Source organism: Takifugu flavidus, chromosome 18, assembly GCF_003711565.1.
Source record: "Takifugu flavidus isolate HTHZ2018 chromosome 18, ASM371156v2, whole genome shotgun sequence".
Classification (NCBI taxonomy): domain Eukaryota; kingdom Metazoa; phylum Chordata; class Actinopteri; order Tetraodontiformes; family Tetraodontidae; genus Takifugu; species Takifugu flavidus.
The window spans coordinates 2,944,449-3,214,777 of NC_079537.1; the positions used below are offsets into that span (position 1 = coordinate 2,944,449).

Consider the following 270,329-nt stretch of genomic DNA (forward strand, 5'->3'; position numbering starts at 1 on the left):
TGCCACAGCAGTCCTGCCTGTGTTTGGTTATGTAACTGGAACAACTGCTGGGCCTGGTGTCTGTCTGCAGCCAGGCTGCTCTTCATCACGTCGTGAGTGCAGGGACTGACAATTAGTTAAGGGGGAGGTGGAAATCTGGGAATATCTTCTTGTGACAGTGAATGGCTTTCCATTGTTTTCTTATTTAAGTATTAATAATAATAGTTCCAATATTATTGATAATGTTTGCAATATATTAGCAATACTTTTACGGTGTATTTCACGTATTTGTTCAGTCTCTCCAAAAGAGTGGTTAAGACAGAGATGATTCTGACCAATCAGATGTTTTGCTATGGTTGCATCCTTGGCCAAGGTTAGCTTAGGGTACCAGATCTATTTAGGGTCTCAGAGCTGGAGGCAGCATGATTCGTAAAGGTGTAGGAGCATGATCAGCTGGTCTGTAAATAGATAACTCTCACTTTAAAGTGCTGAGTGTTTGGCTGGTTCCACAGACAGATGGCCAAGGCAGGAGATGTAGGAGGAAATGTAGAGGGTTGTGATTGGTTAGGAGGCTTTGTCATTTCACAGAAAGTGAGAATCTGGCTGGTACCGAAGCAGATTGGCTGGATCGTTTGAACAAGCGCTTCTATGGATCCGCTGCAAGTTTACAGCCTCAAACTGACCAATGGTCTCGCTCCTCACAGGCTCCAATAGTTCCTCCCGGACATCCAGCCAGTCAGGATGTCCACTCCACGAGGCGCCTCCTTACGAAGCCACGGCAGCCAGGAAGGGGGAGGGCTCAGGCGAGGGGAAGGTAGGACAGTCCCACACTCCCACAGCGTCAGTCCTCTCTCCCTTTTCCCAAACATGCAGACAGTAGCATCCAACTGCAGCATGAGGATCGCGGTGTAGTTCAGCAGTCACCTTAAACACACGCCTCTCACACGCAAACATATATCGACACACACACGTCAAGATGTCCCAGCGGTTTCTGTCCCAGCTGGCCTCGTCTGTGCTGCGCATGCTGGGATGCAGCCACGACCCGGTAAGTGTGTGAGTGAAGGATCTGCCAACTGGATGGATGTGTGTGTGTGTGCGTGCGTGCGTGTGTGAGAGAGAATCATGCCCTTCTGGTTTCACTGCTACATGCTATCCATCATTCTGTCCTTACTTTTATTTGCAGCTTATCTTCTTGCATCCCAGCAGTTTTCTTTGCAAAGATAATTGTGTTAAAGCTGATGGTGTGTAGGTGAGCCTCAGGCTAGCTCAGCTCTAAATAAGACAGCAGTGTGTGTGTGTGTGTGTGTGTGTGTTTGTTGGCAGGTACCCAGCAGTTTGCATATTGTGGGCTGTCTTGATGCTGGAATCTGAAATTGCACCTTGTTGGCTGTTATTTACTGTGTGATTTGCCATAATGTATTTCAAGCTTGATGAACCGCGGAAAATATTGAAGTAGCAGGTGGTCGTGGTGCGTTTATGTGTGTTGTGCCGTGTGTGCGCACGCGGGTGTGCACTGTCATGTAAGCCATGTTCATAAGCCATCTGTCAGCTAGACTCAAGATTCCTCAACAGTTCTGGAGGGTGGAGGAGGAGGAGACGTGCAGAATAGACGGAGATGAAAGGCGCCGTGTGGAAGTCGTTTGTTTCTGCTGCCCCAGGTCGGCATTTAGAGAAAGAGAAAAGTTTAGCCCCAATTTACTGCATTTAAGGCTAAAATATGAAGCATATTAAGTGCTGTATTATAGTTGTATGAAGTGTCAACATTGCTGCGATGGCATAACAGGAGAAACTTCAAGAAAGCTTTTTTCTGCATAAACAGACAGTTAATTTAAGCATAATCTCATTTTTGGCAGGGATTATGGGTTAACGTGCACTAAGACTAGAATGTGAGCTATCAAACGGACAAGATGAAACCAGTATCCAGGTGCAGAATTCAAGTCACTGGTGAAAGCCAGCGGTGTGTGTTTGTGTGTTTTCTGAGGGTGAGTGTTCAGAAGGTCCACATTCAGTCATTTCAGGTGGGGGAAGAGTTGGCTGCGTTGCTGTGGCGTTAATAAAGCTGTGACGGCAGCTCAAGTCTGGACTGCTGAGACGCAAGCGGCTCTTGCAGAAGCGACACAAAGACAGTGACACCATTGCCACCTTTTTTTTCTCCTGTAGAGCTCAGAGGCCGTTGTCCAATGGCTGAGCGACTTTCAGCTGCAGGTCTACGCTCCTAACTTCCTGGGCGCTGGTTATGACCTGCCCACCATTAGCCGAATGACCCCAGAGGTAAGGCAAACTGAACCCTGACCCCAAAACCCCAAAGGTTACAGGCACCTCCAAGAAACCCTGTCGGAGCCCTCACGACTTTGATTTGTGCTGTCTGTGGTGTGCATGTCTACAGTAGATCACTTCCTTCCTAAACCCCCCCAAATGAGCACCCTTTCCATGTACCTTCGCTTCCTGCTGACCTCCTGTTCAGTTGACACTGAGTTCAGTTTGGAACACAAAATTGCAACACATTACAAAAAAGATTGTTGCAATTTTGCTAAGAGTGTGTTTTAATATTCAATGAAGCTCATTTGAAAATATTGAAAAATATTCAAAACTAGCAGGACGGACTGAAAACAGGACAAAATGATGACACTACTACAACTAATAGTTCTTCACATAAATATGCAAAAAATCAACGAATTTCACAATGAAAGGATCCTTTTTAAACCATTAATTTGTGTCAGAGGTGGACTTATTGAGGCCCTGATGGTCTGTGAGGGTGCTTTGACACAAGCTGGGCTGTAGATGTCTCTGCAGAGGAATCCCGACTATCTTTTGCTGTAGGTTGAGGTGGTACTAAAAGACAGAAGTCCTTCATTTGAAAACAAACTCCTTCCAGCACAAACGGCTTCATCGTCCTAAAAATGTTACCTTTGACAGCCCTACTTGTACTGTACTATAACATTATTAGGTTTTAGCCGCTGTGGACAGTCTCAAAAGCCCTAAACAAAAGATGAGACAGTATCTTTTGCTAAATCGAGAAAAAACAACATGCTTCTAAGCGCTGTGGAATGAGGAGGCTGTCACGTGAGCTGGACCCTCCTCTCAAACTGGGCAGCAGCTCAAGGACTGCTGTCATGTCCTGTGTTTGTAAGTGACGTGATTGTTGATTGGCTCCCTGCGCAGTTAAAGAGACGAAGCATTGCTCTTTTACGTAACCGCCTCAAACGGTGAACTGGCACCACACCAGTGCGCGGAAATGCAGATCAAACCAGTCGGAATTCAGTGGGATTAGAGACGGGATGTAAACGGGGGAAATTTCGCCTATAAAAAGACCCAACGGGAGAGGAAACCGAGCTGACGGAGCTTCCACCTGACTGCTGCTGCTCCTCTGCCACGCTCACCTACACAGAGCATCTCTACACACATGAATAGCTCCTGCGTGTGCTGGTGCTGTGCACGCAGGCCGCGTTGGGTTTTGCTGGATGCCATGACTTCAGGCCCCCTCTGTTGTGTGTTTGTGTCATATCTCCTTGTAACGGGTTGTGCAGCCAAGTTCCGATCGATCACAAGTGTGTGATGTTTGTGTGTAACTGCGTCTACTGAACTACTGAAGCACACAAATGCAAGCGTGCACAGAAACCAGCAGGATCGCTTCTACAACTGAATATTCTCAGTTTTATCCACACGTACGGCGGCCTCGAACAGAGCCGGTGTTTGTCAACGCTTGCTTTCCACCTCAGACATTCGCTTTGGCTTTCTTTTCTGGGACATTTACATTTCTGCTCTGTCTAAGTTTTCTTTTCTGTGTGTGATTGAGAGAGAGAGAGAGAGAGAGAGAGAGAGAGAGAGAGAGAGAGAGCGAGAGAAGATGCTGGCCTTATCCTGGCATATCCTGTTGAAACTCAGCACTACAGCCTTTTACTTTTGTGTGTTTCTTATTTGTGTGAAGGATCTGACAGCAATCGGAATAACTAAACCAGGTCACAGGAAGAAGCTGACATCTGAGATCAATAAAGTTAGCGTCACTGAGTGGCTGCCCGAGCAGAAGCCTGTGAGTAAAGCACAGTAAACGCCGCTAAAAAGATTTCGATTTTGAAATCGGGATGTCGGTCAGTTTTTTTATGTTGTTTTTTTATGAAGATAAGATCAATTTTCTAGCAGTTGTTTGACTCCGTGTTTCTCGCTTGGCTAACTTCAGGCTCGCTGCCTCATTTGGCATTAAATTCTGTTTAAATCCAGAACAGCATTTGTTTTCCATCCTTTTATACTGTCAGACACTTTTCCACATCACAACAGCGGCGACACCAGTAAAAAGCCCACTCATAGGGGAACAGGAGAACACAATAGGTAGATGTGAAGCCGTGTTTGGCCCTCTGGTAAGCTGTAATGTTTCTGGTCTTCCTATAGGCCAATCTAGGAGAGTGGTTATCTGCAATTGGTCTAAGCCAATACCACCAGGTGTTGGTGCAGAACGGTTACGAAAATATCGAGTTCATCACCGATATTACATGGGAGGACCTTCAGGAGATAGGCATCACCAAACTTGGTAAGAAATCTAGATTTCCAGCATTCTGTTTGCTTCAATGCCTTCACTCTGTATCGAATTTGTAGCTTGTAGTTAAAAATTATGTGATATTGTACAGTTATATATAAATAGAGTGTAATGATTTGTAGCGGGCCACGTTTTGCCTGATTTTCATTAGCATTAACATTACTGTCCTAGCTACTGTACGGTTTTAGTTAGAGCAACTGCAGTGCTAGCTCAGCGTAAGGATGATTACCATCGTTGGCTCAGGTTGGTGTAGTATAAAGTTTGACAGAGGCGAGATAGCTAGAAGAAACTCAGTTAGCACTCATTGTTTTCTCAGTGAGCTAACCTCAAAATGGCTGAATTTTTGGTCTTTGAACAATAGCAAAATTCTCATATAATGACGATCACAAAAATGATGCTATATTGTTGTTTTTTTTAGCAGAGTATTTGATATTTCTTTTCCCCTATTTCTTTACTGTGAAGGCCACCAAAAGAAGCTCATGCTGGCAGTGAAGCGATTGGCTGAAATGCAGCGCAGTTCAGAGGGGCGCACCTCCCTCAAGAAGAAGCCCCCACCAATTACACAGCAGCAGGAAGTCATGTCAATGGATAGCCCACCTCCAGATGGTAAGATAACAGATTACGCTGTTCAACAATGTTCAAACTGAATTCATTGCTGGGCACTTAGGTAATCGATCCCACCACTTTTGAAGACGCGCACAGGTTGTGGATTAAAGTGGTTCCTTCTCTTCCCACAGAGGTCATGTCTCCAAAGATGAGCACCTTCCAGGACAGCGAGTTGAGCTCTGAGCTGCAGAATGCCATGAGCCAACCAGGCCATGAGGTCAGCAAAGCACAGCGAGCTCGCAGCCTCAGCAAAGACCACGATGAGGTGATGACAGGAGGCGGCGGACCGCCGAAGAAGGAAGCACGGACTATGAGGCAGCAAAGCAGTCAGGGGAGCTCATCCTCCAACAGGGGTAGCGTCTCCTCTCAAGGCAAACGACACTCCCACTCCCATTCCCAGCCTGCACCACCTTACACGCCCCCTCACACTCCCACCAAGACCAGAACATCATCTTCTTCCTCAACCTCCTCCGCCCAGAGCATAGCTTCCCCGCAGAGCAAGCACAAGCCATCCCAGTTCAGCCAGGGGGAAAGACCTCAGTCGCCACGGTCCCACTCCAATCAGTCCCCGACGCATCGCGGCGCTCTGTGCGCCCAGCCTCAGCCCCAGCAGTTCTACCCACAGCATCAGCCCCATCCGCAGTCACAAGCCATGGAGGTCAAGGACAACCAGCAGTCCCAGGTTCCGCTCCTTTGCCTTCCACCAGAGGGGGAGATGTCCGAAGGAGAGGGAGCAGAGAATTCAGGGCTCCAGAAGAAACGCGCCCACAGCCTCAACCGGTACGCCGTCTCCGACAGCGAGTGTGACGAGCCGGTCAGTGGAAGGAACGGAGGAGAAGCACCAGTGGCGGGAGGTCAGAGCTCCGCCGTCCCCAAAGCAGAAGGGGGCAAATACGCTACGGTAACCCACCGGGTCAGCCGCAGTCACTCCGTCCGCAACCAAGACAAAAATATAAGCCGTAACCAAACTCAGTCTTTTGCCCTACGTCAGAAGAAAAAAGGGCCGCCCCCCCCACCGCCAAAGCGCTCTAGTTCCGCCATCTCGTCTTCCAACTCCAACCTGGCCGACACCAACACGCAACCTCAAACACACGCCACCACGGGAGGGATGCTGGATGTGCCTTACCACCAACAGCGACGCGCCAGTGACCTCGGGGTCTCGGTGGAGACGGCTCCAGTGGAGACCAACAGCGTGGGCAGCGTGAGGAGCATCGCCGCAATGTTGGAGATGTCTTCGATAGGGGGCGGAGCCAAAGGCATGGCACTGCAAAAGAATTTCCTGCAGGTTGGAAAGGTTTGTTAGTCTGTCTGTAATGGGTCGGGAGGGCTGGTGGAAGTTTGGAACCACCTCCTGGAGGGGCGGCTCGTCCAGATCTTTGACCGTGTGTTTTTGTCTGTTACCAGGTGGGGAAATCTCGGGACGCCATTGGCTTGGACGGTGAAGTAGTGAACCGACGAAGGACCATTAGTGGTCCCGTCACTGAGCTGGTGGAGGCTGCCAGGCGGGAGCAGCCCACTCTATCTGCTCTGCCCCCACCCTCTGTCCAAACTGAAAGCCCCCCTGTAAAAAGCCCTCCTGTAAAAAGCCCTCCTGTAACCTCCTCCCCACCTCACCCTCCGTCCTCCCCCCACCCCAGCTCCGGGGGCAGTGGCAGTTCATCGGAGAACCTGCCATTTGCTGAGGAAGGAAGCCTGACCATTCGCCGCCAGGGTCGAGAAGAAGGACAGGTAGCTATCTCTATATATTTATGTTTATGTTTGTCTATATACCTATTGTGCTCTAATGTATCTGAAACCCATAGTCAGCTTCTCTGTTTCGTTTGCTTTATTCACGTTTGCATATATTTGTGTATGTTTTTTGACTGTTTGTGCAAAAATAACCCCTTATCATGAATGTATGAATTTTCCGTTAGTGTGTATTTTGTGCATGTCTGCAGGGCGATGGCGAGGGCCCGCAGGGAGACGGGGGCTACCCGCAGGAGGACATCTCCAGGCCCGAAACCAATCCCACCCTGAAACGACGGCCTCGGAGCAGCAAGTCCCAACACAACGGCTCGGATTTCACCCTGCAAGAGTCATCTACTGTCAAACGACGGCCCAAAAGCCGCGACAAGGAGCCCGACGGCTTTGCTGACCTGGCTACGGCTAACGGACAGCCAGCGGGGACCCCCCAGCCGAACACCACGCAGCCGGTGGCCTTCCAGAATGGCACGGCCACCATGAAACGTCGCCCGGCGCCTGACGCCGGCGTAACGGAGCGGCCCGAGCCACAACCACAACCTCAGCCTCAGTATCAAAGTCCGCCCCAAGTGACCGCTGCTCCTCGGAGGAACAGCGTGGAGCAGTCGGCTCCAGTCAACAATGACGGAGGTCCAGTCCGGAAACCAAAGCCTCCAGTGTCCCCCAAACCTATCGTGGCACAGATAAAGAGGCAGGGAGGTCCGCAGACTCCCCCACATCCTGCCGTGAACAGGAGCGTCCCCCTGCCGGGCCCTGGCACTCCCGGAAGCCCAGGTACTGACACTGAATGCTCCTGGAGGGGTTAAGATGCAGATCACTCCTTTTGCACATAATCGGATCCAAGTTTGTTCTAATTAAAGTTTCTTGTTTGTTCTCTGTTCCTCCATCTCTGCAGTGGAAGGAAAGAAGATACCCCCACCTGTCTCACCCAAGCCAGCCCCCCCACCCACAGCTCCCAAACCAGCCAAGCTTGTCCACTCCATGACCATCGCCTCCTGCCAGAGCACAAGCGCGGCCCCAGCTCCAGTCAAGCAGCATTCTCTCATGGCCCGCCAAACCAGCTCACCTCCCGCTTTTCCCCCGTCCAACATCCCAAGTCCACCCAACGCCAAGCCACTTAGTCCGTCTTCTCAGAGCCCCCACACCCCGCAGACACCAACTACGCCGCAGACGCCCCAGACACCGCAGACTCCTGCCACTCCCAGCCCTACTCCTCCACCTGTAAAACCCCCTCGCTCCTCCATTGGGGGGGTGTCCGTAGATATCGGGACATCGGGAGGCGGGGTCACGACGCCAGTGGCAACGGCCACCGACTTTAATGTGGATTTCCTGGTGCAGCAAAAGCTGGAGGAGACGAGCGCGTCACTGGCTGCTGCTCTGCAGGCTGTGGAGGACAAGATACTGCATCAAGAGGAGTAAGTGACACAAATATTCTAGAAACCACGATGCACTTCTCACCGTCAGAGCTTCTGCTTTGGTGCTAAGCATGCTAACGTGCAGGCGGGGACGTTTCACCATTCAGGTGTCGGCTCAGTATGTCGGTTCATGGAGTCTGTTAGCGTATGACAACAGAAAAGGCCGATTGAGAGTCATGCCTTGGGTGTTTAGATGAGTGGGTGGGTCCATTGCATACATGGCTGTCAAATACAGGAAGTAGTTTGGAGTGTGTGTTCAGTGCTAAAACTTAACGGAAGCTTGTAGTGCTAATGTAGACATTCGACTTCAAACAAAAGTAAACACTGAATCTAAACATCCACTAATCTAATTTAATCCTGATAACTATGTAAGATAGGCTACTACCCAGAAACAGTGGCAGACCTCAGTTACATGCCGAATCTTCTAGTGGCCACTCTTATGATACTTGGTAATGTTTCATTACTCTCCACAGTAAGGAGTTTCTTAGAGATATTTTTATTTATTATTGATAGTGATGATGATAATAACAATGATGGTATTAAACTTGTGTGTAGTGTGTAGCAGGTTTCTTTTCAGCACTGTGGCCAAATTAACCAAGAGTCACAGTGTTTTAGATCCACGTATCCCTTCTTCCCTGAGTGGTGAAGACTTCATGAGCTTCTTCACTGATAAAGTTCTATCAGAGAGAAAGCTAACCAGGCCATCCCAACAACTGGACCATCACCAGATGTGCCGACTGTGGGAACATACAGGTTCTCCAACGAGCCCTTAAACTCCTTCAGCCCTATATATTTTTCTGAGGCGTCATCGCTAATTCAGAAATCCAAGACCACCACGTGTCCTTTAGATCCCATCCCAACACACCTGTTGAAGGATGTTTTACCATTGATAGGCAGCTCTATCCTGGACCAGATCAATGGTTCTTTAGTGTCAGGTTATGTACCCCGGTCCTACAGTGATTAAACTGCTAGATCCCTGTCCAGGTACGGGAGGCTGACTCCATCTCTGCTTTTAAGATTAGACTTAAAACCTTCCTCTTCAAAAAAGCTTATTGTCACTAATTCTGTAGTTCCAGTTATTATCCTAGAAATAATTATCATACTTAGAGGGTCGCCTAAGTATTAGGTTAACATCTTAGTTATGTTGCTATGGGAGGAGGGGGAGAAACTAGAGAATCTACACTAGAAAATGTGTTCATGACATCTATGATGTTCTATTGTTCCCTTGCGAACAAGCATCCATTCTGGTTGATGCTACTGCAGTCGTGGGCTGCAGAACCCATAAGTAACGAGGAAGTAAAAAACTATTTCGAGTATATGCTGGGTGAGCAACTTTGTTTAAAATGAGTGGGCGGCCATCTTGGTATCTTGGGGCCTGCCGGGGAGCAGCTGCTGCAAGTTTTATTGGACTACGCAGTAATACACAGAGTCGCCACTAGGTGGATCCGTTAGCAAATAATCCAAGTGTTTCCATTGTTCAGTGAAAATGGTTAATTTTCTGTCTTTTTGTGTGCTTTAGCTCTGTGGCCGAACAGAAGACCACAGTTAGCATCCTCGATGACATTGGCAGCATGTTTGACGACTTGGCCGACCAGCTAGACGCCATGTTGGAGTAACCATGGAAAGCCGTCACCGGGGCGATGCTGCAGTGGAAGCAAAAGGCACAATGGACAGCTCTCTCCTCTGAAGCGCCCATTGTGTTTCCATCCTTCCTTTTCTCTGTCGCGCTCTCCCTCCTCTCATCTGTCCTGTCCTCCATCTGTCCATCAGTCCATCCTGGCGCTGAAATACCTCTTGTCTCCTCGTTTCTCTCATCCCGGCCACCAGTGCTGATGGCGCGGCAAGACAGACCCACGCGGCGGCAGACAGAGCCGAAGAAATGAGACGCTTAATGAGAGTTTTTATGTGACAAACCAATCTACTGAGAAAAAGACAGTGATGTGAAGATGTACAACAAAATAGAGGCGACTGCAGTCACGTGGACGTTTTTCAGATTTTCCAATGGAAGCTAATATACATAAACTAATGCTGATTGAACAACCAACTGTGTAACAAATCATATGCTATGTGAACATTCTACGCATGGAGAGTTTATATCTATTGAAAAAGTCCTCCATTAGCACAGTAATACATATATAACATCCAGATAACTATGGCTCTCTAGCTCTCTGGTTTGATGTCTTGGTTCAGTGTGGAATGGTGACCTCTGGTGTTGTGACAATGTAAATGATTTGGTGGACAGATTTTTATCCGTGACCAAAATGAGACAATTTAGCTCCTCAATTGAGTGTGTGTGTGTGTGTGTGAGAGAGAGAGAGAGAGAGAAACCGCAGTGTGTTGGATATATTATTTGTGAGCTGTTGATTTCAGGACCAAGTTCAGTTTGATGCAACACTACATTCCCATGATAAGGTACAGCCCACACACACACACACACATACTCACACACTCACACTTAGGAGAAGCACAAACGCCCATGCAGCCAGATTGCACACAAACAGGAGGCTACATAGGATGGATAAGATGGCAGGGCTAAGGCTGTATGGCTTTGGAATGTTTTGGAGAAGGGCTTCAGGATGACTTTTGGAATACCATGGATTAGCCAGGTTTGCTCTGTTGTCAGGATAGCTGTTCGAGGGAATAAAAGCAAAAAAGAAACAAACAAACAACAAATGTCCAAATAATCACTTAAACAGATGAGATGCTTTTGACTGAAAATCCAGTTGTGATACATGAATTACAGACCTTTTTTTAATGTGATTTGCTGAATTTGTACTCATTAATTGATATTTTTATAAGCCCCTCTAAATACAATTTGAATGATTTCAGCAAGATGTTTGAATTTGGTCACAAGCTCAACCGTAATCAGAGAATATTTACGTGAATCTGTTTTTAAAAGGATCCAGGTTTTCCATTGCAGCATGGGTCGTTTGTGGAATTGAATGGAGCGTGTGGAAACACGAGGCTTCACAAGCCCTCGTGTTTCACACTGGCAAGTGTAAATGGAAGAAATGCTAACGTTAATACAGTCGCAACAGTTTAAAGCCAATTTCATTTTTAAAACAGATTTTCTTTCCAGGAAATGAAATTTGGAGTCAAAAACTTCCTGACGCCCGCCCTCTTCCTATCTCCATCTATCTAGTCTGATTTCCTCAACACCCACCCCCATGTTGCCATGACAATCTACATCTCCACCTCGGCGATGCGTTGCCATGACAATGAGGTCATGGATGTAAAAGTGTGAAACAATTGCAGGATGCAGATGCAGACCTGCCCGGCTGGTTTGATGCGGTGCAACCAAACAGTAAAAAAAAAAAAGAATTCAGCACTTCCCATAATGCAACTCAGCGTTTCCCATCATAAGACGCTTACTGCCTGGTGCATGTCTGCTCCACCGTCCATCAGCTGTAACAGGTGTACCGTCGTCCAAACTCAGGCTGAGACGAACGCAGATGGCGTCGCCATGGCATCATGTGGATGAATCCAGTGAAAATGACGGAGCGTCCCTTTAAGTTCCCTCAGCGAGGTGCAGGACTGATCCTCCCCGGCACCTCGTTCCCTTCAGAAGGTCCCATCGCAGCCTCACATCTATATACAAATGTGCAAATTCTGAGAGTAGTTGTGGTATTTAAATTATGATCATATAGAGATTATATATATGGATACTTGCAAAAACAAAAAAAAGGAAATGTATTTATGATGTGTGTCATCCTGAAGACTATTTTTCAAAGTAAACAGATCTAATCTAAGTGTTGAATCACTTTGCTTCTCCGTGCTTGAAGTGGTCTGAGCTGAAGAATCCATGTCGGGTCATTTCCAGGAAGCATTTCTGTACGTGTGCGTCCAGGTGTGGCCATGTGTAAAGTAAAGCTGTCCATGTTGTTCTGTTTGATTATTATTATTATTATTATTATTATGGTTTTTTTTCTTATTTGAAAAAGCAATGTTCATCTGTTTTCTTTGAAACATGTGCCTTGCTTTGTGATTTTGGTCTGACTACAGTACAATAGATGGGTATGTATAATATCTGGGGATCTGTCTCTTGTTCTGTTTGCTTTATTATTTTATCATTAAAACGGTTTGCTACTTCCCCATCAGCAATGACGCGCGACGAATGGACAATTCTTTTAGCATTTTGTAGCTTGTCATGATGTGCAGCACCAGGCAAAATCATGGGCTGTAATGTGATGAAAGATGCGTTTACACATGACAAAAACAAGACTATATAACTATCTGAGGGATTGTTGGGTGCACAGAAATTGTATTAATTTCTTTCCCAAAGGCGCCGTCTAGTGGCCAATTCTGATATTGAAGGAGATTGGTGGGATCTTTCTGTCACTGCAGATGTTGGAGCAGCTGGGTAGAGATCAGGGAGGCGTAGGATTGACCAGTAGGTGATGTTAAAAGACAAATTTGTCGGGATTTCCACTCACTTTCACGGTTACCGTTGGTCCAATTGCGTGGCAATTATGACAAGTTTAATGAGGAAGTAATTAGATACTGTTCAGCATCCCATAATGTCATGAAACTTAAACTTTCACTTCATTTTTAGATGCAATCCGACTCCTCAGTGGAGCCCTGACTATTTATAAAGGACTGACTCTCTCCACAATCTTGGTTCAATAGACCAGATAATCTTGTCTCTGGGCCAAAGATTCCTTTGTTTTTAGAAGCTTGTGTCTGATCACTGCCATTAAAGTCCGATCGGTTATGATTGACCTTCTTAGAGTGATCACTGGGTAACATCTCTTATTAAGACCCTTGCCCAGATAGTCCGGTTCAGTCGGACGTTCACAGAGCTCCTGGGAATCAGTAGATCTTTGGGTCCGCTTCAGTCTGAGCTCTGGAGGCAGTTCTGTAGATCTCGTGGTTTTTCCTCTGGTTAACTGAAACCCTAAATGTCTCACTAAAACATGAACAAATTATTGAATTACCACAAATGGACACCGCCCCTTCTGCAGAAACACCTCAAAGCTGATTAAGAAAAATAAAAGGTCCCTGGAGCTAAAGTTTGCCCTAACGCTGCAAATTAAAATATAAAAGAGTGGACCTGACTGCTGTGCGCGTGCGTGGCTGCAGTGAGTGGATCACCGAGCCATCTGCACTGAATAAAATGTTTCATACCAGCTCTTGGGGACGCAGCCTGTGTACAAGCGCCGATATTTCCTGCTGCTCCACCAGGGGGCAGCACTCGACCCGCGTTTCCTCCTCTGGCTGCGTCACTCACACCAGCACATACTGTGTCTTTATCTCAATAAAACTGCATATTAGCGGGAAATCCCCCCCTCTCATCCCCCGGAAAAAACAAACACAATGCTCATAAGGTGCTGGAAAAAGAACACGTCACATTTCATTTCATTTATGTAGAAATGAAATCAAATATTGATCTCTATCATATCAATATTAAACACCAGCACTTTCAGCTATATCCGGAACCCCTGAGGATTTTAAAACAACACATGTTGTGTTATTCCATTTCATTTTAATGTGTAGGTGCAGACAAAGTTTCACTGTTGTGCTAAATCACATCGTGGGCTCGTAAAGTGTACAACAGCTTTATTGATCAACGATCAAACTCAGGCTTACATGATTATACAAGGATACAAAAAAATATATATATAATCACTGAACATGTGAGTGAAGACACTTCATCTCTTCCCCTCTCAGTGTGGGGCGGCGTGGGCAGGTCGGTGTTGAAATGAAGGCAAACTAGATCTGAACAACCGTAGAAACACAACTGAGTCCATGTTTGGAAATCGAGATATAAACTAGCCCCCCCCCCACCCCCATACTGGGTCGTTTATTACTTAAAACCCAATATGGGTTTTGAAATACCAGGAGTTTGGTTTAAAAAATGGATTTAAGATCATTTTCATAATCCAGAATGGCTCAAACACTGCAGTATTTAAGCCATTACCATTAAATCATGCTAATTATTGGATGTTTTTGATGACGATAACCTCATAGCCCCCTTCTGGTTCTAGAGCGGTACTGCATTGAGATCACATTTGTGTCAATTTCAAGCATAAACCTGAAAACATTTCAATAACCAATGCCCCCCTCCCCCCCTTCGGCTGAATGGCACTTTTTCTGTTTAGAGTTTAGACGTTAATTACACCAGAACGTTTGCAACACAATTAAGTCCACCAAGTGTTAAGGTCATAAAACAACAATCAGTATTAATGTGGGGTTACTTAGCTTCATTCTAGCAAGTTTAGATGAGAAATCAGAGAGGAAACTTCTCATCCATAGATATGGCACTCACGACATGATACACATGTGCACGTGGTGTCTTCCTCCCTCCAGGTCACGTGCGCTGGGTGAGCCAGACACAGCTGGTATTTACACAACTATACAACTGCAAGGTGGGCTCTGAACACAGACCTCTCATGGCAACGCCATCGGCTGGGAACGTGGTGGAGGAGGCAGCTCTCACAGAGGGGAACCGTCTCTTCTGGGAACCGTCTCGGTGGAAACACACGAGGCCACGCTCTGGAAGACATTGGGTCTTCCGAGTGTGGACCTGGGGAACTCTTTCTGGCTGGGTTCGTAATCGGGACAACACACAGTTGAACGCTACTCTGGCACCACAAAGAGCCTCAACAATGAAGTTATTAAAAGACCTGTTTCTGGTTGAACCGTCACACTGTCTAATATGATCATTTTAACGGATGTTAAGATGAGACGCTTCTGATCTTCTGCAGCGTCCCAGGGAAGTCCAGCATTTTCCTCCCGGAGCGTCTCCAGCAGCGTGAAATTAAAACCAGAGTGATCTGTGTGTAGTGACTAGTGTGTCTGTGTGAATATGCAGCAGCTTATTAGTGGGTAATTGTTATTTCTGGCTTCACTCCAACTGGACCCACGGCTACACAACCGTCCTGTCGCTCGGTCTGGCTCCGCCTGGGAATCTTTCAGTTTGGTGACTGGAGAGGGCGTCACGCCTGCATGTGAGGAGCCTTGTGAGCGACGTAGGGAAACCATTCCTCCTGTATCGAGACCTCCGGTGGGGGTCAGACACACCCCGGAGCGAATCCCAAAAAGTCAAGTGCTGGGCTCAGCCAGCTGTCACACCACAGCAAGTAAAACACACTCCGAAATCCGGAGCTGCTCCCATTCCCGATGTGTGATTGAAGCGTTTGTTTGGTTGCTTGGGCAAAAATGCTGCAACGATAAACACAACCTCTACAGTGTTGAAGCTGAGCCCACAGCAGTGTGTGTGTGACACGCAGGTGTGTGTCCACAGCTACGTATGACTACGGTCGAACCCGACCAGACTCGTGGAGCTGTCCGGAGCATCAGGGACCGTCTCCTTCACAGCTTCTCCACAGCCGAGCACAAACTACTATATTTGCTTCTGTCTTTGTTCTGCTATATTCTGATATAAGAGGAGTGATACATGCGGAGAGCTCGAGCTAACGTCTGCTACCGTTCCTCCATAAGCAGGTTCCGAAATGGCAGGTGTCTCCATGGAAACCGGTCCATCTGGGCCTCTTCCTTCTCTGGTTATAGTGATGCCAGTGCAACTGTAAGGCAGCTTGTATCTTTTCTTTTGTTTCCCCCCCCCACATAAAACACTGGCGACGACATCTCCAAGGAATTTGACCTCCGAGTGGAGCCTCTGGAACTCAGATCCAGGCGTTTGAAGAGTTCAAGCAAAAATTGTCCGATGCAAGCGTGTCGGTTACATAACAGTTTTTTTAAAAATGGAAAGGTTTCCGTCGTAGCATGTTTACAGCCGACTTAATTCCATTGGAGCAAAATGCCGTCTTAGCACGTCCACACCTGAGAGAAGCACAGAGAGGAGATCCCTTTAATACAAGACCTTAGAGGAGAATTATGCATGTGGAGAAAGAGGACATGAGGTTAGTTGGTGGGAGAGAAGAGGATGCAGAGGGTGGGGGGAGATGGAGAGATTCAATTTGCTGTGGGGGCTCCAGAAGATCCAAAAGTAGAAGAAGTAGTCCTGAACATGTCCAGAAGGAGGAAGCAGGATACAGTCGTGTTGTGTTGTACCTTCACGGTGCTGTCAACAGCTCCGGAGAAGAGGCGTCCTCTGGAGACGGCCAGAGCCGTCACGCTCCCCTGATGCCTGAGCAGCGTCTGTGTACAGATCATGTTGTCCATGCTCCACACCTACACAACACAAACACGTGGGAGAGCCAAATATCAACACTTCTGACAAATAAATAGAAACACTGAATGGAATCCACTCTGGTGACATAAATCAGTCCTCTTCCATTGCCACAACGTGACTTAGACACAGAGCATATATGACTTTGACCTCAGGTTACCGTTAGCAACACAAATAACCTTTCTCACCAACATTTCCAGGAACTATTAGTACCAGGAATTACTGTGGCTAAAAAGAAGAATTGATAATCTGTGTGGTTGATGGTGCACAGGACAGCAGTAGCATCTTAACACGTAGGTTCTCATTTACCCACCAGTGAGTCAGCGCTTCCTGTTTGCAACCAAATGCTAAATTAAAAACGGTGGGTGTGCCACCGAGCAGCTCTCCCCAGAATAGAAAATTCCATCTATTCTAAGCTCCTACCCCACAAAGCATCATAATTTCCGGTACAAGTCGCTACATGCATCAGGCCCTGCTGCAAGTATAGCGGTGCGGCTTATTTATGTTTTCCCCCGCTCATGAGCGTCATGCCACCAAAACACATCAGACAGGGAAGAGAACAAATTACAGAACAGGACACAGTGGGCCAATCAAATGATTCGGATCCTTAATTTGGCGCTTTAGACACACAACGCACGCCCTCATCGTGGAATATAAAGGAAGGAATTCATTTGATGCAGCTTTGAAGTTCAATGTGATCAAGCTGGCTGTGACAGAAGGAACAAGAGCTGCTGCGAGTAAGCCTGGCAAAACCTTCCGCAGATGCATTCCAGCAAAGAGGAGAATTCAACTAGATGGGCCAGTTATTATTATGGAATATATGTGAATAGGGGTTCCCGTTCATCTCTGCTTCAATGCTGTCTGTGGTACTGAGCTAGACACCTGCGGACACCACCTTAAATAAGTAAAAATCTGATTATTACCAACTGTAATTACTGGTGCATCTTATACGCTGGGAATTACGGCACTTTTTCATTAATAGTCTGTTGTAGGGGGAGAGTTTTTCCCAATTCATCTTGGTGAAAACATGTTGAGGTTTTTCCTAAATCTCAGGTAAATGATAAAAACACAGAACATTATCGGCAGCCTCACAACAGCAAACACTCACCCTCAACGAGCGATCGTACGACGCGCTGAACACTTTCGTCTGGTCGGGAGTGGAGATGACAGCCAGGGCGTAGACGGTTCCCACGTGACCCGTCAGAGTCCGCACCTGCTCTTTCGACTCTATGTCCCACACCTGATAACAACACACGAACGCATCATGGCCATTACATCACTGACAAAGATCACTGAGGGTTGAAAGGAGCAGAATCAACAGGAAGGGAACGGCAGAGGAAATACTGATACTGATGCTTGTGGGTATTTCCCTTACATGGATGAGGTTTTCATAAGTGCCGCAGACGATGTGGTGGTTGGTGACAGCGATGGAGTAGACGCTGCCCCCACTGGTCTGCAGGACGTGAACACACTCCAGAGAGCGGATGTCCCAGATCTGATAAACACACAAAGCAGGAGTGAGACAGGAGGATGTGGGAGAAAGGGTTTCTGGGTAAAAAAAATACAAATAAAAATGGGGGAATACACAAATGCTGGAGATTAGGAGTATTTTTGGGAAGGATAAAGGCAAATACATGTTCAGCAATGGAGAAAAGAAGTTGCAGAGGCGTGTTGTCGCCATAGCAACAGAATCATCACCATTGTGATCTGGGAGCATTACACGGTGAGCAGGAATGCAGTCAGGAGGTGCACGATTACTTCAGTAATCAGCTCGCCATCTCCCAGGCCCAGATATTTATGTCAGAGTTCTGGAATTGGATTTCACTGATCATCACTCATTGTAGCAGGTTTAAAACGGGCCGTGAGAATCCAAACACAATCACGTGATTTGATGATTTGACCGTGGAAGGAAACATCTGAGGACGGAGACTCAGTCAGGAGACTGCATGGATCCAGCCAACAAGGGCTCATCTTCATGGTTTGCGTGCAAATACAGTATCACTAGTCAGTTCTTCACTAAAGGATGTTCCTGCACTACTCACTAACAAGACAAGACTGGAGTAGCCAGAAAAATAACTGATGTAAAGACTGATTTTATTTCAATGAAAGAAGACAGTTTAGTCAAGTAATTGAGCCTATTAAATGTATTAAAATAAACTAAAATCATGTTTGGTCTCTTTCTCTCCACTGTGATTCCTCTGTGCCACTATTCAATTAACAAATTGTTGGACGGGATGTTTTTCATTGAAAGTTGGCAGCATTTTGGATGGAAATCTGAAACCGCTCCAGGAACCAAATGCTGTTTTTCAGTAGCTCCGTGAAAAGGATTGCAGAGCATTTTATCTCTTTTCATCTCTCCTTTCTTCAGACAGCTCTCACTCTCCAAACACTTTTTCCAGCCCTCCTCTTCATCCCTCTGCAGTGTCCCTGAGGTATTCATTAGCGTCCTTGGCTGGCACAACATCGAACCACACAAACGTCCGGACTTGCAACCGTGAATGATGACAATCAAACGGACACGTTGCCTTTTATCCAGCAAGGACACAAATGACCCACCAGTGCACACACGGCCTTCACTGCACACAAGCTACACACACTGTCTCACAGCCACGGCCACAATCTTACAACTAAACCAACTAATTAACACCCAGGCCGTGTTCAGGGGGTGACGGCCCAGAGCTCACGCTGATGCTCGTAGTAGCTAAAGAGCGCGCACTGGCCGGCTCTCTCACAGCGGGACAGTCGTTTACTAAAAACTTACTAAGAAAACTGTTTGGTGATCATCCCCACAACCACAACTATTATTTTTTCCTCAGTTCTCACATGAGTTTCATTTCCCTCCACCTCCAAAATGCCCATCAGTCAGCATTACACATCTGAAAAGGTTCTCTTTTGATTTTGTTGTCCTGATGCTAAAATGAATGTGAGAGATTTGCCAAATATTAGCACATCTGGCCAAATGCAAAGAAAACAACAACAACAAACAACAGTTGTGAATTCATGTCTGATGTGAACTCCAAAAGGTCCAAAATCCACTAACCTGTCATAAAGAGATTAGCTCAGACTGGACTCAGCTCTGGTTTTAACCACAGTACACTGCTCGTTTATGGAATTATCAAGTAACTGATAATATGAAGGCGGACCAAAGAAGCAACACAAACCTTCAAAGCAACATACATCACCCCCACAATCACTGATGCCAAAAATAGCCTCAGCTAAATCAGCAGCAGTCCAATTCCTTAGCCTGACTTTATCTACCATTGTTTCGTCAGCACAGTGACCAACAGTCCGCACCTATTTAAAGCTTTACATTACAAAAGCTGCAGACCAAGACTAGAAACAAATATCCACCAACTGATTGTTCTTATAGGACAGACACAAAGAAGACATACACTTGCAAATGTGCTGTTGGTACCTCCTGTCTTGTTTCAAATATAAATGAAAAACAATCAAATGAATTTAAACCGTGTATCTTTAATAGTGGGTTAACTGCTTCAACTTACCTTTATGGTCTGGTAGGAGCCACTGTACAGGTGGTTCTGAGAGGCTACCAGGGCTCGAACCCAGTGATTCAGTCCAGTAAGCTCCTTTTTCAGCTTCAGCTCTGTACCCACAATGTCCCACACCTACAAATGCACATGAACACCCAGATTATATATCCAAACTGATTAAAAAAAACAACAACAAAAAACCTTTTTAAGTCTAAATAAATTCAGGACAGGCAGAGAGAATATAACTTTTCAGAAACTTGGTATTGCCGTGTCACAAATGATGATAAATGATTTCGCTGTGTTTTTATTCTGTCAGGTTGTGGGAAAACGCACACATTTTGGAGGAAAGGTTTATGATGTGACTAGGCTGTAAGAGCAAGACGAGTGGAGTCGGATTAGGCAGGAAAGTCCCTGTGCAGGGATAAGAGCATGTGCGGTATGGCCCACAATAAGCTTTTTTTCTTCCTTCTTACTTTGCTTTTCTTACATGTATCCATGGTAACAAGGAGACAGCAACACTTCTCCTCTCTCCAGAGAGCCACATATCAAATTAAAGTCAGGCAGCAGATCAGCAGTCGTCAACACCCTCTTAAAGGAGTCAAATGTGCGATGAATACAGCAGAGTGAGTGTTTAAGAACAAATGGGCACTCTTTAAGTTGTTTTTTTAAACTAAGGTGTGAGTTTGGGTTTTTTGCTGATTATTGTTTCATCTTTAAGCTGTAAAAAAATGCTGTCTGCATTAGAAACACAATGCAACACAGATACACACGAGATACACAGCACATCCATAACAGCACCTTGATGGCCTTCAGGGAGCCACTGAACAGCATGTTGTGGGATGAGACCAGTGTGCACACTGGGTTGTCATGGGCACGGATGGTATTGACTTTCTGCAGGGTTTGGATGTCCCACACCTTTACGAAGGACAGAGCAGCGAGACATGAATGCCTTTCAAGGAACAGAAGTTTATGCTTGAAGGAGTAAAAGTCTGGAAGTTACTGACAATGATGGTGCAGTCTGCAGATCCACTGTACAGCTTGTTTCTGTGAAGACAAATCAGTGTTTTGTTCTGATTAGATACACGAGCAGTGCTGTATTACACACTATAACTATTGTTATTGCGTATATTTGCAGCTTACCCCTGGATACACAAAGCCAACACGATGCCATCATGACCTTCCAGAGTTTTCTGACATTTGTAGGTGGTGCAGGTGTCCCACACCTGAGGAAAAACAAACAATTTGAGAAATTTAGTACTTATTTGTGTTTGGGAGTATTTAGGTCTATTCCCTAGAAGGTTTCTGATTTGTGTTGAAGTTACTTTGATAGTCTTATCTGAGGACCCAGAGAAGAGCAGGTCCCCAGTGGAGTAGACACAGAGGCACCAAACAGGACCCTGGTGGCCAACAAATGTCCCCTTACACTTGAAGATCTGCTGTGGGTCGTATGCTACACACAGGCATAGACAAGTATAAGCAGGGGGGCTTCAGTAGAAACGTAAGCAGTTGAGTATAAACAAGCTTGAAGGGACATTTAAAGGGGATGGGGGGAAGAGTCAAATAGCTGCTGTCAGAATTAGTCATTCTAAACTTGATGTTCAGTGTTGCTAAAAGAAAAGAAGACTAGATGACAGGAGGACATACGGGTAGATACTCACAGCCCAAGATTCCCATGTTCAGCCTGGCGTTGATATGGGACAACTCATCCTGCAGAAGCAGAGAAAAAAGGTTTTGTGCATGGACGTATGAGATGAATTTAAATAAAAACTCCACGTGTGCACCTACACTGATGTCTGAGGTTTGGCTCCACATTTGAACATAAACTTACATTAAGCATGGATGCATCTCTGCGGAATTCCATTAGGTCCTCACTCAGTTTACTCTGGTTCTCATCCAGCATATCTAAAAAAATAAAATAAATTCTTACAGACGGTTTGGAAAACATGCTCAAGATGAGGTAAATAAAGCTGTCTTATATGATGAATACAAATGAGTTCCCTCTATAGATTTTCCAGAGAAAGTAAAACGTTCAAGTGTAAGAAATTAAACAGCATTTGTTTGTTTGATAATGACCTCTGACGTCTTGACCTTACCAAATTTCAGCTCCAGGTTCTTCTCCAGCTGATCCAGCTTCTCAGATAACTTGCCCAACATGGAGCGCAGGAAACCGATGTCCTGGTCCTTCTGGGCCAAAGTCAGCTGCATCTCATGGAACCTGAAGCAGATCAAAGTTCCAAAGTAAAATCATTTGGAAGCCTCATTTAAATACATTGTTTTTGTTCTTCAAGGTGTTTCTAAAAAGACAGCAACTCAGAGGATTAATGTGGATAAATGTATTCAACCCAAAACAATAAAGTCCCATTTTAAAACAGTAAAAAATAAATAACATTTCAGACTTGGGTGCTGCATACCTGTCATCAGTCTGCTGCAGAAACTCCTTCAAACCCTCAAACTTACACACCTCCAAATGGGTTTCATAAGTGTCCTGGTTTCCGATGAAAGTACAGCTATAATGAAGAGAAAGGAAGTTAGAGCTGCCGAAAGTGGCCGCCTTCACGACAGTAAATTAAAATAAGATATAAAATGACAGACAAAGATTGGTCTTTGCCATCTGCACAAACTCACCCGTATTTAGAGTGTGGACACTTGATGTGCTCACATTCTTTCAGGTGAGCTTCCAGGTTCATGGTGAGCAGTGGGGGGCAGGAGGGGTTGTTGGGGCAGCGTACTGGCCTGTAGTCACAACTGGCTTCATGCTCTCTGTAGATGAACAATAGAGGAGGGCAAAACTATAAATGTGGAGCTGATGAACTACATCATCCATGAGTCTGAGGAACCTACTTGCGTGTGGACAATTTGATGGTGAAGGGGCAGCCAAGTGGGTCCACCTCATATGCTCCAGGTTTCCCAGCAACCGTGGAGGTGGCGGCTGAGGCCACAGCTGCCGCACCGGCAGCCGTGGCTGTGCAGCCATATTTACAGTGGATAAAGAGCTCTCCAATCTGCTCAGCTACTGCAATGTTGTTCACCACAACAGTTAGCTTAGCTGCATCCACTGGGCACTTATCTGTGAAAGTAACAATGATCAGTTTAAAAAACTACAGCCAAAAACACCTCATAACCAACCACATGTAAACTTATCAGAATATTGTCTGTTCAACAAATAAAAGTAATGATAAAAGCCTGGCAGACAAGGTAACACATTTAATCCTCACCTGAAGTCAAGGCACATCGTCTGCAGAAAGTATGCTGCAAAAAGCACACAACAAGCACAATTACATACTTTACACCATGTTTTATCAATGCACTGATGATACAGAGAGTACCTCCCCTGTTTTACTGCCTGTCAAGGTCTAGCAGTGTTTTTCATAGGGAGAACATTCACCAAACATTTTGTAATTAGCCTAATGGGTCCTATCCTGCCAATTTGTTTTTAAAAATTATCTTCTGTATTGTGAATTGCTGCTTGTCTCAAAATCTTCCCTGTCTGTTAGAAAACAAGCTGGTGAATAGACAAAAACTAAATACGAACACTGAAAACTCACCCCGCACGTGGTGATAACAGGATCCTTGAACACATTACAGCACAACTGGCAGCACAGTTTTACTGAGGGCTGCTCAGCAAAAACCTGGGGCTCCTGCAGACAAACACAAACAAGTAGTCGCATCTAAAAACTGAGAATGTGTCCTTGTAGGTGCTGTGTGTGATGCGTTAGTGCCGGGTGTCACACCGTGTCTTCCTCCTCCTCGTGCAAAGAGAAGGTCGAACGCAGAGAAATGTTGGACTCGGAATGGAGAGAGCGGACCGAGATGGCCGAATCTGACCTCCGAGGAGTACCAATGGGAGGCTGGGGGGAACATTGGGGATCAATGAACAAGTCTCAAGCAGTCACATCCACCAATAAATTCAATGCAAAGTGTCAAAGGATGCTTCCCTGGGATCGTACCATTCCATCATCGTCATCGCGGGGGGAGTAGGTCAGAGTGCTGGAAGATGAGGGGGTTCTTCTGTGTGTCTTGTAGGTGGTGGATCCTTCTGTTAGAAATATGTGAAAAATCCTGCTAAAACATTACAATTCCCAGGAGCGATTCAGCAATCGAAACATAATGTAGGAAAGTAGAAGTAAAGAATTCCTGGTTATTACCTTTACTTCCAGAAGCTACAGCCGAGAAGGTTGGGCCAAAGGTGGCCTCCATTTTGCTCTGCAGAACTGACCAACAGATGACAGAGAGTCAGTGTAATATGAAAATAAGGTCATCGAAAGCATCACTTTGACTCATAAAAGGTTAAATACAGCATGCTATATGTGAGGATTTATAACTATTAAACACTCACCCCACTGCCAGGCTTTAAGTGGGATTTTGGTGTGGCCGCTGCTGCTCTTTTACAGTATTCTTACCCAAGTCTTCTAGACAGAAGGGCACAAAAATACACTGACAGCTGGCTAAAACACCAGGCCTGCGGGGAGACATGGAAAATGTTCATATTTTCATGGTCACTAGCAGTGAGAACACTATAACTAGGTAGAATTACGGTTAAACTCTGAAGTCAATTTATTATCGAGATCTGAACCTCTAGTGTTCAAAATCAACAGTGCAGATTAAATATCCTTAACACAGACAACACAACGAGAGAGAACACAACAGTAAAGTTATTGTTTAAGTCTGCCCTTTACCCAACAACTACAGATCACATCAGTGGCTCAATACAGGAAGTTTAACCAAACTGTTGCAACTGAGTTTGGCCCCTAAACTCTGAACACAGCTCTAATAAGAATTGTATTCACATTTCCAGGTATACATACCATCTATGGACTCCTTATCCAAGTGAATCATTAATTCTAATCTCCTATGGTTATCTCAAAGCATCTGACTGACGCGAACAATTCTTTTTTTGAGGGGGGGCGGAAAATCTGCAAATGTATCAGCAAATCCCCAACCAGTGTGAAAGAATGGTGTCCAGAGAGGGGAGAGACAAAGGAGAGAGAATTTACAACCAGAAAGGACTGACCCGGAGACCCAGAGGGTGATCTACGCAGGAAAATATGCGGGTTGTCCGTTCATATGGTAACGGGAGTCTGCAGAATCTCTAATCCAGTCCAACCAGCGTCACTGTTTTCTATCACTATTTCCGTAAAGAAAAGGGGGGCGGTGCAGTCACGACGGACCAAAGTTAAAGACTGGCAGCCAGCAAGCTAGCATGCTAGATACTCCAAAATGTCAAATGTATGCGTCTAACACTTGTACGCGTGTCGACATTTTTCAACTGCAGCTCCAGGAGCCGGTTAAAATCAGCATGGAACCCGTGGACAAATCTGTGATCATTAGCAAGCGCTTACTAGCCACAACAGCGTGTTTATTAGCTCAAGTTAGCTCAGGCTTTACCAGGTTGTTCGCAAACTCCGCAGACAATCAACGAATGTGCTCTGTATGTTTTTGAAGTTAATGAGTCCACTGTCAACATGAGCTCAGTTTTTGGACTTACCATTAATTCTTATCACGGCAGCTTCCAGACCGCAGACAAATTCCTAAATATCTCTCTCCCCCTCTCCACCACTCGCATACACGCAGTCAAGTTTTGCATTGCATTGTGGGAAACTGGATCCGTTTACTTGGCGAATATTATTGCGTGATGTCGAACTACGAGTCCCACAATCCTCTCGCAGGTCGGTAATTGGACATGTCGGTGTCAGTGACTTCCGTAAACCAATGAAAGCGAATGGCGACTGGAAAAACCAACTAAATTCCGCACTGTTTCCTAATATATCCACATCCGTTCTGCGTCGTTATTGGTCCCTGACGAGTTCGAACCATCGCGCGACACTCAGCGTCACGTTTCCCGACGATCACGCGCACTCGATAATGCGATGTCGGGAAATCGAATTAATAGGTACATACATCATTCTTATAACGACCTTTAAACACACAAATATATTTTTTTTGTAAATGACAAAACTGCTCATGCCCAAATGTAAATTATATGCGCTTGCAGTCAGAGTATATTCTACTTTTTTCCTATAGCCTAATATTACTAGTCAACTTTTAGGATTAACAACTAACATGATTGATCCACCTTTATTTAAGCTTCCAATCAAACCTAAAGTCAGGAGATAATAGTTGCACAATGGACTGTTTTTAAGTCATGGATTCCTCGGAACAGTTGTGTTATTTGACTTTAAACATAAACGGTGTGTTGAGACTTTTCTCCCAGACAGTATTTAGGAGATGGGAGTTAAAAGGCCTTTTTGGCCACACTGCCACCAGTCGATGATGTTTCTGATGTGTCAGCCCAACCCAGCAACCAGAACCTTAAAAAAAAGACAATGGAAACATCTCATTATGCAATCTATTTAACCTCTTGGTCAATTTAATTCAGTCAAATCATCTTTGGCTGTCCTGCTAACCAGTCCTCAATAAATGTCAAAAACATCATTGTTTCAAGTTTAAAAATAATTTCTAGTCCAAACCTCTTCATGTTTTTGGTGTAAATAGTAAAAACACGGACAAGCCCACAAAATCCTAATAAAAATCATTATTTAGGAAATATAGCATTTTTACTATGAATACAGAGTGAGCACTTCCCATTGACTGTTCAGAGCTAAATGATCATTTAGATCGACTTTAAACATAAACCTTAAAAGTGTCCAGACCTAGACCTGGAGGACTGTGATCCAGTATTCTATACTACCAGGAAGAATATGCTTTCACCAAAGAAAGTGGATTCTCAGGCAAACGCGTTGTCTACCTAAAAAAAAAAGAAAACCTGGCTTGATTGAGCTCTCAAGGACTGTATCTGGACACCCCCGTAAAATGAATTTTAACTTTCCCATAATGATGTTTTGTCAGCAGAGAGTGGTCTGAGAAGTGTTTCCCATGAGGAAGCAACCTGTCCTCAAGTGTGCTCTAAAAGAAATTGCAACAGTTACAGTTTTGTCACTTCTTGACCTGCCTGAATTTATTTAAGGTTGGAAATATAGAGCAATTTAATCTGCTGGACGTCTATATAATTAATTTATGTTGGGTTTCTTATTAGTATGATATATAGTCATATGATAAAGTATTATCTCATCACGATGCATTTTCATGTTTTTATTTCAGCAATCAGATTACTAGTAAATTACAGTGATTTATATACAAAAGTGTTATTGAAAATCAGAAGGTTTTTTTTTGTGATTTTTTAACAAAGAAAAATCTCAATAGTTGAGGCAAATGTGGTGTTTCAGTATTACTGCCAGAAGAGGACGCTATATAACAGACGGAAGGGCTGCACAATAGTATGGTAATCTATTCTATGTACATATTCATATGTGATACCGATTAAAAACTCTAAGTAGAGGGTTTCATATTGTAAAGCGAACCAAAATATGTATTAATTACTTACCAAATATGTGGACTTTCACGTATTAAAATATTTTGTTTTATTAGTTGTATATACCACACAGCTGAGAAACAGGATGGATACACAACAAAACAAGTAATCCCATTTCTCCAAGTGGTTTATAATCAGTATCCGTGATTATACAATTTTACATGAACTATAAAAACCTTATGTCAGCTCAACTGCAGGGAAATCCAAAGGTCTGGTGCGGCCTGGAAAAAGAACATGTGAACAGAACCCGCATGTTTGAGAAAGAATGAAGGGGCTGGAAATAGAAAAAATAGGCTTGAATAGACAGCTGCCATGAATAAGGGACAGTTTGAATGCAGCTTTGTTAGCGTGCGCACACACACACAAACGCACACACCTACACGCACACACACACATGCACACGCCATTAGAGGAAGCCCAGTCCATTAGTACTTTTATCTTCCCTGAGCGAGACAGCAGTGACAGGAGTCTCCAGCCCCTCCAGCACCAACACTCAGAAAGCCGACCATCTCTGCTTATCCAGAAAATGTTACTCTGTATTTTGACAAGTGACTCAGGCTTGATTTTATGGGCTGTGCCTCTCCTTTCAAACTAAAATAGATGCCTCAAACAGCTGACGGTGTGCACGAAATGTTCACTCAGTGAGGAATTAGCAGGGGCTTGATTTTCTACCGTCACATTCAGGCGATTTGCACAAAACATCCACTTTATTTGCAGATAAACGTGTCCATAACAGATGACAGTGTGCACAAAGTGCAGGCTAAAGACTACACATGTGTCTGAACAATTGTGGGAGAGTCAACAGCAGCTGATGGAGAACTCTGTATCGGTCAGAGTTTGTCATTAAATCAGGAATCACGTTCATTTATTTAGATATTAACACTGTTCGACTTCTACGTTTTTTTTAATGTTGCATCAGCACATTGTCACAAACTGTGACCTTGAAATTATGAAACTGATCAAATTCAATAATGGAAGGCTTTATTCCCTTAAATTGTTATATCCTGTCTATCTGGAACAGTGCATAAACAGTCAGTCAGATGCACAGATGCTGGTCTGTCCTCTCACATGTGGCTCCGAGCAACTGTGCACAGCGGTGATGCACACGCGTGCACACTCTTGGCCTCGATAGAGACAAGAGGTGGCAATTCTGCAAACTGACTTGATCCATTAAGGGGCAAAGTGCCCAACAAAGAGACAGAGTGGATGGCACACAGCTGGGGGTAGGGTGGAGGGTGGGGGTGGATGAAGGAAATATGGGGGGGGGGGGTAGCAGAAGGTTAAAAGAAAGTTGAAAAAAACCTACATGTTCACTTGATAGTGTTTCAAGAAGGTCATTATTTCATTCAAAGAACATTGAGGCTTCACCTGTCAAGTTTCTCAAAGGTGATTACATCACCAGGGTAATGTCATTATCTTGTCTAAACATTGAGAATTTAAATAATTGTAACTGAGCATTTCTTACCAAACATCTGTGACAACCATGACCTCAAGGCCCGACCTCCTGTTCACTCCACCAGTTTTTTATCACTGAAAATAGACGATGTTGATCAGCACCAGCATCTTGTGCTGGTGGTTTCAGCTATTTCTGTTAATAGTTTGTTGGTGCAGTGAAAAATACTTGTTTTGTGAGCTTCCGGCTTGGTGGTGAAGCCAGAGGTGCAAAGTAATGTGATTGTAATCTGCATTTTAGCTGTCATGCACACTATCTTATCACTGGTTCTTGTTTCTCCAAACCTGCTGATTGAATTTATTTTACTGGGAACCATCACATTACAGAGAACAACACTTGCTCTCTGCCTGTATTCGAACATGCCCGCCGCTTGTTGAAAGAGCTGATAGGTTTAGAAGTAGACTAAGCATAATTAAATCCTTTTTTCACTGCAAAGACATAATTTTAAAGAGTGTTGCCACTAAAACATGTTAATTATGACCATCTACATACAGGAGTGGGGCAGTCTCCATCCACCCATCTTACAGACTGACGATGATGTAAAAGTGGAAGGCTGTTAAATAACTGTTGACTAAGAGAAAAGAAAGCAAACTCAACAGAGACAAATATATAAAATAGGACAATCTGCACTAAATATATCTCTGAACGCGTACGATGTCAAAACTGAATGTGGTCGACATGAACTTGATGCAAACATAAAGAAAACCTTGATCACTGTGACGCTTTTCTCAGCGAGGTGAGACTGAGGTTTCTGATTTGAGGTTCTGTGAGAAATGCATGTCATGAATTAATGATCAGTGCTGAGTAAGACTCCATCTCTAAGTGCTGCCAGCACTGCTGCCCCAGCTCTCTCTCGCCCTCTCTCTCTCCCTCTGTTGCAGTTTAGAACGTGGTGTACTTCACCAGTCTGCACATGAGCAGAGCCAGTTAATTTAATCATGGTACCTTTTCAGGTCTGCAGCACAGACGTTACTCAGAGCAGACTCGTTGTCCCGTTGAATAATGATCCATCTGATGAGAAAACAAAGCTGCTGATGTTTCCTTAGATGGCAAAAAAAAAAAAAACGACAGTGAAATGATGCAGCAAAACTTGCGCTTAATTTAAGCTGCCACATTTTAGTAATTAAAAATACTTCCCATTAGTCTGTAATTGGGTTTTCTCATCCAATTTTCAAGCAGCATCCTGCTGCTGAGTACTTTACAAATTCTAATTATTTATATATTGCTTTGTCATGTAAAAAAACAATACAACAGTGGGAAGGGGTGAATTCCCGCCCTCCTCTCTGTGGCCACTTTGTGGGTTCAGTAAAGTGTCCTTAATTAAAAATTGGCGTTGACGTTTCCTCGCATAGATTATCTTTTGTAGTTTACACATTTTCACTGCACTTGCCGACCCACCTGTTCCACCAGCACATCTGGTCAACCGGTCCGTGTTAAAAGCTATAGACTTTCGCTAATGCAGCGTTAGTGATCTACTGAAGGGCACTAATCCAAAACGCTCCAAATGCAGTCAGACATGGCAGCATCATGCACATTTATACAAAGAGGTGTAGTCTAATCTAATCTCACCTAATCCGGTGGCCCTCTTTTACTGGCTGTGGCCATTCATTGAATATGGCATAAAATAAATGACAGCAGATTAATGGGAACTGGCTGGAGATTGTCTGGATTAAGAACAGCTTGATGAGAACGTGGAGCTTGGGGGTGTTTGTAGAGACTCTTGCAAAGCTTTGATGGCTTTAAAGAGACAGTTATCCCTCAAATATGAAATCATCTTTACAGAGCTGTCCAGTCTTGTAGAAACCGTGTGTGTACCCTCACTCCCAAGGATGCAAACTGAGTACACCAATTATTCCAGCACCAGAAGCACATCTGATGAGGTGGTCCAATATTTTCAAGGCAACTACCTCCTGTCTGATTATGTAGTAAATGATGTGCAGTATAATAGCAATGATGTTTTTTCAGCCGTACAGACTCAAATATACATATTATTGATGTAAATTTAACACTACTCGCAAACTATTAAGAGGCAGTGACAGCAGAGAGTGGTTCCTAAACCTGTCATTTATAGGCTTGTGGACCGGAAACTGGGATTCTTCCAGTCTCCCTACATCTGCATTCTCACTGAGAAAGCTCTTGACTCTCCTCATACGTTTCATTTTGCTAATTGTGTCGGATGAGATCCGCCTGTCTTGATATGCTATTATTTTCTAAAGCTGGGGTTTAAACCTTAAATCTGACTCAAGCAGCAACAAGCTTTTGTGGGTCGAAAAGATTGATAGGAATGAATAATTACTAAAGTGAAACAATGCTGGACCTTACATTCAATTCAATTTGTAGGAAACTCCTACAATGAAATGTCAGCTGAGATTAATTACACAATTATCCCGATTAACCATCGTTCATTTCCTTGGTTTTAAAGCAAGACAGGCCAAAGTTCTGGTGTGAGTCCACAGCTGTTTTGTCCTTTACAGGTTGCACCTCTGTTATGATCCCAGCACATCAAAACAAGGGCATTCAGAATGTGACTGGACATAAGGTCTCTTTAAGGTGGTGATTTCAATGTTTCAGTATCACGAAACAAATCATTTAAATTTCTTAATGTGATCTGATGCTTTAGTCTCACGTTCCACGAGTATCACCTCATCCATCATGTATTAATGGCTTATTGAGAGAAGAAGAATATATAGTTGCATTTTAAAGATTTAGAGTAAAATAAAATGCTTTGCTGTTAAACATTTGATTTTAAGATTAAGATTAAGATGTACTTTATTCATCCCCGTGGGGAAATTGAATTATTATTCAAGAGTAATAGTGTCACAGTCACAGTGTTTATTTCTAAATTGCTATTGTTTATTACCTACAGGCTACATGACAGCCTGTTTACAGAAGAATGATTTATGTTGGAGCCTGAGGTGAACCTATTTCTCCAAAAGGTCAACTCAAGGTTGAAGTTATAAATCATTAATCTCTCTCTCAGACACTCTTATGATCGGCCCTTTGCAGATAACTGGAGCTTACCTGCACTAACAGCATGCTGGAAACGAACCTGGTGCACAGTGACATCATTCCTCATTAAGTTAATGCATTCAGACATGTTAGAAGAAGACGCAGCTTTAATACCGGATAAAATCTCTTCTTTGTGATTTCAAAGAACAAATATGACAATTCGCTTCTGAAATTAAACAATGTCGTTCGTGTTTCCCAAACTATTCCTGCAGCCGATTGAAGATGATATAAAGTAAGTGTCCATATACGGGCAGAAATCTAGAATCCACGCGCTCGCGCCATCAGGCGCGCACACATCCCCGTCTCCAAGTCTACCTGTTCAATTGCGTCTGTTTCTTCTTTCTCTTGGGAGCTATGAGCACATCTCTCTTTCTCTCTCTCTCTCCCTCAAACACACACACACACACACACACACACACACACACACACACACACACACAAACACACACACACACAGGCGCGTGCGCAGGGGGGGCTGATATAACACCATCCTAAAAGAGGCGGCCGTGAACGGCGGAGCGCGCACAGGACCATCAACTTGTGCACTTTCGTATCAGTCCCATCCAATAAGGCTGCGTGCATCCCGCAGATTTCTGCAGCGTCCCAGACAGCCCCAGACAGCTCGTCATCGTCTGTTTTTTACTCCAGAGATTGCGGAATTTATCCTCGAGCCTCTTCCAGTGGATGCCGAGTGTGCACGCCACCTCGCCGAGAAATCCAAAAGTCGACGGACATCAATTTGTGGGCCAGCCTGGGAAATAACATCCCGCACACGCGTTTTGCATCAGCTGCCTTCTCTGTCCTCCCTCCGAGTTCACCGGCAGACCGGCAAAGAGCAACAGCCTCCACCGGCGCATCAGTGAGGTAAGAGACGCGACCGTCTTGGGGGCTAATCATCGGACAGACGCGGTGGGCTTCTCTGGCACTCTCACAACAGGCCTGATTATAGCAGCAAATCATAGAAATCACGTCAAACTGCATTCTAACAGGGAATTTCTGAATGCAGTCACTTCAAGAGTTATTTTCAATACCTTCTTTACGTAACCGGGAAGCGCAACAATTTGGGTGGCTGAATTTACGTGCGCTCCGGGTGAACACCTGAACGGACCACATGGAACCCACGACCATTACGTAAAAGGCTGATTTCACCCCTGCACGTCCTCCTCCGTCTTCTTCTTTCCCCGGCATTCTCCGGCCTTAACTGACGCTGGCCTCACAGCCCAAATGTTCCAATAAATTAATAAATAAATGGCTGAAATTTCCAGGAGCCACTTAGGATGTAGTTGACAATGACTGAATTTGTATTGAAATTGAGAGTGATTTTGTATTCTTTTTTTTATTAAAAGTGCAAAAATTTGCCATTTTGCGGTCATGAACACAGGAAGAGCGATGAAACTGCCTCTTTGATGCTTTAATGTCTGTCGACCATGTCACTTAATCGCAGACAATCCTTTGATTTCAGCTCATCTTCTTTTATTGCAGATTTGCATCGGTAACATTTGATATTTATTTGTGTTATAACATTCATATCTTTAGTCTGTGTGGGTTGTTTCTTTAGCGATTTTGCATATTTTGCTGTCGTTGCTTAACTATATTGTCATTATCATTGTTTTAATAGCTTTTTGGGGGGAGGGGGGATTATATCACTCATGCTTCACCTCTGATCTCTTTTTGCTTCTTTGATGGAGTTTCCCCACAATGCTCCAGCAGTTTTTCACTTTCCCCTGCACCCACCAGGTCTGGTCATTAACCACCCACCCCCACCCCTGTCGTTTGGGTGGGGGCTGCACCCAGAGAACTCAAGAGCATCCTTTAAAGGATGAAAATCATTTTTGACTCCATCCCACTATCGCTCTGTATTGATCCGTTGGACCAAGTGGGCGCTTTTCCAATCGAGCCGTTCTGGTGTGGCCTCTGCTGGACTGGTCCCACCCTTTTCCTGAGCTCACTGGGGTGCAGATAAAATGAGCTGGAACGGGATCTGTCGGCCCAGTGTTCATTATCCCGAGCAGCATTTCCTCCTGAGTCTAGGACGGCGCCTCAGTTTTGTTTCTCAGCTCTCAGCTGGTCAGAATAGCTCTGCCTGCCTTCTATTTTTAGTCTCTATTTACAATGCAGTCGCTACAGAGGCAGGAAGCGTCTCTATTCATCTATCATGTTACCTCGTATCTGGGATGGGACTGGCTTTCTCTGACCACTCACAGCTTCTGCATTCACACATTCACGCTCACTGCAGCTGGGATCGAACTAACGACCTTTGTACTTCTGTGGCAGTCGCTACGGCCCGAGCTTCATGCTTCCATTCTGCCTGTGGCGTTCCTCTTTCTTTTCCAACCGGTGATGTTTGCCATCATCCACGATCAATAAGTCAGCACATTAATCATGAGCTGACCTAAAAGTGGAACCTGGTAGTCCAACCCAAGTGCTGGTGATGTAGTACTGGGAGGTGCTGGGACAACAGTGGTGGGATAGACGTTAATCTCTGAATGCTTTTGACCCAAATCACCAAATGCCCTACATATGCCCCTCAAAACAGTCCCCCCATCACCAACGCACAGCAGCCATTTGGATGCCAGACTTCCATTATTAACAGAGCTACGACATTACTGGAAGTACAGAACTAGAAAAAGGACAATTTGAAAAAAAAATTCTAATGAGACAAATGTAATTAATTGGTCCGTTCAGCCTCCACAGTATGTAAGCGGAAACCGGTCCTGTAAGCAGGGAAACCCGCCCTGGTATGAAGTAAGATTCTATAGAGGAGCTTCAACCAAAAAATCAACCAAATCCCAATAGGAAAGGTGCATTAAGGTATTAGGTCCATCACTTTAATAACCCTTCACCCTCTCCTGGTTTGAGGTGATGTAACGGTTGATGGAAATGTCACGCTGAGGCTCAGCTGAAGATAAACAACGGCTGCGTTGCGCGCAAATGATTTTGCTCTGCGTGATTCCACTGTGAGTCCTGTTATCAAAAGAAAATCCAATATCAGCTGTGACTTCACGGTTCATTTCTTTATTATCCGTTATATAAATCCAGATCATACAGAGAGACACGTTAAGCGTTAACTAACAGAAACAGAAAAAGCTAAGCTACATCTTATGTACAGGTGGGTCACTATTGTATTTGAAATACCTGTTTTCACATCAATTCTATGAAAGGAAGCCAAAACATTTTTCCTCAAGTCACAGGCATTTATCTTGAAAAACTATAAGAACAAAATGAATATAAGCAAAATTATTCTCAAAAGCAGAGAAAATATTGGTTCCACTGTGCAAATCCCTTGTTTAAACTATCCCTTATTTAAATGATTTGACAAATGACAAATTATTAAGTACACATTTAAATGTAATTTATTAGTATAACTGACTCTGATGGCAGCTACAGTGTGTATTGAATCATCTACTCAATATCACGTCACGTTAGGACAGGCATGCCAGTAAATGTGGCGTTTAAGGAAGAAGGAGAAGCAGATGGAATTCCCCAAACCCACCAGATAGTTTTAGGGGCTTAAGGACATTTGGAAGGCTGAACACATATCACCTCTGTCAGAATCTGTATTGCCTGTTTCTTGTGTGCTTCCTATTTTATTTTGAAAGTCTTGTCTTTCCCCAGTGTAGCCAGTTTTACTTACCCTCTTCGGTCCTCTTTCCCTGTCTTCATTCACTGCTTATGTGGTACACCTGTGTCTTGCTTCTCTGTGTGTTCCTTGCCAGATTCTCCTTGTATCTCTGCATCTCAGCCATCTTGTGTTACTTCTACCTTTGCCTCTTGTGTGCGATGGGTTTGTTCTTTGCGTTTGGATGTTTGGCTGCTAGTTGCCTGGTTGCCTGGTTCCGCCAGCCATTTTTGTGTACGACCTCCTGCTTCCTCTCAGATCAAAGATTTTGCTTTCTTCCTCTTTTGCACCTGGGCCCACACTCACCAGCCTTCATGGCCTCAAGCGCCTTGAATTTCTGCCAGCAAAACATCCTGGAAGACGGATCTCTCCAGGTTTTGGTTGATCACTGATTGATCATTAGAGTGAGGATGCCTTGCAAAGGGGAGTTCTTCCCTCTAATTCACTCCAGGGTGCAGCCCCAGGGCAGAGTACAATCAATCTGGATTAAGTTTCTTTATTGGTGACTTCCAAGTGCAGAGATTGTCACTAGCGTGGTGCAGAAGAGCAGACTTAGTCGAATTTCCCAATCGATTTGATGCTACAGTATGGATTCACTCACTTATATAATATCGCTTCATTATATCTGTGTGGAGCACTCCAGAACCTGCTGTTTTCATCCTGAGCACAGGTGTGATGAAGGAGTTGGACAGAAGACCACATTCAAACCTTCTGGCATCTTCTGAGAGAGGGTTTGAGATCTTGGTTAGGGTATGTTACAGTCCTGGTTTAGCAGTTATGAACTGTCACAGGAGTTAACGCACGTACGTGTGTGTTTCAGTGCGTTACCTGGCCAAAAATAGCAATAGAGATTTTCATTCCTACTCATATAAGAAACGTGAGATGTGCAAAACAGTGCACATCATTAGTGTTCTGACTATGCTGGTAGGTGTTGGGCTCAGCGCTGCTATTTCCTGCCTCGGAGCGCCCCCCCCACTCATGAAACTGTCATAAAGGACAATTGCGTAATATCACGTATCTAAAAATGAAAACGATGATCCAGCATTGTGTTGAGGCAGCTCAGTGAGATTGATTCTGAGTGCAGACCAGACAAGCACTTGGCTAACCTGTATCCTCCCATGACTCACACACACACACACACACACACAAACACACACCCAGGCACGCACATTGCGAGGACCACAACTGAGTACACACGGGGTGAGGGGAAAGTAGTGTTGAGAGGGTGTAGCAGACAGAGAGTGTGGGAGGGCAGAGGAAGAGCGAGAAAGCCAAAAAAAGACAAAGATGAAGACAACAACTATTGTATGGGTGCATGCTTTTGAAAAGATGACTATTTTTGGCCACCTTCTTCTAATTCAAGTGACTGAATTAGCGCTGAGCTAATGTGGAAGCCTTAAGCTGCATTCCTCTCTGTTGGGATGTGGATGTGTGGGTGAGCGTCGGGAACGAGCATCGCAGCATAGTGTTCTTCCTTATTTCCTGGGCCACAGGAGCGTGAAGCCTTGCCTAATTCCCCCCACTTTCCTTTTGTCCCTACCTCTGCTCAGCCTCCAGTCTGAAAACAGTCCATCCACTGGTGACAATCCGAGTAATTAGCTTCCCTTTACAGGAAAACTGATGGGGTGGTGAACTGCTGTCATGTTGGTCATAAAATGGAATTAGATTTGGCATAGCGGTCCAGCCACAGAACTTCTACATACATGCTAAAGTGGGAACAGGCAGCCAAGAACAGTGCAGAAGGCAACTGAACATATCGTCTGTTGCTAAGTGGATCTGGCAGTTTTGGCAGCGGCTGCATGTTCTCCAATTTGTCCTGGTTGCAACAGTCCTTCCTGAGGAGCAGTTATAAATCTGATATAATTGGGTGGTGTTTTTGCTACAGGGTGCCGTAGCGCTGATTTGTCTGCCTGTTTGTCTGCGCACACGGTTTCACTCGCCGCCTCCCGTCTGTGCACAGGTAGAAAAGTACATCATCACACCGCAACCATGGATGAGATGGACCTGCCGCAGATGAAGAAGGAGGTGGAGAGCCTCAAGTACCAACTGGCCTTTAAACGGGAGAAGTCCTCCAAGACAGTGACTGAGTGAGTGTGCACATAATAGTTCACGTGTACCAAATTCAGGCCCCAAAACTGTGATCAGTTAACATCAAACAGCAGGGACCTTAATTATATCTGAGGCGCCATCTGTTAAAGTGGTGCCATAACCACAGCACAACTACACATTTTAACTTTATGTCTCTCTACTGGTGGACTGATGAATCAGTTTTAAAGGTCTCCAAATAAGAATATGTATATGCATTTGCAGGAAATCTTTAGAAATGCCATTAGTTAGGCGCAAATCCAGAATTGTCCACAAATTTAACCAGCAAATTGCAGAGTGCTGAATGTGTCGTGGGGCTGCACGAACCCAACAGCTTTGGAGTAGAAATCCTCCATATGATGCATCCATTATTGATGCATTATCTCTGGATCAGCCAACACTCAACCATCCAACTCATACACATCGCAAGTATGATGCAAATTTGCTTGATGTGATTGTGGTTCAGCTGTATTTAAACAGCTTTTTCAGAGTAGTGTCAGGAGGTTGGGGCAGCAAAATGTAATTAATTATTGATATTTTGTGAGTGTGAGAGAGCTCTAATGTAATGGGTGTCGTGTCAGGCCACTGGTTACCAGGCTGAGCCCTGGCAGGGAGCTTCTCTGGTCCCAGATTGTCATAAATTTGAGTTTCCATCTAGTCTTTACAATATCCTGGAAGGAAAACAGCATTCCTCTCTGCAGGCAACAGACCACCAGCCCACTTTAACGACGAATTCACTCCCAGCAAATTTGAACTGATTGGAGCCTCCTGCACACATTAAGGAGAGACTCGTGCAGTTTGTCATTTGTAAACTTCTACACCTTAAAACTTGAAGCACGCAGTCTGCTCAGATGCTCAGACATACAGCTAATTGAAATGAATGTAGCATACTCACCAACGCAGACACGGTCACTGTCCCATTTGGAAATTTGGGTCCATTAAAAAGGTTATTTACCTATTTTAGTGCTCTTAGATTGGGATACTTAAGTATTGAAAAGTCGTGCCTTTATATGGCCAAAATGAGACCACAGGACTGATGAACAGCCAACAAATCCATCTAAAGTCAAGCGAAAGGCTGCACGGCCTGACATCATACTGCAGATATGCCAAACAAAAGTCATATAAAACCATGTTAATTATAACACTGTCACAGACATCTAAAGCTTTTTGTCCAGGCTTTCCGCTCTGAAAATGCCCCCAAAGCGGAGGCCCAAATAAGGCTCCCTTCTGAACTTTGCTTTCTTCACACACAGCTTGGTAAAGTGGATAGAGGACGTCGTCCCGGAGGATCCTTTCCTGAACCCGGAGCTGATGAAGAACAACCCTTGGGTGGAGAAAGGAAAGTGCGTCCTCCTCTAGAGAGAGCCCTCCGAGACCTCCTGCAATCACCGACCTGACCATCGTGTTTCCCTCAGCTGATCCTCCCACCTGACACCCCCACCTTATCAAGGACACAGCCTGCTAACCTCTTACCGTGAATGTACAACATGTCCCCGAAACTGTTCAAACGTGCAACAAGGACAAAGAAATACACAACGACGGAGACACACACTCATGCGCTAAGACCCCAAATGTTCTCCGACCACTACACTCTCACAATAAGTCGATTCCTGCCACGTCAGCGCGTCACCAGCGCTGTTATATATTCTGATGACGCGTGATGCTCTTATTATATGCGTACAGAAATACGACGGCATTTATGCAACTGCAGGTCACGATAGATTATCCTCGTTCATCCTCTTCTTTGTGATCACACACGCTTCTTTAAATTCTTTCAAACAAACTCACGAGAGCAGAAAACGCCATTTCCTGTCACCGACTGCAAATCATCATTCCACTCATTTGAACCATTCAGTCTAATCTAAATTAGAGTTAAGACGTGTTTTTTTGACACACGTGTGATGAATAGATACAGCTGAGAAAGGAAGTTTAAGCAGCACCAAACTATAAAAACACTCTACTTAGGTTTCCTACACACTGGCTGTCTTGTCTCTTTTCTTTCACTTACATAAAGTCTTTAGAAGTATTTATTTGGTTTATTCAAGTAGTATAATTGTTCTCCATAGTTTGATTTAGACACACACAAATCACAATCAGGTAGCATATAGTTGTTCTAGTCCACATTAGACATTATTAATGCACCTATCTGTTCACTCTTTATTAACGCAAACAGGCGGCGGGTCGTCGGAAGAGGTTACGATGGGTCTCTCCTCAGCTTCTCACATTTAGGAATTCATTTTCATGAATTCAAACGAGCTAAAAGCTAAGCCCCATTTGCTCTCGTATTGTCCTGCTGAGGCTGTGTTTTATATTTTAATGCACCATAATAAGCACATATAAATGCTGCCCATAGTGATAATCATACCATATTACTTGGCACCTGGCAACCCGCTGCATCACCAGTTTCAAGTCTCAATAATAGTGATTTTGTAGATTGTAAACTAGTTTGGGGGTGTTCTTGTTCGTTTCTGTAGATAAAAGGCTAGCAAAAAACATATAATCACTAAGTACTTTTTTTTCTGAATTTATTTGGAGACAGGATGAATTTCAATGCCGCACTGCGTGGGCGCTCCAGCAGCGTGTAGCGGTGAAGGTAAAGTGAGCTCAGTGAGGCTCATGAGACCCAGAGAGCTTCTTTAAACCCAGAACCGGCAGACCAGGCTTGTCAACGTGACATCGCCGGGGACATTAGGTTCCCGAGCACCGCAACATCAGAACAAGCCTGAGTCTCTGGAGGGCTGCTTGAGTTGACTGCTTCTCCTCCATAGCTACAGTGGCCAGAGAGGACAACACAACATACAGGGAACCAATATGCAAACCCATTCTCCATGGAACATGTACAGAAAGACACTCTTAACTTATTCGGTGAGCTTATTTATTCTCTATTTATGTATTTATTTACGTATAAAGTCGTTCTCTAGGCTTCATTTTTAAATCCTGTGCGCGCTCCTCTTCTTCTCCAGTATCTGCTGTACATTTTAAAAAGAAACAGCGACACCTTGCCAGGTCACATCATACTACTGCCTTGTACACAGTTTCCTTAAATCTAGAATGTAAATATGTGGCATGATCACAGCTGACCTCAGAACTGGCTTTCGTGTGTTTGCACGTGACTGTAACAGCGTGTTTGTGTGCATTTTTGATTTTTATAACGCATAAGCCTGGATGATGTGCTCCCCTCCTCTGTGAGGCGGATACGCACATGCATGCATCTGTATCTCCCAAATACCCTGAGTCCTGAGGACCGAGCAGATCCAATATAAACACACACACACACACACACACACACTAGGCAGGGATGGCAAGGATGCAGGTTTCTCTGAAAGACTTGGACCAGTGCAGACTCATATCATCATCTCAGTGCTGCTGTCAGTCTAATTCTGGAGGTTTTTCTCCCCTAATATCAACCATTTTCCTATAAATTATCCAATTTGTGTAAAAGCAAGGTTGTTTTCTTCTATTTTGTCCAAACAATGAATTTATTGTTTTCAATCATGAGGGAAAAGTAAAAGAACAGGAGAGGGTTATTGAGTCTGCCTGTCCCTGATGTGCTTTCTGTTCAGCCATTTTAACTTGAAAATTGGAACCTCTGAACGTGCTTTTGTATGATGGAAAAACTCACAAAGACAGCATCATAGTCCTCATGAGAGTGCTCAGAAGAATTATGCATCAAATCAAGTCCTAGTAAACGACAATAAGCAATAAATTACGCGTCTTTTTTATTGAATGTTTTACAGGAATAAAACATTGAGCATCTGAAATAAAGAAGAGGATTTTTAGACAAACTCTGCTTGGTCTGCATCTTTGTGTGTCTTCACGTTCTGCATCAGTGATGCCGCTCTTACGCTGACACATGCAACAGTTTCCATTTTTGTCTTTCAGATCTTAACATCTGTACATTTGTTACGATAGTGACATTAAAAATGAGACAGCATGCATGGATGATATCAATGTACCTGCAAGTTATGGTGCTGATTAAAAGAAATGATCCCTCATAATATTTGTGGACTAACAGTCATCTCTTCTCGTGCTGTGGCTGCCTTTATTACTGTTACTGCAAAACTTGCTGCATCGTTTGGATGGAAAATATGGTTTAACTAAAAAGGTCACATGGATCGGAGGACTGTACCTGCTTTGGTTGACAATAGTCGGGCTCAGAACTTCTGGAAAGTAAATATGAGGATAAAAAAAGAATTACTGACTTCTGTTTTCCTAGCATGGTCTGATCTCAGATGTTTAGTGCTTTTATCTAATGAATAATTAATATCAGACTGAAGACGACACCTCAAATGGCTGCTACAGCCGCATCTTAACCAATATCTTAGTAAAGTCTCAATTTGACCACCCTTCCTGCCTGTGGGAATGAGTGGTCAGAGGTAGAGCGGCAGTCTCCTCCACTGTCTTAGAGATCTCCTGAATTATAAAAAGCACGTTTATGCTATGCTAACTAGCATTCTCCCATTTTGTTTCCTCTTGTTTATGTTACTTGTTGCACTGTGAGGAAAAAGAACACTATAAACACCCAAAATGTAACATTTCTGCAAACATCAGCAGCCAAAATGTTTCGAGGGCAGGAGGAAAGAAAAACGTTGGTGGCACCCAAGATAATGGGAAAAAGTCCAACATCTTTGTGCTGATTTGAAAGTATAAATGCATGTGTCCAAATTCATAAAGTATTTAACTGCAAGTACAATTTATGGCTAAGCTACATTCATAGCGAGGCAACTGACTCCATTAAACAAACATTAAATTAATTGATTAAAATAGGCCCAACGACAATAGGGCAACTAGAAAAATGCAGGTTTTATTTTAATGGTTGAAACACTTCATGTCATTAACACTCTATGATGCTCTTCACTTTATGTTTTAAACAAGTATTAGTCAACAAATTACTACAAAACACAAATGAACACTATTGTGATCGACTCATCGGTAGTTGACAAATAATGCTGTTATTGTTGCATTCATGGCAGCATGAATGTACGCTGCATCTGAAAGGGGCTGCATATGAAGTCTAACCCTTCAGACTTTGGCTGTGTCTGTCTGCTTTTTATGGGTCATATCCCCTCAATCCCCTCACACACACACCCACACACACACACACACACACACACACGAGGGTGCGCACACACAAGTGCTCACTAATGGACCCCCCACCCCCACCCTTACTGCTAAATCCTCACCCGCATTGTCCTTTTCCCCCCTTGAAATCCCAAAACACCATCAGCTCTCTCTCCCTCTCTCTCTCTCTCTCTTTCCCCCTCTCTCTCACACACACATTTGTACGTCTATCTTTACGAGGACTCCTAACCATCACCTTACCCTAACATTAAGAGAGTCTAACCTCACATTTAAACCTTTTAACCCTCAAACAGATTGCTTGAACTTGTCAAAGATGTCCTCACATTGGCAGTGAAATGCACATTATGTATTTAATTTAATTATGGAGCATGTAATACTTCTATTCGAATGATAATGTTTAGATCAACCCTGGAGTGACTGAACACACAGATGCTGACCGGTCTGACTGGAGGCAAAGCTCAGGCACTGGTTGATGGCCCTCTGACCCATCCATCCTCAGAACGCATGCTTACCCGCAGTGGAATACACACAAATGCACATCGGAACATCTGTGCCGGCATGTGCACGTTCAGGCAAAGAATTAGACAGTTTAAAGAGGGAGGGCGTATCCGTATACTTAGAAAAAGGCAGACACACAAAATGGGCACTAATGGCCCGTCCATCCCAAGTGTGTAGATTGTGTGTGGATTAGGATTAACAATCCACCCTCAACACCAACACACAAACAGAGAGCCTGAACCAATCTCTAATGCACACTCTGCTGGTCGTGGTCTCTCTCTCTCTTCCTTTCTCTCTCTCTCTCTCTTCCTTTCTCTCTCTCTCTCTCTCTTACACACACATACACACACTCGGCATTAAAAATAGTGAGCTAAACCACCATTACAGCTCAGGATATCTAGTAATATGTGAACTTTTCACATGAACTCACCACGAAATGCAGATTGGTGGCGTCTTTCCCCCTTAGAGTATGGAGCTAAAATAAGATCTGCTCCTAATCTGCTTTTCATGAAAGAGTATGTTTTACAGTGCGTCACTACACCATCATTATCTATGTTGAAGTGGCTGGTGTAGAGCGTGCCGTGGATCCAGTTGGGTTAAATATAACCACTTGTGTCTGCGCTTGTAGCTTATAATGTTGTTTTTACTCTAACAAGGCAGCTATTTTGGGCATTCACACACATTCTGTCTCCACTTCTTGCTAATTTCCCATTTTTCAAAACACTTTCTGGTTCCTATAAAGGCATCAAGCCCATCTTTCTATGTTTCCAGCTGGCCATGGGGATTACCGCTCCAACCATGTGATCTGAGAAGTGGATTCCATTGTCTCTGGGTTACCCCAGATCACATCAAGGGTTAATCCAGTAGAGCTGCTGCTCTGATGCTCCTGTAAGGCCACGCTTTGTCCAGATGGAGTCATTAAGAGAGTTTCAAACACCCACAGCTTTGAACAGTGAGTCACTGAGGTCCGTTTACTGCGTTGCCAAGGCTGGACTCACTATAAGGTGCCCTGTATCGTGCCTGAGAAGATTTGTTCTCTCTTCCCTGACCAGAGCTCAATGTTTCAATTGTTTACCATTTTCCATTTGGGGTGACTTGTTTTTCTAATATGGTGGTCGGGAATGGCAAATCATTAACAGAAAACACAACTGTGACTAAAAAAACAACAATGACATGAACAGAAAACACCAAATTAACAATAAACACAACGTTAACCAAACCAAGAGGATTTGGACATATGAATCATCGCTGATTGGACAAAGGACCTGTTCTTTCGATCCATGAGCGTCATGAGTGATTACAAACCCACTGCTATAAAATGATATATTTAATGCATGGATATGACATCATACTCAATATGCTGTCAACAATTAACAGGATTAATGACTAATCTTACATTCAAGACATGCTTTAAAGAAGCAGGGTTGTAAGGATGCCTTAACTAGTCGCCTCTGCCATGGGGGGAGCGTGAAATTCCTCCCAACGTTAATCGGACTATGTGGCGAGCTCTCCTACAAAAGCAGAAGCTTCACGTTAAACGTGATGCAGTGATGAGGTTGCTGAAACAACTGAATCCAAGAGGGATGAACAACCAAGAACTACCTTTCTTCCTTGTCCCACACCAATGTCGACTAAAAATGAGATTTTCCTGACTAAGTACTTTGTTTTATTACATTTTAAACCATTCTTGCTCTGGAAAACGCTTCCTTTCTCATCTGAGATTTATAAATTGATAAATGTAAACAAATTAAACATAGATTTGATCAATTTTCTGATTCACTGTTGACACAAACATCAATTACATGGTAAAGAATTAGTTCTATTTTACATTGTTTCATTAAACATACAGTATCTTGAGCTGTAAAAACAGCAAACAGCTCCATAACCCTCCCAATATGTTGGATAAGTCATCACAATTGCCTCAACTACACACAGAAGCGTACAAAACGGGTTTACCCCCAACCCGAAGACGTTACCAGAAGAGAGGACCCTAAACAGATGTATGAGAAAACACACTTTCTATGTTTTTTTTCACAGCGACTGCTTACTCATAAGCTCTGTTCTGTTCTCCTGGCACTCAGTTCTGCTTTGTTGGTGTCCTTCCATGCAAAGGACGGATCCTTCATCATCAGCAACGACTCATATGTCGCCGAGCGTACCCACCTTTTTGAGTTTGGTTAATATGTTGTGCTTTTGCTAATTTTGTCGTGTTTTCTGTTAATGTCATTGTGATGTGCACTTCAGGACCACAGTATCCTTACTGGATGCAGAGGTGATAGCAGGGAGGTCCCATGAGCGGCTGGCATTACTGGAGATAGATTTCTCAAGTTTCCGCCTAATACAGCAGCTTTGAAAAATGAAACACAGCGTAGAAAATTGATTGGAGTTTTTAAAATGGTGTCCCTTCCACTACATGAAATTGAGGACTGGCTGTTCTTCTGGTAGCTTCACGCGGACAGTGAAAGCGCAGCCGTCTTAGCTGGGTGCTGTTTTTACAGAAGCTGTCTTGCTAGCTGCAGTGCTGTGAGCACACGCCCATTAACCCAGCAGTAATCCATGCTGAGATCAATAATAACCCAGCACACAGCTCAACACAGCCAGATCAAATATGAGCTCAGATCAGCCGTGGAGAGGTCATTTGTATGAGGGAGGGTTCAGGAGTCTGCCAAAAAAGGCAAATTTTGACATAATTTTAGGAGCATGCTGACCAACATCTATAAAAACTGGTGACAGAAATGGACAAATTACAAGACGGGACTTCATGACCAAGCCCAGGATCCAGCTCTTTTACAGTTGACCCTGGTCATGCTGCTGTTGCTGAGCCGAGATAATCCCCCGAAGTTTCCATAAGCACACCGCATCTGCGTTTCTGCCTTTGACCAAGTATGATCATCCTCAGTCCAGGGAAAAGTCCAGAGGATTTTCTTTTTCTGGTGCAGCAAAGAGTGTGGTGCACTCATCAGAATCATCGCCTCTGCTCCTGTCACAGCAGCAGGTCTGCTGAGGGTTTCCTACAAACCAATCTGCTCTTATTTTACAGCTTTCAAGCCATGATGACAACCTGCTAACACATGATGTTGTGCTGTGGTGTTTATGTCTTTTCAGCATTGCTTTTTGTTCTCCACAATCACACACATTTTCCTTTAGAAAATACACATTTAGCAACGTTAGGCTGTGATTATGATCCCCCCTCTTTTATGTAGAAAGGACAAGATGTTATAAGCACAAGTATTATTCTGTCAGTTACATAACTGACATAAAAACACACAACGAAGAGGCCAAATATGTGTAAGCGCACACACGTTTGCAAGGGTGTGTGTTCTCATCGACCTGGTGTTGCTGATCTGTGATTGGAAATTTTTCTCCATGAGGGTTTATTGAATTAACCTTCTGTCTGGCCAACAAATATCACAGAGATGTGATAGTGTGAGGTGTGAGGTGACACCAGCTGTGTGAGGAGTTGCATGTTTAACAGATACGGAAGATCAACCTCTTTTGTTGAGAAAAAGCACGAGGCTAGTTAGCACAGCATAACGCAGTATTCTAGATAGACAGGGCGTTCGACTGTTCTGTGTATGTCCAGAGTTTCTGACAGTGCTGGCATAGTTGGACAGTCCTGAGCCCTTGTGGCAAAGGCTCGAGCCACAATTACCACAGCGTTTCTGTTGACGTATGTGTTGGGGCTGTGCACGCCAGAAGCTCTGGAGGAGCTGAAGGTTTCTGCTAATTTAGCAGCACATTCTGCATTAGCCTCCAGTTGTAAGGCAATGTGAGTGCATCAGTATAGCATCCGCAAAAATTCTTCCTGAACCCTGGGATTAGATGCTTCGACATTTTTTACAGTGAACTGGTCCCAGATGGGCTCATCTGGCTCATGATGAGACTCACGATGGCACTTAATGCAGGATAACCGCTAGCTGCGCTGCTCAGTCTGGCTACAAGATGAATCTCAAACAAAGCTTTTCAGGGAATGGTGGGATCTCTTGGAAGAGTAAGGAATGATCCAGAGGTGAAAGGGAAAAGTTAGGGACTGAATCGATCATCCTTGTCTCCAATGTTGTGTAGAAACAAAGGATCAAGCTAAATAATGTTAAAGCGAACGTTAGCCGAAACCTTCCAAAAGTCCACACGCAAACTACACTTTTTTTAAATCAATTTAACTAAAATTGATTGAGAACTATATATTTGAATGCAAAGATGTATTTAAACACAAAGATCTGTCCATGTTCTGATGACCTCCAGTTATTCATTTGTCTGTAGGACTGTTTGCTCAATCCTTGCACCCACACCCCTGTTTAATTAGCTCTTCTTTAGCCCTGTCCCATCAAAATCTCTCTCTATACTGGCATGAAATGTAAGACCTTTGGCAGAGGCAAATATATGTTATTTAACAAAAATGTGATGAGGTGACGCTGTCCTCTTCATCTTCCCCACTCCGAACACAAACCGTGCCCAAGTATGTGTTTGCACTGACAACTAAAAACACGAGAAATGAATAAGAAAAGGAAATTGTTGCTAAAAAGGGAAAGAATTTATGGGATGACCAGTTAAGATCAAAGGAAATCCGGTGCTCCAGTTTGTCCGTGACTGTATATGGAGATGAGATCGTGGATCTGCTTTATTATGATGTACGTGGTGGGTCGTGCATCATCTGACATCTGCTTTCAAAAGCTGGATTTATCCCCCTCTCCTTGTTCTTCCTAATAAGGAAACTCCAGATCGGACCCCCTGTCCTGTCTCTGCTGCCTCGTCCATCCACACATACGTGCCTACATCTTTCTCGATGTATATATTAAAGGATACATTCCACCCCCCACCGTCCTTCGTGTGTCTGGAGATATGGGTCACTCAGGGGGTGAACTTCATTTCCGTAAATGAGGACAGGAAAAGAAATCCTGACACACTAGTTAGTTAACAGCACAGTGGCCTTCGGTCACCCCAGCACACACACACACACACACACACACACACACACACACACACACACACACACACACACACACACACATACACATGCACATATGCACACACACTTCCAGAACAAGCTGAGACCTGTTTGAGGAGCTAATTAGCATTGACTCGGCGTGTGCCAGGACATGGCCGCGTGTGCGTGGAGCTGGGATACGGCGCTGCTCTGTGGCCCAGTTTTAGCTGAATAAGCGAGAAAGACTGTGGGCTACGAGCAAAGAGAAGGACAGATATAGAAAAAAATGAGAAAAGGGAGGGTGATGTTGGCATTGTTAATGACTAAAAAAGCCACGGTCCCCTGTGGCCTCTTGCTGCATGCTCATTCATATTTGTGTACGTGCCTGAGTCTATACTCCCCTCCTTTCCAGTATCATTATTGCGTGTCCCACCCCTCAGGAGACTTCCTGTTTACATCCGCACGGTCTCTTAGCTGTCACTCCGGGAGGCACGCGTCCTTCTTTCGCCATGGCAACCGCTGCAAACCTGCTCGCCGTACGAAGTGCTATTCAAATGACAAGCTGCTTGGTTGCAGAACTGAAGTGCTTTCAGTCAAATGCTTGCTAGGTGTAAATTTGTTGTTTTTTTTTAGAATTTTGAGAAATATTCTTTGGGGAACTACATAAACAGGGACAGATGGCTGTGTCTTTCCTGGAAGTTTACTCTTAATTTGTTGAAAAATGTGAAATATGATGGCGTGTACAGTTACATTTGCCAGAGATGAATTAGTAGCAACATGTGCACCATCACCAAATTGACAACCAATCACAACAAATGATTTCAGTTCACTTTTTCTGGTGCACCATGTTCGGTCCCCGTGGTTTCTATAGTTTCAGAGTGGGAGCTGGGAGGAAACTGAACCTAAACATGAAGCTCGTTAAAGGGCTGCATATCCTGTAATTTGAGTTTCCTTTAGTGTTTTGAAGCATGAGCCATGCCAGCCTGCTCCTGCAGAGATAAAATATTATCATTTAAAGGAATCTCAGCATGGGCAGGGGGCAGTTCTGCCTCTGGAGTGATGACCGCCAGCACGACCTCCACCAAACCCTGCAAGATCAATTTGTAATACCAGCAATTAATCAAAAGGGAACTGAAAGAAGCTTCCCCTTACGTTTTTTTTAGATACCCGAAAGGGGAGAATTGGTGATTTAATGTAGAAAACAACAAACAAAACAATTCAAGCAACACTTTTAAAAAGGAAAAACTGTTTGAGTCAAATCTAAGCTGTTGCACGTGGGCTGGTCAGCCTATTCACTGAATTTGAGGAAGGATCTAAGCGTTTGGTGTGTTCCAGTCCCATGTTAATGTGCTTACTCAGTGGAACAGAAGAGCTGGGAGCACAGAAAATATGGAAATGTGGGGTTTTCTATTTCTAACTCTTTCTTCTGGATTATGATGTGCAGTAAGAACGAAGATGGAAAAAACATGTAGTACAACCACTGGAAATGGTCTTGAAAAGCCTTGAAACTTCACAATTGCTCGATGTTTAAGGAAGTGGGGGTCATAATTGCACCACTGATGATCTAAAGGGCTCGTAGTGGTTTGATATGCTCTACCCTGGTTAATTACACACATGCACACTTTCTTCTACTTGTATCTTAGCAAGGATTTTCATAGATTAGGTTTCTCATATTCTCTATTCTTAACCTAAACTCAACTCTTACCTCAACCTTAAAAGTCTCAACCCTCAAACAGCCAAAATGTCCTGACTTTTCAGCTACAAAGGTGCATTTCGGTCCTGACTATGTGCAAGGATGCACACACATGCAATTATTATAAAGTAGAACAACACAGTAGAAATTACATTACAGACCTTGAGGGTGTGCACGTGTAAATGAGTGGGAGGTCTTATGTGTCTGATTTTAGCAAGAAACCCTGTGGGTTGCTGACATGACTCACACATTGCAGTGGGGGACAACACTCTTTCTCTCACTTTCTTATCTGTACAAACACACACACACACACACACACACACACACACACACACACACACAAACACACAGGCTCTTTTAACATCAGCTAATCTAAGCCTCTAGTGGTCAACAGGGGAACTACATTCTGGAGGAGAACATCTCAGCTGTGTTTTATCGGAGCGGGAGAAAAATGTGTATGATGCGAAGCCAACAGAGGTAGAGGAGGATTAAGGTAACGCACTGCCAAGTCTTGGTACAGGTGAGAACTTAAGCAGCAGAGTTCTGGACATCCTGGGTCGGGGTTGAATTTGCGGCTCATGGATTCGAGGCCTTCAGCCTCCATGTTCAAGCGCACATGGAGAGTCCTCAGAGAGAGTCGGTAGATCCTAGAGGAGGTCTCCAGTGCACCATGTAAAGGAAACCTTGACCCAGATTAGCCTCACCAATATCGCAACAGGAATGTAAATGTCAAATGCAAAGGCGGTGAAATGACATCATACAAAAAAGCAAAAGGTCCGTCCATCTTAACACATCATGAAGAGCATTTTTAATGTATAGACAATATATACAGCATGTAACATGAAGCAAAGATCAGATCCAAGATCAGTGAGTCGGGAAAGTTTGAATACACATGTATGCAGAGCGGTGAAGTGATCGACGGAATAAACCTGTATTATTTGGATGGAACCCAGATTTGCTTCCCTTTGGGCTCTGCTAATCGTTCCATCCATCCTCTATAAGGATCATTTGGGGGTCTCCACATCCCATTCTGCCACACCATTATCGACGCAGAACAAATCATCCCCTGAATATGTTGTCAATAACGTGCTTACATCAACACAGTGTAACTGTGGCAGGTAATTAATGCACCACTCTTTAAAGTAGCATTTCTAAATGTCCGCGACCATCTCGCTGACACAGCTGTCTAACACAGCTGTCTAACACAGCTGTCTAACACTACTAAATGAAGATTCAACCAGACAGAGGACAGTGAATGAAGAGGCAGTATGAAAAGAGGGATTCTGATATAACAAAAGTGGACAAACACACTTTTAGTGATCCAGTCGGGCAGGACCGCAGCGCTTTAGCAGAAAGGAGAAAAGAGAAAGCCATCACAATATGGCTTTTCAATAAAGACGCTGCTGTTGAATGGACAAAGAAAAAGCCTGCAGACAAACACGCAATGCGACATTGTAAGTAGGTCTGTGTTTTCAGCCATATGTCCCTAAATGTAGTGAGTCTCAATAAAAGATAGCAGCCCACTCTTAATCTTTAATAGTTCTGTCCTGGAGTATTAACCCAGATGAACACACATTTAGGGCACAAGCCCCTCACACACACACACACACACACATACAGGGACATTTTATATACTTTATTCTCTTGAGGAACAAACAATAACACCAGACTAAAATTGAGTGAAGGCGAAAACAGGGCAGTATGAGACACATGTATTTGTGGAAGGAATTCTGATGGATGCAGGAAGGAAAAAGGACATGAGGAAAAAATGGCAGTGAGCAATGTAACTGGAAGTGTTGTGATAAAATATTCATGTCATCACGCTCACTGGTCACTTCACTTTGTGTGTGTGTGCTGAAAATAACCCAAAGAGTCATAAATATCTATATAATTTATTTTAGAACTCAGTACAAAGATACAATCACATATTGTGTGTTTGTATGGCCACTGACGCTGATGCAGAGGGTTCGAATGACGATGTCAACAAGGTCTGCGTCAGGTGTTGGAGACCTGCTCGGCTACCGAAATTGAAATTTGGCAGTAAAGACGGAGGCAGACAGACGTCGTAGAGGCACCAGTTCTGCTTCCAGAATCCCACACCAGTGACAGCTTTTAGGGTGTGTGATGTGTAAGCAAGCTGTCTGTCCATCCATCCATCCATCCATCCATCCATCCATCCATCCATCCATCCATCCATCCATCCATCCATCCATCCATCCATCCATCCATCCATCCATCCATCCATCCATCCATCCCTTCTCCGCTCTGTCGGTGCTAATGTTTTCCAGCAGTTCAACTCTGTCCCCTGCTGGCCGTAATAAAGAACTGCATGGGAACGATACCAAGTCACGCGTGCAGTGTTTATCTCTTTGTCAGTCAGAGATGAAGCATTTATCTCTAAACGATTTTGTTACAAAATTGTATTCATAGGCAATAATTTTTTTTTATTAATAGGCATTCATGTGTAAGGACAGGGTGATAGTAAGTGTAGTAAAGGTTTATTTGCAACTGTTTTGTATTAGCCAAAATCATACCTGTTTCCAAACACAACACCAAAAACACGTATATTAATATAAATATATATATATAAATACGTATATTATGATTTGACAGCAGGTTTCGACGCCCGTGGACCAGACAGGCGTTATTAGAACACCGTTAGCAGCTCTGCGTTTAGGGACAGCGCCCCCTGCAGGCGGATCCCGACAATAGCAGGGAGGGAGGCTGCACGGTTAAACGCTACAAATTCATTAAAGAGAAAGTAATTTAACACCAACCAGCTCATCACGGACTAGCAGACATGCCAGATAAATACTCTAGAAGAGATTAATAGGTTTTGTAGAGACCTGTGATTTCTGTGGTTGTGTCCTCCCTGTTTTTGTCCCATTCTCTAGTGTCTATTGTCCCCACCTGTGTCTGGTGTCTCTCTCCTGCTTGTCCTGACTCCCCCCACCTGTTTACCCTCACCTGTCCTCTCCTACCTGCCCTTTCTCACCTGTCCCTTCGCATTCCTGCCAGATCTTTCTGACTGCTCTGATGTTCTTTGCTGTCCATCATACGTCTCCATCTTTTTTACCCAGTCCCAGTATAATTGGCGTTTCTGTCCATCCCGCTCCTGTATTTCGTGCCTCTTGTGTATATTTTCTCGCGTTTCTGATTCAGATCCTTCTGCTTGAATGTTTGAGTTGCCCAACCTTTAGTTCTGTAAAAAGCTCTTCAAATTAATAAACACATTAATAAAGCAGCCCCCTGTCCTGATCTTTAGACACCATCTACTGTCTGAGAAATTAAGTCCCTTCATAATAAAGTCGAACAACTTCAACTTTATTTGTACGGCATCTGTTGACTTTCATTATTGACTCTAGAACAGACAAAATCCTGGATCCTGGTCGCCAAACAAGCCACCTTGAGCTGGAGCACCATGGGTTGCAGCTCACTGCACGTTTGGAAATCATGAGATCTATTCCCAGAATGATTAAATCGAAGATATCAGTGCGAGACTTGCGAAGTCTCGCGTGGCGCAGCGAGATCTCCGTCGCTCCAGCCGAGGTTCTCGTTGCACCAGCAGCTTGTCACCAAAGATGGCGATTTGCTGAGTGCTCATGGATACACACATTTCTCGGCTAGTTATCTTTCCAGAACGGGCAACTTCCTAAACAAACTAACTGCATTCGTCAGCAACCGTTTCTTAGTTCGAAGCACATCCGACGCGACCTGAGACGCCGGCGCCATGCAGATCACACTTAAAACGCTGCAGCAGCAGACTATTCAGATTGAGATAGATCCAGAACAAACGGTGAGTTGATATTAGCGCGCATGCTAAGGTTAGCAAACGCTAGCAGGAGCGGGACATATGTTAAAAATTTGCAAGTGCACGTAGAATTTATAGCTGGGATTTGTAATGTGGGAACAAGCTTGTTGGTTTTACAAAAGTCTACCTGTCCCTATTTTGCCTTGTCAGTGTTAACATCTAGACAACGAATGCTGAGCAACGCTAAAGCTAACATTTAACTAGCATGGTAACAGCGCGACGTGACTACAAAATTAGTTTCTATGATGTTGTAATTCATCTTTGGCGGTTTAACTTTACTGTCTGTACATTTAAATCAAAGCTGGCGTGATATTTTATCTAATAATGCTAACTTCGGAAATTAAGACAAGTTGGCTATTGTGGTGTGATTGCTAAGCTTCCATGACACTGCTAGTTACGATTAGCCTTGTCAATAGCCTACTGAGAAACTGGCTAAGTTTGTTAGCATGTTCATATTTCCAGACATGCGCCTCGAACTGACCCTCGGCGGAATTGGCTGCTACTCTTTGTGATATGCTTCACTCGGGATGGAAGAAATTCAAATAACTTAACTTTTATGGTCTCGTAAGCACTTTCATGCTTCGAGATTGGCAACTTTGTGCACAGTTAAGGACATCCGGTGGATTTTAGCCTTCAAAATTAAACAGTTTGTTATGTACTCGGTGATATTGGATTAGATGTTTTATTCCCGTCTACGGCCTTGACTTTAGTATCTCAAACTTTTGAGATTGTAACAAACCATTGTTTCATTGTATAATCAGGTGAAGGCCTTGAAAGAGAAGATTGAAGCAGAAAGAGGAAAAGACAACTTTCCTGTATCCTGTCAGAAGTTGATATATGCTGGGAAAATCCTCCAAGATGACACACCAATTAAAGAGTACAAAATCGATGAGAAGAATTTTGTCGTCGTGATGGTGTCTAAGGTGAGAGCTGTCAGGACATGAAACACATCCAGCCCGCATTTGACACCCCTGCGGGTTTTCGGAGTCTTAACAATTAACGGCGATTTATTCTTTTGAAAGGCCAAACCCTCAACTGCTGCCACGCCGCCAGCCTCGGAACCCCCCAAGCCCCCTTTACAGGATTCCGGTTCGACATCAACAGCTGCTCCAGCTGCCACAGTCCCCGCCACAGCCTCAACCCCATCCTCGGCCCCCACCGCGACCCCGGCAGCCGCCCCCGTTCCTTCTGAGGAGGCCAAAGAGGAGCCAAGTGCTGCCATCACCGAACCACAACAGCCGGCCAGGTAGAGCACGACCGGGGTTGATAGATATAGGTTATATATTAGCCCTGTAAAGCCCGACTTGCATTGTAGAGCGAGGATTTTAGTGGCCTGTTGCACCTAAAAGGCTGATGCCCCTTTTTCTGGGTCTCATTTGGCCACTAAACTAGAATGTGTAGCATTTCACAGCAGCGTCAGATGTTAACGTAAAGTCTCTGATTAGTTCCAACTGTACATGAAGGGACCGTCAGGAGCTCTCTGAATCATGACCAAGTGGTTTGAAAGATGAGCTGCGTATTATTAGATTCCAGCCAGCGTCACATCTGCTTCTCTTCCTCAGCGACTGAGGTCGCAGGAACGTCAGGAACTGTCTGATTTTCTCCTCTGTCACATTTTGCAGCTCCAGCGATGGAAGTCAGGGGCTGGACGCTTCTTCCGCGCTCGGTAGGTAACAACTGCCAAGCTTAGTGTCGCACCTCGGAGGAGGACAAACTGGTATTTGTGACTGATGTCACTGGGATCATCCCACAGGCTCCTGTTGTTTCGAACAGAGGGCGTCCATCCCGTTATAGTCAGAAATGCGAGTCAGCTGGGGTTTCTCTGGTTGGAAAGCTCAGCTTCCTCTAAAATATTCCCCAAAAAATGGTCACACGTGTGCTGTTTTAATATTTAATTGAATACAAATGCAACAGAACACATTCATGAAGATGAGTTCCTTCAGAATCGGCTGCGTATCGCTCGATTAACGCTCCCGTGGTGTCGGTGCGTTTGCCCGTAGAATCCCAGCAACTGTTTACTTCATGGATGCATGGAACAGGTTTAAACTTCAGTCATTGGATAAATGCCACAGCCTAGTCCCACCCCCCGACGCCCAGTGTCTCTGGGGGGGGGTTGCAGTAGCGGGACGGCGTGGGCTGATGCTTGAAGGATCATTCGACGGCCTGAAACCTACAGAAGAGGAGGGAAAAGCATGACGGGTTTCTTTTCCCTGAACCTGCCGACTAGGAAGCTGCGATGCTCACTTCAGTGGAGTGTTTTTGGCACAGTCTCTTTAAAAGTCCTAAAAAAGAAAGAATTTCTTTGTTACTAAAGCTGAGGCTGAGGCACAGACTCACCTGCGGTGCTTTGTGTAGCGCCGTCACGTGTGGCGGCAGTTATTTTATAATCTTTTTGGCATTATTTTATCCTTGTTTCCTCGTGGGTGGAATTAACACTCTTCCATTGAATGACAGTGATTTTGAACCCCACACAGATGCAGGTTTATTCCCTTTGGATCTTGTAAGACAAACTGCAGCTTATTGTTTTGTATTTGCGTGGTGATTTAGGCCGTTTCCGTTATAATACATGGTAAAGGAAGCCAATCATTAACCCTTAAACCCTTAAATCACCTTAAACACTGTTGAATATAGTTGAGAGTATTTGTTGAGCCCTCTTTGAGAAACACCAGCAGCCGCCACTGTGGACTGTACAATAATCCTATATTTAGGTGGTGACAAAGTAAGCTGTCTCTGACTTTTGGTGTTCAGACTGTTGCGAGGAGGGGGGGGGCAGTTTGTATAGTCATGGAATTACAGCTGCCTCTAAAGCCTCATTATTTAGCAGCAGCTGCGTCTCAGTTTTATTGTTAACTCGGAGGAGCAGACATCTTCAGCCAGCAGATATCCGTGAGACCCGTCCAGAGCGTTTTAGCTATTGTGGGGCTGACCTCAGCGCCGTGCTACGACAAGACTCTGAGGATGACGGCGTAAAAATAGAGAGAGAGAGAAAGCAAAGGAGCCCCAGTTGCTCCCTGCCCAGCCGCTGACACCCAATCCCCGGGTGGGTTCACGCCGCCTCTGGTTTGTTTTCAGTGACAGGAGCCGAGTACGAGGCCATGCTGACGGAGATCATCTCCATGGGCTACGAGCGAGAGAGAGTGGTGGCCGCGCTACGGGCCAGTTTCAACAACCCCCACAGAGCCGTGGAGTACCTGCTCACCGTGAGTCACGTCCCATTACTGTTGCTCTCCCTCCCACTTCCTGCTGCCAGCATAAAAAGCCATCGCGCTTAATAGAAATATAACCGACCCGCTCGTTTCCTGCTATCGCTAACATTTAGTAGCTGTTAGCAGATGGTACTTGATTGATAATGTCAATAGGGTCTAAACCAGGCGGGCAATGATGCGATCACTGGTCACGGTTGTGTTTTCCAGGGTATTCCCAGCAGTCCAGTTCAGGAGAGTAATCCCCCTGTGCAGGCCCCAGCACCTCTACCCACAGAATCTCCAGCATCTCCACCAGAAGGTCAGGAGAGAAGAGAAATGTGCCTCCGTCTTTGCATACAGAGAGAAAATAATGTGGGAAGGTTAAATCGAAAGTATCGTAATGTATCAAATACTCAGCATGGAAACAGAAGGGACGTGGTTCACAAATGACGCTTATTGGGAGGTTCTACATTACATTATTATATATATATATAATAATGTAATGATGTAATATATATATATATATATATATATATATATATATACTCACTGAAAACCCTTACAGCTGTTCCTGCCAGCTCAGGTTAGCTGAGCTAACGGTCCCGCTCAAGGTTTCTTCCTGTTAAAAGGGAGTTTTTATCAGCTTGTTGTGGGGGGACACAGTAGAAATGAATCTCCCGCTTCCTCATCTATAATGAGACATTTGTGTGTCCAGGAGAGAACCCCCTCGCATTCCTGAGGAATCAGCCCCAGTTTCTCCACATGAGGCAGGCCATCCAGCAGAACCCCAACCTGCTGTCAGCTCTGCTGCAGCAGCTGGGCCAGGAGAACCCACAGCTCCTGCAGGTACCGCGGGGATGGGGGGGGGTTTGGCTCAAGATGCTGCCGATGATTTCAATCCACGGAACTGGTGGTTTTTCTGTGGGGTTGGTTGGAAAGGCTGGTATCACAGAGCCGTTGTGTTTCTCCCTCAGCAAATCAATCAGCATCAGGAGCGGTTCATCCAGATGTTGAACGAGCCCGTCGGAGAGGGCGGCGAGATGGGGGCAGCCGGCGACGAGGGCTCGTCTGTCAACTACATCCAGGTTACACCTCAGGAGAAGGAAGCCATCGAAAGGGTGTGTGAGGAGTGTGCAGTGAATCACGCCGGTGCTGTCGGACTCCGGAAGACCCCTCCCCCCCTCCTGACACCTTTTCTTCTCTGTCTGACAGTTAAAAGCTTTAGGTTTCCCCGAGGCGCTGGTGATCCAGGCCTACTTCGCCTGCGAGAAGAACGAGAACCTGGCGGCCAACTTCCTCCTCAATCAGGGGCTCGAAGACGACTGAAGAGCGGCGAGCGCTGCCCTCCTCTTCCTCCTCCTCCCCCCGTTTCTCCGCACCTCCCCTCCTCTTCAGCTCGGCATAAAGACTGCACCTACCCCCCCTCCCCTCCCTTTCCCCTCAAATTTACTGTACAGCCACCATCCCAGGCTCCAGTCAACGGGAGGGGGAGGAGAGCGGAGGGCCCGTGGGGGGGGGGGGGGGGGGGGGGGGGGGGGGGTTACACAAAGCGGAGGGTGTGTGCGAGAAATCAGAGGCGGCGTGTGGAGGGATGCTAAAATTGACGTTGGTTCTGGCGGAGTGATTGGGAGGGAGCGGTTTTTAGTGGGGCTTTGTGAACTTTAAATGGGGGGTGGGGGTGGGTGGGGGGGACTGGCAAATGAGAGCGAGTGCTTGTGCGTGTGTCAGTGTGCCTGTGCAGATTGGATGCACAGCAGATAATAGCAGAGAACATAATCAATTTGCATTCTCTTTGAGTTTGAGAGCTGTAGCGGGATCATATGGAAGCACATCCTCCTCACTGCACTTCAACATTATCAGTGTGTGTTAACTGCTTGTATGTACCTCTTTAAGCTTCATGTACGTACATCCCAGAATGAAACGCAACAGACTGGAACCGGCTGCCCTGTTGTCTGTGTATGGAGGAAAACAAAGAGAACTAAAGTGAAATGAATTATCTGATTAGTCTGCTTTCTTTCATGACTGTTTACACCACCCATCATCCGTACCAGGCCTCACACTCAAATCATGAATGCACGTTTGTCCTCCTACTTTGACCTTTAGGCTTTTTATTTTTATTTTTTTTTAAATCTGTCTGCTGAAGTGCCACCTAGCTTCCTTAGAAACCGAGCAGAGGGCTGGAAGTGGCGGCTCTCGGCATCGTGAGAAATAAATTTGTTTCTGACCTTGCTACAAGTCTTCCCTCATTAAAGGTCTGCTGTCATGTCGGAACTTTAGCCGGAATCAGGGTTCGTCTCATTTCGCCAGAGGCCACAATCACAAACCCCGATCAGACACAAGGCGATTGGTGGTGTCATGGTCGCGTCGTTTCACCGTGATGGTGTAGCTTAACTACGACACAAAATCATACCCAAGGGGGCAAAAAAAAAACAAGATTTAGAAGAGCAAAAAGGCCAACAGCCAACGTGCAGAGTGAAGTCTGAACTGACTTGTTTCACCACCCAATCACGGAACGTTTTTTAAAGGTTCTTGTGCAGGTTGCCATCAGGCCCAGTTGCACGGTGAGTACCGTACCTCAGGTATACAGTCACCCAGTTTCAATTGCTTAGTTCAGGGGTTGATTACCGGCTTCAGAGAAGCAAATCAGTTTGTAGCTGCTTTCGAGCTGCTTATTTTTAAACATAATGAAATGTTTTGTAAGTGTAACCAGTGAAATCAATGAGTCACAAATACTGATTAAATTAACTACATTTTTGGACACTTCTCAATAAACCTTTATTTATATAGCATCTGTTACAATCAAAATTGTTTCTAGGCGCTTTACAGAATCCCAGGGCCAAACCCCAAACAAGCAACAGTGGCAAGAAAAAAAAACCCTTTAACAGGAAGAACCCTTGAGCAGGACCAGGCTCATGTAGGGGGACCCTCCTTCTGATGGCCGGCTGGGTAGAGAGAGAGGAGAAGGGGGAGGACGGCTAGAGGAGAGAATAGGTAGGAGATGAGAGGAGAGAATAGGCAGAGATCAAGGAAACACATTAATTGTACAAGCTGCTGGTATAAGAGTAGAGTGGGTCAGCAGGGTCAGAGGTCGGCAGGCCAGCGTACAGCTATAATGGCGGTTAGACCTTTTGATGAATACAGGGGGGGTGGGGGGCAAAGAGACTACACGAAACAAAATCATCGATGATCTACTCAGAGAGGAGAGGAAGCCATGACCCAGTGGGGTGACAGAGGCCTGTCAGATGATCATGTTTCTGGACCCCGGCAGCCTCGGCCTATAGCAGCATAACTAAGATGGTAACCTAATAATTTGACGACCCTCTAAGTATGATAATTATTTCTAGGATAATAACTGGAACTACAAAATTACGGACAATAAGCTTTTTCAAAGAGGAAGGTTTTAAGTCTAATCGTAAAAGTAGAGATGGAGTCAGCCTCCCGTACCTGGACAGGGAGCTGGCTCCCCAGCAGGTCCCTGAGGTCCAGCAGAACCAGCATAGAAACCAGTCCATGATCTGAAGCTATCAGAAGATCATTGGTCACTTTAATAAGTGCTGCTTCTGTGCTGTGATGAGCTCTAAGGGTGTGTTGGAATGGGATCTGAAAATATATATAATAAATAATAAAATATGTTATTATTGGTGGATGGAAAATATGGAAACAGCAGAGAGGTGTGTAAGGCTACAACTCTGCATCCTGGTCTGGACCCTGGTTTGTCAGGTCCCTTTGGGTCTAATATAATTGACCAAGTTACTAGAAATGAGAGAGGCACTATCCCGGGAGGGATGGACACCATCTCTCCTAATTAGACCAGGTTTTCCCCAAAAACTGTTCCAATTGTTTACAAAGGACACCTCGTTTTCTGGACACCACCGTGACAGCCAGCGACGAAGCAACGACATGCGACTAAACATTTCATCGCTGGCCAGACTGGGGAGGGGACCAGAGAATGCTACGGAGTCCGACATTGTTTTTGCGTAATCACAATCCAGCGAAGGGCCTGTGTTCCTCTCTTCTCCACTTAACAATGTTGCTGCTTTCTCTCTCCTGCCACTGAGCGGCTGACGTTAATGTAACACCTTGATGTACGGTCCTTTAAACATTACATTTAACCCATATTTACCCTTAAGTTTTGCCCATAAAACCTTTAAAACAAAAACTAACCAATAAATTAAAATAAGCGCAGTTATTTACAATACAGCCTCGGTTTAAGATGAGTGGGCTTTGAGATTTGGCTTTTCCCTCCATTTTGTCATTTTCCATTGAAGTCTATGGGGGAGAGGAGAGTCTACTATCACACAAACTACAGTTTTCGATTGTTAAACTTACCAGTACTTTAGAAAATGACAAAGGGTGATAGAGGGGCTGTGGGTAAAGGGATATCATGTCTTTGATCTTTGAACATGATAGACAAATATATTTAAAAAGGAAAAACCACTTCATATACTTTGAGCTTTGGTATTAAAGGATAGAGTCTAACATAGGTCATTTTTATGCAGTATTTTTGAGGACTGGGGTAGTAGCGAAACCGGTCTACAATTTGACATTACGTTTGTAAGGAGGTTTTAAGATAGGAATAACTTTGGCTGTTTCATTCTGCTTGGAAATATTCTCGTTTGTAGAGTCATAACAAACACTACTCAGCACTACACAAAAGATGGCACACTGGTAAGTTTTGATTGATTCAATTATTTGGCAAGGAAATTTACATTAGCTAAAAATAAAATCTCTGGCCTTGTAGAGATTGCAGGTTTTTGACAAAATGGTGGACCTGATTGACTTCCTCTGGAATGATTTTTTAGAGTCTGAGCATTGGACAAGTTATGTTTTTATTATATACCCTTACCCGTGCACAAAAAAAAATGAACATGAAATAATTTTCTTTTGAGAATAGGGTGACAGCAGATATAGGTAGACAAAATTGGCAGACAAGATGTACAAAAATGAAATCGTAACCCATGTCCCCAAATCAACCAGAAGTCCTGTATATCCATTTTATTATTGTTCTACTGCAGCTTTATGAGTGAGGCGGCTCATAAAGTTTCTGCAACATAACGAGAAATGATGGGTTATTTTAATGGTGTAAGGAGAGAAATACCAGGCATTGTATATCTTTGGATACAGTTGTGAGGGTGGCTTAGTCCTTTGGTAAGTGGGGCACTGTGTAGTGAGGGGAAGCTTAAGGTGATCAATGATACTGAAGACGACCTTAATAAATTGCTTGATAATTAATAATGGCTCCAACTTGTCATGAGATCAGTGTTTCCCTAGAGTTTCTGTACTCCATTTTGATTTAAAGGAGACTTCTCTTAATCTTTTTTCTTCTCTCTTCTAACATATCAGCTACCAACATTGGTGTCCATATCCATCCGCATACGAGCACAACATAGTGGAAATTGGAAGCATACTCTTTTCCAGACAAACCAATTATCTGGTGCTGTCCATTCTGGGAGAGGGTACATTTGGCAAAGTAGTCAAATGTGTAAGACTCAAAGACAACAAGACTGTGGCAGTCAAAGTCATAAAGAAAGAAGAAGATTACTATGATTGTGTAGAGGATGAAGTAAGTAATAATAACTTTTGTTCCTATTTGCACTTGTATATGGTTTAATTAAGGTGAACCTTGATATTTGTCTCTTTAGATACAAGCCCTGCTAAAGCTTAAAAATCTGGATCCAGAAATATGCAACGTTGTCCAGATTCACGCAGCCTTTTTTGACAGAGGATATTTCTGCTTCGTCTTTGAGTACCTGGACAAAAGTCTCTTTGACTACATGGTGGAGAACGATTTCCGTCCTCTGCCTCTAGAGGGAATCCGATTAATTGTTCAACAGGTATGTCTCGCTGCACTTCCTTTTTCATGAATAGCCCCTTGGTCTAATGTTGAAAAAGTATTGTGAAAGTGTTTTATTCGCTTTAAGCTTGCAGTTGCACTTCAATCTCTGAGGAGTGTGGGACTAACACACTGTGATATAAAGCTGGACAATATTATGCTAGTGGACCATGAAAAGCAACCCTTCAGAATCAAACTTATCGACTTTGGTCTTGCAGACGTTGCATCCAGTATACCACAGGGCTCAGTTATACAGGCCCTCTCTTACAGGTAACTATTTTTGCAAATGTTTAAAATCATGGAAATCTATAAATAACCAAGTGTAAAAAGCAAAGTAACACCCTTTTATAGGTCTCCAGAGGTCCTTTTGGGTCTTCCGTTGACAGAGGCTGTCGACATGTGGTCTCTGGGCTGTGTGGTTGGAGAGTTACACCTTGGGGATCGGCTCTTTGATGGGAACAATGAGTATGACATGGTAAGTATATTTGTAGTATTTGTAGTTTACTTCATTCTTTTCTTTGAACTTTTCTGTAACGTAAACTTTTTTTTGGTGAATATTGTGACGTGGTGTTTTCTTTTCCCACAGATGAGGAGCATTGTGGAACTATTAGGTCAACCTCCGAATCAATGCTAGATGCAGGCATAAAAACGAATCAATACTTTAAGAAAAGCTTGTGCCCATGGAATCGATCATGGAAACTAAAGGTATGTGTGGTAGTTTGTCCAAGATATTTCGTACGGCCTCTCATTTTTTCCCCAAATGAATAGGTAGGAATGTTTATTTTGTTATCCTTAACTCATTTTCTGTTATCTGTTTAGACACAACTCAGAACAGCAGGTCATAAGCTTCTGGATTCTCTGGATGACATTTTAAGCGTAAGTTTTTCCAGTTTTAATTTGTTATTCACATCAATGTAACAACGCTTTCTGTATAGCGTAAAGAATATATTTACAGGGTAATTAGCTACTTTAAATCACTTTTTATTGTTCCAGGCCTTCCGCACAAAAGGCTGCGAAAATCCAGACCTTAGTCTGTTAGTTGACCTGTTAAAGAAAATGCTTGACCTTGATCCTGCTACGCGCATTACCCCAGCTCAACTGTTGCACAACATGGTTTTCTGACAAACACTGAGTAAGTCTACACAAAGATCATTCGTTTCAGTCCTAAAACCCTTGACTTATCCATTTGAAAAAATTGCAGGATCTCAGATATTTTTTTAAGTCAAGTATTTGTTGTCTTGAAGGGTGGGGACTACCTGTAAAGAGCCAGAGGTTACTGCCAGCAAGAAAAATGGACAGTCTTTACAGTCGCAGTGTGAAAGCACCCAGCACAACCAAGCAAGCCAGTTAAAAACAGGGCAGAAAAGAAAGCATGACTATAAAGATGATGACCCAACTTGTCACGACTCCAAGCAGCCTAAAATTCAGCCAAGGTGACACCAAGGAGGACACACAAATGAATGCTGTGAATTCCACTGTTCAGAGGAAGCTGCCTGATGGGAAGGATGGTGGGCCTCATTGCTCCACCTCGATGGCTGTGCCCAAGTTCAGCCAACAAGCTTTGAAAAGAAGAAGGAAATGCACAGGCAGGAAAGGAAAGAAAAAGTAACTGACTCCCTGAACACATATGTTGTGGGTACAGTCCCATCTGGTCTTTCAATCACATATTCACCCTGAATTATAATAAAGGAAGCTGATTTCATTATGTTAAACATTAGTTCTGTTTTTTCAAGACCATAAAGTGTTTACAGAAAATGAAACAACAAATTGGTGCATTCAAATTAATATAATTATTATTTGGGAACCTATTCCCTTGTTTTGTGGTGCCTGAGGAAAAGTTGACTGATTTTCACTTTGTCCTATTTACTCTGCCTATTGTTGCACACAAAATTGGAGTAACAATATTTAATATGTTTATTTCAAATATTTTATTCTCAGAAGATAAAAACATTTCAAAACTAACATAATTTAATAGGCCAAAATGTTTTAGGCCAACTTTCTGGGCAATGGTGATATATGGCTAATGTATAAGTAGTTTGTATACAGTTGCTAAAACAGACAGCAAACAGCTAATAACTGCCAAAGATATGTTTGATAAAGATACACAGGATATCCCCAAACTACTTGTTACCAACTATTTTTAATTAATCCTGCACAATCATCCTTAGCAGATGTATGTGTTGCTCTCACCAGTGTTTTCAGTGTAAATCACCATAGTAATTATAGAGAAAATAATTAGTCACCTTCTCTCAGTGTTTCTTTATTCATCTACTACTATAAAACAAAATCTGTACATTTTCCATCCCTGTGAGACAAGTCCCTATCACAATTAACGTCACCCTCACATGGACATGGAAGAAATTTGCAATCAATCAATCTTTATTTATATAGCTTCTGTTACAATCAAAATTGTTTCTAGGTGCTTTACAGAATCCCAGGGCCAAACCCCAACAAGCAACAGTGGCAAGGAAAAACTCCCCTTTAACAGGAAAACCCTTGAGCAGGACCAGGCTCATGTAGGGACCCTCCTGCTGATGGGGGACTGGTATAGAGAGGAAAGGGGGAGGACAGTAGAGGATAGAATAGGTAGGAGATGAGAGAGAGATAGGCAGAGATCAAGGAACCATTAATTGTACAAGCTGCTGGTATAAGAGTTAGTGGGTCAGCAGGTCAGAGGTCGGTAGGCCAGCGTACACTACAATGGCGGTTAGACCTTTTGATGAATACGGGGGGGATCTGAAAATATATAATAATAAATAAATAATAAAATATGTTTTATTGGTGGATGGAAATATGGAAACAGCAGAGAGGTGTGTAAGGCTACACTCTGCATCCTGGTCTGGACCCTGGTTTGTCAGGTCCCTTTGGGTCTAATATAATTGACCAAGTTACTAGAAATGAGAGAGGCACTATCCCGGAGGATGGACACCATCTCTCCTAATAGACCAGGTTTTCCCCAAAACTGTTCAATTGTTTACAAAGGACACCTCGTTTTCTGGACACCACCGTGACAGCCAGCGACGAAGCAACGACATGCGACTAAACATTTCATCGTGGCCAGACTGGGGAGGGGACCAGAGAATGCTACGGAGTCCGACATGTTTTTTGCGTAATCACAATCCAGCGAAGGGCCTGTGTTCCTCTCTTCTCCACTTAACAATGTTGCTGCTTTCTCTCTCCTGCCACTGAGCGGCTGACGTTAATGTAACACCTTGATGTACGGTCCTTTAAACATTACATTTAACCCATTTTACCCTTAAGTTTTGCCCATAAAACCTTTAAACAAAAACTAACCAATAAATTAAAATAAGCGCAGTTATTTACAATACAGCCTCGGTTTAAGATGAGTGGGCTTTGAGATTTGGCTTTTCCCTCCATTTTGTCATTTTCCATTGAAGTCTATGGGGGAGAGGAGAGTCTACTATCACACAAACTACAGTTTTCGATTGTTAAACTTACCAGTACTTTAGAAAATGACAAAGGGTGATAGAGGGGCTGTGGGTAAAGGGATATCATGTCTTTGATCTTTGAACATGATAGACAAATATATTTAAAAAGAAAAACCACTTCATATACTTTGAGCTTTGGTATTAAAGGATAGAGTCTAACATAGGTCATTTTTATGCAGTATTTTTGAGGACTGGGGTAGTAGCGAAACCGGTCTACAATTTGACATTACGTTTGTAAGGAGGTTTTAAGATAGGAATAACTTTGGCTGTTTCATTCTGCTTGGAAATATTCTCGTTTGTAGAGTCATAACAAACACTACTCAGCACTACACAAAAGATGGCACACTGGTAAGTTTTGATTGATTCAATTATTTGGCAAGGAAATTTACATTAGCTAAAAATAAAATCTCTGGCCTTGTAGAGATTGCAGGTTTTTGACAAAATGGTGGACCTGATTGACTTCCTCTGGAATGATTTTTTAGAGTCTGAGCATTGGACAAGTTATGTTTTTATTATATACCCTTACCCGTGCACAAAAAAAATGAACATGAAATAATTTTCTTTTGAGAATAGGGTGACAGCAGATATAGGTAGACAAAATTGGCAGACAAGATGAACAAAAATGTAATCGTAACCCATGTCCCCAAATCAACCAGAAGTCCTGTATATCCATTTTATTATTGTTCTACTGCAGCTTTATGAGTGAGGCGGCTCATAAAGTTTCTGCAACATAACGAGAAATGATGGGTTATTAATGGAAGGAGAAATATCAGGCATTGTATATCTTTGGATACAGTTGTGAGGGTGGCTTAGTCCTTTGGTAAGTGGGGCACTGTGCAGTGAGGGGAAGCTTAAGGTGATCAATGATACTGAAGACGACCTTAATAAATTGCTTGATAATTAATAATGGCTCCAACTTGTCATGAGATCAGTGTTTCCCTAGAGTTTTTGTACTCCATTTTGATTTAAAGGAGACTTCTCTTAATCTTTTTTCTTCTCTCTTCTAACATATCAGCTACCAACATTGGTGTCCATATCCATCCGCATACGAGCACAACATAGTGGAAATTGGAAGCATACTCTTTTCCAGACAAACCAATTATCTGGTGCTGTCCATTCTGGGAGAGGGTACATTTGGCAAAGTAGTCAAATGTATAAGACTCAAAGACAACAAGACTGTGGCAGTCAAAGTCATAAAGAAAGAAGAAGATTACTATGATTGTGTAGAGGATGAAGTAAGTAATAATAACTTTTGTTCCTATTTGCACTTGTATATGGTTTAATTAAGGTGAACCTTGATATTTGTCTCTTTAGATACTAGCCCTGCTAAAGCTTAAAAATCTGGATCCAGAAATATGCAACGTTGTCCAGATTCACGCAGCCTTTTTTGACAGAGGATATTTCTGCTTCGTCTTTGAGTACCTGGACAAAAGTCTCTTTGACTACATGGTGGAGAACGATTTTCGTCCTCTGCCTCTAGAGGGAATCCGATTAATTGTCCAACAGGTATGTCTCGCTGCACTTCCTTTTTCATCAATAGCCCCTTGGTCTAATGTTGAAAAAGTATTGTGAAAGTGTTTTATTCGCTTTAAGCTTGCAGTTGCACTTCAATCTCTGAGGAGTGTGGGACTAACACACTGTGATATAAAGCTGGACAATATTATGCTAGTGGACCATGAAAAGCAACCCTTCAGAATCAAACTTATCGACTTTGGTCTTGCAGACGTTGCATCCAGTATACCACAGGGCTCAGTTATACAGGCCCTCTCTTACAGGTAATATTTTTGCAAATGTTTAAAATCATGGAAATCTATAAATAACCAAGTGTAAAAAGCAAAGTAACACCCTTTTATAGGTCTCCAGAGGTCCTTTTGGGTCTTCCGTTGACAGAGGCTGTCGACATGTGGTCTCTGGGCTGTGTGGTTGGAGAGTTACACCTTGGGGATCGGCTCTTTGATGGGAACAATGAGTATGACATGGTAAGTATATTTGTATTGTAGTTTACTTCATTCTTTTCTTTGAACTTTTCTGTAACGTAAACTTTTTTTTGGTGAATATTGTGACGTGGTGTTTTCTTTTCCCACAGATGAGGAGCATTGTGGAACTATTAGGTCAACCTCCGAATCAAATGCTAGATGCAGGCATAAAAACTAATCAATACTTTAAGAAAAGCTTGTGCCCATGGAATCGATCATGGAAACTAAAGGTATGTGTGGTAGTTTGTCCAAGATATTTCGTACGGACTCTCATTTTTTCCCCAAATGAATAGGTAGGAATGTTTATTTTGTTATCCTTAACTCATTTTCTGTTATCTGTTTAGACACACCTCAGAACAGCAGGTGATAAGCTTCTGGATTCTCTGGATGACATTTTAAGCGTAAGTTTTTCCAGTTTTAATTTGTTATTCACATCAATGTAACAACACTTTCTGTATAGCGTAAAGAATATATTTACAGGGTAATTAGCTACTTTAAATCACTTTTTATTGTTCCAGGCCTTCCGCACTAAAGGCTGCGAAAATCCAGACCTCAGTCTGTTAGTTGACCTGTTAAAGAAAATGCTTGACCTTGATCCTGCTACGCGCATTACCCCAGCTCAACTGTTGCAACATGGTTTTCTGACAAACACTGAGTAAGTCTACACAAAGATCATTCGTTTCAGTCCTAAAACCCTTGATTTATCCATTTGAAAAAATTGCAGGATCTCAGATATTTTTTAAGTCAAGTATTTGTTGTCTTGAAGGGTGGGGACTACCTGTAAAGAGCCAGAGGTTACTGCCAGCAAGAAAAATGGACAGTCTTTACAGTCGCAGTGTGAAAGCACCCAGCACAACCAAGCAAGCCAGTTAAAAACAGGGCAGAAAAGAAAGCATGACTATAAAGATGATGACCCAACTTGTCACGACTCCAAGCGGCCTAAAATTCAGTCAAAGGTGACACCAAGGGAGGACACACAAATGAATGCTGTGAATTCCACTGTTCAGAGGAAGCTGCCTGATGGGAAGGATGGTGGGCCTCATTGCTCCACCTCGATGGCTGTGCCCAAGTTCAGCCAACAAGCTTTGAAAAGAAGAAGGAAATGCACAGGCAGGAAAGGAAAGAAAAAGTAACTGACTCCCTGAACACATATGTTGTGGGTACAGTCCCATCTGGTCTTTCAATCACATATTCACCCTGAATTATAATAAAGGAAGCTGATTTCATTATGTTAAACATTAGTTTTGTTTTTTCAAGACCATAAAGTGTTTACAGAAAATGAAACAACAAATTGGTGCATTCAAATTAATAATTATTATTTGGGAACCTATTCCCTTGTTTTGTGGTGCCTGAGGAAAAGTTGACTGATTTTCACTTTGTCCTATTTACTCTGCCTATTGTTGCACACAAAATTGGAGTAACAATATTTAATATGTTTATTTCAAATATTTTATTCTCAGAAGATAAAAACATTTCAAAACTAACATAATTTAATAGGCCAAATGTTTTAGCCAACTTTCTGGGCAATGGTGATATATGGCTGATGTATAAGTAATTTGTATACAGTTGCTAAAACAGACAGCAAACAGCTAATAACTGCCAAAGATATGTTTGATAAAGATACACAGGATATCCCCAAACTAGTTGTTACCAACTATTTTTAATTAATCCTGCACAATCATCCTTAGCAGATGTATGTGTTGCTCTCACCAGTGTTTTCAGTGTAAATCACCATAGTAATTATAGAGAAAATAATTAGTCACCTTCTCTCAGTGTTTCTTTATTCATCTACTACTATAAAACAAAATCTGTACATTTTCCATCCCTGTGAGACAAGTCCCTATCACAATTAACGTCACCCTCACATGGACATGGAAGAAATTTGCAATCAATCAATCTTTATTTATATAGCTTCTGTTCCAATCAAAACTGTTTCTAGGCGCTTTACAGAATCCCAGGGCCAAACCCCAAACAAGCAACAGTGGCATTAACTGACGTTAATGTAACACCTTGATGAACGGTCCTTTAAACATTACATTTAACCCATATTTACCCTTAAGTTTTGCCCATAAAACCTTTAAAACAAAAACTAACCAATAAATTAAAATAAGAGCAGTTATTTACAATACAGCCTCGGTTTAAGATGAGTGGGCTTTGAGATTTGGCTTTTCCCTCCATTTTGTCATTTTCCATTGAAGTCTATGGGGGAGAGGAGAGTCTACTATCACACAAACTACAGTTTTCGATTGTTAAACTTACCAGTACTTTAGAAAATGACAAAGGGTGATAGAGGGGTTGTGGGTAAAGGGATATCATGTCTTTGATCTTTGAACATGATAGACAAATATATTTAAAAACAAAAAACACTTCATATACTTTGAGCTTTGGTATTAAAGGATAGAGTCTAACATAGGTCATTTTTATGCAGTATTTTTGAGGACTGGGGTAGTAGCGAAACCGGTCTACAATTTGACATTACGTTTGTAAGGAGGTTTTAAGATAGGAATAACTTTGGCTGTTTCATTCTGCTTGGAAATATTCTCGTTTGTAGAGTCATAACAAACACTACTCAGCACTACACAAAAGATGGCACACTGGTAAGTTTTGATTGATTCAATTATTTGGCAAGGAAATTTACATTAGCTAAAAATAAAATCTCTGGCCTTGTAGAGATTGCAGGTTTTTGACAAAATGGTGGACCTGATTGACTTCCTCTGGAATGATTTTTTAGAGTCTGAGCATTGGACAAGTTATGTTTTTATTATATACCCTTACCCTGCACACAAAAAATGAACATGAAATAATTTTATTTTGAGAATAGGGTGACAGCAGATATAGGTGGACAAAATTGGCAGACAAGATGTACAAAAATGTAATCGTAACCCATGTCCCCAAATCAACCAGAAGTCCTGTATATCCATTTTATTATTGTTCTACTGCAGCTTTATGAGTGAGGCGGCTCATAAAGTTTCTGCAACATAACGAGAAATGATGGGTTATTTTAATGGTGTAAGGAGAGAAATATCAGGCATTGTATATCTTTGGATACAGTTGTGAGGGTGGCTTAGTCCTTTGGTAAGTGGGGCACTGTGCAGTGAGGGGAAGCTTAAGGTGATCAATGATACTGAAGACGACCTTAATAAATTGCTTGATAATTAATAATGGCTCCAACTTGTCATGAGATCAGTGTTTCCCTAGAGTTTTTGTACTCCATTTTGATTTAAAGGAGACTTCTCTTAATCTTTTTTCTTCTCTCTTCTAACATATCAGCTACCAACATTGGTGTCCATATCCATCCGCATACGAGCACAACATAGTGGAAATTGGAAGCATACTCTTTTCCAGACAAACCAATTATCTGGTGCTGTCCATTCTGGGAGAGGGTACATTTGGCAAAGTAGTCAAATGTATAAGACTCAAAGACAACAAGACTGTGGCAGTCAAAGTCATAAAGAAAGAAGAAGATTACTATGATTGTGTAGAGGATGAAGTAAGTAATAATAACTTTTGTTCCTATTTGCACTTGTATATGGTTTAATTAAGGTGAACCTTGATATTTGTCTCCTTAGATACAAGCCCTGCTAAAGCTTAAAAATCTGGATCCAGAAATATGCAACGTTGTCCAGATTCACGCAGCCTTTTTTGACAGAGGATATTTCTGTTTCGTCTTTGAGTACCTGGACAAAAGTCTCTTTGACTACATGGTGGAGAACGATTTTCGTCCTCTGCCTCTAGAGGGAATCCGATTAATTGTCCAACAGGTATGTCTCGCTGCACTTCCTTTTTCATTAATAGCCCCTTGGTCTAATGTTGAAAAAGTATTGTGAAAGTGTTTTATTCGCTTTAAGCTTGCAGTTGCACTTCAATCTCTGAGGAGTGTGGGACTAACACACTGTGATATAAAGCTGGACAATATTATGCTAGTGGACCATGAAAAGCAACCCTTCAGAATCAAACTTATCGACTTTGGTCTTGCAGACGTTGCATCCAGTATACCACAGGGCTCAGTTATACAGGCCCTCTCTTACAGGTAATTATTTTTGCAAATGTTTAAAATCATGGAAATCTACAGTATAAATAACCAAGTGTAAAAAGCAAAGTAACACCCTTTTATAGGTCTCCAGAGGTCCTTTTGGGTCTTCCGTTGACAGAGGCTGTCGACATGTGGTCTCTGGGCTGTGTGGTTGGAGAGTTACACCTTGGGGATCGGCTCTTTGATGGCAACAATGAGTATGACATGGTAAGTATATTTGTAGTTTACTTCATTCTTTTCTTTGAACTTTTCTGTAACGTAAACTTTTTTTGGTGAATATTGTGACGTGGTGTTTTCTTTACCCACAGATGAGGAGCATTGTGGAACTATTAGGTCAACCTCCGAATCGAATGCTAGATGCAGGCATAAAAACTAATCAATACTTTAAGAAAAGCTTGTGCCCATGGAATCGATCATGGAAACTAAAGGTATGTGTGGTAGTTTGTCCAAGATATTTCGTACGGACTCTCATTTTTTCCCCAAATGAATAGGTAGGAATGTTTATTTTGTTATCCTTAACTCATTTTCTGTTATCTGTTTAGACACACCTCAGAACAGCAGGTGATAAGCTTCTGGATTCTCTGGATGACCTTTTAAGCGTAAGTTTTTCCAGTTTTAATTTGTTATTCACACAATGTAACAACACTTTCTGTATAGCGTAAAGAATATATTTACAGGGTAATTAGCTACTTTAAATCACTTTTTATTGTTCCAGGCCTTCCGCACTAAAGGCTGCGAAAATCCAGACCTCAGTCTGTTTGTTGACATGTTAAAGAAAATGCTTGACCTTGATCCTGCTACGCGCATTACCCCAGCTCAACTGTTGCAACATGGTTTTCTGACAAACACTGAGTAAGTCTACACAAAGATCATTCGTTTCAGTCCTAAAACCCTTGATTTATCCATTTGAAAAAATTGCAGGATCTCAGATTTTTTTTAAGTCAAGTATTTGTTGTCTTGAAGGGTGGGGACTACCTGTGAAGAGCCAGAGGTTACTGCCAGCAAGAAAAATGGACAGTCTTTACAGTCGCAGTGTGAAAGCACCCAGCACAACCAAGCAAGCCACCCTAAAACAGGGCAGAAAAGAAAGCATGACTATAAAGATGATGACCCAACTTGTCACGACTCCAAGCGGCCTAAAATTCAGTCAAAGGTGACACCAAGGGAGGACACACAAATGAATGCTGTGAATTCCACTGTTCAGAGGAAGCTGCCTGATGGGAAGGATGGTGGGCCTCATTGCTGCACCTCGATGGCTGTGCCCAAGTTCAGCCAACAAGCGTTGAAAAGAAGAAGGAAATGCACAGGCAGGAAAGGAAAGAAAAAGTAACTGACTCCCTGAACACATATGTTGTGGGTACAGTCCCAGCTGGTCTTTCAATCACATATTCACCCTGAATTATAATAAAGGAAGCTGATTTCATTATGTTAACATTAGTTTTGTTTTTTCAAGACCATAAAGTGTTTACAGAAAATGAAACAACAAATTGGTGCATTCAAATTAATATAATTATTATTTGGGAACCTATTCCCTTGTTTTGTGGTGCCTGAGGAAAAGTTGACTGATTTTCACTTTGTCCTATTTACTCTGCCTATTGTTGCACACAAAATTGGAGTAACAATATTTAATATGTTTATTTCAAATATTTTATTCTCAGAAGATAAAAACATTTCAAACTAACATAATTTAATAGGCCAAAATGTTTTAGGCCAACTTTCTGGGCAATGGTGATATATGGCTGATGTATAAGTAATTTGTATACAGTTGCTAAAACAGACAGCAAACAGCTAATAACTGCCAAAGATATGTTTGATAAAGATACACAGGATATCCCCAAACTACTTGTTACCAACTATTTTTAATTAATCCTGCACAATCATCCTTAGCAGATGTATGTGTTGCTCTCACCAGTGTTTTCAGTGTAAATCACCATAGTAATTATAGAGAAAATAATTAGTCACCTTCTCTCAGTGTTTCTTTATTCATCTACTACTATAAAACAAAATCTGTACATTTTCCATCCCTGTGAGACAAGTCCCTATCACAATTAACATCACCCTCACATGGACATGGAAGAAATTTGCAATCAATCAATCTTTATTTATATAGCTTCTGTTACAATCAAAATGTTTCTAGGTGCTTTACAGAATCCCAGGGCCAAACCCCAAACAAGCAACAGTGGCAAGGAAAAACTCCCTTTACAGGAAGAACCCTTGAGCAGGACCAGGCTCATGTAGACCCTCCTGCTGATGGGGGACTGGGTAAGAGACAGGTAGAGGATAGAATAGGTAGGAGATGAGAGGAGAGAATAGGCAGAGATCAAGGAACACATTAATTGTACAAGCTGCTGGTATAAGAGTAGAGTGGGTCAGCAGGGAGAGGTCGGTAGGCCAGCGTACAGCTACAATGGCGGTTAGACCTTTTGATGAATACGGGGATCTGAAAATATATATATAATAAATATAAAATATGTTATTATTGGTGGATGGAAATATGGAACAGCAGAGAGTGTAGGCTACAACTCTGCATCCTGGTCTGGACCCTGGTTTCAGGTCCCTTTGGTCAATATAATTGACCAAGTTACTAGAAATAGAGAGGCACTATCCCGGGAGGATGGACACCATCTCTCTAATTAGACCAGTTTTTCCCCAAAACTGTTCCAATTGTTTACAAAGGACACCTCGTTTTCTGGACACCACCGTGACAGCCAGCGATAAGCAACGAATGCTAAACATTTCATCGCTGCCAGACTGGGAGGGGACCAAAATGCTACGAGTCCGACATTGTTTTTGCAATCACATCCAGCGAAGGGCCTGTGTTCTCTCTTCTACTAACAATGTTGCTGCTTTCTTGCCACTGAGCGGCTGACGTTAATGTAACACCTTGATGTACGGTCCTTTAAACATTACATTAACCCATATTTACCCTTAAGTTTGCCCATAAACCTTTAAAACAAAAACTAACCAATAAATTAAAATAAGCGCAGTTATTTACAATACAGCCTCGGTTTAAGATGAGTGGGCTTTGAGATTTGGCTTTTCCCTCCATTTTGTCATTTTCCATTGAAGTCTATGGGGGAGAGGAGAGTCTACTATCACACAAACTACAGTTTTCGATTGTTAAACTTACCAGTACTTTAGAAAATGACAAAGGGTGATCGAGGGGCTGTGGGTAAGGGATATCATGTCTTTGATCTTTGAACATGATAGACAAATATATTTAAAAGAAAAACCACTTCATATACTTTGAGCTTTGGTATTAAAGGATAGAGTCTAACATAGGTCATTTTTATGCAGTATTTTTGAGGACTGGGGTAGTAGCGAAACCGGTCTACAATTTGACATTACGTTTGTAAGGAGGTTTTAAGATAGGAATAACTTTGGCTGTTTCATTCTGCTTGGAAATATTCTCGTTTGTAGAGTCATAACAAACACTACTCAGCACTACACAAAAGATGGCACACGGGTAAGTTTTGATTGATTCAATTATTTGGCAAGGAAATTTACATTAGCTAAAAATAAAATCTCTGGCCTTGTAGAGATTGCAGGTTTTTGACAAAATGGTGGACCTGATTGACTTCCTCTGGAATGATTTTTTAGAGTCTGAGCATTGGACAAGTTATGTTTTTATTATATACCCTTACCCGTGCACAAAAAAAATGAACATGAAATAATTTTCTTTTGAGAATAGGGTGACAGCAGATATAGGTAGACAAAATTGGCAGACAAGATGTACAAAAATGTAATCGTAACCCATGTCCCCAAATCAACCAGAAGTCCTGTATATCCATTTTATTATTGTTCTACTGCAGCTTTATGAGTGAAGCGGCTCATAAAGTTTCTGCAACATAACGAGAAATGATGGGTTATTAAGGAGAGAAATATCAGGCAGGCATTGTATATCTTTGGATACAGTTGTGAGGGTGGCTTAGTCCTTTGGTAAGTGGGGCACTGTGCAGTGAGGGGAAGCTTAAGGTGATCAATGATACTGAAGACGACCTTAATAAATTGCTTGATAATTAATAATGGCTCCAACTTGTCATGAGATCAGTGTTTCCCTAGAGTTTGTACTCCATTTTGATTTAAAGGAGACTTCTCTTAATCTTTTTTCTTCTCTCTTCTAACATATCAGCTACCAACATTGGTGTCCATATCCATCCGCATACGAGCACAACATAGTGGAAATTGGAAGCATACTCTTTTCCAGACAAACCAATTATCTGGTGCTGTCCATTCTGGGAGAGGGTACATTTGGCAAAGTAGTCAAATGTATAAGACTCAAAGACAACAAGACTGTGGCAGTCAAAGTCATAAAGAAAGAAGAAGATTACTATGATTGTGTAGAGGATGAAGTAAGTAATAATAACTTTTGTTCCTATTTGCACTTGTATATGGTTTAATTAAGGTGAACCTTGATATTTGTCTCTTTAGATACAAGCCCTGCTAAAGCTTAAAAATCTGGATCCAGAAATATGCAACGTTGTCCAGATTCACGCAGCCTTTTTTGACAGAGGATATTTCTGCTTCGTCTTTGAGTACCTGGACAAAAGTCTCTTTGACTACATGGTGGAGAACGATTTTCGTCCTCTGCCTCTAGAGGGAATCCGATTAATTGTCCAACAGGTATGTCTCGCTGCACTTCCTTTTTCATGAATAGCCCCTTGGTCTAATGTTGAAAAAGTATTGTGAAAGTGTTTTATTCGCTTTAAGCTTGCAGTTGCACTTCAATCTCTGAGGAGTGTGGGACTAACACACTGTGATATAAAGCTGGACAATATTATGCTAGTGGACCATGAAAAGCAACCCTTCAGAATCAAACTTATCGACTTTGGTCTTGCAGACGTTGCATCCAGTATACCACAGGGCTCAGTTATACAGGCCCTCTCTTACAGGTAATTATTTTTGCAAATGTTTAAAATCATGGAAATCTACAGTATAAATAACCAAGTGTAAAAAGCAAAGTAACACCCTTTTATAGGTCTCCAGAGGTCCTTTTGGGTCTTCCGTTGACAGAGGCTGTCGACATGTGGTCTCTGGGCTGTGTGGTTGGAGAGTTGCACCTTGGGGATCGGCTCTTTGATGGGAACAATGAGTATGACATGGTAAGTATATTTGTAGTTTACTTCATTCTTTTCTTTGAACTTTTCTGTAACATAAACTTTTTTTGGTGAATATTGTGACGTGGTGTTTTCTTTACCCACAGATGAGGAGCATTGTGGAACTATTAGGTCAACCTCCGAATCGAATGCTAGATGCAGGCATAAAAACGAATCAATACTTTAAGAAAAGCTTGTGCCCATGGAATCGATCATGGAAACTAAAGGTATGTGTGGTAGTTTGTCCAAGATATTTCGTACGGACTCTCATTTTTTCCCCAAATGAATAGGTAGGAATGTTTATTTTGTTATCCTTAACTCATTTTCTGTTATCTGTTTAGACACAACTCAGAACAGCAGGTGATAAGCTTCTGGATTCTCTGGATGACCTTTTAAGCGTAAGTTTTTCCAGTTTTAATTTGTTATTCACACCAATGTAACAACACTTTCTGTATAGCGTAAAGAATATATTTACAGGGTAATTAGCTACTTTAAATCACTTTTTATTGTTCCAGGCCTTCCGCACAAAAGGCTGCGAAAATCCAGACCTTAGTCTGTTAGTTGACCTGTTAAAGAAAATGCTTGACCTTGATCCTGCTACGCGCATTACCCCAGCTCAACTGTTGCAACATGGTTTTCTGACAAACACTGAGTAAGTCTACACAAAGATCATTCGTTTCAGTCCTAAAACCCTTGACTTATCCATTTGAAAAAATTGCAGGATCTCAGATATTTTTTTAAGTCAAGTATTTGTTGTCTTGAAGGGTGGGGACTACCTGTAAAGAGCCAGAGGTTACTGCCAGCAAGGAAAATGGACAGTCTTTACAGTCGCAGTGTGAAAGCACCCAGCACAACCAAGCAAGCCAGTTAAAAACAGGGCAGAAAAGAAAGCATGACTATAAAGATGATGACCCAACTTGTCACGACTCCAAGCGGCCTAAAATTCAGTCAAAGGTGACACCAAGGGAGGACACACAAATGAATGCTGTGAATTCCACTGTCCACTGTTCAAGAGCTGCCTGATGCGAAGGATGGTGGGCCTCATTGCTCCACCTCGATGGCTGTGCCCAAGTTCAGCCAACAAGCTTTGAAAAGAAGAAGGAAATGCACAGGCAGGAAAGGAAAGAAAAAGTAACTGACTCCCTGAACACATATGTTGTGGGTACAGTCCCATCTGGTCTTTCAATCACATATTCACCCTGAATTATAATAAAGGAAGCTGATTTCATTATGTTCAACATTAGTTTTGTTTTTTCAAGACCATAAAGTGTTTACAGAAAATGAAACAACAAATTGGTGCATTCAAATTAATATAATTATTTGGGAACCTATTCCCTTGTTTTGTGGTGCCTGAGGAAAAGTTGACTGATTTTCACTTTGTCCTATTTACTTTACTCTGCCTATTGTTGCACACAAAATTGGAGTAACAATATTTAATATGTTTATTTCAAATATTTTATTCTCAGAAGATAAAAACATTTCAAAACTAACATAATTTAATAGGCCAAAATGTTTTAGGCCAACTTTCTGGGCAATGGTGATATATGGCTAATGTATAAGTAGTTTGTATACAGTTGCTAAAACAGACAGCAAACAGCTAATAACTGCCAAAGATATGTTTGATAAAGATACACAGGATATCCCCAAACTACTTGTTACCAACTATTTTTAATTAATCCTGCACAATCATCCTTAGCAGATGTATGTGTTGCTCTCACCAGTGTTTTCAGTGTAAATCACCATAGTAATTATAGAGAAAATAATTAGTCACCTTCTCTCAGTGTTTCTTTATTCATCTAGTACTATAAAACAAAATCTGTACATTTTCCATCCCTGTGAGACAAGTCCCTATCACAATTAACGTCACCCTCACATGGACATGGAAGAAATTTGCAATCAATCAATCAATCTTTATTTATATAGCTTCTGTTCCAATCAAAACTGTTTCTAGGTGCTTTACAGAATCCCAGGGCCTGACCCCCAACAAGCAACAGTGGCAAGGAAAAACTCCCCTTTAACAGGAAGAAACCTTGAGCAGGACCAGGCTCATGTCAGGGGACCCTCCTGCTGATGGCCGGCTGAGTAGAGAGGGGGGAGGACAGGTAGAGGATAGAATAGGTAGGAGAGGTAGAGGTAGAGGTAGAGGAGAGGAGAGGAGAGGAGAGGAGAGGAGAGGAGGAGAGGAGAGGAGAGGAGAGGAGAGGAAGCCATGACCCAGTGGGGTGACAGAGGCCTGTCAGATGATCATGTTTCTGGACCCCGGCAGCCTCGGCCTATAGCAGCATAACTACGATGTTAAGCTAATAATTAGACGACCGTCTAAGTATGATAATTATTTCTAGGATAATAACTGGAACTACAAAATTACGGACAATACGCTTTTTCACAGAGGAAGGTTTTAAGCCTAATCTTAAAAGTAGAGATGGAGTCAGCCTCCCGTACCTGGACAGGGAGCTGGTTCTACAGCAGGGGGGCCTGGTACCTCTGGAGACTCTGGGGACCACAAGTAGACCAGCATTTTTCAGGTGAAAAAGTGCACTTTTAGAGACAATTTTGATGTGTGTATTAAAGGACAGATGTCATTCTGTGTCACTTATTCATGTTCTGGGACAGCGTCATGGGCTGGGGTGCCCATGAGCAAGGCACCCAATTCCCATTGCCCTCAGGGTCCGCTGTGCCTGCGTCTGGTTTGTGTGTGTGTGTTTGCTCCTGTGTGTGAAGGATTTGTTAAAGGTCAGAGGTCAGTTTTGTCCATTTAGAAAGCTGAAATGATCAGGGATCAATTTCAGCTGTTGGGTGCAAATGGGACTGACAAGACTACCTATAACAAGACGACTGTCATGCTTCTTTACCGCTGACGTCACTGCCCATCGTTTTCAGGCTCTTACGTTTTCTCATGTTCTCGGTCATCTCTGAGGTGTTTCACACGAGTCCATCTGTGTGAAACACCTCAGAGGTGACACGAGGGGTTGGGGGGAGGTCTATATAAGGTCCCGCTGTGAGGTCAGGAGAGCTCCCTCCAGACCTCAGAGACAGGATAAGGGTCGGACAGAGCAGAGACACTGAAAACCAAGTCCAGAAGGTGCTTTAGCCAAGACCTGAGTAAAGGCTCTAAATACCTGTGAGGGGGGGCAATGTTTCAGTTTTATTTTCCCAGTCTGGAGTATCGATGATAATTTATGATCCTTTCTATCTTTTTGCCACTGTCTGAATCATCTTGAGATGTCAGGGGACCCTCATTTACCAGCATCTGCTTCAGGAACAGCCTGAGCAGCAGCAGGGCCTCAGCAGGCCACTGTTGTCCTGACAGACCCCTTCAGGGTCGGCAGGGTGTAACCTGGCTGAGAGACAAGCGTCACCATCACACATGGTTGCTGCAGAGACACTGAAGTGACACAATAAGCAGAGAGGCAGAGGTACAGTCAAGAACATCCGTTTATTCAATCAGGTAAAGGGTTTGTTCTTTTCAAACTGTGTTTTTATTATTATTATTATGGAAAAAACTGTAATTAACACATGCATTTCACCCTGGGCTCTCGGGAAGGGGGTGTCTCTGAGGACGAAGGGAGGAGCAGGAGGAGCACTTGGGAGGGGCAACGGCTATGGGTCAGACCGGTCAGGGTGTGGGGGAAGGGGGGTGGGGGGGTGTGACGCTACACATTGCTAAATGAGATCCTGCATCTCAGCGGACGCGTTCCAAATGAAGGTAGCTAGCTGTTGAAAAGAACGCACGGACGGTTTGGGTCAAACTATTCAGCCTGTTTCTGTCTCTAATATGGGGCAGCAGCCCCACCATGGACCTCCCACCCGCCTCCATCGCTAATCTGACCCGATGAAGGCAGCGGAGCTTGGATGGTCAAATACCTACAACACTGTACGTCTGTGAGGATTTCCTTTTGGCAAATCAGAAACCCGCATCACTGATTTTGTCTTGTGCAGACGTTAGGACTTTGGTCAGCGTGTCCAATTAGAAATAATATCAAAACAACCCAAACAGTAGTGCTGTGTTGGCGTTATGGTCCTCGTGCTGTGGAACCTGTCCCAATTTAAGGTGCTCTAAATCTTTTTCTCATTAGTTTATCAGTAACTGGTCTTATACATCCACAAAAAAGGTGCATCCAAGTGTAACACTGACCAAAATAAGCTCGTCCAAATTCAAAGATCTATCAGAATTACAAAGGGAAGTAAAGCTCAGGAACACGCCTGCGGCCTACACTAGCTGTCCTGTCCTAGCGGTCGCCTCCCTCTGGCTCCCTCTCCTCACTGCCGGCTGCCCCCCGTCCACGGGGGCCCCATCCCCAGAGCCCCTCGGTGTAACTTGTTCACTTAACATTATCTGTTGAATGGAGAAGCTGAAAAGATGGGTAATGGTAATACAATGTGAAGCGTACAGACAAGAATAACATGAGAGCTAACTGCATTCTGCTCAGAAAACAAACAAAAAAAACTTTGCGTATTCCTTTTTTTTTTGAAACCCCGCCATTCAGAGAAAAGGAAGAGGAAAGTAAGGGGAGGGGGGTTACATGGCTAAAGACTACTCCAGTGTCCAAGAGAGACAGAAGACAGGATACAGAAGAGAAGCAAGACAAAAACTTTTTTTTTTTTTTGGTCTTTTTTTTTTTTTTTTTTTTTTACAGTTTTCTTAATTATTCAACAATAAAAAGAGGAAATAAATCACACCAATATCCTTTAATACTATGTATACTGCTTTAAAAAGCTTGAAGAAGAAGAGAAAGATACACAAGTATGAAGGAGGGGAACCTTTTTTTCTGTACTTCGCGACGGGCACTCAGGATTACGAGATGGAGTCCGTGAACAAAAGGCACTTTTGAGGGACAACCTTTAAGATGCTCTGAGTCTAGAACACTACATCACCAAACAAATATTTATAATCATTTACAGTGGGTTGTTGGGGGGGTGGAGGGGGTGTCAATGGGGCCAAATCCGAAACATCACTGAAGTTTTTTTGTTTTTTTTCATCTTTTCAAAAAAAATTTCTTTCTGGACGGGAAGCGTGACTTGTCTATCTCCCAGACCAGAGAAGATCTTGTCACCGGGGTCTTCGGATCGAAAGAGTTGGGCGGAGGGAGGGTGAAGGGGGGGTACGCCTTTGTCACGACAACCATTTCATACACTAAAGCCCTCCCCCCTTTGCTAAATGCTAAAAGAGAAATAGAATAATGCATGTTTTCCTAAAATCTGTTTAGTATTCAGGTATAATAGAGCTTGAGTGTAGTTCATTCTTCTCGAAAGCACCAGTTTCCATAGTGATATATATATTCTGCGTTGTTCCTTCTGCCCTCCCACATTCTGCAAACAAATACAATGTTTCTTTTTGAAAAAAAAAAAAAAGAGCGATAAAAGGAGAAAAAAACACAAGGAAATTAAAAACAATTTCCCCAAACTTACTTACAAAGACTGGAATTTTTTTTTTTTCCATTGCCGCCCTCGTATTTAGAGTCCCAGAGCACGTGGACTTTGAAAACATACAAAAAAGAGGGTTTCCTCTTTTCTCGTGACACCCTCAAACTAACAATTCCTCTACCAAGGCATTGCACATGGCTCAATCAACATACATCATTTAGTTTCAAGAACAATACTTCCCATCAAAAGAAGGAAAACAACAAAAAAAAAACCCTCAGCTTTTTTTTTTTTGTTTAATCCTCGACTACGTCATCATCGCTGTCTATGTGTGTCTACTGTTGCCATGAACTCACTCAACACAGAGAGGCTTCACAACTCGAATCGACAGATCTGGAGGTGCATCCTATGACTGTGCGACCTACGGCATGCTTCAAAAAATAACTAGACTGCCACAGAGCTTATCTTGCAAATAAAAATGTCTATATCTATAAATATATATGTGTATTATATATAAAGATGCTTGTGATTATCTAGTGAGCTGTCACCGTGTTTTTCCCTCTCCTGACATAGATTTCTTTTTTCACCATTCACTATAGCTTATATGTGAGAAAAAAAGAACCTGAATTCATGTTTGACAAATTGCATAATGGGAATACAGAGGCACTTCCATAGATTAGAAAAGAAATCACCTTAGCCAACGTCGTCAAAAGAAAAAAAGAAATCTCCCTAGAGAGCGGTCGAGATGGTCGCCGTACCTGTGTCGCATTTCCCCTGCAGCCAAGAACGCGGCTCGGCAGTCCAGTTATTTTGTGAGGTCGGGTGGGTGATGGGAATTCTATCCTTTCAAAGTCAAAATGCATGTGGGCGAGTGATATCAAAAATCATAAGAACAGCATAAAAGGCCTCCTCAGATTGTCTGTTTCATAGACTTCCCTTTCAGTTGATTTGGGCCTGGGCGGTGTGCTGCGTGCCTGCTCTACGTGCGTGTTTTACAGGTCAATCCACGCTTCTTTCTCACCAAAATCCGCTGGTGTGATTGTTTTAGTGCAGAGCTGATTATCGAGGGCTCGTCCGCCTCTCGTAGGGGAATGCTGGTGTGTGTGTGTAAGAGTGTGGGTGTACGTGTGTGTGTGTGGGGGGGGGATTTACCTTATCATACATAGGCGACCCCTCCTGCTGCTAGCCTTGGGTCCTCTCTCCCTCTGGGAAACTAGCCAGATATGTCACATATACATTTTTGCTCCACAGTGTGGCGCTGTCTGCTCTTGGAGCAGTGGCCCGTTTGGGAGTGTAAACAACAGGACGCGTGTGAGGGAAAACTAACTGATGGAAAAAAAGTGAAGCTACGCTTTCTTTTCACTCTGGGTCCCCGTCTTCAGCCACCTTTTCCTTTTCCTTCCGATGTCGGCTGCACCGGGGTCAAACCTTGGTTGGTTCTGTTCAAACTGCCTGTGATTGTCAAAGGGATGAAGATTCGCTGCTGCCTGTTTGATTTGGAGACCGGAGGGACGACGCCACTCATATCTGCAGGGTCCAACCACCTGTCTGACTGATCCTGGGTCAGCGTTTTTTTTATGCAAAATTATTTATTTTGTTGTTGTTTTTTATTGGACAAAAAGCTTGTCACATTAGCGTAGCCAGATAGTGATGAATTCAAGCCTAATTCTCTTGGGCTTTGTTTTGAAAACCCAACGACGGGAGAATCAAAGCAGCAGATATGAGTGGCATCACTCCTCCATCTTTGCAGATAAAGAAAATTGGCCTTTTTTTAGGGGGCGGGGGGGAGTTTTGGCATGTCCTATCTGATCCAGGTCACCTCATGACCCTGCCTACACTGTTTCTACATCGCATGGACCTTTTTTTTTTTAAGGTGCTGTCATTCAAATAAAAAAACATATAAAATACCACAAACCCAAAAAGGAATAAATTCAAATAAGATAATACACAATAGACAAAAACCATTCATCTACACTACTACAACAGGGCAAAGGGGGAACCTGTCTATAGTTTTAGTTGCTGTCTATAGTTTTTGAACCTACCAATGGTGCTCACTTTGACTTTAGTGTGTGTTTGGATATCTGATTGAAGTTTCGGCTTGACTGGGCTGACTGAGGATGTGAAAGAGTGTGTTTTTACTTGTACATACGCGCTGAGGTTGTGACGCTGACTGTGTAACCACTTCGAGTTAGTATTGTGCTGGGAGAAGCAGCAGATGACCTGTGAACAACGTGGGGTGAAGGGCACGCTAAAGGCTTCTTGAATCTTGGCTTTTCCTGTTTAAAACTCTTAATAGGCGAGTCTGGCTCGCCTCCCATGCTTTGCAGGTAAATAGTGCACATCATTTAGATTAGTGTTACTTGATTCAGCTTCTAGTGCAACCTTAAATTAGGATATGTTTTGGCATGGATTCTATTTACGAGCAGTGAAAAAGGGACTTTGTAGATTCAAAGGTCATAAAGAGGGACAGAAACATTGGTCAATTAGGTTGTGTCATTCACAAAATATCAAATAAAGTCTCTTCAACTGGTCAGACTGTGGTTTCATTTTGCTTTGCGAAAAACCTGATTTTTCTTCTTCTCATTTCTTTTTGGAGAGTTGATTTTCTTAGCCATTTTTTTTACATGCACGCTCGCCAGGAAGGAGACCTCCCCCCCCCCCCCCCCTTGCATTGCTGCTATGTTGTGCTGGTTTTCCAGGAGAGATGCCTGCCGTCGCTGCTGTTTGTCTCTGTGACCTTTCTTCCTCCTGGCATCCTCTCATCGATTCATTCATGTTTCCATCTGTTCTCCTTCCCTCTGACTGGGCAATTGCGTCCAGAGTTCCTCTGTGATTTCCTGCGTTGCTGGGTTGTGTTTGGACGTACTGTCAGGGCTGGTCGGTGGGCTGGCTGGGAGACAGTTATCTATCCGGTGGGTTGTTTCTCTATTTTTCTATTTGTGATTGTAAAGAAAGAATTCTAGTTGCTGGTTGGTGCACAGATCTTGTCAGAGGAACCAAGACTGCAAAATAAAAAAAGAAAGGAAATAGGAAGAGAAGTCATGGAAGAGTCAGAAATTGAACTGCGTCTAAAGACATCAAAACACACCGATAGAAAAGTCGGAAAAAACACACCAGTTAGCATTTTGAGGCATAATTTAGAGTTTAAAGATGACTAAGCTGACTTTCTGTGTTTGAATGCATACTTGCTGTCTATAACTAAATTAGTAAAACGTGTACATTGATCCAACACTAGCAGAGGTTTAATCAGGAAGCCACGGAAAGCACAAAATCACACGCCAACAGAAGACAAAACCAAAACACAAACCAAATTAAAAACATATGGCCGAGGGTCAGGAGTTGCAACACAATCCACTTCTCTCAGGCTTTACTCAATCCCAGCTCACTGTGTCAAGAACATGACATACTGGACTGTAATAAGAATAAATGATTTGGTCTAGAAAGAGCAGCTGGGAAAGGATCCAGCCCCCCCTCGTGTGTTTGGGGACAGCGAAAAGTTGCAGAAAATGGATGGATGGATATAGAAAAAAGAAATAGGGATGGCCCCATCGCATGGCATCTGTTGTAATGGGCATTTATGAAATACACGGAAGACCAATGTTGGTCCCACAGTGGAATGCTACCAGTGCCTGAGAAGCAGCAGGAAGCTAGCAGTCAGGCGCTCTCTGCCACTTGCACCATCTTCACATTCGGTTTCTCTCACCCGTCGTGGAGCAGAGAGCAGAAATAGGTCACCGTCGCTGTTGTTGGCTGCCCTGCTTGGCACTGTCGGGCCCATGTGCCAACATTCTACAAGTCGAGCCTTGGAAACTACTCTGAGCCTCTGGGGAGGCGGTCTTTTGTTTTGTTTGACTCCAACAGGTCGCATGAATAACCCCCTTCTGCCGCCTGCACTCCTCGGCTCCCCAGGGCACTGAGGCAGGCCTCGGTCATTGTGACTTCACCCGTCTTAGTTACTCTCCCTCGCTCTGCTTCTGGGTTTGCCGTCACAAACAAACAGACACAATCCATCTATCTCTCATGAACACTCCCACTAAATCCCTGGCAGCAAACAGTGACCTCTCTTTATTTTTTTTTCTCCCCTTCCCAATCTTGAGCAACCCCTTCACAAATTCGAGATCAAATGGCTATGACATCATGTCTGGTTGCTGGGGGTAACGAGACGACCTGAACGTGATTCTATAAGGTCTCTTTGTCCGCAGTCTTTTTTCTTTCCCCTTCCTTCTGCTGTGCCATTTCCCATCTCATCCCTAAGTTGTAGTTCCTCTTAATCGACAATAGAGGGCATACAGAGCTCATTGTTGTTGTTCTATCTACTGACACTAGTGGTCGTCCACCTCCAGGTCGATTTCAGAGTGACGGTGATCCATAGAAAAATTATCCATGGTTTCGGTAAGAAAACTGACCTCAACATCACTTCTGACACCTAAAGGATTAATGAGAACTCTGAGTAAGTCAGATCTTAATGCCCAAACTGACTTTCATTTCCTCAGGGCTGAAGAGCGGGAGTACGCGAGTGGAAAAAGTGTGAACATACCCGTGATGACAAATGGAGGCAGTGTTATGGCCCCATAAGTACGTAGCAGAGGTAAAGCGAGAGCCAAGGGAAGAGATACTGAGTTGAAAATGAATAAAGAGGCAAAATAAGGTTGGAGAACAGGGAGAATGGAAAAGGGGGTATCATAAATGTAGAGAAGGCAGGGGGACAAGGGAGGGAGGGGAGATCAGGCAGTTTGAGATTGTTTCCAAATGTTGCGGGGTAGAGGTGACCTGAACGCAGGTGGGTGTGGTTTGACATAAACAGCACAAGTCAAACGGAGGACTAAATGGAAGAGGTGCAGCATGACAGAGAAACTTAAAATGGAGGAAGCACGTGACAATAAGAGACGCTGCGCCGATGCGATAGGGCAGGACGCAGCACGAAAGAAGGTATAGAAGCACAGGATGAGAAGAGACACACGCGCCGAATATTTCAGCGAGAAACACAAATACACGCTGATGCTGCCTGAAGCTGCGGTAAAGGAAGGAAAACCTGTGTCCGCGCTCGAACCCTCGGCACGCGCTCTCGGCCCCGTACCTGTGTCTGCTGCGGGATGTTCAGAAAGTTGTTGTCCCGTGATCCGATGCCGACAAACCTGTTGGGAGTTGTGGCGCCTGGCGTGGAGTATGCTGGAGTAAGAGAACAAAAGGAAGACATCAGTGCACACACAACAGACAGCCAGCAGCTCTACGCTCTTCAGCCACGGCACATTATGGCGCAGAGCAACAGCACATAAAACACTTGATGGCACCTTGAGTTAAGTTGGAACAAAATTGCAAATCAACTTTGATAACAAGTACACCTTTTATTTTGTATAAATGAAGTCTATTGGAGAAAAAAAAGAAAAAAGGAACAGGTTCCAACTTGGGGATAGATGCTGTGCTTGGACTGGGCCAGTCTGGCCGAGCCCTCCAGCTTTACTCTAAATGCTAAGCTATGTTAACTGTTCGCTGGGTGTCATTTTTGACACCTTTGAGCAAACAAGTATGTTCATTTCCACCAAGTTTTCAGCACTTAAATGTGTTATAATAAACAGAACACTGACTGGAAATAGAAGGTGCTGCTACGTTTCATTGAGGTCACTGAATCTCTGCAAAGAACTCTGGCAAAGTCTGGTGCACTAACTTTCATCTCCCTGAGCACCACAGTCCCATTTGATGAGGTCGGTTGGAAAGTGATTGAGCACACTGGAATCCTGAGAACTTTAAGGACCAGTCGGAGACAGTTAAAGCCCCATTGGTATTAAAGCCTCTGACAAATTTAGGGCAGTTTGAAGTACCCTGTGGACTCAGTCATGTGAAGCCTGTCGAAAATGTTTGTGTGGAGGAAGGACAAGAAGTAAAGACAGAAACAGCAAGTTTTATGGACATACAACCAAGGGTTTCTACAAAAGTTGGAATAACATACATAAGACATAAAAGACTTGGAAACACCGACTGGGGGATAAAACACATTAAACTTCAAAGAAGGCTTAAAAAAAGGTGCTCCGTCCAGTGCCCCTCCAAGCACAGATGAGGAAAAGCCTGAAGATAGGACAAACTTCCTGTATGCTCATCAATTTCAACAAAGAAAAAGTGAAAAGCAATAAATACAAAAACAACCGTGATTAAAAGAAAACAAAACATCAGTTCAAAGACCGAGTTTCTACTGGAGCCCATGTAATGTAACTGCCCTAAATTTGTGATTCTCAGAAGGACCAGTTGACGGTCAAACCGCACATTATATACACCAGAAGGCAAAGACGAGAGCACTTAGAAGGAAAAGAACTGGGTGTGGTGATGCAGCTTCCACACGAGAGACAGCGGACGGGCTCAATATGTCAAGCCACAAAAACTGATGGACTCAAATACAGAACCATGATGAACCTCAGGAAAATCCACTAAGAGCGGTCTCCGGGCCTCGTGTGGCCTGCTGAGTGCCACATTACGTTCTGAACTAGCCTTCCAGTGGTTTCGGGTGGTGAAATGTCGGATACACAGGAAGAACAATGACACGGAGTTGGAAGAAGAACAATGGCAGGGGTGTTTTCACTAGACAGGCCGGGGATTTTCTGATTATTATTGGTACTGCTTTTTTGGCTATGGTTTGGTTCTGAGAGTCTCTGCAGGGGGTCACTTACACAGAGATGTGGGCGAGGAGAGTCCGCCATCAGGGGGCGTGCTGTTGGGTTTAGAGTCGGACATAGGGAGGGGCACTGGGCGGGCCACTGGGGGAGGTGGAGGCAGCAAGAAGGAGCCTGGCATTTTGCTCTGGCCGCTCCCGTTCGGCTGCAGACAACACAAAAAGGTTCAGGAGGGCGACATGCGACAATCCGCGGACAGGGGATGAAGAGGACGCAGCTTAGGAGGCCAGGTCCAAAAAATATCCATGATGGAGGGGGGGGAGGCAGAAAAGAGGGAGAGGAGGTGTGTGGGGGAAAAACAAGCAAAGGGATGATGAATGTGGACGGAAAACTGTATGGAAGTGTGGAAAATAATAATCACCACGGGATTGATAGGAGTGGGTGCTGGAGCTCGAGGTGAAAGGATCCACAGGGGGGGTGTTCCATGGTGAGTGGAAGAGGAAAGTGAGCACACTGACTGGTTGGTTGGGTTCAGCCGGAAGATGGCAAGAAATGAAAAAACCATGGGAAAATACTCGTCTACACAAGCACCACGCCACCAACAATGCCAGCACCAAACAACCGACTTGAACGAAAAAAGTAAAATAATCGAGAAAAAAAACGGCTAGAGATGAAAACAGAAACACGATGACACCAATACAGGAGTATGCTGGACTGATCACTCTGGTGCTGATGGTTCAACCTCTGGGGGAGTTAGGTGGAGCAAAAACAAGAAAAAATAAAGGGACGGCAGAGGGTATCGGGGGAAGGGGACATCAAACAGGAAAATGACACTGACGAGACAGTACAACGTTCTTGGACCAAACAAATAAGGAAATGTCTGGTGTGCTACCTGGGCTGGAGCTGAGTATTTCTGGGTGCATTAAAGAGGATATGATATCTCTGAATACACCACAAACAACACCACAACATTCCGGCTTTTGCTGTGCCTTCAAATGGGTAGCATCTAAATTAAATACCGCCTTAAAGAGCAAATGCTTAGTGCCAGGTATTTAGTTGTGCTTTAATGAGCCTCCCTTTTATAATCAGGATATGTAATTAATAAATAGAAGCTATATGGATATATGTAGAAGATGTATTTTTAGCTACTACATGTCATGGGTCATGTGGTTTGAGATCTCAGGTGTTGGCTTTGCATTTTTTTTCTTTTTGCAATCTTTGTTGCGAGATGCTACTGATCCATTACTTTAAAATATGACTTAAATTTGGTGTTATAAGACATACAAACTGCCCCAAATTTAAAACATTTAAACATGTCTGCTTGGGGTCAGGTCATTTTTTTGGGGTGGATCGTGCACTTTTCTGAATTTTTTTAAAAAAAATGCAAATGCCTGGTTCTCTGGGTAACTTCCACACTCATACGGGGGATCACGATGCTACACTCGGGTAACATGTCTCACCTGTCCAGCGGCCGGCCCCGAGCCGTCGGCACAGACAAACTGCACAAATTCCTTCAGGGGATCCTGTCCAGGGTGGTGGTGGTAACGGATGGTCGGGTGGGTGAAGTATGGGCCAGACTGCTGGATGATAGAAGGAGACGGGAAATGCAGAGCAGAGGCCGAAGCGCGTGGACTTCCTGCCAACACAAACGTTTATGTTAGAAACAACCGTGGATGTTCTAGATATACTTACTGTCCAAGTGGGGGAAAAGGTGTACAGGTGAGAAGCCAAACATAAAAGTTTAAAAACAGATTCAAAAATTTCAAACATAAAAGAAAATGTTGTTTTTCCCCAACAAAAGCTGTTAAAACAAGCATTTTAAAAGTTTAATAGCCCCAATAGGCCTGACTCGTTATGTTTTATGGTCGCTTTATTAAATATATGTGTGGCTTAAGACACAGAGCGCATTTGTTTGTGTCAGCGTACCCGATCCAACGAATGAAGATGCTCTAATTACTGATAACATCCAAGAGTATATGCAATGAGAACAGCTCAGGAGATCATTGAGTGCTATCTTAAATGAGCTATTCCTAATGCCTGCAGGCCTTTGGCCTGTTCTGCAGGTGTGACTCATTGGCACTAGAGCAATTTAGCCTGTTAGACTGTGTTTATTTTTTAGTCCTAATCATTCTGCTTGTGCGCTCACTATATGACTGAAGTTAGATATGTGTGATTCTATTAAACATACGGGACTGCAAAGTATACAATAGCAGCACTTTGCTGACTTTTTGAGGACAGAATCAGCCATGGTGGGGCTCAACCAACTGCTGCCATTGCACTCCACACATATATTCAGCAAACACAAAGGACTCTCTGTCTTATATCCATCACTAAATCTCCTTGATCTGTATTACAGGCCTGTTCTCGTAGCTCTGCCAGTCTGGGACCCGAACCCCCCCCCCTACAGCTGCCCACGATGAGCTGCCAAAAGGCTTTGGTGCTCCCATCGTATACATTGAGTGCAAGTGTAGTTCATAGCATGCCAAAACCCCCAGACAGGGGCCTATTCCTCTGAGCCCAGTGACACCTTGCTCCCATGCCAGGCTGCCTGCTCTCTGGTGGAGCTGTCTCCCTGCTTCTATTAGTCCCCTACTAATCCCATTAGAGGCTGGGTGAAGGCCAAACACTCTTGGGGCATAAGGAGCAAGTTGGGGAGGGGATGTGGTGGCGGTGATGTGAATGCTTCACACTTGAGAACTTGTGTCCATTGTTTTCTGTTAACCCGTCTAACTGAATGCACCCACCGATTTAAAATAGAACACTTTTAGGCCAACAGCCACTCTCTAACTGATATTGAAAATAGCTTGTGTTTTAATGAATATAATTCAATCATATTTTAAAAAGAAACTATTCACACTGACAGGTAGCAAATTTATCAGCGACAGAAAAATGCTCCTCAGGATTCTTCCCTGGAGAGCAAACTGGAAGCTACAGTCTCCATGCACCTCTTGTACCAAAGGACCAAAGGTCAGAGTCAGCACACTGCCAAATGAATGGACTCTGCTGCAGTATGAGGACATGCTTAATATCCAGAGTTATTCTGCAGACATGACAATGTGAGGCCCACTCTTTTATAAACTCTGCATGGGGGGGTTCAGCACCGCCGTGCTCACGATCATATAGTCGCAGCAGGATGTTACCACAGATTGACCGGTTTGGCCATGCAAATGGGATTTATTGCAGCTACAGCAGGTTAGTGGCACTGTGTATTTAACCTTTGTGCTTGACATCCTAAGCCAGACTGCTGTACACTTTTACACTAAGGTACGACAACAGGCTACACTATAACGCACACTCACACACATACTGTGTGTCTGATGACTGTAACTGCTGTTAAATGCGTAGCGGCAGACATTTTATTTTAATAAAGTGTTGATTGTTGGTAAATGTTTCAGGACTGCAAAGAGAGATTGTGCACCGTCGAATTAATTAAATATTGTTAAATATTTCTGAAAACAACCTGCAATTTCTTGATGAGATTGTTGGCAAGTGACACCTGATTTCAGGGTGTCGTCCCATGTTTTCATTTTATTTCTAACTACAACACTAGCTAAACGTACAAATGGTTCAGTCCGCCTTTGGGAAATTGGCTTCAGTCCGCTGTAAAAGATGCTGAGGTATTGCTGAAGCATTCACACTGATGTGGACACACACACACACACACACACACACACACACACACACACATCAATTAGTTATAAACTTTATAAATGCATAACATTTCCTTAATGCTTAACCCATTAAAATTCTCCTATACCCACAGTGGTGGGTATGCCCGGATCATATTAGTTGTAGAAGCTACTTTCTCCTGGAAATCAGTCATTCTGGTGGCCTCACGTTTCCAGCGCGTGGAGCCGCGCTAAAAATAAAACAGCAAAATTATGTTTTACTAAAGTTTTTCAAATCTCAAAGCTGTTTTCAGTTTACAACCTTTTACAAGTTGAAGCTTTCGTTGTTGTCACCACGCTGCAAAAGTGTTAGAAAACTCCCACAGTTCTGATTCTGCCATATTCACAAGGAGTGAACACGGGAATGTATTTAGGTACCTGGCAGCCACAGAACCCAGAGAAATTCTTGTTTATCTGCCATAGCGCCGCTTCATTTGGTAGACAAAGAAAGTCCAGCTGAATCCACCATTATCATGTGTGGGGGTAGTGATCGGACAAGTTCTAATCTGGATTCAAACAGTGTTTACATGACTACGACCAACGTTTTATCTCTTCTCACATTTAAAAGGCATATACGCTTCATCTGAGCGTAGAAGAATATGAACATTACAAATGAATCCAGGGAAAGTGAAACCAACGAATATTGACCCGTAAGACCCAGGAAAGTTGCAAACAACACCCAGAATCCTGAAAAGATCCATCACCAGACACCAGTTTGACCAGCACCCAAAAGTAAAGCTCCGATCCTAAGTTCCCAGCCAATCACAACACTCCCACCAGCGCCAAGGGGAAGGGGTGGGGCTTTAAAGAATTCAGGGGTGGTTGGGTAGGAAGACATGGTGAGGAGGGGTGGGGACAAAAAAGGTGGTGGTGGGGGGTGGGGGGTGGGGGTGCGATCAGGGTGTATTGGGAGCTAGGTTGGTCTCACCTGGTCTCACTCCCGCCAGCATCGGGAGTGGGTGGTGGGTGAACGGCATGCGGGGAGACCTCGTCTGGGAGGACAGGCTGCTGAAATCGAATTTCCCCGGCTTCTTAAGAGAACTAGGCGATGAGAGTCCTGGCAAAAAGGGGATCAACAAAATGGCAGAACAGAGACGAGGTTTTAATCAAACATGGCTGCTTTTCTTAACTGGACTCTACTAAAAAAAATAGAATATAAAGTATTCATATTTGTACTTAATCAGATTAAATGATTATAACTGAATTCAAAGGACTGATTATTGTTGTTTCATTTCATTGATTTATTAATTGGATTAACATACAGGCGGGTTCTGATAAGCTGTCTGTCCACTGTTCTACGACTGTGTATCATGTCATTTAGATTGAGGAGGGGGGCTGTCTGGGGGGGCCATGTTTTGAAGCAGCAGGGGTTCAGAGCGAGGGGGGGGGTAGGGGGAAAGGGGAATAACGGGCGAGTAAGTGGGGGTCTAGGCGCTAGTGTCAGGAGAGAGGAGAGCTGGGAAATGCAACGGTGGTCTAACTGCGACCCCCAAAGACAGTACATTCTCATCACTGGATATAGCTCCACTGGTTTCATACCAAACCACAATGACCTCATGGTCTTGTGTGAACATAGAAAGCTAGAGGAGCGCAGGCAACAAAACATTCCATCCAATCGAGGCACTGCCAGGGTCGGGCCACTATAAACATTTCAACATAGCTTTGATTCTGAGCCATAAACCAGAGAACGACACTGATTTTTAGCACTTGGTGGTCCAAGTACCTCAACTCCTTAAAGTGAGACGCAAAGTCAAAACTTGTTCCGACACAATCGCTGAGGAAAATCATCACATCACATTTTCAATCCTGAGGCCTTTAGGATTGTATCAAACTGAACCATGTAGCATAGCGCACAGGATCTGTGCCCTGAGAGAGGCAATAACTGTCAATAACAACAGAGGGCTGTAATGTGTGGACCACATTCATAGTGTTTGAAATGGAAATCCAAGCAATGGTCAAATAGCACAGACCATTAAGAAACACATCACTATGTTTTGGTCATCAGATGGGTTCAGACACTCAGTTTCAGAACCCTGAAATTTTACTGGAGGCTGCCCCACCTTCATCTCACTTGAGAACATTGAGGTGTAACTATTTTTAGCATAGTTTATCTTACAATAGGAAAATCAGGGTCAGAAGTGAAAAGAAAAATTGACAAATCAGGGTTCTAGTTCTCATATAGACCTACTTTCTATATATAATGGAGTCTATATCAAGATTTAAGCGTTTTTTATGTGGATTTAAGCAGGTAAAAAAAACACGGTGGGGGGGATTAACTTCTGTGAACAAATTTTAATTCTAGCAACAGCACAACAGGGAACCACACATTGTAGCACTGCACTAATTGGCTCCTGCTAACTGCCAAATGCGTCTCTCTTTGTCCACCTCCACCTAACAAATGCTAATTTTTTTTGAGTAGCATAAATTAAACCATTTGGTACTCCAAACCAAAATGGCTTATGGATACCAAAACTTCATATCGCCGATCCTGTGATGGAGTAGCCTTCTGCATATCTTACTCAGGTATTTTTTTTATTAGGGCTGTCAGATTTTAAGATGTACAATATTTCATGAGAAATGCTTTAACACACACGCAAACACACACACCCCCAAGCTGTTCAGGCTGACCAGTGAGCAGTGGGCGCACTGCCAACAACCACTGAATGGGAGAGCAGCAGAAAGATGGAAGGACTTATGTGGGAGGAGCGATGGTGGTATAGCCGTCACACACAGATAAACATACTCAAGTCCTCCCTTCCATCTATACATGTGGACCTGAGTGCTTGAGGGGTGCATATAAAATTCCTTTTGGCAAAAATGACCAAACTAAGTATAGGCCAGGCTCCCCAGCAGACCAGAAACATGGCCGAAAGTGTGAGAAAGACAGATAAAAGAGACTCATCTGTGATCAAGGCCACTTGCGGTGGGTGCAGAGGGAAGTTATTTTGATGTATGGTAATCCAAAGGCACAGTTCAGTCTTTCAGAGTTTAAAGACCTATGCCAAGTGGTGCATGTGACCTCAGACAGGAACCGCAATGCTGAATATACTCTGAAATAAAGGTCTGGAACAAATCAATCCATAAAATAGATTCGCACGGAAAGAAAAGTAAAGAAAATACACCAGGACACAGGTCTCATTGCCTCAGAATTCAGATGAGAGAACACAGTCATGAAGAGTCTTGGCAAAAAAGCGCTCCCTAAACTACTAAACGACAACATTCTAACTTATAAAACAAATACACTCACATAAAGTTGTGGATAAATTCAGCATGTCCCAAAGAGATGTGGAAATAGACTTTATGTGCAGTGAATATAAAATCTAATGGAGAGCTTTCTGAAAAACATGTTTAATGCTACACTGGGAAACATTTTATCACTATTTACCCATAATGCTCATAGGCAGCGTGGGCACAGCTGTGCTTGTGTGGGCACTGATAAGTATAGAAAATGGTGGGCGCTGGCACTTATGTTCAGCAAGGCACATCATGTGACAGGTGGGAGGAGGGGGATACAATATGTAGGGTGAGATAATTTTTCCCAACGGTAGAAAAATAATTAAAAAAAATAAAATGAAAATTTCTCTTGAAGTCACAAATGAAAATGAAATCAAATGGCTGTTATATGCTTTGAAAATATTACACTGTGCTTGATGTAAAAATGTAATATACACCTAAAATGTTAAATTTTGCTGATTGCATTAATATGCTGTGTATTTAGAACATTAGTAGGATATTGTTTCGTTATTATTTTGAAAGTTCATCATGTTCATAGCACATAAACATAATGTTATGGAACAACACTAAATATGTGATCTCATTCATTTATTTATCTATATGACTAATCTGTGTTGAGCAATTTTACTAACATTTCATTGGTTTCACTAAAAGAAATGCTCTTTTAATATTTCATTTCATATGTAGACAGAAAAATAAATAAGATTTTTTTACACTTTCTGCTGAGTTCTCTTAATGTTGGATATTAAACATGCAGTATTTGCTTGTAATATTTAAATATCCATGTAAAATTGATGAGAGCCAATGAATAAAGTAATACGTTCTACGAATGTAAGCGAACAATACTGTTAAAAGTGAAGTATTGGAGTTACTTGTCAAGACATGAGGTGCCAGACCGGGTATACATTGATATTGGTCTCCAAGATGCAGTTTAAAAGACAGATTTTTCATATTTACATATTTATTGTATCATTTCAATAGCAAAATTTCAGCAGTGTGCTCTCACTGCCTCCCTCTAATAAAACCTAGTCTCAATTTTCCCCTGTAGTACGTAACGTAATGAGATGCACCAGTGCCAAGACAATCATCTTAGTATGAATTAACACTCTTAAATTATACATACTATGGATTTCAATTTTAGTGATATTCCCTAATTAGTGAGTGCCTGCTGAAATATCTAATACAAAGAACCTCCTTGGAGCAGCCAATGAGGCCCAGATGCCCAATAAGTGCTTTGTCTGATAAAGTAACAGAAGTTACTCTGATCTCTCACACAAAGCTACACATATTCCCTCTCTTTCTGTCTCTCTCTCTCACACACACACACACACACACACACGTGCGCGCATACACACACACACATGCACACACGCAGAGTTGTTTGTTCTAAATTATTTCAGTGTCCTGCTCTTGGCAACGCAACATGAACAGACTGGCATCCAATTTCTCCCATGACCCTATAGTCTTGCCACACTAACAAGCTGGCGACCACATAACCCCCTCAACATAAAACTGGTACATGAGCATGTGCATAAAACACACAAACACTCTCACACACACACACAGAAACACACACATAATGCTCACAAAAATTTCAATCAGGTAAACAACAGACAAAGTGTCATTAGCGCTCAGAAACATTAAAGTAATGCACTTTCAGGCAAAGCGATACATCTTAACAACGCTACCGAGCACACACCACACATTTGTTGTCACCAGCACGTGACAACAAATGATTCACAGGAATTTGCTTTCAGTATCATACATTCTTGAACTTTCACCACTGAGCAGCAGCAAGCAGGCAGGAGAATAGAATGGAGCAGAGCCGAGTGAGAGGCAGCAGAGTAGATGATGAATTACATGATCACCTGCTCTGCCACAGAGCTTTTCATTCAGGTGGTGGAGCACCTCCAGAGCAGCCAGAGGCCTGGACCCTCTTTTCCCGTTTCCCTCCCCCATCCTCGAACCAACCTCATCTCTCGCTCCCCGACACAACCAACCACCATCACCACAACAGATGTCTGCTGTAACCCAGTAGCTCCCTTCACTGTAGACACATGGAGGCACCATCTGGACTGGAACTCCGCTCTTCTCCAGATTAGAGCAGGCGCCACGTGTTTGTGTGTGTTTTTCATGTGTGAATGTAAATCAGAGAAAGAGCTGAAGAGCGGTTTTTCAGCACGTTGCTGTGTGCATTTGTAATGACATTTGTAGTGTTAGCGAGGAAGCCTGTCCCACAGCTGAGGCATCTGGCAGGATGGTGGCACACCTGAGTTCCTTCAGTTCTGTTTGGGTCTTACGGTTTACGTCAAGCTTGCAGCAGGTGGGATGCCACTTCGACTGCTGTCTAAACAACCAAACTGATGAGGCAGCCAAAGCTACCCAACAAACCCTGATTTACAAACACCCCTCTGTGTGTGCGTGTGTGTGTGTGTGTTGATTCTTTTTTCCTCCCAAGGCTTGAGAACAAACTAACACCCACCATACTTTGACAGATGATGCCACCAAATTCACACAGCCCCGAATGCTTTCACGGCCATGTGGTCTGGGGTATGAGTAGTGTGATTGTTTCCCTCCAGCTTTCAATGTCTTCCTCCTGGATGACATCTTTCAATTACAGTAAGATGTTTGAAGCTGACAGGCAATGATTATTACGGAGCTACTGAGTTACCAAAAGGCACACCCGAACTGGACAACAGCAAACATCTGGTAGAAACACAACCCCACCCAAAGACAGCATAGCCAGAGACACAAGAGAGGGATGAAGAGAACAGAGTGGATGGAAAAATGCAAAAGAGCTTAGAGAGCTCCCAGGAACTCCAAAGAGATTGAAGAAAACAACAAAAAGGACAGTAAGATGTAAACACACTTGACGGCAATGTGAGCTGAGGTAAAGCATGTATACATGTACACAATATAATGTTGTTCTAACCATGGTAAGGAAACTGCACTCCATCGCTCTCATGCTTAATCTTCCTCTCCTGCACACTGGCCAAATGGTGCTGCACTGAAAGGCCAAACGGGGAGAAGGGGAGAGTTAACAATGGAAGAGGAGAGGAGAGATAAAAGAAAGACATGAGTGTGAAAAAATGACAGCGAGAAATGCAGTCAAACAATCGGCAACAGGGTAGATAATATTACAGAGTGCAGCAATTGTACACAGTTTTATTGCTGAATGGAAGCAAGTGTATTATAGTAGATGGAAGAATAAACATGTTATTTAAGACTACATTTTGCTACGAGAGCAAGGGTTTAGCGATGGGGTCGTCATGAAGGGAGTGTCAGGAAAAACTCAGCCGGTAAAATAAATGATAAATTAATTAATTGCTTGAAAATGTTACTATCAGTGAGGGTGTGAAGTCTCCATTAAAGCAAAACAAGCACTTGTTCTAAACCTACAGGTTTTGTGTGACCTACAGACCTAACAGGAACATGTTTAGCATCTTTTCACTCAGAAAACAAGCGAAGGTCAATATCTTCTGAAGCTTGATGAGCTGATGAACTGTTACTACCATTTGAAGGGCTTAGAAAATTCTTTAAAAAGGGACAAAAAGTTTAATACAATTCTCTCACAAAAAACCCTCACAAAAAAAAAATACTATACAGCTTATAGCACACGTACACTAGATTATTTGTATGTGCCTCTGACAATTTCAGAAAGTCCATAGATACAAATATATGTTCACACATTTACAAAAAAAAAGTAAATGTTAGTCCTAATAATAACCACGTGTGCAAAACATGTCTCTGCCCCTACTCTGAGCACTCAGGAAACCATCAAAAGAAGAAGTAATTACACTTGACAAGGCTGAGGTCTAATTGAAGGATTAGTTAATGCACAAAATAAACAGAAACCTTAAACCTCTGCTGTAACAACCAAACCTACATGCACACGTAATCAAGAGGTGTTGAAGAAAAATATGCTTGTGGATGTTAACAAGCTGTGTAATCCCCTGCTGAACACCTGCCCTGGGCATAGTGACACTGCTCATAAACAGGCCTGATGTGCACGATAGGGGCGCTGATTTTGGCAGAAACTGTGAATGAAAGATGGACGAGGTCTTCGCTGATGCTGATCATGACATGGTGGCAAGAGAGGAAATGGTGATGAGTGCGATGGTGAAAGAGAGTGAGCTGTGGCTTCAGGACCATTTCAATTCAGTTAAAGAGAACTTAATAACTCCTAACATTTGGGTCCAATGGTTCAAAATCAATGCCCCCAAATAAGATTAACAGAAACTGTAAAGCTGATGTAAAATGTATGTCTGAATTGATATGGACCTTCTGCCCAACACAAAGACAATCAAGTAGGAAGACTTTAGCCCGTCTACCTGCATCCACATCATTGGGCCAACCGCTGGACTGAGAGCTGCTGCCAGCCGCTGGGGAACGGCCTGAGTAGAAGACATCATCCACCGGGCTCTCCATCTCACTGTCATCAATGGACTTCCGCTTGTTGGAGCTGGCGGAACAAAAGAGCGGAGATGAATGAAAAGAAGAATTGAGTGAGTTTTTCTTGCTGTTTTTCTCTCACGAGATGATCTGGTTTTTCAGCCGCTACAAATTGTGATGAAGCTGTGTGTTTGTCCACCGTCAGACATGTACGAGTGAACTTAAAATTAAAATATAAAGGGTTAAGGATTCAAAGTTATGGTCTAGGCAGGAAGGGACAGTAAGACAAATAGGAATTCAGATTTGTGGCTAAAGTAGCCTTACTATAGAAGGTGTGTATGATACTTATAAACTCGCACATCTGTGACCAATAAAAGGGAGGCTGTGAAAGCACCGTGTTTCAGTGCTGATCCAAGATGTTTGAAAATGTATATACTCAAGTGCATATCTTTGTGACAGCATGCGTGTGTGGCTTCTCTGTGTAGTGTGATGCTGGGGTCTGCGTTGCATTAGCGTCAAGGGAAAGATTCGGTAATGAGTGTAACTACCTCCGTGGGAGACTTGCATAAAGCTCCATTTCAGTCCTGCAGCGAAAGACGAGCAAGGGCGGACGACAGAGTGAGCGAGGGGAATTAATGCAGACAAAAGGCACAAAGACGGGCAGGGTTACGGACAGATCGGTGGGAAAAATTAGAGGGAAAGAGGTGGATTAGTGGTAAAGAAGGACAAAAAGTGGGGATGGGGGAAAGAAGAACAAAGACTGCATTGAGAAACAGAGTAAACTAAGTGTTATGAGCACTATGAGGTTTGAATATAAGGAAGTGAGAATATTAGTCTGGAACGAAAAGGGACTTTTTAATTAGAAATTTGGATTTGAGCGTACCTGGTGGAGGGGGTGGAGGTAATGGAGCGCCGTCCAAGGGTCACCTGGTTGATGTTGTAGTAGCCAGGGCTTTCAAGATCAGCCAGGGAGAAGTTGGGTCCGGTTGCTGGAGCAACAGGAGCTAAATATATACAAAAAACATGAAATCATACCTCATCATATCTACAAAATGTAAACAAACAGGCCACTGTTGTATTATTTACTGTTATCATTTTGCTCTGTCAGTTTCGATGTCAGTCACACACCATTTTGTTTCCAGCCCTGAACATCTGGAAGTACTGAGAAGTCTGGCCATGAAATCTGTGCAGACACTCGTGGTCCCATAGGATTCTTCCAAACCACTGCGGTGATCATCTGATTCTTGTCTAGTACTGCCATGATCTTCAAATAAACTTTGGTATCCCTCTGACATTTTATATCAACCTCAGGGGCAGGTCTATGTCCTGGTATATCACAGCTGCTGTTTCCCCATTGATCATGGTTATAATTGTGCAGCCGGTCTGAAAGCTAGCTTAAGCTTCTGCTATTCTGCCAGAACATAGGCTGAAACCCTGATATAAAAATAAGGGTTTCAGCAAAAAAAAGAGAGATGTAGAAAACATTTTGCAGGGTGAGTTATTGCCTGGAGAAATGAATGGATTGTTCTATTCATTCCTCAAGTGGAACAACATCAATCCTATAAGCGCCAACATCCTCACACCTCATCATGGGTAAATGTTCGAATAAACACAACAATTATTCAATTTGATGACCCAGGATCTGCTTTTAATCACGTCACCCAAAGATGTCACTTATACGCATCACTCGACCTACTTACCAACTGAAACAGGCGGTTTTATGTTAGCATAGCCACCTTAACCTACAGTAACATTAGCATTTGTGTTTGTGACTCACTCTGCGACACACGGACCAGCTCGGCTACGTTCCACACCCCTGATGTCACAAAGCAGTCCTGGAAACTCAAGTGGCCTGGGGAAGAAACACAGAGCACGTAGTAAAATGTACATTAACCTGTCAAAGTATGTGTATAGTTGCAAACACACAAATAAGGGATAGTGGATCAGCACATTTTGATTGGAAAGCAGAGCAAAATCAGTAATATGTCAAGTATTTCAATCAGGGCTGATAGAACTGGTCTGTGTGATCATTTCAATTTTGTTTTGAGGACAATGAACTCATCAGCATAATTACTGAGACTAGACAGCACAAAGATGTCCCTACAATGGAGTTCCTGTGTTTGGGACAAGAACCAGCCCAGAACCCTGACAGGATGTAATGCAATACAGCCAGATCAAATCAAGATCAACTTTTCCTTTTTTTGGAGACAAAGCCCAAAGTTACAGTTGATAACTGTACAAAAAGCTATGAGTCTGCTACTCTGGTATGCAAGTGTGGATGGATGTTTACGACAGAACGCTTTAGCTGTTTATATTTGTTTCTATCCACAGAGGAGTTTCATTCTTTCACTTCATGAAATAGATTACAAAACATCAACTGTGCCATCATCTGACTGTTTCTTGGCCTATTTGAATTTTGTTCTTGTTGACTTTTTAAAGTAAAAATCCCCAGTATGAAGGCAACGTGGTGAAAGCAACTATAGCTAAATAACTATTATTATCCATTGGAATTACAGCCAAAAGACAATTCGGTTCTAATGATCAACTTAAATTAAATTTCTTACAGACAAAACTGAAAATTCCTGCTAGTATTTCCATGCAAAGACCAAGTATTAAACTCTTATTTGGGACTTACTTTCTACTTCACAGTATAGAGCAAATTGTTAAGAGTAAACGTAAACTACTAAACTTGCAGCACTGATGGGGGGGTGAAGGTGAGCAGGAACAATGTCCTTTTCAATCTTTCTATTGAACTCACCATCTAGTATTTCCAGAGCCATTGTAAGCTGTCTTTTTTTGTTACACATATATGCTTTCGGCCTGGCGGGAAGTTTTGAAGCAGCTGTAGAGTATCTGGGGCCCGTGTGGGGCCTACGGCAGAATAGTCATTTAACATCCATCTAATACCATAAGTTGTTTATTTTCGAATGTCATTTCACCAGTGAATGTGCTGAAAAGATCCTCCTGCTCTAAAATATTCAGACGCTCCAGGTCACTGAGGCTAAGTTAACCCCCGTTCCTCTATTTTTTGTTTTACCCTTTCACCTCTGCGTTTCTTTCGCCCCACCTGCCTCTTTCCCTTCTCCCACTCACTGTCTCTCCATCTATGTCCGAGGTTAACCGCAGCGGGGACATTGGATGAGGTCAGCGCTGAGCTCGGCAGCAGCCATGTGGTTCCCATCTTCCAATAACGTCAGTGTGATTTATGAGCGGCCCACCGCAATCCCAGCACAGCCCCCGCAGCACTGTACCATCAGCTCTCCTTACCATAATAAACTTACACCCAACTCTGCCTTGACACACATACACCCAAAAGAGGCCTGCACAGAGGGGCAGTGTGTATTTACAGTACATGCATGTGTGTTGCCGTGCACAGCACGTGCGCAAGCCTCATCAAACTCTTTTTATGCATGAATGCATGTGTGAACTTGTGAAAAAGAAGGCACATGTACGTAACTCACCATTTGGTGGGGGCTTGACGTCTGTGTCTCCTTGCTGGTTTGAATTGTCTGATTGTCCTGATTGTTCTACATGAAGGACAGAGAGAGACAGTTAGTCGAGTGGACAGATTTCTGGACACCGCACTTAAGGTGAAAGAGCAGGAAACCAGCATGAAAAAAAGCGGTCAATTTTCTGACTAAACAGATTTGAGACCGAGACTTTAGAGGCAGACTGTACAGAGCCCCGAGGTTGAATATCAGTTGAAAAACATAAACATCTAAATGAAAATAGAATCTGACACTCTGTTGATAGTAATTTTTCCAAACATTGTAGAAAATAAACCCCTAAGTTTTCAGTTTAAAGTTTGGGAAAGCAGATGTTGAATAATGCCAGAGATCTAAGGAAATGTCAGCTTCCCCACTGCATTGAAAGTTGATGGTTGTTACATGTGCAACTATAGTTTCTGCTTTGCTTGAGTTGGATTTTTCCCAGAAAAGACAAACAGGGACAGTAAAATAGGCAATACAGATGCTGACATGTGTAACACAAACCGGATGACCTCCATGAAAGCAGCGGGAAATATACCACAAAAAAAAAAAAGGCACTACTTTCCATCCCAAACGCACTAGATTCTTAGCTAAAATTTAAGGAAAATTGAATCTCAGTGACGGAGGCAGCTGAGTCCCAATGTTACACAATGGTATTGCTTTGTAGGTGCTAGTTTGCATACACAATCAGTTCAGTTCATTTAGAAAAGTGAAAATCCTGATTCTTTTCTTGTGTGTCCAATAAGGGACAGGGTTTTGGGTGGTTTACTCTCATCTCTAAATGCATAATACAGCATTTTATTGATCTACCCTATATTACATCTACCAAAATTCCTCCAGGCAGAATTGGTCCTCCATGCAATAGGCACCAGGTCCCACAACATCCTCTAAACTTAGTTTAGCATCTTAAACTTCTCGTCCCATTACTGGATGACTTTCTAGCCTCTTCAGACATACTTCTTCTATTCTCATTTCTATTTCTCTCCTGTGCTGTCGCTCTGTGGAGTCCTGGCAGCCATCTTAGCGCTTGGCAGCCATTTTAGCTTTGGCGGTACCCGTGCATTCCTACTAGCTGACGCATCTCCCGCGCGCACACACACACACACACACACACACACATGCATACAAACTAACTCTATAGCCTAAATGACAAAAAAGCTTACAGTGGCTATAATATATATGTAGGATGAGGACAACAATTCAAGTGTTGCAGCATGCAACAAATGACGTGCTGCTGCAAGTGCATACATTTAAAAAAAGGCTCATCACTGACGCTCCTCAGTTACAAAATGGAGCGCAAAATAATCTTTACCATTCAGTGCAAGTGAGATAAAATAATAAATGATGAACTGAAGAAAATGAAGCTGGAGGCCTTTTAACTGCACCCTAGCCGACAATTGCAGTCACACTTTCGAACCGGCCTACCTCTGTTAAACAGGCTCTTCCACGGTGTTGCACTTTCTAAGCCAAAATTCAGTGCCTAGTTGTCATGACAACACGGACAGCACACCACTGTTAAAATCCCTAATGATGGTTGTTGAAGCCTGCATATGCATATGTGTCGATTTGGCCTGGAAATTAGTTTGAATGAAGATAATAATATAGCTCATTGGCATGGGCTCAATGTGTTGTTTTGTTTAAGTGTTTCTTGGCATCGGCAGACTGGCAAATGAAGTAGTACACCATAATGAGGGAGATGTCCTCTGCATTTCAAGGTGTTAAATTCACTCCTGTTACATTTTTAAACAGAACCTGACAATCACAACTTAGTTCTCTAAGTACATTTTTGAAAAATGAAAACTGTAAAAGACAAAGACAATTGCTTGTGTACCATTATGAAACCTTAATCTGTGGTTTTTACCGCTCTGCAGACAACATTGAGAATATTATTTTACTTACAAAATGTGGAGGTTTTATTATATAATATTGCCGACCGACTATTTATCTAATTAGAATGCATTCTTTGTGGTCTGTTTTGCAAGGCCTTAGTGCAGGAAAACTCAGACAATGCCAATTAATTACTCTTTGATGACCCTTTTTATAAAGTGTCCCTGCCTAAATGTGCAAACAGGGGAGTGGATAGATTGAGGACATCCAAACTGGTTGGACATTGGTCCTCTGTGATGACTCAACAAGCAGAAAACTGTGGTTTATTCTCTCTAACTGATTTTCTGAATGCAATTAACAATGGAGGACCCTAACACTAACAACAGTAACAATGACGAGCATTTTAGTGACAGAAACCCACCAAAAACACTCCAGTAATTAAATACACTGTCAATCTACTGGGGAGATACTGTGTATGTGTTCCCTTTGAAGGTAATGTTCATTTGAACACACCATTGACATACAATATATCACAGCATGAGCCTTTATTAACACCGTGCTTCAAAGCCTTTGCGAGTGTGCACCATGCATGTCTGTGAATAGATAGAGATGAATCATCCTTATCTCCTGCACACAGTTGCCCCAAGGCCCCCTGCATGTTGCCTGCCAGAGATAATGCAGTGTAGACTCATAGACCTTCAAATGTATCAGACTATCACTGCAATCTCACGCGCACACAGTGAGTTCATTCTTCTGCCTCCGTAGATATGCTCGTGAATCAGGATGCACTAAAGTTAAGGGCGGTTATATGTATGGAGACCAAAAGGTGCATCGAAGCAACCATATCTAGTGAAATCTTCACTGCGGAATCTTTGTGTATATCTTTGTAAAGACACAAAAACACCAGTCACACATACACATAAGTGGAAAACATTACGGGACACTTGACTGTAAAATTATATACACATGCTCCCTCATTTGGCACACAGTTAGGCTTTGCAAATGGAAATGGACCCATTTAACATATGCACATTCATATGCAAGTGCCCATCACTCATTTTTGCTAATTTACTAAATAGCTTAGAGTGTTTGTATATCACAAGCACACATGGATGAGCAACCCTCCCGTAATCTAACGCTCTAAATATGAAGGGGCTTTTTCAGACTATGAAGCTGCTGCAATGGCAAAAAACAGTCTGTGTGTCAAACTATAACATATAAGAAACATGTTTTCAGCATTTCAGTGCAAACAGAGAAGTAAATGGTGGTATTAAAAAAATTAAAGTATCTTAAAATATGTGAATCAGGATCATCAATAAAGTGGTAAATGTTTGAGCCGACTATAGCCTTTTATAATTGCTATTTTAAATCTATTACTACTACTACTAAATGACCAGTAGGTCACTTAGTAGTAGTAGTATAGATATAAAACACGACCAAGAGCCACTGGGAGAGCGCATATCAATCATATAGGAAAACAAAGTGAAGTTACCTTTCTGAATAAATCCTTCCTACACGACACATCACAGACGACTGTTAATGTTTTAACACAAACAGTGAAACTTTCAAGTGTTTTACAAGCAAAATCTCCATAAATTTAGTTTTCCCAGAATTTACCATGTGACATGAAGTTGTCTGGGCCTCTGGAGGAACTCTATACTATAATTCTGCTGACATTCTATGGAGTATGCCGGTTTAAAACCGCAAGAAAAACAACCCAGGGAGAAACAGTAAAGCCTTTCCTAACGTTGACTTGTGCTGATCAGATTAAGCTGCCATCAAAGGTGAACATGACAGAGGTCGTGTATGGGATGTTAGAGTGAGCATAGATGCTGTCTACAGCCCGTCACCCATTGGACCGGTGCTCCATTCATCTGGCTGTTGTGTCATTTGAGGATAGCTCTCCTGACATGGTTCGCCTCATAGCCAAATGACAGGGGCCTCTTCCTCTGTGGACAAGTCTGCTGCTGTTCCCCCCTCCTTCATCCCCCGCTCAACTCCTTTTTTTCCTCAAGGAACTGCTCTTGAGAGATAGCCTGACATTCATGCTAGAACGCTGTGTTGTCCAACTATAACCTCTTAAACTATAGATCATGAATACATAACAAAATGTGTTTAACCCACTTTTTACTAAAGAGATTGGAATAGGACTTATAAAGAATGATTTTAAGAATAATCATAAGCAAAACAATTTTTTAGTTTTAGCCCTGGTATATATTCTGTGAGGAAAGGAAAAGGTGCTATAACTGCGTTCTTACCCCACTTTAGTCACCCCCACCCCTCAATATTCATCAACCAGCAGAGTCTGGATAAAGAGACCAAACAGCTTCCCCAATTGGGTTTCGCTTAAGAGGTTTATCGGTATGTTGCTCAACATTCTGACCTTTTTTTTTAAATCTTTAATGCGCTTAAAATGTACGAAACCCTCCTAATCCCCATGGCTATCCCACACAGATGTTCACTCGGCTCTTTTATTGGACTTCATTTCACCCTCTTCCTCCAACACCCCCTTCATCATTCACCCTATGTCCCTCTCTCCTTTCCTTCCTTCATTTCTGGAGTTGCTCGTAGCCCTCGGTAACCCTGCGGCTCAAGTGAGGAAAGCTAAGTTCTACCTGGACCTGGGCTATTAGCCACAGACACATATTGGACATTGGAGCGTTACATAATGGAAGGATTGACCTCAGCTCAGTGTGGCCACCTTGAGGTTCGGATAGGTCAATGCAAACATGAAAGTAATTTTCTGAATAGATTTCTGAATCATATATGTTATAAAGGTACTAGACTATACAAACATGATGATTTCTCTGAAAAATATTATTTGTATAATACATTATTTGCCATATTTGAAAATCTAAGGCAAAAGAAAAATACATATTTAATCAGCTTTAGTTTTCTTTTCAGATCTGAGCTGTAGTGATGCAACAATGCAAGTCTTTCAGTCCACAAAACAGAAATATGTTCTCACTTGGCTCATAGTAAAACAATAAAAAAGGTTTAATTACCAAAAGCGAGCACCTCGTTGAGTGGAAGAGAAAGAGCTCTACATGTTACAGCATGTTTGGGGAATTATATACGCTTGTTTCATGTGCCCATGATTCATAGTATGTAGTAATCTAATATTTTCCCCTCAAAAATAGTAAAAAAAAGTTTTTTAAAAAGGCCCTGAATAGCATTCCTTTCTGACGATCATTTTGTCAAAGACCTTCAACCATCAAGGCTGTGTGGAGCTCGAGAAATCAAATCTAGACAGTCCATTCCCTTTAGATGCATTGGTCAAATTGTAGCATAATTGATTGCTGGTTCATGGTTGACAGCCACTCAGATGATGTATGTATATAGTCTTGACTCATTCAAGCTTTGGCAGGCACAGAGGAAGGAGGCGAGGTTGGGGGCAGAGGCGAGTTTAGGGTGGAGAAGCAAGACTGGGATCTTTGCGAAATGAGGTGGAAATGACCAGCTGAAATGAGATCTGTAATCCAATCACCCCAAAAAAAGAAAGATACCAAATAAATGTCCAAGTGTCTAAGTAACACAACTGTGTCTGGCATACAACGCAATGTGACCTATGTGACTAATTGCAAAATGTGGCTTGGCGCTGGTAACACCAAAGTGTGAAGTGTGTGGGCGTGACACTATAAATACATCAGCTGGTGGCTATGGATGTATGATTGTGTCTTATGTATGTTTATCATGGTGGATATGTAGGGAAATGTCTGGAGAGCACATGTTGAGGAACAGTTGGAGATAAGCACGTAAACATCTGTGAGTGACAGGCAGCGCAGCCGTGTGTGGGAGGGAGACGGCGTCTCTAAAAAAATGCATCGCATGTAAATATATCAGCATATATAGCAGCTTCAGGGAGTATTTCCACGTGCATTCAAGTCTATATGTGGGAAAGTCTGATAGAGAGATAATTCTGAATCAAATGCACATCTGTGCATGCGTGTGTGTGCGTGTGTGTGTGTAGTTGTCTAGCCCAAGCCCCGTGCCAGCAAGGAGCAGGTGTGGGGAGGCATCCCTGCGTTGCCCGTTGCCCATCTGTGTGGCCGTCTGTGTGCCGCCTGCGCCCTCTCTGTGCCAATGCCAGACAGAGCTGGGAAGCCAGGTTTTTTTTTTTTTTTTGGGGGGGGGGGTTACCTAATGGGAATCAACCATGGGAGAGAGTGGAGGGCAGGGGGTAGAAAGACTGAGGGAGAGGGGGGTAGGGGGTCAGCTGGCTGATTGCCCACATTCACCCCCAATCCCTCCTTCCTTGGTTCTTTTATCTTTTATCTGTGTCTATGTTGATGAGCTGCTATGATGCATGGGGAGGGAGGAGCAGGGAGACCCAAACAAACCTCCATACACTCCCCTGCATGTTCTCAGGGTTGTAAAAGTACTTTTTGTTCAGTATGCACAGCATGTTATAGGATACAAATATCTACATCTGGTATTGCGATTGTCATGGGACTCATCTATTTAAATTAGCTTTGCATCATTTCTTATCCTCTTCTGAATTTGCTTTTGGTGTTGAACTCATTAATAGTGGATTTTTAACTGCTTGTCTGTGATAAACATAAACCTTTATGCCTAAATATCAATTTCTCCTAAATTTATAGAAGCTGAATGCATTCTAGCAGAATAATCTTTATTCTAATTCACATTCTAATGCTTTTAATTTGCCTGTATTTTGCTTGGAAATTAGTTTAATAGTTATAATATATACTTTCTATTGGAAAAAAAGAAGAAGAATACCACTGAGGCCTACAACAGTAATCAATGTTTTTGTCCTTTCTCTTCGAGAAAGAGGAAGAGAAAGGTGTAATTTCACCATGTGGCCAGCAGATGTCACTTGATAGAAGTAGGAGGGGGCAAGATAAAGATACGTTTTACACACAGGAGCGAAAGCAGCTGAATATTTTTCTGCAGGACTGGCTAAAGCACCCCGCTAAGTGTTTTTAGTCAACTACCAACACAGAAAATACACACTGGCGTCATACGAATAATCCATATGTTGGAGGTCAGGTTTCCAGTGTCAACAGAAGACCAGCTGGCCTATGACTTGGACAATAAATATGCAGTCAAAGTCAGTTGAGATTTTGCGGACTGGAAATCTTGATTAATTTACGCTGATTATTTGACTATATTAAGTTTCATATAAACAAAGCCGAGCATCAAATGTATAGTACTGAGGTTCGCCGCTCACAGTGACAGACATAAGCCACACTGTAAGACTCCCACGCAGTGTGTGTGTGTGTGTGTGTGTGTGTGTGTGTGTGTGTGGTGTGTGTGTGTGTGTGTGTGTGTGTGTGTGTGTGTGTGTGTGTGTGTGTGTGTGTGTGTGAAGCAATGCCAGGCTGTGCCAGGGATCTGTGAAGGGGGGACAGGAATAAAAAAAGAAAAGTCAAAAAAAAGAAAGAAGGATGAGTAGAGGAGACAAGACGAAAAGAAGTGAATGAGTGAGTAAGAATGGAGGGAAGAATGGAAGAGGGGGTGATATTGAAAGAAGGGGAGATAGAAAGGGGAAATGGGGCTTGGTATAGGGTAGGGGGATTTTGAGAGCTGTGGGAATGTTTTGCTTCGCCAAGAAGGACGTGAGCAGAGAGAATAAACCACGGTGGAGAGGAAAAAAGAGAAGTTGCAGAGCAGCAGAGGAGAAAGAGTTGAGTACGGTGGGGGGTGGGGGGTTGGTTACAACTTACAGAGGGCACTGGCTACCAGAGCAAACACCGTGGCCACCATAAGGAAATAAAGTCAAAGCATTCAAATGCTCCAGTCTCCAACGGGTAGTGATTTTGAAACGGTACTTCTAAAATACCGAAAATACTGCTGCTACTACTATTGCTATTATTATATAGCAAAAGTATCAGTAACATTGATTTACCCACAACTAACTCACAAATCAAAATCTCAAAGTTCTTTTTTTAAACATAATCAATAGTTTATCTAAAGTTACACACCAAGATGCGCAATTCTCCAGCCCCAGTGCAGTGTTCTTTAAAGCTTGACATTAAATAACATAAACATGTACAAATGCGTATTTGGACTGCTTTAGCCAGACATCACTGTTGTTTGAACACAGATTCCACTCATTACCAACTAAGATGTTATTCACACCGCAAAAAGATAAAGGAAAACAACAAAAAAAAGCCACTGCTTGCATGAGTCCCTTTAGTCTCATCCAGCTTGGGCCAGAAAACATTAACAATTTAGTTTTGGTTTGTGAACTATGCAAATAAATGCTCTCATATCAGTCTGGGACCTGGAGATGCTTTACGAGGTTGTAAAACTTCACACTAACACATTAAGCAGGCACGTAAAAAGAATGTGTGCTCTGTATAAATGCTCATTTGGACTAATGAATTAGGACAGCAATGAATAGCCACATAAAACGTGACATCCTGCCTGGGTGATGCCAGGAGAGGCTCAGTGTAAGAGAGACTTGATTTGTGAGCAACTCTGCATGTTGTTTTTTCCCCGCATGTGCATCCTCTAAGTGCACGTTCCACAAGACTCTTTTCACAGATCAGGGCTGCAGCTATTCATTATTTTACTAATTGAATGTTCTACCAGTTTTGTTGCCAATCAATCTACTGTTAAAGAACTGCGGTCTTTTATGCAGAATAGCTTTATTTTAGAGTGCTAAAAAGTACTAAGGTCAACAATTGTATTATTACAGTAGTAATGAGTGTCATTTTCAATGATGGCACCAAGTCAAGAGCCCAATTAATCAGATAATTAAGTCAGTGCTGGTCCTACTTCACCCTTAAGGTCACTGTCAGATGAAGTTTAAAATGAAAACTCAGAGGCATTAAATACTGGGAAAATTTGGGAGTTGCATGCAGTCTTTTGACAGTTGTCTCTCCCAAATAAATCAGAGTTTAGTACCTACACAATTCTAGTTATTCTGTTGATATAAGAGAAGGAGGAGACACAAACGGAGCGCGATTCAGACTAGCAGATGAGAAAAAACAATCAGCTAGATGAGACCAGAGATAGAAAAGTGACCTTTGACCACCAGCTGTCTGGGAGTCACCGCCCAGCACCATTTTTCAATCCATGTCCCCGTATGAACCCACTGCCAAGACCCACTGACCCTTAGCCACACACACACGCGTACACACACACACACACACACACACACACAGACAGACAGACACACAAACAGAGGCATGAATTCAGGCACACACAGACATAAAAACACTGCTGCTGCAGAACTGTACCAACACGCCCTAAGTCTTGTGGTGTTTAGTGAACATATGAGCTGCTTGCTATCTGTGTCAAAGCTGGCTTTATATCTCAGGCAGACAAACAAAAGTAAACAACAGCCGTGGCCTTCCCGTGTCACACATGCTAGCTGATAATAAATGCTCCAGCCTCTAGCACCCACCAGATATTTCCTGATCAGGAGGCTTAGGCTCAGGATACCGGGACAAAACAGCCACAACAGCCCCAGGCCCCAGGTGCAGGACTGTGACAAGAAAAGCTCTCATAGAAACAGTGGACTTCTGGAGACTACAGAAGAGACTCATGTGTGAGCAAATCTAGATTTCTGACAGTTGGACTGATGGCATATTGAATCAAAATGCATGTCCATATATGTCAGACTTATAGGATTAGCCTAGTTTGGGCAGCTTATGTCTCCACTCAGACTGTCCCTAGTCAAGCTGATAATTGGGGATTTATTCTGACTATCTATCAAGCCATCTATTAACTTATTAACCCAGATAAGAGCTTTAAAACCTTCCTTCCTCCTGCTCATTGACATCAATTTGATGAGGAAAGATTAGAGCAATCCACTTGGCGTATTCAAAAACATATTCATCATTAAGCACTGAAAATGGACTTATTATCTTGTAACACATCCTCTTGCGTGCTTAATTGAACTCTGAAATCTGACCTTTTCAGAATAACTAACACCCAATGAGCTTAAGTGAGCATGAAGAGACAAATGATGGTTTTGTGTAAGCAATGACTGTCGCCAGCTGAGGGCCATTTCTGCTTTTCCCTTTCTACCTTCTCTTATTTTAATCAAGTTAAAAATGCTCTGATGACTCTCCACTTTGTTTACCTAACCGAATCCAAAGAGTAACTCACTTTCACCAATTTATTTAGTTTTAATCTTTACCGTTACTCAAGTATAAGTTGGGTCGGAGATACTTTTTACAATAAGACAACTGAAACTCTGCCTCTCGTCTAAACAGAAAAGATGTTCAAATCATGGGGCTGAGCAGAGGAGCTTGCATCTGTTTGGCAGTCGCTCAGAAATGTCTAGCGTTTCACACTACGCCTCCGGGAATGCTGGCAAGGCTTAGCCAGAAGTTTATGAAAAACAGAGGGAGAGAAGAAATAAAGATGGAGCAAATAGCAAGAGAGTCAGTGAAGTGAAGGAGCGCAACGAAGAATGAGGTAGATGACATGAGAGGACAGAAAGAAAGATAGTGGAGAGGAGGAGGTTGGACGGCCCAAATAAGAAAGTTTAAATGATGCGATGTTTTCCATTCTGCTTGTGTGTAAATGTGCGTGCAGGGGTCCTCCTTAGGCCCCCGAGGAGCCCAAGGGTTCTTGGTAGTTGTGTGAGTGGATTCAAGTGAGGGACAGTGTGACCGCATTTCAGGTCTCTACACACTATGGACCATTGACAGCAGAATGGAGAGTGTACTGCTGTACATCCACACAACTGTCCAGTATGTACTGTGTGTACATACTGGATGATCTCAACTTTAAAACCACAGCGCACAGCTGGAGACTACTACGGTCCCATTACTCAAGGGATGGTTTTAGGAACGATAAGAGACTGTCCACATTGTGGACAGTATGTTTGAGTAACAATCATTTAGCAAATGAAACTAAACCTAGAGCTGACTAAATCAGAGCACATCTGTTCAGGGTGCCAGAAGGGTCACTCACTATCACTGGTTTATCATCTAACATGAGCGGCTTCAAACTGGTTGGACTCTTAATTGCTCCAATGAAAGAAAGTCTGGTGGATAGTTGTGGTTATTCATCTTTGAGACAGCTAATATTATATCTATAGCCGTACCCATACAAGAAAGCTAGTTTGGAGTGGTGCCACAAATGTGTGCACATTACATGAACTGTAAACACAAAATGGCTTGTGTACTCTTTTTAGATTAACATTTGACAGGCAACACTGCCTTCAGTCAGACTCAGGGCTCTCCGTTCGAAGCCTGCTCCCAAGAGACTGATCCTCGGTTTGTTCTCCATCACAGCTGACACAACGCCTCCACTGTCTGCCTCTCGTCAGCCGCACCGCCAGAATCCACCATCATTTACAGTTATGACCAGGAGTGTGTATACAAAGATGGATGCCGATAGAGATGTGGGATCAGAAATGTAAGTGGATGCATGCTACAGTTCCATTATTGCCCAGACGATTCTACAGGTGATGAGATAGATTAGAAAAATATGTCACTCAAGCCGCACCCAGCTGGAGCATTCTCTTTATTTTCAATCATATTACCATGCTTTCGCCCTACTTGACATCTATTATTTTCACTGAAGTTCTTAGCTTTTAACTTTAAGATATTTGATCCTGAAGGCTCTAATTTCAGAGCCTGCACTCCTGCCGTACCAACCTGTAAATCTGTTTTTCAGAGAAAAGGATTTCAAAGAACAATTGGAGGTTAGTCGCCGCTCTTGGATTTGGACCCTCCGTTGTGAGCAAGGCACACTAACTCAGTCATGCAAAAGGAAGGTGGCAGTGTGTTTATTTTACAGCGGGCTGTATCTGGCCATCATTATCTTATGCTGCAGATGGAGAGCTGTAAACAGATGCTTGTGGTCCCACTCAATGGCAATAGCGTGTCTGGCTGTGGCTCCAGCACAGGCGAGAAAGAGGATCCAAAGATGCTGAGGCATGACAACGGGGACAAACATTAGCTGAGCCTAAGGCCAAGGCTGAGGCTGAATGTTGCTGCTTTAGAGGTTATATGGGAACATCTGTTATTTCTACAGCTGGCACTCATAATGGCTGTAGGATCACGGGATTGAAGCTCTGCATGGAGGGACACACTCACCCAAAAAGAAAAGGTTGTTTTGCAGTGGTTATAACACAAAGGGAGGCGATATCGCTTCAAGATGTTTCTGGCAGAAAGCTCAACAAACACCGACGATGAAGTTTTTAAAGAGCCGTGTGGCCTAAACAAACTGCTGTGGAAAGTCAAGAGAGGGATCGAGGGGTAGAGACAGATGAAATGGCGACGCTGTGACATACAGTTGAGAGAGAGCGGGAGTGGGATCTGGCGCTGTTTTTTTTTACTTTAATCAAAAACAGAGACGTGCTGCAGTGGAAAAAGTATGACGAAAAGCAAAGTTCACATGAGCTAAAGGCGGGGGGGGAGGGGCCTTTACAAACAGACAACTACTGACAAACAGCTGCGTGGAGCCCTCTGCTAGAGAAGGAGAAGGAAGGTGGGGTTGGATGAATAAGAGAGAAACCTTAGTTACTAAAATGGAAAGTACACATTTTAGTGCAGTATGGAAATATGGTCTTCATTTCATGATTCAATTCCCGCTCCCTCCTCTTTTCCCTCCCTTTGCTAACTACCCCTTTCCCCACCAAACGCTACTCTCTTTCGCAGCTGCAGCCACGGTTATAAAAGCCTGTTAAAACACAGGAAGACCAGTAAAATGAATCGAAAAATAGCAGGAGGGAGTACTTGGGCCTCGGCTCGGGAGCAGCACCAGTATGAAAATCCTAATTTGATGGAGAATAGGTAAAAATAAAGCACACACAAAAACCTTCTATGCTTCTGTGCATAACTTTGCAAACTGGGATCACAGTTGTTACCGTTACCACTGTTAAGTATTCTCCCACAACAGTAACTTGATATTAGCATTTTATGGAGGAGATAACATTTTAAATTAATGGGTCCAACAGGGAGATCATAGTCACATTTGACATATTTAAGAGAGTATCCAAAGCTTTTTTTTTGTTAAAGACATGACGATGTTTGTGGTGGATAAGAGACTATTAATTTGTCAAACCACCCCAGCACCTACATCCATTACCCACTTTTCATCACCAACTTGTCGTCTCTTCAATTTCCCATCCCTTCCTTATCCGTCTCTTGCGTGTGTAGTCAGAGCCGTGCAACATCCCCCAACTACTGCAAAGCCCCTTGTTGACCGCCTCAAAATGGATGAGCAACCTGGTCAGCAGAGTTCACCGCTATCTTGTTGGGGACTCATCCCGGTCTCAGCGTCCATGTCTTCTCCTTATACAAAGCATAATCCCGGCAGCTTTACATCTTAAAACTTTCCCCCCTCTGGCTCAGGACCTGGGCCAGGGAGAAATTAAAATTTTGCCCTAAGTCTCTGAAGGAACAGGCTTTTCCATGGAAACTAACATAAACCCCACTGACATTACACATCCCACTACACCGAGCACATCCCTAAGTATCAAAGCCACCATCAGCTCGGCTTACAGCCTTTTCCATCTTCCCATGCAAAGCCTTGTCCTCAAATCGCACCCTGATGTGCTCTCTTCTTCTTTTTTATCCACAGATGTTCTTTCTGCTTGTGCGCGTCCTACCTTCATCAGGTTGTACGTAGTCCTCCACAATTCACTTCCCTCCCTGCTCAAATCATGGTTTAGGCCAAGCAGTTCATTATTTCAAATTTATGGCCTGACCATTTGGCCTGCCTTTAGGAGGAATAACATCAGGCTTTGGTTGGCGCGATGATCTGCAGCCAAACCCAAACCCCCTCTTCTGACCTCTTTACCATTGAATATACAGTTTTACCTAATTAGGTTTAACATATCTATGTAATATGCACACACAAAATTAAAATAGCCTCTATACAACTAGTAACTCTATGGGCCCATGCGTACAGCTTTGTTATCATGAGACTTTATCTTCCATAAATTCACGCACATAAAACATACTTGTAAGAGTACTCACTTGTGCTATAAAGCTAAAATACTGTAGATGATAACATCATGTAACACTTAAGTGTATGTAGGGGAGGAACATGAATATGTCAGTCCCTGAATGTGTCTGCTTACAGAGCTAGATCCCCACAGTCACTGAATAGAATAAAGTCCATATTTTAAATGAATCAGGCTCCGAGTTAATACACAATAATGTTAGTTGTACTATATCAAGGCCTTCAAAGCTGTCCTATCCCTACATTCTCACAGCCCCTTTGGGGATTTTAGCCATTTAAAATTTTTTTTTAAAGAGGCCCGATTGCCCACAGCTCAACGGCTCAGAGAAGCCTTAAAACCCTGCAGCTAAATCCCGAGGTTATGTAAGGTAAAGCCCTAAATCTCGTTGCACCTTATGTTACATATTACTGTAATTGCAAATAAATAAAGCTAAATATTAAGGAGGGGCTAGAAAGGGAAAAGGAAATAGCTGCAAGAGGATTGATGGGACAGTGAAAAGAGGAATCTGGAAAGAAAAGGAGTCTTTCTCTATTCCTGACAAACACACACTTTAGAGCTGCAGACACACACATACATATACAGAATTTACACACATATATTTACATGTAAACATATGTGAGAATTTTTTTTTATACTTTACTATGTAGTCTGCACATTGAATTCTATTTTATATGTGTGTCTTTAATGTAATAATTAACAGTTTGGTGCTTTGTGCACTGGGTGTTAAGCTATGTGCCAATACGCAGTTAGTCAAATAGCAAGCATGTTGCAATACCTTCTCACTGGAGGAACATTTCACTCCAAACCACAGACGTCAACTTCAGTGCAACACTTCATTAAAGTTTTAGATCACCCAACCTTATTAAGTTTCATCCGCTAAAAACATGAATGCCTTTAGCAGATTTCATTGCAATCTATCCTTTGGCAGTTTAGATGTTTCTGTGAAGGCACCAAATATCTTAACAAGAGTGTATATTTCTTGCTGTGAAATGATGAAGGTCATTCCCTTCTGTACAGTCTGTATATTTCAGTTCATGCAACTGGGACTGAGATGCTGCAGCGGTATTAAAGGAGTCCACATAGGAGAGGCAGAACAGCAGGAAAAAGCACTGATACTCACAGAATACCTCTGACATTCACCACTGAAGCAGGACCCCCAACGGCATTAAAGCCACATAATGCGGCCGGTTCTTATGCCTGTTAATCATTATAATGAAATTAAGACTGCTGGCATCAGAGCCTGGATTACACCTCTCTTGGATTACAGAGTGATCAGCAGGGCTGACATAAGGACAGAGAGAGTGAAAAAAGGCTTACAGTGCTGCTCATTCAAACCAAACTAATGAACAAAAGGGTGGTAAAAACATGAGAATAAACAGTAATATATATCTTTGTGTATCAGACAAGCTGCCATTTTATGCACGAGTTTGCCTAAGGCTGGAGCAACGTACCAAACTCCCAGATGCTCAAAGTGCTCGGTCTGACACCTCTCTCTCAATGATTGCTCAAGCATGTGTTCTATGTACCTTCATGTATAATAATGAGCACGTACTAATGTAAAAAGCAATCATTTCTCCTCCTTGGAGACTAATCAAGGATTCTTGGTGTGGAGAAAGTCCCCCTTCACAGAGCTAGATTCATCTTGAGGAGGCAATAACATGCACAGCGAGGGAACTTCCAGTGTAGTCCTGGATGGTGCTAAGTATTCTTATAGCACAATTAAGACGCACACAGTCTCTGCTGTCACGAGAGGAGACATGGCTTTTAGACCCGTTTACATCACTCCCCATGAGACTAGTTCCAATAACTGCATCCCATCATTCAACTCATTGAAAATAACAAAAATGTGCAGTTATGAAACCATAAATGCGCCTGTTCGGCCTCTTTTGTACGCACCTATTTTCTGAATCATCCTAAAAGTCACCTCATTTATTTCTACTTTGTTTTTCTTCACCCTTGGTACAGCTCCCAACATGTGATTTCACTTATCTTCTAGTGGAATTAGAGTGAGGAAGAACAGACTAAGGGTCATCCCGCTGTCTCTACCTCTTTTCCTCCTCTATCCTCACAAAGGCTGGCCTTGATGAAAGGATCTGCATATTTTGTTTTAGTTTCAAATTCCACCACCAGGGAAAAAAAAAGCTGCAGATGTGGGCTGCTTGCCACGCCTACACAAAAAATGCAGGACTGTATAAATAAAAAAGTATGTGCAAGGAGAGCTAATTGATGCACAACTCTTCCTGCAAAGAGGATTTTCCTCCTGTTCAGTCAGCATACTGGATCAGTACTCGTTCTCCATATTAAACAGAAGTGAAAATGGAGTAATTACAGTTGGTGGTAATCTGTGTGGTTAACGCAGATGCAAAAACATTCAACCAGGAGACAAAGGTCAATCGGGAGATAATGCAAACATGCCCGTCGTCTCTATCCAGACAACTTTCTTCTCTGCTTTTCTATTGGTCCCACAGAGGGTCTGGTGCGATCTTTAACTCCGAGTAGCGGTAATCAGAGAGTCCCACTGTGCTCTGGGCTCTCTCTGTCATCTTGCCTCTTAAAGTGTGTTGTTTATGATCCATGGAGACACTGTGCCACATCTGCAGGGGCCATTATCTATTGAGACAGCGGTCAAAGGATCAGAACTTTTGGAATAATCAGCAGGACGAAAGGCCGTGACGTGAGATTAAGAATTCCAAGGTACTGTAATATATACGGGACAAAGAATTCCAAGCCATCAACACTTTTGCTCCTGTCCAGTTGTAATTGATTGAGAAAGATGATCGGTTAAATGTTGTTTTTTAAAGGAATCGAGTCACGCAGTAAGAAAGCAGTCAGAGAGACGTAACAAGGCAGAGCCAAAGATCCCCTCAGTGGAATGGGGTGAGTTTCATAAGCTGGGTTCAATTACCCTTAGAAATGTGCAAAATCTAAATAGCACTATAAAAATCTGATAATGGAAACACCAGAATTTTGAAAAACCTCTCAAATATCACGAAAAGTTCTTTTGTACTCTTAAGAGAAGGAATTTCAGACATAGAAGTATATCGAAATAGAGAAACGGAAAGAGTTTTGTTGCATTTAGGTGACATAATACTTGACGTAAGCAGTCACGTGACCAGTTATCTGGCATGGTACATATGGACACAAAAGGAGACAAATATTTAATATTGTTTAGGCAACTGCTGTTGATGTAACTACAACCATTCCAACACACAACAGATTTTGACCGTCGTCCATCTTTCTTCCAGCTTTCACAAGAATTCCTAAGCTCATGCCCAAAACATTCTTCAGTGGCAACATGTACAAAGCACAAGTGTCAATGAAATTTTGGAAAAATCAGTTTTACTTTGCTAACACCAAATCGTAATCAAGATACACTGACCAAAGCTTATGGAAAATACTACAAATTAAGATTAAAGGATAGCTTGAAGGCACTCATCATTATTGCTATTATTATTAAACTTTGGTGATGTTAAAGATTTTAGAGGGACTGGCACCTTTGATCTTCCAAAGATTGGACTTATATTCCAAAATATACGTTTCCCCAACATGTATTGGCTACCCATATTTCTATTCTTAAACCTCTTTGTTATCAGGATATAATAAATGTAATAAATAAGATTCCCCAGTAAATGGCAATGATTAGCTATATCACTTCTTAAAAACATGTTATTTTTTTAAAACCCTTATCTCAGCATCTTTGGACTATAGACAGTTAGCTTGAATACTTGTGCCTAACCCATTCCATCTGAACGGTGTCTGTATGTATTTTCTATATTTTAGCCTACATACAGCAGGCACCAAAATGACACCAGTTAGCTGCATCCATCCAATGAGCTTCACTCACGACTAGCTCAGACGTTACATTTTTTTGACTGTGTGGGCGTCTGGTGCAAACAGAGTTGTCAACAGCTCTGTTCTGCTCTTTATTGGATTTGGAGAAACGTACCCTCCAGCTACCCCTAAACCACTGCTATCTAAAGGTAGCATGACACTTGGCAAAATTGTAAAAAAAAAAAATAGTCCCCATCTGAAAGGCATCTTCGTTTATTGCTCTAAAGGTAAAATATGTTGTTTTTTGGGGGGGATTATAGTTATGCAAACTAAGCAGCCAAGGCTAGCTAAAAATAAATGACCATCGCACAATTTAAATTAAAATGTAGACATTTTTACTGTGTCTGAGTTATCATTTCTGACCTGCAAAATAGAAAACCTTTGTTCATTTCCACTGGACTGACTAAAATCTCAATCCTTTACAATCATGCCCATGAGCATGAAAGCATCACGCCAATCGTCACCCAACGCCTGACTTTAAAGTTGTCCCATTATCCCCTCTTACTTGCACACAGCCACCTAGCTTTGTGGTAAGTGTCAAATAATTACTTTTTGCATTTGAATTAAGAGTAAAATAAAAGTAATAATCACAGACAATACTTTCAGAAACAAACGTAATTTTTGGGGGCTATGCATCCATCAATAATTCATTATTACGTGATACGAACAGCAACAGTAGTTGCACATTTACATCAAATCTTCCTGCACAGAGTCCTCAAATGCTCCAGCGCTGCTCCCAGCTCCCTGTGTGTTGTTAAGAGTGCTCACAAATTGAAGGAAAACATACCACAGGAAGTACTTCACCAATAGTAACCACTGTGGGATCGTAAGGCAAAATGAGGAAAAAGACAGAAGAGCATTGACGAGTAGAGGACACGAGGGAAAGAGATCATGGAGGAGCTATTAATGCTTTCTGCAGAAACTGGCTCCCAAATGTTCCTGTAATTGGTATGATCCAAGAAACCAGAACTTTCTTTTTCTCCATCTGTCTACTACTTCTTTTTCCCCTCATTTTTCTTCTTTATTTTTCCTTTTATCTCCACCTCCTCCTATAACCTACAGGAAACAAGGCTGGCATGGCTGGTTCTTTTCAATTTGTCATCTTCATTTACAAAGCCCAGGTCAAAGAGAAAACAGAATGCTATTCATTATATAGAATGAAAGAAGAAAACAACATTGCCCTCCAGGCCTTGATTATTGCAATCAAACTGTTAAGTCAGCACTCCTTTAAATGAGCGGAAAAAAACCAAGATCAACACTGGTGAAAGAAAACAGGTGGTTTTTTTCACTCTGACACTTTTCAAACAGCCTCTTTCTTAAAACACCTGAGGAAGACAAACCCATACTGCAGACTTTAGAACCAGGAATATACGGCGTATCTGGGTCTGATCTGGGGAGGATTTTTACTATCTGTTGGCTATTCGACCTATGATTTCTGTCTGGAAACTCTCTGGCATTCACAAAGTCCAGCTGTCTTTTCTCACCTCATCTCCCTGAGCACCTGTATGTATTAAGTAGAAAAACCACACAGCTATGCTAATGTATGTTATATTTAAGTCCGATTTTTCAGAAATGTATCCATCACATTTATTCTGATTTCTAGACACTGCTTATTATGCATTTATGCATCTACCCCGAGTTAAATAAATAGGAACAAACGTGTCCACAACACATCAGATCTTAAAATTGATTTTCGTCATTAAGAATGTGCATTTGAAATCCTATGATTTTATACACAGTCCATTAGAGGGCACAGTTTGGATTACGCAGAGGAAATCGCGAATACAACCGGATCTTCTTTTTCGATAAAGGATCATCCAGTTCCCAACAAGCTAGCCTGACCTCTGACCAGATTCTGTCCCCAATCAAAAAAGCACAACCTCGTCCTTTAATCCACCTCCATAATCACAAATTCTCCCTCTTTGCAGCAGCGTGGCCCTGCTGGCCTGTACAGAGCCGGGCGGCCACCCTTGTATTACAGCAAATTAATATCTCTGCTGATTAAATCATTAAGAAGCTTTTTTTTTAAAGCAGCTCCGCTAAAACCCTGCACTCTAAAATTGCCTCTCCCTCAGCAGCAGATCAGGAGTTAGAGAAGCGATGGGAGTGTTAGTGATGGAGAGGTGGGATTAACTTGTTTGGGCTGTACGCAGGCTCAAGCGCTCAATCATTCAATCACTGGAATCCACACGCTCATTGGGACTTAGCCTCACAGATCCCACTGACATTGACAGTAGCTGCGCTGCCAAGCTGACCCGCACAGCTGCAGGGGACCTTGCGGATCTGTAGATCTGAAGCTGTAGATTTGTGGCAGATAATGATTTAAAACAAGACAAGGTTTTCCCCCCCTGCACTCTGCATCAAAACACATTTTCTTATGAGAGAAAGGGCAAAAGGTTTGGTCGCTTCTTAAGAATCAAAGTGGCTTTTAAGGTGATTTTTCATTTATTGTGCACTATTGCAGACACTGTTCCTCGCCCTCAACCTGTAAGGTTGGTAATCTAAATGTTCTTTATTAGATTACCAAAGACCAGCACTCAGCCTTGACCAAGAGATGTGATCTTCAGAAAAACTCTTAGTCACCACCGAAACTTAGCAAAACTGCACCATTTATTATTCTAATGGTAGTCAGGAGAAACTGGAACTTTCAGATTTGGTTGCCTAAAAAATTAACATTGTAATGAAGTAAATAAAGCAAAAATCTAACTATGCATATGGCATGGTTCGTTCAAGGGTGCGAGCTTCAATATCTTTGCATATTTGGTGCTATGAAAATGGGTTGAATGTAAATTCTGGATACTTTTGGAATAACTTTGGAATTGGAAGCCAAATCTATAGTAATGTGACCATGAAGCACAATGTCCCCAGAGTGCGACTCCCCTTATAATCATCACAGAACACACAGAACACTGAACACATTATTAGCATCAATGCCAGACATATTACGGTTTTGACACATTAACCTGGAAAACCAAACTAGTCCATGAAACCAGCAGCACAACTGTATAAAATATTGATCTAAAATATGTGATGAAATCCAAAGATTCAGATTCCTACATTGATACCACATTGAAAACCTGCTTTTTGTTGTAAAAAGCATTCATACTGGTACTGCTTGATTGGATACATTGACAATGAATTATGTTTATTCCTCGGGTTTGTAAGCTCTGCCCAAATAAATCATTTAATTAGTTGTGTATTAGTGGATTCTTATATTAACACCACATGTTTGATCCAACAGTTGCCTAAACCTATTCTGACTTTCTGCACCTTGAAATAAGAAGGAAAGAGTAACCAGGAGGCCATAAACCTCTTGTCAATCAACTGTGGAAGTGTTTTTGCCTGGAATTAAAGAAATGTGCATAATATTTCAGCAGACCTCAACTCCCAGTCTAAAACCGTTGTAGGATTTACTGTGCATGCATCTACCACCACCATAGTACAGAAAATATAACGCTAGCCTAAAGTGACTTGGAAATCCAAACGCTGTTGCATCTAAACCTTGAGGAAATGTTTCTGCTGCTATGAGAGAGCTGTTGATTCAGGGTTCAGGCCAACCACACAGTGTAGGACGGCCAAGTTCAACAAGTTAGCCTTTATTTATTTGGGGTTATTAAATTTTCATTTAATTATTCCTGCCTTGGCGCTAACTATTTGTCTTTCAATGTGTGTTTAATATTTTAGTTAAAAGTGTCATTATCTAAGCAAAATACCATTATTAGCCAGTAGCAAATCCCCAATGGGCCTCCTTCTGTGGCTGTGTGTTTTATAATTATGTATATTTATTTCAGAAACACAAGATGACATTTTCTGCAACTAATATCTCTTGCCAGACCCCCCATAAATAGCTACAATTTTGAATAAAATTCAAAGGTCTGTAATAAAGATTGAATAAAGGCAAACTTTATCACAAAGATATAAGACCCGGCAGACCGCAAAAGATGGGGGCTTAAAGAAGAGGCAAAAAGAAATGGCATCAAAAAGTATAAACAAAGCAATCCTAGTAGTGTCTGTTTTCCCTCTGGCTGGTGGTGGTGGGTGACTGTAGCCAGGATAAACACATGCCTTCATGGCTCATACATTTCCTGCTTCACTCCACATCCCAGCACTGGGCCACACAAGCTCTGGATGCCACAGCAAGCTGCCAGTATATGTAGGCACGTATGGTATACAACACATCATCAATGGTATTGGCCGTACTGCTAAAACAGGTTTATGGATTTTTTTTAAAACCCATTTTAATGCTTGTTTTGCTCTCAACCAAATAGTTATAACCCCATTCATTGGAAGAAAAAACAATGCTTGGTAGTGCTCCATAGCTAAAATTAACACCGTTTATCTCTTTACTTCATGGCGTACCTCATATCCCATAGGCAAAACTCTTAATACGTAGTGCTCTGTCTTTCGTCATGAAACATAAGTGTGTTGCATCATGCATGATAGTTTAAGGGGGAGTGTGACTGCAAGGCTGCCTAATGTGTTGATTCCACGCAGCGCTTTTCATCTATAGAGTGTCTCTCCTCATGTACACCAAGAACCTCCTCTATCACCTTTCAGACAAAATCAGGCGGAAAGAGAGATTTAGAACACAATAGCGGCACATGGGGAGGAGCAGGGGGAGCGTGGGAGATTTGGGGGGTGGGTGGTAGATTGCGGAAAAAGAGAACCAGACAGTGGAGAAAGCTGAGGAGAAGGGCTCTTGCAATCAGTCATCCAACAAAAGACACTTCCCAAGAGAGCGCAGGCCTGCTCTTAATCGGAAGAGACATTACCGGTCAACTCCAGCTGCGTCCTCCATCATTCTCACCAGGCTAATTTATGTAGGCTTATTTTTGGTTGTAAAATTGGAAAAACAAGAGGGGAAAAAGCTACTCTTGTGATCTATTGCACCACCAAAGGCTATATAGATTGCGAGTAAAGGAGTTGCTGAAGCAAGTCATTCTCTCTCTTCTTAGCAAATGGGGTGTAAAACAGCTGAAAGTTGCTGTAGCCAAGAAGGAGGAGATTACGTGGGGCTTATATCACCAATAGCATTGCTGCAGCATCCTAAAGGCCACAGTACAGGATTCATATCTAGTAGTTCATACTATAGAGAGGTTATCATAGGAATTGCAATGTTTGGCGATTCCTTCATGAAAACAGACATCTTTAGAACATGTGCAGGCTGGTTTGTGCAGCTGGTATCATTTCTGTGACCGCTCCAGTACGATCACTGAGTTGCAGTTCCACTTTTCCTACTACTTCATGCACATTCTGACATTCAGTGGAAACAAACAATACCAGTTAAACACACTGGTTAATTAACACGTGTGAGAGTGCGGGGGTGTAAAGGACTGCATTTCTCAAATGTGCTATTGTTCTACTGTTCAAAAATGATGAAAACTGGTTTAAACAATAACTAACCAAAACATGACAAAACATCTTTATTGTACATAGTCCTAAAAACAGCCTCATTCTAAAGAAACGCAACAGTTTAACAATTATAACTATCTTGTACCACCACTAAAAAATATTGACCTTACCACTGTGTGCTCATGTGAAACATGCGCAAGTCTGTTGAAGTCATGTGTGCACTGAAGATGAAAGCTGATTATCAGAGGGTTTATCGCATCGCCCGAAAAGGTCTGTGCATCGCATAAAATCCCATGTGACAATATGGGGCCTGAACACACAAATGCACACATGTGCTTGTCTGTTTTTCAGTCTGCCTGTAGCCTTTTTAGCGATTTCATGGCTCAAGTGAGGTAATTCCCCCCCCCCCTCATCCCCCCACCCCCCCACCCCCCCACAATGTACTCAGTAACCCTCTTGAGTTTCTCAGTGTGTGCAGACTATATGTCTGTGCATATATAAGTCTTCATACGCAGCAAATATTGTGTGTCTGTGCATACATTAAAAGTGGACAAATGTGTGTGGATTTCTCCATGGGGAAAAGATGCATTTCAATGTAACGAGAGTCCTGTTCCAGGCTGTGGTCTGGGTTTAGAAATGTTGACATGTCCCAGCATTTTGTAATAATGCTGTCCAGTGGTCGGCCCGTCACTCCAACCCTGTTATTAAGAAAGTTCCTGAGTGTGTGCTCTTGTTATGGGGGAGGACAAAACAGTGTAAGGGTATTTCCAGTAAAGATAGTGTGACTATCTCCGCAGACTACCCCAAAGATCATTTACAGCCACTTAATAAGGTTCCAGTGATAAAGGTGTGGTTTGGGCAAAGGAAATGTATTTGGGGAAGTCTCTAAAAAATCTTGGGACGGCATCGTTGACAGCTTGATAGCTCAATGTTTACTACAGCTGACGTCTATAGGGGCTGTTTGCACCTGGCTTCATGACTGAGCCAATGAAAGGAGGTTGCAGAGTGGAGTTGAGTCATCCATATTTACAATTCATAGCAGTATACACCATAGCTTTCCAAATGGATAACAGTTTAATGCGTGAACTGCAGTATCTAATGAATGCATTGCCAATATGATGCAGTAGGGACAGGAGGAAGAGTACTTCAGCAACCATAAGCAAAACAGGATGTTTTCTAAAGTGCTTCCAAAGCTATAGATCTTGGCATGTATAAAGCAAACAATATAAACTGCAAATGGTAGGTGTGCTCTTCCTGGATACAGCGACTTTGGCTTGGTTGGTTGTGTTAAAATTGTACTTGCGTTCATTTTGAGAACATAACAATGTGCTGCAATGGCTAAAATAAACTGTCAGCTACATGGTACTGATATAACACATAAAAATTCTGTTAGAGAACATATCTGACCCTCCAATAATAAGCTGCAGAATGTGAGCTGGCGTGGTTGCCAGCTTGCTCCAATAAAGATGTAGGAATGAACGAGCAATCTCATTATGGGAAGATTAGTTCGAATCTGTTCGCTGTCCTAGTGCCGCTGCAGCCACAGCTGCTGAGCTACGATGGTTGTAAGGCAAATGCCTGGATTTTGTAAGGAGTAATATGCAAAACGCACAATCTAAGCTGTTATGAGATGCTAATCACTGTTGTCATCAGTGTGGAGGGAGAAAGTTAGTGGTGTAAATTCTGTCTATGTCCTATCCAAGGATTCAAGGCCACAAACATGTCTCAAAAGAGCCAAGAGAGATGAGTGAGGGGTCCAGGGACAGAACCCACCCAGCTATGATGTTATTATAGGGAGGGGGCAAAAGCAACAAGTGAGTCAGAAACAGAACTACAGAACTCGGGGAACACGTGAGGAGGTTTATTGTAACAGAGGATTCATTGTTTGTGGTTCTGTGGGGAGGGAACAAAGCGAGTGAAGGAGGGAATGGTAGCAGAATGATGGGAGGAGACGAGGAGGAGGAGGGAGACAGTGTGAGCGCTGCTTTGGCAGAGACCTCAACTCCAGGCAGCCTTGTTCAGTCTATCTGCAGAACGTGGGCCTCCATGCTAAATAAACAACTCCTTATTCTGACTGCGGCTGAAGAGATCAGGGATCATACAGTTATGGCAAGAGATCAAACACTGTGCAACACAGAGGTCAAATGTCCACGTGCTAGTTGCTCACAGACTGCACATAAAACAAGGTATAGTGTGAGTACCAGTTAACAAGCAGCAAGGGATAATTACAGAGAGGTACAAGGAGTAAACCACAGTTGCTACATTTGTCCTATTCTGCCTCAACAAAGGCCCAGTAGGTCCAGTCTGCATGGAACATAATATACACTTACTATGCATTCAATTCCTTGAGAGAAACATACAAAGAAGCAGATAAAGATCTACTCTCTTGGGCTCATGCACTTAGTCCTTCTCTCTTTGCCTGTGACAGATTTCAAGTCAATACAGCAAACAACCAATTATTTCTGGCAGTCTTGGCCCCAGTCTCCCTTCCAAAAGACATTCAGCAGAGGGAGAGGGGGTGGATTAAATCACCCCAACAGATGTGATTTAAATCAATATTACATCGTATGTATGTGCCTTTTTTGGGACTAAACCAAAGAGGACCCAGTGCTGACTGCTGCCCTTTGCTTGACGGAGTAATTGCCTTTAATACATCAGCGTTTTTTTGTATTTTAATTTCCTTTTACCCCCTGCTTGTCCCCCTTCAGCTCCTGATGTTAAAATAATATCAGGGAAGAAGGGGGACATTAAAAAAGCTCAACTGAGCTGTCAAATGTAGAATCTTAACACAAACCATCTGGTGGAACTATGGGGGTAAACAGGCACAAATAGACTGAGGCCAGAAGAAAAGGAGGCAACTAACGGAAGAAAGAGGGGGGGAGACGGGGTGAGATAAGTTGGGTATTACAGATGAGGAGGAGGTGGAGTAATAGGAGACAGATCTCTTTGGAAGGTGGAGGATGAAGAGTAGGAGGTGGAGAGATGGATGATTGATAGGGGAAGGGGGTGGAGAGGGTGGCAAAACTGTAGTCTGGGAACAAATTAAGGTGTTGCAGTGGAGACCTGACAGAAGGCGAGGAGGAGTGGGAGCCTCCAACACACCATGCTGTATATCTACTCTGGCAGAAAATGGGACAATCAGAGGATTTTGTTCCAAGTCGCCATAAAACCTTTGTAAATTGAAAAAGTTAGTTTACAAAATGGCTCCAATTGCAACGGAGCTCTAACTAAAATCAATAAACTCCAACTGCTGAAAGTGCCTCAATTTCACCAAGTGTGCTGTGTCCTCTCTACAGTTACACATACTTGGGTAGTTAAAATGTGTTCAAATCTTTAAATGTAGATTCAGGGGGACAAAGGGAACATAACTGCATGTCTCATACAAACAAAAAGGACTTTTAGTATGTCATGGCAAAAAATAACACATTTTTCCAATAATGCCACATAAAAAAGCTGTGTTTTGTGCCTGTCATCAGCAATCCCCGCTGAAGCACTTTAATGGTGCCGGTATTTGATTATCATGGTGTTTTCTTGTTTCATACCAAGATAATTTGGGTACATATGAATGTCATGGACAAGAAACCTTGTGTGACATAACACCAACATATAAAATCGGAATGACTGCATTCCTGTATACAGTATGTACTGTATGAAAAACTGTATTAATATCATGGTATCTTACCTTTTGTTGAGACGGCAGCAGAGCAGCAGCAGAAGCATGGAAGAACAAGAAAGGAAAACATTTTAATCAGTTTCTGTTTCAACGCTGAAATCAATGAGCATGTTGTGCCAAAAATGACATGGCTGACTAAACTTAATGGGTCTTTTCAGCTGTTGATATGTTTTTTGTGTGTTGAACATCCTTAGATGTCCTTATTGTTCGACCTGAAGTAGCTTATTATGGATGTAGCAATACAGTAATCCCACCCAAATGATGAACATTAAGGGCTGCACAACCAAAACACCACACTACCACTTTATATCACGGGGACACCCTGGCAATGCAAAAAAGAAGAACATTTAGGGGGAAAAAAAGACAATGTATTTTCAAAATAACTTGATTTCTGACAAAATGCAAACAAAGACAAACCAGCGGGGCAGAAAAGACAGAGGGTGATGGATGGACTTGAATGCTTACAGGAGTAAAGGACAAGGGTTGATGCAAGACAGTTTTTTCTCTTTAGAGCCCACAAATCACGAGACAAAATAAGAGGGAATGCTGCCTTCTAATAGATGTACAGCTGTTTCGCATGCATACCAACATGGAATATGCATCAAAATATGAGGGTGGCAATATTTTCAGCATTCACAACACACACATCTGCTTTGTAAAAGGAGAAAATAAGCCCTAGGCCAAAACAACAACATGTGCAAAGAGATATTCTAAATGAGGTGTAGATTAAAAGGCAATTATTTCAGATATGACTGTCGAGACGCAAATGTTGTAATGCCACCTTTCTGATGCACATAGCTCAGTTGTCACCTAAAGACCAGTCCTATAAAACACGAATCACTTGCAGATCTGCAGTATACAGAGGCGTCAAAACTAAAAAAAACATCCCAAATTCTTCCTCCACATCAAGTCCAAGAATAATTTTTGTGTCAAGTTGCTAAAAACGGTGTGTGTATATATGCAACAAAACCAGATATTCAGTAATTACTTAGCATTTATAAAACATAATAAGTACGGTGAGTGATTAGGTTCATATATGGATGAGACATGATTCATTTTGCTGTCCACCTTCTCTTCTGCACAGGTAGACCTAATGCCTTGGTGTAGCCCAGAACAATTCTCCCTTCTGATGTGACTTCTTCCCGTCCCACTGTTAGGGGTGGCATGGCCTCATTCAGGTGACACAGGAGCAAATGTGACTTGACAGAAGATTAGTGACCCCACTTCCTAATATAATTGATCCTAGGTGATAAAGCAGACCCCTGAGACTCAGCAGGATGTGGGCTTGATGGAACGAGAGGAGCTTGGAGTTGTTGACAGGAGTGAGGTCCTGGAGGGGGTCTGCTGAGGCCACCACTAATTCAAGCATTTAGTAATTTGCTAATTAATTTTAAGAGTTTGACATGCTGCTTTCTGGCCCCTTACTGGAAACATGTGTTATAGCTTGGAGGGAGGGGGGAAAGAATGGTCCTGGTGGTGGGTAATACAGCAAATGCTGCTAAGTGAGAACACAGATGCTTATCTTTAACAGAGGGTTGGGGAAAAGAGAGTTGTGGTAGAAAAGAATGCTTCAAAGGAACAGTCAAGCACCATCACCAGCCCCTCTCCTTCTGTGGCAGGTGAATCGGATGAAAGTACAATTTCACACCCCAGTGAGCGAAAGACAGATTCCTTTGTGTTGGCAGAGAAGAGAACAAAACATCCTGCTGAGGAGGTGACGTGTGCCATCACACAGGCCATTGCTACATAATTAATTAAATTGCAATTTGTTCAATTACAGGGCCACAATAAATACTGCAATTTGTGAAGTCTGCAAAGTGTGTAACTATAAATGTTATAGCTGGTTGTGTGGAGATTGATTACGCTCACATGTTTGCAGCATGTACGAACACAGTATAACGTGTTCATATAAAACCAGGGTGTTTAAATAGTTTTAATCTCTGAATATGTTTAAAAAGGATCAAGATGCTTTGTACATATGCACACGTTAACAAATTGAAAATCCCAATTGTCTATTCATTAAATGTGTGTGTGGGGGTGTGGTATGTGTGTGTCAATGCAGTCAATACAAAACAATAAAATCTTAGAGAGCAACTGCAGGATAACAAGAGTTTACCCTAATGTGCCAGGGGGATCTGGAAGTGATCTGTGACTCAGGCATAAAAAGAAGGGTGTGTGGGGGGGTAGGTATGTGTGTGGGTGTTTAAGGGGTAAGAAGGGGTTTGGGGAGGTCCAGGGAGGCCCAGTTGTTATAACCTCTGACCTTTCGGCACGCTCCAGGGCCTCCCAGAAGCCACTTCAAATGCACCCTGTATGGAAGCCCCACGTGCCACAACGGGAGGGGGGAGGCTGAGTGTGTGTGTTTGTGTGTGTGGGGGGTCATTTCTGTTGTCATCCTGTCGCAGAGGTGCATTTATGAAAGCGCCTAGTCTTAATCCATCTGAACATTTTGTAAAAGATACTTGCAGTTTCTCAAAGTAACAGACTGGGTTTGTTTGTACTTTTCATAAACACCATTTCTGGGATTGAAGGGAAAGTGAAAAAATATAATCAAATATTCTTTAATAATTTTTCACTCAACTTATTAAAAGGTGATGCTAAACATTCAAAAGCTCAATGTCCTTTTGCTACTGTATATTATTGGATACTCTTCATGAATTGGTTTTTTTCCATCTTCACAGATGACTGAAATGAGGTAGGCGGATACTTGATGCAGACTGAAATTAAATAGAATCAAGCAGTTCCCTATATACCCGCCATGATATTTATACTGTATATGCATTGTTGTAATACAGAGAAGTATACTGCACTTGATATACACTACCTGTTAATTCTGCTTAATCACAGATGAAGATCTGAATGAAATCAATAAATGACTGTATGAAACGAACAAAAAGACTGGGAAATTGAGAGACGTTAACAATTGTACCTGCTCATTAAATACGACACATTTGATATATTTGGAAAATTTCAACTCAGTCGAGACAAACTCTCTTTCTCCAAGTTCGTAGTCATGTTTGTTTTACTTAACCCGTCCTCCTCCTCAATATCCAAATTTTATATCGCTCTCTGCACTTGGATTTCCTCACTGACCAAAAACCTCTGACTCATAGTTCTGCAGAGCCCCAAGCTCTGTCCTCTCGGTTTGCCTGAATGTGTGTGGTCTTAATAGTCGGACCCCTTGTGGTTTCGCTCTGACCCAAGGAGTATGTGGTGCGGTGGGGGAGTGAGCGAAGCAGCCACACAGTTCTTTGAGGGTGATGTGCCAGCATTAGGAAACAAGATCTTCACGTTCAGCAACAACAGAGACCCAGAGTGCCACTGTCATGCTAAAGCGGCCTTGCCCCAGTTCTTTCCATAACCTTCCATGGCTATTTCTGACCTGTTTAAAGATGGCCTGACAGTTCCCAGTAGCCATCAGTCTTCCTCACGGATCGCAGAATTGTGCACAACCGTATGCAGCGACACGCCGTGAGTGTGCGAGATATAGATTTGCAGCACATAAGGGAATTCCCTTCCATCTTTAGCCACCTACAACCATAGCAACACTTCCAAGAGAGTGAGGGTGGATTGCTCATTTGTTTTGGCTGTGTCTGCAGGCAGCAGCTACCTTGGCCAGACTGATTCTTCCGGGGTCTCCTCTGGCCCACAGAGCAAAAACAAAGCAGCAACAGCTACAGAGAAATTCGAAGAGGAAAAAAAAGAAACAACTGCTGGTGTTTACAAAAACAGTTCTTTGATATTATTTTTATGAATGAGAAGCAGGATGCAGTGGGAACTTTCAAAAGGCCCGGTCGTGACAATTTCAGTTTGAAGACGTTATGAAGAAACAAAAATACATTCATTTGTATGAATCTGTAAATTTCTAATGTGATTAAATCTGTTAAACCTGACATATTTCACTCTTAATCGGGGAGATATTTCATCTGTACCCATGTAGCCTTTCAGATGAGTTTGCTCAATCAAGCTAAAGCAGAATTTCCTCATAATCTGATCATCATCCAAATGTACAGAAGCTTGTCTGACTCAATACTCAGAGTTATAGGGATAAAGCTAAAGCGAAGGCATTTTGGGTGTAAATACTCTATCGGCCAATAGCAAATGTAGAATCTACTGTACCACTAAATAGTTCATGTTTTTAATTTGCTATTAATCGGCCAGAGGATGACATCTATCTGGATCCAAACAGATGCATGGAGCACAAGAGGAGACAAGAAGATCGTGGTCGAGGTGGGGGGGCAGAGGTTTAGAAACGTAGTCCTTCATTTCCTGTGAAAGAACGCTGGAGAAATCAACACTGCACTGCGAACGTTATACAAACAACTGCCGACTATATTGATGATCACAACTGGCAACATTCCCCAACTGGCTCGTTTTGGACTTCACATGTAACAGCTTGAGCTGTGTGAGTCTCTGTGTGCTCACTATCGCAAGTGTTCTGAGTGTCATATCAGTCATCTGCTCGAAGCATTCTGCATACCCTGGGCACACGCACACAGAGTACAATATTGACTCAAGCTGCTGGTTGTCTGGCTATTTTGTTCAGCGAAATGCAGAAAAGGGCCTCGTGTTTCAATCCTTCAAATCTTGGCCTTGCTGTGTGTGTTTTGGTTAATGTCTGACTGCTTTCTGAGCGCCCTGAATGCATAACACGTGTTAAACATGCTCCCTCACGATCACGCACGGCAAAATCTGGATGGAAACGTGCTGTTATTAATGCATTAAGTCTTTAGGCCTGGCATACGCTGATGTAGGCTCGATGGGGTTAGGAGGGGACTGGTCTTCTGCTACTGTACAGGTTATCCATTCCATCCTGAAAACAGGCCCTGGAGAATATCCCAGTGACCTACAATAACAGACACCATGAATTGTGGAGTCAATGAGCCTAACAAACGTTAACAACCAAGCCCCTGACCATCACCCCTCTTTTTTCAATCTCTAACTGCCAGGAACATTGTAGCAATTAGTATAATGACTGTGGTTTCGCTGGTAAGTAATCACATACTCTACGGCACAGCCCGTTCTCCCCCCATACATGTGCTATGAAAGTTCTGGTTTCATTGCAGTCCTTCCCATTGGAAAAAAGAAAAAAAGAAACTCCGTTCACTCCCACTTGCTTTCCCTCTTTCTTCTCCTCACACACTCGGCTCCTAACTCCTACACCCTTCCTTTCCGCCCTGTTCAAATCCAAACAAAAGTCACATCTGGTCTGTCTCTTAGCCCCTTCCCTCTCTCTTACTTTCTTTCTGTTTAACACCATTTCTCTCTCTCTCATTCTAACAACTTTTTCAACTGTTTCTATCAGACGTGAGGACAGCATTTTACTGGTGGTAACAGTTGGGTGTTGCTGGAGCCCACAATTTCAGGGACACAAACTCATAACCAAATTTAGATTCTGTGGTAGGAATGTGTTTAAAACCTCAATTTTTGATTTACATCTATCTTCATTTGAGGGAAAACCATCAAATTGATCTTTTCTCTGGATGCCTCCAACTTTGACAAGAGGCATTTCAACATGACTGGCTGAAGTTACTGGTTTTATCTTGTTTTTATCGTTGTATTATCATTAGCACAAGCTGAGCTAACTAATGCTCATCATTAAATAACCAAAGACATATATTTACTGGATTTTATTTTAAAATAGTGCTTGCATTGTGCCAACCAATTCCTCCAACCATCCTATTAGGATTTCTTAATGTGCAAAATGGAGGTGGCGCACGTGTAGATATTTTATGTAACAGTTGAGTTTTCAACTCTTGACGAAGGGTATTTTATCTGCTTCTGTAAAAAGGACTAAAGTCTCAGACACTGAAAAAGAAAAAAGAACAGATTTGTGAAGGAACTTGTAAATGCATCTGTAAGAGAACATTACCAGGGATGGGCCTCGATCCAATATACTGTAGAGCCCATTAAATTTTAGGGGTGATCTGGATGTGAATCGTATATTCTACATTTCCCCATCCTCTTAGGTCTCACTGTGCAAAACGTCTTTTAAAACCCTTTGGGTGCAGCTTTTGCGTTGGCTGTATTGGTTTAGTGCACCACGTGCAAATCAGGACACACAGAGCTTTTGTTAATGCGAAATGTCTGATTATATGTTGAAAAAAAGGACAACTCGTCTCCTGCTGTGTCTCAGCGCCCCCCAGGAGTGTCAAGTGTCCATCAAGCCTGCTAAAGAAAACACCAAAGGTGATGCTTTTTGCCCATCAATATGTATAAATGTCTGTTTCTCCAGTTCTCCAGCTGTGGGTCTGGCTAACTTTTATAAACTATACTTTCTTCAAGATTGACTTTTCTTTTTCTTCGGTTTTCGATGTGGGCCGCACAGGTTGCCATGGCAGCACCACATCTGGACCCAATGTGTTGTTCAACAGCAATTTTAATCCCCTACTTTTTTATACATCAGATTTTTATTTGCAGGGTGTTTTATCTATTTTTTTCCTCCCTCTCTTCTCACCACCATTTCTCTTTTTATCCCTCCTCCCTTACTTTTATATGGAAAAACATTCCTGATGCTCTACTCAGCTTCAGTGAAACCTGGTGCTTATTTTCTGTGCCCTAAATTGATAGCAAATGTGAGGAGCGATCCCCCCACCCTCACCTCCTCCCTTTTTGGCATTAGCAGCAATGATACGTGGAACATTTTTGCGACCATACTGAACCCTGGGGTTTTATGTTTTTGAAGGTGTTCCCCTTTATATTTGACTGCATGTGTTTTTGTTGAAGTTTCTCGGGAGAAAAAGTCTACAGATTGAGACTGAATCGTAGACTTTTTGTTTTTCAATGAGCCCCCCACTGCACTGTGCAAACCCAGCCTGGTTAGCCTCAGCTGTCTTTACCCATAATTCAACAATCCCCGTGTGTTTGTTTTCTCTTTTTGCTCTCGCTGTAAGACTCTGTAAGTGAAACCTTTACTGCTCTTTTTATTTTGATGCATCCAACTGAGTACGGCTGGACTCTATTGTTATGGATGTGTGCTGAGGAATGAAACTGAGCCTTGCAAACCGTACCTCTGTGGGGGAAGCCTATAACGGTTTTGATTAGAAAAGGAGGGAAGAAAAGCCAGGCAGGGCTTTTGTATTGGCTGTCTTTTGTTTCAAAACCTCGGGCTCGGTGTGTAACAGCGTAGCCTGTCATAGTCTTGCCAGTCAAAATAAGCTTCCTTTAACTTTGGCTCATGTTCTGCAAGTTAATGTAATCACTTTAAAAGCAGACCTCAAAAAACTAAAGGTCTATGTGCAACTGGGATCCCAATGATTATAAAACTTCTTTGACTGACTACAGCAACAAACTCTTGCATTTTACACTCTTTTCTTAAAGAATTATAAGTCTCTCAAATGAAAGAGTTGAACTATTTCAACTGGGGTGAAGAGGATATCCTCTTTTCCATGATTTTTTTCCAAATGTTTTGGGGGTTTTTACACTTTGTGTTGACAGAAAAAAAATCTGTTAGCTATTTTGTAAGTCCTGCAATCTTTCATTTAGGAGCTGTGTTTGAAGGCACCTGGTGAATGAACACTAGTTACTCTCACCTCTGGGGCTTTTGCTCTCTCAACGCCTGAAGAAAATAGTCTGTTTTTAGTTGGTAAGTGTTACAATATGTTCCCAACCTAGATATTTTATACCTTTAGCACTCCAAAGGCTGACAGCAGCATTTGTTGCCTTGTCTTCCCAACAATCTGCTTCATGTAGCTTTCAGTTGTTCTGGGGCTCGATCAAGAGAACGGTGGTAGGCTAGTGGGTGGTTGCGAAGCACTGCTCAGATGGAGAGCCAGGCCTATCTGTTTGTATTGGCTAAATATCAGCATTCCACATGTCTTTGTGATTTTCAGCTCCCTGACCTCAGGAGACCCTCCAAGCTACTGTAAGTTATACTCACACCAGGAACGCAGATGCAACTGGGAGGGTAAGATGAAATCTTATTTGTACGTGGTTATTCTCAAAAAGCACCTCTCAGTAAAAGAACACACCAATAGTTTTGCTCCAACAAAATAAAAGCGCAATCTTTGATCATTACTGAAATATTTCTGATAAAACAATGTCTTGAAAAGTAGGATTCATTTTGTAAATCCACACAAAAGCCCTTTGTTGACTAATCAGAGGATGACTTAAATGTTTACCTGCTCTTGTCATTCCTCTAAATAAAATTAGTCACTCAAAGTAGTGCACCAGTAGAAATAGTGTACGAAAACAGTGAGTAAATGGAATGCCTGAGACACATGGACGGTGTCTTGGTGCAATCGATCTCAGAGGTGCTAATTAGGATCCTAATTGGTCAAGCAAATCTCCATGCCCATATGACACCTTCTCCAATTTTAAAACACAGTACACTGCCTATAAAAGCAGTGTGATGGCATAATAGAGTCACTTTGCCCTACTATTACCTCATTATTTATTCTTTTATTGCATAAACAAATGTTTGTCTTTTCCAAGGCAAAGATGTCTGAAAAACAAGACTTGACAGAAAATACAGTACGTGTGACAAGTGCATATGCAAAATCAGGCAAAGTGAAGAGAAACTGGGAGAGACGAAAGTGTTAATCACCAAAGTAAACTATTGCCTTTGGGTTGCTCTAAACAGGTTTACCTGTTGCAACAAAAAAGTCTCCTTACTCATTTCTCCAATACTGCTGCAGGGTCTTAACTCTCATTTACTTTATTAATTAAAGCGTTCACATGCAAAAACCTGTGTAAGCATTTGTGGGCATGTGTGTGTGTGTCCATGCATGACGTTGCAACTGCAATCTCCAGTGCATTACTCCTTACCTGACCCCAGATCCCTTAAAATAATGTTATGAAATAAAATACTTGAATGAACATTTGATTGCAGTGACCAAAGTGAACCTAAAGAGCTTTCTGTTTTGATGCATGAAATCTAAAAGTCTTTATATTGATTTAATCTTTCTGAGGTTTTTTTCAAGGTATAAATTAAGTAATGAGTACAAATCCAGTTGTTATTCTAACTAGAGCCCACAACTGTACTGCTTACTAACTCCCTCTGCCTTCTCAAAACCGTTCTAAATCCAACCTTTGCAATGTCACAGTGTTTTACACACCAAAAATAAATAGGCATCTCATAGAAAGATTAGTGAATGTGGGTTTAGGTGAGGGAGGAGATTGAGGGGGAAGTAAAAGCAAGATCACAGTACACTCAAATAAGAGACGGGAATAAAGGAGGGAGCCTGGAAGAGCAAAAAGAGTGAAAGTTGTCATAAAACCTCAATAATAAGTAGCCTCAGTGCCACCCAGTGACCACATCAAGACTGCCATAATGACAGGCTGTGCAGAACACATGTCCATCTGATCAGGGGATTATATGTGTGTTTGTGCAGGATCTGTGCACAAAAATGGCTTAGTTAACCGGGTGACATTATTCTCAGCACGGGCACAGGCACAGTCTATCATACACACCACAAACTAACAGTCCACAGACACACTGCACACGTGCACCCTTTAATTTAGACGCCGCCATTCTCCTCACTTGGTCAGCCAGCGGAGGTGCATGTGTTCTGTACTGGAACAACACAAATTGAAACATAATCGGTGTTTGTTTAAGAAGGTGGTTTTAAACGTTATATGTTTGACAGCTCTTAAAATGACGTGCTTAGACAGTGACACAAATGCTCTTTCATTTTAATAAATCCTTTCAATCCTATTCATTTATCTATCCAAAATCTACTGGTTAATCCATTAGTGCAGTTCTGGGATGGCTGGAGCCTACTGTATTACAGCTGCCTTCAGGTACGAGGCAGTTTCTTTTTGTTTAAACAGTTTTTTCTTTTTTAATTTGTGTCAATCTTGATAACACCGATCACGCAATTAAACAGTTTAAGAGACCATTATAAGCCGTGTCTGCAAAATTTAAGTAAATGTACTGAACAATAACAATAATTGCTTGTTTTTTTTACAGTAATATTGTGGTACAAATAGGGCAAATATGTCCTACATATATTAGCATAGTTGTTACTGGGCTTTTAAAAGACTAACCAAAACTCAAACTGCACAAATATGATTTCTAAATGACTTTTTCTAAGCAAAAAGCAGAAAGGCAGAACAGTATCTTGCAGTATCTTATATATTACAAGACCTTCTGCAGGCAACAGAATTTCTTTCTATAAAGGTAGATAGAAAAGCTACGGGGAGAATATTCCTTAATTATTACTTAACCAGTAACAAAATGTAACACGAAAAATGACTCAAAATTGCCATTTTGAGATTAATATTTCAATTCTTTTTTTAAACACCTTAACAGTAGCACATTAAAACAGGGGTCATACTTAGGGGTTATTCTATCAACTATGTCAACGTGATCATGAGATAGAGGAAACAAACCATTTACTGGACTTCGAAGTGAATATCAAATGTCAAATACGTGACGGACACAGCAGTCAGGTATGTGACCGGCCAAAAGGTTTGGCTGCGGAGCTCATGACAACAGCAGCCAAGGAACGTCTGAGATGTGCTCCAAGAAAAATCAGAGCCGGTCCAAAATAAAATCAACTAAGTTTCACTCTAAAACGTGTAATAAATAGCGTGTGTAGCACAGAGGTGTTTACCAGAGCACGTAGATATGAAAGCTCAGGGGAGAGAAAGCGATCTCTTTTAGCAAACGTGTGACTACCCTACAACCTCTGTGTCCATTTATCCTGGACATTGCAGGACACAAATACCAAAAGCATGTGAAAGATGTAAATTAAAACAACTTTTATTTTGAGCAAGAGCATCTGTCATCTAACAAACTATGGAAAATGATATGCGAAAAAAGGGCACCGCCATGATTACTTGAATATTTTATAAGTAGCAGTTAAAAAAATAGTTGCTCTATATGTGGTATTTTAAATAAAACATGAGGCGTGTTTGTGTCCTTAAACAATTAAGTTGAAACTCCAATTAATAAACATCCAGAGTATGAAGGCTATAAGATTTTTTTTTTACATATGAGAGGTTTGCTGGAATCACTCTACTCATCAGGAGGATTTTCTAGGATCTAAATATAAAAACAGGCCTTGGAATAATACTTTAGCTGGTGGAAGAAAATCACCCTGGAATGGAGTAGTGAAGATAATGGGACCAGTCCTGGTGTTTCTTAAGTGTGAACAGTGTCTCATTAGGGTCTGTTTTACAGCCAGGCCAGAAGGGAAAGTACTGTAAACTTAAATGAAAAGGAAAAGCGAGTACGCAGCTGAAGGGGAAAAAGACTGCAGGGGTAAGAGATGCTCTCAGGACCAAAACCACAGATAACAATCTAACCGCACAATGAATGCTCGACTGCCCTGATTCAATGTCATCTTAAGTATATTTTTAATGTGAAGGGAGAGAGCGTGGCAGAGAGAACCCCTATCCACCTTTTCCTTTCATTCTCCTCTCCTCATTCAGATTTACTGCTCTTAAATTGTTTGCCCTCTGCTTTTAATGGCCATGTAGATCATCAGCTCTTAAAATAAACACCGAGGCTAGGATTACCTTCTCTATCACCGTTTCACTGAAGCAGAACACGCTCGCTCTGACTGTGACTCGCTGTGCTCCCTGCTTTATATTCATTCTCCAAGAACTGCCCTGTATGTTTGGATTGCTGGAGAAACACCACAGACTGAGCCAGAAGCACAATGGAAACTCAAGTGGAGACCCAAACCAGGGTGGTCTGCGTCTAATGCTGCAACAACTAAGAGTTGCCACACTAATGTCCAATAACAGCTCAGTCCATTTCGTACAGTAGAGAGCCAAATAAATGAATAAACATCCACACTTATATGAGTAAGTGCAGAAATAAAATGTTTTAAACCACTGGCAGCTCAAATGCCCAAGCTCAAGTCATTTAATGGAATACAGAACTTTTTTTTATACACAATAACCTTTTTAACTATAACAGTTTTGCAATGATAGATTGTACAGAGTGAAGAACCAGTGGGGTAAATTCAGTTGGGGCCACGTTTCCCCTCTTCCAGGACCACCACAGGTCATTTGAGTATATTGTTGCTCACGTTTCCTTGCAAATGTGAGCAGAGTCCATCAGGCATCAGGTGTAAAAGGGGTTCAGGTGCTCTGTGGGCTCAGAGCGGACGCTCGTGTGCTCAGTGGCAGTGACGCTTCAATGGCATAAGCATATGCATGGACGCATAGCTACTCAAAAACACATCACATACTTTTGAGCGAGCCACTAGGGAGGGGCCTTTGTCTTTTAAGAGGAGACTCACTTTGGGTTTAAAATAAAGGGGGCGGACACATGTTTAGGCTTAGGCCCGGACGTTTGGTTCCCCACAGACTTAAGGTAATGTTTCAGCTACACTGATGTGAAATGCCTCTGATTAGTCTGTTACAGGCTAATTCTACATCAATCTCAGCTATACAGAAACTGGGGAAGACGGGGAAAGTATTTACTAAATCAGAAGTCTTATACATTTTGGGAATAATTGAGTCTTTTTTTCTATTCATAGTTTCTTCTCTTCTAACCAAACCTTACATTAATAATCACCATTCCTAATCAGGGTCATGGGGGGGTGTAGTGGCCTATCCACATCTACACCCCATAGTAAAGCTAGTCCTTTGTCCTCACTTCCCCATGGAATCACATGGATCAATGCTTCCCTTTCTCTGGCAAAGTAATCCCATTCATATCTTGTAGTATTATCTGCCATTACTTCCCAACCTTGGCATTCTGAAACTGATCTTTGAAGTTGCCTCTCTTGTGTGATGCGGCCTGATTTCAAAATGTGGATTTTAAAACTTGTCGTCTGAGGCCAGATTTAGGGAGTGTGGTGGTTTAATTAGCCTATCTATGTGACTCGCTTTGCCCATCTGATTCTTCTTGGCGGTCACCTTCATGTTTATTGATAATACAGGTTGTAATCTCCAAAATACATGCAAAATACAGTTAACAAAACTCATGTAGACCGTGCGGACTGGCTTGGGGTCAAACAAAAAAACTGAATTACAAGTGAAGGAAAATCTGCTCTTAAATTAAAGGCATTTTTAAGTCTCCCTGGCTGTCATCCAATGTCAAAGATCCAGCAATAGTATATTTCCCTCAACAGAATACAAATGTACTCTTTGGAGCCAACATCCCATTCTGACTCTGAACCCTGTTAATGTAACGCAGCTACCTGAGACATTGCTTTGTTTTGAAACTCAACAGAGCTCTCTATACAGTAGGTGTCCCCTTCTTCATTTGCATATGTGTGGAGGATACCCTCTATGAAGTGAAAATGATCTGAACTGCTTCCTCTGGCAGAGCGCTTCGCTGCCGTTGTCCACACCGCGGGCCGTCATCTGTACTATATGGCCGCTCATCGTGCCAAAAAGCTGACACTTCTTGGCTAACACCCAGGAAAGGTGCACTGATCAAAGGAAAAAAGCCCGTGGAAACTACTCATCAGCCTGTCTGGACAATAATCCAGTGTCAGTGACTGGAGGAAAAGAGTTAACTGTTTCCTGCCCAGGACAGAGAAGACTAAATGAGAAATGCAGATCTTTCCTTTCATTCATCTAACCCTAACGCCATTTCATATTAAGAGGGAACCATTTACACACAAAAAAGCCGTATTGGCACATTGTACTCACAAAATCAAGTGTCTCAGTTCAGGATCAAGTGAGTGCGTTCATAACCTGTGCAGAGACTCTGAAACAAAACTTTTTATTCCAACGGGGAAAAAAACCCCAAACTTGTCACACATAAAGCCATAAATAACAATAATCAAAAGGATGGAGCGGAACTTAGAGTCGATTTCTTCCATTCCATGCTGAGGACTGGGAACAGGACCCCCCACCTCTGCAACCCCCATATATTCATTCTGTTATTTCAGGGAACAAAAGCGGGGCTCTTGAGGCCATGGGTGGATCCATGAAAGGAAGAAAGGAGTCCTGCTCCAGGTCCTGGCTGAATAGAGGCCTTTCACACATAGAGAGGCCTGTTTACTCTTCCTCAATAATGGCTCTAATTTTATGATCATTATTGAGTAATCCCGTCAACCCCCACATCCCGCGATTAACGCGCTCTGCAATCAGTCAAGGCACCACTCGGAAAATCAGGTGCTTTTTATATATTATATTATATTATATTATATTATATTTATTATATTATATTATATTATATTATATTATATTGTATTGTATTATATTACTCTCTGATTAGAGAGGAGCTGTTTTTAAGCCTCCATTTTGTTGTATCTCTCAGCAAGCACTATCACACCTTAAACTGGTGGAACATTCTGGAAAGAGAAACATTTTCTTTGCAGTTTTATGTCTAATTTATTTATCATCTCGAGATAAGACCAAAATTTTTACATGTTTGGTACACTAAGAAAAAGCAAATACAGCAGCAGTGGGGAAAAAAGAGTTAAGGAGAAAAAAAGGAAATAGGGGAAATGTAAATAATGAGAGAAAGAAAGGGATCAGAAGAAGACAAGTTGGCAGAGACTATGTCGTTTTGAAAAGCTGGCACCTTCTAAACAGAGCTGTAGCTGTGGGTGCCAAATCCTGCCAACCAAGCCCACTAGCCTGAATATCTGCCCTCCCTCTCTCTTTGTTTTCAGCGTGGCATTTTGCATCATCTCCATTCTTTGCTCCTCTTTTTGCTTTATATCAGTGTTCAGAATCTTCCTAACAGCAAGGAATGACATTTACAACAGTTAAATGAGAGGACAAATAAAGAACTGGAAGACATTTATTCATTCATAATTTGGGGCAGATTTCAAGGATTTTATTCTTTTACCCGAGCAGCTTTTGTTTCGATATAACTGCCTTTTTTTTTTTTTTTTTTTTTTTTAAATCTTGTGATGAATTTGAATTAAAACAAAAATCTAGGCAGTGACCAGGACCAGCGTTCTGTCGTGGCATGGTGCTCCCATCCTGATTTCTGTGTGGATAGAGCTGGCCCGATTACAAGATGGTGTGCTCTGCTCCACTGGACCACGAGAGGAAAGCAAGAGGCACAGTGAACAGAACGGAGCTGGAAGAAGGACGTTCAGAAAATGATGCCGTCTCTTCCTCTGCTTTTCTGGCTGCTCCGCCGTCTTAACCTCTCCTCTTTGGCTCAAGTGGCCCCAAACATGTGATGCGTATGTTTTAAAAGATTTCTGACCTGGCTCCTGTGGGGAGCTGACGAGTTGCTTCCACATATTTGCATGTAATAAAATTAGGCTGTGTTAATTTCTACAAAAAAAAGTCCTGGAACATGTGCAGCTTTTTAGATTTGTTAAGCATTTTTAATACCATGTTTGATTTCAAATACCTATGTTTGGGGCTTTTTTTTAGACACATATTCATATTTTTTGACTGTGCAGAAATTAATAAAAGAGCTGAACTGCTAAATTAACAAAAGAGATAGCACAGCATTAATTTATTAGCTTTAATTAAACAAATAATTAAAAATCACTGTACAGTGAAATTAGGAAATAAAGCAAATCCTTCTTGCCTGCAATAAGAACTTTCTGGTACAAGGCATTTTTCTATTTGCAAAGCTAGGACCTGACCTTTGTTTCCAAATTAGACTTAATTCGATCATATACTCAGCCTTTTGTGTATTTTTCCAGCATTATTCACTAAACTGGATAATTACAGCGAATATGAAGCAGGTTGGCCTGCTACCAAGCCCGGAAAGCTGCTCGGGCCTATAGAGCGGTGGAAGGTAGCGAGAGATCTGCAGAAGGTGGTCAGAGGATTGGAGAGGAACGTTCCAGGTCTTTACACCGAATTATCTGGAAGGCCGATCGCACTGGAATAATCTATTTACCCACAATTCCTCAGATTTTACACACTCTTCTTTTTCTATTCGCCATCTTTATGTGAAACACCCAATTCAAAAACGTATGAAAAAACTGGGAGCTCTGAAATCGTTCCAACTCGGGACCGTAAGAGGGCCCCATGCCTCCGTGCCTATTAAAAACGCCAGCGTGTCACTGACAACATCCCACCACGAGAACCGTTCACCAGACCTCAAACTTTATTGGCTACATTATTCCATTTGACAACAAAACATAGGGGAAGTTTCCGCTGCGAGTGTCGGAGCAGCAGTGATTTTTCACACCACATGAATGGAACTCCCTCGGCAGCACCACTCTCGTTTCTGTGTCGGCCTGGGTTACCTACCAGTGCCAGCACGGCGGCCCACGGTGCCAGAGACTGAGCTGGAATTTCCTCTTATTATTTAATCATTTGGATTTTTCTTCCGCAGCACTGTCACAAATCCTGACTGCCTTATAAACGCACTCACTAGAAAAATATTTGTGGTAAAAAGGGAACATTACACAGTCTTATTTAGTTACTTACACATTATATAACATGATCTGATAACTTCACCTTCTTTTGAAGCTCAGGATATTGGGCAAAGTAGATAAGATGTGCTTGATGGATTAGCATGGCATGCTGGCATTAGGTCTCTCATTCTGGCTGCCTGTTGAGTACACTCTTTGTTCCCTTCTTTAAAAAAAACATCCTCTAGCAGACAATCTGATGAGTAAATGAACGTCCCCAGAGCAGCACACAACCACCATGTCGACCTGATTTGGACAGTTCTCATTCTTTTACTCTTTTGAATGAAAGAAGTTATGAGGTGGCTCATAACATAAAGGACAAGAGCCAGAGTTACGACATTAATTTTGCATTATTAAGTGACTTGGAATTTTTTGGTGGTATCAGCTCAAATGAGACCCGGTAGTCTGTGCTGAGTGTATTGTGATATCTATTAAAAGGTTCGTGAAGAGGCTGTTTTTGGTAGCAAGCTGCAGCTGTGGACAAGAAGCAGAACAGCGTATGCTGGCTGTGATCTGTCCCAGGTCTCAATGCCCCGCCTGGATGGGCCCAAGACTATAATTGGACAAAAGCAAAGACACATTCTGTACAGTAGAAAAGCAGAAAGCGAGGAGGAGTTTGTATCTACCGGTACTATTGTGTCAATCATGCCATTTGAAATCGTGGACCCCCCTCCTTCTTTTGCCGTGCAGCTGGTGACAGTGACATCATAGGGACAAGAGTGAGGCTGCCCTCCAATCATCACGCCTGGCAACTGATAGCTTCCGCAAGACAGACACCCTAGAATCGGGAGCTAAGAATAAACTGTAACGCTGCCACTGCAAAGGTTAGAATGAAGCCACTGTCTGTCTGTCCTCCATAAACTCTACTTAACCCCCCAGCCCAGCCTCTGGGAAAACACAGGAATCCCAGCCAGCACAAACTGAGTTTTTTTTGTTTGTTTGGTTTCTAACGCTTCTTCTGTTCCATTCCTCTACGTGCAAATTGTTGTGCGCAAGCAGCCGAGGACCACTGCAGATTTTAGGATTGAGCTGGCCTCATAAAAAAATCTTGAAATGCCTCTTTAAGTAGCGGTCTGTTCATTTTAATGCCAAAAAGACACCGTGTCCCTTTTACGCACACATATGTGAAAATCTCTGAAGTATAACATATAGAAAAGGAGATTTCGAAATAAAGATAGGTGCAAAAAGACAACGCTTTGCCAATCTGTTTCAGGGCAGTGGTATTTCGGCAGTGATAGAGATTTTATGGCGAGGACCACCAGGCTGTGCTGGGAGCTAATCTGAGCTGCAGTTCGCCATGGCGCATTGTGGAACAGGAAGAGGTGCTCGGGAGGCCCCACAAACTCAAGCAGAGTTACACACTGAGCTGAAAGGAGCCTGGTGAGAGAAGCTGTTCTACAGAGGAACGCAGCTCTTCCCTGCCAAGGAGAAGAATTAAGGTCCTGTAATGACAATTCAGGCCATAGTGGAAGAACCAGAGCAATGCAAAGTGCAGGATGGGTGACTTTGTTTGTTCTGACAGAGATTTATCTGTAAATGCACAACTGGTGGGTACAGAGAACAGTGAGCAGTTGTTCTTGTGCTAACTTCCTCATGTGGATATAGCACTTGAAATTTCAATGCTAATCTGACAGCTAGTTCGGTGTGTGTGTGTGTGTGTGTGTGTGTGTGTGTGTGCGTGTGTGCGCACGTGTGTGTATGCATGCATACATGCATGTGTGTGTAAGAATAAATATTCGACAAGTATGGCCACAGTAATTTGATGTGTTATTCTATAATTGACATTTACAAATCATTATTCTAGCAAATGTAAGATATCCTTTCAAAAAATATTTTAAATGAATTAATAATCAAGGATTTATATTTAATTAATAATTAATACTTCCGCAAAAATAAAGTCTGTCTTCTTAAATACTAAATCCTAATTTTTTGTTCACACTGAATATATACGTAAAACAAATATCGAGCCACAAATGGAAGACTTAACTGAAAGAAGGACAAGCTTCAGGCTTTGTGGAGCATGAATGAGCTGTGTTTGAGAAAAACACCCGTGTGTGTCAGCCCCAACGTGTGTGTGTGAGCGTATATACAGCTGAGACCAGAGACGAGCCTGCTCTCCCTGCCCACTAAACTATCTGGGACTGGGCCAGCTGTCATTGCACTCTCCTGACCACCACACACACACACACACACACACACACACACACACACACACACACACACACACACACTCATCGCGATATTACCAATCTCACAATAACATACACACGGATTAGAACCACATGACAATCTGCCTCACACACAAACTGCACATATGCACATGCATGCTCACACAGATAAACAGGTTTGCAGATGCTTTTGTTTACCAATGGCACTGGGATACATGCGTATTTGGATTTAGACAAATTTGCTCCCAAATACTTGAACAAATGTACAAGCACAAACATATCTTCGGGCAAATACAGGTTCTAAGCCTGGCTGTCTAATCCTCAGAATATCAGAAAACATTTTGTTTTAAAGCTTACATTTGGTGGACCGGCCAGTGAAAAGTCCAATTTTTACCGTTGTCAACATTTTGATATTGGATTTATCAAAGACTCTGATAACATTTGCTCGGCTCAGTTTAATCTGTGGCTACCACATTAGATGGGTGTGTGTGAGTACAGCCGACGCTCTGGCCACGTTATTCCCACATACCTGGTGTGTGGACGAAGTAGGCCAGGTAGAGATCCAGCTCCTTGACCGTCACTCCGATGTGGTGCGGCTGGACACACAGGCCGTGGTTGGAACACTGGGGTGACTTGACCAGCCGCTCACCGTCTGTGCTCTCCAGGGGGCTTCCCTTGAACAGGATGACCATCACCAGGTCCAGCCGCCACACCTTATCGGCCTGGCGGAGGCAGTCAATGCGGCGGATCTTGCCCTTCTGGTCAGGATTGGACAACACACAGCAGGGGGGCTTCTTCCCTGTAATGGTGAGCACAAAGTCCTCACGGAACTCTGGGCGAATGTCCTTGCGGAGCTTGGCCAGTAGGCGCGAGGCCCACTTCTGCTTGATCTCTGGCTTCTCCCCCAGCAGCTCGTCCTTCACGGCGCGCTCCTCATCCTTGCTCATCCTCTTTTCGTGCTTCTTGAAGTACTTGCGCTTACGGGCCTGCAGGTTGAACCAAGTGTATGAGAAGGCACGGACATGGGGGAGGAGGGCCTCAATGAAGGGATGAAATTCATCCTGAAGAGAGAAAAAGAAAGTCCGCGTTAGAAGGCAGAAAGAGCAGACTGAATTTCAAAAATAAATCTCTGCTAATATTATTTGAAATAAAAAGGAAACAGTGTGAAATGCAAAATTACACAAAAGCTCTGTTTCTAGTAAAATTATAATCGTGCAAAATAAAATAAAAATCAATTCAGAAAAATGTAGAATAGATGCTAAATTAAACATCATCTTTAGATATAAATATACATCTAGAATTATTAAAAGTAAAAATAAATCTGAAAATTATAATGTAACAGTTAACATCCAAGGCATCGCCAGCACAACAAATGCATAAAAATTCAAATCCAGAAGCGAATGAAAAGCTGAGCCAAGTTGCGCTCCCATCGTGTTCCGCTGCAGAAGAAAACAAATTGTTATTCTGTGGTACCGTAATACCTTCACTACATATCTCTGAGCAACAAAGCCCAGATCTCGCCACAGCGCTCCTGTGCCAGGGTTGCCACACACCGGTCGCTCACCACCGCCAAGCTTTGCCGCCACAAGACCGCTGTTGAAATGTGCTGCTAAAAGATCAGCCATACCATTTCCTATCTCTGCTACCATGCAAGGGAGCTCCAACCAGACTCACATTTCCACAACAAACTGAAAGCAGACAGAAATCACTACAGAAAAGCACACTACAAGTAGAAGACAGACGGCCTGGTAGTTACCATTTTGCACTCTCATCATAAATTTGGCAGAGCGTATAAAGTGAAAAAAAAAAATCTCCTGCACCAGTTTTTTCCCCCTCCTGCGCTCCCCAATGTAAAGCAAGTGCTGGTTTGGCAGAGTGCAGAGAATTAGCAGATGAAAAAAAAAAAAAAATTATATATATACTAATTCACAGAATATGCTTCCGGAGAAAGTAGGTGAATATTTAAAATCATTAAGATTTTAAGAATTCCCCACAGAAAGACTAGCAGTTAGGAAAAAAGAAAAGAAGATTTTTTTTGAAAAAATGATAAGAAGTTAAGAAAAATGTTTTTTTTAAAAAATAAATAAGAAAGGATCAATGCCTTTAAAAAAAAAACAACAACAAAAAAAACCGCCTTGGCAAGTGTAATTGGTGGTGTCTGTTCTGATCCCTGGGCCCGGCTCAAGTCTCACACACACGCACACACAGATGGGGGTGCCAGGGAGAGCAGAGCACAGAATAGGGAGGAAAAAAAAGAGCCAAATCAATGTTGGACGAGCGCATACGACCGCTGGCAAAGCCGAGTGCTGCTTCTTTTTTCCCCTTTTCTCTCCAACTCTCTCTCTTTCCCTTTCTGCTTTTCGCTCTCCGTCTCTCGTCCTCTCCGCGTTCTTTCCCCAACCATTGCTTGAGCCTCTGCCAACACAAGTAGGGCCCACCTATTTGGCAACGAGAAGCCTGTAGCCCAGCCAATGCGTTCGCTTCAAGAGCTGAAAGGGAGGAGGAAAAAAAGAGAAAGGAGAGGGTGGGGAGGGGTGTAGTGGCGAGAGAAAGAGTGAGCGAGGGGGAGCAGGTGGGAGGGTACGGGAGCTAGCCGCCTTGTCCGATGCTGCACAATTTTGCCAAATCGACAAGTTCCACTATGACACGGAGGGAAAGTTCAGGGGAGTGAGCCGTCTCCTGCACCAATCGCCCTCGAGCCAGCCTCCATCTCTCACGATGGCAGCCATCCGCCACCTCCACCGGTCGCCCTCCTCCTCCCTGCTTGCATAATGCCACCTTGGCAGAGGATGGCAAAGAGGGGACACACAGCTTCTGAATCCCTCTAGACCCCACCGGCGGCAGCTGCTCACGGGTTTTACCACAGCAAACAAAGAGGGAGAAACAAACCCGAGGAGCCTCAGCCTGCACACGCAGAAATCGATTTGCAGGCAGAATACAGAAATGGTTACAGAAACTGAGGCAGGGGTGGGGGTGGGGGGGTGGGGAGACAGAGGTAACAGAATCTGCCTTTGGAGGCAAAGAGTGTGTCCTGTGAAATCTCAAGTCCTGGTCCCTTCTTGAGCGACCCGCCCCCCCGCCATCCCCATACACACACACACACACACACACACCAAGCTTTTGCGTGTGAAAATGCACAGCGATGCGCTGCCATGTTGCCTCATCACAGAGCACACAAGGCTGCACCTGCTGTCTGAAAAGCTGCTGCATCAGTGAACACCAACCGTGTGAGCCGAGATCTGCTCAGACTACAAAATATATATTATCACTACAGTTCACGCCTGGATCATATCCACACGCGCCTGACATTTAGTAGTACGTGATCAAAATAAACGCAACTGTTAAACATTTGATGGCTGCATCCCTGTAACTACTGCGAGAACTGATCATTTTTGATCACTCCTCTAACAAAAACATGCTATTTGAGCACAGGACGGCACCTGACAAAATTTAAACGTGTAAATATATATGCTCAAATGAAAAATAACTGCTGTTTGACCAATTTCAAAACCACAGACTGAGGGTTGGGGTAGTTTCATTTGTATGCAGAAGGTAGTAATTAGTATTTCTAAGGAACAGGACATAACAGAATGCTTGAAAATAGCTGTTTGGACCCGAATTCATCAGCCTCCCATCCTCATGAGCCCAGATCACATCACCACAGGGGCCAAAGCACCATCAGCCCCTGGTCACCCTGCCCCAAAGGTTCATCCAAAAACAAAGGTTTCATCTGAAAAAAGACATGTTTTATTTTGTATTTCACAAACTTATGACACCCGTCTGTGCATCAAGTCCCCAGAACAAAGGAATCAGAGTTCAGCTGCATTCAGGACCCACACAGATCCAGGTTGATGCACATTTAAACACGTGCATCCAGCCTGGCTGCCGTGACGCAGGGTCGCGTACACGCACGCTCACACGCACGCAGAGGAAAATTAATGCATTATTTACCTGTTTAAATGGCAACTAAATGCAGCCTTTTCTCGGTGCAGAATAAAGCGAACGAATGCACGTTTTAACACCATTACTAATATAACGTTGCAGGTGCCAGATCGCTTACTTGCGTGGCAATTAATCAAGATAATTAGGAAATTTTAAATGGTATTGAAACTTTACCCCGTTCTGCCCTTATAATTAGCTGTCAACCTTCATGGCATTGTTGCAACCTCCTGTTTCTGGTGTCATTACCTACAATCTAAGTCACAAATAATTAGCAACCAAACATTCTCCGCTAATCGTCGCAGCATTAGCCAAAACCAAACAAAAAGGTCAAACAGTCCCAACGCGAGATTCTCTAATAGACTGAAAGCGAAGCAATTAAAGTCACAGATTATTTTCCACCGACATGTTTCTCTGGCTAATCCACTTAAAATATCATCCAAACTCTGTTTAATAAGACGAAAAACTCAGCCAAAACTATTAAAAATGCGTCATCATTTTCTTCCCCGTTCTCCCGTCTCTTCTCGCAGGGCACTTAATATATGAATACTTCAAAAAGAGTTCATGCAGTCTGCCAGAAACTACATGGAAATGAAGTGGGGGAGAAGACGAGCTGGCACTAAAAAAGTTACATATTTTGTCTTTTACCGCTATCAGCCAGAAATGTGTCTGACCCACAAGACTGAGGCCGCCGCACGTAAACGCACCACGGCGGACTCAAAGCGCTTCATTGTTTTTAAATTACGCACTTTTTGCCGCAGTACACACACATGCACGCACACACATATATTGCATATATATATATTGCATCTGTGCACTGTAAGACAATAAGACAAAAGAAAGTATTTCAACGTCTTTTATTCTACGATTCTCCTCAGGCTGACTGAGGAGGTGGCTGCCAACTTCAAATTAACTCTTTCAGTCAAGATAGAAAAGAAAAAAGCAGGTACACATTTAGATGGAGAGTTCTTTCTTTCTTTCTTATTTTTCTTTCTTTCTTTCTTTCTTTCTTTCTTTCTTTCTTTCTTATCATAATAGTGATGTGCTGCTGTTCCATTTTGGGTCATTTGCACAAATAAAGTAACTTCCCGTGCTACAGCAACAATCTCATAATTTACACGTTTGGCCCTCCTGCAGATATCACACACTGTTTTATTCTTTTTCCACATATGAAAAAGACTTGTGCAGATGCTCATTAGAAGTCTTGCTCTTCTTATTTTGATGGGAGACTCTAGCGCTTGTTAAATAAAAAAAACCTTTCCCCCATAAATGTATTTAAAATGATGGAAAATATGATACATATAAAAGCAATCAGTATGTGTTTAGTTTTTATTCAGCCAACCTTGTCTGACTTTTTAAGAACTCATCTAAATTCCCAAACCTCAAGCCAACTAATCAAAATTCTGGCACAGTAAAAAAGTATAGCTTGAGTTTTGTTTTTTGCTCTTTTTTGTGTTATACTACATAAATGACTGAGTGTTTTGCTTAGTAAAAATGCTCCTTAATTTAAATGAGCGTTACACAGATTTTTGAAAAGCTCAGCAAATAGATAAAACGGTTTCCTCAGTCTGCCCCATAACGCCCTGCAGGGCCCACCATCCTTCTTTGTCCTGCTCGTCCTCCAGTACCTGACCTGGCCCAGGACGAGCTGCATCTCATTAGACCAATTAGACCATGGTCGGTATAACCTGGGCGCCATGCGGCATAGCCTTTCATTAGCGTAGCCTTGCGTCTGGTGGGGCTCGGTTCCGTCTTTTCGAGGCCAGCAGAGTGTCCCTGACCCTGGATGAAAACCCGATGCTGCTTCCTCTGACCCTTCTGGTTCAGCCCACTGACAGAGAGCCAGAGTAGAGAGGCAGCTGGGGAACGTTGAGGTCCAGCCAATCAATGCGTAATGTGCAATCAAACTGAGTGGGTAAAGTAAATTAAGTGAAAGGATCTGGATTCAGACACAAAAAATATTATATATATTTTGTCAATTTTGCTATCAAATTGCGTAGCCCCTCGACTCAATATTTACACATCACATTTTTTTTCGATTTTTGAGATACAGTAAGCAGGGTGTCGGTAAATAACTCTAGAAATAAGCTTGCTAAAATAGAAGGGGGGGGACCTCAATATTAAACCCTTTGCCCCCCCATAGCTGTTTTGAAGAACCCTTTTGTATTTAAAAGTTCTTCTCCACAAAGGCTTCCCTGGATCACAACTAGTCTTACACAAACCATTCTGATTGAGATTTGCACTGGAACCAACGGGATTTTGCAGGAACAAATGGGTCTGGCTTCTTCAAGGTTTGCGATACACTACTAACTGGGAGGGGGCACATGACTCAGGACAAAGTGAGTAAAAAAAAAAAACGCCCCCGCACGGATAATGTAAAAGATGTGTTGTTGGGATCAGCGACGCGCTTCGGTTGCATTCCCAGTAGTTTACAAACCAGCGCGTTACTATGTGTGAAAAATCTGCAAGCAATTTGTGGCGGCTGTGTGCTAACATGCCCGGGGTGAGCTGTGTGTGTGTTGGGGGGTGTTTGGGGACCAGCTGAGGAAGAGACACGCACGGCCACATTCCAGTCCCACACTGCAAAACCAACTCTGACCCACTGGCTCCCGATTCACTGCTGCCGCCTCAGTGCAACAACATTAAGAACCCACCATCCATGGGTCTTGGGATGAAAGCTAAATTACTGATCTGATGTGTGCGAAGTGAATGAAACTCCCACATTAAGCATGTGGCAAGCAAATATGGTCTGGTCACACCGCAAAAAAATGGCTTTGAGACTTTCACTAATTTTTTATGTACTGTTTTGGGTTTTAATTTTAAGCAGCAGTTTTACTTTTAGCTGGGGACAGCGAGCTGTGAATTTCAATGTCTGGCAAACGCGCTAGGTGACATATAAAACACACCTCCGGGTTATTTTGTGGTAAAACACGAGAGGCTTAAGTGCTCTAACGGGTTACTCAGCACCTCATTTTTAAATTTGATTCACTGGTGATCCGGTTCTTCTTTCTATAATGTGACAATTACGCATTGTGTCTGGAACAAGCCACGATTTCATCAGCAAAGATCAAAATGACAATGCAGCCAAAATGTCTTTGAAAAGAGACAAACTTTCACGCTGCAGCCAGTTTTTTGCAGTATTTGGCTGATGGAGGGTGCTAATTTACACACACACGCACGCACACACACACACAAAGGCATCATAATGGATAAACAGCGCAGCTTGGCCTGCAACAAAGACATGCATTTAGCAAATTCATTCTCTTTGATACAGCCTTCTTCTTTAGGTTTGATGGAAGCCAATCCATTTTTAATGACTGCATCAGGAATGTTCCATCACCACAGAAGCGAGATATCACGGCGTTATAAGAGCAGATGAGCGGCCGTGGCCCGCTGGACCTCGCCATGCACTGCATTATCTTTGATCTGCATAGTCTGGTTGACATGCATCACAGAGAATTACAAGCGCATTGATTCATCAATGGGCTGAGGGATGTTACACCATAACCTCTCTTATGAAAAGATCCCTTGGAATTAGAAATTTCAACACGGCCCGAAATGAAAAGGATCGTCAGGTTCATGTGTTAACTTGCCGCCAAATAAAGCTGTAGGGCTTTGCTCATCTTTTCAAATGGATGAGTGTGAAATGCCAACGACAGCCTTTCACACACGGCTGGGAGAAGAAAGTGAGCTCAAACAACACGGCGGTGTTTCCAGAGCAGAGAAGAACAGCACCCCGAAGCAGAACGCCGTTGTTTGGCCCGTTTGGAGGTAAATCCGATCGGGAGCGGGCAAATGATGTAAAACTCCTCCTGAGACTCCAAAAGGGAATTTGTCTTCTCTACTTCCAACACACCAGGATTATTTAATGCAACACAAAGTAGTTTTCTACACTCAGTGAATTTGCTATAGTAATTCTGAGCGTATCGTAACTTTATCACAAACAGTAAAAGAGAGAAAAAGTAAGAAGTAAAAAAGAGAAATGTAGATCTTTGTCGTCAAGGGAGCGCGGCCTCTTTATATTCAGTACTTTATTCTCATCGATACTACGGAAGCTATGACATCTACCAGGTTATGTGTATAATCTGATGATTAGATGTTAACTTTATGCTAATACGTTTCTATTTAACCCGCAACCCAAACAATCTTGGTGGTGAGCGTTTTACCAAATATACAGGGGAAAAAAATAAGCCGCCACAAATTAAAATGTGGGGTAGAATGGAGTCATTCTGTGTTGTATGTAATGTGTATGGAGATAATTCAGATTCTGACATGACAAAAAGGAAAGATGGCGTCAGGATTTCCCGGTTCGTAGGAGCTGAAGGATGAGATTCAATGAAGTACTTAATTGGATTTAAAGGAGTTCAAAACAACTTGTTAGCAAATTTAAATGTTGCTGGGCAACTGTGTGGCAGTTCCCTTCAATAATCCAATAATATCATTTAGAATAATGCATGTGTCACAGGACCTCCTTGTCTGTCTTGTATTTTCATGACGTGTGGTTTCTGTGGGCAGCGCTCGGCTGCTCAATGTCCAAAATCTGAAGTAATTGGCTGAATTTCACTGGTGCGTACACACATCACTGTGTAGAATACCATGAATTAATCATGTGCTGAAAAGAAAGAAAATCTAATAATAATGTATAAAAAAAAACCCTAATGCCAACAATAATAAACAAGGGTATTAAACTTATTTCATGCTTGCCAGTGAATGGTTGTAATGCACATTTTATTAGCTTTATTAGCTTTTGCGGCCGTCGTGCTTATGGATTCTGACTACTTGGTGTAATGATGGACCAAGGTCAACGGGACATCTTAAAAATTATATCATATTGTGAATGGCATTAAACATCATCAGTACTAAAACGGAATCTAATGGCATGATTCAGGCAGCACAAACTCAAATGAGCATAACTAAATGCAATGTTTTGTTTTTTATGTTATATATTTAAAAGTATAAATTTTGTGGCTTTCATAAAAGGTTAGTCTGTAAAGTCTGAGGAGGTTTTACCCACTTTTTTAAAATATCCTGAGAGGCCAGAGATGTCAAATAATCGTCCCATCCACTGTCCATGCATGACATCACCACCACAGCCGGCTCTGCCACACACGCACATACACGCGTGTGCACACACAAGCACACACAGGCACACAGGGCCTCCTGTCTGCAGTTGTCTTCGGGCGTGTTTGTCCGCGTGCAAATTTCAAATTTTACTCAACCGGAATGCCGCATCGTGCTAAATCAACATTTTAGCCTCTCCTGGATGCTTAGGGACTCAGGGTGGAGACGGGATGAAACCGTGTAGGTCAGAAACTTTCTGGGTGACGTGCTGATTGCTCGCAGCACAAACTCCGCAGCAGGCCAGAGTCGGTTAGAAAGAGGAGTAAAGGCTAGAGGAAAGTAAAGCCCACAACTAATGCAGAGCTGAACGCTTTGCAATCAGACAAATAAAGGGGCAATCTAGCACACAATCAAACTAGAGATTTAGCCTGCTCTCCTGCCAACAGCTAGGGACCTCCTCTTTCTGAACAAGGGATGCACTATGGACTACACCCCCCTCTTTCTCTCGCTCCAGTCTCTACTCTCTGCCAGTCTGAAAGGCGGGATGCCAACCTTTTCCACCATTGGGCATGTTGCCCTGCCCTTTATGCAAATGCTTTGCCGCAATCCCTATCTAACAACCCCCACTGTCTCTCCCACCACGTCTGTGCACTATATATTCTATTTTATCTTTACACGCTTCCTTTTAAATCAGCCAAGTATCTGAGCTTATGCCATAGCCACGAGTTATTAATTAAACCCTAATGATCAGCGGTGTTGAATTCCTGAATGAAACCGAAAGCTCCGTGCGTGCGTGCAGCCCTTTAAGGGGCGCTTTGTTTGGTGCCCTCCGCGACCAAAAAGCTGCATCCAGGGGCGGATATTTGACAGAGGTGTGGTTATAAATGTCTGCAGGAGCCCCGATAAAGACTGACAAAATGACGGGGGTAAATACAATGACGAGGAGGGCAGATATTTGAATAATAGGAAAATAAAGTAAACAAAGGGAGATAATTAACAACAAATATCCTCTCCCTCAAGGAAACTGCAGTCTCATTGACGCAATTCCAGCCAGTTCTGTGCAATCTTCCAGTTTCATCTCCACATGAGGTTTCTTTGACCATTTATCTGAGTTTTCTGTGGGTGTCAATCATCACTGCAGGGTCCTGTGTAAAACAAATGCAGATCCATGCGTCACCGTTTCATTGTCTGTGCCTGTAAGAATGCAGATAAAGACTGTGAGAAAGGGCTTACCAACAAATCAATACGAACCAAATCACCAAGAAACTCCAGCAAGCACCATTACTTAAAGTTGTAAGGCAGTTCGGAGCAACACAATTTAAAAAGAGACTAACAAAAGCTTCAATTCACTTTCAATTATCATGCCATGATTATCATGAATAATGAATTGTTGCCCAACGTGGTTCATAAATATCTCTGTGAACCAACAAAGGAAAGAAACCAAACTCAAAAAGAAAATCCCAGACAAAAAAAATGTATAATGTAAGAGACTTCCATTTATATTAGATTATATCGCAAGTAGGTTATTATCTAAATATTTATTATTTGAATACTTTCATCTGCTGAAAGCCAAGAACATTGGTGTGTTTTACACAATGGTTAAAATGAACGGCGATCGCAGCTTTGTTCCGCTTTGGCTCTATGGGAACCATCCAGGTTTGGATGGATTCAAGCCACCACAAAGCAGGACAAACCCTGCACAACCAAACAGACAATCTTCTGTTTCCTCGAATGCCCTCTGACACATCGGGACGTGCGGTATGTCACACTCCAACTTCCAAGGGTGGAAACAAATGCAGCCACAACTAAAGACGTGTCACGGAAAAATGCAAATATTACTGGGATTCTCACTTTATCCACAGGATTGAATGTGAAAAGGTCCCTGCGGGGACAAAACCAACTTTCCTTTCCCTGGTAAACACAAAGATGTCTAAACTCGAACAGCTCAAACCAACAACATAGCACCACAACAATGTCCAAATCTAAACTTCAGACTTTACTACTCAAGACTCCACACAATGGCTGATGTTTCCTGAGGGGGGCCGACAAACAAACCATAACACGGCGGCCGGGGCAGAATTAACACCCTGTGCTCTTTTCAATAAATATCTCACATGCACACACGCACACCGCGCGCGCGCACGCACACCCTTCCCTTTTCCTATGTGAACTTGCAGACTTCCCTGTGTGAGTTTACAATAATAAAGTTGCCATAAAGTGACAGCTATGAGTTCATTCATCAGTTTATCTGATCGGCCTGACATGTTTTTCAGGTGGAAAAGAAAACACACTTCAATTCCTCAAACAGCACCTATTCCTGTTATTGGTTGAAGCATTTTTCATTTCAAGACTCCTCGACATTCTTAGAGTTGGACAATAACAATAACAATAGTTGGACAATAACCAGCAGAGTTAGGAAGGTTTACTCAGTGGTGATTGTGTCTTCTAACCAAACACTTGCATTTTTTTAGTTAGCAATCAGAGTGGGTGTGCACGTACTGAGGCTTGAAATAAAATATTTCCCTGAACATCCCTTACTCAACTCAATGGGGATGTGATAACCAAGTTTGGTTTGGTGGGACTAATAATAGATTTAATCCAGTTTTGCATCCATATTAAAGGTATATTTGGCCAAATTTGGTTTACTTTTTGCTGTTAACAATTAAAACATTAAAAATTCCGTCCCAGAGTAGGGAGTTCAAACTATAAAATCCCCTGGGGTGACTCAAAATATTTCACATTTTAAATCTTTCTATCCTTTGATTTCTGTAAAAATCAATAAATCCTTGAAATGTCTTTAGCACCGATAGACTATCGTTGTGCAGCACCTGCAAGGTGGGAGGCAGCGTTTAGGCGAAACCCAGGGATCCTCAGCACCGTGGCCTTTGTAGATTATCACTTCGGGTCATCCATGCTGGACAAAATTAATTAGCAGCACAGTCAGAAGACGCTTAGTCCTCCTTTTTCATCATATTTGCTTAATTGTAACAACAACCACTGCAGCTGTCTGTCAGGTGACAAAGGGAGCACTGTGTAACTCCTGCGTGCACATGCTTCTGTGCCCAGTGCCTGCGTTTGTATTCTGTAACTGTCAGGGTTTTCCCGCCGACCACACTTTATTAATGGTGGCTGTGATGAGACCAGGAAATGAATCAATGACTCTCAAAGTTGGCTGGTGTGTTACAATCATGTGATCCCTGGGGGTCCTCTCCAAAAACCTGGTATGAACTCATTTGCTTGTAAAGATTGAATTAAAACTTGGTGGAATCTTTAGACATTTTGTGGCACGTACTTCCTATTTACCCATCAGATTAGACGAGTTTGACTCATTTGACTTGATTCTCTTTAATTCCGTGGCCTGGTATTTCTGGAATCAGGTAATAAATTAAAATGTAGTTAAGGATTCTAATAACATATGGAAGCTAGGATAAGCCTTCAACTACGTGCTCAGTGCATCACTAAGCTTGTAATGATAATAAAATGCTCACAATGGCAACAAAATAGATAACAGGACACATATCGGGATATATTAGAGGATAATTAGCAACTGTCAGACTGAACCAAGTCATGATGAAAAATAGAAATTGTTTATGCGAGTGTGGTGGAAGGCGGGAAGGAAAATGAATGAGGCCTTTTCTTACAGAAGAGCACAGATCAGAGCTCCTAACTATGGGATTTGGTGCTGTTGCCTTTCTCCCCCTGGAGGGAGTAATTAGGTTAGGGAGGACAACTGCCGCATTGTTTCAACAGAGGAGGGATTGTGCAGGCCAAAGTCCCACCAGCAACATGCTTCCCTCACAACAAAGAATGCCAAACGGATTCTGTGGGCACTCGGACGTCCACACGGGGGGGAAAAACCTGCTTTTTTAACACAGCAAACACTTTGTTGGTCCATCTGTGTCCTTTAAAATGTCAAATATCCTCCAACAGTGTCAGATAACCTCTCCCTTTGTGGCAGATGCGGGATCTCTGTGGAACTCCGCTGCCTCTCGTGTAAATGCGCCGAGCCTCTTCTGTTTCCAGTGGTTTGGCACTACGCACCGCTCCTAACTACTATAATATGGTTATGATGCATTTGCATTCCTTCCAATCCCCTAGGAAATACAATATGTCTATATCGCCCGTTTTAATCACTGTCTGCTTCCAAGGAAAGTAAAAGGAGAACACAAAAAGCCGCAGCTATAAAGGGACTTTTTCAAATATACTTCAACTTCGTTTAAACACATCCTCTGTTGATTGATAGGGAGTAAATCAAAACAAATCATGCCGCTAAAAAAAAAAGGGGACACAGAAAACTCCCCAACCTAATTACAATGACTATGGTCTCTTTCATTCCTGCCGAACACTCTGCTCTCCTGTTTGGGCCGACTTTCTTTCCATAAGCTTTAGGTTAAAAAAATAAACAAATAAACTGCTGTTGCTTTTGCGTCTTTGTCCCAATCTCGAGGCTTTCAGCTCTTCCAAGTATTAAAACAGAAAACTTAACGCGCACAATAACATGCACCTCTGCATTCCCACACACACACTACCGCTGCTCGCTTTCACCATAAATCTCCACAGCCTCGCTGCAATACACGGTCAATTTGTGGTCCCCACATGAGCCCTAACTCTGACTTGGAAGTGCTCCTCTTAAAGAAAAACAAAGCAGGGGGAGAAGAGGAACAAAAAAATAACACGTGGAATACAATAAAACTGCATGTGTGAACTGGTGTGACTCTTACAGTCGGACTCTGCGATGCCAACAGGAGTCTTTTCCCCAATTAAACTTGCCACAGATGGTAAAGTTGATGGTAATGAGCCCATTTATACTTTTCATTGACCCTTTTTTCTTGCCGTGGGCCAACAGCTGAGCGAAGACGGGCCCTGGAATACGGTGTTTTGACATTACATTTGCAGAAGCAGCCTCCGAAACAACTTACTTACATGAAATGTTCTCGTGAAAGAAGCTTTCCCCCCTTTATTCAATTCCTGAAAACTTAATGAAGCATTGTGTCATTATGCAGTTTTGTTTCATCCAACATGTGGAGAATTATTGTAACCCCCCCCCCCCCCCCATCCCCGATGCACACTTAGCCAACATTTGGTTTGTAAACCAGCTTGTTACACTAAAAAAAAGTTAAAAAGCAGGAATAAAGTACCTGCACATGCTTCAGTGCTCACACGTTTCACTTTGCTCCACAATTTTAATCCTCTCATCCTGAAACTCTCAGGATTTGCTCCCTTATACTGTATCTGCTCATCAGCTTTTGGCTGTTTGATCAAAGGAACGGGACGGGAATCCTCAGCCGTGACATTTATTGCAGATTTATTAAAGGCATGCTTTTAGAGCATAAAAACACCATATGCACCTTACAGACCCAGCGAGTTTGCTTGCAGCCAGTAGCATTCAAAGGGAAGACACTTTACTACCAAGTTGGTACAAGCACTTTAAAAATGTGTTGGTACTTGTTTTTCTCCAGAACCATTTGAACTTAATGTTTAATGAGATCATTGTCAGTGATGCTATTTAACATTGATTAATTTATGGTTTGGGCAGCAAACATTTTGTTCATCCATATGATGGATATTGTAGTGGAGTTTTTTTTTTGTGTGCACTGCCTCACAAACAAGTAGGGGTCATGGTAACCAGCATAGGGACATTACAGCACACTTTCAACAAACACTGAGGGGTCGAAAAGTAACACATAATGACTTTTTGGCCATTTGTTATTCATTTCTGGTGAGGTTTTAACATTTCATTGGCTCTAAAATTGGTTTCCAGTTTCACTGTCTTGATTAACTCCAGGGTTTGGACTCTGATCTCACCGGTGTGTATGGCCTGAGCTAATACAGCCACATGACTTTTCATATATTTAATCACAAACACCTGATGAGATCATCTTGTAAAACATACTGAATGGCTATCTGGACCACCAACGCATCTCAATAACAGGAACTGAGGTTAACCTCTAACCTGAGCGCTCATTTATAAACGGCATTAGCGAGTGTCAGTGGAGCCGGGGATCTGCCACTCCACAGACTCCCATTCTAAAGCTGGCCCATCTGTGTTTTATATTTCTGCGCTGATACAGAATCCTCATCCTGCCCTAAAATTTCCAGTCAAATATACAACTTTCCATGTAACGCACACTAATCCTGCAGCTATTTCTCTGAGCCTAAACAGAGCAGAAAGTTTATATCTGAATTCCCTCGCACAGCAATGCAGTGCAGCTGCATTTGGGATAGCAGTTACCAGATTGTCCGGGCCAAAAAACAAAAAAAAACAAAGTCAAGCTCTTCGAGCTCACCCTGAGCACCGCGTGGCCTCGTTCAACTCTGCTTTACGTAGGATTTCAACAAGGATCTATTTGACTCTACTGTACTCTGCCTGACTATGAAATGGCCCCAGGCAGGCAGTAAACCACAAGTCACAAGAAGCACAGAACACACTCTTCCCCGACACGTACACGTACACACACACACACACACACACACACACACACACACACACACATCAACGCTCTGTCAGTTAATAACACAAACTCCCGCCCTCCCCATTTGCTCACAGCTGCCAGCCTTCCTCAGAGTTCATCTGAGGTAAAGATATGCTATATTATGCAACCGAGTATAGATTTTCCAACCGTGGCTGTTTGCCAGCTTCCTGCTCCAAAGAGCAAGATCTATTGCTTTGTTCCTGCGCCTGACAGCTATTTATTTGCCGGACAGGGTGGCTAAATTAGACAGATAGAAAGAAACAGGCAGTGAAGGTAACAAGAAAATACAATCATGGAACACAATAAGAAACAAAAATCAAGTCAGAGAGAAAGAAAGTCAAGCAGAAGGAATTTTCTACTCCGCTTTCTCCTCCGGTCTCAAAATCAGGTCACAACTGTTTTCATTGCTGTTTGACTTGCGGGTTCATAAGCCTCCAAGCCTCAACGTTCCTCCACCTACCCCCAAGACAGGAAAAGATTTTCCCTCCAATTTTAACCCCATAAATGCCTGTTGAGCCTGATTGCAGGCAGAGAGCCGCATCATTAGCGCCAGACTAGAATAAAAGACCAGGAAAGTCGGTTCATTCATGAAGTCACGGACGAAACAGACACCGCTGGACTCGAAAATGCATCTGTTATTTGCTGTCATGGATTTCAGCATGAGATCATGTGGAGCGGCGCTGACAGAAGGCCTCAGGAAATGTGAGGCACCATCAAGGACGGAATCTCTTGCCTTATTAACCCCCTGTTTCAGGAAAGTGGTGAAAATATGGTGAAGGCCACATCTTCATCAGGTGTCGTCACTGTGTGACTTCATCTGCTGACAGCTGAACAATCCCAGACACCAGCAGCGTTCCCCCCCGTCAACCGTGGCCCAACAACGATATTGTGCAAGGCCTTCCCAGGAGTTACCAGGTGGGCAGGACAGATGGAAAGATGGTGTGCTGAACATGTTCTTTGCTTCTTTGCACACCACTTACACATTCTGCCCCGGAGAATAGTTTTAAAAAGAGAGATATAATGTATAGACTATTATCATAAAAAGGCAAATAAAATAATTGGATGTGTCCACCAATGGGCTGATGGGACGATTATTTGCTCTGACAACAGTATTACCATAACATTTGTGTTTCTGCCACAAAGTCCGCTCTCTAATTTCAGCCCAGCGGTTTCAGGACTCTTATTGAATATTAAGGTTTTCCTTTGCATGAAACCAATTTGCAAAACGAATCTCTTTTGATTATTTTAGCATATTTAAAGGTGGAGGCAAACATTCTGCTGCCCCGGATACGATGGCCTAGCTCGTTAACTATATCCTGGTTTTGGTTTTTTCTTTCACTCTTTCACACAAAAAGCACTGTGGATACTTTTTAAGTGACAAAAACCGCAAAACACTGATCGGGAAGAAATAATGGAGATGGAAAATCTCCAGTGCAGGTGTACATCAGCAAGTGCCTCTCTGAAGGGAAAATTCCGACAGAGTATATACGGTGCAACGGTGAAATTTCCAGCCTGATTGGGGGAACTATTACTGTCCAGTTGCCAAACATGCAGTGTCCATTTTCAGATGCCTTAACAGACTCCAAACTCCTGCTGACCATTGCATCTTTCCCAGTAACTGAGCCTTGTGACGTCAACCATCTTTCCAAAATAGCCAGGCACCTGGTCCAACATAGTAAACTCCAACATAGTTCTGAAATTCAGAGAGGTTGCTTAAACTAACAACTATTGATTGAGATATTTCTGGGGAATATATACCGATTAACAGCAATATCAGGTTAGACTGCAGGCCACGGGGAAGGGAAAGAAAGAAATGGAACCACTTTCACAAACAAGGTCATCAATTCCCAAAACGACTCCCACAAGAAAGGAAGTTAGGCTAGAATGACGGCTAGAAGTTGGCACGTCATCCAGATAAGGAGACGCACAAACTTGCATGTTTGTATAGATGCCTCATATTTACCCCTGCAAGAGCCCTTCCACAAGTAAGCTTCTGAGTGTGCATAAACAAAGACCAGGAGGGTAACGGTAGGGATGAGTCCATGTCAGTCTGCTCGTGTGTATCGGGCAAACACTACTGTATGTCCTTTACCACGCACACACGTCACATGGCTGCAACGTGCTTTATAGTTCCCTTCCCTGAAAGAATGCACACCTGTGTCGGCTGTAATTGCGCGCATGCAGGTGCAAGGCAAAACCTGACAAGCCTGACTTTAAACAGACGCACATCAAACCCAGGAGGATTTGTTTTTGAATGAGCAGGGCCATGGTGGCGACAGATCCTGTGGCGTACGTCTGCAGGATGTATGTGCGCGCTGTATGTCTGGGCAGTGGTTGAGCGAGTGTCTGCTTCACCTTTGTTTGTTTGTTTATTCATTTATGAGTACGATTGGGTGGGTGTTTGAGTGTGAACGAGATGGCTTCGGTCATGAACCGGTCCTCAGATGTCGTTCAGATTAAATCTGGACGATCCATAATGAGAGGCCTATTGTATATATTTAGCCAGAGTCATGCAAAGTAGGTCAGACAGGCCAAACAACGTGGCCAGACTGCCCACGCCGGAGTGACCTTGAGTGGGCCGTCGATGACCTGCCGCAGCGGCGCTCTATTCCTGTCGATCCGCGACCAAAAAAGCGAGGCGGCGGCTTTGTGCGCTCCTCGTTTCAGCCACGCGGGAAGACGGCGGGTCGAAAACACCAGAGCGAGAGAATGAGTTATTGTTAAGGCTCGCTCCGCGTGTTGACACTGGCGTTCATTCAGATTTATTCAGCAAAGGAACAAAACGCACTCAGACACATCTCGTCCGCTTTGTTGTTCGTCAGCTGTGCCACAGTGTTTTCTCTAAACACTGCAAGATGGATAACAGGATGGATAACTCTCTACTTTACATGACTGCCTGGAACTCGTTTAGCCTCAAACTACCGACTTGCAGACAGAAAAGAAAGTCTTTTCGATTCTATTCCGCAGTGAATGCGTCGAAGATAACATTTAAACGCCATGCACAGGTTAAAAAAGTAGAACGGTCGTACCGTCGTCGACCTCCAAACATGTGGGAGCAAGTCAAGATGTGATATGCAACCAAGAGGTTATTGAAACTTAGTTGCACTTGCTTGGGAAAAAAAATAGGAATAACACAGCAGGTAGCAACGGGGAAACAGTCAAATATGCGGAAAAAAAAAACTCCTGCAGACATTCCAAACAAAGTGGAAGCCATGAGTTGGAGGAGAGTAAAGGAAAGCTCTCTCACATGTGAAAACACTGTACACTTCTCATCTCTGGCACATTCTTTCACACAAACATAAAAATACTTTATCCTCAAATGCCCCAACAGATTGGCTATCATGCTGTGCAAAAAAAATGTTTTATTGTGATTTATAATTCAAAATCAGGGAAGAGAACACTCTGTGCTGATGTCTGAAGCGATGACAAAGCTCCCAAATATTCACCAATCTATTTCTGCTTTCCCGCCCTGTCCTCGCTTTCAGATCTCACAAAAACTATTTTGTGCTGCTCTGAATATTTCAGACCAATTATGTAATTTAGCCCCATATGTATATACAGGAGATATGTGTGCACGCGCGCCCGTGTGTGTGTGTGTGTGTGTACGCGCGTGTGTTTAGTAGCCATGGCAGCAGTGAAAACATATCAGCGACCACAGAACCACACTGGAGTCGCTGGTGCTGCCAGAGTCGTGCCAAAGAATAATCCATGCCAGAGGTGACATGAACGAAGGAAAAGTGAGGCTGGTGGAAACACACGTGATGCACGTACACGCGCGCGCGCACATACACACACTCTCACACACACAAGTCTGTCCTTTCACTCGTCGCCTTCCTCTTAAAGCACAAGCGCACACACTGGATTTCCTCCCATTCTTCTTGGCTGAAGACTCCCATGGCAGTGGCAGGAGGAATCAATTCTCCACGGATGCTGGGACAGCTGTGCTGATACTGAATGAGACACAGTTGGTCCTGCCTCTCTCTGTATGCAGCTAGAGATAAAAAAATTTTTAAAAAAACAACCCACAACTACATGCTACTTAATTTGAAGTCTATATTGTCGCTGCCAAGACACGCTCAGCTCATCATGTCTTTGTCCTGCACTTCCAAAGGAGAGATCTGAATTTCCGTGAAGCTGCTGCTGCTGACGCACGAGCGCCCGCCACCCCTATGTCACCGCGCTGACAATACAGGCTCCATTTTTACGGGCCCGTCCTGTAACAAGGTGGAAGGAATTGGAAGCAGGTGTGACAGGTTTTTTTTTTTTCTTTATAGATATTTTGCTTGCACGGCCTGGTGCAGGGGCACAGTAGGGGGAACCATCAGAGGTGTGTCAAGGATCGGTTAAAGATCGGTTCCAGCCAATTGGATCAGCACCCCTCCCTCCCATTAAAAAGAGTTTGTCGTCAGTGCACGGATGAAGAGGAAAACACACTCATCCTTCCAGCATACATGCCATTCCTCTAAAAAAGCAGACAACAAAACAGAAACGTACAAAATAGAAGCTGCTCAATCATTTGCGCGGCCATGGCCAGGTGGGGGGAATAATATGCATTTTTAGCTCAGATAGTCCAACGTGATCGGCTCAGTCAGGATACAGGCAAGGTTATTTGGAGAACAACTCCACATTTCAAACTGTCGCGCTTGTATAAATATGTGATTATGACCAACTCTGTGCAACTTGACGCTAACTTCACTGTTTGTTTAAACCTCCAGGCATTTGTACATCATCATCATCAGGATCGAATGTTTATTAGCGGTTGGTGTTCCACGCAAGACGCACTCACGGCCCAGATGTTAGCTGTGCAGTTGAAACTTTCCATTTCTGCCCCGACATTCAAACATGGAAACATTTAAGCAACCACAAGCCGCTGTTATAATCACTAAACCAAATTGTTAAAGAACAAACTATGTTTTGTTTTTGTTTTATTGGAGGGGGGTTAAAAAAATGATACCTGTCTGGACCATTTTGCATGAGAATAGCAACACTGCCAAGTAACCAGTGCACTGCTGCTCCTCACTTTTATGCACGCAACATTCAATCTTTAAAGACGGAAACATCTGCCGGGTTTATAACCATGTTTGTGATTTTTATTGCATTACAGATTTGAACTAAAATAGAAGGTTGCCCTCCTTTGATAGATTGCTTAGCCTTTGTCATTCTGACTGAAATGTCACTAAATTTGCTAGAAACCAAGGAATCAACACACACACAACTACCATGCTACTGATGGGATTATATGTCAGGGTTAAAGTGTTGGGGAAATAGCTTTTTCTATGCAATGTTTTAATGCTATCTTATGTAGCTTGCTAACAATTTGGAAAAAAGTTGGTGAATGTTGAACCTTTTGGTCCGCCTGTACTGTTTAGCATGAGGCTAAAGCTTCTGTTTGTTGAGGGACAGGCAGGCTAAAAGGGCCTTCTATAGAGAGACAATAAAGAAAAGGTACTTTCCAGTAACTTTAACAGACATTTTTGTACGGTATTCGCACAATTTTCATGTTGTTCTATTCGAGTAAAAGTGTAATAAAACTTGTCCACACACTCCTGTCACAAACACCTGTTGCATAACCCAGAATAACATAATATGTCACTGCTGAATATGTTGACTTTCTTAGCAGGACCACTTCTAGATTTCAACCTGGCTGCAAATAAATGACGTCTGCACGTAACGTGGCGTTGAAATATGAGGGAAAAGAACACAATGTTCTGGGAGTACTCCTGGTGTTCTGTCATGAGGGGAAAAGTTACGGGCTCCGCACAACATACAGGGAGCAGCCGCTTTGCCACGGCCTGTATGTCCCGCTCGTGCACACACTGGGATCATCACAATAGCTCCACCTGTCAATCAAAGGTCTTACGAGATCATTCTTCTGTCCAAGTACGTTGTTGGCCGCTGCATATGTGGGACTGAGCTCGCTCCAGTCTTGTGTAATGCAAATGGAGCCCGCAGAGAAATCATACTTCAGTGTGAATACCTGAGAAATGTCCAAGTTCTTAAAGGATCTGCGGGCATGTTTGCATGTGCAGAATGATATCCGACATTTTCTGTTAAACTGGACTGCAGCTCCATCAGGTTTTAATCCTCGGAACAGCTGTTCTAACTCATTCTGCAGGACGTGGGGGGAGGGGGAGAGGGCCACCTCACCAAGTTCATGTTCGGAGCCACGATCGTGACTGCACGAACTTAATCAAATCAACATAGAAAATAAACCAGCTCATGCTGGGCTTCGCCTCTTTGATATTTTCCCTGCCGATAAGGAGCCGCGGCGACGCTCCGAAAAATAAAACCGATCCTCTTGAGCAACATTCAGTGCTGATAAAGAGGTTCGTCTCAGACAGGGAGGATGAGGCAATCGGTCACAAGCGTCAGGCTGGTGACCTGCGGGTGGCTGAGAGGAGGACGACGGGCTGCAAACCAGCATTCATCGTGGGATTCTTTGTGCGAGGAAGATCTGGACATGAAGTGCGTGATAAACACGGCGGACCGGAGCTAATGGGAACCTTCTGCTGCCGGCACTTTATGGCACTGATAGTTTCTCGGTCCATGCTTAAAACCGGTTCGGCAAAGTACTGCAAGCTATTAAAAATAAAGATCCCAAGATCACATTTTCGGCCAGCAATTTTCCAACCACTGTTGCAGATGTGGGTGGGTTGAACCGCGCAGTTACCGGACGTTTCTTTACTTCCAGATGTTATTTATTATTAAAGCTGTGAGGCCCTGCCTATTAATCAATTAGCCAAGCTGAACACAATTAAACGCTACTTACAGAATTTTAATAACAGCAGTATTTCAGCCAGTGTAACAGAGGGATTTGCTGCTTTCAAGGCCTTGAAACTGTGTTCAGAATTCATTTTTATGCGATTAGTTATTTCTTGATTAAAGTCTGGAACATTGATTGATGAGAAAGTAATTATTTTATTGGAGAGCCTTTTGTGGTTTAAGGGCTTGGCAAATTGACTGATGGCATGTTCATTTATGCATTGTATTCATTTAGACATGGATATATAAATATAATACTTTAATATTATTTATTATTTTTAAATGGAAATTCAAGTCACCAATTATGTCTCATTAATTAATTGTTTATTTAGACAGTCTGATATATATTTTAATGCAATCATATAAATATAGAAGATTAATTCTGATTATCTTTAAAAAAAAAAAAAGTGGATACAACAGCTGGTCACTGTTATAAATGAGATTTTTTTTCTTTCCTTGGATTTTCTAATTTTCTTGGTTGCTTGGCATTCAAGTTACCACGTAGAGTGCAGATAAGTAAATAAAATATTTAAATTAACTTCTATTTATATCATTTATCATCGGGAGAAAAAAGTCAGAACAGTTCTTGGGATAGTTACCAGAATTTCTGTCAGTGACACTTTTTAAACAACATTTTATTGCTTTGTCATTTACACACATGCGCACACACACACACACAACACAAAACACAAGGCCTTTTTCAGGCCTGAAAAAGACACACAATATACATTCTCAAAATGGGATACACGCACACACACACACACACAAAAATACACACACACACACACACACACACCTCAAGTGGAATAAAATAGGGACTTGCAGGACTTACCACTAAGGCATTGTTTAGGAGGTGTGTGGGGTAATACTTTAGAGGGTGAGAGCAGGGGTCAGCATCCAGGCGGGCACAAAGGAGGAGGAGGAGGAGGAGGAGGAGGAGGAGGGAAGGAATACTGTTAAAATGTCACACCATTGAAAACAAGGTGAGATGACAACACTACGACCTGTAAATGATACGACCAAGCACAAAGGCTGAGCAGTCAGCTTTGGTTTAAGGTGCAGATTTGTGCGGCACACAAGTGCCTGATTGAGGCGCCATAAATGCACCAATAACAGTAAAGAAAACAAATAATTCCCTCTTTTGGGTGCTGCTTTTTGGTGCTGTTGCATCACCTGATGAGTGTTTGTAGGACCCCTGACCCCCTGACCCCTGATCAGAAGTGACACAGTGCACAGCAAGCGTTCTGTGGGACAGCACGAGTGCTGCTTAAGAGTTTGTTGACAAATAACAATCGCGAAGGGAAATTTATGTGGCTAAATCAGAGCTTTGTGTCTGAGGATCATCTGTGTCTGCAGAGCGAGAAATTTAGATGAACTCATCATCTCTGAAGGCCCATGTGGCAGGCTCCGGCAGCAAGCTGAGGACATCCGAGAATTACAGAAACCAAAACCAACCCACAACCAACAAAAATTTGACTAATCTAATCTAATCTAACAACCTGAATTTAGTTTTGTGGAATAAGCAGTTTTTGATTCACTGTCAAATCAACAGAGTGAAGAATGGCTTTCGAACAGTACCAGTTCTGAAGAAAAGCCTAGAGGAACGCACAAAATAATCTCAGGCCACACTTGTGCATCGTCAACAGACCAGCTGAGAACATCCTCTCCTGCATCCGCACAAGTAGACTTTCATAAAAATCAAAGATTTTGATAAAGAAAAAAGACAGTGATAAAATACAGTCTGGAATTCACACCAACATCATGTCATTCCATCGTGCATGTGTATGTGTGTGTGTGTGTGCGTGTGTGTGTGTGTGTGTGTGTGTGTGTGTATGCACACACAAACACATATATTGGAGTTTTTGTCAAAAAACAATTCACAGAATTGAAAACTTGGTTTACACAAAGAAAAGCAGCAACATATTAATAATGTAATAATTCTGTAGCTTTCATTAGTAAATAAATATGTACAGAAAATGAGGTACTACACGCCCATATATACACACACAGCCTGGGAGAGAGAGACAGAGAGAGAGAGAGAGGGAGAGAGCACGCAGCCCTACAGGCGGCAGTGTGCGCACTTCTCAACTCCCCTCACCGGCCAACAAACTGTGAGACGTGACCCTTCGGACAAATCTGCCACAGCCGCAGTAACATTAAACTTTCCGTCCACCCCACAGCACGCATGTGTCCCGCGCCCTCCATTTCCCTCCTCCTTTTTTTTTTTTTTTTTTTACATGAAATACATTTAAGGAGAAGCGCCATTTTCTCTCTCTCAAAAAAAAAAAAAAAAAAAAACCCACCATGTGCGACGCGCAAAAATTAACGGCACGAACTGCGCTCGGAGAACCGGCGGCTTTGCGCACAGCAGCCACACTTGGAGAGTCAGACAGCAGAAAGACAGCAAATAAGCAGGGCAAAGAAATGGGCGCACCGCAGTAATCACAAAGCGCACAAAGTTCTGACGACAGCCCTGCCAAGCAGAATAAGAGAAGACTTTTACCTGTGTCAAGCAGTACGGGGAGTACATTTTCAGACAGCGGGCGTGCAGGGCTTATTTAAGTTGGATGGAAGCTCGGTATAGTGCTGCATGGCATTCGCTCGCCGTCCCGTTTCTCTCACTCCATGCTGCTGCAGCGTACAGTAAACCCCGCCTAGAAAGTGAAAGCTTGCACAAACTTTGAGGGAAAAAACTTCCCTCCCCACTCCGCCCGCGCCACTTTTATAGCACTCTTTTCCTCAACGAGAGCCCCTGAAGGCAGCACTGTCCAGATGTGTAACGTCTAACATTTGACAATATGTATTTTTCTTTATTAACTTCGGAACGCGCCGGGTCTGTATCGAGCCCGCGGGCTATAACCGTGCGCAATGTTTAAGCTCAAATTTTAGCTGCATTTACTATCCCGAAATATGCTGCGAGTAAAGCAAATGTGTTCTATCTATTAGAATAGTTCCGTTTTAGCTTGAAGACAATGATCGTCAATGGAGGTAAATTTCCAGCAATCTTGAGCACATGCAGTTGTCTTGAATCAAGTCTAACAAGTTCGTAGGCAAATAGTTTAAGGTCTTACTTTAGAATACAAATTTACTTAAACTTATTTTAAAGATGAAGAGGTTGCATGACATTTCCTCTCCAAACTGATTATTTTTAAACTGTGTTCCTTAGATTTATTCTTTTTTTTCTTTTTTTTCTTTTACAGATGGAGGCATATCTTCTATTAATGCAATATTTACCAGACTAAAAAGATTTTCTTGCAACAATATGAAATCTAATACACAATCTATAGAAATGTACTTTTACATTCCAGAAAAAAACATTTTAAAAAGATTTATTTATTTATTGGGTGTCCTCACTTTTGATCATAGCTTCCCTATATAAATATATATAGAGAGAGAGAGAGCATTTCTCTGCAACATTTATATTTTGGAGTTGTGAGTCAAAGAAATGTATGTAATAATGTATAAAAACAGCAGCAGAGCCTTGCTGAGGCTCCTAATGAGAGGATTTAAGCGCCTCAATCCTGTGTATTAAAGGCTAAAGTTTGCTCTGGATTACATACTTAAATTCATTTGCAGGCATTTGAATCAGCGCATTATCTCCTCAGCCCTGTGAAGTTAAGACTGTTTATTTACTGAACCATATCTGACCCAGTCTGGAGCCCACAACTGTAGTGTAAGAAAAGTCAGTGAAGCAAGTCCAAGTCAAACAGCCAGTGCAGCGATTAGGTAGAACACCAGCAAACAGTGAAGACAGAGCAATATAAGCACAGCCTCTGAGCAGAAGCAAAACACGCTGCACCGGTGCGTGTGTGTACTGGGTAAATGAGAGAGAGCAAACAGAAAAACGTGTGTCACGCACGCAAGGACGGTATCGGAGTCATAAAAGTGGCTCTGTTGGAGCGGCTCCTGCAGTGCGCCATAACAGGGGACGAGTGGAAGTGAGGTCACCAAGTCTGAACCTCTGGGGCCCGACACTGGAGGCCTGCCGTCCAAAAGGCCCGCCGCTGGTGCGTGCCCATCACAGGACTCCGCACGGTGGGAACAATGAGTGATCCCGCCCTAAGACACACGATGCGGAGGGACAATGGCAGCGTGCGCTCACCACCGCAGCCTCAGCGGAGTCACAACGGCTGCATTCTTTACAGTTGCAGTGATACACGGCTAATGTAGAGCACACATGAGTAAACAAGTCAAGGCATTCAGAGCAGATGGAGGGGGGGCTTCTGAGGGGACTTTAGTTAGAAGGGTCCACGCCAGGGCCAAGAGAAGGTTCTAAATGAAATCACCACAACATGAAAATCTTTAGAAAAGAGACCTTTTTTTCTTATACACACACACACGCACACACCTGTATATTTACCTTGGTATGGACTTCAAAGAGAGCCCCTTACGCTAAACATCCCAACTAATCTCCTAAACGTAACTCTAACCTAAACCCAATTATAACCTAAACCTTAAAACAAAGGTTTAACCCTTAAATGGCCTCGCTTCTTAAAAATGTCCTCATTTGCTAGTAGAATAAATAATTTAGTACTCAATATATAGGAACTTGAAGAGCGCGCACACACACACTCTGGTACTTATATTGTTGTGAGGATCCCTAACCTAAACCCAATTCTAACCTCAAGCTTAAATGAAGTCTTAACCTTCAAACAGGCCTTTGAAGTTGCGAGGCCCAGCCAAATTTCCCAAAAACGTTGCTAGTAGAATGAGTATTATGGTACTCAGTATGCAGCATGTGCATGAACACACACACACACTTACTTTGCAGAGCTAACTTGCATGGAGAACATTCAAACCCATCTCTGCTGTAGCTGCCCAAATAAGCCGCACATTTAGTGGTCTGTGTGAGTAAATCTCTCATTAACGAACACATGCTTGAGCCATATGCTAAAGTTGTTGGGCTGTGAGGCTCAGCTCTTTCACCCACTTCAGATGTAGATATTAAACATTACTCAGTTAGAAATTTGGACAAAACATTCAAACTGATCTGTGACCTATGGCGTGACTCCTCTTCCTTTTTCACTTTTTTTTTAACTCATGTAAAACACTTCAACGGAGCTCTGCTTGTTCAAGGATGTCAGCAATAATGAGATAGTAAAAGTGCTGACTCCACACTTCATTGTGGCAAAGCACGCTGGTGGAGCAGATTTGGAATGTGGTTTACAGACCAGTACTACACATGATGGGCATAACAGCATTCATTCCCAGCTGAGATTGGGTGGGACCGCAAGACTTCCCTCTGATCCCTTGTCATGTTTGTGGACACTTACTTTTCTCCAAAGTAAATCGACGGTTTTCCAATGTTTCCACTCACAATTTCCTCCATTGTTAGCATTTGTGAATGATTTTCTAGTATTGCAATCATTATTTTCCCTTTCATTTTTATAGTGGCTGCAGAGCTGAGAGAGGGGAACACTCAGGAAGTAAAAAGACACGGTGGACTAGTAAATCTAACAACTCCTCTTACTTGTCAAAGGGTAAAAATGAAACACTTTTTTCAGGTTTGCATTGTAGGAAAGAAGTGAGCCATCTCCCTTTTTCCTCATCTCCGATGAAGGATGCACACTTTAATGAGTGCAGTAGAAGCTGAGTTCGGTGACCTTTGAAGATGTGGGTAAAAGCTCAGAACTGCAGTCTGTCCAAGCATTTGATGACTTAGTGTAAGTAGAACAATCTGTGTAGATCCAATTAAGAAAGGACTCTGGGGAAACCTGACTTTAGAACATGAGTGTCTGGCCTCAGAGAGAAGTGTGCCGGCATATAATCTCCCCTGTTTATGCAGTAGTAGTAGTTTATGCAGCGCATATTGTGTGATTCATTTTGTGAATAATATAGGAAATGAACAGGAACAACCCAAATAAATGTTGCAGCTGTATTAAGTTTATAGCTACACCGAAGGCTTTTGATAGTTATACAACAGTAATAGTGTTAGTTAATGGTAATAATATGAGGGTGGGGATAAGATGTTGGGTAGTGGAAGGAATGAGCACTCCGGAGGAGTCTTTATTTTATAACAATACTAAACAGAGGTGGAGCGAAAGGCTCAGCAGACTGACATCTGGTCAGATCATTGGCTATGAACAATAACGCTGCCTTTGGATCACAAATCCGAGTGAGGACACAACAGAGAGGGAGAGTTCACGCCGGACCTGCCTGCTAAGGTGCTCTTCTATTTTTGAAAAAGGCCTTGTGCTCTTCTACAAGTTGAGGGGCACGTTAGAGGGCATTTTTACACATTCATTTGCACTTCTAGCAGAGTTTATGGAGGAGGGAACTTTGCAACATTATTTAAAATTAGCCCACTGTAAAATTGTTTAAAACCCCTAATAAAACACCCCCTAAGAGTAACCAATCTCCATGTGGTCATGTGTGCCCTCCCAACAGAGTTAACGATGTGTAGTATCTTTACCGTAAGTCACGATATGCTGTCTTGACATCACTCTCTCATTCTCGTTCTAATATCCCCCATTTTCACATTCATTACTATGATACTCACCATTTCTTCGATGGAAAAGCCCTTTTCCTAAAAACTTTCCAGCCCCCTTTTACTTTTTTCTTTCCCTTCTTTTTTCTTACACCGCTGCATCGTCATTTTTGTTCCCGTGAGGCCATGAGCTGCGGAGCCCCTCCACCCTTTTTTTTCTCTCTCCCCTCAAATGTGCGTGTGGAAATAATGATTGTAATGGTTTGCAGCTGAGTAGAGGGAGCTGTGAATGACATTATGATTGTGGTGCAATTACCGAAAGCATGAAAACAGACTGTCAGTCACCCTAATGACCAACGACTCAAATAACACATTTAATACCATCACATGAAAGAAATAACAACAGCAATAATAATAATAATAATAATAATAACAATAATAATAATAATAATAATAATAGATGCATACCCTGTATGAATCTGATACTACAAAGCATTCAGGCATCCCAGGGCCTCTGGAGGGTTCCTCGTTCAACAGAAAGTTTTCGGTTGCCTGAAATATAACACAACAGTCATTTATTCATCGTCAGATTCATGGAATTTTAAAACACGCAGAAAATCTGGCTACATTTTTAAAAAATATATATGAGTCCACTCCCTAATATATGAGTCCACACCTTAATTTAGATGCTATAATAACTATACATCGCTGCCTCACACACACACACACACACACACACACACACACACACACACACACACACGAGCCGCGGCCCAGTCCTGCCAATCACCTACTACTTGAATCGGTTGGGGGGGCAACAGTGTTTAGCTGTGGGGTCTGCACACAATACTCTGACACAATATCATTTCCTGTCCCTGCTGTTTCACCTGCATGGTTACTTTTCTGTCTGCTTGCACAGATTGATTCAGCCCAGATCTTTCACGTGCGTTCGACGTCCACATACGTTCACGCGCGGACAGACTCCTGCTGCGGCACACCGATTTCCCCGGTCGGAGCAGCTCGAGTATTTATGCTGTTTGTTTCTATTCAGCGCAGGTCATTTGTATGCCAGCAGAGACGTGAGGCTCTGAATGAGCATCCATTGCAGCTCTTCTAGGCCAGACAACATGGACGGGGAGAGGGGCACAGACTGAGGCTGTGGATCAGGAATGGGAGCTCTGCCTGGTTAGCTGGGCCTGAGACGACATCTTTTAAGGCCAAAAACAGATACAAAACAGTGTTCGCTAGGCCATTTTTTAGAATGACTGTCTGGGGAATCGACCAAACCTGTTAGATGTGGGCTAAAAATTGTGCACATGATGAAAATAACTCTTCAGCTCTACGAGTCAGAAGGTTAGGAAGAAAGTTTGACTCTACAGGCAAAGGCAAGCAAATGTTAAGCCGTAATAATCTTGTTTTCCAGGACTTCATGTTCTCATATCTCCATACTGAAGGCAGAAACAAACATGCACCCAAAACAGGAACAAACATTGCTCATGGCCTGCAACAAAACGTAAAGTTATACTATTTAAACTGGCAGGAGAGGTAAACATTTTTAGGGAATTTGAAGCGGCATTAGGTTACTTAAGCATTTACATATGCACACAAACGCGCACATACACAGTGAGACGGGATTGCACTTAAACAAACACATGTGCAGACACTTGCATAAACACAAAGCTCTATAATAAGTCCCAGACTTGGACTAACTGAGCTGCGGCTGGAGACACAGGCTATTCATATCCCTCAGAATGAGAGGTTACAGCTCTCAATCTTTTTTCTCCCTTTTTTCGAACTGTAACACAGGAAGGGCATCCGTGTGTGTGTGTGTGTGTGTGTGTGTGTGTGTGCGCGCGTGTGCGTGTGTGCATGTGTGTGTGTTTTATTCGACTGCTGTGGCAAAAGGTCCAGCAGGCAGGTTGATTAACATAAGATTAGCATTGGTTTTGTTTAGCGTAGCCTGAAGTTTAGCCAGGGCCACATGAGGCATTCAGTTGCTTAAACAAAGTTGGAAGTCATGTCATCCAAGTGACTATGAAAACACAACCATTGGCATTCAGCTTCAGCATCCAAACTCTGGCCTGTCATCCTTAATATAGGGGGAAACACTGGAGGCAGACCATTTGAAACCATTTGTCCCACTAAATGGTGCTCTTGTCAGGTTCCATGGGTTTTCTCTTAAGCCCTAAAACTTCCCAGACCAGCAGAAAGATATATTTTACTCTATTGATAATCACAGAGTGGTACAAAATAAGGCGTGCTTGTTACCTATTTCTGACACATTTGGTTGATTAAAGTTGAAAAAAAAAATCCAGGACCAGATCAAAATCACGGGTCAGTTAATAGATTTGGATCTATTGAGTCAATAGTCGACAGGCTTTGATGTAGCGTAGCTTCCTGTGGAGTTCCCCTTGTTCCCCTGCCTTTTATGCAGCATGGTATCAATTATAAATATATATGTGCATGTTTTTTCTCCCTATATGCAGCATATGTCCGATCCATATGGCTGGCCCAGAGTTAGAAGCGATGTAGTTAACACGAGACATCACATGTTAGATATCAAGTGACTCTGGTGATGGCGTGTAATACAACACTCAAGTGCTTGTCAGATTTTATCACTGGAGATTGACGTAAGCTTTGTTACAACATACCATTGCAAGAACACCTATTTTTTTTGTAAACGTGTGTGTGTGTGTGTGCTTATAAGTGTGTTCAACATTCAAGATCAAGTCACTCTCTTTTACATAATTCAACAGCCGAGACTCTGGCCTAGGTGGCCACCTGCCATGACTGGTTGAATAAATAATCCCTGTTGTCGTAACCCATTTACATCACCAACAGGTACGATTAACCTGGTGGACGTGGCTCGAAGTTGGAGCTTTTACTAACTTTGGCTGGTTTTTGTAGACAGATGTTCAGCATTTTTTGAAGTGCGCTTAAGTGCAGCACTTGTGGAAATATCCGTAATTACTTAATGACATTTTGTCACTGTTGTTATCATGGCGCCGTCTCGCTCCTTCTGGAGGAAATAATGGAGGCTAACACAGTGTTTCTGAGCTCCAGCTCCATTTTGTCTACTGACGACTCTGAGATAATGAGGGGGGGGATCCATAAGGGAATGCTGACTTTGGCTGAATTTCATGGCATTAGATATATCATACATGTGACCCATCCTCCCTCATCTCTCTTCTGTTCCTGATCAGAAACAGAGCAGCAGCTCAGAAACCACCTGGGCTTCCATCTTCCTCCAATCACGCGATATTTTCATCCTCCCTGAATGACTTCAGTCTTCTGATCTGCCTGCAGCATCCTAATCAGGCCCACCCACAGAAGTGGCTCCCGAAAAATCCCCGACACATTCATCTTATATCATCAACACTGGCTGCTGGACATACAGGATTTTATAATTTACGGATTCTTTACTCAATTAGAAAAGGGTAGAGTCACATATCAAAACTCTTGCTACTAGTGTCTGTCTGTCTGTCAGTCACCCTGACTTCCAAAATCAGGCCAGCGCTCTCTTCATTAAAAGTGTTGCTGGTGAGTTTGACCTTTAACCTTTGCATAAGCTGCAATCGCCAGAACAAACCATAAGGTAGAGATTCTAAAAGAAAATGTGGGATAGTTTGGATTGTGTGCTGGAAAAAGTGGGAAGTTTGCACAGCACTGAGAGCCAGTTCATTCAGCTTTAATTGTATCCTCATTCTTCACCTGGTAACAAGCTGACAAACCCGTGCAGATGTGGCAATCACTTCAAACACAGGGAGGGACGGAGGGGGGGGGGGACGTGTTTGTAGGGGGGGAAATGCATGCAGAGGATATGAAAGGGGAAATTTCACATCGTGTATGAGTCCAAGCCAGCACCACCTCAGGGAGAAATGCTGGGAAAATGTGATATTTTACACCTGGATCTCAGGAGGTGAGGAATGAGACAGGGAGCAGGGGGGGACGTAATTAGAGGAGCGTGCGTGCGTGTTTATTAAGGATTTTTAGTATGTTTCTGGGGCTTGCCACTGGTTCTGTTTTAGCATTCATTTTGGTATGAGGTGTTCGATGCCAGGTCATTAAATATGCTAAACCTGGTTACGAATTCTAGGGGAAAAAAGTTTAAATTTTATACAAATATGCTAATATTGTTACAATGATAAATAGCTGGCGAGCTCTGTTTAATGAATAATGCTATTGGCTCTAATTCCTCATTAGGGCCCTAAAGAGCAGAGTGATGAGAGAAAAGACACGTATTGTTGTGATTTTTTTTTTTCTCCATGAAATTAAACTCAGAAGGCAGATGATACTAACACCTTCAGTTGAGGAGAGTTAAATTACGGCTGCTGTTGCCGCGTGTCTTCTGGAAATCATTAACACGGGGGTTCAATGAAAGACTAATCGAGGCGCGATTAGAAATCGGTTTCAGGAGGTACGACTGCGATCAGTCAGAGCCTGTTGAGACTAAGTTCAGGCTCCTGATTATTATTATTCTGTAATGAAGTCGTTTGAATTGGAGGTTACAGAAATAAAAATGGTCCTGGTAAATTCTGGTCACTTTGCTTGATGTTAAAACGACTGTTACGCTGAATTAGATCACCCGACATCTGTTTTAGTAATCTGAATCAACCAGCTCGGTGCCGACTATCCTGTTTCTCAACCCTTGTCGGTACATTTACACGGACAATTAAGTTGAGTTCCGTTGTAGCTTAATAGAACAACCAGTAAGCAACCAGTAAACAAGCAGAGAAAGGACCTTGAGTCACTGTCGTGTGCCTGATGCTGCTAGGATTTATTGTTGTCTATGATCATTCAGCCCTGGATCTTTTTCACCCTTGACCCAGCTAGAACATGTCCACCCATCCAAGAACCAAAGAGCTCACCAAGCCTTGACAATTAACAAATGTAGGATCTGCTCTAAAATCCTCATGGGGGTTTATTTCACTAAATATATTAAAATACTTCTCTGTCTTTAACTCATCCCTGAAGAGCAGCAACTGTGGTTACAGTCCATGGACCCAGGGCGGTGACATCAGCAGGGGGATTCAAACCAGCAACATTTTCACTTCCCTTCTCTCACCTCTTGGCAATGCCTCCCCATGATTGATTTAAATTGTAACCAGGTTTTCAGGTTCCCTTAGACCCAAGGTTTCGTCCTTTATCACGAGTTCTATGAAGAACTATACTTCTCTTTAATTCTTTCAAAATGATCACAAAGAAAAAGTAGAAAACGTTAAGGAGTTTATCAGGAGGAGATGTTTTTTTTTGGTGGAACCAGGGATCTTAGGGACCCTAATTTTTAAGCGTGCAGACAATCAGCGACGTAACTGTCAGTGTAGTGAAATGATGGAATGAACGCTGCAAACAGATTATTCAAGGCTAGCACTTGATGATTTCATAGTTACATCGGGATTATCCTCAAATCTTTACACAGTGATATTGCATTTCACATCTTCTCTTAGTAGTTTAGCAAAACTTTGGCTTGTACCTCTGCTATATTTAAGGAGGCCGATATAAAGTTTTTTTTCATGGGAAATGCTACCCTGTTGGTGCCGACGTTGCATGAAAACGACGTCAGAAAAGAGCTCTGATCTTGCTTGACTTCCCCTGTCTTTCAGCGATGTCATGCACACCCAGATTGTGGTGGTCTGCGTGCATCGCCTGAGCATTCATCAGAAATTCCGTCCTGAAAACTATACAGCCAAAGATGAAATATCACACGGTGAGTATATACGACGGGCTGCTTGAAGACGTATTTATTTTTCTGGGCAATTGTCAAATATCACAGCATGATATTTGGTGTACAGTGAGAGGATGACATCACTGGCAGCAACAGCCAAGTGGGAAATCACACAAGACTGTTTGATCTCTCTCTCTCTCTCCCTCACACACACACACACATACACACACACACACACACACACACACACACACACACACACTACTGCAGACTTTTACTGTACTTCCCGTCAGTCACCAAACAGCAGGTCTTGGATCTACACTGTGGTTGTTGTTGCTTCTCATAGGGTGTAGAAACTATATGATTTAGAACCAAATGAAACATATTTATTTTGCTTTCCAGCACAGGTCTCTGAGGAAAGTAAATCAAAACCCTATTAGTCCTACAGATAGAAAGTATTTGAAGTGTTTATTTGTGTCAGAGAGAGAGCATCAGCCTCGGGGGAAGCTAATGGATCTCTGACGCTGATTGACAGATGCCTCCAGTGCACTCTCACTAACATGCAACTAGAAAACTTGGCAGAAAATTGTAATATAGCGCTTTTTTCCCCTGAAAGAAAATAGATAAAATGAGGAGGTGTGTTGCTTCTAAAAGTAGGAGAATAACAAGTAGTGATAATCCCATGTGAAGCTTGTCCTGAATTCTCTATCATTTTTACTGATGAGTGTCTTGGGCAGCTGCCATGTCAGCTAGGATGCTGGTAAACAAATAATTATTCATACTAATAATCTTCCATATTCATGTGCAAATACGATTCCCTTCCTGGTATCTAAAGCAGCTTCAAGGTTGTATGTGGGAGGTTCCCATAACTACTGCCTGACTTGACTCATTTCATGCCAAATCTGAGAATATCCAAGGGTCAACGATGCATAAACTAGGCTGAATATCAGAAATTCTGCACAAAATAGACTTCTTCTGACTGATGTTGAAAGCTACAAGTGCTGCATTCTTGTGTTCGCGTGGAGCACAGGAAAACACTTGACAGTTTCCAGCAAACGTCCTGGGAGAAGCGTTCAAAAAGGGGGAGGAAATAGATATAACAGAGATTGGCCACTCCAACCACATCACGATCGCAGGGTTTCTTTCTAAAAGAATTCTGTCACTGAGTGAAACTCATAGGTATACAAACTTTTACTCTGTTGTGTAACAGTGTAAACGACCCAAAGCTGCCCCCAAAGCGCTTGGCGAAATTACGCACGCACACACACACACACAAAAACCCCAAACTAAAAATACGGAAAATGTGAACAACGTCTCCCCTACAACAAACTTCGAAAGTCTGGTCAACTTTTCCGTGTCACGCTGCAACCTTTAAGATGCACTTAATGACGTGTCTTGATGAGCTGCATCGGCTCTATGACATGCGATAGCGCCTATCATATGGCTAAAAATAGGCCAACATTAGAGACCGCTGCGGCCAAAGAGTCATACTCTCCATGTGGATATAAAGGGGAGACGGCAGCAGCGTCTGAACTGGGTGGAAAAAACATTTTTGCAAAGTGGAATTATTATACCAACAATAAAAATAGATGTTTTCACAAAGCAACGCATTTAAACCTTCCCTTAAACTCTAACAGGCACTGTGAATAACAGCAAACACGGACAGGTAGGACATGAGGGACTCGCTGGTGACAGGTTTGTATTACAGCAACAGTGTAACTGATATTTGCTTTCTCTGTGCCATACACTGAATCCGAATACTGCCTGTACACATGAGCTAATTATTGGTTTACATAGCACGTACCATTGTGGTTGCAGGGAAATGTGCCAAGACTCTCAGAGACCCATTTTCCCCTCTCCAAAAAAGTTCGTCTTCCAAAAAAAAGTGTGTGGGTGAGAGAGAGAGAGCTGCTCGGCGTCTTCTAGTTCTTCAACTGGGCCTTGTACCGGAAGCAAAAGAACCCTAATGCACGGCCTGCTGCCCGGTAAACATTTTTATTTTGTCTGTGAGTAATCGTCAGCCAGATCAATTGAGAACGGAGTCGAATAATCCAGTAATTATTTCCATGAAATCCGTGTGCGCGTCTGTTGTGCGCTACTCTCTCGCCTCGTCTGCCTGTCTCTGTCTCGCCACAGTCCGCCCTGGTGCTGTAATGTCCACCGGGTCGCCACGGACACAGACAGCGTGTGATCCCCGGCTGACCGAGCGCCAGTCCGGCTGCGCAGCGACAGTGAGTAGCGCGATCTCCGCTTACGCGTCCCGTTCACCCGCTCAGCTGTTGCCCTCGAGTCCCGCAGAGTGGACGCCGCTTCCCCACGTGGAGGCTCCGATTATTATTATTATTATTTAGTCCTACTCAGAAAACGCGGAGGTCCCTTTCCCCCCACCTGTTCATCGGCTCTCGGAGAAAGTTGCGGAGAGACCGGGGGCAAAAACCCGGCGTGCGGCGATGCGTCAGACGGGACGTCGATGCCAGTCGCGGTAACAAGGAGGTGAAAAGTGCGTATCGCCCTCCCCTGCAGCACCCCCCACCCCCCAAAAAATGAAAATGCTAGAGGTGAAAAACACCGCGTGGCTTCACGCACGCATCAGTGGGGGACGCGCGGGTGTCCTGCGGCCGGAGAAGCGGAGCGCACGGCTGGTGAATTATTAATAACCAGAGCGATTCACAGGCTGTCGTGTTCAGTGAGTAACCAGGGCGGCAGCTGGGGGTTTAGAGGAATTAAATACGGGCTCAGAGTAAACCGTAGGCGCAGGGGATTAGTAGCTCTCACCGGCAAAAAAGTGTATGGGGCAACTCGGGGCCGACGGAGAGGGCGGGTGCGAGCGGAGGTTCGGCTGAGGGGATGGCTAGTTAGGCCATATGATAACACCCCCCCACCCCCACCCCCAATAAAAAATATACTGTGAAGGTGTCACATGCACGAGGCAGGTAAATTAGCCCTAAATGAAAGATGTGTGAAAAGGCCGTGGACTCCAACCGGCCAGCAAACACATCCACCAACTGAAATTCGAATACAACTCTGTCAGGTAAAAGTGAGCACACGCTGCTTTATTTCCCCCCAATGTGGGTTTAGATAAGGAGATCACAATATTAGCAATAATATGAGAAATGGAATGTATCACTTTTTCTTTCAGATTGCCATTTCCCCCCACAGGCCTCATCACATTCACATGAAAGGCGCGATAAGATGAAGCTCTCAGCTCTTTTGTTCCGAAAACATATAATATTCATAACATTCTCAATGATTTTTAAATGATTTCAAAGGTTGTATTTTTCTTTTCCCCCCTTTGCTCCTGAATATGGGAATTGCCGTGGTTTTATTTAAAGAATGGCGGGATATTCCAGGGAGGGGAGGAGATGGAGAGGGAGTGAGCTTTAAATCTTTAAATGTTTTAATTCATCAATGCCAAAATTTCCAAATAATGCTGATTATGAAATTCCTGCAGCCACTATGTTTATTTTAATAAAACATATATGTTGTTGTTGTTTTTTAAACGATCCAGGTGAAAGCTGACACGTTCATTTTACATTTCTGAACACATATTTTGGTATTTATTTAAGACCCAATCAACCAAGCATAAAGCTATTTTGCCATTTTGTTAAGAAATTTTATTTAGGTAAAATGTAAGGACAAATGTAAATGTATCTCTACCAAAATGGAACTTTTAATAACACCAGTACCTGTACAATGAGATTATAATGATAACTGTAAAAACGAAATTATATGACAAATCTGATTAATGTGTTTTTTTATTTGGAATTTCAAATGCTGAAAATAGCTTTTGTATCACAAGACAATTTAAGACAAAGCACAGCCAACTGATATCTCACTGAATTTTAGTTCTTAAATTAAAACCAACACTAAAGCCCCGTTTATGAATTTAACTTACATTTACACTTTATTAAATACAACGAATTTAACGTAAAACATCTGTCAAATTTCAGACCTTTCTCTGTTTTTAAAAAACCAACCTTATGAATATTTCTTGTCCTACTGCGTGGCCTTGCATGGGCGGCCTGCAGGCAGACTCTGCAGCACAGGGCTCCTTGGGCCCGGGTCCTTCTCAGCATCTTAGTCATATTTTAAAGTGACTTTTGAATGACTTAACCAGCGCGTCTTAATGCAGCTGCTGTTGAACGGGGGCTTCTCTTGTAAGTTATTAATAATGCCATTTAATTTTTCTGAGTGTGTCCAGTTTAGTTTGGATTTGACCTGCTGTTTGACCTTATAAATCTGCTCTCTTAAATTGTATGTGTGTGCAATAGATTTGATTAAACTGATCACTGTCGAAATGCAAACGATTTGCCGTTTTTATATTATTTTAATAAGTATAGTGAAATATTTTTTTAAAAGGGGAATTAGCGGATGTGCATTTGACGCGGTGATCAATCCGACATGGTCAGATTTTAAGCATTTGGCGCAATAACGGACGGAGGATCAAGGCGTCAAATCACTGACCCTAAACTAGGCCAGCGCATCTAATTGCGTCTCCAAAAGCTCTAATGCGTTCGTAGTGGCCCAGATACGCTGACGGACAACCAGACGGTCCACCACGCACTGCTGTAATGTGGTGCGCACTGACGTTTTCCAACAGGTTCCGTTCCAGGTTTTGCGCCGACGTATCTGCACTCCGACTCTTTTAAAATCTCATTTTCTTTGGCCTTCGTTCTCTCACTCCTATACCGTCTCTCAATGGAGGTTTACACAAACCGTAGAACAAAAGTTCCACTAGGCAACGGCCTGTGGAGGAATGCTGACCTTGGCACGGCCAGTGGAACCGGTCCGTCTCTCATATCATTCGGTTTGAATTAGGGCGCATTTGACCTGCGCCAGCTTGCAGGAGGTGCCGCGTTGGTTAGTGAGGCCAGAGTATAGGGTGCTGAGGTGTAACACACATGCGCGCGCGCACACACCAGCAAAATAAACACAGGAGGTTTAGAGGAAATGAGCAGAGAAAACTGAGTTTATAGGAGTGCCGCATTAAGAAGATGTGAACACCATAAACAATCCACCAACCAGTCCCTATAGAATAAAGCTAATGTGTAAAAACCCAATAGGAAATAAGGGAAATAAGTATTAAAATCAAACAGTTTCCAATTAATGGCTAAAAAAAATATTCAAAGGCTGAAGTCTGAGCCCCGTTTCAGCTTATTCTTTATTTAAAAGTTGTATCACTATGCTTATTATAGTACTAGATTTGTAAAGATGCAGTTTGCTTACAGGAAACTCGACATGCAGATTCTGAGGGACTGCTTGATGAGAGCCAGGATGTGTCACTGACCAGCACACACAAGGCTGGAACTCTCCCTCATGTCAGTAAACAGTGCTCCCAGTTCATGGGATATTCAAATTTCTTAACCCACAAAACATGTGGTTTGAATTTGCATCGGTCCACGTCGTAGTTCTGACGTTATTCACTAAAAATGACTTTTGTTTAGTGGCAACGCTCTGGACTTTGAGTTTTGCACCCTTGGTTACCCTCCTCCTAAAAGAATTGCGGCTCCATCACCTAAAAGGTTGACTTTTGTGAGAAATTCTCAAGAAAATCCATCCAGTGAGGTTTTAAAAATGCATAAAAACAACAGCAGTGACAAAAAAAGGCCATTATTCGTGTATTTGTGTCTGGACTTTGACTGTACCAGGCGCTCTGATCCCATTTACAATCATCTCACCAAAACATTTCAAAATCATCTTCCATTTTATCATGGAAATACCCATCACGAATGGAGATCTGGTCTCTTGTTTGTAGGATTCCTGTTGAAGTGAATACATCTAGTTTTCTGACTCCATAAGTACTGAGAAAAGTTCTAGCTTTGATCACTCGTTCCCTTCCTTTGGAGACATCGGGTGTGTTTTCTAAAACAATATATCCATATTTCACAGCATATAGACGAATCCCGAAGGCGTCTGTGATACAGGTGCAGTCCAGATTAGAAACGCTGCTAAATTACCTAAAGAATGTGTGTTGGCTCTTTGTACATCAAGGTTAGTGAGCGCTGCTCATTATGATTAGGGCTCCCACTCACGTTCCTCAAATGTAAATGTTTAATCAACTGATAAGCAAAGCGTTTCCTTAAATAGGCCCTGTTATGGAGCGGTAAGCAGTGAGCAAGTATGTTTAACTGGATTCTGCACCTTGATCACTGTTTAAAAATCTGTTCAGCCACAAGACCCAAACAGCAGCTGCACCCTGAAGCCAAGCGCTGAGATTAACAACACCTGATGGAGGAGGCCGATTGGTGGAGCCTCGGGCTTTGTGAACCTCTGATTGGCTCGGTGGAGGAACTGCTCGCATGTCCTCTGTGTGTGTGTGGGTGTGCGTGTGTGTGTGTGTGAGGGAGAGAGAGTGCTCGTGCGTGGTTCTCCGAGGGTATCCCTCACTCCCCTGTCTTATCAGGCAGCTCCACGGCACTGCTACAGGAGCGCTGCTCTCAGGAGGGCCGGACTACCAGCTCACCGCTTATCTCCAACCAGCAAGGAGGTTTATAGGTCTGATTAAGTGCCTGTTTGCACATGTTGTGGGAAAGAAAAGAGAGCTGGAGTGTATGATTGTGTTGTAAACCCACGGTGCGCGCTTGTGAATGTGATGGAGTGAGAAAGGTGGCTGCTCGGCTGTGATGGACTAAAACTCAACCCTGGATTAGCATCAAGGTCATGGTGCCAAGTGGTGGAATGTAACTAAGTGCATGTACTTTTTACTTCAACACAGACTTTGGCGAAAATTTTCCTCATAATTGTGTTTAAGACAAGAATATGGAAACTTTTTGGCCCGAGAATTCTGATTTTATTTTTAAAATTTCTTTTAATCACATTTAGCTGCAAATGTTTTCAATGTGACAAATTCCTGCAAAAAGCAGTCAAAGTAATTTCTTGCCAGCAGTTGCTGAGAGTAATAAGGAAAATGGTGAATATTGGATTTAACCATTGATAAAAATGTAGTATTCAGTCCACAGAGGTCTATATGTCATTCACGCCAGGTTTTGAGTTCGATAACTATGTTTAACTCCTATTGCACCTCACAAGTACAGGTGTTTTTAGACCCCAAAACCCCACAGCATCCTTCAAAAGCACACACACACACACACACACACACACACACACACACACACACACAACACACACACACACACACACACACACACACACACTCAAATTATATATTTTTTGGTAAAAATGGATATCACATTGCATTTAACTGTCATGCTGTTAACTAGTGTGCACACTCCTCTCTTCACAGAATGGAGCTTGGTGATGCGATCTGTGGGGGGGGGGGTCTGCGGGCAGAGAGTCTGGCCCCTCCGTCCCCCCATCCCCCTCCTGCTCCCCCCACAGGAGAAAACAGGGTCGCTATAATCTCTTTTCCTGGCTCTCCATGAAAGTAAGAGGAAGGGGCACCAGAGCCTGCGTGTGCTTAGATCTGACCCCCCCTCCCTTCCTCCAACTCACCCCCCACCCCCACCCCAACTGTTTATTTCTTTGGGCTGTCTTCTCACTCCCGTCTTCCTCTGTCTATCCCCTGCATCCTTCGCTTTACTCACTCATCCAGGACCCCTCGGCGGTCACACTTCATCGTCATTCATCCGCTCAGTTTGCTCCTCATACATCATTTCTCACACCTCCCGTTGTTGCTTTTTCACACGTCCTTTTCTTTTGTGTCTTTGCTCTGTTTCAGCAGGCAAGTGGCTGCTGGGAGCATTGCCTTCTGGTCCGATTATTACGTGAATAACTATCGCTGTCCCCCTGAGGATGAACGGAGCAGAGAGTCCCGGGCAGAGGGAGCAACAGCTCCAAATCTGTAAATACAAAAGAACGATGGCCGGATGGGGCTGGGCCGACATGTTAGCATGGGAGGCTAACAAACAGCAGATCTACAAAGCAGCTGGCAGCAGCTAGTAACTAACACACCAGAGAAAAACCTACTACCGGTTACCGGCTGTCAACCTCAGGGTGTGTGTTTCTGTAAAGACAAAGTGCTTTAGAACTCTATAGAGTTGATCGACTTGGGGTTTATATTGACAGACTATTTCTAATTCAGGTCAACTCAGCTTCATTTATAAAGCATCTGTCACAATCAAGATTGTCTCTGGATGTTTTTCAGGAGCCCAGGGCCTGACCCATAAACAAGCAGTATTGGCAAGGAAATAAAATCCCTTTAACAGGAAGAAACCTTGAGCAGGACCAGGCTCAAATGGACCAGGCTCCTGCTGATGGCCGGCTGGATAAAGAAGGAGGAAAAGGGGGAGATAAAGGTGGAGAGAGGGGAGAACAGATACATACAGCGTACATGTAAATCGTGATGAAGACATACAGTAGGACCACCACTGAGTGGGTCAGTGGGGCCAGAGGTCGGTGCCCCACTATGGCGTCAGCGACACATCACAGGCTTTTACCAATGAGGCTAAAAGTAGCACTTGAAATTTTTGTGACATCATAGGGGCCCTACATAATCTTAATATAGCCGTAAAATCATCTCCAACTGTTGATTATCAACTTCAAAACTTCAAAAATATATAAATCTTATAAATAAATTGTACCGGTTCTTCCGTTAGTGCTACAGGTAAAATCTGTTGGGAGGCTACATAAAATACAATTAAAGTTATATTCATTCACACTGTTGTATACTCAAGTTTATATTTGTTAATAAACCTGGTTTATTGTAGCACATAATGACTGATCGCTGACCTGCTTCCACAATTGGGTGAGCAGCTTTATGGACGCTAATGCAATACCTGCTAATCGGTTTCACTTTGTTGATGGAGGGAAAGAGGTGAAGAGGCACTTTTGTCCGTGTCAGTGAGCCTCAGTGTTGACAAGACTGAGCTTTAGCAGCTGCACATAAGTTGACTTTGAACAAAGAAAGCTACACAGCCACCTCGGTTCTACAGGCATCGCTGTACCAGAAGCACCACCGAATAAATGAACTCTCGATTTTGAAGGTAAAACATTTCAAAGCACTCAATGTTCCCTTTTTTCATTCCTATATGTCCAGCAGTCACTCTCATGCCCTCACAGGATACCCTCTTTCACATGTCGAAGGAGGCTTTTTTTTGGAGGCGAGGGGGGTGGGGGGGGCATGGATCCTTGCCACTGGCTCTGCTCTTCCTCATCCCTGTTCCCTCCATCCTTCCCTCCCGTCTGCTCCCTCCATCTTTTGCATGGGTGGAGCCTTCCCTCTGTGGTGCCATTTTCTCTTTGGTAAAGGGAAACATGAATATTCATAACTAGCCGCGCCCGCCACCCCCTAACTACCCGCCACCGTCACCAGAAGACCCCCCCCCTCCGCACCCCCACCCCCCCTGCTCTGCCCTGCAATTGGAGGCAACACTTGGTGGTGGCACATGGCGAGACAGCTGTTGCAAAGCGAGCCAGGCATCTGTGCGGTGGAACAGCGCGAGAAAAAGAGAGAGAGAGAGAGAGAGAAGAGTAGGAGAAAGAGAGACATCACAGAGGTAGACCAAGGATGGTGCAGCATTGGGCAGTGGTTGGGGGGCATCTGGGTGAAGCGGAGCCAGCCAGACAGAAGGAAGCGGGGTGACTGTGGGGTCATGTGGCTGAAACGGAAGGGAGCAAGCCAGACTGAGGGCACCGGGTACTGATGGGAGGGACTGCCTGTCTGTGGTGATGGAGAGGGAGACAGACCAAAGGAACAGTGAGGGGTGGGAGCTAGAGGAGCCCGAGACAACAAAAACCTTTGACAGAGAGGGAGAAGAGCATCAACGTGGCACGCAGATACCCAGGCTGTCTGTGGATCCACATAATAAATCCCTTTAATGTCTAGTGATCACTCAATTGAACAGATTAATGACCGTATTTGCCTGCCTTTTTTTTTTTTTTTGGTTGACCCCAACTCAGTGCATCTTTGCTAACGCATGAAAGATGTGCTTCCCCTGAAACCCGACGTGCTTGAGTGGAAAAACTCTTCATCAGGGCAACATGTGAACACAGCTTGGACCATCTGGAAGCTTTTTGAGTCAAAAACTAGGAGATGTCTCCACAGCCATTATATCATCTGCCTCTGACGTCTCCTGAGCAGTCCAGCCAGTTAACCATTCACTCTGGAACTAGGAGAGGAAGTTAGGGTCAAACGTGTCCACATGATTAGCTTTCATTCAAAATAAATCACGTGTTAAAATCTGAAATAATGTAGCCCGCTGCTCTGATGATGTCACAGAGATGTTGTCCAGCCCAGCGAAGAGAACGAGACAGACGTGAGCGCTCAGTAATTGCTGAATGAATCACTATAAAGACAAAGGCTGGCAGTCGCTTACAGACCGATCGACCCATCGTACGTCCCTGCATTCGTGAACCCGCTGCACCACGGCCCCGTCTGGGTCCCACAACAATTTCAACAATACAAAAAGCGGGGGGGGAAGAGACATTTTAGGAATGAAGGATCTGTCTGCTTTAAAAGCTGAATAATCCCCCCCCCCCAGGCTGAGCCCAGACTGACATGTTGCTCCTTTACCAGCCATGTGCCCAGCCTGTGCCCCGACCACCTCAGTAGCACCCTATAACCTCCCCACCTTCTCCGCCCCGCTGTCCATCTCCTGTGTCACACATCCCCGCATGGGGCCCCATTGCTGGCTGACATCCCCGCACCAACTCTCCTCTCTGTCCCCCCCCCCCCCCCCCCCAGCATCACTCCCACCCAAGGCAAAGGGGTCTGACTTTGCCCTACATAGCAGTGAGCGCAGCAGGCTGGCGCTGAGAGGAGCCCTCGGGTTTACAAACTGTGTCAGGCCTCGAGACGTCTCTGTGATCAACACCGGCAGCCAAACATGGGGGGGGGGGGGGGGGGGGGGGGGGGGGGGGGTAACGCGAGTGCTACTCAGAGGCCGGATGATTGATGTTGTCAATATGCGGAATCTGGAATAAATTAGATTCCTATTTCGATCCAAATTGGGGAAGTTTCTGCTGCAGAGAAGGTCACCGGTAAGACCACGCAACCCCGCTACGAGCAAGTTGAAGCCAGATCATCGGTCTCGCACAAGAGTGCGGATTTGCAGACCTGAATGGTGAGTGTGATGACAAACGATAAAGCCTCAGGTTTGCGGTCGTTTTGCCACTTCATGATCATCAGGGTTTACTACAAGAGTTCTGAAGAAGTGTGTTAACTGCTGACCTTATTCATTTCCTCTGGTGGCCAAAAGAGGTTGTAATTAAAAACCATCATCTCGTGGGACGAGCCCCACATAGTTATGATGCAGTCAGTCACCCAAATTAACTTGTCATTAGAATTCAGCATTAAACCTCAGTAAATTCTTCATATATATGCGGTAAAGCAGAGTGCAGCATGTGTGTACTGTCTACAGGGACTGTCCCATTAAAAGTAATACACTGGTACACACAACTGAGAAAAGTGACTCAGATGACAACAATGTCAAGAGCGAGGAACAGCTTTCCTCGTACGCATGCTCAGCTGAACATCGTACTCTTCATGCGCACGCATGCGAAAAACACGCAACACGTCCACAGGACGCCACGTCCTGCAACGCAGAGCGAGAGGAAGAGAGAGACAAAGACAGATCAAGAGATGGACAAATTGCTGGAGGGAGAGAAAGAGAGAGAGAGAGAGAGAGAGAGCGGGAGAGTGGGAGAATACGTCCTACCATCCACCACGACCTGGCAGAGAGGTCATAACACAGCTGCCACCTGCGCCCGGGGTCACTCTGCCTTTCCCATGCCATTCCGCACGCCGCCACGTTGCCTCCGCCGCGCCACGATCCTCTTCCCGGACCTGCGGTTAAATATTGAGATATATAAATCGCGGCTGGAGTCGGGGACTGTCTGTTAGCGGGATGCTGCCGCAGTGTGAATGATGGAGAGGACGTGTGTATGTGTGGGTATATACTGTATGTATGCTCTGGTGTGTGTGTTTGGAAGCAGAGGTGGGGGGGCACAGAAATGCCACAGAACCCTCTCCAAGCAGCTGTGCCTCACGCTGTGCCAGTCCAACAGCTCCGGCTGGCGCGCTGCAGAGCTACCGAGCCACCGCAGCTCTGCCGAAACGCAGGAGGTCGCGCGTGTTTTGCGTGCGTGTTTTGGCGGCTCGCGCTCGGCCGCTAACTGCCATATCTTCTCACGGCACAATGGCGGTCAGCATGTCATGTCTACGGGCCATGCTCGGCACTGATATACATTATCCAGGAAGGCCCCAGGCCAAGCTCAGATGTGCGAGCCAGGCGGCTGCAGAGCCTCCGTTGGACAGTGGACAAGCCAAAGGGAAAAAAAGCAAAAAGCCAAAGCTGCTCAGGTGAATTTAAACCCTTTTATTCAACTGCTCTCTGCACTGATAGGGTTCAGTCCTATCGCTCCATTTCACCGTCTTTAAGATGTCCACAGAGCCAATGCTCACACACACACACAAAATGGGAGTTCACGCGAGAACAACTTGAGATTTATAATGCAAATAAGACAACAAGGACGGGCATATCATAAAGACATCATCGACTAAAAGAGGGTGTACTGGTCATGTAGAATTGTGATGCATGCAAATAATAAAAGCAGAATCTTCCCAAATAAGTGGGCTGTCATAACTGGTTATTCCACTAATAAAACAAGGTTCATTTCATGAGAGAGTATTTCTTATCATATTTAAATAAAAGAGAAAAGACCTGGAGATCCTGTTGTGTTTTTCTACATCGGAAACTGCTAAAAATCCATAAAAGTATTTTTAGATGCCATCTGATGCTTCAATGTTAACTGCCGCCTTTCTCTCGGGTCACGACATTGTCGTGTTTTGGTGAAGTATTGATCATTTCAGTAAATACTGTAATAATAAAACAGCAATGCTACTCAGTTTAGCATCACAGCTCTGCAACGGTGCTCTGTGCGTGTCTTTAAAAGTCAGGAAAAATGTTCGAACTTATGATATACTGTGTGTTTTCACATAAAATTAGAACACAAAGCAAACTCCCCTGGGCAAGATTTATGCATCTGAATGTGCCCCATGTGTGTTGCACAAATTTTATGGTTTAAAGTAATTAAAAATGTGCTTTTTGTTTCTTTTTTGGGTGAGAAATTCCTCCATTAAACAGTTTTCGGGACTCCTCAGATCAGCAGACACAGCGATTCTCTGCTGCTTGCTCCACGCATGCAAAGCAGAGGGAAATCTGTTGCTAATGAACATAATAAAAACAAAGGAAAGTCATTTTCCTCTGTGGTATAAACAGTTAGTCATTTCACATGAGGACGGCATTATTGTGGATTTGATTTAGCTCTTCTTATTACAGAAAAGAAAGAGAAATGTCTGAGAGAAAAATCAAATTTGGCCTTTTGTTTTGAGATCTCGGTGACGTCCAACGGAACAGACACGTTTTATCTGATGTGCTGAATCCATTTGATCATCTCGTCTGCCGGCACATTATGCCGCTGTCTCTGTCTCTTTGTCATTCTGTCTGTCTACCAGCCTGTGGACCAGACGACCTGCGTGTTTATGCAATGGGCTTCATTACAGGTTCGTGCAGGAGGGCGCCATTAACATCGCCTGTATTCCCAAATGGGGATCCTGCCGTCGAGTGGCGCGCTCTGCCTCTGGGCTCCACATGTGCCATGGTGACCGCGGTGGGTGCGGGAGGAGGTGTGGGAAGAGTGGCAATTACAGGGCCAGTTAAGAGCGTGATTGCCTGCTTAGACGGTCGGGCTTGGCACCAGTCTCCGTTTTAACGGAATTTGACCACATTCGATTAGATTGACCTTCCATCCATCCATCCATCCATCCATCCATCCATCCATCCATCCATCCATCCATCCATCCATCCATCCATCCATCCATCCATCCATCCATCCATCCATCCATCCATCCATCCATCATCCATCCATCCATCCATCCATCCATCCATCCATCCATCCACCCATGATTCTGTCCTCCTCCTAATCCCAGCTGGCCTCAGCAGAGCCTGAAAGCAGGGACTGGGCACGCTGCCTAGGTGACCCACCAGTATAATGGACAGAGTTTGAATAATGCTCACACACCCTCAGGACCCACTCACACATTACACAGATGTAGCTGTGTCTTTCTCTCTCGCTTTTTTCCCCCAAATATGTATGTTCTTGTTTTGTTTTCCGAAAATGAATTTCATCAGACTCAAGAAGTGCACTCTTCCGTGACTTCTGTAAATTTGAGTTAATCGTTTAATGTTACATAATTCATTAGGATTATTATTGTTTTGAAGTCATGTACTCTGCTGTTCTGAAAGCAATTTGCGTTTATTGATGGTTGGTCCTGCTGCTTCCAATCTTTTGAGAAATCATTTTTTTCCCCCTGGTATTTAGTTTTTTTTTTCTTTTCTCTTCATCTGAGCTCTTTGACTTTAAACACAGGGACCCTCCTCGGCCTCCAGTTCCACCGCCGCTGTGTTATGTAACTGCAGCACATTCTCTCCTCACACCACGGGTCAAAGGGCCCACACGGCTCCGCCAGAGTGGTGCAGCTCCAGTGCAGAGCCTAGAAAAGTTCCTCACGTATCGCAGCTTGTTGTGCAAGTCACTTTATGTTGGTAATTTCTAGGTCAGTGCTTCTGCAAATTCCTGGTTTTCCACTATAATCTTTAAGTTTGGAGAGCAGGATACTCTAAAACCCCAAAGTTGACCCATTCTCCCTCACCAGCCCTCCCTCACCCACTTCTGTCGTAATTTGTCTGCTCACTGGTTTTCACTTATTAAGTTTCAAAAGGTTTCTGGGCAACGTGGTTTGAAAAAAAGGGGGGGAGAAGGAACCATGGCATTTTTTTGGCACACCACTCTGCCCATCTTGCCCAGAATGAGGAGGTTACCATGGCATCAGTGGGCACCTCATAAAGCAGACTATTGTTGGAGCTTGTGTATGCATGTGTGAGCGTGTATGTGCCACATTGAGTTGCATGGCAACAACCTCTGGACAGTACCAGCAAGAAGCTCAAATCTTACAGTGGACAGCGCCAGGCTGCAATGGAATACAAGCTTTCCATCCACACACATGCACACACACATCATCCACATACACTAAAAGCACTGTGATGTCAAGGGTCACCAAACCAAGAATGGGATGGAGTGTATTTTTGTGCAGTGATGCATGCAGAGTTTCACTGAAGGTGGAAAATTACTGAGAAACACGCAGGGCATGCTTACAGAGCAGCCAGCGTGATTAGAAAATGAGCCTGCGCTCAAAAATAACCCGAGGCAGGAAACTGAAATGCTTTATTTTCTTGTCTCCTCTACTCAGGTCCATTAGTAGAGAAGGGGGTATAATACGGGTTTGTTTGTAATTGTTTCAGTTCCAAATAGCCCAAAACACTAAGTTACTATGTGTGAAAATCTGGACACAATTTGTGGTTCCCCTGGGAAGGAAAAAAAAATATCCAGGAAAGTGAAAGGAGGGAAGGAAAGGAGCCATTTTCGGGCTGCAAAGGTTTTTTTATTTTATTTTTTTTAAAGGGGGGTGGGGTGGGGGGTGCTGAGGAGCGCAGGGAGAAGTAAATGTGACAGGTGGATGAGTTCCGACCTTCGATGGCCTGACCATGAGCCTGAAGAGCCGACACCTGGGTCCTCTGGTGCTCTCTACCGGCCAGAGTGTAGAACTGCAGGCATCGCAACGGGACAATACGGTTTTCAAACACTTTGGAAACGTGTTTAAGAATGTTTCCTTAAAAAGCCCATGACTTAATCATCTGGAGCTAAACTTTTATGTGACAGTGTCCTTCAGGAGCCAACATTTTTCCAGTGATTGAGCTATAACAAATGAAACTGAACCAAGCTCCAGTGATATTATAGTCAGTGTCACAGAAAGGCTCAATTTATCTTTATTTTCATTTTTGTTTGCTCCTTATTTAATCAATGAATGCAATGAAACTACCAGTACTAATATTATCCAAATAAGTATTTCCATTTATCTTTCTTATCATTTGAGTATTTATTATTATTATTTTTGCTTCATGTTTTAAGCTTTTCAAACTATATATTTTTGTCTAGCAATTTGATAAAGTTGTAAAAAAAAATTCAGGCTTTCCAACCTTTTCCATGAGAAAAACTGAAATTTTCTGTTTAACGTGTTCTCTTTTATTGTCACAAACTGTAGAAGATCTCATAATAGAAAGAAAGAAGGAAAGATAGAGAGAAGCATGACTCTAGACCAACAGTGATGAGAAAAATAATAATAAAGAGAGGAGGCGGACTATGAGACAGGCTTTTACACGGGTAACATAGCTAAATGTTTATTCATTTGGAGAGATGATGATTAATATTCATTAACGTCCTTGTAGAGCTTTTGTTTTATAACAAAACTCATCTTATCTGAATGAATTAGCTAAACGTGGCTTCCACACAATATTAAATATTAAATATTGATAGTATTAATTGAATATTACATTTTGGTTGGGTTTAATATTTAAAATGTGCATTTATCATCTATTAATGAATTTGTTTATGCTGCTCTAATTTAAATATCTTCCAAGGGGAAAAAAGAATTTAAAAAAACCTGTTCAAAAATAAAATGAAAATAAAGTGCTGCACTCAAATTGCCGTTCGGTAGGCTGATTTTAGCCTTCTTGTCTAACTCGAACCCGGCACGGACAGCAGGACGGATGCCTCGATGTAGCTGTGGTGGTTTGCAGAAACATCTGCCAACATTTATCCTGGCCACTGGGTCAGCAGTGTCCATATGTTTAAATCTTCCCTGGGATTGTCGGTCCTGTTGTACCTGCCACTGTTTATCCATCTGCTGTTTTGTTTTGAGTCATTCATATTTCATCTATTGAAACAAAGAACACAGACAAGAGTAATATAGCGTGATGATCACAAGGGTTGTAGCCAATACATGAATAAATAAATGCTTCTTATAATTGGCAGGGGAACGATAGTTGATATTAATGTGAGCTGTTACATATATATATAAACTACACAGCTAAATCTTCCAATTTAGCTACACAATGTTGTTTTGATCCTCCTGCTAGATGCACCGTCCCTATATGAAATGAATAAATCACAATCAAAAGCTTTTAAAATGCAGCTTCTGTCAAAATGTGTCATAAAAGCAGCCGCAGATACTGAACATCGCCGTTACTCAGGCCCAAGCTCTCCGGATTAGAGGGGAAACTATGACAGTAAAAATCTTGCTATGCAGTGTTTGCTCTGCTGAATTTCTGCCTCCAAACTTGCATTAACAAACAAACCTACTGGCACCGTTCTCAAGCATATGCGATTAGCAGAACACGGGCTCTGATAAGTAAAAGTGTCTGTGAGGCTGTTGTGAAGAGGGTTCAAACTGATCCCAACTTATATAGGCAACCACCTGGAACGAACCAGCTCCCTCTGCCAATGTGTGCCGTGTTCACCCTGTCGTGTGTGTGTGTGTGTGTGTGTGTGTGTGTGGTAAATGTAGAGATTTTGCTCACACTGCAGGGTTCCACCATCCTTGTGGGGCCAAAACTGAAGTTTCCAGGGATGGTAAATGTTACAATGTTAAAAGCAGAGGTGGGCAAGGAGGTGAAAGGTAAGATGGGCGGCTGCGACGACCCCACAGAGGAAGTTGCCTGTGTGTGCTCGCTCGTTTTGTCGGGTCTGCGGGCCGTTGTGCAGCATGTGGGCCGCAGATTAACGCTTTAACGACACTCTCTCCTGGGCTGAATGCCCCCTCTGTTTGCTTACACGGCGAGGGCGAGACAGAGTGGAAGGATTTGAGAGGGGTTTTGTAGGGGTGGGGCATCCCATTATGAGCGAAAAGCTCCGGGAAGGCATGGTCACAAAGGGTTAAAACCTGAGTGTCGTTTTTTGGCATACCACGCAGAACGAAAGGGAAAAAAAAAAAGACATGTGGAAAACGGCTCCAAACAGATTTCAGTGTACGACAGGTGCCAGCTCTGCCATCTGCTTTCAGTTTCACCTCCCAGTCTGTCTCTGCTCTCAGCAGATCCCCTCCATTCATCCGTCCCTCTCTCTCCTTCTCCCTCTTCCACCACATCAGTTTGATACCCTCGCCATGTGGAGCGTGTGCTACACGTGGCAGGATTACATTTCTTCCAGGTCTCTGGAAGACATTAAAAATCAAAAGGAGATTTTTTTTTGATTGATTTCAGGTACGACATCTTTGGAAAATACTGGAATTGAACACACACATTAAAAGTTGTTTTCCCATTCTCTAATTTATTTGGTGGGTTCTCCATCGTTGTGTTTGCTTTACAGATTAAAAGAGCTCTTAAAGTGTGTTCGGTTAAGAATTATTTGGCAGCGATCCTGAGACGGAGGTAAGGGACCGTTGCTAAAAGAGGTGAGCTCCTCAACAAAAAGGCACCTCGCGAACAGCTAACTGACAGTCAGATGGTGGAGGGGCGACACGTCTTCGTCGTTGCTGTTTTGGTCCTTTCTTGAGTTGGTTAAACAGCTGCCAATCAATTACATTTAGAATACCTGCACCCAACCCATCGACATTAAAGTTAGCACTAGCTACCACAGCGGGAGGGACCGCATTGGTCCTGCTCACGGTTTCTTCCTGTTAAGATTTTACCGTTCCACTGTTGCTCGATCGGGGGTCAGACTCTGGGCTCCTCGAAGACACTGAGATTTTAACAGATGCAATATAGATCAAGCTGGAATGAGTTGGGTTGATTTGAATCCCTTAAAACACGCACACACACACACACACACACACACACACACACACACACACACACAACACACACACACACACACACACACACACACACACACACACACGCAGGCTCATCTGCTGCAGTCCAAGTATTAAAGGCCCTGACATTTGTTCAATGACAAATGCACACACCTCAATCTGAAGCTGGGTTCAAATGTTACAGTTTCCAGCATCATATTTTATTTATTTATTACCTTAACCCCCCCACATGTGCAGAAGAGCCCCCCCCCCCCATTTCCATCTTGTTAGCCAAATGACTCCCACATGTAGTTCTGATCTCACTTGTCACTTGATGAATGAGGATGGCCTCTTCCTGCGTATTAAGACGGACGACTCCAGAGCTGCGAGACAACATTATCATGCTGCCCTCTGGGGGACGGTTGCGGTACATGACATTTATGTTATCTTAGATGCTACATAAGACAAAACCAAAACTCATAATAGCTTAGTAATTATATTGACGCCTATATAGATTTGATATTTCTTCCTGTATAAAAAAGAAAATTCAAAAGGACAGAATTTGTCTTTGTGGAGACAAACAGCCTTTACCTCCATCCCAGCCTTCCTCCTGGGGGACGATCGAGCTTCTCTGGCTTTAATTTTGGGAGCATTCCTGGTTTTCATACACAGATTAAGGTGAGGAGCGCTCGGTCGTCTCTGCTCATGTCAGTGAGTTCATACGTGCACGCTCCCAGCAGCAGTGCACGGCTTCATTTCTGTCTATTAGGACACACAGCAGAGGCAGTATGGCTGCCAGGTGTGGAAACTTTCATGTTCCATTTTAAAACTATGCTCATGCCTGAAATGTCGGCGATCCACTCGGTGTCTTCCAGCTCCAGAGACAGTTCGGGGGGTTGGAAAAGTTCCCCTTTTTTTGTGAAAAATCTGAACTTTAATTGCCGACTGGATAACTTAGGAAAGCACATAATAAAAGTGAAAACACATTTTTGGCTCCTGTCGTGGCAGCTTCCCCCCCATGAGAAAGCGGGGCCAAGCCTCATTTGAAGCGCGGCGCCCGAGCCGTGTGACCTGCCTCAGAACTGCTGGACTTTTTCACTTGCTAATGAGCTCTGGACAAAGGTGAGCTCTGAATGCACGCTCAGAAAAGTAAACAAGCCAGGTGACAAACTGCAAGCATGCATCATGGAGCAGAAAACCAGTTGAGCCACAGGAGCCAGATTCAGCGCTTGAAAGTGTGCAGGTGCTTCATTTTTGAAAGGCAACCCCCTCGACGGATGCTTCAAGGTTGCCCAGGAGTGCTGTTAGTGTTCTCTTTCACTGCTTAAACACTTTTTTCCGAGATTCTTTTACAGTTAAATAACTTTGTTTCTGTGTGAAAAAGAAAGAGGACAAAAAAAAAATCTCATGGCAAGCCTGAAACAGTCCTCAAACACATTTCTTGGAATATTGGACTCATCCACTTCTTGTTTTTACTATTGCGGAGGACTTAGATCAACTTTACAGGCCTGTTATGGCCCCCAAACTGACAGAGTGGTGGTTGGAGAAATTAGGCATCGTTAAAGTACTGGAGCAGAGCAGATGCAGAAGGATCAAGCTCTGCCCCTGCACTGATGGACCGACGCTCCGGCCAATAGGAGCAGTCCGTCATATTCCTGCACGTTGCTACATGGAGACAACAGATGGCTCAAAGGTGGGTAGGGTGTGTTTGGTAAAATGTCAAAATATCTGTGAAAAAGTCTGTTTACTGTGTCATTTTCTACATACGCTAAGTATGCTAAAGACATGAGCATGTAATGAAAAAATGTGTTTTTCTGTTCTTAGCATAAACAGAACATGCTAATGGCATGAAGGTGAAAATAACGAGGGAATCCTACTACTTAGGGTGTTCTTAATTTTGTAATTACTGTCTAAATTTAGGCATAAACACAGCTTGGCATAAAGAACATTCTACATTAGGATCTGCAGATAAAACAAAACAACCTCAAATTAAACTGTAATTCGCTCCATCGTTCCAGCCTTTTGGTGAGCTTGCAGTTCTCGTGTATTTGTACATTAAAGAACTCCTAAAATGTGGCTTGAGGTCTCGCAGTTCCTCATGGTGTGTGTCAGATGGTGTGTGTTGTGCCAGGCGGCTGGGCAGCGGCAGCGTGCGCACTCTGTGTGGTCAGGGCCGCAGCGTGTCCGCTCAGCTGCTGTTTCCAATATCACAACAAGCTCCACAGTAGCACCCTCGCTCCTCGTGCGCCGTGGCAGATGGCGGCGAGCTCGCTGTTTGTTTGTCTGCTTCTTTGTAGAGAGGCAGCTGTGAGGGAGCACAGGCTTTCGCCGCCATTCTGGCCTCACGTGCGGGCAAAAACAAACCAGGAAAGAAATGTGGTGGGTGCAGAAAATGTGTCGCTGGGGGTCGCCCGGCGAGGCGCCCAGGGGTTCATCTCATCAGAGAGAATGATGTGAGCAGTGCTCTCTGGAGAGCTCCAGAGATGGAATAACAACAACCAATCAGCATCAGCATCAACTCTGAGGTGTCACATTCGAACCTTCACTGGAGTCCTCCTCCTGTTAAAATCAAGTACAGAAAAAGGGAAGTAGGGATGGGGCGAAGCCATCTGTTTTGTCAAGGAATCAGTGAGTGCGGAGCCGAGCGGGAAATCTGGAAGACAACTAGACAACTTGGTCGACATGCGACCGCACTGATCCCCATAAATCCCTGATACACAGAAACATTTGGCAGCTGTGGGCAACGACAGCAGCACAATGGGAGACGCATCCGGGTGTAACCGTGAAATAGATGATCTATGACGTGACTGGCAGCATCTATGAGCGACAAAAGGAACTCGTTCTGTCCAATTCAACGTCATCTCTATATCATCTCTTACCATCAAGATTGAATCTCGGAGCTTTAAAGATACTCAGATCCAAAGGAACAGTTTCTGAAAACAAAAGTAGCCAGTACTGATCAGAATAAATACTTAAAAACACACACTTAGCTCTGGACAGATGTGCATTAGTGTACAATACAAAAAACGATCAACAGGAATGAATACATCTGTATTCAAATAGTGGATTTTTTTTCTATTATGAAGCTTTACATCTCTCTGTCTCGCTAAATTATCAGATTTTGTGCCGTTAATAGCAACAAAGTGACCAAAAAAGCTCTAGAACTTTTTGGCAGTCCAGTCAACATAAGATTAGAGAGGTTGTGAAAGCGGAAACACCCTGAATCGCGACCATTTTCTGCTGGGATCAGACCCCACCCTTAACAAAACAGCCACTAAAGCCACAAAACTGCATGAAGATGCAACAAATGTGTAAAAGAGGCATGAAAAACATATCTCCATTGATTAAAAGTGTGCATTAATTAGTATCACCAAAATTCTGACCTTTCTACAATACTGTATATCAATGGTTATTTGCTGTGATTCCGGCTACTTTGCTGTAAAAACATCAAATGGAGTGCGTATCCGATAAACTCATTCCTCAGTTCGTTATGTTGGCTAGCAGGCATACTGCACGAAGGACGTACTGTTGGACTACAGATATACACTAGTATAACACAAAAGATGACAGATGGTTTTCATTATGCACACTTCCTGCATCCATGGAGCTGAGACTCATAAAGAGGCTGCATACTCAGGCCAAATTGTCAGTCAGTTCTGTAGATGAGATGTCATGCTAGCCAGACGCAGCAGCCAGGCGGACAGCATTGCCTGAGGAGAAATCCCACTATTTAATGCGCCTCTGCAACCCAGCTGATTTACCGCTACTGTGGCCAGTCTAATAGATTTTGTTGTGGTGAATCACTCCAGGTTTCCTTAATGGAAAAGCCAAACATACTGCTCTAACACTGGGTGACAAGGGCACCTTGGGTTTGCAGATGTTCACTCGGATGACAGATGGCGCCGGCGTAGCTAAGGGAGCAACTGGAATGATGTCTCTGCCAGGCTGGTGCCCATGCATGCCCGCCCTCCCTCCTTTTTATTTCCCCTTTGTAATACCCTCATCCTGATATCTGCAAAATGACAGGCGCGTAGCTGTGTGCAAATGTCTCTACATACGTGTGAACGGCTATCTGCATGTCCGTGTGACTCAGCACCGGAGGGTCTCGTGCTCCAGGTTGTATCAGGAGTCAGCTGTTTATATGTGCTTTAGACTCAGCTTTTGGTTTAGCTGGCCGAAGTGGCCATAGCCGCTGGTCACCAGTCTTTACTAGCTGTCTAGCAAGCGCACAACAGGTATGAGCTTTGATATTTACACATGCCAAGCATCACATGACCACATTTGTTGCAGTGCTTTCATATATATATATAAGCTCATGTAGGAGGAGGAGCTTAGAAATGACTGCATAAATCCACCAGGGGGGGCATTTTTCCATTTTCAGAGATGTTTTGTGCACCATTTCCTTGACCTTTTTCTGAGTATATAAAAAATTCCTTTGAAGGAGGTCAACACTGTCAAGAGCACTGTTGGTTTTTGCTAAATGTACCGTAATTTCCGGACTATAAGCCGCTACTTTTTTCCTACACTTCGGCTTATTCTACGGTGCGGCTTATTTATGTTTTTTTCGTGGCGCACTATCACAACTATTGTGAATCAGTCATTTTTACTAACCCTCATCAACGTGGAAAATACTAGAAGAAAAGCATATGATGCGACTTTTAAGTTAAAAGCGATCACTCTGGCGGTTGAAGAAGGAAATCGAGCCGCCGTGCGTAATCTTGGCATTACGGTAATCAATGGCGAGAAGGTGGAGACGCCAGCATAAAGAACTGATCGAAAAGATGACAAAAGCTCTTAGACGTAAACATTGCAGGTGGCCCGAACATGAAAACGTTCTGGAAGACTGGGTGAACACACAGAGAGCAGGCGGCCGCGGTGTTTCCGCTGTACAAACCAGACGGAAGGCAAAAGCAATCGCCACCGCCATGAGAATAGAAGATTTTAGAGGTGGGCCATCGGGGAGTTTTAGATTGTTCATTGTTTGAGTAAAAAAAGCATAAACAACGTAATTTGTGTGTAGCTGATACAAACGTATATTTCAAGGTAGCTGCATTACAGACACCGTTAGAAAAAAAACAACATTTACCGGTACAATATATTTATTTTGCTAAGTGGATTAAATTAAAAGAAAAGTTAAAAAATCCTGACGTGATAAAATCTGGATTTAAGGTCTCTGTATAAACATACAAGTGAAAAGAGTGGCTGTTGTTTCTTACCTGTTTGTCACTCGTCAGTGACTCGTCTCTTACGGTAATAAAAACATCTATCGTACTGAATGTTTTCCATCTAATTTTTCATATTACAACATGGGATACCTGGGTCTTGTATAAGTACAAATTGATTTTCTTTCTAAAATTAGATTATGCGGCTTATAATTAGGTGCGCTCTATAGTCCGGAAATGACGGTACTCTTAAAGTGTCTTTAAGCCAGTGAGCAAGATTATACTGTAAAAGTTTGAGCAATCACTGCTGAAGCAGCTTGGCACCCAATTTAATCAGCACTTCTGGCAGGAGATCTCATAGACCACAAGTTCTTTTATAACATGAAAATATAGATTTTTTTAGCCTTCAAACGTGAGTTCTTGTCACAATGTTCTTAAAATCTGCAGATGTTTGCTCGGAGCTCAAAAATATCAGATGAAGCCAGTCCTGCTGTTTTTATCCACACTGAACCTGAATATTTGGTTTCGACGCCTTCTGCAGCTGTTACGGCAGCACGTCTGCAACACCAGCCAAAAGCTTGGATTTGAATGCACAGCAGATCCGTTCACTTTGTTTTCCATCCTTTTTTCAGTGTTCCACCAGGTTCCAGTCTCAGGAAGTTCTGTCAGGATAATACAGTAGAAGGTCAAAGACAAGTTTCCTGTAATCACACTCAACACATACAAAACAAATTGACATGATTACCATGGTCCAAAGACAGGAACCAGGACATTATTGTTTTGTGAAGACAGTTTGTGAAGACAGACCCTACATAATCTGCTAACTTTAATCAACCAAAAACTGAAATCAGCCTCGTTTGCATCTGTGACATCTGGACACACGACCATGGACAAACATCACTGCTAAACTTTGAGAGAGAGTTTCTTGAGGTTGTGGGGGTGAATGTGCCACAAGCCAGAAATAATGCAGGCTGTGATGAGTTCAGGAGCTCATGACTTCAACTGAGGGTAAAGTTCTGCTCAAGTTGCAGGATGATTTTGAGTCCTGGAGCCCCAGGAAGTCATGGTGGGGGGAGAACAGGTAGAGCTGATAATTACCTCCATTCATCTTCGCCGGACCCCAGCACCGATTCATGACGGTGCATCTCAGCGCGGATGCACGTTTGATGAATCTCCCCTTAAAATGAGCCGGCCGCTGGTGGATGGAGGGCCCACGTCAGCGCCTGCGCCCTCATTCATCATCTCATTAGGACCCTAGCCTGGGCTGCTAGAGAGGAGGAGAAGCTGACGCTGTCATTGTGTACAAATGTATCCAATTTTGCCTCTTTTTTTGGGGGGTTAAAGCACAGTCTGTTCAATTCCCGAGGCTAGCTGATGATTTACAGTGGGGGGGAGGGTGCAATGTGAATGTATCAGGGGCAGACAGAGACACGGTTGTTTACTGCCACGGGAATCCAGAGTCATTACAGATTGGGAGCAAATGCCAACTCTTTAAGCAAACCGTGTGAGTGTTATTTACAGGAACGTGCTTCCCTCCAGGTGTTGATGCGGACCTGGGATATGAAGGAGCGGGATCATTCCGCTGAAATGTTAGGGCCATTATGCGGCAGGAAATGCAGAGGCAGTCCAGGGAGTCCCTGTTTGCTCATTTTGCCGCGAAGTGAGCAGTAATAAAAGCTCCCTGGTGTTTTTATAATCTCTCCACGAACGCACAGAGAGCTTTTCAGCAGGATGCCCCGGACACCCCCACCTTTGAACACCCAGTATCTCCGAAAAACAACGACGGGTTCATTTATTTATTACTACTTCAGCCAGTTTCTCAAATTCTTTCCTATTTTCCGATCTTCACGACACGATTGGATGCATGATATTTTACTCCTCGTCCTTTTGATGGCTTCATCTCTCCATTACGGTGCTGATTACCTGTAGCATAAGCATATATTTATATATTCACATATGTGTAAATACATAATACCAAACATTTTTGGCTGATAAATTCAAAGAATACCAGAGTATCGTTTTCTCCTTCAACGATTCTCATGAGTCTTCAAAAGTCTCATGTGGACAGATTTCTATTATCCTTTGTCATTATCATTATCCCCTGTTACAGATGATGGGTGTACAAGTATGAATTCACACATAAAAAAGGTGTGTTTCCAAAAGAAATGAGTAAAACACACCTCTCTCTCTCTCTCTCTCAGCTTTAACCCTTTCACAGGGTCACAGGGAGGATGCTGGAGTCTATCCCAGCTGCATATGGGTGAAGGCAGGTTATACCCCCCTGGATGAGTCTCCAGCTCATTGCAGGACCCTGTGTGAGCATCTAAGGCTTGGCCCCTACCTCGGCAGTGTCCTGGAGGTGTCCTTGAATACCTTGAGTATTAAATACTGAACACTACTGTATATTTTAGTGTTGTGTGAGTTTTGGGGACTTTCCACAACACTCCCTTCCCCCACCCCTTCACTGTAGGACTGCTTACACAGGCAATTCTGTTCTGGGCTCAGTCCAAGTTTAACATTAGTGTGGGGGGTAAAAGGTGGGCTTTGGGCTTATAAAGCAGCCTGCAGTGAAGTGCGAGAGTGAACGCAGCTGTGCCTTACACAAGTCCACACATGACTACACTCCATTTTGCTCTGCTATGATCCGGTCGGCCCTTTTGGAACCTTGAACGGAGAAATCTGTGATGTAAATGCGGCGCGTTCACTTGCTGGAAGAGGAACCTTTGGCCATCTATGAGAGATGTGGCTCCATCTTGCCAAAGGCAACATTAGTTACCTTTGGATTTTTCATTTATGTGTGACTTTGGTGAAAAGCTGTAATTTATCACCGGCGCTGCAGTGGACTTGTCTTACCATACATGCTTTTTATGTCCCTTTCTGCCGCTTAATTGTGCAGCAAAGCCACATTGTGATGTCATTACCGGGAAAAGGAGATATTTTAGGGCCCTGCTTTCTTTTATTTGGATGCTGTCTTCATCCCTTGTTCTGCAGAATCGCTGACAACACAAAATCTTAATGCCAACATTTGAAATAAAATCCTGCCACTACCGAAGGCCAACAAAAGAGTGGTGGATTTTGAATCGATTTATTATGATTTCTTTCTTGAGGCAACAAATAGTAATGCTGCGCTGGAAAATGGCTTCATGGGAAAGACAACACCGCTGCCACGACAGTTTATTTAAAATATATGTGAGAATTTTTGTTGCGGTTCATTACCGAGTTCACAGAAGCTTAAATTACAGCGCCTGCAACCACCTCCGAACACAGCACAGCTGCAGCACTGCTTCAAACCACAATAACTGTATAGACACAGCAGGGCAAAGGTCACTGGCATGAAACAAAAGCCTCATTTCTCTTTGTGATGATCTAATAATGATCTAACATTCGAGGTTTAATTAGCCATTCGTTAGATTTAAATGGATATTGAATGCTTTTTTTAAAATATGCAATAATCTCCAAGGTTTTCCACTAATTTATGTGGGATTTTTATCAAACTAATTGCATTAATGACTAAATTTGGGCTTAGTCATCTCCAAAGTGTGAAATTTAACGAGAATTCTAGACTTTTACTTCACTTTTAAGGCTTTTAAAAAAAAATTAAAATGACATTAGATCTAGCTTTTTAATTTGAACCTTCAATTCTGAGATTTCCAAGTGCTCATAACCTCTTATCCATCTAAGTCACACAAAATGTGAAATAATATAAGACACAAAGTTATTTGGACTACCAGGTCTGCTCAAAGGAATGTCTTAAATTTAAATTGGCAATCTTGGGATCTGTCTCAGACGTCCTCGGGTGCTCTCTTTTTATAGAATTTGGAGATTCTCCTATATTGTTCAGCCAGGAATATGTACTCTCAATATCACCAACATTTTCTACAGAGCGTTTTCGGCCCAAAACAGCCTCGATTAACCTCTGTTGAGTTGCTCGTCTCTTACAGACCAGATGTGGTCTTGACCACAGTGGAGACTCTTGTGCTGACTTGAGAATGCCAAAACAGCTCACAGCAGCTCCTCTTTAATATATTTGGTAAGAACTCTGTGTAAATTAAATGGAATCTGATTTAACACATCCATTTGAAGTCATCATAATTCAAGTGTGAATGTTCTATAAAACTTCCCTAAACATCCGCCATCCCTCCTACTCACACACTCAGAAATAGACCTGTCATCCTGCCACCATCCCCTTATCGTCTAACTGCTTACAAGCCTATTTGCCTGTGACTGACAGTGATGTGATCCCTAAAGCTCCGGGCTTGGCACCAGATCGCGCCTAAGCCAAATTAAGCCTCTGTCATGCCCACCCCCCACCTCCAGCAAGTGCTACCCCTACCATGGGAACCCTAAATCTTTAATGACAGTGGAGAGCTCTGCACGCTCCCATGACACACAAAAGCGGTGACATCTGTGTCTGCAAGTGCTGCACTCCAGAGCAGTCTCATCTGTTCCATCTCCGCTTTTTAAGGGAAATCAGATAGAAAAGTTGAAGGAGGGTGAATGAAGGAGGTGGTGGACATAAGGAGGTTTAAACAAAAGATTCTTTCACTCAAATGATGTTTATGTCTGTGTCCAAAGGCAATTGAATGTACAAAGGTGATAATGATGCAGTCTCAAGTCCCATTTCTTGCAGTTACAGCCCACCTGCTTGCAATAAACTTTTACTGGAAACATGCATAATCATTTAAATTTACCAGTAAAGTACTTTTTAAAATGGTTATGACTAAAATAAATATTTTTTTGCATTTTCAAGGTTCATAAACACACCCATAGGACCCCTAATTTGCTACCTTAAGATGTAAAAGAATTCTATTTCCATCTGCTTTGCCTCAAGTTTAAACAGCTTTATGGCAAACAACATTATTTATTTATTTTTTAACCATACAATGACCAATAAAGGTTTTAAAAACGTATAAGGTCACAACACAAACACAAGTTGGTGTAATATCTGAGAGTTAAAGTATGTCATACATATGCTATCCTTTCCCCAGCACCACTAAACTAACCTCTATCACTGCTGTAAATCTTTGGTGATCTATATCTAAGATATTTCAAAAAGCAAACCATTTGTAATAAATGTCTGAACTGAAATATCTAAAGTTTTACACATAAATTGACATTAGTTATTTAGAAATATTAATATAAATATTAAATACATATTAAATATTAAATATTAAATTAATCGATTTAAACACTTTAGCGGACAATTTCAATCGTTTATAGAAATAATACCTTTTGACCTTACTTTGGCTCAGGCAGTGCTGCAGCTACCAATCATTTCTTAGGGTCCTTCTCAAAAAAGATGGCGGCGTCCATGCTGTGCAAGAGGGTGGCAATGTTAACTAGGGCAATAAACGGGCTTTCGGTCTCAAAAACGGTAATTACTGTAAAGTCACCGAATGGACTTCTCTTGCAGACAGCGTCTTATAACCCTAAACCGTTAAAACTGAACATAAAAGAGCCTTACATTCCAGACAAGAACAGCGAGAAAACCCCGGAGTGGCAGAAGACGGCCCGGTACGATAGTAAGCTGTACGGAAGATACGGTTCGGCGTCAGGCATTAGTCCTGAGTCGCTTTGGCCCAGCCATAAACAGCTGGAAAGTATAATTGCGGAGGAAAATGAATGGCATCCTCCGTTAGAGGAGATGCTGAAGAATATTGAAGCTAGAGAAAAGGAGGAAACTGAGAAACGCTTAGCCAGGTAAGTAATAACGCTGAAGCTAACACCTCTGCATCCTTTATCGGACACAACAGCGCATTCCACCTGTACAACGTTCCATACATTATCTGCCCCCTTTCCCGTTGAAATATAAAGCATCACTTTAAATTGTGTAACTTTGTAGTTTCCATTATGCATTAATAACCAGTTATCCAGTTAACATTGCATGTTTTGGTCGGGCGTCAGTATCCTTCCCAATATTCATTTTTTTTACATTAATGTAGGCAATTATTTTATTCTGCAATATGGTCAATATACAATTTAAGATGTGTTTAGATTATTTTGTGCCATTGGCCTTAAATTATTTAATTTATATTTAATCCAAGAAAAAAAACAAGTGTCCATCTATTCACACAGATCTTTAACACGATTTGAAACAATCAGAATTAAAGACAAAAACGTGATTAGAATCTTATTTCCATTCAGTTTCACCTACAGGTCGACATCTTCTGATAAACGTGTTGGCAGGCGGATTGTACAATTGGTGTGATTGAAACCATTAGCATTGATTTATGAAAGCAAAATATAACGTTAATTGTTATTACTAATGTGCTATTGTCATTGTAAATGCATCTATTTGCTCATTAGGTTTGACTATTCTTTTACCAGCTATATAATTTAAATAAAGTAATGTGAATGTTAATCAAAACCAAAATCCTTTGTACTATAGTATGGATGGTTTTCCAGCCACCAGCACAAATTCATTAGGGATTCAACATCTGGATGTAAACGAAAGATTCCCTTTTTTCTCTGTTAATTTGAGAACCTTCTTTTTTCCACTTCTGTTCCAGAGAGAAACTCATAGCAGATAACATGGCCAAGATGCCGAAGATGATTGCTGACTGGCGAAAGGAAAAGCACGAAAAAAAACGCAAGCTCAAAGAGGAGAAAGCCCGCCGTGCCAGGTTGTTAGCCGAGGCCAAAGAGCGCTTTGGCCACGCAGTAGACCCCCGCAGCAGCAAGTTCTTGGAAATGGTGGCTGAAATAGAGAAGGAGGAGAAGAAAAAGAAGAAACTATTGAAACGCAGACTGAGAATGGAGCAAGTGGGTGCTCCGGTCACACCTCCCAGTGCCGCCTCGTAGCCTTCGCTGGAGTGAAAGACGCATCCATAAGACAGATGTGCTATTGAACAGTTTAGGACATGACTCTGTGACCTGATAGCATTTAAACACATCTGGATTAAAGCAAAGTCCAGCCACATTTTTGTTGTCTTGTAAAACAAATCAAGATTTGTTGTTTTGTTGAGCATATGGCTGATGTATTTAAGTTGCTGGTTAATATCTGGTTTAGTTCCAGATATTTTAAGATACATGTAAGATGACAGAGTGATGCCCCCCTGTAATTGACAACAAAACACCATTATTGTGTCCATTACAATTTATTTATGCAAAAAATAATTTATATTTGAGCTTTTTCTTTTTTCAAAGATCACACTGATCCAGATCTGCCCAAACACTGAAACCAAAGTAAATTTAAAAGAGCAGTTTGGTACCACGGCCCGGATAGTCAGAGCTCAACCCCTTTATTTACTGTGGCTTCCCATTCCTATAAATAAAAACTAAATTGCTAAAAGTTATCAGCAGATCCTTTTCACATTCATTGGTGATTCAAATTTAACCATCATACCACAGGAAACAGTCACTACATTACCTTCATTAAGTCCAAAGTTATGTTTTATATTTAAGATGAATGTCAGCATTGTGAATGTGTGGCCCCTACGGCCACAGGGTGTATAAGATAAGTCACTTACACACTGCTGATGAAAGCTCGTCAGAGCATATCAGGATCCTCCCAGCTTTGTCTTTCAATGTGTCATGCAGAGCATTAACATGCATGAAAAGAAGATCCTGAGCACAGTGAAAACTAACTGGCTCTCATAATTAAAACTGCTCAACAGCATCAACTGTGTGGGAGGAAAGTCCATCGTGAGGACACGTTCTCCTATAGATTGTCTTCCTCCTCACCAGGGTCAGCCTTGAGTTTCGCCAGGGCAGCGTGTATCCTGAACAACGTACGAGATTCCATCGAGTAATCTTTGTAGTTGTGTCTGCAAAGACAGAAGAGAAGATTCAGGCGTGTCGGCCTCAGGAGACTATATTTAGATGCTGTACATCGCACATAAAGCTATCAAACCTCAGGCTAGAGAAAATCCAAGGTCTTAGATCATATGTGCCTAGAGCGCCCTCTATTGGCCTTTAGAGGCACTAAGCGTGAGTACGGCACAGCTGTCTACCTTCTTAATTTAAATTTAAAGACTGAAATAAAATTAAATTAATGGGGAATAAATAATACTATCATAAATGTAGCTACTACAGGAGGAGTGTTCTTATTAATAGAAGACATAGAAAGATAAGTCTATTAAGTTTGTTGTGCCAAAGACACATTGGAGTAAAACAAGTTATTCAGACAGAAAAAGAAGAAAAAACAAAGGACAAATATCATTAACGACAGAACTTAAAAATGAATTGCGAGAAATAGCCCCAAGTTATTATTTGCATGCAAATTTCTGCTCTGTTTTATAGTACTATTCCATATTAGCACTCGTGACAACGTATTAACGGTAAATAATGTAACAGTAAATAGTGCATTGAGTATGCAAACAAGTACATAATTAATGTCTAATCTTGTTTGCAGACTTTTTGTGTTGTGTCATGAGGTTTATGTCTAAGAACACAGGAAGACCAGCTGCTCATTAGGCGTCAACTAATGGAGATAAAGAAATGGACTTTTATGAGTGCGACACTCACTTCTTACTCTACATGAGCCATAATCTAAAGACAACTTATTACTAGTGATGAAATGTAAGCGCAGTCGCATACTGCGTATGTAGTGTTCCTAATCACTCTTCTTCTCTATGTTTCATGTTAAAATAAGGTTATAAAGTAAAAGGTTCAATCGCATTTTAATGCTGAATTTACAGTTATATTTGTTTGACCTTATCAGTATCATATTAAATGTTTAAGCTTTTGAATGCACACTTTATTTGGTGTCAGGGCTGAATGAAATGTACACTCAGAGACTGGAATGTAAAAGGAACAAATGTTGATGCAAATGTACATAATATCTATGGAAGTCAGTTCTAATGTCCTGCGTTCCAAAACAGTGAAATCAAAAAGAGCCGGTCCGGCTGGAAAACTGAAGCTCTCACTTCTGACTCTGCATGAACTGTAATCTAAAGGTGCTTCTGCTCACAGACTTGCTGAATTCCCTGAGAAGCTTCAGGATATGAAGAGTAAACAAGAACACATCCTGCATTTGCTATGTTTAATGTGTTCCAAGTTGATGTGCCAGTTTAAAACAGTTTATTCATTTAACTGCAACAGAAGAACAAACTCATAAAGGCTGTGAAAAGGAGTGAGACGGAGCTCCTGGCTCACAGGTTCTCCTCCGTGTTAACGAAATCTATATTTTAACCCACTTTTTTCCCTCTATAAATGTTACAAATGTACACAGTCTTGTGAGATTTAATAAAAGAGGATGATGTTACTGGCACTGCATCACAAAGAGCTTCGCTCAAGAGTTTACTAAGACAAAATCAACTTAAACTGTGGTTTGGAACTAGAAAGGTTATCTGGTGGTTACTTACTAACTTCCAAAGCAAAAAATGAATAATAACAGACATTGCACGTGTGTGTTTGAAGGGTGGGGAGGGCTCAATTTCTGCTTAAACAGTGAATAAATGTTCATCAAACAGTGCATGAATAATGACTAAATGTTCATTCCAAGAGCCTCCAAACTGCCAGAATTTGGTAAGATATAAAGCAAGATATAAAAAGATATGTATAACATATTAACCTGAAAATGTAACTTCACTGAATGTGTAAAGAAGGCACTTACTTGGCCTTATGCAGCAGTTTGATAGCCTCGTCTCTCCTGCCTTGGTCAACATACAGCAGACTGAGCTCCACCAGGCAGTTGGGGACCAGATAGTGGTCGAACCTGATCTTCTTCTGACTAAACACATACAGATGGAAAACAGGTTTCTTCAACCCAAAAATCTACCTGTCCATCTTCTCCCACTCTTTCCCTCGATAGGTTCTCATACACACCTAAGGTCAATTTAGAGTTGCCAATATGCAAATACACAACGACTTTTACTGGGTGACAGTTGGGGGTGTACACTGGACACCGTTCACTCACACACTCATACTGAGGGTGGTTTTCCACTGCCGTTCACCTGGAAAACACTTCATGGAAGCACTCCTCGGCAGCCTGGAGGCAACCCTGGTTCTTGAAACACAGCCCCTTCAGGAGGAGAATCAAGCACTTATCGTCCACCGAGCATTCATTTTCTGCAGCAGAGTGAGAGAGCGCACGTTCAGATGAGACGCGCTCATGTTTTACTGCAGCTGTTTTAGGTGAGCGGCGTGAGCTCGTATTACCAGGCGCCGCCAATAGGGCGCGCTCTGCCGTTTCCAGCGTCTTCATGATTCCGTCAGTTAAGTCTGGTCGCTTGCTGATCACGCTGAAACCGTTCCACATATACATCATTTCCTGTGATGAACGAGTGAACGCTGAGGGGACACTGAATCCATAGTGTGTGTGAGTGTGTACACGTGAGACTTTACCAGCGCCGGTACCGGCAGCCTGACTGGACTTGCAGCCTTGTAGCGCCGGGCTTTGCGGATAGCAAACTTCTCCGTAGGTGGGGACTTCCCTGCTATCTTTTGCTTGAATGTTGGAACATTTCTACGGACACAAGATAAATCAAAATAAATACTGAAGGTGGCATTCATTCTGGTGACCACGCAGTCCTGACGTCACATATTAAGTCAAACCCAAAGGCCTGCACTTATTCTACTACTTGATTTGACCCGTATACAGTTCTGTGGTTCTCCTTTTACTCTGATTTTGAGATTTCTTGGTATATAATCAGTCAAGCTTTCACTGATTCCTCACTATTGGATGCACCGGTGCAGCACTTTATGAACGATCAAAATGTATCCGCCATCAACATCTGCATTAAAATACGACAGGCTTGTTCCCTTTTGTGGTCATTTGTATGTGCTTCATTTTAAACACTTACTTTAACTCCTTTGCAAACAGAAATATAACCCCCATAGCTCCTTAATCTACAGCTATGGGACCTTTTCTCGAGCATTTCTCGTGTGCTCAACCATCAGGGGGCTGAGAAGCAGTGGGTTCTGGGTTCAAGACCAAAGCTTGGGTGGTGTTCTGGTAGCAGGGGAGGGAACCAGGACACCTTCATAGCACTGCTGAAGTACCCTTGAGCAAGGTACAAAAACCAAAATGCTCACATAGGGACCTGTGATGAGCTGGCTACTCATCCAGGCGTGGACCCTGCCTCCACCTGTATGCAGCTGGGATAGACTCCAGTGTCCTCCTCGTGATTAGCGGTCAAAAAAAGGGGGGAAAAAAGGTCTTATCAAAGGAAGCAGGTTCAGACATTCAGAGGCTGGACACCTACAGAGCGACTCTGAGGCTTGGACCCGTTGGATGGACAGCTGGACATTTACTCCTGGCACGGGGCTGAACTTGGGGGTCGCACAGTAGCGAATGCCAGACCTCAACACTCTGGGAGTCACCTTCCAAAACTAAAGCCGTATGAAACTCACAGTTACTGACTGGTGGTCTGTTGGTATAACTATATCATCTGTCCATCTGCCATTGATTCACCTGTCAATAATCTGGGTTAACATGATGCTGGACTCTGCAGAAACACACCCGATCACCTCTGCGTCACAGGACCCGCAAACCACACACACACACGCGCACACGCACGCGCACACACACGCATTAGAGCCTCAGATTAACCTGATGTGCTTGTTTTTGGATTGTAGGCCTGTCAGCATGCTACACTGACACAGAAGGGAGCTTTTTAGCAGAACCTTTTGCTATGGTGTGCAAACAGACCCCAGCACTGGTGCCACATATGTTCCATTGTGGACGACACAGTTGTCGGAATACAGGGACCTCTGGACCGTGTGTTTGAGTGAAAATTGTGGAAAAGATCAGTATTTGCTCACCTAAAGAGCTCTACCTCGTCCTCTCCAAACGGCCTGGCCTCACTGTTAGGCAGCATGCTGAGGTAAGCAGCTTTCATGTAAACATACATGGCCTGTAAGAGACAATCAAAAGGCCCAATTCACTGGTTTTCTTCCAACCCGTCTCAGCCCCACCGCTGTGATGACTCCGTACCTTTGACCAGCGGCTCTCCTGGCTCAGCAGGTCGGCATAGAAGTAGGCCATTTTCCAGGCACACTTATAGGTGAAGCACCACATCAGCTCCCAGTAGCACATGTGGTGGAACTGCTTCCACGCCTGCTGCGCCTTGCAACCATCTTCAAATAGCTTCACTGCCTGGTGGAATGAGGATATTATGGAAACAGCAGTTTGATACAATTATGCGCAGTAACGCATCCTCTGCAGCCTTAGAGAAATGTTCACTTTGTTTCCAATACTCAAACTAATAATCAGTTCATGCTTCTGCAAAAGACCTCGTCAATGTTCCCTTTGATTTCTTCAGTCCTGCCCGCGAAGAAGAGGAATATTGCTCCCTAGAAGGTAAACATGAGACAGAGCTGAGCATTACATATCAGTCTGCTAACTAACCTTCATTTGCATGTTACTGGATTCAATTTGCAGTTTTGTGCGTGCGCACACACACACACACACACACACACACACACACACACACACACACACACACTGTCCCAGTTTATTCTTGGATGTGGGCAAAAGGCGGAACAGAGAGCGGGATAGTTCATTTTGGAGAATGTGATGTAACATTAGCACTGGTGATGTAACATTAGCACTGGTGACAGAGCACATGGACGGCACCACCGCAGCAGGATGACCTGGGGGGGACTCAAATGGCAAAATGTCACATCTTCATTTGGTAATTATAGGGATGCGGCAAATGGTCCTAAAACAAGTTGAAGTGATGAGACACAGAGTCTCGTGGGATGGAAAGGCCCACATTTCCCATAGTGCCCCTCATATCACAAATTGTGATTTTATAACAAAACCACGTTCCCTTTGTTTCTAACTGGAATATTTTTTGGCTCCTGATCATAAAGGAATATTGCAGTGATAATAGTCATCTAGACAGACAGAACAGAAGAAACACATTGTTCAGGGCTAAGAAACTCCCAAAATAATTTCAGCTGTAAACATAAATGTAATCAAGCAACTGGATACAAATGTAAATGCAATCGAGTGGCTGGATGCATCTGCTCATGTCATACAGGCTATAAACCAGCAATATAGGCGTTAAGATATGGGATAAGACTTTTGCATTATGATAATGAGTGTTTTACAGCATAGAAATTAAACTAAAACTGCTCCCTTATTGGTTTGGTGACATCATTTGTTTTTATTTCTTAAAAACAAATGACTCTCTAAGGAATATTAAATATATTTTGTCCTGCGATGTACTTTAAAGTCAAAAGATGAGCGTTCCTCTGCCTTTTGGTTGTGTGGATAAAAGCCCTGCTTCCATCTTTTTTTCCCCCTTCAGGTTTTTTTCTTCCATTTTTAGAAGAAAAGCAGCCTCGTGTGCTCCTGCAGAGTCATGTTTTGCTTACTGACTGACACCCACCCGTGGATAATGCTGCCGGAAGGGCTTCAGCAGGCTTTCGGCTTCGGTCACCTCTCCCTCACCAGTCCCTGTGGGGTAAGAGCAGCCACATTACCACAGACAAAACTTCCCGGGACTGTGAAGAACCTACCAAACACCGTAAATATCATGTAGCAATTGGATGAGATACAGGACTACCTAATATGAAGGTGAGAAAGGTGTAGTAGCAGAGGAGCAGCAGCGCACACAGCATGGAGCGCAGGTTTTTGGCCGTCGCACCTTCACGTAGAAGGCCCAGACCATACTCCTAAAATCAGGAGGACATGAGCTAAACACCCTTCCAGTTTCTGTTAATCAGCCATGCCCCTCCCCCCACCCGAGTCAAACACTTTGCGTCACACCTTGTCTCCGGAAAAGCCGGCAAATTCCAAGACTTTAAGGATCCTCGGAGGAAAGAGAGAGAGCGTCTGTAAATAAGCAAAAGCAGATGAGCTGTGTGGCGCCCGCTCGGGTGTACACACAAGACATCGGTGAAAATGAGTCATGGCCCACCAGATTAAACGCCCCTATTCCAAACGATATCCCTCCCTGGAGGTGCTCATGGCTGGGTCCTTTAAGACAGTGCCGGGATTTGACCAGGGCGTGCAGCTCTCTGTGCGAGACGGTGGGAAAGCGTGCAAAACATGACTGACTTTACAACACCGACCTCCTTTCAACAAACAACCTCATCGGTTCCAAGGTAGTTTTCTCTGTCAACTGGACTGGGTTTCTTCTCTTGAAGACGTTTCGCCTTCTATCCAGAAGGCTTCTTCAGTTCTGAAATCGCTGGGGAGAGAGCTTGAAAATATATAGCCCCTGTGGACCATCTGCATGCTAATGATCTGGGTGGTCACCTGAGAGTCGTTAGCAGGGTCGTTGGTCGGGTCGTTCACCTAGTTTCTGTTGAGGTGTCTCCCCTTTGTCTGCTGGGTCACATGGTGATGAGTCACTGGGTCTCCTGGAATGGTGTGAATATTTGTTTTGCTGTTGGAAGGAGTGGAGGACTGCATTGTATGTGGGTGTCAGGAAGTGCCAGGAAGTGCCAGGAAGTGCCAGGAAGTGCCTCAGGCCACCACCTCTGTTTAAACAGAGGTTTAGAAGTGGCACTTCCTGTCACTTCCTGTCACCCACATACAATGCAGTCCCCCACTCCTTCCAACAGCAAAACATTGTATGTGGGTGACAGGAAGTGCCAGGAAGTGCCAGGAAGTGCCAGGAAGTGCCAGGAAACAGAGGCGGTGGCCTGAGGCACTTCCTGGCACTTCCTGGCACTTCCTGGCACTTCCTGGCACTTCCTGACACCCACATACAATGCAGTCCTCCACTCCTTCCAACAGCAAAACAAACATTCACACCATTCCAGGAGACCCAGTGACTCATCACCATGTGATCCAGCAGACAAAGGGGAGACACCTCAACAGAAACTAGGTGAACGACCCGACCAATGACCCTGCTAACGACTCTCAGGTGACCACCCGGATCATTAGCATGCAAATGGTCCACAGGGGCTATATATTTTCAAGCTCTCTCCCCAGCGATTTCAGAACTGAAGAAGCCTTCTGGATAGAAGGCGAAACGTCTTCAAGAGAAGAAACCCAGTCCAGTTGACAGAGAAAACTACCTTGGATACAATGACCTGGATGATTGAGAATCGACACAGACAACCTCATCGGTGTTAGAGCGTTCCTTCGGATCGTGTCAGAATTCTACACATTTCATCTAAAACCTCCAGCTGAGCCTGTTTTTTTAAACACTCCAATGAAATCAGAGTTGGTATTTCTGGTCAATGATACTTTCCCAGCCTCTGCATCCCATAACGGTACTATGTTCTAATGCACATGACACAATTGCATTGTGGGAATAGCAATAGGCAGCATAGTAAAGTCTAAAACCGCGGTACCCCTTTAGTTTTAGTTATGGCTCTAAAAACACAAAGCCTACGTTTCCCATAATGCAACCTAACAGCAGCTTTTATACAAACGTGCACTTAGTTTCAGAGGCTTGCTCACCACATTGCACACTTCCTCACTTACTTGTAAATTAGGTAGCTGTTTCGCACTTTGATCCCACCTTTGATAAAACTCACCATGTTCTCATCCTGTCAAACACACAAAGACCTTAACAGAAGGACACTTTTGAAGGGCAGAACTTGGCTGTTAAATAAGAAATCTTTAATGAAGGGAACGTCTGGCGAGCAGTTATAAAATACAGACCAATGAAAGACAATAAGCAGCAATAAAGAAAAAAGTTATCATCAAGAAACATGAGCAATACTGAACCTGCAGGAAGGTGAGAGCAGCTCTCTGGAGTTGGCACTCAGCGTAACACACTTCAGCATGAAGCTGCACTGCAGACACACAAGCACACGCACATTCACTTTCACCTTAAAGTATGGTCAAACACTTCCGCGGGTCTGCTCCTTGGTTTAACACAGATTAAAGCAGGTCTATCTCTACTGACGACCCCTCCACGAGAACGAGGATTTACGAATCTGAGTTTTCTACTTGAGGTGTAAAATCCACATAAAGGAAGGCAGATCAATTCATCTGACTTTTTCTTTACTCTAATCTAGGCCCCCAGCAGATTAACCGGCCTCTTTTACCTCCTGAGGGGGTCCTATTTTACAGAGACTTCATCTTTAAAACCAACAAATCCGCTCCACTTTCTGGATGGATCAGGGTCTCACCTTCAGTGAGTGGTTCTGCTAACCTGTTAGCCAAACCTGGCGATTTACGTCGAAACCTGGAAAAAGAAATCAGGCTTCAATGATATAGTCTTGACATTGTTATGACCGCTCTAAAAACAAATAGAGCTGTGCACACCTTTAAGGAAAGAAGGTAAGGAGCATTTTTGGAGGTGTGTGAGGTAGCGTTAGCATAAGGAAGGTGATATATATATACTGCATATATACATATATATAAAATAAGAAACTGTGACCTGTTGCAGACCTCCTGGGCATTCTTCATTGTATTTCCTGCCCTGCTGATGTCATCGTGCTGAAAAGTCATCATGGCCTCCATTTCCAGCACTGTGGCGTAGATAAGGGCATGGTACATGCTCTCGTTCACTCTGCATAGGAACACACGGAACGTCACACAAACAGAAGTACTGTTAGGGGAGCAGCCGCTGCATGAGCTCCTCATTTCCCTGCTGGGAAAAGATAAGAGTAAATACAAGGCGCCCTTTATTCTTCCTATCGACTTTAGCGCCTCTGCTAGTCTTGCGCGCTTGAGTGTTTATTTTGCAGCGCTGACGTTCTGTTGAAACAGTCAGACCTTGGGCGTCAGCTTCAGCAAACAGCTCATATCCTGGAGAACTGAAGCTCAGAGCCACCCTCCGGTCTCAGCTAATGGAACCCAACCAAAGCCCATATCTTGATAAGTCCACCAACAAAAATGGCAGCAAACCAGAAGGCAGCACAATAGATTACACATTCAAAACGAATAAATATGTAAACTTAAATGCTTTAACATGCTACCGATAAAACAGCAATTAGTATTGTGACCAATATTCAACAGTATTTCAATGATTAGCGTAGACGGGGACCAAATCTGACTTTATTAGTCAACTAAACTAGAAAATAGTCACTTGTTGTTTACTGAAATGAGCGCTCAACACTACAATGAATGCGATTTCTATTTGGAAGATGTAGGCAGTGCACCAACGGCCACATTAGGCTTCCACGGACACAGAAAGCATGTAGCGTGTATCAGCAAGCGCTGTTCTCACCAGAGGCCCAGAGAACCAAGCATGTCAAGTGGAGCAGATGTCTGGAGGCACAGCGGCACGCAGAGCCTACATGGATCCATCAGCACAACAGCGCACAGACTGAGCCAGTAAACTGAGGAAATCCTCTGGGATGCAGAGCCGTTTGTTACCTTGGCCGCAGCCTCTCCAAGCTCTCGCTGAAGTGGTTGTTGAGGAAGAGATCCAGGGCCTCCATACACTCATCCAGACACTCTTTCAGGGCCATCGGCGAGGAGCTGCCACACACAAAAGGCATCGACCTGTCACTGACTGTCCACCGAAACCGCTTCGCTTTTGACCTTAGCCTCACACAGCTTCGCAGTGATTCCTGTGCAAGTTGTGTGTTTTGTTGCGAGATGTGTGGTCGCCACGCACATCTGTGGCGCCACCGTGGGCCTCAGTTGCTCTGGTCACCCATGTGGCTGCTTTCTGTGCATCCGAATGGAAGAGCAAAGCTTTTATTATATAGTTTTGATGTTTAATGGCCATTTTAATAAAGTGTTCTCTGATGCAGCAGAACAAAGGGCTCCTTGTCAGGTGTTCCTCGAACATCTCCGGACAGATGATAAAGCTAACCACTCTTCAGGTGGCCCAGCAATCGGAGCTCAAGGCAGAACTCTAAAACAAATAGGAACGGTGGTGTGATTAAGGCGGTGGGGTGGTGCTGAATTAGCTGCTCAGTGATGTCAGAGCGCTTTGTTGCAGTCCTCCACAGGCCGCTGAACACAAATGTTGCTGATTTAAAAGAAGCACCAATGTGCGAGGGCAAATAACACTTTTGTACGTGAAGGGAACATAAAATGCTTTTGGACTTTTTTAGGTTAGTCCGTCAACTGGTTGTTTACGGTTTCTTTTTGGTCCCTGTCATGTCTTCATCCTACTCATAATTTAGTGATATGACACTGGCCAATTAGCCATCTAACTGGGTGAACAGAGGGGTAAACAGAGTGGTAAACAGAGTTGTAAACAGAGGGGTACTGCGTGTCTGTGCTGATGCAGTGAGCGCGTCGTCGTGCATTCCGCAGCATCTGCTTCACTAAAGCAACCTAAACTATCTTCATCTAACCACTCAAACATCGCAAAGCCTCAGCTGTGAGTTAATGCTCTTGCAAACTTTAAGAAAAGGAGCAGTGCGAAGGTCTATTTGCTTCTCCTGTCCCAGATAAGCGTCTAGTCTATTTTCCCTTTTTTAATAATAACCATTTAATTCTTAACCGAAAGTTTATTGGCACAGACAGAAGAATAAATGTTGCTCCATACTCACTTCTGAACAGCATTTGGGTCTTTCCCATTGGACATGTCTCTCTCGGGGCGGCGTGCGCCGACGCGACACCTGTCAGGTAAACTCGGCAGCACTCGCGGGAAACAAGCATCAATCCCGCACGAACGCCGCCACTCACGCAGGTTGGCACGCGGGCAGCTGCGGACACACTTCAAACGCCAAAATTGAGTGAAGTTTTACTCGTTTAAGGTCACGTAAAGCGCTCCGGGGCGCAAGCACGCGTTCGTCCGCGGAGGATCCAGACTCCTCCTGCGTGACGTCACCGCCACGTCTACGTGACACGAGTTCAGACGCAGCTCCCGCAACTCTGCGTTTGCGGTGAAGGTGGACAGATGTTGAGGAGTGACGTTGGCAGAAGTGAAAGTCAAACATGAACAGATCAATTGCCCGTAAAAGTCTTAGTGTCTCATCTTAAACGCACTTATTTATTGTCAAATTGAAGTGTACTTAAAAAAAAAAAAAAAAAAAAAACAAGGGGGGGGGGGGGGGGGGGGGGTTTGCAGTTTCTTTTTAATAAATAATCAACACAGAAATAAAAGGAGCATTAAACCTATTATTTTCCTCTTACACAACAATGACAAGAAGATATACGTAGATACCTGCAATATGTATTAAATTGGTCTCTTAAAGGAATTGTGAATAGAAATTATTAACCATCAAGAAAGAAAAGTGTCCAAATACATAGATACTGGGGAAACAGTCACAGTTTAGTGGCGAGCTTCGCCATTAAAATATAAAAGTTAGCACATCTGGAAAGTCACCACTGTTTGTATGTGAGTCTGGCCACTTGGTGGCGCTGTTGTCAAGTCTATGTCACAAAGGAGAGCGATTTCTTTCATCTGTCCCCGGAAATGATCTTATCTGACAAACTCATTTTTCAACATCATGAAATGTTTAGTCCGGAACTGCGAGGATACCACAACAGTGAAACCAGCTCTTGAAAAGGAAAAAATAACATATTTAAAAGTAAAGAAAGGTTAACTTTTATTGTCAGAATTAACTTCTTCCCGCATTCACGAGAAATAAGTTGTTTTTTTAATAAAGTAAAATAAATCCTAATTAGAGCAAACAATTATATTGATGAGTTTAGCTAATGTCTCTCCTTTCTCTCCATTCTAAAGGTCTTGTGCGACTGCGCGCGCTCCAGTGGCGCAATCGGTTAGCGCGCGGTACTTATAAGGCAGTAACCTGCAGAGCGATGCCGAGGTTGTGAGTTCGAGCCTCACCTGGAGCAACGTTTTTAACCAGGACTCGACACCTTTAGAAGGCAGAAACCAACGCCTTAGAATGGTAAAGGTTTTAGCAACGACCTTACTTCTCATTAAAAATGATGTCCCAATACTGGCCTAACTTTATGAGCTTGAATAACCTTTTATCTCCTCCACTATGAATTATTATTTACAGAACAAAACACTGCATTCTGAACTGTTGAGCATTGTTTTAGTGTTGTATTGTCAGGCTTAGTAATGTTGCAAGTTGCATTTTAATAAAATAACTTTGGTCATTTGATTTTGATAACACGCCAAATGCTATACTGCCATAATGATGAGCATCATAAATGTGTGTATGTATGTATGTATAAATATATATATATATTGGGTAGGATTTAACGCGTTGAATGACTCTTTGGCTTTTCTTTCATGTAAAGTCTTGATTTATTGCTGCATTCAGGATCGTCACATTTCTCATCGTCTGCTACAGTATTACAGTAACAATGTTAATGTTGGTACCGCTCTTGTTTTTCCATTTAATTAAGGTGATTTATGGATCTGTGACCTTTTTATTACCGTTGCTACGGAACTAACAGCTGAAGTGGAAACAGTGCCGTCTATTGGTCAAATGCTGCATTTTCAACAATAACGAGGAACATTCAGGCCTCCTAAAACAGCTCATTTCCTAATATATTGTGACTAACAACCAAAACTAATACCCCAATTAATTTGAACACCTTTAATGAGTTTGTTCGCCACCTTATATTGCTCATGTTGCGTTTGAGAGTTTGGGGAAGAATTGCTGAGGTGGCAGATTAGAGGTTATGATTCTGCTTAGTGAATACTTGGAAAGATCTGAGACGTCTTCCTATAATGAGGTTGTTCGACTTAAAAATAAGCGTGCACACACACACACACACACACACACACACACACACACACACACACACACACACACAGGTTTTATAAACTCACTTTTACACCCCCTCCCTCCCACACTGAGACTATGTACATATTTGTATACTCACTCACTCACTCACTCACTCACTCACTCACTCACTCACTCACTCACTCACTCACTCTCTCACCCACCTGAGCCCATCGGCATCCCTCTGATGTTTATCCAGCGTGCAGCCTTCCCAGCTGACTCCCACTGAGGAGCTTCCTCTGCACACACAGACCTCTCTGTGTGTGAAACCAGAGAGTTCAGCATTCCTCCGTCCAGGCCTCGAACTACAGACCAAATTCTTGCAGAAATAATCCCCCGTGTCCTGCTGGGAGTGTGCAAGCCTATCCCCGTTTCCAAGGTAGCTGCCTCCCTCGAGGTGGACAATCAGTGTCTTTGTGATGGCAGCAGGCAGAGGTGCCAGCAGACCCTCACTCCTGCAGCCTGAGCACACCAGTGGTGCTGCGTGGCCGTGAAACTCGTGGATTATCTTGGACAAATCGATCACCATCGCTGCTGGATTATCAGAGGGGAAATGCCATGAAATATGGCAGAATGTTACTGCTCAAACTGGATTTTCTGACTGTGATGGAATAGAAGCAGCTCTCCAGGGCAGCCAGAGAGGACCACAGAGGTAGGACACATGTCCGTCTCCCGGAATCAGAGTTTCTGAAGGTTTTGCTTATTCAAATCTGAAACAGCAGTGCCTTAAAACAAGAAGTCATGCATTGCTCTGTACCACACACTCCACATCACCACTCGCCATATCCATGAGATGCAGACCAATCGTGGGAGAAAAGAATGAACATTTATTTTCCTCAATCAGTCACTCTAACAAATTTAAAACAGTTGCTGCTATTCAAGTTTTGGGGGAAAAGGAGGGGGGGCTCGTCAAAGAGTCAGTCAGGGAATTAGGCAGGATTCAATGTTAGACCACTTAACATGCTTTATTTCAGCATTCAAAATAATTAAAAACATCTCAATTTATTATACATATACAAAATAGGTACAGATCCTTGGTGTTTCCCCCCTTTGTGGGTCTTTCATTCTGCCTCTTCACACAAACTCTTTGCTGCTGGCTCTCTTTCTGTGCATTTGTTTTGTTAAACGTTAAAGAAAAAAAAAATCTGGTTGCAATTTCGTCAAGAAAACTCACACAAAGAAACAAACAACAGGAATGTGAATGAAGGGAGTGGAGAGTAGAATTTGGGAGAAAAAGGTGACCGTCACCACTACCAAGGCCATAGAAGAAGTGTGTCTCAGCAGACACCAAGAAAATCAGCACCAAGAGGGCCCGGCAGCACCAGTGCGGCCTCAACACAGAACAGTACGGCCGCACGGTCCGACCAGGACACCTCGAAGTAATAGCACCGGGAGTTTTTGCTGTTTCTCTTCTGGCCAGTGCGGCTAAACTTCCATCACCCCTGGAAACATCACTGCAGGCTTTACAAACACCGCGTTCTCTTTTGTGCACAGCTGAAATTCCTTGCTTTTTCTGAGGTAGCCATAAGATTTTTTTTTTTGGTCAAAAAAGAGGTTTAAACCCATGTTGCTCTGCTGGTGGTTTTAATACAACTGTGGCGGAAAGTTGAACAACAAGAAAGCGACCACAACAGACAAGGACTTCAGCAGATGAGGAGGGGAGAACAACAGAGACAAACATGGCATGTCAGTTTCACCGTTTATTCATCAACACCTGAAACGTGGTACAAAGAAATTGAGTTCTGTCTGTCGGGACTGTCCTTTCATTCTTCTCGCCGCAGTGGTGTGTGAAAACACAAAAGTCAGGTGGTTTCTGAGAACTCCAGAGAGGCCTGGTGTGTCTGGTTGAAGAGGGGCAATTTGGTTTTTTTACACTTTACAGAAGCATATATTATATTCTTGTTGTCAGTGAAACAATGTCTTCTCTAGAGGATCCTTGGTGTTGGTGATGGTAGAAAAAATAAAAAAAAAAACAACCCAGAGTCAGAAACAAAAAACTAGTGGTCCCGAACGCGACATGTCGCCGTCTTGTTGAAATGCAGGTCTTTAGGCAAAGTGGACCATTGAAACAACGGCCGAATGGAGCGAGGGGTTGGGCTTTTTCAGAACAAATGGCATTAGTGAAATGTTTTGTTTGGGGCTTCTTTTAGAGAGAGATGACTGCTAGAAAAAAATAAAACACACGCACTCACACAACAACAATTTCAAGTCCAGATTTCTCTTTTTACAAGAAGCAGACGGGTCCAACTTCAAGGCCGAACTCTTGGTCTGGAGCACCAACATCCATAGGAGCGATATCAATGATGGGCAGGCGAGATGTTTTCGATGTCTTGTAGTCGATGACTGTCTTGCCCCATGTACCGGTGTGTGACTGTTGGGAGGGAAAAGAACCAGGAGATTTAGGACTGACCCTCAAAAGATCTTCTGCAGTTCGCTTTCTAGAGCTCCAAAACTACCGCGCTTCAAAGGGATGTTGAGATTTGGCCTCGCTGTTATTACGCTCTGCTTTATATTTGATATGTTCTGGAACAGTAAATCCCAAATCCACAAGAGCAAATTGTGGGACTTAAGCACGATTGAAGCTTAACGTTTGTATCAAGAGTTTCCTCACCGTGCAACCGTCCTCCAGGACACTGTAGGTGAAGCGGCTGTTGCCCTCTGCTCTGATCTCGATTTCGTTGGAGCCCTGGAGGAGCAGAGCCTTCTTGAGGTTTCCGGCAGAAGCGTCCATGTAGGCGACGCTGTTCTTGCAGTGGTAGGTGATGTTCTGGGAGGCCTCAGTGGACATGAGACGCAGGAAGGTCAGCTGGATGTTGACATCCTCAGGCTGAGAGCCCTCGCTGCCATATTCGAACTGGGTAGGAAAGGGGAGACACGTGGAGGTGAGTGACTGAAACGGGAGTGCAGGGAGCTACATTTGGAGGCTTCAGTTGAACGTCTTTACCTGGAAGCCGTCGTTCATAGCCTCGCCGAACCAGACGTGCTTCTTCTCCTTCATGTTCTTGCTGAGGTACCAGGTCTTCTTGGCAACCTCGCTCTGAGCGGGACGCACGCAGGTCTCTCCTGTGTCCATGTTGCAGAAGACCTTGATGGCATCTTGAGTGCAGCCCTGGTCAGGGTCAATCCAGTACTCGCCTGGAGGACACAGAAGACTAATGTAAGGGCAGATCCACTGACACCGAACGTCATCGCTTCGACCCTGAGCTTTCACTCACCGCTCTTCCAGTCTGGGTGGCACATCTTCAGGTCACGGCAGGTTCTGGCAGGGTTCTTGCGGGTACCATCGGGGCTGCGGATCTGTTCGATCTGCTGGCTCAGGCTCTTCAGAGTGCTGTCCACCTCAAGGTCGCGGTCACGGAGAACGTTAGCGTCGTCAGCACGGAACATGCGGTAGGGATCGGGGGCCTTCTCCTGTGGCTGAGAGATGAAGCCAAGGTCGAATCCACCACCAGGGGCACCTGGTGCTCCAGGGGGTCCAGCAGGTCCGGGAGGACCCTGTCAGATGAGTGAGGAAAAGAGGAGAAGAAACTGAGCTACATACCAAGAATGTCACCGATTATACATGGTGACTGGAGGACAGAACAGAAGATTGATGTATTCATGGTTGAAAAGATTGAATTTACAGCAGGTCCCATTTCTCCAGAACGTCCACGGGGTCCAGGAGGTCCAGTGGGTCCGGGCAGGCCACTCATACCATCTTTACCAGGAGAACCAGCAGAACCAGAGGGGCCCTGTAAACAACACAAAGAAAGACTTTAATCATACTTCCACGCCAGACAGTCTGAGACACTCATACATGGAATTACAAAATAAGTTCTTAGAGCACAAGATTTTGACTCACTCTAGGTCCAGCGGGTCCAGCAGAACCAGCAGGTCCCTGCTCTCCAACAGCTCCCTGTGATTTAACAAGAATAAATGTTTGAGATGAACTGTGCGTACATTACATCTCAGTATTGGTGTAGGCTTGCAGTCACATACAGAAGGTCCAGGGGGTCCTTGTGGGCCAGTAAATCCTCTGTGTCCCTTCATGCCTCTTTCTCCAGCCTCACCACTCTCTCCCTTGTCTCCACGAAGTCCAGCAGCTCCCTATTAGGTGGCACAAATGGTTTTAAGGAATAGATCTGATTTTATTCTTTGATACAGTTACTTGGAAAATGATGGTTTTACTTACAGCAGGGCCACGAGGTCCAGCAGGGCCAGCAGGACCAGCAGGGCCACCGGGTCCCTGAAACATAAAGGAATGAGTTCAGTATAGAACAGGAATCCTAGGACCAATCTTGTACAGTGTCTTTTGACCAGTAAAGGGAAGTGACGTTTTTAAAGCGGTGCCACTCACAGTCTCTCCACGGTCACCGTTCTTTCCAGCGGGTCCAACGGGTCCAGGGGCACCAGGGGGTCCAGGGGCACCAGAAGCTCCAGCGGGGCCGGACTCTCCACGGTCTCCCTGAGATACAAACACAAAACCCATTTTATATCTTAGCTCCGTTAGCTGTGTTATTATATTGCTGTATAAAACTACAACATAACTAGCTATCTAGCTAAATTAGATGTAACTAGTCCTTACTCATGTCTGCTGTAAGGAAACAATCTGGTGCTGATGAATCGTGAGTATTTTCTTTGAACTCACCTTGGGTCCAGCGGCTCCATCACGACCAGATGCTCCCTCGTTACCAGGGGATCCCTAAGAAATGAGAGAATGTTGGATATGTAAGCGTTAGGGGGTTTTATTCACTGACATTTAAATAAAATAGGTAGACAGCTAAACTCTATAGTCTACAGATAGAGGTGTTGTTTCATACCTCGCGTCCAGGCTCACCAGCGGGTCCAGCCAGGCCGGGGGGTCCCATGGGTCCAGGAGGTCCACGCTCACCAGCGGGACCAACTCCTCCCGGCTTTCCTGTCTCTCCCTGTGGACAAGCAAGGTCAATTCATGCATGGAATCAGTAAAAAGAACACAATATATTGGTCAAATATTACACAGTTTGTAAAAAAAATAAAAAAATAAAAGAAACCTACAGAAGGTCCTGGGGCACCAGGGAAACCTCTCTCTCCTCTCTGTCCAGGCAGACCAACAATACCACGGCCTCCACCTATACCCTGAGGTCCAGGCAGACCAGGAGCACCCTGCAAAGGGGCACAAAGAGAGAAACAATGTATTTAGAAATACTGTATATTACTATATGTTCTGTACAGTTTAACTCATTCACTAAGAAATGGGTGACTGCTGATTGGGTCAATGGTGGATTGACATGGAAGACTATGGACTATCACACATTAGATATTTTTGAGGCCTTATTCACAACTTACAGAGGGACCCTCGGCACCAGGGCTACCCTTCTCTCCGGAAGGTCCTGGGGCTCCAACAGCACCCATCTCGCCAGTGCGACCAGCAGGTCCGGTATCACCACGGTTTCCTTTGGGTCCTTCTTTGCCAGCAGGTCCAGAGGGTCCGGGTGGTCCAGGGTTGCCCTTTTTGTGCAATAACACAAAGCTAATTAACCATGCTGCTAATGGTTAGCCCAGTCTCAGAACACAGAACATTAGTGCAGCACTCACAGAGGGGCCGGGAGGTCCAACTCTACCAACAGCACCAGGGAATCCAGTAGCACCCTAAGGAGATAGACACAAAACATGATGCCTCCACACCAACATCTACAGGAGAACTGAGTTGAAGTAGTTTAGTAACTTACAGGAGGTCCACTGGGTCCACGAGATCCCTTGGGGCCAGTGTTTCCAACGGGACCCTGAAAGAATATACAACAAAGTCAATCAGGGGCACCAAACTCACCATAGCTGCCTATGATTCCTGTAGTCCAGCAAGTACTGGTGCTTTTATGTCCTTTTAATATGCAAATATAGAAACCTGAGGTCCAGGGGCACCAGTGGGTCCAGCAGGTCCGGAGGGACCAGCGTCTCCCTTAGCACCATTCTCTCCAGCATCTCCCTTGGCACCAGGCTGTCCCTCAGCACCCTATGTGGAAGAGAGAGAAATACGGGGGATTCCTCAATCCGCTTCAAGAGGCAGGAAGATTACGGCTTTCTAAATAAGTGACTTACAGGAGGTCCAGCAAATCCAGCAGGTCCAGGTGGTCCAGCCTCTCCGCGCTCACCCTAAAGAGGAAAAGATCGGTCCAAAATCACACATATGTCTCCCTCTTTCTGCTCCTGATTACAAACATAATCCAAACTACTCACAGGGGCTCCACGAGCTCCGGCAGGTCCAACAGCTCCAGCAGGGCCAGGCTCTCCCTTGTCTCCAGAGGCACCAGCTGGTCCAGGAAGTCCAATTGCTCCAGTCAAACCACGGGGGCCATCCTTACCGGGGGCACCATCAGCACCCTTCTGTCCTTGATCACCCTAGGTTATTTAAAAAAAGAGTGTGTAAGCTCCAGTGAGAGCACAGCGAGTGGTGCTACACTATCCGGAGCATGGAGAGTTTATAAAACCAAGAATATTAAGGCAAAGTGAAATGGATCTCCTTAGAAGCTGCTCTTTTGATATTAGCACCATAAGCTCACATCAATAACAAAATTTAGGTCAGCTACTGGAAGTGCGATGCATAAAATTGCGACCACTTACTCTGTCTCCCCTAAGTCCTGGAAGACCAGCGGCACCACGCTCACCGGGCATTCCCTGCAGTCCAGGAGGACCTTGAGCACCAGGGTTACCAGGAGCTCCAGAATCTCCCTAATGAGGAAGAAGTAAAATAGCAGGAATTGATAAATAAGCTGTGTAAGAGCACCAACAACGATGATTAATAATAATTTGAAAAAACTTCAATATGATCAAGTGTTACCTTAGCACCATCATTTCCGGCAGGTCCAGGGGAACCGCGGCCACCAGTGGGTCCAGCAGCGCCAGGTGCACCGCGCTCACCGGGGAAACCTCTGTCACCCTGCACACATGGATCAGCCATGTCAAAGTGGGAAACTTTGAAATCTATTAATGTGGATCACTCCATTTAAAGGCTGATCATACGTCACAAGACTATTTCAGTGAAAACAGACCTTTTTATTTGTTAAAGCACAACTTGCTGTGTACTCAAGGTGGCTATATTCTTCCTTTTTCTTTGTGTCTGACATAAGCCTAAAACAGGCTAGGCTAGGCCAAGCTAAAGGGCTACAAGGGTTCTATGTGTGGGAAGCACGTGCTGACCTGTTGGCAGTTGCTGCTAAGCTACGCATGAGAAGTTTAAGTGCAGATTTAAAATAGCAAAAGTCAGGTCTAACCTACATTTGGGAGCAAAACTAGCTTTTAATTTACTGCTAACATTTATTAGCTTTATAACCAAAAAAATAGCTTAACATCAGTGAACCTTGTGGGAATAAATGTTTTAACATCTCTTCTAATTAAATATACCTGCAGCAGCCTGCTGGCTAATGTAAATGATGATGATAATGATGCTGATAAGGTGATAAGTTACTTACTCTTGAACCAGCTGGTCCTGGGGCTCCAGCCTCACCTGGGACACCCTACAACAGATAGGTCATTAATAAATTTACATACACCACATTTGTTTCATACTCAGATGATCACATTCAGTCAGTACCTGCTCTCCAGGCTTGCCAGTCTCACCAGCAGCACCCTGGGGTCCTGGAAGACCCTGGAATCCAGGTCCTCCAGCAGGTCCCTGCTCTCCTCTCTCACCTTGAACGCCCTACAAATGCACAAAGGTGGGACTGTCAGGGCGGACTGCACCGAACTGTGAACAATAGTGCATCTGCTCCACTTACAGCAGGTCCAGCGGGACCTGGAGCACCAACATCACCGTCCTTTCCAGGGGCACCCTGCGTGCCAAGACAACAGAGGGGGTTTTAGACAAGTTGGTTGGGGATTTTTAGGATTCCAAAATGCAGCAAAATGTAGAAGAGTTCAAATGGTCCTTACAGCAGCGCCAGGGGCTCCCATTGCTCCTCTCTCACCAGTCTTTCCAGCCTCACCCTACAGAACAGCACCATTTTCACATCTCAGTAACACACACAACAATGTATTGTGAAACACACAGATCCCTTGTATCTTGTGTAAGCTTTGATTCTTTACTTACAGCAGCTCCCTTGGGTCCTGGGAATCCCATGACTCCAGGCTGGCCTCTAGCTCCAACGGAACCAGGGGGTCCAGGGCGACCATCTTGACCAGGTGCACCCTGTTACAAAGGTGAATTAAAGAATTGATTCCAAAGTATGCGTGCTTTGATGAGTTTGATGAGATCAACATTTTTGTGGACTTACAGCAGGTCCCATTTTGCCATCGGGTCCAGGGCTGCCAGGACTGCCAGTCATACCCTTCAGATAGAGAAGGTCAGAGGTCAGAGGAGGGTTTTATGTCAGGATTAAATCGGTGAAGCTGCTGACAATTATGCAATACACAGGTCTTTTAGATTCTCACCTTAGCTCCGGGCAAGCCAGGCTCACCAGTGCGGCCACTCTCACCAGTGGCACCTTTAGGTCCACCAATGCCGGGAGCACCGCGCTCACCAGTGGCTCCCTACGATATAAAGAGTCGAGAGACACGTGTCGGTTAAGACGAAACTAAAATGAAGCATCTAAGAACGTTAAGGGGAATGGCGTTTAACTCACTTTGGGTCCAGCAGGGCCATCAGCACCAGGGAAACCACGACCACCGGGACCACCCTGGAAAGAGAATGGAGGAGAGTTCAGAATCATGATTCTTAAAACATGATTGAAAGACAAACTTGACCACTTGTTGCTTCAGCACAGTTCACATCTGGATATATATATATTTATATATGTGTATGTGCATCTATTGGCCTGTAGGGGGCGTTACTATTTTGGCAATATACTGTAGTTTTCTAGATCTAGGGTAGATGGATTCCCGGCAGATATAAATAGTCAGAATGCTGGAATGGAGTCATTCCAAAAATAAATAGGCACTTTTCTATAGAGGTGCACCAGACGCTGGACTGTAAATATTGCTGTGCAAAATGTGAAAATTAGCTGAAATGCATACTCTCTCTCCGGGAGCTCCACGGGCTCCAGCGGGACCAGGCTCGCCTCTGGCTCCCCTCTTGCCCTCCTCACCAGAAGGTCCTGGGGGTCCTTGAACTCCAGCGGCACCCTGGAGAGCACAGAAGGAGGCACAAGCACACACTTAAAATTGGCACAAGAAAACAAATATGTCTGCATGCTAACTTCTATGAACTTTCACTTACAGCCTCTCCCTTGGCACCAGGCTCTCCCTTGGCTCCTGGGGCACCGACATCACCCTGAGGGAAACAAAATTTCAAGCAAGCGGCAACAACTCAAACCACAACTATTGTAAATATTCATTTTAAATAAGGGATTAAATGAAATGAATAATTATTCCATGTCAGTACAAAGGTTGATAGTGCTTTACTCACAGTGTTTCCCTTAGGTCCGGGGGCACCAGCAGCACCCTGAGGTCCTGGGGGTCCACGGGGTCCAGGGAATCCAGGAGCACCAGCAACTCCAGCAGCACCCTGCAGGTGGCAGCAAAGAGGAGCAACAACACAGTCACGTTCGTGCAGCTACGGCAACTGTGAGGTAGCAGCCTGACTGGTGTGTCTGCTTCTGAGTCCCAAATACAGTCAAACCTCAACATGAACTAAATATATAGATGCGAGTACAAGAAAGATACTCACAGGGTTTCCCTTAGCTCCAGCGGCTCCATCGTTTCCAGGGGCGCCCTGTAGGCAGAAATAGAGTGTTAAAAACACTCTATTTTCTAACACTCTAAGCGTTATTGGCGTTGATACTCACAGAAGGTCCAGCTGGGCCAGCAGGTCCAGGGTTACCAGGTTCACCACGGGCTCCAGCGGGGCCTTCGCCTCCACGAGCACCCTGAGCTCCGGCCTCTCCCTGTGTGGAGAGAAAACAAAGCCCAGTGTTCAGTCAGGCAATCGTGTCTGAGAGAATGTTGAATGTTCACAAGCCTAAATGCGGATTATTCATCTTATATCACTGCTAACGGTACTAGTCCCTCATCCCTCAACTGAGAATTGTTTGATTCAATGTTTAAAGATTGAGGTGATTAAAAATATTGGTATTACCTTGGCTCCAGGGCCACCGGGGAATCCTGCAGGTCCAGCGGGGCCAGTGGGACCCTGAGAAAAACATTAAGAAAAGGTTAAGACTGAATAACTACAGCAAACAAGTGAAAAGTTCTTCCACAACTAGAGCTAAGCTTTGATTTGGGGATAAAACTGAAGACTTACGGGAGGTCCAGCAGCACCAGCGGCACCATCGTTACCACGAGCTCCCTGCAGCACACAGAATAAAACAACTGATCAATTTTTGCATTGATTGACTATTTAAGAGGCTAATATCGTGGAGGGGCTCACTCACAGCAGGTCCAGGAGCACCAGCGCGGCCTCTCTCACCAGGCAGACCACGAGGTCCCTGAGACAAGGAAGAAAGGGATCAGTCATGACAACAGCGAGCCTAGCATGGAGGAGGTGGCGAAATGGTGAAGGAGCGTCAAACTCACCATAGCACCAGGGGTTCCATTCTCACCAGGGGCTCCAGCCTCTCCCTAAACATACAAGCAAAGCGGCGGATGAGTCCCTCGCCTGGATCACTGTCATTTAGAGTCATGGCTACAACTAGCCGCATGGCTACCACCACCAATGGCGGCTGCATGTCCGTGTTGCCGTTACAAACACAAGGCATTGTGGGAAATTTAAGAGAGGCATCAATAGATCACTATTCATGCATGTTTTCTCAATGGCCATTCACCTTGGGTCCAGCAGGGCCGGTGTCTCCCTTAGCACCATCCAGACCACTGAATCCCTACAGACAAATGGACAGACATTATCAGCCCATGATGCGTGAAGCTCGACCGGCGGTCTGTCCATGGGGGGTAGAAGTCTTACTCTGTGTCCCTTGATGCCAGGCAGACCGGGGGTTCCTGGGAAACCACGGGCTCCCTGGGGAAAGGTGGAAAAAAAAGGGACACAAATTATTATCACCGCTCTGATTTTGCTCCCTGGTCATTTGGAATTTCATTTCCGGCCTCACTCAGCGCACCTGTGGGCCAGCAGGTCCACGCTCACCACCACGACCTGGTTTGCCAGACTCGCCCTGAGAGAAAGAGAGAGAGAGCGGAATGATAAAAACAGCGTTCTGTCTAATCTGAGCCACAGAAAGGAAGTGGGAGAGGATTAACTCACATCCTCGCCATTCTTTCCAGGAGGGCCAGGGGGGCCACGGGGACCCATGGCTCCCTGCAGAGAGAAACAACACATCAGTAAGGTGAGTGCAGGTTACAAACTATCCGTGCGTATGTTTTCTGATGTGGCTAGAACAGTGTTGATATTTTGCAGATTGATTATACTCACAGCAGATCCGGCCTCACCAGGCTCACCAGGGGGGCCAGTGAATCCCTGAGGTCCCTGTTAGAAAGGACAAAAAAAACATGGTCACTTTTACACTTACACTGGACGACTATATCCAGAACTACATAAGTGTAAGAGCCCTTTATAGATTAAGATTAACGTGTGAGCTGCACACATGCTACGCAGATTTCCTTTGAAAGGTGTCCAGCTCCCTTTGTAGCTCTGATATATAAATGTTTGGGTTTTTGCTGTGACAAACACAACTACATGAGGAGGTTAAATGTGCTCACACAACAAATAATCTGATTCATGTTTATGTGACCATTCACCTCAGAATGGGGACAAAAAGGGGAAGAAATGTACTTACACTAGCACCAGCAGGTCCAGGGGGTCCACGAGGTCCCATTGGGCCCTGTCAATGAAAGAGGGACAAGGTCAGTCACCATACAGCCATGGCTGACATGCAGATGACAGATTGGTGTGTGTGTGTGTGTGTGTGTCATACCATGGGTCCAGGCACAGCCATGGCAGGAGATGATTTGTCATCATAGCCATGAGACATCTGAGGGGAGAAATTCTGGGGGAAAGCAAGGAAAGGTTTTTTTTTAAATCCAGCTGTGACACACTACTGACTGAAAATATCAGACATAAAATATCAGATTCTTTGACTCTGGACAGTAAATGAGATTTCACTTAGACGAAGTTGTACGGCAACCATTTCCTTCTCCATAAAATTGCTAATGAAAATATTCCAACGGCTCTCTAAACCCCTTCAAAAGATGCCTCAAATAGCTTTAAATCTCTAAACACTAAACATTTGCGCGATTTTCAAAGCAGGACATTTTATGTTTGTCCTTACGTGTGGTGATATCACCTCAAATTTCATTAAATGATGATGTGTATTGAAAATGCTGCAGTGAACGGATGCAATTTAGCATCAGCATCACTGTTGTTTTCTTCAAAGTAGAATTTGGTCTTTTTATTTTTTAAAGATAAGCTGTTTTGATTCCTAGTTTGCTAGTAGGGATGCAGGAATACCACTGCTTTCAGAACAGCAGTCCTACGACACGACTGATAAAACAACTTATGTTGTGGTAATGTTTGTTTACACAAAACAGGAAAGATAGATGTGTCGGATCAATTTAGCTAAAGTAGCGTCTGAAACAACCAAACTGGCTTTTCAGTGCTGGAATATTCAACAACATTATCATCAACAAACAGAAAAGGTGGTTTGTGTAGCTGCTAAATTATGTTTTGTAGTGATAGAACAATAATTCATTTAGCCACTCTGATTGTTTTGGCCTCTGTCTGAGCCTATATAACCTTCAGAACCACTAACAACACAAAACTCTGCCAAAATGTAGTCACTTTGGATGTAAGAGAAGAACGGAAATTTCTAGCTCCTCATAAACAGCTGGAAAGGTCTTATTTATCTATGAGCTCAGTAATACACCTAAAACAGGTTACTTGGATAAATAAATGAATAAAAAAAATGCATTAACAAAACCACTTACTCCACCAAGGCCAGGGGGTCCAGGAGGTCCAGGAGGTCCAACAGGTCCAGGCTGACCGGGCATACCATCCCTACCAGGGGGACCGGCGGGACCCTGCAAAGGAAGGTAGGAGAGATCCAAGAGTTAGGTTCAGAACATCAACATCTGATGATGTGCAGACATAAAATGTTTCAAACAGATCTAAATATTGTATTTGTTTGTGCATCTGACAGGCTCAAGAGTTATGAAAACTATTAAATATTGATCATATTGATGAGCTAAATCATGTGACATGGATACAGGAACTAGGTAAGAACTGTTGATGGCATTAAAAAACTCTGTTCTGCAATGAATGACATGATTTTAAGCAACTTGAGTAGAGCTCACAATAGCATCTACGTTGCTAACATAAACATGCAGAGATAAAATGTGCACAGTTATGGCATAAAGTAGGGAAGAAGATACATCCATATGTCTATAGGCCCGATCCAGTGCCTGAAATGTGATTTTTTAAAAAGTTTCTACTTCATAATCTGCTTCAGTTTTCATTTCTGTGATTCTACCAAATACTTTCCACCATTCAGTAAAGGATAGGCCCGCTCCAAAAAGATCACTTTCTGAGTTTCATCTATTTTGATCTTAAAAAAACAACCAAAATAAGCATGTAATTTGGTTTATGGTTTCTTGATGGTAAGAAGACTTTCTGTACACACTTATTAAGATTTCAAACCAGACTATCCATTGTTTAGTGCACATTTTGCTCTGCTGTGGGTAAGTTATCATCTTGTATTTTTTTTAATAACTATACACACACACAAAAGCTTGAATTAAATGTATTTTTTTAAATGCTTGATGCTTCAGTGTAACCGAGTAAAACAGGCAGTTATTTATCGGTACAAGCATCAATGACAGGGTGATGACCTACCCTGTCTCCCCTGGGTCCACGCTGTCCTGTTGGTCCCTGTAGAGAACAAAAATGTTTGATTGATATTGTCGCCGTATGATACAATTATACAGTTAATGATAAATCTAAACGAGTAGATCCAGGATTAGCCTTACGTAACCAATAAAAACAGCCATCATTAATGATCAGTCTACAGAGGTGGTAACAAATTGTCGGAAAAATTAACTATGATCAATTAAATTAATAGTTGATTTAAAAAAAGATATATATTTACCTCAACCTGAGGCTCTTGGAAGCCTACAGAGAGACAAGACAAGCACATATATTGATCATTGAAAAAATAAAAACATGTACACAGCATTTTCTGTGGGCATATATGTGGGTGCAGTGGGTGCTTGTAACCCTTCCACACTTTACTGAATGTAAATTCAAAATGAAAAGTAGGGAAAAGGTTTTTTTTGATTGCTAGTGGCTGTTACATTTTTAGGTTATTTTAACTGGACTCTGACAACTGGAGCAACGAGGGGTGTGGAAATACCGTCGTCGGGGCAGATGGGGCAGCACTCATCTTCGGGAATAATTGGGTTGGGGCAGTCTGTTGTGTCCTCGCAGATGACCTCGTCGCACATGACTGTGCCGCTGTCGCACACACAGATCTGGCATGGCTCTGGTTTCCATACGTGCCGGTCCTCAAACACCTGGCCGTCTAAGGTGCAGCTACCGCCAATGCCTTTAGGGGGCGACACAGATACAAACTTAGGGGGGCAGGCAGCAAATTAATCACAGAAGAAAGATCAATTATTGCTTTGTAAACTCAAATGTAAGATGAGAAACCAATTGAATACAAAAATGAGTAGGCTATTATATCACACAAAATAAAAGTAAAGTTAAAGTGTCGTAGAAGTTGTTAAATAGTGTCAATAATTGAGTTTGTTTTACCACTCTAACTTGATACTCAGCGAGTTTAGCATTAGGCTAAAGCTAACGCTTTCCCTTCCGGTCAGATGTGAGAATGCCAGATTAGACAAGAAAGTCTCAAGAAAAAGGCCCGTCCTCGTCACATTTCCCCTCTCTGGTCTGACCTCACAGTCAGACTTTCCAAGCTGCCTCCAGAGGACCCCTCCAACAAATCTAAACGCTGCGTTGAGGCTCCTTTTAGGGGGGAAGTATAAATCTCCCAGCGTGCCACAGTGCTGAGCTCAGAAGGAAAAGCAGTCTGGAGGTTTGGCAGCAGTCGGTGGAACCGCAAGGCCGCATGTGTTTGTAATTAGCGGATGCAAAAAAAGGAGGGGAAAGTGGAAACAAGGGTGGGGGTTTGGGGAAGAAGGGAGGCGATGTGTGGGACGTGGCGTCCAGATGTGCGTGCAGTTCTGCCGATCGGTCGGTGGGTGGCGCTGTGGGACTGCCCAGAGGGCCAAAACCGCATCTGACACACAGACAGGCTGAGCAGACAGACAGTTGGCTGCTTTCCAGGCGGGAGGCACATCTGGAAAAACTGAGATTTGGCTTGTTCCTGCCTCCAGAGCTGACTGTCTTTGTTTTTTGGGACAAGAGGAAAACATTTGTGGCCTTTGTGCTCTATAAAGCCTTATTCTCTTCTGCCGAGAGCAAAGAAGGCTGAAAAGGAGGAATGTTTCCAGCTGACATGACTACGCCTGCTCGCCTCCCACTTGTCTCCATCTTGCTCACCTGGCCAACTCACCACTTGGCTCCAGGCACTTCTACCAATCAGGCCCATCAAAGGATCAGTGCCTATCCGATGTGCAGATCTCTTATATTTTACACACCATTTCTCCAGTCAAACCTACAATCCCTGCAGCTTTTATTACATGTTCAGGATTGGGTTAGGCACAGTTATGATTTCCCAAGTTTAATGGCAAGATTAGGCCTTTTTTTTCTCCAATTAGTGCTTTATTTCCTTAAAACACTTGAGCTCTTTAAGGTGCAAAATGTTTGAAAACATGCATGGACTGGCTGTACTGGAGAAGAGCCATAAAAACCTGAAGTGACTGCATGCATCAGGGAGGTTGGGGGTGCAGCAGACATTCATAAGAGAGACAGAGAGAGCGAGACAGGGGCCTTCCTAAGATGCCCACTACGCACTACGAGACCATCTATCTATCTATGTATTTATCATTTTCTCCCAAGACAAAAGAGGTGCACACATCAGAGTTTCTACTCCTAGTTCAAACTTTTTCCTTGCTAAGAGCTCAGCTGCCATCCACCCAAGGAGAGAGAAGATCCACTTTCAAAACCCAGCAGGCGGACAATAATTTAAAAAAAAAAGTCGGGAAGATCCAGTAAACAGTGAAGGAACTTACGGTCATCCTCGCCCTGCGCCCTGACCAGGAGCACTGCTGCGCTGAGCAGCAGCGCCAGCCGCAAATCCACAAAGCTGAACATGTCTAGATGCCACTAGACATGTAGACTCTTTGAGGCAAGACAGGAAAAAGGTGTTTTCTTGTTCTGCTACACTCCAATCATACACGGGTGTGTGGGGCAGGGTCCGCTTGTCTGTTCACAGTCCTCCTGACCCCAGCAGAAAACTCCCTACTGCCTACACTCACTTTCCACCAGGGTTTTTATATCAGAGGCTGAAGAACTGGGAGGTACTGGGGACTGGACCTACTGGGGACGCACCCTCATTAACCAGCTGCTGCCGCTCACGTTTAGGGAAGACAAGAATGGACCCCTCCTTCAAAGGCAAAAAAAACATGAGAAAATGAAGAAAAGAACAGGCTGGAGGTCCCTCCTTCCATAATTTCACAGTGGAAGGGTTGGAGTTTGGAGGGACCGGGAGGGGGCTGAGCGAGAAGGAAACCTGATCCTGAAGAACATCAGAGGGTCTGAGGAGGATCTCCTCCTCCAACAATACGTGTGTAATCCAGATTTTATTTCTGGTTCTGGTCTACTTCCCGGGTAGAACGCTCATTTCAATTGAAATGTAGACTGCTCGTCTGCTTTTCGATGCAGGTTTTCAGGCCTACACACACACACACACACACACACACACACACACTCATATCTCCACCTGTTACAGCTTCAGTCTTGGTTTGGTGTGTTACACTAAACTTTCGGGCCTGTGGTGAACGTGGCTGGAGGCTCGGAAGTGCTGAGGTTTGCTTGTGTGCTGAGCTTATCTTGTGTTGGGTTCTGTTCACAGCATTTGGCTTCAGGTGTGTGTGTGTGTGTGTGTGTGTGTGTGGTCGGGAGTGGGGGGCTTTATGCTAATCATTGTCATATTTAGGTAGCACCAATAAAATGTTGGCTTGACATTAGGAAGGAAATAGGAAATTCTAAGGATTCTCAAAGATGGAACACAGATGCTACTATTTCCTATCAAATAATGTGTCAAGGAAATATAAAAGCCAATTCCAAAGGTGGTCTTTTGGTAGAAGGTTGTCCATCTTAAGTATAACTGATAATAGGAAACAAGTCTGACATGACAAACACCTACTAAAGTCACTTTTGAGGGATAATGGAGGAAATCAAAAGATACATTCTGGTTCAACAGCTTTGAACCATTCCCGTGGAGACCAGAGGGAAACTAACCCCACACTAGAGAGGTAGATAAACTAGATCTATTGATAGGACATCAGTCAGGACCTGGATTAATGGCTGCAGGAACATGGACAGAATTCTGTTGGCTAACACATGCTAGCTTTAGAGTGTGAATGAAATGGCTCTAAGCTTGCTAATGAGCATCTTTGTGCCCACTGGAAGAAAAGGCCCTAAGTGTGTCTACAGACATTTTATTAAACCGACCCCTCCATGAAAATAGACGATGGAAATAAAGAAGCAGGAATTGTATTTGTCGGTATGTTTAAAAAGTGATGAGTCAACCAGATGTTCTTTAACGCGAGTGACATTCCCTTGGAATTCTTCGATTGTGGGGTCTGCACACATTATGATTGTTATTGGCTCTAAATAATAAAAGCCCTTTTTTACAGGTGCACCCCCTCCTCCAAGTCCAAATAAAGGATTATATAGGCAGTTCTGTCCCCACAGAGCAAAAGGCTCTTCGCAGCGCCATCAAGGCTGCAGGTGAGCTGTAATTAAGCAGAAAGTAGACATTATGGAGCAGAGGTGCTGCAGGGAGACGCAGAGCAGCAGCTTTCTGCCATCTGATCCTCCAGCAGCAGACACGTTGCACAGTCTGACGCTGGCCAAGCAGGCCTCTAATTCACTCCTCCTCTCTATCCGTCTGTCTGAGTGTTTCTCTGTCATCTCTCTCTCTCTCTCTCTGTCACACACACACACACACACACACACACACACGGAGTGAGGATACCTTCACATTATCCAAGTGTCTGCCTGTTCCTGTTTTTTTTCCTTTTTTTTGGAATGCTATTTGACACAGAAAGAAGAAGAAACGACGGAAAGCGCCACCTCATCATTCCCCCACTCTGCCTTAAATCTCCAATGAGAACTGCACACACACACACACACACACACACACACGCGCACACACACACACACATTCAGGTGCATTCTTTCTGAAATCTAAATTCCACTTGTCGATTTAACCACATGATCCCTCACTAAGGTAAGAATTCGGGTCAGCATTGCTTATCAAAGTCGTTTCATACTGCAGATCCAAGTTTGGAAGTTTGGACCGCTTTTTTCCATCTAATTCTGCCATACCATTGAGCCATCGTCATCAGTCACATGTCTTTTTCCTCTTCCTGCTACTGATAAAGTTAAACAACATAAAAGTGATAAATCTGCAGATATGAGGCCTCGTTCATCCTCCTGACGGCTATATATTTCAGAGGGGAACTGAATATCCTTCCCTTATTTGTAAATATCAGCCATGAAAATGGGTGTTAAACTGTTTTCCAGAGATTCTTTTTTTTTTTTTTACATTGCAATCATTGAAGTTCCTGGAGGTGAAAACAGTTGGAATAAATAGATGCATAAAAACAGCTTTGTCCACATTTTGGTCTAATGTGTCTTCTGTTCATAAAGCCTGAAACAAAGGTTGTTTTCATGGAAGTGATGCCCTTAATTAAAGAGTTTAGAATCGTGTACATTGTCTCTTTCATTCAACACATCTAGACAAAGAGCCTGGTTCCATAAAGTCTCTCGAGACCGTCAGTAAATAGGCGTTAATTGGCTGCTACAGTATTTCTGGGTAACTATCTCTGGCACTTTTTCAGACGTAGGTTTTGCCCCTAGAGACTGAAGCAGCCAAGACACGCCACATACCTACAAGTTAAATGTAATTAAAATGTACATCACAATGCCATATAGCTCCAGACTCTGTCATTTGGTGATTTGTAGAGCAGATATGTAATTTTCAATGTTTAATTGGCAGCAGAGAGTCGGAGAGTAAAGATATGGAACTACATGAGGAGGAAGAGCCTGAAATGAAATGAATGACTGATAAAAAAGACACATGTGGTGTGTGTATGTATGTGCCTGTGTATGTGTGTCCACTTGTACGCCAAATAGTTCTAAATATATATTCTACTATAAATAGTCCTTTATATATTTGAGAATAAAGACTGAAAACAAGAACATTGAGGGAACATCTAGGGGCTAGTTTGAAACTTTCCTCATGCATATTTTCTGTAGATGCTAGCATTAGCTGCAACTGTTGCCTTTCGCATAGGTTGGCGTTGGTTTAATTAGAGGTGTCTTTACTAAATATAAACAAGCGGATCCCCCCATATTAACCTGGTCCTGGTTCTTCTTGTTAAATTGGAGGTTTTCTTACCAGGTGTTGCGGTCCTACAGACAATTTTGATTGTAACAGACACCGTCTTAATAAAGATGCTTTGAGTTAAATTAATATTACTTTTATTTTGACGAGTTTAAGCTAGTTCTGTTTGGCGTAATGATGCACATTCAGGCAGAAAGGCAAACCTAAGTGAATGAGCTGTGGATTTGGATGGACAAATTTTACAGTGACCTCTGCCATCCATCCATCCTGAAAGCTTCTGCTAGTGTCTGAGCACAGATTACAGTCATCAGTGCGATGCTTTGAATATTTTCCCATGGTGACAGAGCGTCGTCTTCCATTGGGAGTAATGGGCAAATGACGTGCTCCTCCAACGGTTGTTGTTATTGCTACTTCTGCTTCTTAATATCACTATCTCTGTCACATGACACTCATCAGTTGTTCTGCAACTACGATGACCTCTCGACAACACAACTTTCTCAGCAAAAACTGTTTTTTTTCCAGACGCCCGGGACCAGGTCACATCACGGAACATATAGAAACACACCAGTGACGATTAACCATCATATTGGTCTCCCGGATGACAAATGATGGGTCCAGACAAATTACAATTTATGATTGTTTGAAGCAGTGTTTACAGTGGAACTTGCTGGATACCTTGAGAACAAGGCTTGGCTCTGGTGCTCTGAAATGACATGTCTGACTCTAGCTCCCCTTCAACAAAAATGGATCCCCTTGGTTCTTCTCATAAGCCCTTTATTACATAAAACTTAGCACGCTCTTTAGACATTGTAGACATATCAATTGGCCAAACAAAGGGCTTATTTCGAAGGCCTTATGCGGTAATTAGTTGGAGGTCACCAGCATGTGTGAGTTGTTCTGCAGGAGGATTGAACAGAGGTCTGAAACACCCCTAAATGCTCTGATGCAACTCCAGCCATGCTAACGGGTGCAGGACCGGGGCTCGTGTTAGAATTCCAGAAATGCAAAGCTTTTTGAAATGATGGGTTGAAGAGCTCAGGCTAATAACAGTAATCGCTCCACTCGGCCTAATAACACTGATCAGGACTTAACAAGTTTTAAAGGCCGCGCCACCATCTGCATCCACCGTAGAGCCGTGCCACAAGGTGTTCGGGCTGACGACCCTTTTGCCGATACTTGTTGGGATAATGGTAACTTCCCTCGGAAACATATAAAAATTTCAGTGATCAGTTTTGTGTAAACTTACACAACAGCCAATGCTGCAGTAAAACCAGACTCTGAAGTATCCTTGTTTTCTTAAAAAAGGAAATAAATCAACCTGCCATGTATGTATTTACACCTGAGGGTTGACCTTATCCCTCACTTAAAAGGGCCATATTACGGACATGGACTTGGGATTTGCTGCAGATTTTCACGGAAGAGTCTGAAGACTCTCAAGAAGCCACAATGCTCCTGACTACATTTCATCATCAGAGGTGGGGAGTGAGAATATGAAAACAAAAAAGAATATGTGTGCTGTAATTGGATATATATTAAAGGCAACATACATCCAAAATAATAATAGAAGAACCCATGTAGCAATAATCTCTCTCATTGCTCTCAAACAACACAAACTACAAGCACAATTCTGCTGTCACAAACTCCAATTCAGCATCTGTAGCGCTGCTTTCATTCAAGCAGGTGACCAGCTGCTGTCAATCTGGGTGTTTATGACAGAGGTGGGGGGTGAGATTGGAGTTTTTTATGTATTTTCCAGATGCCCCGCGACCTGCTCTTCCTCACTCTGGGCCGTGACTGCCGTTAGAAACAGAAGAGGAGGAAGGTGGAAGACTGTTGGGAGGAGCAAGAAAGCTGACAGCAAGCAGTGGGGTGGAGGAATGGAAGACGACTTGTGGAAAGGAGGAAATACGGCAGTAAATCACAGCTACACACAGCCTGTTTTAACAGAAAAGGCCTCACATGTCAGGGGTATCATAAAGGCCCACCGCCAATCTGCTGTAATTAAAAGTGTAATTTTATCTCCACCTATCAGGCAGACTAGAGAGGAGGTGGAAACGAGGGGTAATTCTACATTTGAGAGTTTATTATCACAGACTCCATTCAGCCCTATTTTGGAAAAGTTTAATTATCTGTGGGAAAAATCGTCTTGTTTCTTTCCTGCCTCGTCCGGTGTGTAGATTGTACAGCCATATGTCCTTTAAAGTGTAGTTTTATGCTTATAATTTGGGATTTAGTTTCCTTTATTCAAATTAAAATTATAACCTGGTGCTAAACCATTCTGGTGCACATGATGCTCAAACCACGATAAGGATTTATTTATTTAAACATAAGTTCCTTCCTTCCTTATCTGTAGAGCAGATAACTGCAATACTGAACGGTTAACAGGAAACTCAGGACTCTTTGTTTGTCACAAATTCAACAGCTGATTACGTTTTGTTTCTGCCACGCGTGTGACCGGAAGTCGAGCCACAACAATCCTGAGATGCAGCGAATCATCAAGAATATCACACTAGTTGGCATCTCTCATGCTAATGTTAACATGCTAATGTAAAGCTGGAAGGCTTCTTTTGCACCTAAAGCGTGGTGAAGAGCAGAGGACAAGTTTGGATGAAGGTGAGGGGAAGGAGAGAAGACAACAGAAAGACAAAAGAGAGGATTAAAGAGATTCATGAGCAGATGGAGGAGAAAAAGGGTGTGTGTGTGTGTGTGTCCTGGATGGAAGGAAGTTATCCAAGCAGCCATAAATAGAAGCAGTCATTACTTGACGCTGTATTCTGACTGTATTTCTGCCTCTGCGATTGTCTGACTGTCCCTTTGCTGTCCGACTGTCTGTCTGGTTTGAATGCACATTGTGGTCAGTTACAAGAGAGACTGACTCCAGGGTGGAACTGCCATTACTGTAACCACACACACACACACACACACACACACACACACACACACACACACCACACACACACACACACACACACACACACACACACACACACACAGGGTTGCTTAAACTGACTCCACGATTCACAATGTTTCCAATTTCCAGCAGAAAAGTGGAATCAAGTGGAATTCCATAACTGTGCACTCATTCTGATGCACAGGAGGAGATGAAAATGTACGCAAACGTATCAGGACTCAAACAACAACAGCTGAGGAGCTGTTGAAGTGGCAGCTAAGTTAAAAGCGGTAGTTGTCTTGCAGCGAATGAAGGTGAATTTCCTCCATTTTAAATCTGCTAAACTGTACTGTAGCAACTTCTTTGATCTACTGTTGTAAAAACTGAACACACAGCTGTCTGTCATCACACACAGCAAGACTGTGTGTGAGTGTGTGTGTGTGAGAGGATGAAAAGGGCTTGCCTTCTTGCTTGCTTTCTCATTATTGCCTTTCAGAGACTCAGCAGTGTGTGTGTGCGTGTGTGTGTGTGTGTGTGTGTGTGTGTGTGCGTGTGTGTGTGTGTGTGTGCGGGTTTAGGTGTTATGAGCTCTTTATAAACGGAAGCTATTTGCTGTTTGAAGTTATGGCTACTGGCAAAGACCCGAGGAGTGCAGAGTTGGGGTTTTAATGCAAAGCTTGCATGTGCATGTGTTGCATGTGCGATACGTCTGTAGGTTCCTGAAGAGGACCCTTCCTCTAATAATCATTTACTACAGTAAGAATGGCAGGTTCCCACCTAATAATCATAGGTGCCAGCTGTGCGTATGTGTGTGTGTGTGTGTGTGTGTGAGAGAGAGAGAGAGAGCTGTGAACTTTAATAGCATTTGATGACGTGACTATTCTCTGTACCTTAAATAACTTAATGTATGTGTCCAGTAAGTTTGTTATTTTAAAGGAGGCTCCGTTAAGGTTGGACCAGCAAATCACTTTTCTACAAAACACTACCAGAATCAATCTTTTTCTTGCTGAAAACTCTAATCCAACATGGACACTTTTGTCACAATTGCTCTTCTGGCTCCTTAAAGGTTTCAACAAATGTCAAGCTAACCTCATGGGTTTTTCTTGGTTTGGGGAAATTCACTAAAAACGCATTTTATATTTACTGCTGACGCTGGTGATGAACTCTAGGCTCCTGTCGTAGGGCTGGAGCAGGTTAGCTGACATCAATGTTGTCCTACATCCCATTTACATCACAGGAGGGGCCACCTGAGTTACAGCAAAAAGAGTCGGGACATTTCACCATTCCATCACAAGACACACAGACACACACACACACACACACACACACACACACACACACGCATCCACCATACACAGTTTACTGTCATAACTCAAGGGCGGCAATACGACCAGCCTTTCTGACCTTCCAGTCAGACAACTCTTCCACTTTGATTTCCACTTGCCCTCTTTTCTGCCTGGGAATACAGAAAACCTAGCTGGATTGTGGCCCTTGGGGACCACAATGTGGTTATAAGGGTGTGCAAATGCATCTGTGGCTTTTGTTCTTTGTGTGCGTTTCTGTATCTGTGAAACGCACAAGTAAATGTTCAATTAATGGCACTCTGCTGCCACCTGTAATTAAAACCAGGCACTGGAGGCATGGCTGTGGCAGAGGGAGTCAGAATCAGTGTAATCTGAAAGAACATTAGGAAGGAATTTCCGGGTTGATCCTGAGAGATCCTGTGACTAATGGAGAGAGAGTTTGGTTGACAACCGTCACAGGCACATTCTCTTTCTCCCTTTGTGCAAAAATAAACTGTTAATTGAAGGCCTTGCTCTGGTTTGGAGAGCTCATAAGATAGTTGGAGGAGGATGCTTCGCTGTAGAGCAGAAAGGGAGGGAGAAGGAAGCCACGTCCACACATCTGACACACTCTCTCTCCCTCCCTCCGCTCTGCAACTTCTTCAGTCTGTCTCTCTCTCGCTCTCGCTCTCTGTCATTGAGGTCAAACTGAACTCTGAGCTGCTTCCCCCAAAATACAGAAAGTAAAGAAAAACGTCCTACAGTGCATCTCTACCATGTCTCACAGAGGTAGCGCTCCCAAGAGCTACTGTGGGCGATGCACAGTGTAATCTAGGTCTGTATGAATTCTGTGAGGTAAATGTTGGTTGTTAATCCATAAGGATTAATGCAGGCTATAGGCAGAGCTCAAAAGTTGTGATCTAAAGGCCACCAGCAGGAAGAAATTAATTACAAATGATGTTTTTTTGGTTTTTGTGCTGAATGGATATTATCCTCCATGTTTATATGGGCTTTTCTTTAGCTGTTACAACACTGCTGTTAGCATTTCTAAAGTAGCTAACATACTATGTTAAAGAACTTGCTACTAAAGAGCCACTGAGCTTCTAGCATGGCTTTAGACCTTTGGTGGTCTTTGACTGCTGTCAGACTCAGAAGTGAGAAAAGGAAAGTCATTATTTGTAATTCGCAATGCATTTTCTGAAGTGCAAAAAATGCAAGAACGAAAGGAAGAGGTAGAGGATGGGCTGGATTAAATGGAAGAGAGGAGGGGGTAGCTGGGAGTGAACAAATGGAAAAGCAGACATGAGTGACTCAGCCAGAGAGAGAGAGAGAAAGGGAGAGAGAGATAAAGAGAGAGGGAGAGAGAGAGGGAGGGAGGGAGGAATGTTTAAAGCACATGTCTCTCTGTTGCTCGTACTTTCTCTGTTTCTCAACATGTAAAGAATATAAAACCCATCCCCCTCTCTCCACACACACACACACACACACACACACACACACACACACACACACACACACACACACACACACTCACTCAGCAGCAGCAGACAGACCGGGGATGGAAACTCTGAGCTGTGTACAGCTGGCAGACAGTGCACAGAGAAATGATCTTCACAAGGAAAATATCCAGTGCCTCTCACTCTGTGCAGAATCAGAATAAACTTGCATTGCATCCGAGATTTGAATCTAAAAAGACACCGTCCAGCTAGATTAGTGTTGATTTTCTCATCCTCAAAAGGTGAGAGGAGCAGATATTAGGAAAAGTTTCATGTACTGTATATGAGCTTGTGCCTGCCCCTGCGTGTGCGCGCGTGTGTGTGTTAATGACGTATTATAACCTCCAGCTTTCCCTCTATTTCCTGTGCAGTAAATCCAACGCCTCCAGTCTCCCGTCACACCTGCGTGTGCACGCATGTGTGCGTTAGCGCCACATGTTGTGCATAGGCGCCATTTACGTACAATTAAAAAAGCAATCCTGCTGGGTGCTGACTGGAGAGGTGATGCTTAGATGCCTCGGTTAGTTCAAACAGGCCTGCATAGCAAAAACAGCACCGCTGGTTACACAATTAGCAAAATACTGAAGAGGATGGAATGATGTTGCAGGCTGTATGGTTAACCATGCATATTATAGGCTAGAACAGTGTTTCCCTTTAAATGTTTTCTTAGGAAAGCGGTGTTAAAGCTCAGAACTACACGTCTACCTGTACCTGAGTGAAGGACAAGCCTTTGTTGTAAAGGGCAAACAGCAACAACAGCTAATTCACCAAGAACTTCATCCCATTCTTTCCATTTTAAGAGCTACATTTAACATTTAACAAGCCAGTTTTAATGTAACAGTTATTTAGTGTTGCTATAAATTTCCCCGCTCTTGTCCGTGCTTCCATCTTGCTATTTACCGTCGACTGGCTGTAAATAGGCAAGTGATGCGATGTGTAACATGTATCTGCAGGATCTATTTGTGTTTACTAATGAACATGTATATCACCCATCTTTATCAAAAGAACCTTCATTTTGGAATGATTATTGATTATGCATACAGAAGGAAATATGATTGTACAAATATGATAATTATCGTCATACCTCCAGCATCTATGATATACAGTTTGAGCATTTAAAGGGTTAGACGATTATAAGCTGTAATAATTCACATACATCTCTCTACTTTTAGTTAGAATCCGTGAAAGTAATATTCATCTTCTTAACCTTTCAGGGTCATGGGGAGGGTCCACCCCTCACAGGGCCGTATAGGAGCATTTATGGGTTTGGTACATTGCTCAAGGGGACCCCAGCAGTGCTCTGAAGGTGTTATGGCACCTTCCCCTACTACCAGAACACCTTCCATGTTTTGTCCACACTGGGACTTGAACCCTGAACCCTCCTCTTCTCAGCCCAGCTCCCAACAGACTGAGCTGCCACCACCCAGAAGAACTTAAAAAGTTAGAATATCTGTACAAACATCATAGATGCTTCAACAGCTTCTCTGAAAACATTATCATGATCACAAACAAATGTTGTCTGTTCAGCATTTTAGCATCCTGCTCTCTTAACCTGATCAGAGACACTGGATCACTGAATGGATCCAGTCAGTGTTGGTACAGATGTGTGAGGACACAACCCATAGCCGCCTCCTGCATCACCATTAGGTGTGACCAGTTTCATGGCTGTTTGTGTGTCATTGACTGTTTTACATTATCAGGACCTCAGAGGTTGTGACCCAGAAGGAACCTCCTGATCCACATGGAAGGTAAAAGACAACTGAGGTTTACTGCGGATCACCAGGGCCAACAAAATGATTCCTTGTCAACAGAGCTGATGGTAACCTCAGAAGACAAGATAGAATAACAAGAGTGACAGACAAACTCACATGCACACGCAGCCATTCCACATTTCTGAGTGAGGGGGCGGAGCTAAAAGCATTCCCTCAACCCAGCTCAAATAACACCTCCAGATTCAGAGAAAGGCTCCGCTCCTGCTTTTCTTTCCCTTTCTATCACAGAAAAACTCCAAGAGCCTTTGAGTTTATTCTATATTCAGACACTTTGTAGTTCTATCTTTGTGAGGACTCATTGCAAGTGAATGCCTATCTCTGACCCCTAAACTTAATGCAAGTCCAGAAGTAAACCTTAAAGAAAGGTCTGTGATGACCAGCCAGGCCTCGCTTCCCCAAAAATGTCCCCACTTTGACAGTGAAATGCATATTCACAGGACAGACAGACAGACAGACAGACAGACAGACAGACAGACAGACAGACAGACAGACAGACAGAATATAAAGCTCAGTGCTTTCAGAGCTTGTGGGGTCCTGACTGGAGGTGAAGGGATGTTACCCCTGAGGAGGCTGCGTGTGTTCACATGTGCGTCTACAAGCTTCCACAAGAGAGCAAATAGGTCCCACTGACAGACCCCACTGCTCATCCCTTGCTTCAGATCAAAGGTCAGTAGTTTTACTGGGTTGGGGAAGGGGGGGGGGGGGGGGGGGGGGTAATGGTCCCAGCCTGACATGACCACAGTCTTACTAGCTGCTTCTGATCCAGGCTCTGCTTTCAGAGGTGGTTCATACTGAGTGAGATCTTTTTCCTTTTTCTTCTTAAGCTTTGCTCTCTTTCTACTTCCTGAAACATTTTTAACCCAACGGTGATTCAACCCTAACATGTGAAGCCCTGGGACTTCGATCCCGCCTCCCGTTGGTCCAACATGTGTTTTGTCCATCACTGCCCAACATTGGCTCTCATTGGCTGGAAGGTCAGTGACCCCGGCAGCCTGTGAAAAGACGCAGTTAAGTCCTCACAATCACTGTAATCCTAAGAAATGTCATCTCCACCACACATCAAAAGCTGTCCACAATTCCCACAGTCCTTCTGTGTGGGACGTTACATAGAATTCCTTCTGAAGTTGGAGTTTATGGTGGAGCTGCAGGTTTGTTAACCTCTTAACAGGCGGGCTCTGATTTTACACCAGACACATTTACCATGTTGTCGATGTGTAAATGCACGCTCTACCTGATCCTCTGCAAAGCTTAGAGCTTTCACGATGTTTGAATTCATTGTCCAAATAACTGAGTATTCATTTTACATGGTATTCCAGGTATTCTCCTAATTAGGTGATAAACAAGGAATCTAATTTTATCTTCACAGAAATACTGACGCATTAAGGACAGCGAACAAACATGTCAAGCAAATTTATCTGGACCACATGGATGTTAAAATCTTAAAAATGGGCTCCATTTCAGGTTTTGTCTGGTGATAAAGGTACAATTTCAAATACACAGGATAGAAATATACTAGATGTTTTGGTTTTATTGTAGTCTTGGCATAGCTCTGCATTGTATATGGGAGCTGATTTTGGATGTCTTTTCCATCAGTTGGTCACCATTTAATGTTTCCTCTAGACACCTAAACTAACTGAAACTTTGGGGGACACATGGGGACACAATGTCATAATTCTGGCAGGTGCTGGGGCTATCACTGCGATGGGAGATACAGAATGGTCAGCTGCTTTTATATATGGAGCTTTTATGGCCAGCACAAGAGCGGAGAGGGAGTTTGTGGAGGCTGTTTGTGGAGAACTGAAGAGATAAGGCGGGGTAATAGGCATGTGAATGAAGCCATCACGTTTTTTATCCGTTTGGGCTTTCCAACTCCTCTCCCCCTGCATCTTTTCTCCCTAACATACATCTGGCAGTGAAACCAGATGTATGTGCATGGCTTTAGGTCCACGGGACGTTTGCCACACAAAAGACTCTCCTTTGCCTCCTTTCTTCACCTCTCATCCCACCCTGTCTGCTAACCTCTTCTGACCTCTAGCTTTTTGTGCACGTAAACTGGAGAACGGGAAAGACCTCAAACTGGCCATCCTCGACGTGGCAGGGTGACGTTGCGAGAAAAAAAAACACCCAGAGGCTTGCTGAGAGACAGCCAAGCAGAGGAGGAAAAAAACGATGGAGACGGAGTGGGAGTGGGAGGAGGCAGTTTTATTTTCCTCTCTGTTGATTTAAACGTGTGGAAAAAAGCTCGGAGGACCTGGGAACGCAGCAAACCAAAGCCGACCCACCTCTACTTGGACTGAAAGTTCTCTTTCTCTCTGACACAGATAACATAAAGATGATCATAAAAGACAGTAAAGGAATGATTGACAGGCCACTGTTGCGTTGAAAAACCACAGGCAAGAATGATTCATGTAAGCAAATAGTTTATTATAGAAGTGGGGCCATCCTTTGTTACCAGGAAAGGCGAGGCATAATAAAGATACAGAGTTTGTTCATCTTTATGGGATGAACTGATGATGAAAAGTAGCAATTTAGGCAAAAAACTGAAGACTGAAGAAAATGTGGTAAGAAGATAAGTCCCCCCCCTCCCTCTCTCCCTTCCTCTCTCGCTCTCTCTCTCTCTCCGTGGCAGTTTTTAATCTAACCAATATGTGTGTTTGACACACGAGGGGAGGAGACAGAGTAAGAGAGAGAGCATTTGCATTCTTTTCCATTGAGGTCAACGTTAGAGCATATGACCAAACTCTCATCTCCCTGGTTCTCTCTCTGCCTCTCTCTTTTCTCTCTCTCTCTGGCTGAGTGTGTTCACACAGACGAGAATTAACTCAGTTGCTCGATCCTCTTGAATTCAGCCCTGACTCCTGTCCTCCACTTCCACATCAGCACTGTCCCACAGTTATGACATCACAGCCAGATGTTTTGCACACAGACTGGGGTGCAGATTAGTCTCTGAGTCTTCAGCCCTGTTCCTGTGACTTAAAGGACAGTTTACAGTTTATTTTATTTCGACTCTGTTCTTTGTAACTCCTACAATCTCTGCCCCCTCCCTTTATTTTCATCCTCCATGTTCTTCCAACTTTTATATTCCTCTCCCTCCCCCCTCCCCCCACCCAAACGCTCTGACTTTCCTCCAAATCCTCCCTCTTTTAATCTCTCCTTTCATTCCTGCCTCCATTTTTATCAAATGCTACGCGGTTCCTTTCTTTCCTCTCTTTCTTTCATCGATGTTTCCATTTACTCTCCCCAACCTCTCAGCCAGCCCTCACCATCTATTTCTTCTTTTGTTAATATTTAGCCTCAACTTTCCACGTCCCCTCCCTCCTTCCAACGCCGTCATGCTGTCGGTCACCTTCTGCTTCTCCCACCATTTCTTCTTCTCATCTCTGGTGCAGACTAGCCGGGACAAAAGCGCGGCCCTTTTGTGACACTTTGTGAATATTTGCAACTACACTGCTGATGTCATGAATCGGCACTTCTGCATTAAATCCAGAACAGCCCGAATAAACTGAATGGTCCAAACCACTTTTAATGGCTGTGTGTTCCACATCAGGACAAGAGGTTTGGCTACTAGGTAGCATAGCCTAAAGATCAAATGTGTTCATCCATATTTCTACTATATAAAAATCATTTTTTTTTAAAAATGCAGCTTAATTAATGTCAAATACTCTTTAGATGAAACCTAACATACACTGCTTTCTTTGGGGCAGCTCCCATCCCCAAATATTTCTGTTTACAGCCAGAAATGTGTTCGTCGACAAGCTCGCACTACTCACATAATAAGACTACTTTCACAAGTTAAGCGCAGTAAGAATAAACGCGCATTCGCCAAAGTAGCACATTTTTCAGACGTGCTGCAAGTCCAAACTGAACAGTGTCTCATTCGGATACTTAGAAGATGAACTGAAACTGCAAAGAAAAGGGCAAAAGGAGAGTTTGTGCCGTGGACTTCAGTCCTATTTATATCACAAGCCTGTAATTTTGCAGTATGTGGCCAGTGTGGATGGAGCACGAAGAGTTAAACTCTATGAAAAAAACCCCACTCTCTTCTGGTTTCTCTCACACTCTTACCACTCCCTAAAGTGAGTTATAGTCTGCTGCATGTGTGTGTGTGTGTGTGTGTGTGTGTGTGTGTGCGCATTGGGATACTTGATAGAATCAGCTGAGGTTCTTGCCACGTTCTTGCTGTTTTGGTGTGTTGGTTGATGATATGTTTCCTCACTTTCTCCTCACTTCGGTGTTTTTCCCAACACTTTACCCAAGCATCCATCCTTTTCTCTCACCTTGTCGTATGGGAGTGTTTTCTATTCTTTTCTATCCGTCCATTTCTCTCTCTCCTGTGGTTGAGGCTTTCTCCAACGTGACAATGTCACGCACTATCTCCATTGCGCATAATAACGAAGCAATCAGCTAACACAGCGACAGGAGATTTTTGTTGAAACAGTTTTAGCATGACACATTCTGTCGATTTTTTTAGGTTTTCTTTTTTAAAAAGGGTTTTGTTAGGCTCCAGTTTAGACTGTGGAGCTATTGGGGGATTATAGAAGGCTGAGCTTGCAGAGGGGAATAAAAGATGGACAAGTTCTTTCTTCTATCTGTCAAAAAGGGAGTCTCACAATGAGGATGAGTTATACAGCCCTCAGACTAGAAATGACAGAAGTTGATCATTTAAAAAATAAATTAAAATCTGCATGAACGTAATAAAGGACAGCTGATTTTAGAGATGTTTGGGAGGCCAAAGAGGCCAGAATAAGATGGTTTGGACCTGTCCAGAGGGGGACGGACCTACCAGACAAGAGAAAGATGAGGAAGTAAGTTGGTGAGAGAGAAGAGGATGCTGATGTAGGGGGAGATGGAGACATTTGATTCTCTGTGGTGACTCCTGAAGGGAACAGCTTAAAGTAGAAGAAGAATACAAACGGATGATTAGCAAGCAACTTAAGGCGACCTTATGCCCTTAGTGTGGTGACTACAGTTCATCCCACTGTGTTACTGCGGCCATGTTCAACAAACGGATCCGATGCTGTACAAATAAATGGGATTAAATCTAAGACTATGCTATTAAAAGCAATGATGGCAAAAAAAACCACATACCATTTACAACTATAGCAGTTTGCTTATGTTGTAAATGGTTTGATTCTATTAATTCTGGAGGCCACCACCGTACTGTCCGTGCATTGCTGCAGAGCAACAGTAGGTGTCTGGCTGAAAGAAAAACGCCCTTTTTTTGTATGTATGTTCTTAAATTTCAACAGGCTGACCGTCCATCAGAGACTATTTTCCATTCAAAAAATAATTACACTTCTTTCTTCACATTCCTTCCCTGTCCTGTTAAAACAACTTAAATTACACGTTCCTCCACATCCACTAAAGAACCCGCGCTCTGCCTCTACCACCTGTGTGTGCTGAAGCAGGTGTTTCCCATGATGCTATTTGGTCTGTAATGTGACATTATGGAAGCAGAAAATGTGAAGTTTCATGATCGCCTGACCCCCCCCCCCCCCCCCCCACTGTTATTTTCTTATGATTAGAGGTTTACCTACTGGAAATGGTGTAAAGGTGTGTGTAAGAACTCCTTGTTCTATCAGATTTAGTTACTTCTCCCATTCAAAGAATGCACGCTGACCTCCAATCACTGGCCCACCATGACCAGTTCATTTAACTGCAATAAAACAACAATAAATAATATGGTTTATAAATTATAGTTCTTATTCTCTGAATATATTATTTTTCTTCCGCACGAAGGAGTGTCTATTTCCCCTTTTCCCTAGTCTAAATCAATACATCTACATTGTTGACAGGTGGAATTATTTTGTTGACTTTGATCAGATTGATCAATAAAGTTTCGAGAAGATAGAATTGTGTGTGTGAGTGTGTGTGTGTGTGTGTGTGTGTGTGTGTGTGTGTGTGTGTGTGTGTGTGTGTGTGTGTGTGCTGATTGAAAACCCCACTGCTGTTTTTCATCAGTTTGCTGCAGTACCGCATGTGTCCAGGTGCACGTTTATGTTTATCTGTGCACCTTAGACCATGTGAATTCATGCAACAATTGATCTTTTTTCCAATTTTACCTTTTTTGAAGGTTTGGAATAAATTACAAAAAATTGTGTGTGCTGGATCTCAGGAGGGAGGAGGAGGGACGTGAATAGTAATATATAATCACGCCTCGACATTTTCCTCCATCCACTGCAGCGTCCAGGCCACGCAGACCACTAAAAATACACATTTAATTATAGTCTTTCTTTCTTCTTTCTTTCTTTCTTTCTTCTTCTTTCTTTCTTTCTTTCTTTCTTTCTTCTTTCTTTCTTTCTTTCTTTCTTTCTTCTTTCTTTCTTTCTTTCTTTCTTTCTTTCTTTGTCAAGCAGTGTCAACGTTAATGAGGTTTTGGTCATCTTTAATCATTAAAGTGATGAGTTTCTTTACAAATGTTGAAAGCAACAACTGCTCCTCTTTGTTAGCTGGATGAACACTATTTCAGATTTGATGTATCTTCAGGCCAGAAATGTTCACATATTAAAGCTGACTTTTTCAGATGCTAACATCAATCACAGGCAAATATGCACGGACACTAGAACCCGTGCATTTACTGTGTTAAATTCCATTCCTAGTAAATAAAGAGATTTATTTTATATACAAGTTTGTATATTGTTGCCCTAAAGTGTGTTGTAAATCTTAAAAACCTCCAGGATGGGTACTGCAGGTATCCGTCGCCACGTCTGATCATTTTCTACACCCTCCGGTCGGCTCCTCACATACTTTGTGTTTGGCAGCAGGTGTGATGAGGCCTTTAAAAGGCTCCAAGCTTTTCATTTAAAGGCACACTGTGGAAGAATGAGGCACTCTGTGTATTTAAGGAGCTATTTACCAAGCTGCTATTGGCATTACTGTCATTAGTTGTCTTCTATTAAAGAAATTTTTTCTTAAAAAACACAGTTTTGTTCAAACAGATGTCATTTGTTTTGTTACTAGTGAATTTTCTTCAGTGTCCAGACATGGTATTCACATTAATCACCATTCTGATAGAAACAAACAAAAAAAATATTTTATTAACATTTTATTTTTAGGATTTACTATAATTCCAAGCTCTGCTAGTCAAGATGAAGCTGTGCCATCTGTGCATTGAGAAGTAATATAGTAGTATAGTGATAGTGTAATAATATCGTATAGTAATATTTTGGTTTTTCAATTTCTTTTTAAGTGCAGTTTAACGACAAAAAAGAGTCTCTGCACCAGCTGACCTCAACAAATAATGGGCACAGGAACGCAAAGAAGGATCCTTTTGATTCCTTCGGTGTGTGTTCTTTTCATCAAGGAGTAGTGGCCCCCGTTCTTCAACACCATGGGCATTTCTAATGTACCCTAATGTGTGATGATGAGCAATAATTTATGGAAGATGTTAAAGTCCAATTAAATGTGAAGGAATCACACAATATTAATACTCCCTTAAGGATGTCAAGTACCCTTTACTATAAATGTAGACTGATGCTAATTTATGATTTTGAAATAGGGGCTTTCACTATTCTGTGTGTGTGTGTGTGTGTGTGTGTGTGTGTGTGTGTGTGTGTGTGTGTGTGTGTGTGATGTGTGCATGTGTGTGATTTTGCATGTGTCCCTGGCAGCTACAGGTTTTTACACGTCTTAAGATCAAGGAGGAGAGGCGGTGGATATGGTGGGATACCTGGTGTGTTTACTGCTTCCTTAAAAACCAGAAGCTGTTACTGGGCTGTTAGTGTGTGTTTGTGTAAAATCAGCAAGATACGGAACGAGGCCTGGATTCAATAAACCGGCATCAACACTTTATCATCTTTTTGTCCACGATCAACAGGATCATATTCTGTTGCGTGGTTATAAGGGGGGAGTGAACCTAAGCAAATGAACACAATAAATATATTTAAAGCCAGGTGACTCTGTCTACCTGTGTTCCGCTTCTTAATCATAGCTCTTATGTGCAATCCTATATTTAGGGCTTTATTTTCATTTCTTTATTTGGTGGCAGCAAACCAGCTTCTGAGAAACACTGCTTGAGGAGCCAGCTGCAGGTTTTAGAACCTGTAAGGTCAGCAGCTACCTGGCTGCCGTGCTGGCACATCTCCACGCTCCTAAATTTGTTTATGGTGTAGTTTTAATTTGGCTCCCCTCTGGCGGTTTCCAGTACGACATCGGGGGGCCGCAGGTCACCTCTTCCTCTCCTTTCTTCTTCTCTTTTCATGTCTCCGCTCTCTCCCTCTCAGCAATTTCTAAACAGTGTTTCTTTCCATATTAGCGGTTCTGAAAGGCCTATTAATGCAGCCCCCCACTCTAAACACCACTAAACTCACTGCTGTTTTCTGTTAGCACTTAGCCACATTAGCAGGGGGGTGGGGGCAAAGGATAAAGAGGCCTTGTCGCCACGCCAGGACGGACAAGACGAACTGCTGATTTGGAGGTGAACATATTTTTTTTGATGTTTTATGACGTGGTGCTAAATGGGACTGGTGTGGCTTTATGTTACAGATTGGACGTTTATAGCCGCTTCATTCTGCCTTGTAAATGGTGGGGGTCTTTATTTTTCTGCTTGTCAGGAAGATTTCACCCTCATCTGGAGGCCACAAAGCCTCCACATTCATTAAAAAATATCCTTCAACATACAGAACTGCCATCAGCGCTTTGCCCACTGTTCTCTGTTAGAAATGCCAACGTTTCATCATCAAGTGTCTCCATCCATCCATCCATCCATCCATCCATCCATCCATCCATCCATCCACCATCCATCCATCCATCCATCCACCCATCCACCCACCTACCCATCCATCCATCCATCCATCCATCCATCCATCCATCCATCCATCCATCCATCATCCATCCATCCATCCATCCATCCATCCACCCACCTACCCATCCATCCATCCATCCATCCATCCATCCATCCATCCATCCATCCATCCATCCATCCATCCATCCATCCACCCACCTACCCATCCATCCATCCATCCATCCATCCATCCATCCATCCATCATCCACAACCCATCCATCCATCCATCCATCCATCCATCCATCCATCCATCCATCCATCCATCCATCCATCCATCCATCCATCATCCATCCATGTATGGTATTAACTAATAAAGGTGCTTATTCTGTCCATTAAAGTTAGCTGCTGCATTTTTGGTTTAATGAAATTGAAATGTCCCCTGGGTTCAGTTTGAGCAGAAGAAAAGTCCTTCCTCCGTCCTGGTCTTATCAGACAGATATAGAGACTCACAGACTATCTTATTAATCCCAAAGGGGAAATTAACTTGTTATAGCATCTTATCAACATAAAAGAAGGGGGAGGAAACTTCTGCATGATATGAAAATGAGCATCTCCTGACTTTAAAATTTCTGTAATTGGTGCAAGAGAGGCATCCCCAGATTGTTGGGGAGGTATTGGCCTCAGACCAGCTGATACCACTAACCATGCAGCCACTATTGTGTAGGGGGAAGGCCTATAGCTGACTGGTCACTATCATGGAAAGTCTCACCCCGTTGGATGCTGCTGGAATCTGAATAACCTGTCAAGATCTGCAGGCACACACGCACACACGCACACATGCACGCACGCACGCACACACACACACACACACACACACCACACACACACACACACACACACACACACACACACTATACTTCTGCGGCCTGGTTTCCTCTCTGTCACTTCCTCTGTGTTTATCTGTGCCTGTCCCTCTAATCGACACCATTTGTTCTTCCCCATCAGAGATTTTCTCTTTGACTGAAGCCCAACGTGGTCACAATACATAAGACTCACCGTCTCCTCCTGATCTAAAAGTATGAAGTGGGTCTTTTCAAATATCCCCAATAAGCAATTTCCCTACATGATGACTTTTGGTGAGCGCTTTTGTCTGTACCTACATGTGGTTAATTCTTTTCTAATTTGCTGCTTGTGCTATTATGAACAAGGATGACACAGTACAGCGGGTAGTTTAGAGAGCCTGGTGTGGATGACAGGATGGTAACAAGGATCTGTGTAGTGTCTGCACTGCTCAAAAGCTGAAATCATTTTAGCTATGAGTGCAAGTAGGAGTACTAGTTGAACATCTGCTTCCGGGGTTCCAACCCAGTAAAAACCTCACAGTTTGTTGCATTTAAATGCTTCAAGACAATTACAAAGGTATCAAACAGAATGGAAAGTGTTCACACAGTTGAGGGGTTTAGCTGTTGGACACTGGAGACAATCACATGGATTACAGGGAGCTCCTGTTGGTCTCCTGCAGCCATGCATGAAGGTTAGTGCGTATGTAACTGATACACAAAAACCTGGGCTAGTTCTGCTGCTGCAAGGTGGGACATGTCTGTAGGCTGGATTTGTACAACCTCTGTAGGAGCCAGAGAAGCAGTTTTTCTGGGACGTGCTCGGCAATGGCCGTTTACCCTTTCTGTGTGCTTGATATAAATATATACATTCTGGTGTAAAGTTCAGTGATTGACAAACACAGACTACACGTGAACTCTTGCCCAGGCTAAGCTAACCTGGAATGCTGCTAAGCATGCTAGTGATTGGTTCGAATCCCCAGATGTGAAGGAAGCTCAGTCCCTACCCCTGAATGAGCTGTCCAGCGATGGATTGACTGCAGACACTCGGAATACAATTGATGTTTTTTTGGGTAAAAATGTCAAAAACTGTCATTTTTCCATGGCAGGACTTTTTTTCCCTTAATGTAATTGTCTCCCCATGAATTTGTGGATAAGATGTAAAGACCCAGTTACAGCACATGTGAGAGAACTCCTAAATTTAAAGAATAAGAGCTTGAGTGTGCGTCAGACATCTGGAACCAGATTAAGACTAGCATTCTGCTAAAATCTCAACAGTCTTTTTTTTTCAGTCTTCACTTTTCTTCCCTTTTTAGCTACAGTCCACAGCTGTAGTTGCCATGACTACTTCACACATGCAGCTCTGCATTGAGGCCTGTAGAACCCTAAATAATTTACAATCTGCACAGATTAACTGAAAAGGATTCGTTTTCTTTTGATCACACTGATTTTAACCTGTAGAATTTTTTTGTGGCACTGACTGACACAAGAGATCAATCAGCCAGCAGAATCCTCCGATCACAAGCTGTCTGGCTTTGGGGTCACATTGTGCTTCTAGCGCCCACTGGTGGTAGATTTAGGTACCTGCACTCACAACCAGAACTCCCAGCCTTACACAGAGACCCTGCAACCATATAGCTGCTCATAGCTCCTGTCATGGGACAAATTCTGGTACTGTTACTGGTTAAAGTGGTGAACTAGGGATGGTGTGTAAAGAACTACTACTCATCGGTTTATTTAGTTAACGTTTACTTGATGTGAGGGGGTGAAAGTATAATTTTGAGTGTTGCGGGAGAGACACATGTGGGAGGGCAGTTGCGAGTGGAACGACAAAGGAATCGTGGGCGTGGTTTCTACGAGGGAGGGGTTAAATGTTGAGGGGGCGTGTCTATTTCTTTCAATAGCCTGCCCGCTGCCCTCAGGTGGATAATTAACTCTTTACATTATAAAAGATGCCTAATTCCCTGTGACATCATCATCATCATCATCATCATCATCACCATCATCATCATCATCACCATCATCATCATCATTCTTCTTCTCAATATTATTATTATATTATCATTGATGTTGATCATGTCTCGGCAGATAATTGACAATATCAGTCAACCAATAACATATTTTTGAAAATAACTTGATTTGCTTGCTCATCATTCCCCCCACCCCCCCAACTGGTAGACAGGCCGCGTGTTTATCAGGCTGAAACAAGACAGGCGATGACTGATGCTAAACATGTGCACGAAAGGAAGGAGTCTGCACCATTTATTTATTTATCATTTATCTAGTCTTCTGAGTTCATTGGGATCCTAAAGTGTCTGAGGTATTTTGAGGGTTTTTAGGGTTTTGAGGGTTTTTACCTGGTACCCTGGGTGGTATCAGGGCGTCTCATATGAATTGGATTACATTTGGATTTATCCAGTAAAAGTTAGGGTAAGTATGCCAATGTTAATCCAGCTGTAGCTTCCCAAACTGTATTTGAGCTCTCAGCTCAGAGGTAGGGCTCGCCAAACTTTTTTTTTGGGGTGTGTGTGTGTGTGTTTTGTTAGTATAGGTAGATTCACCACACAGCAACATTGTTTCTTTATGGAGGCTGGAAATTTCTACTTCCCAGGTCGGCGACCGTTTCCCGTGGACCCGTCATTCGTGGCGAATCGTACTGACCTCACTTGACTGACGTCATGGCTGATGAGTGTAGACTTCTGCAGATCACACATATCTGCCTTCATTTAAACACCATCTTAAATAAACTGGCTGCACCAAGCAAGACAGTGACCCGCAAAGGCAGCAGAAGGTAGAGCCTTATGAAAAGGTTTAATGCATAACTCAAGACACGGCCGGGGGAGGAGAAAGTGTCCGGTTGCCTTTCCAGTGTTGGAATATAGAGCGCTAAACTCAAAACAGCTGATTTCAAAAGGCACACAAAACGCCAACACGTCATCTGCTCGGCTTTTCCTCCCTCCCCTCCTCTTCCTCCTCCTCATCGCAGGCCTCCCCCCAGTTTGAACCCCCCTCAATTTCTTTCACACAGGGTGTGTCTTTTCACCCCGAGCTAGAAAACTCCCCTGGAATGTAAGATGAGAGACACACAGACATGTTTGAGAGTTTGTCCGAGTCTAGGAGAACTCTGCAGGGTCCATTTTAAATTTAAACTTGGATGAAAGTCAAACAGTTGAGTAAGCCAATAATGGAGGACAATACATTTGTCTAAAGATCAGTATATTTCTGTTCAGGCACAGCAGCACCAAAATGTTTGTGTATAATTTGTGGCTAAATATTTAATCTATAATCCATTTTAGACTGATGGAGGCCACAGAGCTCCTGGGAATCAGTAGATCTTTGGGTCCGGTTCAGTCTGAGCTCTGGAGGCAGTTCTGTAGATCTCATGGTTTTTCCTCTGGTTAACTGAAACCCTAAATAGACAGATGAGGGTCTCACCAAAGTTTCAGTGTCACCAGAGGGATTGATGTGGAAATTATCCAGAACTACAGATGTGTGTTTGTCTGGCCAACAAGCTGGAGGGGTCCACCAACACAGAGGTTGTGTACAAAAAGGGCCAGTGCCCACTCTAATTCCAAAGGTTTAGGTCCCTCAAAGAATGCAATCAGATGCTACAGATGTTCTCCCAGTCTGTTGTGGAGGGGGCATATCTTTGCTGTGGTGTGCTGGGGCTCAGTCATCAAAGTCAAGGACGCCAACAGACTCGATAGATTAATCAGGAAAGCAGGGCCAGTGGTTGTGGCTCTCTGTTTGTCTCCCTGGAGGAGGTGGAGGAGCAGAGAACAGCCCCCCCCCCACACACACACACACACACTCACACACTGCATCAAACACTCACACAACACCGCTGCTGCCAGGAGAGATACAGGCTCATTGAGATTAAAAATCGACCAAATTGCAAATTATTTGCATTAATCACCAGACTTGTGGTTGTTTTTTAAAGATTCAGGGTGACAAATTAATATAAATAATTTCAGCACAATGCCACAACATAACAAAGTGTGAAAAGGGGTATTTGGGAATTGCAAAGAAGTAACTCCAGGCTCATGTGTGCACGGAACTGTGTGTCCTCAAAAAAGAAGAAAAAAATCCTGAGTGTTGTAACAAAATGGGTCAAAATGAAATTCATAATGACTTCCCCCATGTTTATGCTGATTTAAATTCCCACTGGACACTCAGGGCTGGGTTTTAAAGTCACTCCAATCCTGGTGGTAATTGGTAATTGGACAGGTTATAATACAGAGAATAAAGGCAAAAAGGCCTGGAGTGTACCTCTCTTTAATCCTTGTACTTTAATAACATATGGGTACAGTAACAACTTTAGTTTTCTACCAATCTGCATGCCTCTTTCTCTCTCTCTGTTCCTGTCTGTGCCTGCATCCAGCATACCTCAAGTTCCAGCCCACTTCTCATAAAATCTACCCCTCTTCATTTGAGTCTTGTAGATCATTTCCTTCTCTTTAGGCACACATCACTGTACCTTCCCATTCTGGAGCAAGGAACAATTGTGAAAACTTGTACAACATTAGTAGGTTAGACTTCATAAGGATCAAATTCTTTTTTTTTTTTTACCCCAAATATAAAAACACCTGGAGACCCATTAGACATTTGACCTCTGGCCATAGGAACACATACTGCAAAAAGACAGGCCTGGGCATGCATGCAGAATTCCACAGCAACATTTGTGCAGGACATCCTCACAAGACTGAGTTTGCTCTTCAGGTTGGACACAGGGAAGCAGAAACCTTTCACACTGGAGCATTATCACGACCCTCTGGCACGAGTTGTGATGGTGTCTATCCAGCACAGACACATGTCCCCCGGTAGCTGGCTGACGAATAGGTAATAATTCCAACTTACTTTTAGGTTAACACTCAGACAAAAAGTCCGAAATAATCTCCAAAGGAAATATCTGCACATCCCCAGTGTATTGGTGTCAATTTATCAGGGTGACAGGTGAACTTAAGACACACTGACGACACTTAAAGCCTGCCTGCGTATGCAATTTGACTGGACTTTGTGAAGTTAAGGGCAGCCATTTTCAGGGGATTTCTGGAGTTTGCTTTTTGACATAAGTGTTTTTTAATTAACTACCACAAAACCAAATGAACAAGTCTTAACGATTTAATGCTTGGAGTAAAAGTTACATAGTAGTCCTGAGAGATTTATCTGTCCTCAATGTGAGATGCTTCCATCTTGGGGACATCATACTTAAATAAGTGTCAGCAGCTGCTTCTCTACACCAGCATAGTGCTCCCTCCAGTGGAGCAGCAAACACTGCTCATAACACGTATGCTGTTTTCTCCACAGCTGGGCCACAGAGAAGAGCAATGCATTATGGGAAAACTACATTGTCCAGACTTCGGCCAGCCAGGCCAAACAATGACCATTTGTTGGTGATTTTAATCACGTTAAATACAGCAGCCTTGAATAATTTTATGCTACAGTAAATGGACGCGCCTGCACACATGCACACGCTTGGGAGGCTCACGCTTTGTTTTGTGGGTGAAGCACTAATGCACGTTGATCAACCTAATGTTTTCTATTAAAAACTTCAAATAAATGTATATCACTGTATTGCATGTAACATTATATGGTGTGCGGCCAAAGTTGTGTTAGGGATCCATGGAAGTCATTTGAATGAGGAAGCTTTATAGCGCCCTCTGGTGGCCATCCTGGGCAGTTCCATCGCAGTGGTGTGATGAAGAGCGTTCACAGGTGTGCTGAAAAAACAACTCTGTGATGTTCACAAACAGCTGGAGGCCTACGAACACCCTGCAGGGCCTCCTGGTCTGCGTGGAGTACCGGAAAGTGTTTGACTTTCATCTACTTTTAGGAGGCATCAAATATATTTTCTTTTCTTTTTATATTTTCCCCATATATGAAAGACTATTTTACTCATCCTCCACTTTGTCTAATGTAATGTTTTAATAACTTAGGCATGCCGTTGCTATAGAGCTATATCTGCTCTGTTGATTTATGTGTCAAATGTTCTAAAGGGCAATTTGGTCAAATAAAAATATTCATGTCTTAACTAGGATTTTATTTTGAAAAGATACAAGGCCAAACACGGCTTCATGCATCTGTTTGACCCTGATCTCTATATTAAAAAATTACAGTGGTAATTTATGTGGTATTTTAAATGGTATTTTTAAAGTTATTGCCATTTTACATAAATGTCTTTAACATATATACCATATATATTTTAAATTAAACAATAAATCTTATTTGGGGTAATTTTTTATTTGATAAAATATGTAAGTAAATACCAAGTATTCAGAGAAGAATATAAAAATAAAATAAAAGGTTCCCAAATGTGCAGAAATAAAGACAGGAATCATGAAAGCATTGACCACATAACTCAGCAGGATTAAAATATGACATGAGCTGGAATAACATAAATATATTTAGAAAAATGTTGATCTATCCTATAAACATTTAAAACTGCAACAAATTAATAGTTACAGTACATTTTATATGGTGTTAAATAGGATTTAGTTGATAGTAGCAGATGAATAAAGAAACACTGAGAGAAGGTGACTAATCATTTTCTCTATAATTACGATGGTGATTTACACTGAAAACACTGGTGAGAGCAACACATACATCTGCTAAGGATGATTGTGCAGGATTAATTAAAAATAGTTGGTAACAAGTAGTTTGGGGAT

The 270,329-nt window shown here is 43.2% G+C and overlaps 12 protein-coding genes, 1 long non-coding RNA gene and 1 other non-coding gene across 47 annotated transcripts in view; 10 read left to right on the top strand and 4 right to left on the bottom strand.

The window, feature by feature from the left end:
• Window positions 1-12,372, top strand: part of caskin1 (CASK interacting protein 1) — a 209,578-nt gene extending 197,206 nt beyond the window's left edge. For 5 of the 8 annotated variants that reach the window (XM_057015782.1, XM_057015775.1, XM_057015778.1 and 2 more), the window contains 10 exons: window positions 684-793; window positions 2,140-2,250; window positions 3,908-4,009; window positions 4,366-4,504; window positions 4,973-5,116; window positions 5,248-6,410; window positions 6,521-6,844; window positions 7,030-7,630; window positions 7,752-8,271; window positions 9,791-12,372. In XM_057015782.1, the coding sequence (XP_056871762.1) occupies window positions 684-793; window positions 2,140-2,250; window positions 3,908-4,009; window positions 4,366-4,504; window positions 4,973-5,116; window positions 5,248-6,410; window positions 6,521-6,844; window positions 7,030-7,630; window positions 7,752-8,271; window positions 9,791-9,887 (3,311 nt within the window). In that variant the 3' untranslated portion in view covers window positions 9,888-12,372. The remainder of the gene's footprint in view (window positions 1-683; window positions 794-2,139; window positions 2,251-3,907; window positions 4,010-4,365; window positions 4,505-4,972; window positions 5,117-5,247; window positions 6,411-6,520; window positions 6,845-7,029; window positions 7,631-7,751; window positions 8,272-9,790) is intronic. The other 3 variants (XM_057015777.1, XM_057015776.1, XM_057015779.1) reach the window with 3 other exon arrangements.
• Window positions 12,373-13,810: 1,438 nt separating this feature from the next.
• On the bottom strand, window positions 13,811-25,565 carry traf7 (TNF receptor-associated factor 7). Of its 2 annotated transcripts, none has more exons than XM_057015785.1 (22): window positions 25,379-25,565; window positions 24,230-24,352; window positions 24,039-24,104; window positions 23,841-23,929; window positions 23,625-23,741; window positions 23,439-23,531; window positions 23,109-23,142; window positions 22,735-22,960; window positions 22,519-22,653; window positions 22,305-22,400; window positions 21,987-22,108; window positions 21,722-21,795; window positions 21,552-21,600; window positions 21,216-21,343; window positions 21,034-21,116; window positions 20,898-20,937; window positions 20,692-20,808; window positions 19,906-20,028; window positions 17,778-17,897; window positions 17,511-17,642; window positions 16,285-16,404; window positions 13,811-16,053 (listed from the first exon to the last, which is right to left on the bottom strand). In XM_057015785.1, exons 3-22 carry the CDS (start codon window positions 24,088-24,090, stop codon window positions 16,039-16,041), a joined length of 1,965 nt encoding a protein of 654 aa, XP_056871765.1. In that variant the 5' UTR covers window positions 24,091-24,104; window positions 24,230-24,352; window positions 25,379-25,565; the 3' UTR covers window positions 13,811-16,038. The 2 variants fall into 2 exon arrangements, with proteins under 2 accessions (XP_056871765.1, XP_056871766.1); XM_057015786.1 differs by lacking the exon at window positions 25,379-25,565 and adding an exon at window positions 24,905-25,306.
• Window positions 25,566-32,111: 6,546 nt separating this feature from the next.
• On the top strand, window positions 32,112-41,426 carry gng13b (guanine nucleotide binding protein (G protein), gamma 13b). The gene is made up of 3 exons (XM_057015835.1): window positions 32,112-32,588; window positions 37,304-37,430; window positions 38,682-41,426. Exons 2-3 carry the CDS (start codon window positions 37,333-37,335, stop codon window positions 38,785-38,787), a joined length of 204 nt encoding a protein of 67 aa, XP_056871815.1. The 5' UTR covers window positions 32,112-32,588; window positions 37,304-37,332; the 3' UTR covers window positions 38,788-41,426.
• Window positions 41,427-53,151: 11,725 nt separating this feature from the next.
• Window positions 53,152-58,622, top strand: rad23aa (RAD23 homolog A, nucleotide excision repair protein a). Its single transcript, XM_057015820.1, has 9 exons — window positions 53,152-53,421; window positions 54,198-54,359; window positions 54,459-54,682; window positions 55,059-55,102; window positions 56,509-56,636; window positions 56,850-56,940; window positions 57,337-57,467; window positions 57,596-57,739; window positions 57,834-58,622. The coding sequence occupies exons 1-9, from the start codon at window positions 53,356-53,358 to the stop codon at window positions 57,945-57,947; spliced, it is 1,104 nt and encodes a 367-aa protein (XP_056871800.1). The 5' UTR covers window positions 53,152-53,355; the 3' UTR covers window positions 57,948-58,622.
• Window positions 58,623-62,280: 3,658 nt separating this feature from the next.
• On the top strand, window positions 62,281-63,440 carry LOC130515512 (homeodomain-interacting protein kinase 4-like). The gene is made up of 5 exons (XM_057015833.1): window positions 62,281-62,455; window positions 62,543-62,724; window positions 62,806-62,929; window positions 63,041-63,159; window positions 63,274-63,440. The coding sequence occupies exons 1-4, from the start codon at window positions 62,396-62,398 to the stop codon at window positions 63,086-63,088; spliced, it is 414 nt and encodes a 137-aa protein (XP_056871813.1). The 5' UTR covers window positions 62,281-62,395; the 3' UTR covers window positions 63,089-63,159; window positions 63,274-63,440.
• Window positions 63,441-66,240: 2,800 nt separating this feature from the next.
• LOC130515267 (homeodomain-interacting protein kinase 2-like) lies at window positions 66,241-69,105 on the top strand. Its single transcript, XM_057015430.1, has 9 exons — window positions 66,241-66,251; window positions 66,919-67,138; window positions 67,218-67,409; window positions 67,497-67,678; window positions 67,759-67,882; window positions 67,990-68,109; window positions 68,224-68,280; window positions 68,398-68,534; window positions 68,646-69,105. The coding sequence occupies exons 1-9, from the start codon at window positions 66,241-66,243 to the stop codon at window positions 69,010-69,012; spliced, it is 1,410 nt and encodes a 469-aa protein (XP_056871410.1). The 3' UTR covers window positions 69,013-69,105.
• Window positions 69,106-70,465: 1,360 nt separating this feature from the next.
• On the top strand, window positions 70,466-73,320 carry LOC130515268 (homeodomain-interacting protein kinase 2-like). Its single transcript, XM_057015431.1, has 9 exons — window positions 70,466-70,476; window positions 71,150-71,369; window positions 71,449-71,640; window positions 71,728-71,909; window positions 71,996-72,119; window positions 72,221-72,340; window positions 72,455-72,511; window positions 72,628-72,764; window positions 72,876-73,320. Exons 1-9 carry the CDS (start codon window positions 70,466-70,468, stop codon window positions 73,240-73,242), a joined length of 1,410 nt encoding a protein of 469 aa, XP_056871411.1. The 3' UTR covers window positions 73,243-73,320.
• Window positions 73,321-75,162: 1,842 nt separating this feature from the next.
• Window positions 75,163-78,031, top strand: LOC130515269 (homeodomain-interacting protein kinase 2-like). Its single transcript, XM_057015432.1, has 9 exons — window positions 75,163-75,378; window positions 76,045-76,264; window positions 76,344-76,535; window positions 76,623-76,804; window positions 76,891-77,014; window positions 77,116-77,235; window positions 77,350-77,406; window positions 77,524-77,660; window positions 77,773-78,031. Exons 1-9 carry the CDS (start codon window positions 75,368-75,370, stop codon window positions 78,029-78,031), a joined length of 1,302 nt encoding a protein of 433 aa, XP_056871412.1. The 5' UTR covers window positions 75,163-75,367.
• Window positions 78,032-80,425: 2,394 nt separating this feature from the next.
• Window positions 80,426-194,782, bottom strand: nfixb (nuclear factor I/Xb). Of its 22 annotated transcripts, XM_057015790.1 has the most exons (15): window positions 184,879-185,169; window positions 177,878-177,961; window positions 171,815-171,850; window positions 149,277-149,808; window positions 103,727-103,792; window positions 102,043-102,117; window positions 101,149-101,269; window positions 100,814-100,849; window positions 100,205-100,335; window positions 98,806-98,880; window positions 93,568-93,696; window positions 90,432-90,607; window positions 89,029-89,176; window positions 87,447-87,538; window positions 80,426-85,371 (listed from the first exon to the last, which is right to left on the bottom strand). In XM_057015790.1, exons 1-15 carry the CDS (start codon window positions 184,879-184,881, stop codon window positions 85,357-85,359), a joined length of 1,719 nt encoding a protein of 572 aa, XP_056871770.1. In that variant the 5' UTR covers window positions 184,882-185,169; the 3' UTR covers window positions 80,426-85,356. The 22 variants fall into 22 exon arrangements, with proteins under 22 accessions (XP_056871770.1, XP_056871772.1, XP_056871774.1 ...); XM_057015792.1 differs by lacking the exon at window positions 171,815-171,850; XM_057015794.1 differs by lacking the exons at window positions 177,878-177,961; window positions 184,879-185,169 and adding an exon at window positions 173,486-173,650.
• Window positions 185,167-191,747, top strand: LOC130515515 (uncharacterized). 2 transcript variants are annotated; one of them, XR_008947200.1, is made up of 5 exons: window positions 185,211-185,305; window positions 186,214-189,569; window positions 190,318-190,458; window positions 190,753-191,027; window positions 191,179-191,747. It is a non-coding gene; the product is annotated as an uncharacterized LOC130515515 (long non-coding RNA). The 2 variants fall into 2 exon arrangements; XR_008947199.1 differs by lacking the exon at window positions 186,214-189,569 and having other exon boundaries at window positions 185,167-185,305.
• A 17,318-nt stretch (window positions 194,783-212,100) lies between the features above and the next one.
• Window positions 212,101-214,117, top strand: gadd45gip1 (growth arrest and DNA-damage-inducible, gamma interacting protein 1). Its single transcript, XM_057014622.1, has 2 exons — window positions 212,101-212,522; window positions 213,332-214,117. The coding sequence occupies exons 1-2, from the start codon at window positions 212,122-212,124 to the stop codon at window positions 213,621-213,623; spliced, it is 693 nt and encodes a 230-aa protein (XP_056870602.1). The 5' UTR covers window positions 212,101-212,121; the 3' UTR covers window positions 213,624-214,117.
• zgc:158403 (tetratricopeptide repeat protein 39A) lies at window positions 213,970-225,404 on the bottom strand. 3 transcript variants are annotated; one of them, XM_057014620.1, is made up of 18 exons: window positions 225,132-225,404; window positions 223,999-224,103; window positions 223,058-223,189; window positions 222,807-222,862; window positions 222,400-222,467; window positions 222,154-222,218; window positions 220,634-220,733; window positions 220,483-220,548; window positions 220,280-220,388; window positions 220,103-220,170; window positions 219,000-219,059; window positions 218,701-218,862; window positions 218,529-218,620; window positions 217,110-217,230; window positions 216,924-217,035; window positions 216,719-216,833; window positions 216,379-216,495; window positions 213,970-214,588 (listed from the first exon to the last, which is right to left on the bottom strand). In XM_057014620.1, the coding sequence occupies exons 1-18, from the start codon at window positions 225,164-225,166 to the stop codon at window positions 214,483-214,485; spliced, it is 1,689 nt and encodes a 562-aa protein (XP_056870600.1). In that variant the 5' UTR covers window positions 225,167-225,404; the 3' UTR covers window positions 213,970-214,482. The 3 variants fall into 3 exon arrangements, with proteins under 3 accessions (XP_056870600.1, XP_056870599.1, XP_056870601.1); XM_057014619.1 differs by having other exon boundaries at window positions 220,277-220,388; XM_057014621.1 differs by lacking the exons at window positions 223,999-224,103; window positions 225,132-225,404 and having other exon boundaries at window positions 220,277-220,388; window positions 223,069-223,189.
• An 885-nt stretch (window positions 225,405-226,289) lies between these two features.
• On the top strand, window positions 226,290-226,383 carry trnai-uau (transfer RNA isoleucine (anticodon UAU)). The gene is made up of 2 exons: window positions 226,290-226,327; window positions 226,348-226,383. It is a non-coding gene; the product is annotated as a tRNA-Ile (tRNA).
• Window positions 226,384-228,975: 2,592 nt separating this feature from the next.
• On the bottom strand, window positions 228,976-243,562 carry col1a1a (collagen, type I, alpha 1a). Of its 2 annotated transcripts, XM_057015342.1 has the most exons (49): window positions 243,318-243,562; window positions 241,535-241,726; window positions 241,271-241,293; window positions 241,018-241,053; window positions 240,114-240,206; window positions 239,105-239,176; window positions 238,967-239,011; window positions 238,603-238,656; window positions 238,435-238,488; window positions 238,292-238,345; window positions 238,138-238,191; window positions 238,001-238,054; window positions 237,753-237,797; window positions 237,611-237,664; window positions 237,481-237,525; window positions 237,316-237,369; window positions 237,026-237,124; window positions 236,908-236,952; window positions 236,647-236,745; window positions 236,458-236,511; window positions 236,256-236,363; window positions 235,865-235,918; window positions 235,674-235,772; window positions 235,517-235,570; window positions 235,333-235,431; window positions 235,176-235,229; window positions 235,022-235,075; window positions 234,838-234,945; window positions 234,716-234,760; window positions 234,085-234,183; window positions 233,868-233,975; window positions 233,484-233,645; window positions 233,346-233,399; window positions 233,152-233,259; window positions 232,979-233,032; window positions 232,845-232,898; window positions 232,596-232,757; window positions 232,305-232,412; window positions 232,088-232,195; window positions 231,916-231,969; window positions 231,625-231,732; window positions 231,460-231,513; window positions 231,267-231,374; window positions 231,130-231,183; window positions 230,912-231,019; window positions 230,504-230,783; window positions 230,233-230,423; window positions 229,900-230,142; window positions 228,976-229,659 (listed from the first exon to the last, which is right to left on the bottom strand). In XM_057015342.1, exons 1-49 carry the CDS (start codon window positions 243,397-243,399, stop codon window positions 229,513-229,515), a joined length of 4,347 nt encoding a protein of 1,448 aa, XP_056871322.1. In that variant the 5' UTR covers window positions 243,400-243,562; the 3' UTR covers window positions 228,976-229,512. The 2 variants fall into 2 exon arrangements, with proteins under 2 accessions (XP_056871322.1, XP_056871325.1); XM_057015345.1 differs by lacking the exons at window positions 235,176-235,229; window positions 235,333-235,431; window positions 235,517-235,570; ... (4 more) ...; window positions 236,647-236,745; window positions 236,908-236,952.
• Between the last annotated feature and the right edge of the window lie 26,767 nt (window positions 243,563-270,329).

Excerpts from the sequence above, each read along its gene's own strand:
- traf7 (XM_057015785.1), bottom strand. The coding sequence starts at position 24,090 with ATGGAGGCCACCTTTGGCCCAACCTTCTCGGCTGTAGCTTCTGGAAGT. Across the intron at positions 22,961-23,108 it reads ACGATGTGCCTTGACTTCAG|ATAAGTGCCCAGTGGATGCA; the intron begins GTGAGGATTAAA and ends TTACTTTCACAG. Across the intron at positions 20,029-20,691 it reads GCTCCCTGAAGGCCATCAAG|GTGTGGGACATTGTGGGTAC; the intron begins GTGCTGTTATGG and ends GTGCATTTGTAG.
- gng13b (XM_057015835.1), top strand. The coding sequence starts at position 37,333 with ATGGATGAGATGGACCTGCCGCAGATGAAGAAGGAGGTGGAGAGCCTC. Across the intron at positions 37,431-38,681 it reads TCCTCCAAGACAGTGACTGA|CTTGGTAAAGTGGATAGAGG; the intron begins GTGAGTGTGCAC and ends CTTCACACACAG.
- rad23aa (XM_057015820.1), top strand. The coding sequence starts at position 53,356 with ATGCAGATCACACTTAAAACGCTGCAGCAGCAGACTATTCAGATTGAG. Across the intron at positions 55,103-56,508 it reads GGACGCTTCTTCCGCGCTCG|TGACAGGAGCCGAGTACGAG; the intron begins GTAGGTAACAAC and ends GTTTGTTTTCAG. Across the intron at positions 57,468-57,595 it reads AGAACCCACAGCTCCTGCAG|CAAATCAATCAGCATCAGGA; the intron begins GTACCGCGGGGA and ends TTTCTCCCTCAG.
- LOC130515512 (XM_057015833.1), top strand. The coding sequence starts at position 62,396 with ATGGTGGAGAACGATTTCCGTCCTCTGCCTCTAGAGGGAATCCGATTA. Across the intron at positions 62,725-62,805 it reads ATACAGGCCCTCTCTTACAG|GTCTCCAGAGGTCCTTTTGG; the intron begins GTAACTATTTTT and ends ACCCTTTTATAG. Across the intron at positions 62,930-63,040 it reads GGAACAATGAGTATGACATG|ATGAGGAGCATTGTGGAACT; the intron begins GTAAGTATATTT and ends CTTTTCCCACAG.
- LOC130515267 (XM_057015430.1), top strand. Across the intron at positions 67,679-67,758 it reads ATACAGGCCCTCTCTTACAG|GTCTCCAGAGGTCCTTTTGG; the intron begins GTAATATTTTTG and ends ACCCTTTTATAG. Across the intron at positions 67,883-67,989 it reads GGAACAATGAGTATGACATG|ATGAGGAGCATTGTGGAACT; the intron begins GTAAGTATATTT and ends CTTTTCCCACAG.
- LOC130515268 (XM_057015431.1), top strand. Across the intron at positions 72,341-72,454 it reads ATCGATCATGGAAACTAAAG|ACACACCTCAGAACAGCAGG; the intron begins GTATGTGTGGTA and ends TTATCTGTTTAG. Across the intron at positions 72,765-72,875 it reads GGTTTTCTGACAAACACTGA|GGTGGGGACTACCTGTGAAG; the intron begins GTAAGTCTACAC and ends GTTGTCTTGAAG.
- LOC130515269 (XM_057015432.1), top strand. Across the intron at positions 76,536-76,622 it reads TCCGATTAATTGTCCAACAG|CTTGCAGTTGCACTTCAATC; the intron begins GTATGTCTCGCT and ends ATTCGCTTTAAG. Across the intron at positions 77,661-77,772 it reads GGTTTTCTGACAAACACTGA|GGTGGGGACTACCTGTAAAG; the intron begins GTAAGTCTACAC and ends GTTGTCTTGAAG.
- nfixb (XM_057015787.1), bottom strand. The coding sequence starts at position 150,396 with ATGGTAGCAGAGATAGGAAATGGTATGGCTGATCTTTTAGCAGCACAT. Across the intron at positions 100,850-101,148 it reads ACCTCCACCCCCTCCACCAG|GACTGAAATGGAGCTTTATG; the intron begins GTACGCTCAAAT and ends CTTTCGCTGCAG. Across the intron at positions 87,539-89,028 it reads CTCCTCGCCCACATCTCTGT|CATACTCCACGCCAGGCGCC; the intron begins GTAAGTGACCCC and ends CTCTTACTCCAG.
- gadd45gip1 (XM_057014622.1), top strand. The coding sequence starts at position 212,122 with ATGGCGGCGTCCATGCTGTGCAAGAGGGTGGCAATGTTAACTAGGGCA. Across the intron at positions 212,523-213,331 it reads ACTGAGAAACGCTTAGCCAG|AGAGAAACTCATAGCAGATA; the intron begins GTAAGTAATAAC and ends CTTCTGTTCCAG.
- zgc:158403 (XM_057014619.1), bottom strand. The coding sequence starts at position 225,166 with ATGTCCAATGGGAAAGACCCAAATGCTGTTCAGAA. Across the intron at positions 218,863-218,999 it reads TCAAAGGGAACATTGACGAG|GCAGTGAAGCTATTTGAAGA; the intron begins GTCTTTTGCAGA and ends TCATTCCACCAG. Across the intron at positions 216,834-216,923 it reads CGCCCTATTGGCGGCGCCTG|AAAATGAATGCTCGGTGGAC; the intron begins GTAATACGAGCT and ends ACTCTGCTGCAG.
- col1a1a (XM_057015342.1), bottom strand. The coding sequence starts at position 243,399 with ATGTTCAGCTTTGTGGATTTGCGGCTGGCGCTGCTGCTCAGCGCAGCA. Across the intron at positions 239,012-239,104 it reads TGGCTGTGCCTGGACCCATG|GGCCCAATGGGACCTCGTGG; the intron begins GTATGACACACA and ends TTTCATTGACAG. Across the intron at positions 231,375-231,459 it reads CTGGACCTCGTGGCCCTGCT|GGAGCTGCTGGACTTCGTGG; the intron begins GTAAGTAAAACC and ends GCCACCTAATAG.